Source organism: Vidua chalybeata, chromosome 3 (assembly GCF_026979565.1).
Source record: "Vidua chalybeata isolate OUT-0048 chromosome 3, bVidCha1 merged haplotype, whole genome shotgun sequence".
NCBI lineage: Eukaryota > Metazoa > Chordata > Aves > Passeriformes > Viduidae > Vidua > Vidua chalybeata.
Window position 1 is genome coordinate 90,235,542 of NC_071532.1, and position 288,358 is coordinate 90,523,899.

Below are 288,358 nucleotides of genomic sequence, written 5' to 3' on the forward strand. Positions count from 1 at the left end.
TACAAAGATGGCACAGTAGCATTACAAACCGACCTGGCAGCAGCAGTTTCCCAGCTTGAAACGAACAAGAGCTGTGAATGAGGCCCCAAAGTTTAATGCCCCGAGTAGTAAGGGAGAGCAAGTGCCCTTTGTATGCAAGCCAGGAACTGGTTGCCTTGACAGTCAGTGAAAATCACATCAAAAGGCTGTTTGAAAACCATGGCTTTTAGAAGCAAAGATGGGAAACAACATCTTTCTTTTCTAGCTCTGGAGTTGGAAGATAGAGGAAACAATAGGTATTATATAGATTGAGAGTCATTTGAATTCTACCTCTCTGCACCTGATCAAACAGGCTGCAGCTGAAAGGCTGATGTATCATCAGGCTTCCTGTGTGATACAAACCTGATAAAAATTGTTGCACCTGAAACACCTGAAAGCACAAAGCTTAGAAGAAAACAGATTCCAGGAAGGAAAAGTGGGGCAACACAAAACGAGTCCTAATCCAGAGACTCTGTCATTCTGGCATGTATGGACTTCAGAGAGAGAACAAGGGGAAGAGAGAAATTGTGTTTTCTTCAAATATGCCTTGGATGGGGCTGCACAAAAACATGAAAGACACACTTCCAACCTCACCTTTTCTTTAATATAATCTTATCCCACTGCACTAGGTACATGAACCCCATGTACCCCTCTCCTATTAGAAACCCCCTCGCAGTGCAGGCTGATAGTCTCCTACCTGCTACTCTGGAATTCCTAACATACTCCAACCTTCCTCCTTTGCACCAGCAGCTGGAATTCCTTATCTTATCCCCCTCCACAGTAGCAGAGTAGAGAAAAGAGGTCTATCAGCTGCTGGCCTGCATGCAGGGGCTCAGCAAGCACACCAAAGTGGTACACTAAAACCTAGCACCCCATACCAGCCTTGGAGATTTTACAAACCAGACTGGACAGGGTCCTGGGAAACCTGCTGTAGGTGGCCCTGCTTGATGACCCTGGGCTTGGGTCAGCCAGTTTTCTGAGGTCCCTTCCCACCTTAACCTTACTGTGATTATGTAAGCCCTGAGCTCCATGAGAGGCAAGAGGAATTATGAAATTTAACTGCCCTGTTGAGAGTCACAGAGGTACAATTTGAAAGGAATCACCAAGTGCCAAGCCTGGTTTTTAACCACTTGAGCAGAATTGGCGCCTAAATGAAGCCTCCCTGCAAACCTTGGTCAATTTTTCCTTTGAGGAAAAGCAGACAGGAGAAAAAGTTACCTTCCCTGATGCACTTGGCCAAGGACAGTCCCCAGTGACTGTCTTGCTCCTGAGCAGCAGGAGCAAGATGCAGGGATCTGTGGGCTGCAGCATGAGGAATTATGTGAACTGATGGAATGATGGGAAATACTGGGGACATGCATGGGGACAGGTGAAAAGCTGGAAGCAAAATTCCAGTTTAGTCAGCACATACAATCCTGACAGCTTTAGACAATGAAATGTAAGTAAATACTGCATCTCCAGGGCAGCATGGGAAAGTCAGGCTGCTGTCTGTGTTCATTAGGAAAATTAACTCTTAAACATGCCTGCTATGAAAAGTATATCCATTGTAAAGTGAAAAGGAGCAATCTATTTTAGTAAAGAAGCTGGCAATTCTATTTAAGGGATGGTATATTCATATTCCCATTATATTCTGCTCTAGGTAAAAGAAACAAAATTACTGCATTTTCACTGAGAATGTTGTCAAGACAATTTTTAGTGCAGCTATTTTGAGAAATAAAGTAATATCATGCAATTAAAAAAACCCATGATTTAATATACTTCTACATTTTATGCACTTCCACAGCTTTATCCACTTTATCAACTTTTCAACTTTATGGCAATTTCAGTGTTGGCAGCCATTCTGATTTTGTGTTAGCAGCAATGTGAAATACACAGTGTGATCCCTGATAGTTTCTGTCACCACTGGAATGGGCTGTACTCTTTATTTGCAGTGATCAAAGGCTGATGGAAGCCCATGGCATGGCCAGCATCCACTGGGCCGGGCCGGGCCGCCACAGGCTATTCAGCAGGTCAGCTTTGCAAAGTTAGTCTTACAGGGCCTGCCTCCTAGTTTATGTTGTTCTTTTGCTTTTAGTTTTATTTTGATTTTTAAACTATTATGTTGGAGAGAGCATTTGAACACTAGAAAATTGTTCTTTGACTGGAGCCATCAGAACAGTGAAGGGAAATGCTTATCCTGATGTCCTGGGGACTTTGAAGGGGCTTGCAATGACATCTATGTCATTCAGGGTGCTATGAACACATCTGATGGGAATAGTACAGGATAAGTGCGTTTGAGACAGTAAAACATTGTGGCTATATTAGCCTGGATTAAACACAACCTTTTAAGAATGCATACTAATAGATTGGAATAGAAGCCTCACTGTACTTGCAGGCAGCATTACCAGCCCTGCAAGCTCTGTTGTCAGGAGCTGAAAATAACTGACAGCCTGGCTCAGAGACACATTGCTGTTAGGTCTGGTCTTTTAATTTTGGTCTCATGTTTTTTCTTGCTCAGTCTTCTTCTCTAGCCACTGTCCTGCTGACACAAGTTCAAGACAAGGAATAAACTATGGCAATGGAAAGTGCTGCTGAGGTGTATAACTGCCTTACACAAGAGACTGGGCTGATAGCACTGTTTTAATAAATAAAAATAGTCTCCCTAATCCCATTATTTCTCTGTCCTTAGCAAATTATATCCAATTATTTAAACAAAGGGAGAGATGTTCTCTGTGTTTCATAGCCCAGAGACAAATATAGTGGGAAAAAGAAGAGCTTGCCATCACTGACAGAGCAAAAGGGAAATCAAATTACAAGGGAAAAAGGTGATCAAATGGAGGTTGTATAATGTGAGTTTCCCCAGACAGCTGTAGGCCAAAATTCAGTTGTAATGTGGGACTGTGTCTATTGGACGAATACACTGCTTTTCCATAAAAATACTGGGAAATGGTGCATGTGACCTGACCCCGTATTACTTGGCTGTGGAAAGCTCAAGTGAGTTTATGGCATGCCCGGCTGCACACTGCAGTCATGCCAGCAGGTCTGCTCCTGGGTCTAGGAGATCCAGGCAGAGATTTCCCTTTGCAACCCAGGAATATCTACCTTAAAGATTATTATAAGTTTTCTCTTCCTCATTTTACCGCTTCATGCTATTTGGCTTTTGATCTCTTCCAAATTGGATTTCCCTCTTATCCATTCCAGAATAAAGAACTAAAGATCCAGTCCAAGAAACAGCATATAACTCAGGATACAAAAAAACCCAGGGCAAAACATGACAGAGAAAAGAGTACCTCAAAGTGAAGAGTGGTAAAAGACAGAGGGAAGGGCCAAGATAAAGTAACAGAAGTAGCAAGCATACAAGAAAACAACACACAAAGAGGTACATTGTGTGGCTAAGAGAGCAGTGTTCTATAAAGCACAAGGAAGGGTAAAAAAAGAGGGAAGACAGCATGAAACAAGGATGATAAAAACAGGACAACTGAACAGAGAAATAAAGTTGAAAGCTGAGAATATAGAGTGCTTTTCCATTAAAAAAAAACCCACAAGCACAGAGAAATGTAATGAAACTGTGTGCTGAATTCATCCTGTTCAGGCTCATTATCCCAGCAGCAGTGATTACTCCAGCAACCAGAAATGGGAGAGCTCTCAAGGTCATCTCATCTGACTGCCTGCAGAGCAAAACTTCTCAGAGCCAATAGTCTTTTATTTGATTCCCCCAGCTTTTAATAACAACTAAATATAAACCAAGCTGTTGGCAATATGAGTTATGTTCTCTGTGAGCAGTAAAAGCATGTGCTTGATCTTGATGATGAGGGCTACATTGTGGAGGTAAGGGAAGTTGCAGGTTGCAGTGAGTATGCTAGCAAGGACAAAAGTTAGAATGATGGCCTGTTTTGAGAGAGGTGATGCTGATTTTTTTGTCCTTCCACAATTCACTCAAGAAGAGAGGCCCCAAGGAGCTCTGCAAAGCTCTGCTCTCATAGAGCCCAGTCTGTAACGTGAGACTAGACCAATTCCTCCTTCTTCAGTTCTTTGGTTCTCATTGACCATGGGCTGCACAGATAGCTGCATATGGTATGCTGTTGAATACATACAAAGATGCCTTGGACATTCAGGCTCTGCTGCAGGTATTTCATTACAGGAGTTTGAGAAACACTATTATATTATAATAAAATACAGCCCTGCTTTCATCATGCATCACTCCATGGAGAGTTAAACAACAGGAACGCTTAGGAGATCATTAGCAACCACAGAGCAAGTGATCTTGCCTGAGAGGAGAAATAAAACTTGTAACAGTCCAGTGACTTTAATGCAAGTTTGTTGAAAACCAGATAGGAGTAATTTACTCGGAACCCACTGGGGAGGTGTCACAGCTGATCCCTGTGTAGAGCCCACAGCCCCAGCTGTCTCACTGTGCCAAGATTTCAGTGTGAATAATGGTGTTAAGCTTCAAGGTGTGTTTCTTATCATCCTCTACATGCATCACTGACTACCTTAAAATGCATTTTAGAAGTTTCTGAAGTAAGTTAGAAATAGATCTGCCCATGCCTTAGATTTTTCCTTCTAAAAGTAGGCACATAATTGCATTTTCTGGGCTTCCTGTTTGCTTGAGCAATAGAAATTTCTGGATCGGAGTATGGCACTTAGCCATGTAGTTCATTAGATGCAGTACATCCAACATTGCCTAACAAGACTGATCTTTTGTATGGGAACATTGCTAAATATAACTCGGCTTCTGTTGGTTTCCACAGGACAAAACAAGTAGCTCCATATCAAGTAGCTGGGTATCAGGAAAACAAGGGGGCAGAGAAAGCAGACCTGACTAGAGGGCAGATTTCTCCTGAGGCCCATCCTCAAAAGGGGATGTAGAGGATCCCAAGACACACAGGCCAAACCACACACACACGCCTGCTTTGGCAGCTCAGTTTTTAGCAGTGCCTGAGGGGCTGGCACCCCAGATCAACCTCTGTGCCCCAGGCCAGGGGCAGAGGATGGTAGGGGTGACTCCTCTGCCCAGGGGGCCTGCAGCCTTTCCCCCTGGGCTGCAGGTGCTGAGGCATCTCTGATGCCCCAGTGAGGGCAGAGGGACAGAGGGACAGGGCCCAGCATCCACCTGTCTCAAGGCAGTCAGCCTCCACCACGGGTGTCTGTGCCTGAGCTGCTCAGGCTGGGCTTTCCATACAGACATATAGTCAATACAATGAATCAGGCTGGGCTCTCCTTACAGCCTGCAGATGTATAATCAATATAATGGATCAGGCTAGGCTCTGTTTCATCTTGTTCTGGAATCAATACCTAAAATTGTTCAGATGAAGGAAACACTGGACATGCATTTGTTTCCCAAGTGATAGTATAGAGAAGTAAAAGGGTCTGGACTCCTCTGTCTGCTATAAGGCAGTCCAGATCTGCTCTAGCTGTGTATATTATGGATGTCTCAAGTTATCTGAGACAAGTGTGATGCCAAATGCTTTGTCTGCACAGCTATAGTTTGGGGACCTGCTGATCACCACCCACAGATTTAAATTAAACATCCTTTTTCTAGCTGGGACAGCCAAGAATTGAGCAAAGGAATGCAGAGGGCTTGGCATAGGATCCAAAGGCAAAAGAGTCCACACTAGGGATCCCTCAAAAATAAGATGAGAAAGTCTTTTTTTTTCTGGAGGAGGTGGAAATCAAAGCACAGGGATCCCTCTTCTCTCTGGTTTTTGCAGCAAAGTGTGGGGACATGGGGGGGAAGTATTTTGTTCTGTGAGATTGGCTCATTTGGTCAGAGTATGGTGCTAATAATGACAAGGCTGTGGGTTCAGTTCCCATGCAGGCCATCCTCTTAAGAGTTGGACTCGATTTTTGTGGATCCTTTCCAAGTCAGAATGTTCTGGTTAGTCAATACATCAAACCTGAGGCCCAGCTAAATAGGCTCTGCATGGGAAAACCACAAGTGAAACACCCAGTGTTTGCTTGGATACTTTGTTTTCTGAGGGTGCTCAGTAAGCATCACTGCGTTTGCCTTGCCGTAGTCCTCAGGCCCCTTTGATCTGGCTCAGATTGCAGCTCGGTGACTCCCACACCACACACCCCGAGACCACTTCCGATTCGTTATCTGACCAGAGAGAATCTTAAATATAGAAATTAGTCTGTGGTGCATTAACAGAGTTTCCTACATAAAGCATGGTGCATTAAGGCTTGTTACTGTCACTGGTTTCTAAAAGCCGCTAAATTGAAGCTCAGAACTGCTTCACATATTTTCAGTAGAAAATCATAAATCTCCTCCATCATTTTGGCAGTCCTCTTCCTTTTCTGCCGTCCCATGAAATTCTGCTTTCTAAACTGATTTTCTTGGTTTCTGCTGTGAACCTTTCTTGCTACTGTCACTGGTTTTGTTTATTTGACCATCCCACAGAAAAAGGAGCAGGCACAATCTTTTCTTCCTCCCTGCAAACAGTATTTATACTGTGTTGGAGGAGAAGCGTCACGTCCTCTTACAGCACCCCTCAGGACTGAGGGCTCCTTGGAAGGCAGGTCTCTCAGGTTCTGTGGGCCTGGTGAGTGCAGATGAGCTCAGGTCTGTCAGACAGACCTTTTCGGGCCTGTCCTGATTTGGGGACATATTGCACATCACCTGGGCTGGGCACATCGCCTGGGAATGAACCCGCTGCCGCTTTCCCTCACCCTTGGTGGACCCTGTTCAGCGAGCTCCCGGCCTCTGCTCTGCCTGGGGATCACGGGGGCAGCACTGACTGTAGACTGCGAGGATCAGCTCTGCCCCATCCCTTTGCTGTCGATGGCGAGAACGGCCCGGCGCTGGGATCTGCTGGTTCGCCACGAGATGGTGGTAGATGCAAGCGCTGGGCTGGAGCTGCCTTCGAGCGCCCGCTGCCCTTCCCACCGCAGCCGGCCATGCTCCAGCCGTGCTCCGCTCCTTCCCTGCCCTTTCCTCCGCAGCCGGCCATGCTCCAGCCGTGCTCCGCTCCTTCCCTGCCCTTCCCTCCGCAGCCGGCCATGCCCCAGCCGTGCTCCGCTCCTTCCCTGCCCTTTCCTCCGCAGCCGGCCATGCTCCAGCCGTGCTCCGCTCCTTCCCTGCCCTTTCCTCCGCAGCCGGCCATGCTCCAGCCGTGCTCCGCTCCTTCCCTGCCCTTCCCTCCGCAGCCGGCCGTGCCCCAGCCGTACCCCATCTCTACGGGCACCCGCAAATACCGGCAGCACACTCTGTTCGTATTAGTGCTTAATTGTCTCCCTTCCTGCCTTCTTTACGTTTTGGTGTTACAGTGCGTGCCCTGCATCTTCGGACTTGCCCTCCCTATTGACCCCATTCTCAGTGCTGCCAACTCTCCCTGCTGCGAGAGCCAGGGCCTGGCTCCAGGGGCCGCTTCCAGCCGAGTTTCCCACACGCGCACTGTCACGCCGCGCAGGGAAGAAGAGATGGCGGCTCGCAGCAGTGGCTGCGCCCGGGGCTTGTTTGGGCAAAGCAGGATTATCTGCAAAGGGCAGGTGGGAAGAGCCCGTCACAGCCCGGGCTCCCCAGCGCTCTGGCACGGGACTCATGAGGGAACGTCTGTCCTACAGAAAGTGCCTTCTTAATATGCATTGGCTACCTTAGAGTAGCCACTGTGTTGCAAAAGCTGTGCATGCAGGGCAGCTCAGGTTTGAAGCTTCATTATAAACCACACAGAAAGATCTGGGATTGACTTCTTCGCTGCCGTGAAAACCAGCGTGTCCCTTCTGTGTTTGCAGCTTAATGTGGGAAAACACTAGATAAGGGAAAGGAAAAGCTACCAGTCCTCATGCCCAACAACCCATGCATTCCCTGTGTGCTCGTGTGCTTGCTGTGGGTGCGTGAGGCACCCGCTGGCCAGAGTGCCAGGGCAGATCCAGGAGGGGCACGGCCACAGCCCCGGAGCGTGCGTGGCATCAGCATGTGCATGCTGCTGGATAATAACTACCCCCTGGCAGCTCTAGTCCCCTGGCTTACAAGCTGTCATAGCTCTCTGGTCTTCCTGCGTAGCTCAATGTAAGAGCTTCTCCCAGGATAGGAGTTCGGTGTGAAATGTTTCAAAAAGCTGAGCTAGCCCATGTCACTGCAGGGGTACTGGGGATGGGAAGTAAGATAAGATGGGGTGTTCAGCCCCAGGCTTATGTTTCCAACAGAGGCTGAGCTTGCAGGGATGGAGTGTCACCCACTGGTGACTGTGGCTTGCTGAGAGGACAGATGAGTTTGAGTTTGTTTGAGTTCATTTTCAGGGAAAATGTAGCTGGTACCCCAGTGCTCCAGTTTGGTGAGTGATGATAGCAGAAGTAAAAAAGGCAAAATACACAGAGGACAGAGCCTCACAGGACTGTGGTAGCCGAGTGCCTTGGGATTGATATGAGCAAGGGGAGGCTCGTGTCAGACAATGTGTAAGACAGAATCCACACTGCATGTGTCAGCTGGGCCCAAATTCTGGGGTTTAATCCAAGATGCTGGCTGAGCTGCTGCTGTTGTGAACAAATTACATCTTAACAAACACTGGACAAGCCTCTTGGCTCATATTTGCCTCTTCACCGAGATCTCTGCTGTTTGTCTGAAGCTGCTCCTTGGCTCTGTTCCTGTGCAAACTCAACAGAGTCACTGAGGTGGCAGGTGGTGTAAGAGGAACTCTTGGATCCTGAACAGAGAAGGATATGAGGCTTGGCAGAGTGCTAGGGTCTTACAGCTCTGCCTCTCACAACCAACTCACACAGCACGAAGATGCAAACTCCAGCTGCCCTGGCAGGCCAGCTTGTCTGCAGGGCTAAAGAGGATGTTGAAACTCCCCAAAATGAACTCCACGAGCCTGAACATCCAAGGTATGTGGCTATTGCTAACATGTTGTACTGGTATACTGTATGACTGAAGAACTGTGTGCCATAGGGTGCTCTTCATGACAGGAATCACTTCTCTTTTTAATTAAAGCCTGCATTCTTTCCTTCAGCCTTAACTCTCATGTTTCTAATGCATTTAATAATCAAATTGTCAAAATTCTTCCAGGCAGAAGTTAGTAATATCAGCCAGCCAGTTTGGTTACAGCAACACTGACCCCACCTGGGTGGCAGGACTGATTCCAAGCACTTGAGACACATCAGTGCTGGATGATAAAGATACACTCAGGAACATTGTTAGAAACTGATACTCAGTGAACAAAACACAGTATTTTCTTACATGAGGAAACAAAACACTTAGATATTCTGCACATGACTTAGCTACTCTCTGCTTCAGCCCTTTGGTTTAGTTAAACCTTTGTAACCTCATTTTTATAGCCAATCTTCCTAGGCATATTACTGGGTTTGGCTCAAGTAGCCAAACTTACATGGAAAGCAAATCTGAGATATGTGCAGCCATAAAATTGATTCACTGAAGACATCCAGTTACAAACAAAGACTGGTCCAAACCACAACCAATCCCACACCGATCCTTGAGTCCAAATTTTCTCAGAGTTTGAGGCTGAGGGAGGGGAAGATGCAAACTACATACATGGCTGATAGTGCAACCTAAGTTTTGGACTGCCCAATGAATCTTGTCGTCTCAATCCTGGGATTATTTATCATTTTTATATATTTATTATTATTTATTACTTTTGCCCAATTAGCAAATATTTAAGCCACACTTTGCTTGCCAGGTGTGTGTTGAAGGCTGGGTTTTCTTCAAAGTTTCAGCCAAAACAGTTCATGGTTCTGAGAGCACCTTTTTTTCTTAACCTAATCATGGGCAATTGACGACAAACAAAAACCCACTTTCCCCTCCCACTACTCTGGAAATCCTTGAAAAGCAGTGGTGCTTTTTCTCTTATTGGAAAAGGGACTTGGAACTGGACAAAATTTAACCTTACTGTTGAGATGGACTTTTTATAGTCTCAGTGAAAATTTGGCCAATTCATAGAGCTTTGGATAAAAACCAAGCCAGCTGCAGCTCACACGTGCTTGCCAGAGGCCAGCTAGAGATTGCAGGCTTTGTTCTCTGGTGAGTTCATGAGCTTGGGACATGCTCCAGGGCCTGGAGTGGGACTTCCCGAGAACCTGCAATTCCTAACTGCTTCAGGCCAAAGCAACTTTAAATCCAGATACTTGAAAGTACAGATTTTTAGGTTTATTTTTTAAAAAAACCAATTTGTTTCCAGTCTACATGAAGGACATCAGTTGAACTACATTCAGAGGAGGTGAGACACACAAGAGGAGATAATTTGGAAAAGTAGAGTTGGAACAGACAAAAGAAATCCTGGAAGAGAACTGGAGGAACCTGAAGTGTGTGAACACTGAGGTGGAAATCAGGGGATGGAGAGGAGACTAAAGCACAACAAAGCATGGAGGCAACTGGGAAGTGGTGTGTGGGAAAAGGATGTGGAGGATTTCATTTTGGCCTCTCTGCACATTATTCTGAGCTCATTTAAGAACACTTGAGCTCACTCAGATGGTCTTCCCATTCATTACTGACTCCTTGGTAAATAAACCTGGCTATGAAGACAGAATCATGCATTTCTTTCTGATACTGTCATGGTGAATATTATAGAAAAAGCACCAAAACTGCACAAAACAAAGTGTTTGTTGAATACCTCTAAAATGCAAGGAAGAGCACTGCCATCATATTACAAACAGAAAACTGAAGCCTAGAATATTTCCTGATTATTCAATCCAAGAAGTACATTGTACCAGGTACAGTGATGTATGCATGTTCTTTATGTGTTGCCTTCTCCAGCAGCTGCAAGTCCTAAATTCTTCTGCAAACTAGGCTTAATTTAGGTCAGGCATCTAAGGAATAAGGGAAGCTTATAACTGCATGTGGAAAGATTTGACCTGAGCTGAGAAAGAAGAGAGGGATGAGAACCTGCAACCTGGCAGACCCTTATTCAATTATTCTGTGGCATCACTTGATCCCAAAATTACTCCAAACTTTGAGGGTTCAAGAGTACTCCTTCCTTTCCAGGATATCATATAATTTGGAGAGGACTCTTTTTTTTTTTAACTTCAAATTTGTTCTACTATTAAAAAAAAGGAAAATGAAGTCTGTTTTCTTCAGCTGAGCCTGGTGTGGCCCCTGAAGACACTGCCTCTGCCATGCACATGGTGTAATGCCTGTGGCGCTGCCAGTGCCCACCCTTGTGCTGAGACTCGCTCTTCGAACTGGCACATGGCTGTGTCACCGTGACTGCAGCTCCATGTTGGCCTGAGCTCCCATTCCTGGCTTCTGCAGGGCTAATTGATGGGCTGCCCAGGCTTTATCACAGTGCCCAGCATCCTTAGTGATGGGACATGTCCCAGTTCACACCTCTGCTTTCATACGTGATTGTGCTGCCAAGAATGATTGTTAGTTTTAAACAGGCTCTGAAAGCAGCAGCCAGCATTCCAAAGGGATACACAGGATGAGCTAGGGACAGCAGCCACTTGGCATCTCCAACCCTGCAGTGCAAAAGGGGATGTGTTCTAAGCATTGAGACTTCTTGAATCCCTTGTGATTTTGTCAGAAATACAATTGATAGTATCAGGATACGTACGCACAATCTCTTATTACTGTTGAAACTCAGAAAACAATACCATATCCTGTGCCAACAGAACTACTATGGGTTATGCAGAATTATTTGTCAGCTCTTTGGAATACCTTTCATTTTCTGGACAATAAAAACACCATTTCTCCAACAACTTCTATTTCTCTGTCTTTAAACAGCTGTGTGAACCAGGTTATTCACCTATGACTACAACCAAGTCCTAGTGACAAGTGTGGGATTCCCGAAAGAAGTATTTCTGCATTTTGATTTATCTCCCCTGACTATAAAAACAGTGTGTGTTTTAAAAGTCTTTTTAACATCTCTCAGTATGTGACTGTACTAATGCAATCCTTTGTGATAAAGAGGAATTTATTAAAGCATCCTTTATTAAAGCATTAAAGTCAAACCAACTTTTTTTGTACCTCATGAGACAAAAAGTGAAGTTTATAGAAGCCAAAAAGAAGTTTATAGAAGTTTATTCGTAGTTTATAGAAGCAAATAAACCCTCATAGATTATACAGATTAGAGTAGAAATTTTATAGCCTGTTTATCATGAAAGACTTCAAAAGTCTTGGGTGCAAACTAGCATAAAGGCAATGCCATTTTCTGGACCTATAGTGTTTCTGCTAAAAGTGCAATAGGACACTACAGGAGATGCAAATGCCTGCTAAACCGTGACAGCCTTAACTAGTGACTGTAATGCATACAGCATGAAAAGCAATTTAACTTAATACCTCCAGTTCAGGTTTCAGCCTTGAGAAATCTGCATATTCTTCTATTTGTGCTTAATGATGTTGTACAGCATTTTATACTTTTTGGGATCATTACAGTGTCAACTCTCCCATCTTGGCCAACTGGAAATTAAATTCTGTTTCCTTTGTGATCCCAACTGGATGAAATAGTTGCAGAGCTGAATAAAGCCAGAAATTCAAAACTGCTTTGGCAATTTCAGCCTTTGTGTGTGTCCCTGAAAAAGACAGGGAAGGAGGGTCTTGGTGTGGAGCGTGGGACACAGCAACTGTAGTGGTGACAAGATCTGCTGGTGCCCATGGTGCGCAGAACTCACTCCTAACACGGAAAGGCGCTTCAAAAATATGGCACTTTAGGGTGGAACCCTTCCCCTATTCCTCTCTCTGTAACCTCTGCTTGCAGACTGGTGTGAGCTGTGGGCCATCTGCTTCCACCTTGTTCCTAGGGCAGTTCAGAAATGCCCTAGGACCAAAGCTTAATGCAGACACCCACATACCCATCCAATGCCTTTGGCATCAGGTAGTCATGCTGACCCTATAAATCTTCAAATTTTTTCCAACCTAGCCAGGTGAAAAGTAGCACTGGGGACTCCCTGAGAGCATGGAACAGTGGGAAAAGTAAAATATCTCTGGTCTTTCTCAGGCCAGGAGTTGTTGAGACTGTATCTCCTACTTCTCATCCCAGTGACTGGGCTTTGATGCCCTAAAGTAGGCATAACTCTGCAACTCATTGCTCATCCATTCTTCAAAAGCACCAGTGAAGCCCAGCCAACCCTACAGAGAGAACATCACATCCCAGATACTTTGCAAACCAGCCAAGTGGGTTTTAGGATCTACTACTCTGAAAAGGTTTGTACTGGCAGCCCATGGTGATGCCTCTCACAGGCTGTGATGGTGGGACTGGGATTTGAGGGGCCTGTTTTCCACAGAGGTTTTGTGGGGAGGCCAGCAGTTCTGCCCAGCAGCTCTGTCACTGCACAGCCAGAAAACTGGCAGCAACTTCTGCCCCTGAACATCTGCATCCTCTCTAGGTTCTCTGGGCCTGTTAGGCAAACAGGTTGAAATGGCTCTGGTTCGAATTAGTCACACAGGGAATACAAACAAAGGCATCAAAATGTCCTTCAAAAACAGAGTTCCCACAGAACATAAAAGGCTGTGGAATAGTTTGTACAAGCCTAACTAATAGAGCTTTCACTTCACAGATATGATCCAGGAACAAGTCACTGTTTTTCAGGGGATTGTCTGGCCTTTACTCAAAGCCATGCCAAGTGCCAGTCAATGAAGGAGCAGGCGGGAGGGAGGGAGATCCATCTCAGATGTCCAATATAGGCTTCACAGAGCAGTATTGTTGGAAGGGACCTTAAAGACCATCTAGTCCCAAGCCACCTGCCACAGGCAGGGACGTGTTCCACTAGACCAAGTGGCTCAGAGCTCAACACCCCTCTTTCAACAGCAACACCTCTTTCCAGCCCACCAGCAACAGACCCCTGCCTTTCCACTGGCATCTGCCCACCAAATGCCAGTCCTCTAAAGGAGAACATATTAGAAGGTGGGTGGCAGTGGTCTGTCAACAGTTTATCAGGCTGAAAACAAATAAGGAAATTCTTTGGTTCCAGAAGAATGAAGGAAACCCAAGATTTACATCAGTCTGAAAAGTGTTTGAAGGACTTACAAAAAGGAGACTGCAGTCAGCCTGGGGTAAGGCTGCAGATCTAGGACTGAAACTGGACAGGTGAGAGAAATATTCACCATGCTGACAGGGAAACTGGTCCTCACACAGAAAAAATTTTCCCCGGAATCAGTCAGATGTGGTCATGCCTGACTGGAGCTGATGTTTTTAATATTTGTTTCAGATTATTGTTGCTTTTCCTTCTCTGAACAGGTTTTTAATATTTGTTTCAGATTATTGTTGCTTTTCCTTCTCTGAACATGCTGTGTTTTACTTGTGTGACTTTTGCCATTATACAAACTACAGTAACAATTTCTTCTTTTGTTTTATGCCTGCAAATTGTGCAGCCCACTTTACTGGGACCACAGGCTCCAAACTGATGAGTCGGGCAAGAACATGAAAATTAAAGAGAAACCCCACTGTGTTTGCTCCAAGCCCTGCCACCAGAGCCACTCTGCTAAAAAGTGACCTAGAACTGCAGGTTAGGACCAAACCCTGGTTCCCATATTTAGAATGGAAAAACATTTTTAAAGCAGGTGCCAAGATCCTGAACCTGTTAGCTGGTTTTCTATTGCACAGTTGAAATTTCTGTCATAAGTGTTTCTTTATTTGGAGGTGGTGATGAAAAAAAGTATCCTTTTCACTTTTAACATGAAGGCAAAAATCCCAAACATGGTCATGGTCCTTTTCATTATTCAAACACAAAAACTCTCTCCCTTGAAGTAAGTATATATATTCTCTGCATGCTAAAAAACCAAAACAATCAGGGGTCAACTTTTAAGTACTAAAAGAAATTTTGCAAGTATGCTACATTTGACTGAAAGGAGAAAAAACAAGTATTACAGCAAAATGCTTCAGAGGAGTTAGCAAAGGACTCCATCTGGGTGGAGCCCTTTGTGTCCTCCTCAGTCATTTCTTCACTCCAGTATCATGCAATGTTTTGTCACTTCACTTTTTGTGTTCTCCATCAAGTAAGTTAATGCTTGCTTAGCTGAATTCCTTCCCCCAAAGTAAACACAAAGATGTCATTGTAGAACTAGCATTTAGTGGTCTTGCAAGTTTTACACACAGCTTGTGCATATGAACAAGAGTGGTAGCTGTGGGAGGGAAACAGCTCTTACCAGAGGCACTGATACAGCTGGCAAAGGCAGTTTTTGAACATAAAGGTCCTTCTGAGATTTAACACATCACTACAACTTTGGTGGCATTGCTACCAAAACATGCTTCAGGTATTTGTTTGCAGTACTTCTTCCCTGCTCCTGGGTCTGCCAGTGCTGTCAGGTCAAGGTCTATTGCCACTGAGGCCAATTCCTGGGCAGAAGCATGGTCCTACACACTAATGAACATCATTAATGAGCAGCAAATGGTGCAGGTGCTCAAGGGTGAAAAGTTATTGCCATTCGACTGATCTGGTGGTGTGTTGCATTGGAACAAGCACAGATCAATTCCAACACATTTCTGGCTGCATGAGAAAAAAAGACAAAATTGTTTTCCTTCAGTTGACTGCTTCTTACACAAGTCCTTCCATAGGGGACTTAAAACCACACTTGCAGCCTTTGTTTGAACAGCTCCAAATTATAAACATGAAAGTGCAGAAAAAATTGAACAAGCAGACAGGACAGAAAAGTTGAATGAGCATTGGCTCTTCTTATTTTAATGAAGAAATATTTCAAGTTAATATCAGTGCATATTTAGAAATAGCATGTGATACTCCCAATGCCAAATACATCAGCAAATTACAGTTTCAAAACTTTATAAATTAATGGCAAGAAAAAAAATGATTAACATAGAGAATAAGGTTCAAAATAAACATCATGTTTGTTTGCTGCACTGTGTCAATTATATTCCTGGTACTTAAGCAGCAAGAGAGATCCAATATTTCATGTAATTAGGCTCTCCAAAATAGCAGTTATTTTCCTACGAATGAATTAAGCATTTTGCATTTATTTTTGATGTATAATTAAATGTTATTCTTAGCTGTTACAAAGAAATTTAGCCGTGTCAGAATAAAATTTCATTCCATGACTGAAAAAACTCACACCAACATAGGAACGTTGCCTTCCCGTTATACCCACTTGTAACAGTCAGCTGAGAATAGGAAGAGCTACATGTAAGCACATTTGACTGTTACATAAAATGGCTTTTTTTTTTTTTTTGTTTCACAGCCTCGTAACAATACTGTTTTTCAACATTGTTCCCAGACATTGTTTTTAAAATGGTTCATCAACATATCCTGAATCAATCACCGATATAAATAACTCCAGTGACAAAATCCATTATGGAAGGACACAGAACTGCAAACTGAAAGTTGTACTGAATGATTTTAAGGTGGAATTGTAATTCCTCTGTAACACTCTGTTGAAAAAAAAAAAAAAAACCCAAAAACAACCCCACAAGGTAAAACCTTTAATTAACTGGCAATGGTGGAATCTGAAAAACTGAGATATAATTTTAAGAGATGTTTAACTCACAATGGACCCTAAAGCAAGACAAATTGTACTGAAGCTAGAAAGAGATGCACATTTAAAGCTTGCAAGTGTGATATAAAAATATTCTCTAGTTTTTAACTTTTGATACAGGGAGTCCAATTCCCTAATGGAAGAAGATAAAATACATCTTCTTTCCTACTCCATTGCTGTACATATAGACTGTTCCCTTGAATCAGGAAATGGCTTTCCCCAACAAAGATACCAGCCTTGGGAATCACAGACTTTCATAGGGTTTGTTGATTTTGCTTTTTATAGTATATTTTCAAGCAGGTGAAATACTGATAGGATATGCATTTCATTGACTATTATCTACTGTGCAAACCATATATATCAACCCCATAACTTCAGCCTAAGTGCAGTCTGCATGGCCTTGAATGACTCAGAATCTAGTGGGATACTACAGCACAGAGATGACTGCCAGCCTATGAAACACCAGGCTAAATCAGGTTAGTGGGAAAGGCACACGCTCCAGATTTCCCAGGAACACCTGAAGGTTCCTCATTACAGTGATTCTGTGCACTTCTCAAACAACAAGGTTTGCTTCCAGAAAATCGTGAGGTAACAGGAAACTTCTGCTTATGGCACGTACACATGGAGGAGTGTGAGCTCAGCTGAACACTCGTGGTGTGAGGGGTAATGCAGACACAAGGGAGGCTACAGGGGTTCTGGACAGAAACAAAGACTTCACATTTCCTTACACTGCACACATTCCTTTTATGCACAAATGTGAGATGCGCAAAATAAGCTGTTTCCTCGGTACAATTTAATGTTTTGCATATGTAAAATAATCACCTAATACTGCAATATAATAAAAAATCATGCACTAGATAAACAGAGCTTCTTCCCCATGAACAATAGTTCTCAGGAACATTTTATTCTGCTTCTGGTAACATCTCATGATTTGCCAGCTTACACAGACCCTTTTAAAGAACACAGTATTTAGTGAAAACTGAAGAGCAAAATTTAAAAAAAAAGCAAAGTTTTGAATTTAGTTGCGATACAGCTGGGATAGATGCAACTGAGCTGCTGTAATGCACCAAAGAGTAACAAAAATTCAACATGAATATCAGAAGAATAAATATATAACCTAAATTAATCTCTGTAAATACATTCACAGGTCCACATAAGACACCCTTATGCATAACTCATACTTCTTCAAATCTGCAGAAAGAGATAGATGTTAGTTCATGGGGAAAGCAATTTATCATATGACTTGGTTTATCTGTCATTATTCCAGCAAAAATCAGTAGCAAATTTGAAAATCTATATTTATTTTCCCCAGACCAACCACACAGAGGCTTAAGTCACAAAATCTATTATTTCCAATATTTGATCAATAAGGCTTTATTTACACTTTTTTTCTATAAAGTCAGGAAAAAATTTGGTGCAATGTGCAAGAAAAGACTGCACATTTCACTGATTGGAGATTAACATCTGCTTATGGTTTAATGCTAACCCACAGGCAGCCAATTAAAGTTCCATATATCCATGTTTTTACATATAGTTTCCTTCCAGATTCTGTCAGAAGCATACTAGCAGTCAGGCCACCTAAAAACAGCAAAGATGGCAAAGTTTTCTTGAGGCTTAGTTTGGAATGAACACTTTTCCCAGGGAACTTATTTCTTCTTTTAGAATCCTTTGCATCATAAAATTCTATTAGTAACCTATAAGCAGAGAAAAAGGAGATGGTCAAAGTCAGACAGTAAGACATTTTAAGCAAACTTACTTTCATCCAGTAACTGCTTCTAAGCAAACATTTTTAGTAAATGATCTCATAATACGTAGCAGCTCCTCTGTAACACGTTCAAACAATGAGTACACTTTACAAATATGATGCATGTCAAAATACTCAGCCTGAATCCTTGTAAGCATTAAGGCCATATTTTCCTTGTGGACCAACTGCAACAGTGAATATAAAAGTTGACAAGAATTGATTTTATTCAGCATCTAGCAGAAAAGCCCAGAGCACTGTACAATATTGCATGACAAAACAATATACTGAGCACCAAAGGAGGAGGAAGAAGTATCTTCATAAAATAAATTAATAAATAACAAGGACACCCAATACATTGAATATCTTGGAAGCTAAACATGCAAGAGTAAAATACTACATCACTGGCTTAATAGTAACTTTTTTCCTCCCAGTTTTTCAAAACAGTAATAAATGTGTCTGGAAATTCTGAGGTTTTGTTTTAACTATCTCTAAATATCTTCTTCAGTCCCAAGCAAGATGTTCCAGTGAACAGGAGCTTACAATGACACATGGATGATTCAGTTTTATTCACTTTCACTAGATAACTAAAGGGACAAACACTGGGCAGCCTTTTTTTTATGTATCAGCTCCTTACCTATTTAAATTAAATTCAGACTTTATATTTTTCAAAAGTAGTGATCCTAAATGTCTAAGACACTTTAGTAACAGTGCCATGTTTACAGATAGTCATGTTAACTTCTACATGAATTCAAAGTTTTCAGGAGAAATGAATACATTTTTTACTTCCATGAAGTGTGAGACTGGCAGAACAATATTAAAGCACAACAGAACTGAAGAACCTGGACAATTTCTGTCTCACTCAAAGTATTCAAGGACTTAGAAAGTAAACAGATTCAGCTCCCTTAAGCAGGACTTCAGATCTGGCAAATTAAACAATCATCTCACAAACAATACTTAAATCCTACATTTAGGCACAAAGTCCTTCTGGAGAACAAGGTCCCTCCAGGATCTGCTACATATACTCACTAGTGACCTTATCTGGAGATGCTGGAGGAAGCCAGGCACTTTACTTCTGCCACAATTCAAAAATGGACAAATGAAACCTCCACTTCACCTTGTTTCCCCAGTGAAGGTAGGAATTTTGAGGTTAACTGTGTTTTTATCCAGTCGCTGTCTGGATGAAAGATTTGTAAACAATTTTGGCAGAAGAGATTAGATCAAAACCTACCCCTCTATCACTCCAACTTAACACTGATTACAAGGGCAGAATCACACTGCTTTTTCTTGCTTGCCTACCACAGGCATCTTACATTCCTGCACAGGACTTTACTACAAGAAGATGAATGGAGAGTATTCAGATGAATGAATCTTGCCTGGAATATGGACTCACACTTCTTCAAACTAAAGAAGGTCAAAACCCGAGGAATCCCAACCTCCTGAGCAAAAGGCTTAACCACAAGGTTATATTATATTGTATTGTATTATATTATATTAATAGGAGTACCAACATCACTCCTCTTCAGAGAGCCCTACAGCGGGCACTACTCGTAACACAGAAATCCTGGGTATATTTATTAATATAAAAGCAATAAGACAGACTCTTGAAACAGAAGGTTCTACATATTTCTACTCACTTATCCTTTATTTCGAAACGTTCATGAAGCCACCTTCTCATATACATCTGCTCTTCTGGAATGTCCTTCAGATCAATTCGGTCAATGAAAATATGAACTCTTGGGCATTCCTTACAAAGAAACTCTAAGAAGAGAGCAGAACAACGAGATTGAGTTACAAAAACACTGAGTTATGAATACACCAAAAAAATCTGACTGTAAGTGCCTTGGAAGCCTAACTTCAGTGCTCAGAAACATTCCCTCCTTATGTTCAGATCCTGAGCACTTCACTGAACTTAGAAACCATCTGGCCTACACACTTGAAATGGTGGACCACTATCATGTACAACATGGAAGAACTGTCCAAAACTGCACCTTGCTAACTGTAAAAGGCTGTGCTTGAAAATATTACCCTCTACCTCAGAAGCAATTTGCTCACTCAATAGTGTTGGATGAAGTAACTTTGATGTCATAAAGTTATCCATCCTGAAATTTTGTTTAAAATTAGTAATCCTCCTTGCTTGTCCTTTTTAAAATCGAAATTTTGTTTGCTGCTGGATGACAAAATTGGAATTATATTGATTTTCCAAAGCATCTCCAGGAGAAAGTATGCTTCAGTTTAAGCAATAACCTATAATTAAAAAGTGTAATAGGGAAAAAGACTCAGAACAAAATGCTGCTTTTCATTTTGTATCCCTTCATTTTTCTTCTGTCTCACAGAGCTTGAGACAGCCCTGCTGCAAACCGCCTCACCCCTGCCCCCCACTATTTCCTCAATTTGTCCCTAGACAAGCTTACCAAGCAAGCATTAAGGACAAACAAAACTCCATTACTCAAATGGCACTGTGGGATTTCTTACAACTAACAAGTGGTAAGAATACTGCGCATGATTACTATAATGTATTGAATGGTGTAAGTGTGAAATCCTGTGCAGTGTGTATTGGTAACCATTTGCATTTATCAGTAGCAAGGGGTATGGCAGTAACCATAGTATCCCTGGACAGAGATTTGCATGATGTGAGGATACAAGTCCTCAGAAATTTGGATAGTCATGCTATTTTGAAAAGGGACCTGAAGTGCCTTCCTACAATAGATACAGGCAACAAATGTAACACAGACTGGGTGGTCCCTTTAGGTTGTTGACATTTTCCGGACAGCAGTGCAGATGCACAGAAGACTTTGACCCGTAACTGTAAGGGGTATCTGGAGGAATGAATGTGCAAATAAATTGTTACAGCATGCACATCTTTACTGTTGTCTGCCAAAGCAGATATCCCCCATTTGTTTTTCATCTTTACAGGATTATTGATTTGTAAGGACTTAGCTGTAAAAACAGTCCTTATCACATACTAGAAATTGCCTTAAGGAATTTTAAAAGCTTGTTCATGCAAATGTGTGTGTGTGCTTGCAGAGGGGGAGGGAAGGAGAAGAGATAAAGTGATCCCTAAGGTCTTGAGGTGCTTGGATGCAGAAATCTAAGGTGCTGTGTGTGGTTCTGTCCAGACATAGTGCACAGAGCCCTTCAGTGAACCACAGTGTAAAGAGAGAAACATGGCCCCACACCATCAGCTGGAGAGCTGGATGAGGGCTCCATCCAGGCACCAGTCCATCCCCTGGCCATGGAGCAGCAAACACAGCTGTTGCCAAGAGGTTTCTGGTAGAACCTTCTCCTAGCTATTACATGGCAGTTAAGTATGTAAGATGGCAAGTTAAGGACTCGGAGACCAGAATGATGGTACATGTAGACATTTTCTTCAGAGTTATGTGCAACACTTTTACTAACCACAATGAAATAGATGTTATCTAAAAGAATTTTTTTTCTTTTGATTAAATGTGAAGAAAGGATTTTGCAGGGCTGCTTCTCTAAGGATACTATCCAGGCTACTTCATGAAGGTCAGTGACTATATGAGCACCTAAAAGTGTTCTATTAATATCTTAAAATGACAGATGTATTGTATTATCCATATCTTAAATGCTTATAATGTTCATGATGTACAAATCCTCTTTTGAGTGGCATTACCTATTAAGTGGAACATTCTAACAATATGCAAAACTGTATCTAGAAAACAAATGCCTGGAAGCCAGATGATCTGGTCTTTTTCTGCACTAGGCTCCTATAAAAAGCATCTATGGTATGCATATTCAATTAGAGCTGAAGATCCAGCTTTAAAAGATACTTAAAACATTTTGTGCATTGTATAGTGTTTCCTTTGCTTCATAGCACATGGGCAGTTCTGCATAGGAAAAAATAAGTTCTTACCGTTTTTACTTATAACTCAATTATAAATTATTAAGGAAAACGATAAACCAATCAAAACTCAAGATATAAGTATTTAAAAAGAAACATCTTCCCCCAGCAAAGCTGAAGTGTAGCAATTCTACAATTCTACTTAGACAACAAAATCCCCCTCCTCAAATATCTGAGTGTTGCTCCTGGCTTTCCACCTTAGGCCCAAGTTCCAAGCAAGCTGATTCTTACCACTTCCCACCCTGGTCTTCTTCAAACACTCTAAATTGAATCCCCATATGTGAAGGTCCTAAACTTTGCCATTATTTGCCACCTTTGTGAATCCCACTACTTTTTCCAACAACCTCACCCTCCCTTTTGAGTTTGACTTAGTTCAGCCTCACTCAGGGCTATATGATCTGCTACTTCAGGTGCTACCCTGGGGAAGGTCATGATTCCCACACATTGATTCGAAGCCCTTTTATCCAAAGCCTGGGTATTCAGGACATCAGCAGATGATACTGTAATGCATGCAGTCAGCCAAGGCAGGTAATCTGACTAGTATTTAATTATCCAATTCATGTCAGTGTTTAATGCAACTAACCAAACTTTCCTTCCCCAGTCTACAGAGTTACAGCAATCACGTAAGAACCCCATATGGATAAGGACAACATATTGGAGGTTGATTGTGAGAAGAAACAGCTGGATTTTATCACTATAACCTCCAAAGGCTTGTGGTGGTCCCATGACCCTTAATTTCACATTAGCTTAACTCCCAAAAGACTTATGTAATTAAGCTAAGAAACAAAATCTTATTGAAGCAATTTATTATGCACAAATTACATCCAACTTCAGGGACACTAGCCCTTAAGGCCAACATCTGACAGGCTTTTCAGATTCCTAAACTTGCCAGAATTTGTTATAATTAACAGCAGGAACAAGCAAGTCTGAACTTTCCTTCAAGAGACAAAACAGAAATGCAAATCATGCATTACAAGCAAACATTATGTTGGGGATAGCATTAGTCAGGAACCCTCTACAATTTGGGTTAAATGAACACTAACAACTTGTGGGGGAGCCAAATGGACAGACTTTTGTGTGGGACATAATTTCCCAATAAAACTTTCTATCTGGCTAACTAACAGATACAAGCACAGAATGTTTATAATGCTTCTAGTGACCAAGCACAGCAGAAGGAAGGAATTGAAAATTAAAATAAAGTGGATTAAGCGTTTTTTGTTATTGAGCTGTGACACTGTATCCCTCCTTCAGTGGGACAGGATTCACACTAAACACAGGACTTCAGGAGGGGGAATCACTGCAGCACTGGGATTATCAAATGAGGTGCAAAAGACTCCAGGAAAGGAATTGAATCCATAGAATTTTTAATTGCAAACCAATATTTGGGGCTCCCGCAAAATTCTACCAGTTCTCAACTCCTCACCTTCAAAAGTCAATTAATTCTCTTTGGAATTACCAGCATTACCAGGGAAACTGAGGGAGAAGCAAGCTTCGAAACACGGACATATCTGTAAATGAGAAGGGACAAACAACTGGCCTCAGGCTACCTTCCCCTTATGAACCACATAAATTCATTCCACCACACCAAATTATTTGCCTTGTCCCTAAAGAAAGCTGTGACAGCAGTGTTACACTTGAACAGATATTCCAGTTTTCAATTACTAATGAAGTCTATTTTTATATGCACTTTAAATATGACAGCAATAAAGCAGCTCAGATTTCAGCCTCCTTCACTGGCTCTTCTACTGCAATGTAATTGTTTCCAAAGTCCTTCAAAATTAAGAACGGACAAACTGAGGCCTGACTTAGTTGTGTCCACTTAGAGAGCCCCCAGATATCTCCTGTTTTAACAGATTTCAGTAATGTTTGTGATAAACTGATAGTGAGATCACAGGAAAGTGAAATCTGAATAATGTGTATTTATTCCAAATAACTAGCATTTCAAATGTGTAAAAATACATCTCTTCAGTAAAGAACACAGTGTGTTGTGGTTTGTATAGTTTTACAGGCAAAACCCTGATAGCAGAGACATTCCTCTGAACTGTAGATTCTTTCTCCACTTCTTAAACCTGCGTTAGTCTGGACTTCAGCGTTCAGCTACCAAAGCAGTTTGTAAACTATGTCCTCTTCAAAGAAAGAAATCCCATCTCTCCACTTCCATTTACTTTGTACACCAAATTAACAATCAAACAGCAAAACAAACATAAATTTAAGTGCTGTGTTTTTTCTCAGCTTCATGCTTTCCATCATCCGAAGCTGAGCTGACAGGAAACTATTTCACGACTTGCTCTAACAAAATAAAACAGTAGTAGAGCAAAGCAGCACTAGACAGGAAAGCAAACATCCTGGGCCAGCAGAGGTTGGTCACAGGAGTTGCCCCAGGCAGCAGTGGAGGAGCAGCACCAGTACCTGCGAGTACTGCGGATGTAGGGAAGTGTGGAGGGGATGCTGTGCAGCCCAGACTGAAGCTCACGGCCAGGAAACAAGCCTGCACTTGAGGAATAGAGTTCTCAGGAATGCTGCAAGGACCTTGTGCAAGGACTTATATGCACACAGAGATCAGTGCCCCCATGCATGCACATGGGGCACAGTGTAAGGAGCATACAGCTCAGGAGATGGGGGATGTTTTGAAGTGAGAAATGGGATGCACCTGGATCATTATTAGGCCAAGATGCTGGTCACGAAAACTGATAAATCAGAGACTGCTTCAACTGGCAGTTGAGGAAGACTGAAAGTCAGAAAAAGCAACTTGTTCAGATGGATGTAACATGAGGTGGATGTAGCCATTCATTGTGGAGGGCAAGATTCAGAAGTACCTCTGTACGAACATGAGTAGCCTAAATCTGAAGACATTACAAGAATTATTGGCACCTAGAGATCCCTCCTTCCTGTAACACAGACATCCTGGTGGGCTTGCAGGAGTGGGCAATGTAATCAGACTACCAGGAATGACAGAAAAGGATGTACAAGTGAGGGTAGGGTGCTGTGCATGAAAGACTATATAAAGTATAATATAATATAATATATTATATTTTATATTATAAGGGGACAAAAGCACAATAAAGTCCTTGTGGATGGAAAATCCAGATTCTACTAGAATATATATACAATAAATAATAAAATTACTTCCAAGTAAGCTTAATAATAGTGACCAGAAACTGTGAAACCAGACTGAGACCTGCAAGTTCTGGAATGACAGCAGGAGTGTGAGATTCCAGCTACCTTTATTGAACTGCATTGATACCTCAGCAGATAAGCAGGGGGAAAAATCCCAAATAAACCCAAACCAAGACAACCCAACCAACTGGACAAAAACATCAGAGTAGGAAAAAATATATTTCCTGAAAGAACTAGTAAGTAAGAAAACCCACAAGAAAAGATGCTGTACCTGGTGTGGTCTTGCTCTGCAACCACAGTACAATTAATTTCAGGGCTGTAGAGAAAGAATCCAGCACAGAAATGCAGAATTCTTTGGGGTTGGCCTCTTCTCCCAGGCAACTAGTAACAGGACAAGGGAAATGGCCTCAAGCCACAACACAGGAAGTTCAGGCTGGACGGATATTAGGAAAACCTTCTTCACTGAAAGAGTGGTCATGCATTGGAACAGGCTTGCCCAGGGAAGTGGTAAAGTTGTAATTCCTGGAAGTGTTCAAAAATTAAGCAGATGTGGCACTTTGTGATAAGGTTTAGTGGGTGTGGGTGGTGTTTGGTTGAAGTTTGAACTTAATAATCTTAGAAGTTTTTTCCAACTTTAATGATTCTATGAATTAAAGGAAGTACACAATGGGAGGGAAGGCAAAGTGTCAAAACACCCTAAAATATACAGTCCAAAAGAAGGCAACCTAGAAGCTATTAAAAAAATCACCAAATACCCAGAAAAACTTGTAATAGAAGCTCGCATAAAACATGTGTAACACTCCAAACGGAAAAGTTTGTGTAGGTCTGAAAAACAGCTGTATGACTTTAATGGGAAAATCAAGGAGGCTACCATGATACTCCTACCTTTTTCTCCTCTTTGAGGAATGGAAAGCTCATCCAAATAAGGAAAAACCACAAAACTGCTCATGCCAAATGTAAACATGAACTTAAGAGGAGTAAAAATTAACTTTAAAAATTGAAAGGGTGCTTTATTTTAACTTTTTTCAGTATATTAAAAGAAGTAAACTTGATAAGCCACTAGTAGGATTGCTGGATGACAAAAGTGTGAAGAGCAGTGCTCATGGTCAAGTGTAAGCCCACGCAAGAGAAGCGCATATATCTGCTTATGTCATTCTTTCTTGTTGAAAATGTTTGATTCCTACACCCACTGCATTCTTTGTACCAGATCATTCAAAGGAATTAGATCAATAAGTAAACAGACAGAAAATATTAGACTAAATAAAAATAAACAAGTCAGATGTCAGGAAGTCACCAAGACCAGACAGCATTCATCCAGAAGCTCTCAAATGTGGAATTAAAAAATAAAGATGTGTAACCTATCATCACAAACAGCCATTGTGCCAGAAAAATGGGGAGTTTCCCTTCTACAAATGAGGACTTTAGAGATGATGCTGGGAAATACAGAAATACGGACCAGAGTCTTACATCACTGGGTAAGAGAACAGGTCTGTAAAAAAATCACTGAGCACACAGATAATCCCAGACTGCTGAAAAAGATTTGGTGTGGATTCTGTAAAGGGAAATCCTGTCCCATCAACTTGCTGGATTTCTACAACAGTGTCAAGGACCAGGTGGATAAAGGGGATTCACTGGACATGATATTTTTGAATTTTCATAAAGCCTCTGACAGGGTTCCACACTGAAGACTATTAAAATTAAGCTGCTGCAGGATTAGAGGAGATGATGTTTTAAAGACCAAAAGCTGCTTAAAGGAGAGGATACAAATGGAAGGCCTTAGGGATGGAAAAGTCTTGGCCACTGGGGTCTTCTGAGGATCGATGCCAGGACTGGTTTTACTCTGTCTCATGACTGATGAGTTGAAGAAGGGAGCAAACTGTGAATGCTCCAGTTTTTCACATCTCTTTCAGAAGACCCTGAGCTCTTTTGGGTAGTCAAATGTTGGCTGAACTTCAAAAAGCCCTCAAAGCTGAACAAACAGGGCAAAAATGTGGCAGCCAAGTTTCAATGTAAACAAACATGGGGAAAAAAAATAACTGAAACCCTGATTACATGGCGCTTAGAACTGGTGGTTACAATCTGACCCTTCCCTAAAACCATCCTCTCAGCAGCAGCCTCAAATCCCCCAAATACTGGGCAGCTTGAGGAAGGACATCAAGAACAAGGCAAAGAGAGTCACGCTACATGTAGACAAAGATTATGAATCCACACTTTAAATACTGTGTGTATTCTGGTCTCTGCATCTGAAGGAGGATGTAGTGGACTCAGAGAAGGCCACAGAAAAGACCAACTAAAATATTTAAGGAGGAAAAGTACCTCCATTACAAAAAAGAAGACATGAAAAAGGCCAAATTTTCAGTTTGGAGAAGGGAAGCAGAATGAAGGATATGATAGCTTAAAAAAAAAGAAAAAAAAATATATATACACACATTAAAAAAACATCCTGAAGATGGCAGATAAGAACTACAGCTCCACAAATCTTGCAAAATCAAGGGTAAATAATCATTTGCCTGTATCTTCCTGAAGATGCTGAGATCTAAAGAATCTTAGAAAATGGTATCTATAGTTTGCTATACTTTTATTAGCAATGGAGAGCAGCATAGTGTCATTGTAAGGTGTCTTGCTCTTCCAAGATGGTCTCTGATGAAGGCCCACAGTACTTGCACATTATAGCTCACTGAAACAATCTTTGAGTGGCTTTAATCTGTTATTCGAACAGATGCAGTCTGGCCTTTGTACTACTCTGTAACAATATGTGAGTATTGTATGTTGGCCAAGTTAGCAGGATGTTTCCTACAAAAGCATAACAGTTTTGATCAATAGGCTGCCAAGAACAGAACCTGGATCAGTTTAGGTCTGTGGATTACCTCTAAAGGGTATCCCACCACTGGTAACTAAAAATGAGCAAATTCAGGAGATATCTGTGTCTTCCCTGGAACATTTTTAAAGTTTCAGAAGTGAAAAAAAAATTCAAACTATGCAAATAAGAAAAAATGGCAACAAAAAATACAAGGAGTAGACCAGGAGAACACCAGTTCAAAACTATGTTCTCTATAGCAAAAAACCAGGATCTGTTAGGAACTATGCCAGTACTGCTAGCATTGATGTTTTTGCCTTTCTTTCAGACAGTCTGTTTTGATATACAGAGAACAGCACCATGGAGTAGAAGAAAAGGACTGTTATGCATAAAACCCCAAAAATAAACACAGACTCTTGAAGAGCAACATATTTTGGCCAAACCTGATGGTGTGAAGAAGTTAAAGTTGTTTTTGTTATCCTCAGGGTTTAGATACACTTTTGCATAAAGATCAGGAGTTCCTTGAGTCTTTGTAAATAAATGGCTGCTTGGGGAGTAGAATGCTTCCTCTCACATGTACATGAGGTCCAGGGTAATTTTATGAATCTCCAGTGTAAATACTTTCAAGAGCCTCTTGTGTACCAGAGGTTTCCTGATGACCATTTGTTTTCAAATCACAGATTCCCAAAGGGAAGCTACACTAGGATGCACTACAGATGCTTACCTTCAGTAAGAGCTGCTTGGGAATAACTGAGATACACAATAATCTGGTTTACAATCAGAGGAACACATGCCTGGGGCTCAGAAGGAGTTGCAGAGGGTCCTTACCCCCACCAAGGGGGTGTGAGCACACAGATACAGTGCCCACAGGTGTCTGTGATTTGGGAAAAGTTAGACACATTTAGGGTCGCCTGAATCTTGCATTCTTCCTTAGGCATCCAAGATTGGCTGATGGTGGAGACAAGAAACTGAGCTACAGGAATTCCAAACACAGTTGACATCTTTGTGCCCTTGTTTTCAGTTGGATAAAGAAGCAGAGGTGCTACTCATGCTCAGACTGACCTTCATTTTCTCTGATGAACTACATCCAGGCTTTCATACACTCCCATAAACTGATGCTGCTCTTTGGTGATGTGGGTTTTGACCAGAAGTACAATGTTTAATTCTTACAATATGAAAATACTTTGCATTTACCCAGACTGTCCTTATCTGCAGAATATTATATGCCCCCATCTGTGTTGAAAGTGCCAGTACAAAATTTAAAAAGTGCCATCCCCAAATTAATAGACAGGTTTTCATGTTATTCAAACTACTTCTAATAGGGAATTATAGCGGGTCTAAAAATGACAGCTCTAGTCCTACGGAGGACAAGTGAAAATGCATTCAGTTAAAACTGAATGATAGTTTACCTTGTGGAATACCTGGCGAAATCAAGAGTTTCATTTTGCACAAAATAAAACTAGGGTTTTCCCTGAAAAGAAAAATGTCTTCTAGAATATCACAGAATCACAGAATTCTTAGGGTTTGAAGGGACCTCTGGAGATCATCTAGTCCAGCCCCCACGGAACTATGTTGCCAACTAGTGTTGTTATCAAAATTCCTCCAAACATCTCAATGTAAATGTTGCATACTGGAATATGAAAGGTAATTATTACTTAAACTCTGCTTGAACAGATGCAGAATGACAAGTTTTTGATGTAAAGCTTACTGTACATGCTAAAAAGCCATCCTACACAGGCTAATGTCGAGCCTGAGATCTAATCTACATCCTTTCTTTGGTTACTCTAAAACAAATGACATTATTCTTCAATATTCTTTCATGCAATAGAAGATGACAGCTAGCAGAGATCTGAAGAGGTTATTAGTAATTTCATAACTCTAAAACTTACTTTGGACTGTTTCATACTTCTGTTAATGTTTATCAGCTTAATAATTTAGCTTTTTAATTCTTTCATGGATGGTTACACCTGTAACCATGTGCTTGTTAGCCTTCTTTGGACCTTGAGAGACAATGGATGTGAACAAATTTGGGCCACAGTCCAGACAAAGACTATTGCTCTAGTTTCTTTTCTATAGTCTTGTCTTTTCTATAGTCCCTGTCTAACTGGGTCCTAACAAGAGTGCAAGCTTTTGGAAAAGCATACTTTCCTCGAGGGAAGTTAGGCCAGTCTGACCTTCTCAAGTTATACTGATCAAAGTAATGTACAGATTTTCAGAAATACTCACATACACAGGCTTTCAAAGTGTTTGTTCTGGAACTGATATACAGCAGAGTCAATAACTCTCAAGAATTCCTCTGACTTCTTTAAGACAGAGTCTATATATACTTGCTATTTTTATTCAGTGTTTATCATTGTCACATGCTGCTATTTCACACTCTCTTTCATCTACAATGGCCAGATAAATACCATCTGGTTACACTAAAGCCTTCAGGCAGAATAATAAAGATGTAGATGTGTACATAATGCTCTTTCAGGTGCAAGAATGATAACAGTTCCCATGTCCCATGAGACCTGCCTTTTAACACCAGAGAAAGCTGGATGTGAATGTTTAGTACATTTACTCAGAAGGGGGGAAAACTACATTCTCATCCTTTCTTCCCAAACTTATTTCTGCTTTTCACTTGATGACAGTGTAGTAAAACAGTATTAACAAATGCAGCACATATTTCTCCTCCTCCTTTTCCCTTCTAAATAGTTCTTCCAGACTTCAGTACCTGAGATGTCCTTCAGCTGTGCCTCAGTGTCCATATGATTATAAGCATCTTATTCTAACGACCACAAATAAATACTGCCTGGCAGCCTGGTCCTCCCCAGGCAGGACCACGATGTTCTGTCATTAAAGATCTGGACAAGCCATCTTCAGGAGTAGAGAGAGGGGAGAAACCTGTGGGAAATTGGTATTTTTTGGAAAGGCTGCCATGTGCCAGATAAACTTCCACTGGAAATGTACCAAGATCCAAACTTGTAATAAAGGGAATGAATAATGGTAAGAAAAAAATTCCATCCATTGATTACAACTGGATGTGAAGCAACAGCAGAAAGCAACATCCCTGCGTAAAGCTAATCTAGTCTTAGTCACTGTCGAAGACTAATCAAATCTGATGTCTTCTAAAACAAACTTGCCACTGAAAAGTGCCAAAAAAATATTAACATGCAAAAGTAGTGACAAAAAGCTCAACACATTTGAAAGTATATACAACAGTAATTTGCTTGCTCTAAAATGACACCATGTTCTATCAGGTATATCTGGCATTCATTGTTCTTATGGTGAAACGTATACTATGCTGTGTTTTAATCCTATTGAGCAAGTCAACAGTATATTTAACATTGGTGGACTGAAAAAAAAAATTCAAAAATTGAATTGCTAAGAAAGACTACTTAGACTAAAAGTTGCATACTACAAAATTTGAAAAACAATTCACCTTTTCTTCAGAATTTTTTTCCCATTCACATTTTGCTAACATAATTTCTCAGACAAAGTGTGCTAGTACTCCTCACAGTCACAAAAATGTTCTTTTTAATCTGTTTTGTTTACTACTGAAGACAACAGCCAAGAGCTGATGATGTCCCAGGTAAATATGGGTTTTTCATGAAATGGCACAGGCTCTTCGAGGAATTGAGATTTATAGAACTGAAAGCAAAATGCATTTCATGAAACACTGTATCTGTGTGGAATTCAGATTTCATTCACATGGGAAATGTCATAGTATGGGAAATAAAGTCCTCAAGTAAAGTTGTGTTTATTAGAAGTTTGTTTTCCATGCAATAAATTTCCATCAGTGTTGCTGGATTGAAAAAGACATGTCAACCTTATCTTTTAAAAATTACCAGGATTGCACTGCCATTTTATTCCGATGAGAATGAAAAACAAAATTCTCAACCGGCCCTGACACAAATATGAAACGTTAATATGAAATAAGATGTCCTTTTCATGTGTGCATAACTCAATTTAGCACTGTGAAAGAGAAATAATGCTAAAAAATGTCACATGCATAAGTGTGACTAATTAATTACTTGTTATACTCCTGACAGACCAGTTGCTGGACTTCTGCATAACAAATGGTGAAATGATCTAGATCTCTTACAACAGAAATTGTTTGTCTGTCACTTTGTGTCTGGAGAGCCTAAAAGAATGACAACTATGTTCCACACTGTAATTCATAAAGTGTTCTTAATCTACATAATTTATATTATATGGAATACATTTGACTGCCACAATAGCATGGAACGCGATGTTGATCTATCACGGATCTATCATTTATCTGCTCTGTAAGGGGTAACAGCTGGTTGGCTGCACTTCATTCTGTATTACTGCCTTATTTCTACCCCAAGGCCAAACCAGTAATTACCCCAGCCCTAACAGTAAACCCGGCTGAAAGATATGCCTGGACTGCTGCCATGGAGGCTCCAAAAGGCTGGATATGGAGTGGCCACCCCAAAGCATCTGATTCCTGCTTGACACCAACAAAAAAAAAAAGCCAACAGGGAAATTCAGCTTGTTGGTTCCCCTTTCATAATTATATCATGCTTCATGCAAACCATAAGGTTCAATAGGTGAAGAGGTCTTGTAAGGAATTTGAACATTTGCCATCTTATCATTAGGTAATGACATTTTAATAGTTTAATTAACCATTAGGCAGTGAGAAGTTCAGCATGAGAATGGCTGAAACTGCTTAGTAATTAAGTCATGAAACAAGATATGCTGCAGGGAAAGAGAAACAATCCTATTTGTTTTGAAGGGGTCTTAGGGTTGGGTGATAGGACAAGAAGGAGGCTGCTCAGTCTCCAAAGGTACTATAAAAGGGTTAGAAGACATTTTAAAAAAATAAAATAACTGTAAATAATAAAAAGAATTTTTGACATTAGGAACAATGCCCATTAGGAACAAAATGTACATAAAATAAAACCATCCTAAGATGTTACAGTACAATACAAGCGTTGAGTTAATATACAGTGTTGACAGTTTTGTTTCTCACCTACCTAAAAGAATTTTAAACAGGGTGAAAATGTAAAAATAGACAATTGCAGAACTTCTAATCAACTAGCACCTGGGAAGCAGTGCATGTGACTCAAGGAGTTACACCTGTTAATGAAGTGACATGGAAACAGCTGCACTACAAACTATTTTTAGCAGCAGAAGGAACAAGTCCCAGTGACACTGGGTGAGCTGAGGAGCAGAGAGTTAGATAAGTTCCCTGCAGGTCCCTCAGTCTACACTGATCCCTCACCCAAAACTCTGGAGAGCTCTGTGGAACTACTGTAGCTGTTTTTTCCCACTTGGTATCAGTAGTGCAAAGAACTCAAAAGTGCCACTTTGAGCCAACCAGCAACAGTCAGGCACAGATACAGCTGAGTAACACAGCAACTACAAATGGAAAGAAAGATGATACATGGCACTCCAGTAACAGTGCAGGCAAATTATTTACTTAAGAATAAATAATCAGTCCACCATCAAGCATAATAAACAGCAATCCCTGAAGCTCTCTTTCCCTGAGTTTTCCCCAGCAGAAACTCCAGAACAAGTTTTCTGGTTAGAATACTCAAGGAATGTAAAACCAATCTATCTGATTTTCTTAAGGCCCTGTAGGTAGTTTAAAATACTAAAGCAAGTAAAGCCCACTTACATAAAATGCTTTTCAGTGTCTGTAAGATTACTGGCTGTGTGCAGCAATTTGAAAAACTGTCAGTAGAATACTACTGCTACCCATGTTACCTTTAAAATATGTGCACTTCAGCAATTAGATGTACATGTGTACATATACACAAGTAGCATAGCAGAGGAAGAGAGAGAGAATTTAAGATGATGCCAAATCCCAGTGCTAGAAGAAACATGAAGGTAAATGGAATCTGCTGCCTATGTCTCCAAGTTCCCTTTGACTGCAAGGGGCACTAGTATTTAGAATTGGAATAGGGAAGCAGAGGGCAGGAGTGTCACAGGTAACTCTTGTAAAAGCCCAGTGACTAGAACAATGCCCTACCAAGGGGCTGTAGAATGGCTGAAATGCTGTAGAGATTATCCTCAGACCATTTCAAAGTACCTGAAGTTCTGTATATAAACAAGCATACAGCTACAGCATGTCTCATAGGCCTCAACTCACCTGTCATAGATGGTGCCAGTTTTCTTTGCCCTTTGTGGTCCACAGTACCTTCATAAGCCACAGTCACATCATACACTGCATCCAGATAGTCTTTCATGGAGTCAATGGCTACATGAGTTGCCTTCACCCGTGGAGTTAGTACATGCTTTAATATAGCAAGTCCTAGAGGGGAAAAAATAAAAAATAACTACAGTGTTTGAAAGTAAACTGGACTACATTCACAAAAGGAACATCACACCAAGTAATGTCAGCATCTCCATTCAAAATCACAAGAGGTTTATTTTCAATCTCAATTCTCAGTTGAGAGAGTGTGCATGTGTACTCACTGCTTATGCTCTGCTGAACACATGTAGAAGATGAAATAGAAATCCTAAAGGACATTAACAATAGGAAGGCTGCTCAGTAAGAGGGCCTTTTTTTACAACTCCTCACTAGAAGTAGTGATGGCTTTAATGTGGCTCATGAGTGATGAAACAGCACTTCTCTTTACTTTGTATGTGTGTCCAATTGAGGTGAAAAAAAAGAGCAAATTATCTGAGAAATACTAAACACACATAGCATCACCTCCTGAAATTCTGTATCAGAAACAGATTTGGCAGATAATCACAAAAAAATTTAAGCACACCTAATGCTCATCCAGCATTTTACTTCCCAAGGACAAACCAATTTAGTGAACATACTGAATCCTAACCTACTCACTGTCCCAGCAGAAAACTTAGCAGCAGTGGGGAAAAAACAGCACCGAGAACCAAAACCAAGGAGGAAATCTTCTGTGCTTCCCTGCAAACAATCTGTTACAATTGACTTGGCTACTGACAAACTCATACTGACAGAAATCAACTTTTAACTTTTCCAGGCCAAGCCACAGAGGTTGGTATGTCAAGGACACAAGAATATCAGGTTTAACATCACTCCACACATCTTAACAACAGTATTTCATATCCATGTTTACTTCAGTTGACCACTTACACTTAGAGCATATTTAAGAACATTAAAACACACTGGGGCCAAAAGTATAAACCTCTTCCCAGAATTTTAATACACAATTACTTTCAAAATTAAAACAAGCAAACAAATAAGCCCAAACCCAAAGTCTTTTCTTGACCTGAACACACCTCTTCCACATTTACCTGAAAGGGCTTCCAGAAAAAAAAAGCATGCTATGTAAAAATTTTCACTATTTTTCTGTGTGTCTATTTCTCAAAGAGAAGTATCAGAATAAAATTTTGGCTTTTCATTTCCAGCCTATTTTTCATTGGCTTACTCTTCAGTCCATTTTTAAAGAACTATCCATTGGTGAATCCACTGGTTCCTGGTGGGTGAACAGGAAATTTTTCTAAACCAAAGTATTGTGCTATTGCTTTTGATACCTTTCTGCTTCCTAAATCAATTCAAAAGATTATATATTATGTCCTGATTTTGTACTTAACTCCCTTGCTGGGTAAAACATACTTTGATCTAACATTATGAAAATACCTAGTGAACACTATAAGATAATGCTCATTTCTACACCACTCTAACATTCTTAAGAGTGGAAAATTTCCATATAAATCACTATCTTGATTTCTTAATATTTGCTAGTAATCTCCTTTTCTGAATGCAAAGATAAAAGACTGTTTATCAGCACTCCTTCTGAAGCCATTGTTCCATGCCTTACTGGCAAGAGTGGTAACTGTCTATGCAAAATGTTATATGGATCATGTAAATATTTTGAAGCATAACATGGTGGTATTGTTTTCTTAGCTTGTGAACTGTTACATCAAACAGCTAATTATGTTATGTTTCAAAATGTTTACTCTGTAAATGAAGCACTGAATATTCTCGTGCTGTGTCAGCAATGATATTAGTGTGGACATGACACTCAACACAACTCTTGCTGAGCCAAATTCCCAAACATATTCTACAAACACTGTCATTCCTTTCCTGCCCAAGTCATCTTCCCCTTCACCAAACTATTACTGTGAGGAAGAAAAAGGGAAAATTGTGAGAATTGAATCATCTAGACAAATTATTAAGTTAGGTATCTATGACTATTAACTGCTAATTTTTTTTAATCCATGGCCAGTTCTGGTGATGAAGATCGTCAGTGACAATCTGTGAAGTGCAAATGTAGAATAAGTCACTCCTATTCCACATGCTCTCAGTGATCTCTTGAGAGTTTAAGTACAATATGAGTATGTATCTAAATCAATAAAGTCCATAATCTATTATTCAGGAACACTACAGTGCATGATAAACATGCAGCAACACCAGTTCAGCACATCCTTTTAATGAATCTGTTTTATAAAAACATTACCACATATTCTTGCAATTACTTACAATCTTTGCTAAAATCAACATAACAGAATTTAAATCCAAGTAGTTACAGTATAGTTACCTTGGCAAGCTGCCTGCATCCAATTCACAAAACACACTGTGCTTAAACTATTTTTAATGTTGTGCAATACAGTTAGGACCCTCTGTCAAAGTATTTAAGGTCATGAGATTTTATTTTAAATGCCAAAGAAAATGAACTAGATACAAGTAATATTGTAATGTTCTACCTTAAAAAGCCATAGCTTTGCACTTCTAACTTTTGAATGATAGACATTAAAAAAAAAAAAGAAAGAAAATCTGGAGAAATATGATGAGCAGTGATATTTAAAATATCATCCATTTACCACATTATTGTAAGATGCAGAATTACTTCAGAAAGTCTGCAGGAAAACTGAACGAAATAAAATAATTACTTTGGCAAGTAAAAAGGCCCAAATAATTAAAATCTATAGAAGTGAATTTTTCATCTAAACACAAAATAACAAAAAGACACTAAACAAAACATAATTTATCTAACTTCATTGGGATGAAGTAACATATAATAGTAGCTAAGTACAACTCTGTGTAGAAGATTGCCATCCTCTTCTCTTCATCTAGGCCAGAAACTCAAAGAGCTGTTCAGTACAGGCAGGCCATCCACATTTTCAGAGTTGGACTTTCTTAGTTATATTTCTACTCCTGATGTGTACACACATTTTAAAAAGAAAACAGTAAAAATTTTCAGCTCTAATTTAAGAGTACTCTATGTGTCTTACATTAGCATTACCACATTTCATCAACAAAAGTTAATTGCTCACTGAAAGTGGATCTCAGAATTAGTTTGAGGTCTCCACACCTCTCTCCCCTCCCCATGAAACCATGGACTTGAAACTCCACTTTCAAGTACACAAAAACTGAAACCAGGGTGAAAACCAATGGATTGATTTCAAGACCAATTCGATCTTTCCTTTTTCATGTGAATGTGTGTCCAGTGAAGATATTAGACAGAAAGCTCTGCAGTTATGTGCAGTGTCCCAAGTACTCATCCCAACTTTTGAGTTCCCACCAGCTTTCTGGAATGCCTCCAGTGATTCAAAGCTTTACATATTGAAACCAGAGTCCACAGTTAGACTTAAAAAGCAACAAATGGTGAGAGAGCTCATCCATTTGTATGCTAGTATTCAACTGACTTACAGAAACAGGACTCAGCTGATAGCAGTATTAAAATACTGTATGCACTAGTAAAATTGTTTTTCTGTTATCATGAACTAAAGTATACAGGAAATGCAACTAATCTCCACAGGAGGAGTATGACCAGCCTACAGCAAGATATGGGAGACACCACACATTGGTACACTTTCTTCCAAGATGGTTATCTACAGAAATACAATGTAGCTTCTTGTTTTCCTATCTTAATTTCCTAAGGATAACTTTTAAAAACACAGACCCTTACTTCATTCTAATGTTTGATCTCAAGTGCTACTCAAGGTCCATAACCTACTCTTTTTAAAAACCATATTCTTTGTCCACATCTCACTGAGCACTTTTAGACCAAGCCTGCTTTCATGAAAGTGTAGAATAAATACCACTAAAAGCTATTTTCTTTAGAGACAATTCCAAATAACTTTTAAGGATATTGAATACTTTGAATTGCCTTAGAATACAACCGAAAACTAATGCCAAGATCTAGAAGGGAAACATTTTCAATTAGCTCCATTGAAACACCTCTTTTGTACATGACCTGTAAAACAATTTTGAGATAAGCGTATCCTGCATACACAAACATCTTAGCAGAAAGCATATTTGTCAAGCTAAGCTTAGCATTAAAAAATATTTACATTAGCAACTTCTCTGCATAAAACCAAAGAAGATAATAAATGCATACCTTAAATGTTTGCTTGATGAAATAACCTTTTTTAGAAATTGAACATTAATACAAAATTCCAAAAACGCCTTTCACCAGGGAAGATTGTTTTGTCTTCATTCAGCAAAAACAAGCCAAGTTTAATTTAAGAAGCTTCTCATCTCTTTGGCTTTGACTTTTCAGAGTTAGTAATATTAGGAAGAGGAGGGCTTTGGATTATTTCTATTTATTCTCAATTTTTTAAAATGCCATATGTTAACATTTTGATAAAATTAATATTCTACTAAACCAAAGAAATTTGTGGTGTTTGGGGTATTCTGTGCAGGGCCATGATTCAGACCCAATGATCCTGATGGGTAATTACCAACACAGCATAGTCTATGATTCTATGACTGACTACTACAAAATGATAAGAAATCCACATATAGATATTTTGGCTATATACAAATGAAATAAATTTTATACCAGAAGCTTGCACAAAAAATAACTATAATGTATATTGCAGGGTTTATAAACATTTTTCTCTATAGTCCAATATCATTAAAAAGACCCAGGCTTAAAAGATTTTCAGTTTGAATTAAATAGATCAAATAAAAATTACCATTTCTATTATTATGACAAACTTAGTTAAATCCCTATGAAAATATGAGTGCCACATATATATTAAGACTGAACTCAGCAACTCAAGCTCACTGACTAGTGGGGAAGAAATCCTGCACTTTTAAGATGCCTAAACCCATGGAACAGAGCCTGAAAGGTATCACCAATATGTAAGCTGAGTGACTTCATCAGACTTTGAAGACAGGAACCATGTTGGCTGACTACTCCCACACAATGGAAAACAAAAGTAAACTCAGCTACTGACTATATACTTAAATACTGGAAACTGGAATGCAAAAGCTCAGAAGACAAGGGGCAAAACCCATGCCATCATATTCTTAGTTCTTTGATAGAGCAGAGGAAGAAATATTTGATTATGGGAATGTTGCAAGATGTACCATTAGAATCATGGAAGTCACTAAACATTCTGAAACATGGAGTGAGTGCCCATCCTGGTAGCAATTGTGAGTCATCTCACCCAAGCACCTACTTTGTGCCAGGAGAGGACAACGAGGTGTATCAGGCTGAAATCCAGCTACAGGGCACACATGCCCCTTAGCTTGGAAGCGTCCACCAGGAATGTGAAAACCTAACACACATCTACATCTGATATTCTGGCAACACATGGCTTATGTGGCTTGTTGTAGTTCTAAAATCCCAGCAAATATTGTTATTTTGGGCAAAAAATATAAATACTGGATTAATTCTCTGAACTTCACAAAATTCAACTTGTTCTATGATTAACTGCTGCATTAATCCTACTACAAATAACCAAACAACTTAGTTTTAGAGACTTTTACTTTCATTCTTAAATGTCAACAAGTTTCTTTCCCAATACAATCAAATAAACATATTTTATCTAACCTTCTATCCCAGGTAAGAAGCTGATCTGAGGGGAATCTTCTGCCACTGGTAAAAAGTGTGAGTAATCCTTCAGTTTTCGGAGGTACTAGTATTGCTCTTGGATGACAACATTCTCAATTCATCACCACAAAATCAGTATTCTTGGAAGTAACCAACTTTCTGTTGCTAATTCTGGCTGAATTCAATTCAGTGGGCAGAACTTACAATAGACCCACCCTATGTGTTTGATTTGTTTGTTTCATAAAGAAGAAAACCATCTGTTCTTGTTAGGAACCGAGATTTTGTGTCGAACTCAAGCACTATGGCAAAACAAACTGTAACATGAATTATTATTGGTATTTTTAAATGCTGCCTCTCTTTCAAGGGCTTAAAGCTTAACATTTTTTGCTGCTTGATATCCTTCCATCCTATTCATAGACAGTTAAGATTTATTTAAATATTCATGTCAATGAGTGAAGACATAATAGTTGAAATCAGCAAAGTCACAGTACTTCATTGTATGTCAATATCAGCTTCTTAAAAATTAATTTAAAATTTCCTTTTGTTGAACTGGCCCTAGGACCAACTGTAAAGAGCCAGTAACTGTGTGCAAAACTTAAAAAGAACATCAAGATATGAGATGCAGCTCATCAACTGGTCCCACTAAGAGCAGGTAATTAAGTTCAGCCCAAGAATTCTGCCTAAACCAATGAAACTTCTCCAGAAGAGGATGCAGCTCACAAAGAGTAAAAAAGCCTTTTTTTACTTCCTCTCTGCAAAACTACTAAAACATATATACACACTAATGTCAAAACCAGTATTTCAGATAGCATCATAAACATTGAGTTATGCTTGTGCTCTAGGAATAGCTTTGTTATCTTTGGGGGTAATAGCTCTGGTACTAACATCGGTTTCTAGTTTAACTCTTCTTAATTTTACCACTTTTCCCAATATTACACTTGCAGTATTTTCTCAACATAAAATTGAGCAAAAATGTAGGGAAAAATAATTTCAAGGTACAAAACATGTCGGTAAGGCCCACACTGCAGCACTGTGCTCTGTAACAAATAGACTAATATGACAAGACTAAATTATTAGACTTCATTATATCCCCACAAAAATGGAGTTAAATTTTTTTTAAACTGTAGGTTACAGTATGTCCTCCTCATTCCTATGGCTGGCAGAACTACTGCATGTTACTACCCTTCCTAAAGCTGTAGGAAGTAAGAAGTGTCCCGGATCTTTTGGACAAGCATGGCAAGGTGTGTTTTTGATGGAGCTCAGCAGTGTCCCATAACAGCGCTCCGTGGCCGTGGCGGGCTGTGGCCATGGCTCCCACGCTGCAGCCCCAGTGTTGTGATGCACTAAATAGTTATTTAGTTGTTGTTTTGCACTGGGTGATTGGGAATTTGCACTGAGTAGTTTTTATATTGCACTATGTCACATTGGTCTATTCCACACACCTTTCCCCTTCCCCCCACCCCCCCAAGCCTCAGGTGTGATGGCTCTCCCTGACCTACTCCCCCCTCCCCTTCTCCTCATCTGTGTCCCATTGGATATGGCTTCCCAGTTCCACCCCACCCATTTTTCCCTGGGCTCAAAACCCTCCAGGATGAGACATTCGACCTCTTTTTTTCTCCTGGACACCACCATACACCTCCTCTGTTATCCCCTGAGGTCGCCTGGATCTGAGGTGGCTCCTGATAATAAACAGGATTTGAGTCCTGAGGAAAAAAGCGCCTTTCATCTTTTATCTGTGTCCATGTAGGATTCCCCCCCGTGTTCAGAGGAGATCAAGGGAATTCATTCCTACATCCCAGCATCCAGCCAGCACCGTGGGGACACTGGGGTTGCTGAGGGCAAGCCACAAGCCAGGGCCAGCAGCACTGCACAGCAGCAGGGTGGGACCTAGGGAGCTGGAATCACATCCTGCCAGCAGCCACATGGAGCTCCCCATTCCCACAGCTCCCTGCATACTGGGATGTGCCCTGGACTGGCACGTGCTCGAGGCTCAGCCTTCAGAACAGCCTGGTTCTGTTCTCAGTGTCGGCCCCTGCTTCTCAACACACTTGAATGAAGAATGCTCCAGTTCCTGTGAGCATCTGCATCTGTGTGGACATGCAGGTGAGCAGGGCCCCAGGGGAGCACAGACTGCTTCCCATCCTCCCCACCTAAAAAGTGTGGCAGAGGCCAACAACAAAAGAATTTAGCAGTGGGGAGAAGGAGATCAAGAGGATTCTGAAACAGAATTGGAGATACTTCTTGTTTAATAATTATTTGTCCTGTGAGTTTTTAAAAGGCATAATTGTTGCAAAATAAAACCAGACCACTACTGGAAAGAAAACCAGTAGAAGAAACAAACAGGTGCTCTGAAAGCACAAAAGCAGTCTTTTACTGTTTTGCAAACTGCAGAGATATAATTAAAAGGTGAAACAAAATAATAGTAAAAATATGAGAGCCTTTTCCCTGAAAAAGAAGGTTGGGAAAAAACCCTATCAAACAACGCCTCCCTCTGAACTCTCAAAGAACCACTAACCTAAGTGAAACATTTGACTTTCATTTCCGACAGGAAACTGAAGCGATGAACAAATACATTATGACTTCAGCTCTCCTGCTCATACACGCAAACAAATTCCATTCTTCCCAAGGAGAAGAAAGGCATATATCCTTTTGGACAAGAGTTAACAATACTTAATAGCTTGATTATATCAACAGGCTGATTCACAGACTTGTGAATTCATTTCACTGTGTGTGTCAGAGAGATGAATTTACCAGACCTATTTGTTATTCTTTGTTTACTTTTAGAGTGAATTATTTCACTTTTGGTCAACAGGAAAAAACAAAATCAGGAAACACGTTCACTGAACTGTTGGATTTAAAGTTTACGTGCATATAATGTGAGAAAATAATAAAAAAACCTTGGGACTCTTGGATTTTTTGCAAGCTTTTCTGAAGAGGAAGTAATTCCATCTGTGTTATAGAGACAATGCCAACAATCAAAGCAACGCCAGAATAAAGTTCTACCAAGGAACAGTGAGACTGGAAGGTGAGAGAGGAAGAAAACCAAAATGTCATAGGAGTACTAACACTAATGAAAAGTGAAATGATGGAAGACTCTTTCTTTTAAGGCACAACAAGCTTTATGCAAAATATTCTTTATATTGACTAACAACCGTAATTGGAGTTACAATATCAACTTAGATGGATCAGTGCCCTGATTCAGTGTAGGCAATTCTTACAACCTTAAGGAGCAAGAAAATAAGTAAATACACAGCTATAGGTAGAAACGACAGTGAGCCTTCTGGAGTACTGTTACTATTGTACATTGTAAAATGCATGAAATGTCTGTATATGAACTACTTTAATCTTACTCTGTAAGAAAATCAGTAGTTTATACTATTCTAAACCTTTAAACACCAATCATGCAGGTTTAAAAGTCCAGTTAAGGTGAGACGATCTTCATATTATGTAACAATTTTATATAATATATGTTAGCACAGTAACAAAAGAATTCTTTCAAAATTTTTTTTGCTTACCTTCCTTTTCAGCAAATGATTGACTATCCGCAATGACTTTTGGTATTTCTGGATTGTAACGAGTCCCCTCTGGAAAAATCACTAAATACATCTGTGGAATTAAAAAAGAAACAGAACAGACAAGTTCTTATAATGAATATAAACAGATTGTTTTTACAGAAATATCAACACTTTATAGGTCCATATTCTACTTAGCTCATACCGTTGTCTATTGTAAGGATCAAAAGAAAATCAGAATACTTGAGCTAAAATTTCTTAGCTCTCAGAAACTTACTGTTTAAGGTTCAAAATAATTTCCTTTGAAAATACACCATAGAATATACTCCATGTAATTTAGGAAGGGAGATAGCATGTGTCAACAGAAGTCAGCAAGTCAGAAGCAGCTGATATCAACAAGAATATCAGTTTTAAGAGATTTTGAAAAGACAGATATATAAATCACAAAGTGACTGATTTTTTTTAAATAGTGATCTTGCCCCTACTCTTTCCTTATACTGAAATATAAAATAATTCATTCATTATTAGAAATACTATTAATTGAAATTATGATAGATCTTAGGTGCCTTTTTTGTCTCTCACTGAATTGGATATAAAGTATATTAGGAACTCAAATTCATAGTTTAGCGTAATTTGAACTTTAAAGTCACGTTCCTTTAAGCATGCATGTCTGCAAGGTTAGATTTCCCAAGTAAATTAATTTGCTTGTTCAGCACCAAATCTATGGGTTCTCAAATCACTACACAGGTAAAGGTTGCCTAAGTATCTGCATATCTGCAGATTATGTACCCAAATAGGAAGAGTCAAATTTGACAATTTTCCATTTTCTTTTGAAACAGAACAGAGGGGTTTCGGTTTTTTTTTTTTTTTTTTTTTTTTGCGTGTGTGTCTTGCATAATTTCCTACAAACAAAGTTGATGCAAAACATCACATAAACAGTGAAAATTTCATATTGGGGGCTCATCTGCAGAAGCAACTATGGTCACAAATGATAACTGTTATGGAGTTGAACATGACACATTCATAGTAAAATGCCTACTGTTAATACTTAATTTATTAATTTTGCAGAAACCAGTCTCAAGAAACATTTGAAAGAAAACAAGAGAATGGAATTACAAAACAGTCCAAGGAATATTATCAGTGATTAGACAGAGACTTTGATAATTGGGAGTGCACATCACATAAAGATGCGAAGTTAAATAAGAACTCAAAAAGAGACACACAGGAATGCAACTTTGGCCCACAAAACATCAGAGTGTGCTGGTATTTGCACTTAATGATTGTGGAACAGCCAAAGAAAGGGCTGAATGCCGAAAGACAGGCCCCAGCAAATGACCTCTCCAGAATCACCCCACAGTGAGGAAGGTTGAAAGATGCACTAAAATGCAGAGGTGGGAAGAAATCTAGGAAATGTGCCAACCAGAGAAGCCAGCTGGAGATCAAGAAAAAGGAGAGCTGAATACATACCCTAGAACCTGACAGGGAAAAAAAAAAGAAAATAAACATCAAAAATAGCAAAACCAGGGTCAGTAGAGTAAAGAGAGCTAGGAGAAAGGCTGTACTTGTCACAGCATGTTTGAGCGAAACTGGCAGACTGCAGAGGCAGGTGAAGTCCAAGAATGTTCAAGGACCCACAGAAATCCAAGATGCATACAGATTTGGTGGTGAGGGAACAAAAAAAAAATGGGTTTAAGAGTCAAGGTGCTTACTTTTGCGTATATAACTGTAGCATAAGTATAGGGACAAGTACAGGAATCCTTAGACCTAGATGTAGTCCACACTTCCTCCAGTCATCTATACATTTCATATATGAAGTATAATGTTGAGATATTTAAGTGACTAAGTAAAACTTTTCAGAGGTAGCTGGAAAGAACATAACATTCAAATCCAGATGCATTTTTCTTTCTTTTCATATGTGTGCTTACGTGCAAAACTTGTAATTTGGATGCTTAAAATGGTACTTCAAGATCAGCTGTTCCAGTTCCACCCCCATTAAAGACTGCATTGCTCAGCTCTAAAGGGTAATACAGCGACTGTAACAGATTATAGAGCAAAGGAAGTGAAGCACACAGGACAGGAATACCATTCTTGGTACATAGCTCAGCACTTACAAGCAGGCAACATTGCTACTGGTCTTCAAAGGAGATAATCACCCCCAAAAGCTGGTTGCACAACAGGGAACAGTATCTATTTACTCCAGTCCTATGCGTGTAACACAAACCAGGGACTGAAATTGTATTTTACTTATTAGTAAACCTCTACAATACAAGCAGCCAAACAGGTTTGTTGACCAGAATCTGAGTTGAAAGCATACCAACAAGACAGGGAAGTGGCCTTTGATTTAAATTCAGCATATAATAACCTACTCTATAGCTCATTAGGATTGTTTTAACAGTAGAATTCATGAATGTAAATAGATGACCTACTTATACTCACATACAGTCCTGCACAAGACAAAGATACCCTGCCAGTGCCAGAACCACTTGTATGACTGGCTTTTCTCCCACCATGGGCAGCAGAAGTTAAATCCTTAAGCACTATTTCCAAAGACTGTAAGAACTACAAATCTCTAAGATTTTAATGACTAAATAAGCTCTCCTGAACTTGGAATAAGAACTTGTAGAAACATTTTAATTCCCTAGAAAGACTAGTCGCAAGTTTAGGCGATTTTTAATACAGATTTTCAATTAGGGCAATTAGCTACATAAAAGTTACACACTTTATTGCTGCAAAATACAGTCCTCATGTTCAAAACAGCAGGGACAGTTTTGAATTACCACAGTCCCTGATTCATTGAGACACCAATTTTAACCCAAGCAATAGGTCCCTATGCTCAGGTATGTGGTACTTTCATTCCTTCTGTGGAACAGGTGGGTGTCAGTAAACTTGGTCTCTCTCATCAATTTGAAAACTTCAAGGAGTGGATCAGAATTCATTTAGTAGAACCCTACTGATTCTTGTTGGAGCCAGAAAACCAAAAAATATGCAAGTCTTTTGCATTTTACCAATCAGGGGCTACCTGAAGAGTCCCTGGTGCAATGTCAGTGCACTTGTCACAACCCACAAATGAAAGGAATGGAAGATGGTAACTGCATTCTCCCAAAGAGCAATGTTTCATTTTCCCAGCACTGTCAAGGTCTCACAGGCAAACAGAAACAGCAGTGGCACTAAGGGGTGGTTGTGCTTCCAGACAGGGGAGAGGGCAGCTGAGAGAGTCCCTGATATAGATCAGAGTGCCACAAACTGGGGGATGGATGGAGTAAGGGAAAGCAGCAAATCAACACATGAGTCCCTGGAATACAGAACAACCATAAACATACAGCAAGAAAAGGTGGCCAAGGGCTTTGGAGAACGCACTGGAGTGAGTAGATGCTACTCTGTAGAAGAATATAGGGCATGAAGAAGAGATAACTACTGACTAAAGGTATCTTGCATTTACTGTGCTGTTCTCGTGTGAAAAAGGGAAAAAAATATTTTAATTTACAAAATTCAAAATTGTCTTAAACAATGCACTTACTTAATTTTAATATTATTATTACTGCTATTGTATCCTGACAGCTAGACAGATTCATATCTGCATCCATTTAGACCACTGCCTAGAAAGTATGCTTCTAGTGAATTGGATGAGAAACATTACCACTCAGATCAATAACTGAAAAGCATATAGTATGAGAAGACCTATCTGGTATAACTGGAACAAAATATAAAAGGTGATGTGGGAAAAGCAGGCAAAGACATCTGTGATTTACAATTGTCAGGGATTTGCAAATTAGTAACTATATAACAAAATTATTACATTAAGCCTCATAGCAGTTGTATGTGTCTGTACTCTCTATGTTTTTATTGTTTGATTAGAATTTCTTCATATGACAATGATTTATTCTATGACTGAATGAATGACAAAACCAAAATGCATAGTAATCAGCTAAATATTGGTTGTACAGGGTTAAATCCCACATCTCAGAATGCAGATTTCCTTCTCTTGATGCATGATTAAAAAAATGAAAGTGTCATTTTCAGTTATCAAGTGGAAGTCTGCTGTTCAGAAGAGTTAACTTTCTTTATAAATCAAGTAGATTAGCATATCAAGTAACAGCTGGATACCCATTCATTGGGCTTACATTCATCTATGGCTTACATTAAAACAACATTAACACAAAAGTGTTCTTTAAACACTGTGACAGTTTCTGCTCTCACAAGACATAAGATTGCAATTTGTTAGCAATCAGTCAAATTTTACGGAATTTTAAACCAAATCACATCATCTTGAGTGAATTTTATCAACAAAAGTCACAATAATGCACCATTTAAGCATATAATTCAATGAGAGTTTGAAAAGCAAAGTGACTTCCAGAAATAACTAAGAAAATATATTAGTTCAAGATCCCCACTAAGAAAACACAGGTGCAACAGTGTTTCAGTCTGCTATCAGCTTGCCTGCCTGACACTGTTGTGCTGCATCTGGGAAGAGGTGTGGGCCAGCTGCAGACCTGAGGGCAGGAAAAGGGGCTGTTTATAGCAGACAGGTGGGTGGAAGTCATAAGACAAGGTGAGCAAGGAGAAGCACACAGTCCACCATTATCTACACAAAAAGAGGCATACCAGAGCACTGATCAAGTTATACTGTGCATGTAAGAGGCCAAGAAGCAGCTGTACTTTGCCTGTCAGTTTTAACTCAAATTTATTTGTCATAACTTAAAAAAAAAAACCCAACAAAACAAAACAAAAGGTCCACAGTGAAGCAGTAAAGAGCCTGCTATGCTAAGGAGAACAAAAGACTGGTTCTGTCTTCCTACACATCTTCAATTTCTTAATGGGAAAAGGGATGGCTCCAGACAGACTGAACATTAATCATCTGGAATTCTTTTGTTCAAATTGTATGTGGAGAGAAACTGTAAATAACAGTGTGACCCTTTAACACAGATTCCCGTCCATCTCTTCTTTATTGGTATATAAATCTTTCCTGAGCAGCTGAAAGGCCAGCTCATCTCTAGCACTACATTAAAGAAAGAACTCTACCATGTACACACAGAATGACTAAGCTACACCAGCTGCCCACCAAACTGAGGAAAGTCCACCATGAGCTGTACCATACAGCACATGAAAATTCCAGAGTCATGGATTAATTATTTTTGCATGAAGCTGATGAATTCAGGGCATAGCTGATCAAAATTTTTTCATTTTAAAAGCAATATGGTTGCTTGTAAATGTCATGCTAAGTTATAGAACTGCATGAATAATGCAAAAAGGACACAGGTTTTCATGTTCTTCTCACAGTACTTACTGTAGGTTAAAGGCCATTTACGAGCATCTACATTTAAATTCTCAAATAAAGTGGGCTATAAGAAATTTAGTCTTCCCTCAAATGACAGCTCAATGGTCCGTGTCTTTTACCCCTGCAGATGCAAACATTTGCCTCAGTAAACAGGCTTTTAAGAACTTTGATTTTGTAAATTTAAGTGTCACTCCTTATAGAGTTTGACTGAGAGATTTTAAACAATTCATTTCTGCAGGACTTATTTCTCTTCTATACTGCAATACCTGATAATATGAGGCAAATGGCAACAACTGCCTGGTATCAACATCCAGGTTCTGTGGTCATTTCCAACACCAGCAAACTCCCAGAGAGCTAAACAGCAGCAGCAAAAAAAAAAAAGCATACCCAAGTGGTCCCATATTTATTAGGCATTAGCTTTGATAGGTTAGGTATGGGCTTTCAATCTACACACAACCCAGGAGGGAGAAGAAAGATGATTCCACAAACAAAGACTTCTGGATTTATTTCACTTACTAACCCCATGGAAAGCAGAACCCACATCAGTTGTTATCTTTAAAGAAAAGCTTTATGCTTTATCCTTACATTCCAACTGTGCTAAAATGACACACTGCAGCAAAGCTGAACACCATTTGCAGGTTTCCAAGGACATAATCAGATGAGTTTCTAGGCACATCTTCCCAAGATTATATTAAAAGAAAAATACACATTTTTCTAAAGGAGATTAATTTAACACAGACTTCAAATTAAGACTCTCATCACAATGTAAACCTTATAATAGTAACAAACCCCTACTTTTTGGGGGGTCCAGAGGGAAGCCAGAAAGCCAGACTCAAGCAGAACCTGTCTTTTTAGCTAGCAAGAAATCCATGGGCCTATGCAGGAAAACACCTTGCTGTCTTATTTCATCCAGACTAACTAAAATGAACTTAACCATCACTCTGCAGGGGGAAGAATTGCTTAGGGGGATGACTACAAGTATGTTTAATACATCCTGCAAGCAGCCTTTGCTTATTCCCTTACACCTCCAGTTTTACAGCAAGTAGAATCTTTACTACTGACATATGGCAAATAATGAAGCAACACAACTTCTTTACATCCCAGGACTGACAGGACCTTCCCTGGTAATGAGGGTGCAGGTTGCCATCACTGAACATGCCCATCTTCTCCATGGACACCATTGATTAGATACTATTTAGTTGTTGTAACATATTTCTGGCCTAACTTATATGTTAACAATTTGAACTTTCCTTCCTTAATTAAAAAAGAACAAAAAAATAACGTTAAATTATTTTTTGAAGACAAAATGAATTTGAGCACTGTCTGAAATAGGGACACTTTACTCATTTACACCTCTCAGTAAGCAAAAGGTCAATTTACTTTTTCAACAGAGACACATGAACAAACATAAAGTCACTATCTCCAAATAAGAAAAAAAATACTATTACAAATGTCAAAACAACCTATGAATGCTTTTTACCCGTCTCAGCTTATGAAAGTTTTGACAATATGGGAAGTCTAAGTCCTAATAACACAATTTTAAATAAAATGGAAGTTTAACTGTTCTATATCAAGGCTTGCTTAGTTGTTTTCTTTTAGCTTGGCCAAAAGGAAGAAGAAAAATTTAATGCACAGCAAGTAATGGAAGCAAAGCACAGTGATTCTAACCACTGAGCCACAAACCATACAGGGAGTCATGAGAAAAGTCACTTGGCAGTAACAGTCATTCTTCAAATAGAAAATTATCAAGAGTTTGTTTTGGGTTTTTTTCCCTCCTCCAGGCATAGCAGACAAAGTTATTCAGTTCTAAGATGCCATTGCCATTAAAAATGATTGATCATTGTGATGACTAATTAACATTTGGTAGGAAAGGTTCTTGACTTTTAGAAGTCGAGTGTATCAGTCTCTGACAAGCACACAGTAGTCAAAATGTTGTCTTTTGAAACAGAATGTTTCTCTTTTGAAATAGAGATTTCTCAAGGAAGGTACTATAGTTCATGTTCTAAGTCCAGATCCCCCTTGCCCTCTACAGAGAGGACCACAAAGTTCCTGTCAGTCATAAAGAACCAGTCAAACTTTCCTCAGTTTAATTAGAGGTATCACTCCAATCACAGAAAGTAACTGTAAAAACACAGAAAGAAAACAAATCCGTGATTACCATCTTAGTAGTTTGTGGATATCGGGCATGGCTCTTTTCTCCAACAAGCCTTTGCCATTAAAAAAGTCAAAGAAATGAGAAGGAAGGTATAAGCTTACTGGAGTCTCAGCTTTCATCTGGGCCCGCAACTTCTCTCTCATTTCTTTCTCATTGAATTTGGCACTTCTTTTTACATAGACTCCTCCATGCTATAAGAGAGGAAAAAAAAGGGAAAGCATTAAATATTTAAGTAGTTTAATGTAGAATAGCTGATCGAAGAACAAACAAGAGACAATGACAGGTCACCTTTATGACTCACGCTGCAAATTGCCTACAAGACATTTTCTCCTATCGCAAAAACATGTGAAACTAATTTTACATTCGCATATACTTTAGCTCACAGAATTGATTTAAATAAAAATCAGATATAAAAAAACCCAATGCATAAAACACTTGGAGTGTCTTATTCAAAGGCGTTAACTAATTAACTGGAAGATGGCATTAAAAGTGACCCCAGAGTATTTATTCCTGGCAACGCTGACATGCAGCTTCATTTGTGTATCAAGGGAAAATCACAGAACTGAAATTACTCACATGCCAGTACTTACAGGTCAATGCTTTCAATTCTATGTGCCTTCTCTTAAACAGTAACTAATGCAAATACTGGGAATGCAAGTATCATATTTCTACATACAAGATTTATCAATAGCACAAAAGTAACTAGCGTAGGTCTTGAAAACCTTCATGCACTTTACTAGAGAACCAGACTTTTAATAAAGAAGTTATATACCAAGATAATAATTGAATAAGTAAACCAAAATCTTCACAAAGCAAAGAATTCTATAGAGGTATTTTTACTGAAAAATTTTATAAAAAGTAAAACTATGTGCTGGAAGAGATTCATTATATAACTTGTTGCACACAACTTATCACAAAACTTCAGTAAAAGTACACACAAAGAGAAATTTGCTCTATCATTTCCGTCTTCCACCACATTGTTTTATCTACAGAGAAAGAGTATGTAAACAAACATGCACCAACTATGAACTACTGATACAATGAAATCTGGAAAAAACATTATTAGCTTGCAAATAACAGAATTTCAGGTTTAAGGTACATTGTTTTCATGGGTTTTCTGACTGACTCCATAACTTGGTAATACTCTTTTCTGTTCACCATGACAATTGGTAATACGATTTGTCAGACAACTTCTGTCTATTTACGGTTTTGCATGCTCTTAACAGAAAGGTGACAGTAAGATTAAAACTATTAAGAGCCGAGCCTCATTCAAATACCTGATCTCATGAAAAGATACAGGGGGTGGTGGCTGGGTGCAGAGCTATGTCCCTGGCATGGACAGGAATAAAATTTGAGGGGTTAGGAGGAGGTGGGCAGAAGAGGTGGTCATGCAAAGTGCTTTCAGCACTTGCTTTTCATGGTGTGGAGAGAGGGCTGCTTAGCTTTTGGTGTTTGATGTGACTTTTGAGTTGTTCTTCAAAAACTGTAATGAAAGGGAACAGAAAGCCAATGATGCATTAACTGCATACTAAATATTCTGTCTTAACTTTATCATCTGTGGTTCCCTCCCAAGGTGAAGTAGCTAGCTCTAACACTCAGTTCTGCTGCTGTGACTGGCAGGGGACCAAAACCATGAAGAGAATTCCCCAGCTCACTGAGCTTGGCTGTGGCATAGTATTGGGACCATCCCACAAGCAGTTTAACAGTTTCAGACAGAAAGCAGCATGAACAGAAAAACGTTTCTTCAGCTGTGTAGAAAATAGCCTCACATTATCTCCACACTCCACATAAAAGACTGTTTTCAAGATCTGACACTATTAAAGGGAAACAGAAGTCTTAAGCAGACTAAAGTACTGTATTCTGACACCCAACACAAGCACCCCTTCCAGGAATGGCAAACTCAGTTTGGTATGGGAAAAAATTAATCTACTATATAAGATTTCCATGTAATGGGTAGGTCATCATTCTCTGTGAGCTCAGCTACATCAAGCTTTGATAAATGAGAGAAACCTGGAATTGAGGTATTCCCTCATCATCAAATTACTAATCAGCTGCAGTAAACTGGAAAAATACTGAAGCAACCTTGTTTGATTTGTCTACTTGGACAAACAAAGTTACTATTGGACTTTCTGGTCAGGGACGCACAGCATGACACCAAAGATAGATCTGGTGTTGCATGTCAGACATTTTAATGCTCAGAAATAGATTTGCACTTCTCAAGTAAATGAGCACAGTCATGTAACATAAGAACAGACAAAGTATCACAAGATCAGCGTTCACTGCATTCACTCCAACTCCACCACTATGGCAGGTTCCTGTGGCTCAGGGATACAAACATAAAGAGAGGCAGGATATGTGGCTAAAACTCAGGAACAGCGAAAAGTGTGCACAAGCTGATGCTGAATAACAGAAAAGATAAAGACATACTCTCTATGTTAGAAAGTCAAGCAAACTGTGGGGTATCAAAAATAATTTTCAAAATTACATCCCAGCCTCATCAGAGGTATAAGATAAATAGAAACAAATTGGATAGTATAAGCAAATAGGAGAGATGGAATGAATTGATAGCAAATGATAGAGGCAAAAAAATATTTCAGATCTACCCAAAAATAATAAAGACAGTTTTAGGAAAATAAATCAGTTCTACTTAATAAATCACATTTGGAATATAATAGGTTAATTTAAGTGTTCCTTTTCTTTCCTTGCTATTAGATAGATGCCTCAAAGAAGAATGCTAGATATGTGATTGTATATAGCTCAAATTCCCCAACTTGTATTGCATTTCCTTTTCAGTAAGAGATCAAATATATGAACGCTCTTCAAAACAGATTTCTGGAAGTACTGTTTTTAAGGTTATAATTTTTTTCCGCTGTACTTTAAAAGCCCCTCTCTCTGTCAACAATGGATTGTGTTTACAAATATACTTCCTTTGTGCCTGAATTTTGCTCTCCTGGACATCCAGAACACGTTTATTTCCAAACAGGATGTTTACCTGAGGAAGGGAATATGAATTCCGTAAGCATGGCGTAATTATGTGGCTCTGGAAACTTTTAGTGGAGTGTAAGTGACATCACTGACAGAACATCAACAGGAAGGGCAGGAAGTGTTTTATGTTTTTGCACTGTTTGGTGTGATAAAAACAATAAAAATACCTATTAGCTTGCACTGCAGGCCTTCTGCATCCCGTCTCAGTCATTTAGCCCTATATGCATCACCACTGCCTGTCAATTGTGTCACTGATTTAAATATATATATAAAAGTATATATAATCATCCCCCACTAAATCTTGCAGAGGTTTTATTTCTTGAGGATCCAAATCTGAATAGATTTTATTTAATATATACATGTTTTAATTAAAAATGTAGGTAACATTCAGATTAATTTCCACAGGAACCTCCTTTTAACAGTCAATATACAGCTCAGGAAACTGAGCACCGGATATTCCACATAACAAAAGTAATTTTCCAAAATCTTGAAAAAAAATTTCCAGAAATCTAGTGACAGTGGGTGGAATATATATATCCTGTTTGTATTTTAATTAAAGCAGACTTAAATCACCACCACTGTAATGACTAAAGGCAAGAACAAAGAGCAAAATATTTCCATGCAGCAGATCAGTCACTTTGGTGGACAAAAAATGTAGAGAAGCATTAAGGGCAAGCATTAGACAAGTGAGAATTCCATTTTCTCCTTATGCATACACTTAGTGAGGTATGACAGGGTCTGACAGTTTGTAGTTATTTAGGGGACAGGGACAGCAGACCTACCAATAAAAGAAATTGTGAATAGTTTTCTCATTTTCTCTGCAGCATATACTTCTCCAAACATACTGCATTTAGCAGAAAAAAAGTCAATCACCCATGCTCCAGCCCAGATCTACAGCCTACTCACTAAAGTGCTCATCCAAAAGACAACAAAGATTTTCAACCATGAAACTGAAGACATTGGATGTGCTGCAAAGATGAGGGAGAGTAAATCCTCCTATTTGGACATACACTTGTAGTTGCCTACTCTTCATACACTCCTTTACAAATTAATATATAGTTCCAATCATACCCAGCATAATATTTTTCTCAATGTTCTCCACCTTCTTGCCCTCTTGGACAGGATTGACAGTCAATTCAATCAAACTGTCTAATTGTATTAGAAGTATTCTCCTATGTATGTGGGTGTTTTTTTGTTTTGTTTTGGTTGGGGTTTTGGGTTTTTTTGGGTTTTTTGGGGGGTTGTTGTTTTATTTTTCATTTCTTTGCCTAGGCAATGAGGTGAAGGACAGAAAGCAGATTAATATTCAGAGAGCACATTAAAAGCAAATGGAGAAGACAAAGGAGAGAAGTCTTATTGAACAAACACTTTGGAACCACTACCCAAAACGCTATCCATTTCTATTTTGATAACTAAGCACCCATCTAAATCCTGAGATAAGTACCATGAAGCCATTTCTGCTCACCTAGAAAAAGGCCAGTACTTCCAAAACTATCCACTTCTACATTTTATTTTGTTTCACATAGAAATAGGTCTGCTTTCAGAAAAAGCAAACAGCAGACATGACAAGTAGACAAGCCATCTACACCAGTCTCCACCATTTTAGACTGAAGATCATATCCACTCAGTATGGTGGCTGCTCAGTGAACATGGCCCACTGTTTCTCAGTAATTGTATAAAATTGAGTCACATCAGGTTGAGCTCTCAGACTAGGAGTAACAAAAGGAATATTATGCAGAAAGAGGAGAAAGAAAAAGGTGAGAATACTGTTAGACTCAGGTTTTTGCTTAATTGAAGTCCAAAATAACCATCACCATTTTCAAGGAGGCAGGATCTGCCTTTCCTCCACACTACGCAAAGATCCAATTTTTCTCTTTTATATTGTGCTTAAAACCTAAATAACTGAAATACAAAGAAGTACATTAAACAGTAATGTCAATTTACTCCCAATTTGTAGCATGATACAGAGCAAAAAACATCTGTTTACACCTTCTGCTAACCTTCTGAGAGCATGACTACACACTGGAGCTTTAGACTGTAAAAAGAACAAAGTTTCAGAATATTCTGAAATACTCCTAAAAGACTCTAAAGTTTTATTCTATCCATAGTAAGTATTCATTTAGAAAAGTAAACTGAATCTTTAGTAACTGTTTCTTAACTAAGATACACATCTAACTACACTGAGTGAAGCCAGTTGCTTTCATGTTTAAATAATTGAATGCCTGCTCAGAACTACACCTTCACAGCATGCAATGGAAAACAGGGAGAAAGTACATCTTACATGTTTGACTCACAAACAGCAAGGAAAGAGTGAAGTGGCTCACCTGTGAAAAGTACCACCCGTACAGTGGAAGCCATTTTAAGCCATCCTTCAAGACATAGCGGACGTGCCCAAGAGCGTTCTGCCTGATCGCCAGCATGTCCGCGATAATCCAATCAACTGCAGCAACAAAAGCCCAAAGCAATCAGCTAAATTACCTCTTAATTGCCACTGATGAAACAAAAAGTACATATTGTATGAATAAACGTCATAAAAGGTTTTTGAGCTAGAAGTTCTTGCTTGTTAGGGCAAGCCTGGAAAGAGACACAGCAAACAGACAAGCAGATTTTTAAAATCTATAAAAGTGTTAAGAAAACAAATTACAAACCTGTACACTGATGATTTGATAAATATATTACATTTTCTTTATTTTTTGGCAAATCCCCGTAGATAATTACCTAAAAAAAAAAATATGCAGTATTACTTTATAATTTATTTTCATTGCATTAGGCAATGATGAGAAGCAATGCAGTAATAGGCTTTTTACTAAGAAAACTGTCAGCAAGTTAGCATCATTAACAGACAAACACCCTATCACTACATCAGTACCCACCGCACAGACAACTGTCTTATCAACAAAGCTGTAAATATTAATGTGGGCTTAAGAAACTTATTCTGTTCTTGTGCCATAGCCCCAGAACTGGATCCATGGAATGTGACCTTCAGCCACAAGCTTCCTATATTAATATAATTGAAGTTAATGGGGAATCACAGACGTGTACAAAATCACCATTTATTTATACATCTAATGAATAAGACACACTTTATCCAGACACTTGCTGTCATTCAACCTAAAATGGTAAATTTTCCTGGATTAAATCAAGAACAAAATCTCAACCATTTGCCATTATTTTAACCATGAAGAGTGAGGTTAAAGGGTGCCTTTAAATTAGTCTGTGGCTTCCAAATAGCAGGTTTTTTTAATATGTTTTTCCTCTGCTATATTAAAGACACACTTCAGCCTTGTAGTGTCTCATCCCTGAAAGGCAATGGTCTACTAGCAAAATAATCTTCTGAGAGCATGACTACAAAACAAGATGCTGATGCTAGAATCTTGGTCTAAAATGGATTCATTAAATTAATGAATTAATTAAAATGGATTCATTAAATTAATTAATTTCTCATTTTAGACTTGAAAATAATTTTAATTCTGGACTGAAGAACCAATCCAGCTGTTCAATTACATTTAACAAACATTTTCATTACTTAGTGAAGCATAGTTTTTCTAACCAGTACATTCTAGGTAGGCATTCACCATTGTTCTGCCAATGGATGTACTCATTGTTTCTAGAAGTTGGCTGTATCAGACAAAAATGCTACTTTGAAATTATTCCATTTACCAAAAAAGCAAAGTGCTATATGGAAGGTTTACCCACTTATTTTCATCACTTCCTTAGTCTGGGCAATACTGGAATTTCATCAGGAAGAACTAACATTCATATCTTAATTGCTATCATTTATATGCCAAGTCTCATATTGATCCTTATAGGAGGTCTCTATATCAGCATTTCTGGAAACTCTGTCCATCTCTCAGGTAGCCTGTGATAGTGGATGGCTATTGTCTCATGTTGTTAACTCTAGGCAAAAACCCCACAAAAACACTGTATGTTTCACATTCCTGCTGTTTCTTCTTTGAAAATACAACCACACTGTTGATCAAGTTTTGTTTTCAAGGCCAAAACCAGATATTGGCGAAATGAGATCTCAGTTAATATGTGAGCAAGAGATTATTCAGCATAGAGTAAAAGAGGATATAACTTGAGTTATTTTTTTCCAAAAACAAAAAAGAAAAGGCATGCACAATAAATTCTAACTGAACAACATTTGTAACAAGTCAGTTGACAAGTATGGTCTGAACAGTATCTGAGAAATTTGAACAAGATTCTGCTATAGGAGTAGTCTTCTCATTGAAGTACCAGAATTTATAACCTGACACTAGGTACCACACAGAGTTTAGAGCAAGGTAGCAGTCGGAGGGTTGACCTTACAATTCAGATGCACAAATTCCTCAGAAATAAATCCTCCTACTCTCACTTATAGAGTTAAAACTTCATTTCACAAGTGTACGCTTTCCTCGCACTGTTACGCATGATGTCCATAAATACTACTCTCTTTAATTTCAAGTTAAGACTCCACTATGCAGTTTCTGGCAAAGAGAATTTTAGAGTAAGAGAAAAGGTCCAATATAACAAATCATTAAACCAGAAGGTCCTGAATGTTATTTGAGCTTTTCTAAAATGTAGAAAAAAAATAAGAACAAGAGGAAAACAAAACCTGCCCTTGACCCCAAGAGCTGCCCTACACAAGAAACAGGGTTTGAAATATACAATTTTTAACTTCAACTTCTAAATATTTCCACTTTAATGTACCAAGTCAAAATCTCAGTGCAATCAGACCCACAATTTAAAGCATTTGCTTTGGACTATTGCATGGGTAAAAACAAATATAAAGGATCATTCCCATAAAAAAATATATATGCCAGTGTCTGCCAAATATAACAGTTAATCTGTGTAATTTTTTATTTCAGTAAGATTGGATCTAGTTCACTTTTTAACCCCAGAGGAACACCCACTCACTGTTCCTGTAAACAACTTCTATGCACAACATTATGGCTTACCCTAAGGGTTAGATGTGTTTGCATGTAATGGACCAAAATCTTTTACTCATGATAAAACACACAGCCAAACCATTGTACAGAACTAAAAAAAGAAAAAAATCTTATTTATATTAGTTCTCATTAAACACACAAAACCTGGATGTTTTATTTCAAAGCAAAGGTAAGAATGAGAAAATCTGAAAGCTCTATTTTGTTTGCTCAGATGGCTCAGCCTAAGAGGATGCACCGGCTTTATCTGCATCATCCACTTCAGCACCGCCCATCTCACTGATCTCGAGGAATGGCTGACACAGTTCATCAAAGGCCAGCAAACAGCTATTCACCTTAGACACTCAGTTAAAGAACTGAGCTACAAACTTACAACTGTTACTACAAGTAGCTAAGAATGGCAACTTCCAGCCACTTCTCCTGCAGTCCCAGGAGACACTTACTCTGTGGGCACCCACGCAGCTCTCCTGAGACCAAAGCATTTTTGCTTTATCAGGCTTCTGAAAATATTCACCATCCAAAACAGAAGGGTAGCAGTTAAGAGCTTTGAATCCTACAGAAATGTCCTTTTCCCTTTGAGATGGTGTCTGAGGAATTAACCTGCCTGTGTATAAGCAGGAGAAGAGTCTGCTCAGGACAAGACTCCAATTTCTGGCCATCTGATGTGTTTAGGTAAACCAGAGCACCTAAAGTATATTCTAGCTGCAGAAGGAAACAATACAGTACTCTTCTTCATAGCCTCCAGAAAACCTTGGACTCCCTGCTGTTTTTCTTAGCTAACTTCGCAGAATTCCTTGCTGCAAAGGCTGTGCAGCCTCTAACTCTTTCTCATTTTGCTGGTACAGATGCTTGGGGGCCACAGTGAATTACAGAATCACAGGATATTCTGAGTTGGAAGGGATCCACAAAGATCCTCAAGTTCACCTCTTACGCAAATGCCCATATGGGGATCGACCCATACCTTGGCGCTTCCAGCACTGTGCTGTAAGGCAGCACTGGAGTGACTCACCTGGGACAGCAGTGCAGGAACAGCAGTCCACAGCGCCCACCTGTATTCAAGCCCCTCTGGATGCAACCTGAAGATATCAGAGTGGCTTAAAGACTCCCAGCCCTCCTAGAGGAGCAGTCCTGCTCCCAGGATGTGCAGAGCATCAGCAGGGGTGGCCTTTTCCCCTGCAGCCAGTGCCGAGGAAGCAGTGCAGGACATGAAGGACGTGCTTGGGAGGCAATTTGAATTTTCACATATTTCATGCACAGCTCTCCAGACACTACAGTTTACATATATTCTACCTATCTATCAGCTTAATGAACTGATAAGTGCCCTGTCAGCCACAATGAAGCAAGAGAGAAACCTGTTCATTTAGAATAGAATCCGCTGTTAAAAAAAAAAGGCACAATGAAGTCAAGCAAAGAAAACAAGTCAATAGGAAGAACAACAAAGCAAGCCAAAGTAAGCAGAGATTTGAGGGAAAATGTTTAAAATGCAGATGTAAACTCTAACACTGCAAATATTACTTGTGTACACAACTCTGAAATGTGTGCTTTTAGCCATGTTTTGGTTGCTTCACAGCCCAGTTCACAGTAATGGGTAATACAGTTAGTACTAATGTGGGCCTTTCACATCTGTTTACACAGCAGCACTGTCAAACTCAATACAGTGAACTCTCAAATACAGGAAACTGGATTCTATTAGATCCCTTCCGTGGAAAGGCTGGTACCCAGCTTCCATGGATGCCATACACCAAGCTGTTCACAGGCTCAGCAGCCACAAGACACATCTCAGGGTGTCCTGTCCAGGTGAAGCTTTGATGAATTAGCAGGAAGTTATAAGTAGTTCTTCTGGAAGAATGTGCTAATTCAGTGATAGGCTGATCTAGGCATGCAAATGGGAGCTCCTGGGTGATCTGGTGACACCAGTTTCAGCTTCCCTACTAGACTGCTTTTTCCAGTGAAACATACTCGACAACAGCTTTGCTAATTGTGGTAGGTCACGTAGCAATATGAAACAGTCCTGTAGGGCAGCCACACCCAAATAACCCATAATTTGCACACGTTTTCACTGAAACAAGGTGGACACTCCTAACTTAGAGTTAAGAATTTTATTTCTTGCTTATGAAATCTTTACATACCAAAGAAAATTAAACAGATAATTTAATCACATCCTAGCAGTAGCAGCTCAGTAAACACTGCCATGGCAACAAAAAAAATGTAGGTAAAAGTAACATACTATCAGAAGATCTGCTTGCAGGTCAACTGGTGATCACATGAAGGTCCTAGCAAAGAGATTACCTTAATATTGTAATTGGATGTGGCTGATAATGGGAGCAGTTAGAAGCTGCTCTGCAAGCAGATCTTCTGATAGTGTGACTTCTGCTTCATCAGCATTAAGGCAATACAACTGGTTATTGCTGGTAAAAACTTGGGCCAACTCATCCGGTTATCAGTCCACCAGCACACTCAGTCTTGGTTCCTCAGACTTCTTAACCCTCCTCCCTTCTCTATTCAAAGAAATCAGATGTGAACTAAAGAATGATGTTCCTATCTTTGCTGTTAGTTCAGCAAACTTATGTTTACTGAAGTACTTTGTGAAAGCAGAGCACTGTGTTCAGGAAGAACATCAGCTTCAAGCACAGGCAATAGAAACTGGAAAGAGGGATAAAAGCAGGATAACAGGGGGAGAACATTCCTTCCCTCTTCTGAAGAAGGTGTCAAGACATCAACACTTAAAAAGGACCACACAGACTTCCTACGCAGCTGTACTATCCTCACAAAATGCACCTCTCTCCACTTCACTGTTTCTTCTCGATTAATAATTGTGACTGTGTGCTCTTTGGGCCAAGAGTATCTCTGTTAGCTGGGCACTACTACAGCGTGTCTACAAAAATAAATAGCATCCTAAAACGTATTTCTGATCTGTTTGTTACAAACTCTGGATACAATTTTCTGGTGAAAGGGTGGAGCTTGCATGACAAACCACCAAAACAACAAGCATGAACCCTGCAGCACTGCTGCAGGCATCAAAAACCTGCCTCATGTCTCAAGTCCTTTCAGCTTCCAAAGAAAGCACCTCAGACCATAGAATCTATTTACCCTGTTTGACCAGAAGCAGGCTCAAGAAAGGATACAGATAGGCAATCTGTACTTGGGGCTGACAAATATCACAGGTTTTCAGATGTCTTACTATAAGCATTTTAAATGTTTCTTTTTCTTCACAAAAGACAAAGAAGCACTTTTATTCTCATTTAACAGATACAGGTTTCACTTGCATACAGCAAAAGGAATATGAATAGAACAGAAGAGGAAGGACTTTGATGTTATAAGTTGCATTTTCTCTAGATCTGAAAAAAAGTTTATAAATTTTCTAGAAATACCTATAGGACACAAAGCTTTAAGGTAACGATCATACTTTTGCTACATGTCATAACCTTTTTAGAGACTATCTGCTCAACACAGAATTGCACAAGTCTGAAGTCTGCTGCTCAGACAGCTCTAGCAAGCTCAGTAGCAAACCATAAAATCACAAAATAATCCATTTCATTGAAGCAGAGTTCTTTCAAACATTCTGCAGCTATGTATTTTACTGGGGTTCAGTGGAAAAGAACATTGCTAAGAGATTCAGCTCTGGAGAATATTGAAAAGATTCCTATACATAATGTAATTCAATTTATTTTTTAAATACATTTGTGACTTGATTCAACCAGAGAGCATAGAACTTTAGAAAATACACTTACTGTCATTAATTTCCTTTTTGTAAGAAAACTATAGTAGCAACCTATTTAGATTAAGTAGGAATAAATCATATCATGAGATGTTAAATATGAAGCCTGTACATTCTTATTTTCATAAGAAAATAAGCCTTTTAGCCTTATGGTCTAAATTGACAAACTTTTATGAGTGGTTGGTTATACTTCATTCCATATATTAGATACATGTATAAAAGTAATTTTGTTCTGATGCTGACTGTAAAGGCTTTACAGATTCTGAGCAGAATTAAAGATAATTGTCCCTTGTACTCCTTAGCTCTCTGATGAATCCTTAAGAAAATTTTAAAATAAGCATCTGTATATCTTAAATGTTCCAGCCGATAACAGGAAAACCCCCCAAGATTTACCATGATTTTAATTTTAAGATTCTGACATCTAAAGTCTGAAAAAATTCTATTTTCAGTGCCCAAATAATTTACAGATCTTTCTCCAAATCACTTGCTTTTGATTACAGTGCAGTTCAATGGCACAAATCCACCATTTCAATCAGTGACCACCTGGGAAAAATCAAAGTACCCAACTTTCATCATAAATCACTAGTAATGAAATTTTTAAAATAATAACTGCATATACTTCAGACATATCTGAAAGGTTATTATTTATATGATGAGATTTCAACAGGAGTGTTTTTCTGAACGTTCGGCATCTTGGTATTACATAAAATCTGAACATGTACAAGAGTGAAAGTAACATAGTACAAGAGTGAAAGTAAATATTCCACCTGTCTCAGTGAGAGAAAGCCTCCTTTATAAGCCTTTTGCATCTCTAGAGACTTCTTCATGCATATTTTTGTAATTTCCTTAAAAGAAGGGCAAAAGCAACCCACACTTAATGTAGCCATTGTTTACTTTATTACCCTTCTGTAGTGGAAAATACGTAATGTCCATTTAAGCTCACTCTGGAAATACCCTTGCCCACCACACATGAGCAGGAAACCTTGTGGCACTCTGCAGCGTTTCCTCCAGCCAGAGCTCTTTGTAACAGGAACTTTGTTTTTAAATGCCTTGGGCTCCACGGAGGGTTTGCATCTCTAGTTGTAATATTGTTACAAGTGTTTGTATCAAGTAGAGACTGAAAGCTGTTGTGAAGCTATCAGTGAGTTGACATGAATGAGGATGATTATGAAACATCTCAAGTCTCTGCTTGTGATTGTGGAATAGGATTTTTGAAAGCTTTTCCACATATCGTCAGTAAGTATATAGAATTTAAGCACTCTGTGAACAGTGAGACAAAGGAATCACTACACAGCATAAGAACATGTAGGGAGGTATCTGCAACAATTCTGCCTCCAGAATTGAACCCAGTAAACTGATCAGCCGCAAAAATCACCACATTAAAATCACTCTCATCTGCTCACCACCACAGCATGCGAATGAGCCAGTTCACGTGCACCTTGCTTGGAACTATGCACTGTTTGCTTACTCAAAAAGAAACATACATGCCCTCAGATTCCCTCGTAGCCATAAGAAATGGAACAAAGTAAGAAAGAATTCAAGTCAATCCATAAGTTCACCAGCTAAAATTATTTCAACTACCACAATACAGTTCAAAGCAATCCAAACTAAATTTTTTTTATAGCTAGTAATGAGATAAAATACAAATTTGACCAAATCATGTGTAGTTTATTTTACATTTAAAAAATCAAACTAGCATAAATGCTATTTCCTACTGCCACAGAGGATCTAGTTGTAACAGAGAAGATGACAAGTAGTATATGACAGAAATGAACAAAAGAAAATAATTCCCCTGGCTTTTTTATACCAAATCCCTTCATAGGATAAATTCAAAATGACAGAAGAGAGATTAAAGAGTATTTTTTCCCTGAGAAGTTATCCTTCCTCGTAATTGTAATGTCAAAATCCCTGACATCTGAGCCTACTTTATCTAACACAACTAAAACTGAGAAAAAAAGGATATCCCACCTGCAAGCCTACGGCAAAAAGTTTGAAATAAGTGCAGTCAAAAGTTTAACTATGAACAGAATCTTCTTTTAGCAAGAACAGCATCTGATGGTAGAGTACCAGGAGAAAAAAACATCTAAATTAACAATCATCCTTACATAAAGTATCTAGACGTATTATGTAAGCAGAAGGGCATGGAAGAGCACTGTAAAACTCCACAGCCTAGCATATACCAGAACACAGTTAAACACAAAATGAGTATAGGGTATAAAACTAATGCTGGCTAAAAAAATAGTGATAAATACAATTTTTATTTTCAAATGTAACAAATTATGCTAAGTCAGGACATATAGTATTGAAAAACCCATATACCAAAAATCTAAAGATGTTAAAATAAAGTATATTTAAATAGAAAATTTTAAAACCAAACCATGAGATTGCAAAACTTACTGGTCAAATACTTGGAATCAGAATTTGTAAGAGCATTCAAATGTGCCCTTTGACTCCTTAGTTCTTCCTATCTGACACATACTTTCTGATAATTTCATAAATACATGCAGCTAATTTAAAAATGTAAACACACTTTTTTTTAAATTGCAGACTGAGACAGATAAGGCTGATATGAAATTCAGATTCAGTTGTGACTTGCCATTTATGAAACATATGCTAGGCAAATTTCCACACAAAGCTACTAACAGAAAGTTAGTACAAACAGAAGTTTTGGTTCAGATAGCTGATACTTGATTTCTGAAAATGATAACTAGACTACAGTTTTTATTTATTTATTTTATTTTTCATAGATCAGGCAGTAAGTGGAGGATGATCAGGACCAGGACTGAATGCAGAACAGCCTCTCCATACAAAATTCTTTCCAGATTGCCCCAAAGCCAGATCTGCAATAGACTGGAACTCTAGATGGTATATTGTTGAACAAGAGTCCTGAAGGACATCACTTTCACCTTCAGATCTACAGTCAAAGGCACAGAAAAAAAAAAAAAAGATATATGCGAATATCTGGTTTGAAGTATCTAAAACAGAAAGAGCACAAAGTTAATGTATCTAATCTATCTATTTTTGCTACCTCATACCACAGTTGAACGTAATTGTCTAAAATTAGGCATGCATCTCAATTTGAAAGCTGCATCCCTTGGGCTTAGCAGGTATCACTTAATTTCTGTTCTAATAACACAGAGAACTTAGCTGTGTACTACAAAAGACATATATGCCTGGAGACAGCTGTACACTGAAATCTCTAATGAAATGAAGCAAGGTAAACCCTCTTAATGGAGCCAGAAAAATTTCACTGGGCTTCTTTTAAAAATTTACCACACAAACATGATACATTTCCCTTCCTTTCTCCTAGTTTCTTTTCAGTCTTTGCATTGCACCAGTCCCCACATTTCTATCACTCCCTCAAGACCTTTACTTCATTATTTCTACCATCACAATTAAGTTACAAGTATGATTATTTTAACCTCTCAACATGCCTTACAACAGCTAGCACTGTTTCACAAAGCAGCAATGTAAGCAGGTACTGGGGTTTACTGCCACAAGCTACATGAACGAGGAAAGCTCAAGCCCTCGGAGGCTGCTCACCTCCAGCCCGAGCTTAGAGGTTTGCCTTGATGGCAGCTCTGCACCTTCCCGCTCAGCTCCCACACCACTCCAGAATCCTCCCACTCCTGAGCTGCCACACAGGGAGGAGAGCTCAGGAAATTCAAGAGCAGGTTCAGATACCTAGGCTCATGCCAAAATGCAACTGCCAGCACTTTCCTTCCAAATACAACTGAAGAAGGGTGAAAAGTCATGTTTCCTTTGGACTTTCTGGTTACTTGATTTACCTGGGAAATGGGTCCTCATCTAAAGAGATGCCAAACCCTGTCACTCACATCTACCAACAGGAAGCAGTCACAAACCAAACCTTCACCCTGCTATGATGAAGCCTAGTTATTATGCCTCCCCCAGCACAGAGAGGGAAGAACCAGGTTCCTAAGAGATGATAAACCACCCCACCAATAGCAACCAGAGCACCTCCTTGTATGCTGCAACTTGGCTGTCAAACCTGCGCTGCCTCTTGCCCTCCCACTTCCACCTTGGGCCCTCAAGAATTACCTGTTGGACAGCTGAACAGCTTCAAAAGGAAAAGCAAGAAGTAAGTAAAGATAATCTTGTCTGGGAAGGTTGCTGTCCTGGAACAGAGATGGGCAGAGACACTCACTTTCACTGCAAATTGGTCAACAGCTCCAAGACTAAGCATCCATCCCTATCTCAGACACCAAGCTCTCCTACACGTTTCCTAGGAAGCCAAGGTATGAAAAGAATCCCAGGCTCTACTCCACTGGAAAGTATTGTCAAGAGTTCTGCGGCACATTTGCTTCACAAAGTTTTAGTTTGCTCTAAACCTAAGTAGTTTTCACCCCTATTGAGACACAGCAAGTCCAAGCTTCAATATCAATCCAGGAAGCACACCGCTCTGTTAAACAAGCATCTCTTGTACTTTATAAAATAATTATTTAGCTCTACTAAACAACACTGAGGTATTATCTGATTCTTACAGCCTTCTCAGAGTCCTGTAAAGCCAATGAAAAGCAGAATTTCATTATGTCTTTAATAAAAACACCGCTTCCAAAAAATTCTATTCATCAGGAAGTGGGGGTAGGGAACACAGCTGACACAAGTACTGAACAAAATCCATCAGCATTAATTCAATTATGGATTTCATTCAATTGTCAAAACCTTTCAGATGAAAATGATCCTTTAGGAAGCAGTATGAGTGATGATTTCTTTATAATTTCTTCACCAGCATTCAGTACAAAATATCAAACACAATTACAACAAAAAAAGTTGAAGAACATTTAGTCCTCATCTGATCTGAAACATGTGCACAAACACAATAGGCATTAATTTCATCACCCTGACAGCAACTGGGATAAGACACTCAGGGTCAGAGAGAGATGAGAGCATTCATCATATTGAATTACTAGTCCTTTCAGCCCTTCAACTGCTCTAATCACACGCATATTTGCAGCCATCCTGGTTTTCACATTCTATGGCAAGATTCAACTGTTTATAGCCTGTTTGAAATGGAAGGGACCAGACTCCCCTGACACAGTAAAGAGAAAAGCAGTACCACAGCCACAGTTCATCAGCTACTTGATGATTCAGAAACCTGGGGCCAAACACCCCAGCAGATGCAAGTCCTCCAAAGTGCATGAGTTTGTACCTGTTTGTACCACTGACTGCTTTAGCTCATCAATGATAAAATTAACATGCTTTGCTCTCTGAGACTCTCTTTACATAGAATTATTTTCACTTTATACAATATTCCTCCTATAAAACAGAACGGTAGAGCACCTGCACCTTATGGCAGGACAGGTGCGAAACAACACAGGGCCAAAGCAGGGACGTTCTCTCTGTGCCACTTTCTAATACCACATCTACACATTTCATTACTCTGAGTATATAATCCTAGAGATTATTGAGGAGCACTGTAACAATGCCACAGATTAATTAATTTATTTATAACTGCTTAACAGAATTCATGGATGCCCGCTAAACTGTAATTGCACTGACAAATTTACACAGCATTACAGGATTTTACTTTATAGTTATACTGGCTTTGTCGAGTTTACCTCACAGCCTCAACCTCACGGATGTTGTTGTGGCTTTCTGTAGTCTCAATACTGGTTCTTCAGTCTTCTACTGCCAACTCTTGCATGACAGTCAGCAAAAAGGACTATTTTTGGCAATTCGTTAATGAATTCTAATATTATTGGAAAACCTAAACCGATGCCAAGTAAACTCGAGTTCTCTTAGGCTTTGTAAAACAAAATTGTTTCAGTGGAAAAAAGAGTCTGACCAAAATTCAAAAAGATAAAGTATTTACAACTAAATATTTTTTTACTTACCAAGTAAAAAACTTTTACAGTAACTTCATGAGCCACTCTCTAAGACCTAAAATATCCAGAGCTCACAGCAATTATAGCTCTGCAATTATTTTCTATCTCAAGTCAAATACTTAAGAGAAAGGGAAAGATTAGTATTTCAAGATTTTCTATCATGCAGACTAGGTTATCACCTTAGTTACATTTCAAAACAGAGGAGTTTGCTATAAAGATAAAAAGCCTTCCTAGCATGAACCAGTTTTTGTTTTTAAAGAATTGGCTAAGAACATCCAAGTCAAGAAGAACAAAGAAAAGAAGAAAAATACACTTGTGCATGCAGCTGTGAGGGGGAGACAGATTTAGATACTTAATGGATTAACAGCAAGTGATAGAGAGAAACATCACCTCTTGATAGATAAATAAATAGAAAACAAATATCACAATACACTAATATTTGAATCAAAAATATAGTCATCCATGTTTATGATTGCAACCAACTCTACCCTATCAATACACACTCACCATTACTGGGAATTTTGGAAAATTATTTTAAGATCAGACACTTCAAATATCCACAACTGGTTCAGCGTGTTCTTGTATTGAAAAACCACATATACCTTAAGTGTAAAACCAAAGAATGCTAAACAGTACATAACATTAAAGACATTTTAAATACAGTAAGACAGCAACAGTGCTAACAAAAAGTCATTTAAGCATCTGTAAAATCCTAACGACTCGAGTGAGACTCCAAGAAGTTTCAGTATTCTGACGGATGAGGTTGTCTCCTATGTATTCAGTCACAAAAATAAACACCCCAACACACTTCAATCGATTGAATGAATTAATAGACTTGAAAGAGATGCAGAATTCCTCCCTCCCGTGACCCTTATGGTGCCTTAATGCTGGTAGAGCCCTACAGCTGCCTTTATGAAGCTACATTTTTTGCTGGTTTATTGGAATTAAGTTTAATGATGCTACACTTCTGCATCTAATTACATGCCTTAAGACAGCCCATCCACAGTAGGTCTCAGGTTACCATCCCAATCTCACACACTCAGGCACATGGTTAACTTTCCACTGTGAGTTTCAAGTTTAAACACGTGCAGCGTTCACTAGAGTAGGTCTGAAAGGACACCCTGTTTCTCTCCCTTAAACAAATGGGGACTATCTTCCAGTTAAATGACACATGGATTTTAATGGTCTTATCTCTCTACACATGTATTGTATTTTCCAAGCTTTTATTTACCTTCCAGTAATGGTTACTATTTTATTTATCCTATGACATATGCCTCCTCCTCCACAATTTCTTATCATTATTTCTTGCTTACTGTGACAAAACATCTCTATTTCAATATTCTCCTACTTGATCTCCTGTTAGTGGCCTATAATTGATCATCACAATTTTTCTGTTTGTATGACGTTTATCAATGCAATTGATAAAGAGGTCAACAGATGATGGCTGCCTTTTTGTTTCTTTTGGTTAGCATTTTCCTTTCTTTAATATCACAGGCATTTTTTGGATAGAAGTTCTTCTTAAAAATTCCAAGTGTTTGCTACTGTCTGCACACCAGTTGTACGCAGCTGAGTACTTTTCCATTACAATTTATACACTGATTTTTGGCTCTCATTCTTAGAACAGATCAAGTTAAACTTCTATACCACTATTTTCAGCAGTTAATGACCAAGGTGTGTTACTACACATCAAAGTATCTGCACCAGAGACACTACATAAAACAGAAGGCAGCTAAAACTATAAGTACTTGTGAACTACTGCTCCTTCTTATTTTTTTTAAATATATCAAGCACAACACAAAATAATGCAAAATTGCATAAATTACAAGCTGAATCAAAACTACCACTAAAGGAAGGCCTTGCTTCAGTTTTGTATCCATTCTATTTACTCTGATGTCAAACAGTGCAACTCTTCTACCTTTAGCTGGCTTTGTGGGTTTCCTAAGAGTCAGTATGAAAGAAAGGCCTACAACTGCACTCGTGAGTGGAAACTAGGGGAGATCCACCCTGATAAATAAATGCTTCATTATAGAGTGGAAAAAGGCCTTAGCCATGAATATGAGAAGACTATTTCTTCTATTCTATTACTCTGATGTCAAACAGTGCAACTCTTCTACCTTTAGCTGGCTTTGTGGGTTTCCCAAGAGTCAGTATGAAAGAAAGGCCTACAACTGCACTCGTGAGTGGAAACTAGAGGAGATCCAGCCTGATAAGTAAATGCTTCATTACAGAGTGGAAAAAGGCCTTAGCCATGAATATGAGAAGACCTTATTTAGATGAGCTCTGTCATCTGTCAACACGTATTGCTATTCTTTGCTCTCAAGCACCTAAAGCTGACACTGTCTTCAAACAGCCTTCTGTATACTAAAAATTTTTTGAAGGTCATGTTTAGACACAGGAAGCGTCATTTATTTTTTACATGCAGAATTAAAAGTCTCCTTGCCTACTTTCCAAATTACAGACAAATATATAACCTCTCAAACACTGAGCACTTTGTGAGGTATTATCACCTGAATGCAAATACCCCTCTGAAAATACAAGAGAGGCCTCCAATTCCAACTTATTAACCTGAAACCAAGATCCTGAATAATCATAATCCATGGCTGATCCAAAATTTAAGGGCCAAAGAGTGACATGAGGCAGACTGCACGAAAACTAAAAATCTGTAATAATTGAGAGATTAAGTAATCTATTTATTGAAAACTTGTACGTGTGTTATGTACAATTATAGCTGATGACAGCTTTCTCATCTGCTGCCAATTTAATGCTACAGATGTGCAGCACAGGCCACAGGGGTTCAAAGTGTGCAAAGGCGGCTGCCATTCAAGTGCTGATAGAGCACGACCGGTGTCGCATCTCTTCCGTTTCCCCGACCTGCAAAACGAACACAACACCAACACTCCGTGAAAAGCATCACCAGAGAAGCAGCGGAGGCTGCGGAACGAGGCGGATCCTCTGCGGTCCCGCGCACGGGCCACGGCCGCACCTGCCCGCGGGCCCCACGGCGGGCGGCCCGAGGGGGCCGGGCGGACAGCCCAGAGCCGGCACCACCGCCGGCCGCTCCCCGGACCCCCCTGCCCTGCCCGGCCCGGCCGGCTCACCTGCACGCCCGTGTAGTTCTCGAAGAAGAAGAGAACCATGCTCTGGTAGATGGTGTACAGCCGGTCATCCACCTCGCGGTAGAAGCGGGAGGGCAGCACGGCGGAGAGCAAGCGCCAGGCGCCCCAGGCCAGCATGTAGGTGGGCGCCGTGCCCATCATGACGGCGGCTGGCAGCACGTAGCGCATGGAGTAGGTGTGCAGCACCAGCGACAGCAGCATCTTCCCGCTGCCCCCGGCCTCACCGGGACACCCACATGGGCGACGCGCTCACACACAGCCCCGCAGCCCCGCCGCCCGCATCGCCCGCCGCGCCGGGCACACCCGCCAGGCGGCCGCGAAGCAGCAGCGGCGGCGGCGATCGCGGCCGGGAGGGACGGGGAGAGAGAGAGCGGCGTGAGAGGGCACCGGCTCACGGCTCCCCCAGCGCCGCTGCCGCCACCATCTTGCCCAGCAGAGGCGGAGCCGCGCCGCAGGAAGGCGGCCCCGGGCCCGCGGCGCTTCCGGGCGGGCGGGAGGGGCCGCGCTGGCGCCGGGCCGGGCCCAGCCCCGGCCCCGCGAGCAGCCCGCGCTGTGGCACCGGCTCTGTCCGCGTCCCCGGCCCTATCTCGGCCGCATCCCCATCACTCGCCAGCCAGAAGCGGCAGCAGTGGGGGCCGGGCTGCTCTGCTCCGTGCAAAACGAGGCACACGCGTTTATAACTGATGAACTTAGCTTGTATTAATTATATCCTAGCATAGGTTAGAAGAAAATTAACTCCTTTTTCCTGGCCGTCCCCCACCTCCTCCCTACCCCCGCACTTTCGGCCTATGAGTCCAAAGTGGAGCACTAAAATGCAGCTCTGCCTTTGCCAGCTCCAGGCACAGGGATGCTCAGGGTTTAGGAGGCATTTCACGTGCCCAGCTGGACGCGTCCTCGCACTAGCCGGCAGCTGCCTGCCTCACCTCCTCGCTTCTCTCACCCTCAGTCTCTGCCCCCCAATAACCTGTTGGCAGCAGAAGCCAGAGGCACCATCTGCTTTTGAAGAAAATGCAAGAGGTCTTGCAGAAAACAGTCTAATAACCTTCCCAGATGGTTTATTGCTTATTGAGCTCTAGGCTGTAGTGAAGTGTTTATTCCTTGTCTTTAAAAAATAAGTTATATACTGATGCTTGTGGAGATCTCACTGTTTTGAAAGAAGTGAGTGCGCAATACATTCTGCTAAGATCTGTTTCCTTTGCCAGGTTTTAACTGGGACAAGCTTTGTCCTTTGCTGTTGTTGACCTCCTGCTAGCTGGTTTTTAGTGTGTGTTGAAAATAGCATCCTTTAGTTCATTAATCTTAGGCATAAAAAGACATGTCTTTACCAGTTTTATAATGTTTCATTTTTATTCCTATGAATGTTTTCCCCCCTATTACAAGGACTGCCTGTATTTTCTTTGCTGTATTTTACAAGTTTTCCTTTTTTGTAACTGTTTGAATTTTATTTTTTCTTTCCTTCCAGTTTATTCTTTTTTGGCATACTTAGTCTTTTACCATTCCATACCACACACATGCCCATGTTCACACACTTTGTTTCTGCTTTTCATAACTGGATATTTTCTACAGGTTCTTTTAATGTATTTTCTCTCTTTGTGAAGTATATGTTATCTGACATATAGATACCATTTTAGTTGCATAAAAGGTACAGAGTCCACGTAGTTGGGCTTAGGGCTTAATTTACTAGTGTAATTATATCAGTATGATGTTGTAATACAGGGTTGTAATGTCTGCAACTGAATGAAACTCAAACTTTTCCATTTAAAAAACAAACATACCACAGTGATGAGATCTGGGATGTTGCCACCAAGTCCTTGCTTTTCTTGACTCATAGATGCTTTTTATTGTAGATCCCTCTGAACTGTGCCACAGGAATTTGAATACTGTCTTTCACATTATAGACGTCAGAGGCAAAATAAGAAGAATATTTTGATATTCACTACAATTTGTCATTTCTGGTCTTATGAAAACACAGGCCCCAATTACACCTTCTTTAACCAAATTGCTCTCTGGGCATTTTAATTTCAGGTGGAAGAAGAAAAATCACCCAATTTAGGGCAATTAGGACTCCAGTTCAGATATTAAGACTTCAAACCTGTTTTTTCTTTTCTTCTGTATAGCAACCTTGACATTTAAAAGAATAAACAGTGTTTTCCCCCTGAAATTTTGGGGAAAAAGCATTGGTGAGTCATCTGTAAGGTGCTCGGTCTGTTTTGTGTGAACATAATTATTTGGTATGAACCTGACCTATTCTAGTGTTAGGTTATTCTGCTGGTGGTTGCCACACCTAAAGTGGCCAAGCTCACCAAGCTCTGGGAAAAAAATCAGATGCTAATCTGATAGTGAAAAATACCTGTAACTGCCTCTAGAAGGAACCACAAACTGTGTCGCTAAGTGCCAGCTCTGAATGTTAAGGGAGTTTCCCATTTTGCTACTCACAAAACCATGTTTCACAGTTCCATCACCTACTCACTGCAACTGTCAATAGACTAAGCAAAGCCAGATAACATTAGATACAAATCAGTCTCCCTTGAGCTTTAAAATTTAAACCTTTACAGATGGTCTTATCTTCAACAATATCCTGGAAGATGATGTATTGGTATCGGTTCTGTTGTTAAATGTTGAGAAAAGAGACACAGATATGAAGACCAAAGATCTAGATCCAAATAAGGATTTAAGCACCTGAATTCCTAGAGTCAAGGACTTTGACTGGGAGCTTAGGCTTGCTGTGAAGTGCATGTCATGTGGGCAGCTAAGCAGTGCATAATAGCATCCATGGCCATCATCAATCTGTGCAGAAAGTTGATTGCAGTTAGTTAGTTAGTTAGTTAGCGAAACACTAAGGACAGTGGTCTAAGTATGGTCTTACAAGTTCTCATTCTGTATTTCAGAAGCACATGTGTCCACTTGAGACCCACAATGTGTTACAAAGTTTGGTAACACACTTCTTAAAATGTGGCTAGAGAAGATACCAAGAGACTTCCAGGGACTGGATTAGACATGGATTCAGTTTGTTGAGGGTATCAAACTTCTACCTTCCATCACTGAGGTAGGTGACCTGCAGGGTAAGAGTAATGAACATCTCTCATATTAAAGGTGCATTTTTGTAGTAATTGTTTAATGTAATATTAAAAATAATTAGCCTGGATTACAATTAGACTAGTTTAGACAAGTAGATTTGTTTAGATTACAGGTCCTCTAGATGTGTGTCTTTTTTCCAACAATGGTCATGACCTTCTGCATCTGTCTGCATTTGCTCAAGGAAATGAAGGCTTCCTTGAATCCTGCAATCCTCTCCAACCTCAGGTGAGAAATATAGTAGTTCCTCTCCATCCCTGATTCTGTCCTTGCAGGGCTCCTTGTTCCTCTGCCCCATTGGACTCCCTGGCTCCCCTCATGCAGAACATAAGGCTGCACAACATCTGACTGGTCCACCTCAACTATGTCTACATGTCTGTGCTCTGCTCATTCCATTCCTTACCTTCAGGTCATGCCCAGAAAGGATATCTCTTACCACCAGAAAAGGAGGAATCACATTGGACCAGCTTGTATTCTGAGCTAGTTCTTGAAGATGTTTTCTGGGTGGCACTGGGCATGGTTGTGTTTATGGTGGGATTTACACAGTCTTCTGCATCATACCCTTGCAGCGATAGGGAAACAAGTTCAGCTGTACACTAATTGAGGCAGGTTTCAGTTCTTCTCTGTCTCCCAGGAGATTCCTTCTTATGGATTTGGTTATACGTTTTGCCTCTACAAATCAGTAAGAATGGCAGATACAGACGAAGTAAGGATGTGGCAAACGTCTTCCAAGCCTTCTCAAACCCCCCTTTGTGGTTCAGGGTCGGAACCAGGTCTAATTCACCAACTGTTTTATTCTACATATGTCTACCCATTTTTCCCTTTATCTGTATTGGTTTTTAGCTGCACTGCAGTCTGTGTGACAAGCAGTAGAATCTCCTTTTGTTTTGAACCTGCCTCATTGTAATTTCATTTTATGTACCTTAGATCTTGTATTGAAAGACACAGAAACCCCCATTCCACTCTCTTTTTAAAGAGATGATTCCACTCATGATTTTGAAAGATCTCCATAACATCCCCTTTAGGTGATCTGTTTTCTTCTTGAGAGATATTATGTTCACTCACGAGATTTATCCATAAAAATAACTTTCAGAATCTCTGATACATGTCTAGTATGTCATCATTTAATAAACCAAACTAGTAAATGAGGAGAAGCACATTTTTCCCAATGGTTCTAAACCATATCTGCTAACACCAGAGATTTTCAAGACTCTGCAGATTGTGGAGGAAACAGAGTTTTAAGGAGCACACACTCTATTGCATCAAGCTGAATCACTGTCATCTTTCATCTGCCTCCAAGATTTCTCTTTCCTCTGTTTCCAGTCTTCACCCATCAAACTCTCAGTCTCCCTTCCAAAATATATCCTTTGGTTCTCAGCTCTGTCTCTACATATTTTTTTCCAATCTCCTTCCCAGACAAGCCTAGCTAATTCTACTCCCATGACTCTATGCATCCCATTCACATTTCTCACACAATGTCCATCTCTTTTTTTTTTCCTAGTGAATCCTGATTTGCTCTTAATTTCCCTTGAGAGGTCCTAATCCTGTTATCCACTCTTCTTTATGTCAAATTCTCTTTGCCAGAGCAATTCTAATTTTTACTTCCTGCCTACTTGGTCACAGTCCAGTCTTTCCTCAACAATTCTCAGCCACAGCTTCACCTTAGACCAGCAGCTCTGGCTTGGCCTTTCCCCCCTCATTTGGTCAAGCTCTCAGTCCCTTTGTATGTAACTTGGGTGGCCTTTGCCTCTGTGGCACTTGGGTGCAGGCAGGGACAGCACTGAGAAAATGGCAAAATAAGGTACTGTGGTCCCCCATCTGGATGGGTTGAAGGAGTCAAAGCCTGCTATCTCTCAGGAAGGACAGCATCAGGCTTTGCCATTTGGCTTTGCCAAATTTGAGCCAATTTTCACAGTAGGAGGACACAACTTCCGTAGCTCAAATTCTACTCATGACCTTATCAAACAAATCTCTGCTCTAAGGCCAAAAGCAGTGAAAATTAAAAGGATTACGAGTGGCATAGCAGAATAGCAGATTTTCTATAGCTATATTCCCTAAAATAATGCAGTCTAGGAAATTTCAACCCTCAATTTTAAAATAAACAGGGACAAGAAACAAGACAAGCTCTTTGAAATTTGAAATTAAAATCTATTAATAAAAACAGGCTTTGATACCAGGTAATGCTACAGTTCTTCCCAGCAATTAGGGCTGTGTTCACAGTGTAAACCCAGCTGAAGGATAAGTTAATATTTAAATAGAGAAGCCTGAGAAACCTGGGATCATGAAAGACTGGAAAGAGAATTAATGTGGTGTGCCTAGACACAGATATAGCTGCTTGTGTTTAGCAGAACTGGGAATACCAGTTGAACTGTATTTATGAGTGTTTAGGGAAGAATTAGTTACCTCCTTCTATCTAAAGTTTTATTTCTATACTACCCACAACCACCTATGAGGGTTTTAGTCATAGTAAACCAACATTTTTGCATGAACAGTATAGTTTCAATATAAGAAGACTGTGGCATGGGAATATTTTGCTGTAGGAATTGATACCATTGCTGCAAGGTTGTCTGAGTCTGACTGTGTCTTATCTATGTACCTTGTCCACAAAAGAAACAGTCAGACTTGCTACTGAAGTTCTGCAGCTTTAGGAACACTGGGTTCAAGATACAGGCTTCCCATCTGCTGTTGTATAAGTATTTTGGTTTCCCATTTATAAAATTAAAGTAATACTTATCTCACAAGGTCATTGTAATGGCAAATTAAGTTTAGAGTAAAGAGACTCTTGTGATCAAGGGATGACATGAAATCTAAGTTTGCCTCTGGACTGCAGACCTGACATTATATCTCTGCACCTCAGTCCCCTTGGTGTAAAATAAGGATAATGTTTCCTCCCCACACCCTTTATTTGTTTAGATTGTCAGTAGAGCTGGTTGGAAAAATTCTGACATGTTTTTAATTGAGCATTTGCTGACTCATCAAAATCTAGTGTTTCAATGAGAACCCTACTCAGCTTCCTGACAGCTTGCTGACCTGGATCCTTGGCAGAGATCTGGGAAGTGCTGGGAGTTGTGGCTCTCAGGGCTTCCAGGCTCATTCTTCCTTGATAGCTGGAGCTCTCAGTGTCCACAGCTGTGGGACAGCCTGCTGTGTGGAGACTCCCATTGCTCACTGCTTTGGAGCAGACCACTTCCAGTTCCCTGGAGCTGCACTTTCACACCTTTTTTTTTCTAAATAGGGTATTGTTCCCAACAGAAGAACATTATATTATGAAGTAGCAGGATTTTTTGCAAAACAGAGTTATCCTTCTCTATTGGACTTTTCAGAGCAGGATCATTTTGCTTTAATGCTGGTGCATTGCATAAGACAAAGAGAAATACAGCCCTCTGCTTAAAAAGCAATAAACTAGGTAGAAAGAGAGAACTATGGAGAGAGACACAGCAGTTAGTCCTTTTGCTGCCTCCCACAATAATTTTGTCACAGTTTCCAGTCTCAGAACACTGGAGACAGTGCTCAAGCCTTTTGCCTATAGATGAGACATCCATGTAAGATCACAGCTAGAAGTAGTTGGCTGATCTTCACTCTACCTACTCCTTTTTCCTGTAAGGAGTAGGTGATACCCTTACTTACCCTGTATCTTTACACACATGCAAAATCCCAATTCTATGTTATGTTCACCTTTAATTTGTGAATGAGTAGATGTAACAGGGAAGAGGGTTTCCCACTCCTTTCCTATAGGATTTTGTCCCTGTATCATGCAAAGAACTACTAGGGGAAATAAAAATAAAATATGGGGATATATTCATGAAACAACCATCTCAATGCCCAAAGACATTGATGATGAAATTGCCAGGCCTAAAATGCCTGTTGGTGACTTTGGCAATGACTTTCTGTCTTGAGACAAAAGCATAAAAATGCAAAATGACACATTTCAAAAAATTATCAACTTCAAGCCCCTTGCATTAAGAAAAGCTCAAATATCTGGTGTGCATCAGGAATCAGGTTGAGGGAGGTGATTGTCCCACTCTGCACTGGTGTGGCCTTGCCTCCGAGTCCTGTGTGCACATTTGGGGATCACAATATGAGAAGGATATTAAGCTATTAGAGAGCATCCAAAGAAGGTCAACAAAGATGGTGAAGGGCCTGGAGGGGAAGCTGTATGGGGAGCAGCTGAGGTCACTTGGTCTGTTCAGCGTGGAGGAGACTGACGGGAGACCTCGCTGCAGTTACAGCTTCTTGTAAGTGGAAGAGGAGGGGCAGACACTGATCTCTTCTCTGTGGTGACCAGTGAAAGAACCTGAGGGAATGGCCTGAAGTTGTGCCAGGGGAGATTTAGACTGGATATCAGAAAAAGGTTCTTCACCCAGAGGGTGGTTGGGCACTGGAACAGCTCCCCAGGGCAGCGGTCACAGCACCAAGCCTGACAGAGTTCAAGAAGCATTTGGACAATGTCCTCAGGCACAGGGTGTGACTCTTGGCGATGGTGCTGTGCAGGGCCCAGAGTTGGACTTGATGAGCTTTTAGAACTCAAGATGTTTTATGATTCATACCTAGCTAGTCTTTTACATCCTGCATGAAGTTTATTACGAAACTTCTATCCTGAAATCTTTTCAGTCTTCTTTATCCAGGAGCAAGTAGATCTAAAATTTCTTCAATCCCTTATTTCTATCCTGCAATTTCTAAATCTCTTCTCATATGACTTGTTTTTTTCCCTTGACTCTTCCTGTTCTGTAAGCGTTGTGTTAAAGCTGAAGTTTGAAAACCATCCCTAAGCAGAACAGAACAGAATAGATATTTCATGTTTTACAAATGTTTTTGCTTAGAGCAATAAGAACCAAGTAGGCATAAAGGGAGAATGAAAATGATAAACCAGGTGTAAACACCCAAAACCCACTGTATCAAAGCAATAAACCTAGCACCACTAGTATTTTACCAGAGTAGACTTTTTGAAAAGAATAGTATTTTAAAAAAAAGAAAAGAAAGGGCAATATTGTTGTCTCAAAAGTGGCTGCAGTATCCTAAGGAAGGACAATCTCCCATACACCCTGTGGACTGTAAAAGTGAGGACATAATATGCTGAAGATTTACTCTTTGTGAGGTACATCTAGCTCCTCCCATCAGACATAATCATTCTGTTCAGTCCTGGAGAGGAGAAGTTAGAAACAGATCTGAGAATCAACATCACAGGCTGCAGAAATTATGTTCTGATTCCAAAGGCATCTGCAGGGACATGTCACACTGGTACAAGAGGGACTGCTAATATAATCCAGAGTAAATGCAAATTATCCAGTTCTACCTTGGGCAATATAAAATGTATTCATTTCACATTAACCTAATTGAAATGCCTGAATGGAGGAATTTATTGACTTTTTAAATTATTGCTCATCTACCGGGAGTGCTTTCATGGTCTACTGAGAATAGGCAGAATGTGCTGTATGCATGAAGAAAACAGATTACATTGATTCTGCAGCTTGCAAGGTTTCAATTCTATCAATACATGCTATATTTAGGAAGAGTATTCTAGATAAACTTTCAGTTTGACTTCATAGGACTTAAAAATATTTTTTGTTGGAAAAAATTACTAAAGAGACTAAAATTGCTGTAAAAGAGGATAAAATGCAAATTTCATTTTCATATTTTTTAGTAAGATAACTGAAAAATTGCAATAAAAATTATCATCTTCTCTAGAGGATCTGATACAGTGCCAAATGGAAAATCAGTAATTAAGTTGGGAACCTGAAGATCAGCCTTAGAATTGTAGGTAAGGTGAGGAACTGGCCAAAGAGAAAAGAGAACTAGTGTGAATTCAGAGTTCCTCAAAGACTGGTCTTGAGCCTGATATTCTTAAATGGTTTCTTTAATGACTTTGCAAGAAAAGGTAGATGCCTGCTATTATTCTTTCTCAGTGGCACAAAGCTGGGTAGCTGATGAGGGGAGAGGAAGTAGAAACACCTAATGGTAATGGCCCATCAGACTAGTGCCTGGGGTGTGCTGGTTCATGTGTACACACAGTGAAATTATTATCAAAGCTCCAAGCTTACTCATAGAGAAATAGAGTCAACATTCCTATTCAGTTGCTTGTCTTGCTCATTTTGACATGGCTGACAGCTAGAGTCAGAATTTTCAAAAACATAGTTGAGGGAAAGCTGCAGAAAATTAGCCTTACTTATGTTTTTATCTTGTTGTCTGCTTTGCCAGTTCTTTTTCTATTTCCTAACCATGCTGATTCTTACATTAATATACTAAGTTATAATTTTTTGTTAATATAGTGGAATTCTTTTTGGCTACCAACAACATTTGTGAAAATTACCCTCAATACTCCTTTCATAATCCTGTGGTGAGGTATTATTATAATGTTGCACTTCACTTCTAGCAGAAGACACCGGCACTCTCCTTTATGGAATGTGTTCATATTTTTCCTTCTGAGCTAACAAGCAAGGTCACTCTGGGAAGTGACCTCTAACCTTGCTAGGAAAATAGAGCCTTTTCTGTTTATTGGCAGAACGATAATGCAGTTCTTGTGTATCAAATAAATGTCTTAAAATGACATCCTTCCTAATGCAGCTCTGTAAAGGCAAAACACTAAAGGTTAACAGGGTGGATGAGAACTGGAGAAATGGAAGTGGGATAAAATTGTAATTGTGCAAAATGCAAGTCAATGCACCAGAAGATTAATACTAGGTAATTCTGTTAGATGGCAGAAGCTTATCACTTGGGGATGAGGTCTTCCTAAGGTGCAGGTTGTCTCCCTGAGGTGCAGGGAGACAACAAAGCCTAAGTAGTTTTAAGATGGAGCTTGATAACTTTATAAATGGATTATGACATAGTCCTGAGGTAGCAGACAGCTGGGATTTGATGACCCAGATAGTTCTTTCCTAGTCTGTGTTCCCTTTTTGGTGGTGGTGCTGCTGGGGGAAGAGCCAGTTGTGTCTGGTAGGACGGAGAGGTGCATATGAGGAGCTGTGAACTACATTTCACAAGTTTATTAAAAGGTCTGGGGACTACTCAAAACCCCAAAGAAATAAAGTTTTCACATATGTGAAAGAAAAGGTTTCTTGTGTCATACAATAAGTCTGTCTCATCCTTGTGATCCATACTAAGGAGTGGATCTTGATACTAGACCAGACCATCTGGGAAACCAAATTAGGGATACCTGGAAAGAGTACCTGGTGTGGTGTCTGGTTCTGCATGTGTGTAGGGTGGTGGTGTGCACCCTAAAAGGTTTTTCTAAATCACAGTTTTGCAAAATCAGACTTTCCTTATGTATAAGGAAAAAAAAAAAAAGACAAAAATGTTTATTTCCAGAGATTTACAGGTTGTTGAAAAATATCTGGCTGATAACAAAAGGATTAAAATGTCTGAGTCACAGGGATGGGATTTGTATGCAGCACATACATAAGTTCTTGAAAACCCTAAAACCTGATCTTCCAATTACATGGGGCAAAAACAGGAGACAGAAGTCATGAATAATTTTCAGAGTTAGTAGAAAGTCCTTAGATTATACAGACAGAGCAGTAGGATTAAGGATTAAGATTTGCTTTCTAAAGTGTTACTACCAATTATCCAAATTTATCCTAGGACATTTGATAGTGGGCTATAGTAGCCATTTACAGAATCAACAAAAATATACACATAACATTTCCTGTTTTGTAACTTTTTTTTTTTTGGTAAAAAAATAAAGAGCAGTGTTACATTAATAGGTACTTGAAACCATGCATTTATTTCCATATAAATTCACTTTATTTTAGTCAAGCAATTATTTAAATAATTTATCTATCTTTTTAAAGTAAGAATCAAAATATTCTGCCCTAAACTGAGGAATACTAGTACTCCCATTACTCTCATATTTGGAAGTGAATAATATTATACCTCTATTTTGCAGACAGAAGTTTTAGGAGAATATGTTGCCTAACATTCACAAATGTAAGACATTTAAATGAAGAAAAGAATGAATGGAATTCCTTTCACACAATTATAGCACTATAATTAAAGACAGAATATATATTAATCATTTCCTTTAAAACAAAAAAGGAACTTTGAAATCCCACAGGTCATTAAGTTGGCAACTCATTAAAAACAAGACATTTCCCATGCAGCAGCACAAGTGTACTCCTTAGTTTCACAGAATCCAGTCCTGTAAAACTAAAGTTAGATTAATAAGAAAAAAAAAAGTCAATGAAAGTAATGAATACAATTAAATTTCCATCCTTCTATTGTAATAAGCATATAGGTATATGAATAGATAATTTCCAAAATGTTTCATCAGTCAGTGCCAGCACAGACGATAGATAACATTCATCTAACTTAACTAACTTAACGTTGAAAATATAAATAAACAAATATCAGCAGATCACGTAATATCCCATTTGCAGCTGAAGGGATCCATTTCCAATATTACGTTGTGATTTTTAATTTTCTGTCACAGCAAGAGATATTGTAATCATATTCCGGCCTGAGCAATTTACCAGAAACCTTACCCAGAAACTTTTTTCTCATGGGAACTTGTTTAGGGAATCTCCAAAGTCCTAATTATTTCAATACAGAAAGCTTCTGTGGTTAAACTACCTACAAGAAAATTATAAAGATTTTTTATGTATCATTGGCCAAATCCCAGGTGCAGTCAGGAAGACATTTCTGCTTGTTCATATGATTGCAGGAATTTATGTCAGTGATGGCCTTTTCTCGGATGTGCTTGGCATCAGTCACAGACAACAATGGTGAATTGAACTACATGGTAACTCTGGGGCTTTTTCCTTGCAGGCAATTCTACAGAGGCAATAATTTTAAGTAGGATTTAATTAGAAGTACTGTGACATGTTTTGATTGTATTTACACTGGGTGAGGAATGTCCCTTTTCCCCGTTGGGTTGAAGCTCTGAGTGCCTGGCTCAGCAGGGAAGGGGCTGTGGGAAGCGATGACATTTGCTGTAGTTCAGTTATTATTAGTGCTACCCTGCCTGGGACACTGTGAGTTGGCTGGCAATGATATGGTGGCCAGAGTAAACCCACTGAAAAACTGAGGTCACAGCAACCCTTCCAGGGACTTTGTGGAGTCGAGAGGTCACCATGTCAGCTGCCTGCTCCCCTCAGGGCTTACCTCAACTCCCTACCCCATCTAGCAGGTTTAAAGGACTTCGAAGCTCCAGGGCAGCACACATCCCTCCTCCACAATCTTTCATGGAGACTTTCTCACTGCCAGGGTGAGGATAAATCCCCTCTGAAGCAATATAAACCTCCAAGAAATTATATTGATTTTCCCCACCTAATTTTTAATGGCAGGCTTGCCATTTAGGAAAATGGATGCTCATTCATCTCATTAATTGCACTGTGAGAGACTCTCATCTTTGTCCTTCACAGTCTAATGCTGAGGATTCTGATCATGCTTTTCTTATGGGGCAGTTTCACAATACAAGTTGGGTATGGAGCAGGCCTGCTCCCCACAGCCCTGTGCTCACACACTGCTTCCCTGAGCTGGGATTTAGATGTGACCACAAGTCAATCCAGCAGATGATTCCACAGAAGATTAACCCGTTGAAACAAGAAACAAAGCCTAGTCATTCTCCCAAATCAGGAAGCTGATCAAGCTCCATGTGCCGATACTGGATTGGGTCCCCTGCAGAGGGGGTGGTGGAACCCCTCTTTTTTGGCAACAGTCAGCCAAAAAAACGACTTGGTGTGATCTCACTCCTCTGGCTAATGGTTTCCTTTGAAGAGGCAAGAAGTTTAGGTTCTTTCCCACTTGCTGAAGATTTTCCACAGAGGCTGGTGCCCATGTTCCCATTTTACTGAAATTATCAGCAGGAGCCCCATTGCTGCCAACAGAAGAGGATTTGAGTTCTCAGCATTTCTTTCTTATGGAAGAAGCAACTGACTTTCGTCCTTCGGAATCTGAAACAGAAGAGAGTGAGATGTGACAGAAGCAACTACAAATTAAACTCAGTTTTAAAAGTAGCCTATGAAACTTCTGGGATTTCACCTTGACTATATTAGATGATGAGATTTTTGACAGTTGCCCTGCTGAAATTAATGGAAATTCTCCTTGTATTGAGGGAGGTTTGTATTCTGTCAGTTTGCGATCACCCAGATACATTTTCTTTGCTCCCTTTTGCCAGTTTTAGTTTCCTTTTTGCATTCAGACAAAGATTTCTTTCTCTCTAAACATTGCTCTTACTGCCTTAGGAGCATTGCCAAGCTTGTGCCCTTTTTTCTTTGCAGCTAGGCTGGAGCTTTTAATTAATGATATTTAAATAACATTTCAGCTTGATCATTTAACTTTTTCCTACCTCAGTTTACTGCCACATTTGGCTATGTTTTAGATCTTACCTAGAATAGTGTTAAGGCTTGAAGCTTGAACCAAACCCTTGTAGCATATTGCTTCTGTTTGGAAAATATACATTTAGCTTTTGGGTTCTGTAAGAGCTCACTCTATGCCAAATGGGAGCAGCATTTTTGAGTTTAATCCATTAGAGTGAATTGCATTATATCCTACAGAGATAGGGACCTGCAGAAGAAAAACACTGCACAGAAGGGAGAGGAATGAAATTGCCAGTTCAGAGGCTGTGGCTCATACTATGACTATTCAAATGAATGCTTACTAGTAAAGGAGCTCCACTTGAAAAACAAGATTGGAAAGAGAAGAAACTGGGCCAAGGAGCACAAGTGCTTACAGAATACTTTGTGACAATAAGACAGAAGCTGTAATTTTTTTTTTCTTTTGACTTCGCAGAAACTCCTGGGATTATCCTGCATAACTTCAAGTGCACTGTACTATTTGGTGCATTCTTAGTGCTCTTTCTAAGGAGGAAGGAATGTTGTATATCAAAGCTGTAGTTATTTTTTTACCTTTGTTTGGACTTATGTTCCTACTGTCATAACAGCAGAATCATTTTACTGGTCTGCTGGTATAGGCATCCCAATTCTAATTCAAAAATACCCTGAACATGCTGGCCACTACATCGAGAGATCAGGCTTGTCTTTATACCTTTATACAGGTAATCTGTGATGTGTAGAGCATTTCTAAGTAGATTATGGAGCACTCACTGATTGCATGACTTGGGGTTTTTGGTTGATCAGCTGTGATACAAAGGTTTGTTATATTCCCACATTCTGTCTGCAATGGGTTTGAGAAAAAGAAATATCCAGTCCCCTCCACAATGTGAAACTATCAAAGTCTTCAAAGCTGTTGTGAGATGTGGCTGTGCAGAGAGCTCTCTTTTTCTGTGCACAGTCAGATCTTCTCTGTGATGAGGAATTTTCCATTATCTCAACAGCCTTTTTATCTGGACCAACTAAAATTGAGACCATGTAAAAAGGAGGTATTTTTGAAGTGAGCCATACTTCATTCAGTGTACAAGCATATAAGTGGGTGCAGAGTTTGCATACCATGTAACAAATCTGTGAACAGGCTGTGATAGTAATACTTGTGGAAATGTTGGCTTTTTTTAAGGAATCAGCATTTTGATGTTGCATATATCTCAGACAATTTGCACTCATTTTGTATATAAATTTGCTACTGCATAGATACAATTTTAAAGCTATTTTGATTTAAAGTGTCAAAAGAAAGCAAACATGAATTCCTGGAAGCATCTCTGTTTTTATGTGTGCTAAATAAACCACTTCACTGTGCTCTTGGTATTAGGAATCACACACTATACACCTTATACTATGGAGGTTCTCTGAGTTGCTGGAGTCCTATGGGGTTAGGACTTTCTCTTCTCATGCTCCTTGTTTACAGAAAGTCATTGCCACCTAATATTAGGAACTCAACATCCCTGCCAGTTCCTGGGCTGGATTTAAAAATGTTTGTTTTGAAACTGGTCTTTCATTACTGCTCATCTAGTTTTCTGTAGACATGAAGCCTTGCATAAAATGATCTCGTCAAACTTCTCTGTACTTTTAAAAGATATAATGGCATAATGTAATTTTATGTTTTCATATTTTTCACATGAACATTTTTCGGGGCTATGTAGAATAAATGGTCTGGGTCTGTCAACCGAGCTGTTCTACTCCCTGTGCTTCCTAAATTTCTGTGTGAAGCCATTTCCTGTAGCTGTGTCTTGCAAATGCCTGTTCATTAGGAGGTACATGATCTAGTGTCCCTGAGCAAATAATGTATCATTTTCTGTAGTGATAAATTCCAGTCTTTTCTAATCATCAGCTTCAAATATCTTACATCATGCATAAAATAGATATCAGACGTTTTAGAACTTTTAAAGTGAAAGCAGTGTGGTGGTTTAAGGTGAAATAAAAAAAGCAAGATAGAGGAAATGAAGGACTGAATAGCAGAACATAATTTAGATCAATCTTTCCCCCTCTTCTTGTCATCAGCATTCCGGTACCGAACTCGTTTCAGAAAGAGCTTGCTCTGGGCCAAAGCGGGAATTCCCGTCCGCTGCTGCCGCCGCCTCCTCGCGCGGAGCGCTGCGCGCCGCGCTGGCAGCGGCTCCGCGGGCGGGCGGCAGGGGGCGCCACTCCCAGCCCGGCATTCCCGGCCCGTTCCCGGTCCATTCCCGGCCCGTTCCTGGTCCATTCCCGGCCCTTCCAGCCCCTTCCCGCCAGCCCCGGGCCATCGGCGCTTCGCCGCGGACCGGCGGCTCCGAGTCAGGGCCGCTGGAGCCCTTGCGTAAATGCGAGCCGAAGGGACGTGTCCTGCTCTGGTGTTTAAAATAGCGCCCTCCGAGCAAACACGTCCCGCACGTAAGCGCGGCCGAGCCCCGCCGTGCGCGGCGCGGCGCGGAGCGGGAACAGCAGCCCCGCATCCCGGTGGGCTGAGCGGGCACGGACGGACCGCAGTCGGCTGGCGAGAGCCGCCCGGGGGCATCACGGACTTGAACTCCTGGCGAAGAACGCCTGACCCTTTCCTGACGCGAAATTAGCCCGAGAGTTGCCGTAGCTCCGTTTTGCTAAACTCTCCTAATATACATATTTTCTGAGCTGTGATCTAGCATTATTCCCAGGGGTTCTCCAAGAAAGGAAGTGGAGAATGTTCTTTTCAAAAGCATGAAGTGGGAAAATGTTTAGAACTATTTATAGCTGCACTTAGGCTGTGGAAATCCCAGACATTATAAATTATTTATAGTTATTCTCTGGGTTAAAAGGGTGAAGTCAGAAATCTTATTGAAAAAGTTGCATATGCTTCTTATCCATCAGTTAGATTAAATGAGACTTCTGAGTGCGGGGATGGGGCTGGCTGAGATTGATGAAAACGAGAAGGAATCAAAGATGAGGTGGAAACCCCAATTCAGAGAAACACACCCCCCATGTTGTGGGGACAGGAAGGGCCCTGTGGCACCTGTGGACTTAGCCCAGAGCCAGAGGGTGGTAGGGACATGCACACTCACTCTTCAGCTGTGGCTGCTGACAGCAAGTTAGAGTCTTCCATTGCTACAGGCTTCTCCATCCTGCCTGTTAGGGAATGCCATGCGTGTTAGAGCTGCTGTCTCTGCCTGCTTTGGTGTGTCAAATCTCTTTATGCTTTAAATCCTTGGAGTCTGTGCATGACCCTTTTCTTTAGTGAGCTCACTCAGGCATTGGGAGGCAGCAGGTATCATCAGGGGCTTTATTTTGTACGTTCTGGCTCAGCAGCTCCAGCAGCTGGGATCGCCTCCGTGCAGATGGCGGTGGGCTGGGTTGCAGAGATGGTTCCTTGGGCTGTCTGGGGCTTCCCATCCTCACAGCACCTTGGTGACATTTAAAAAATAAATCATCTCCAAAGCTTTTCCTGCTTTTTTTTCAGAATTGTCTGGACCAAGCCTGAATTTGTTATAAGCAATTAAAGAACTCAATAGGAATATCTCTTTACTGACAGTTGAACACAAGCAGCAGATGCAAAGTGACAAAAAATGTCCTGTATAACATGAGAAAAATGCTGAAATGCAGCTCATTAGAACAGAAATATCATATCAAGACTGTTAATGTAACTAATTTAAGGGGAAGCTTTTCATACTGTAACCTGCATAATGTCAGACATGAAATCCCAATGAAGTTTGCTCCCCACTGCTGTGTTTCTCTCATGAAGTGTGCAAAACCAACACTTGTCTGGTTTTAAAACTCCCAAAACCAAACATCATAAAGCATTATTATTATTTTATTATTAAAAAAAATATCCTCTCATCAGCACCTCATCCAACACTTTTTGTTCTGCCTGACTAGAGTATGTTTCAATTAGTATCACTGATAAATGGATTATTTCAAGTATTGAAAGAAGTATCTTAGTATCTTCAGAAAAAAATCACTTTTCCTTGAATAGTGGATTTAAATAGTGGATCTCATTTCAAAGAAGAGGGTTCCAGTATTTTTGCTCTAAGCCGTGCTTCTCGTTGGCCCTGCCTAATACTGAAATTTGTGCCAGTGTCTTTAAAGCTTGTATTGTTTGCTGTTTGCCATGATTGTCAGCAAAGAGCTGCTGTGTGGTGATGCCACTAATCAGGTAGGCAGTAACTTCTTACTTAACATGAATTTTTGTTTGCTAGTGCTTTTTTTGGTCCTTCCAGCCTTTTGGACAAGCATGTGTGGGTGTTTAAATTGCCCTATCTTCTGCCTGCAGTCTCTGTGAATAGAAACATGGGGTGTACAAACAAAGATGTACAAACTACCTGCTTGTTCTTCTGTTATCTTACCCTGCTTTCCCCAGCTTGGCTAGACTTCTGTAGTGACCCACAATGGATCATACAAAAAGGTTTCTTGGAGTAAAAATAACCTTGGAAGTAAGGTATCCTTTTCTCCCCCCTCCTCCCTCTTCAGGTATAACAGGTTTTGTAGACGACATTGCAATTACATGCTGATGAGCACCTAGAATAACTCCCCCAGGTCACATCACAGCTTTCACTGTTGAAAGAAGAAAGCTCTAGAGCTTGACTTCGTGCACTCATGCCTTTACTACCCTTCATGGTATGAAGGGCTGATGACCAAACCTGAGGTAGAGTTGGTTCAACAAAGCTAAACTCCAATTTAGGAGTGAGTTGAGGATCTAATTGGTCACAACTGGCATTTCGATAACTCCATAAATAATTTTATTAACATTGCCATGATTTTCTCAATGGTTCAGCAACATCCTACAAACAAAACAAAAACAAAACCAAAACAAAACAAAACAAAACCAACCCCCAAAAAACCAAACCAAACCTCCAGACTTGAAAGGTTGTAAATAAACTTCTGTTTTAATAGACAGACTTACCAGAGGGCATCCTTTATTGGCAGTACTGCAGCCATTTACAACCTTGTTAGCAGCCACATGTACATTACTCAAGAGTTTTCTATGACAATCCTGGATATTTCTAAAGGGTATTTTCAAACTTTGAAATCACAAATTCATCAAGACTTGAGGTAATTTTCTTTCCCTAAAAGACAGAAAAATGTTTTAAAGCAAAATATTTTAAAAAGCCCAAACCAAAACAGGATGTAAAATAAATAGCATCATTTGTCCATAAACCACCAGACTGTTCTGCAGGAGCAGTGGATAGAGAGAGCCTGTGCTGATTCAGTTTTAATATAGCCCTTTCCCCTTATTAAGGAGACAACAGGCTAGTGATGAAGAACCTCTGACCCTCTGTGGTGCAGCAGAAGTAAAGTATGGAAATAAAGCTTCTCTCTGAGTTTTCTAACTTGTAAAAAATAGCTATCAGTTTTCGGGTATTCAGTTAGCTGAATCATGGGCAATAATATTGGCACAGAAATCACTTGCGAAGAGGCAAATGCTAATGCTTTCCTCGTGCAGGTCATGCAAAAAAGCACAGTTCTGCAAGTTAAAACAAACATTGCTTTTAGGTACCCATATTGATATTCTGCAGAAAGAGTTTATTAAGTCTGTAAATAGAGCTGGATTCAGTGGCTCATTGTACAGATTATTTCAATATCAAACCCACAGCAAAACAGTGTTTTAACGTCACTGACTACCAGTAATAGCAATGCAGAAGCAGAGGTGTTGAGTTTAAATGTCAGCCATGACCTGAAGCTCTCAGCATTTTCCCGCACTTGATTTGCAACATCCAGTTTTCCTGAGAGACCCCTGTATTTGTACTTTCCCTGTATAACTTGGGATTGGACATTTGTACACCATTTTTTTCTCTGTGTTGGGAGCTGGAAGTCTATCTTAAGAATATTTCATCTTACTAGAGAGTAAAGTAGCAATTTTCTTAATGAATTGCTGGTTATACAGAGTCCAGCTACTAAGATAGAAATGAAAAGAAGATAAGACCACAGATATGGGTAAATTTTATGAGTTACAACACAACAGAGCACTTGTTCCTACTTTGAAAAAAGTGAAGATTTTCTTAGCTCAGTAACTGAAGTTAGTTCTGTCAAAAATACAAAAGCAAAAAGTTACCAAGTTGAAATCAAGTATGGCTTTGGTTATTTACTGATAAGTTCACATTCTGAAACTATTCTTTAATTCATTGGAAAGAATTCTGATATTATTTTAGATATAAACAGTAGTAGAATACAAGACACAGAGAGGGTTGGCAACTGTCCTGGGAGTCCTTGTAAGTGAGCAAGCTCTCCCACTCACTGCATGCCACAAAGAAATGGCATCTGTGCCAGGAAAGTAGGCAGAGCTGACCACTTTGCTACTCATTTCCTATGGTTATGTACTCATTTCATAGTCTGGTCCATGAAAAGAGACAGGTTTGAGCTACTGATACTGGAAGCATAGTCTTTCAGCAGTGGAGGGAGAATATAAAAAGAAGGAAGACACCCCTTATTTGGTGCAGTAGTGGTGTGGCCACAAAGTTGGATTGCTACGATTATTTGGATGCAGAATTCCACTTCCAGGGTTGGAAAAATGATGGTTAATTAGGATGGGTATTAAGATTCAACCTACATACACTATTTCAGGTTGTGACTATGACAGTCACAACTGAAGCTGTAGCAGACTTCAGTGTCACTAATTTCCTTGAACTGTTGCAGCCACAGATGTAACACACATCTTCTCTGTTGCCCTGACTGGATGTAGTGGGCCATCATCAGGATGTTGTCTCTCTGCAGTATTGTAGACCACTGTAGACCATCATACCCATCACTTCCAGCTAGTTTTGGAAGGTGCATAGTATCTTGTATTACTGCCTAGAGGCAAAAAGGCCAGGAAGCACCTGGAATTGGTGCCATCAAGATTGAGGGAGTCACCATGCCATTCAGCAAGTTTGTCCTGCCTCCAATAAATTCCTACCTCAGTTGTTTTTAAATCCACATAAACTTTTAACATCCATTAAATTCCACAGCTTGATTCTATGTGGTGTGAAGAGTAACGCTGCCCTCTCAGCCATCTCTTTTGAAGGCAAGGATTCCCCAGTTTATGCAATAATTTCTCATACAGAGGACATTTTGTAGGTTTGACTTTACTGCCCCTCTCTGAACCTTCTCAAATGTCCTGTATCTGTTTAGACTCAAGGGAGAACAGAACTGAATACCTGTGTGCTTGGAATTGCAAAGGAAGATGCTGCTAGTTGGCAGGAAGTAAAGAATTTTTCTTGAATTCAGTGGGCGGTCACCTTTTGGATTACTTAGGCCTTTAGCTCTCTAACTTAGGCAGGAGACAAAGCTTCCTGAGATACAAACCTCTCTTCATTAATGATATAATTTCCTGGAAAACTTCAGTTGGATATTCAGACAATCTTTATTAGGAGTCTTTGTGCTCCTGCTTTGTGCCTACCTACACTTTTAACTCAGATGCTCTAAATTGCATAGATAGCAAGTGTAGTGGTATGAGTAACCCTCACAAAGGTATACAGAGAACTGAAGACCTGGGTACAAGGCCCTTGTTAGCCTGGGCAGATCCAGGCTCAGATCTCCCATGAGTGCTGTAGCTTCATGGTTTTTGTGTAGCTCACTGCTGGTGGTCCAGGTATACAAAAGATTCCAAATGGGAAGGCAGAAGAGGAGATCTGTTTCTGTAACAGAGGGGCTGTGATACTGTGCAAGAGAGTATTGCTTAGAGACTATGGGTTTCTGTCTCTCATACAACACACTTTAAATGTAAGATATATGAAATATCACTGACATCAAGGAAAAAGAGAAGACAAGAAAGCACAGAAGGAGAAGAGGTTGAATAAAATCAGGGCAAAGTGAATCTCAAGTTCTATAACTTCAAATTCTTTTATTTGCAGCTGTGCCCTTTAATAGCTTCTATATGGGTCATCAAAATATGTTCAGCATCCCTGCACTTAAGGACATTCTTCTCTTCATCAAGCAGGATACTGAGTGTAGCTGGGAATAAAATAACAGTGTTGATTCCCAGACTAGAGAACTCTGCTTTTAGCGTCAATTTTTAATTCAAGCCTGTGTTGCCTGGGCAATGTCAGAGAAAATATAAATCCTCTTCTGTAGGAGGAAATATTCTTCCTCCAACTTCTAAAATGCTTATCTTTGTGTACAGCTGAAATATGATGAAGCATGTGTCCAAAAAAGCATATTCCCAAGTCAGCATTTCAAGTGGGTGTGAATTTCAAGTTATTCAGAAATATTCAGTCATTGGTGGGGAGGAGGAGGAGCACCAGATTTCTTTAAGTGTACATTAAAAGTGGCAAAGGGACCAGCCAGGCTCTTCACAGAGGTCAAGTATCTGCAAGCTTTTAGCAGGGTTCCCAAGTGTCTTGATTTTCATATGGATTGACACATTAGGCTGTAATCAGAGCAGGTCCATATTTGTTGATTTCTTGAATTAAAACCTTTGCCCTCCCCACAACTGTTAAGATCAAAAATCCTTTGTTTGTTCAACTTAATATTTAAGAAGTATAATGCGGAATTTTGGATGTTGGTTTAGTTGTATCCACAATGTGTTGCACAGAACATTTAAAGTCATGACAATTTCCATACTGTATGCATAAAAATCATCTTGGATTTAGGCTTATCTCTAGATCGATGGGACTACTTACTTAGGCAAACTTCCCCTGAACAAATTTCCGTTTGACTGAATGAGCTGGAATGCTTCACTCCAGAGCAGAAAATCTGGAAAATGTTTCTTCTTTACCTCTCCCCATATTTATATCCAAATCTAACTTGTATCCAACAACTAAAAATGTAATTTAGAGATGAGATCATCTCCTTAACAGTTCTCAATCATGAAGCTATCTCCTCCTGTGGTTTTTAAAGTGTATTTCTTTAATTATTTGAAGTTCTGAAAAAGCAGGGTCTTAAGAGAGATCTATGTACTACAAAAAGTAACCACTTGCAGAAGAGTTTCCAAGTTTCAGGTTCAGCTGCCACGACTGTCACATGCACATGTCACATCAATAATATTGTGAAACCATCTCCCTTCGCACACCCTCCTAAAGACCTGGTTTTCTCTCCTAAAAACCCTGAGTGTATAACTCCATAAAATTTGTGATGAAGAAGGAAAAAACAAACCCCAAGCAAAGCCTAAACATGTCTGGGCTGGTGGTACCAATCCTTTCACCAACTCACATGTAGTTGTACCTTTTTTTTTTTCCTTTAAATAAATCTCTATAACAATGTGAACGGCATTGTAGGCACCGATAAATCCCCTTGGAAAATAAACACTCTGTGGCAGTTTCACCTCTAGTGATAGCTCAGGTGCCTTCCAGAGATCAGAAGCTGCAAGGCAAACAACACAAGCTGGCACGGAAGAGGTCACAGGAAAGTTCAGCCAGTGTGAGCTTGAGATTCCCAGGAGTGAGGAAGGTGAGGACGTGCTGGCAGGCTGGGAGGGTTGTGCCTCCAGCACTGTGTCACAGATCACGCTCTGAAGGGTGTTCAAGGAAACGTGCGGTCCTGCATCACACCTGGCTGCTACTTAACACCTCGGTCCTGCACAGCAGCCTGAGCCACTCCTGGGTGATTAGAGGCTGGTTCACATCTGTATCAACAGAAGGAAAATCCTGCTTTGCGAGGTCCCAGCAAAAGCTCTCAGCAGACACCTGTGCTGATAACAGTGGTTATTTTTTTACCACTGGCAGTTTTTATCAGCTGCTGCATGATGCTGTAGTACAGGTGATACTTTTCCAGAGCCTGCTGTTTGGTCCTGTCATGCAAAGAGCTAATTTTGAAATAAAGCAATAAAAGGAGATCAGAAATCACATCCTATTTATTGCAATAGGACCACAGCCATTTGCTTTTATTTTATTAGAGCTATCATTAAAGATGACTGCTGGCACTGACAGAGGCTTGTTAATGCTTTTCAGTTTTCAGTGTGAGCAAATATTTAATTTTTTTTGTTGTTATGGGTTTCTTTGGAAGAAAAAATAACTAGTTTAATCAGTTTTCTAGATATTGTTGGTATACCTCAACTTTAAGCTTTGTAGGTATTAGAAACTGCTTCACACAGCCACAGTTCCTGCCTAGAAAATTTAGAGCACCTTTGCCTCAGAGTTCCTAAGGTTTCACCAAAAAAAAAAAGTGTGTGTGTGTGCTGGCAGCTTCCTAGCATTGAATGTGCTGATAACACTTCAGCACATAATGCAGCTGTGCCTAAATTACATTCTATACAGATCAATTAATATAACACAAGTTTATTTTAGTGGAACTATAAACAGATGATCAAGTGATGCAATAGTTTTTATTACTTATTTTTATTTAAAAAGGAACAATCTCCAAAAAGTTGACTATAGTTGAGTCAGGAAGACATCCAAAAACATAAAACCAGCTCAACAAATCTGTAGTTTAGTAAGTCAATACCAGATGGATCATATACTGGGATCACTGTGAATATTTAGAGACTTTTTACAGTATTGATATACTTACCACAAATGCAGTTACAATCTAAAACTGATTACAAAAACAGAGAAAGGGGCAAAAGAGACATAACATCCACCTACCTCACTGGCACTCTTCTTTCAAACACATCCTTAGCAATCTCACATTATTAGTCACTGAAAGTAAGAAAGCTTTTTAGATCCTAAGCCATTTTTTATGGATATATGGTTTGAAGAGGACACCAATTTTGCTGCCATTCTGACACAGCTTAAGCAACACATTCTTCAAGGCCATGCCTGTGTTTGTCCTCAGTATTTGTGTATTTGCCAATATGAGTCCCAACTAAATTATGCCAAGTGTGGTAAAATCTCTTCTTATCTCTGGAAGAGGAAGGGTGGGAGGGATATTTGTGGTCTGTGCACCCAATCGGTACTACCTACAGCACTGATGAAAGTAAAATAAGTTAAAATGTGCTAGGAGTTAAACTACATTTACAAATTAGCTCAGCTAATGTGAATCTCACAGAGGAATAATACTTATTCTGACTTTCCAATATATTTTGGTTTAAACCAATTATATTTTGGTTTATATTTTGATTCCTAATCAAATTAAGCTATCTTAGAAAGACCTTTATTTGTACCAATGGGATTGAGCTAGAGAGCCTTTAGCAGGGGAGCAGAAGCTCCCTGAGAAGGAGACACAGCAGCTATGCTGAGTCATTTTCACAAATGAATGGCAAAAGTATTCTTGCAGGATAAAAAAGGTAAAGTTAAGACAACTTCTCCTGCACAAAAAAGACGTCCAAAAAAGCAAAAAACAAAACAAAATGCAAGCAATAAAGGAAATTAGTAAAAGTTAAGTAGATCTTCCCAATAAGGAGATCCAGTACCTGTCTGCAGAGGAGAGAGCGCACGGCTGTGCTGTGGCAGAATGTTCACTGACCACTGCACGTTGCAAAGGTCTCAGAACTCAAAACTACTCATGAGTCACTGATGTTTCTTGGTGCTGGGTGTACTCTTAGAAAGCAATCAGTCAGGGTGGACAGCAGTCCTATTGCCCAGAATGTGAGACCAGAATTTGGAATTCAATTTCCTGCTGGCTATATCTGCCTGTCTACTACAAATTCTGCAAGAAGAGCCAATAGATAGGGATTTCTATCAACTATGGAATTTAAGGTGGAATTATCTGAACTGGCAGATTGTTTTGTTGGAAACCTTTTAGTTTAGGAAAAAAGGATATTAGACTTTTCACTGTCAAGTCTGTTACATGTGTGGCTAATAAAGACCAACAAGATGATCCAAGAATTTACAACCTAAATAGCTGAGGCTAATCTTAAGAAGATTTATGAGAAAGCTGATTTGGAGTGCTATATTCTATAAATTAATAGTGACAGATTTTTATGGGTAGTACACTTAGGAAATGACTAAAAAATAAAACCAGGAGGTTGTTATACTGCTTAAAGTTAAGCAGTATAATTCAAACAAATGATTCTGCTATTTACTGGCAACCATATGTTCACATGCCACAACGTATATAAGTATTTTTATTTTACTATATAATACTTGGCAACTACCTTCTTAATAAGGGGGCTCATAAGGTCAAGGCTGAAGAGTGATAACATGTTACCAGTGCTCTGCACTGAACAGGTAAATAGTTTTGATGATAAACTGTACAATTTGTAGACAGACATGATTATCAAATTTTGTATCAAACATAGCAGTTTTTATATCAAACATACTTCTCCTACTTTTTTCTTTCCACTGTTAAAAATTTGAATATCAGAAAACTAAGCAAGGAAAAGTCCTCAGCAAATTAGATTTTATAGTTTACATATCAAATCCAGCTATGTAACACTTGAAAATGAGGTCTTAACCTTTTGAGTTACAGGTGCTTAGCATTTCAGAAAATAAAATCAGTTTAATTTTCCATAGAGGAATCATAATGTGGAGCTTTTCCATTGTAAGTATATTTAACATTTTACAAAGCAACTATACAAATGCAATTTGTACCTGAAACAGCCTGTCACCCACAGATACTGCTGAACTTGTTTCGAAGGAAAAGATTGTATAATCCTTCTTTACAGAACTTTTATATTCAAATCTCTTCAAAAGCGCAAGAATTAGAACAATGCAATAGAATGGCAATGTAAAAATAACATAAAAATCAACCATTATACTTTGATTTTTCATAATATTAACTCAAAATAATATTTTTTTGTACAGAGTTTGCATTTTCTTACACTGAGGGCACTCTGAGGGGAACACTGAGTTTGGAAGGTGTGAGTTATGAGCTGCCTTTAAGTTATTTGATAACATTACTCTCTGTCATTATGCATCATTTTGATGTCTGGCACTTTGCATACATTTTGCAAGAATACCTAAAGGATTTCATAGTATGATCCCTTTTCAACAGATTTTAGCATTTGAATGATGTGCTGTCTTAATGCATTTAACTCAGTCAGTAACTGTTGTTTCAGCCTAGGTGTAAGGTAGATACATTTTGAGATTCAATTAAAGGCATTGAAATAAAACAATATCTTAACTACACATCTAAGCATAATTACTGAGTTTCACTTACTTTTGAAAACTCAGTTTAGAAGTGCAAGTTTACACCAGCTGGTGTGAGTTGAGCACCATGGGCAGCCTTATTCTTTTGCCAAAGAAATGTATTTAGCAGTGGTGGTGAAGATGTGGCAACATGGCCCTACAGGTGTGTGCAGAGGCACTTGGACTAGAAGAGCCAACAGGATTCCTGCATCTGCCCTGGGATCACAGCTCCTGCTGACTGCACCAGACCCAGCTCAGGCACACTCACCCACGCTGAGTGCACATCTTTTACTGCACTGCAACATGACCAACCTTGCCTGAAGACTGGAAAGTTCCACTCCCTCCCAGTGAATAGTGATTCCTTCAGCTTTTAGTTCCAAAGGTCTTCAACAAATAAATAAAAGGAAGATGACTTTTACTAGGGAAATATTTTATTTCAAAATCTAAAAATTTCACAAGATGAACACTTGCACAAATATTAAAAATATAGGAATTCTTCCTCTGTACTTATAAGTCTGTAACTTGCATTTTCTCCAAAATTTTCTTCACAGCTTATTTTTTTGTTGAATCCAAGTTAGGCGTGTTTCCTCACAACCATATGGAAATTCTTGAGTTAGCTCACATCTGAAAAATGTAGTTTTCCATAGGACATATTGTATGCTGAGTGATTGAATCTAAAATAAATAAAAAAACCTCAGGATTATTTAAAATAAAATGCAAAAGAAACAGATGATAAAGCAGCAATGTACTTCAGAGCAGTTTCTAGTATAAAGCAGTTTGGTGGAGTTGAGAACCCAAAGAGAGAAAATAAATGCAAACAGTCAAATGATAATAGTGCAAGCACTTAGCATTTACTTAAGTTTTAAAAGGGTGCTGCATTATTGAGCTATGTGCTTTTTGTTCTGGTCAACCTTGAGTGAATTAATTGGCAGCTGGTATTAATAGCAGAAAGCAGATAGCCACAAACCAACTGGATTGCAACAGCTGAGTGTGAAAGATTAGAAATACCTTCAGATCTAATTTATTTGATTAAGACAGCAAATTACAGGTGACACTGTTCATACTATTATGCACACAGTTGCTGAGAAGGAGGAGAGCTTAAAAACTCTATATAATTCCTTTAAAGCATCATATAGAAATACTTTTTTCTGAGATTGTATGATTCATCAAAATTGTTTAAAATCCATTAACTGCAGTGTGACCATGCCTTGTGAGCAGGACATAGTGATTAGAAATCAGACTGCAAAAATGAACTGAGAAATCTGTAAATGGCACAAAAAAATTAGAGTCTTTTTTGTTAGCAGCTGGATATGCAATTCCTTCAGTCCACTGATGGGCTGAAGGTGGCCTGTGCAGCTGCAGGGAGCTCATGAGACCTGGGATAAGGCAGACCTCCATGATACCAGTAGAAGAGTGGGACACATAAATCACACATCGCTTTGGATCATTGCATTTGTCCATCTGGCACTACTGTTAGAAACTTTTGTGTTCAGTTTACTCTTATTTTTAGTCCTGCACAAACCTCTGGTTTCATCACCTACTCAATTTTTTTTTTTTTGCACACTTGCTCTTTAAGTCTTCCTGGTAGCTGGAAAAGGTACAATAAACAATGCTACCTTCTTACGCCTCTCTCGCTAATCTTCACAATTTTATCTTATACTTTAAGTAAGTATGACATAAAATGTGCATTTAGAGGAGTATTTTTCCTTCATGGCTCACTTTTCCTTTCTTCTTTAATGGTATTTTCATTCACGTTTTAAGTCATTATGATCTGACAGTATACGAGGTCAAGAGATTAGGACTTGATTGGCTACTGTCATATAACATTACCTCCTGTAGTACATTTAATGCTAGGATATGAGTGACACACTTTCTGGAGAAGCTTGACAGAGCATATGACATAAATTAAAGCTTATTTTTTCTAAATAAGGTCCCTTTTCGTAAAATACTCATGCTGAAAATAGAGTGGGCTGCAAATGAGTTGGAAAAATTACAGACTAAGAACTCAGCAGGTGTTAAAAAGAAAAACGTAACAGCAGGTGTTAAAAAGAAACTTTTTGCAAGTGAAATGGAGACTGCAAAAATTGTCTTTCAGATGTACAATACAGTATTCAGGAAAATTTATCAAAGGGTGCCAGTCACCATATTTCAATATTACTGTGCCAATTTATACCAGTTAAAACTATGTCTAAAGTTGAAATACATGCTGTTTTAGAAAGTAATTCTCATATAGGCATTTTCCCATAATTTAATTTGCTCTAAATGAAACTATCATACAAAAATAAATTTGAAAATATTTGGATGATATTTGTTCTAGGAAAAATTAAAATGGTGAGTACCCGGACCATCATAAAGCCCTCTTAGCTGTAAGAGAAAGATCTCACCATAGAGACAACTTTCCTGAAAATCTAGCTGTAGCAGTTGGTTCAATTTTCTTCCCTTCATAACCTCAGTTTAGTAAAATACTTTTGATAACTTTTAAAATACATATTCTGCAATATTTTATATAAGTTGAAATTTGGTGTCTCACCTAATACCCATTTTTCTGATAAAGATATTATTTCCTGGTACTTCTTTCCTGGTTTTTTTCCTATACAGATTTTTGCCTGACGTAAGGCTTTACATATTTTCCCTCCTGCCAGCTGTATAAGTTCAGTTAGCTGTTTGCAGGGGGGCTGACTGGTCGGAGATACAAACATGACAGGCTGGTTTGAAAAGAGATTCTGCTGGTATTTTCCTGTTGATAGATGACGCTGAAGCCTGCAGATCTGTATTTGAGGAAACAAGAAAATTAATTAACCAATGTGTTACATTTCCACTCAAAGTAAAACTAATCTTTGTTTTTCATAATTCAGAAAAAAATATATATTAGTATGAACTTTACTTTTTCAGGTGTTATCAGAAATTCTTGGGTAAAATTTATGAAGAATTTGCTCTACTTGATCAATACAATTCCCAAACCTGATTTCATTATAGGTCAGATGTTTTACCTATAAAGCTTCTTAAAGCACTTGACAATGTTATTTTTCACCATAGTCTTACATTCTTACATTTATAACACTGGCCATTACACAGAAATCTGAAAGGATATTATAAATAATTATAATATTGCAGCACAAATAGAAACTGTGATACACTTTATAATATATAATGCTTGTCGGTTTGTACTGGGGAGTTTACAAACACAGCTACCTCAGAGTTTAAACTTTAGGACCTCTTTTCCCCTCCTGTGCTTCACAGAAACAAACTGTATTTTCACTCAGATGTATGAAGTAACACAAATGTACCAGTATTCAGGGTGAAACATTTACTGTAAACCCTTTTGTGTCCATAAAACCAAAAGAAGTTCTCTGTGCAGCTTGTAACATTTGATCATTATAGCAAAAACCTTCTGGATCTATATAAGGCAAATTTTCTTCTCAGTATATACCTTGCAGAACAGTGTTGTAGCAATTAAAGCCATCTCCTTTAGCTGTAATATGCATAAAAGCAGTGCATAGAGCAAGTGCAAACACCATGGTATGCAAAATAAAGTTTTCATACCAAAATTAAAAAAAAAAGTTGTATTTCTTATTGTGAGGCTGCCATTGACCTGCCAGAGCAATGTAGGTTATAGCTCTATTTTGTATTGCTTGTCAAAGTTTGGAAAATTTATAAGGAGACTGGAGTTAATTGCAAGATGAGAACAAAAATAAATGTTTCATATTATGTGATGCTTGGAATTTTTCATACAGATGACAACATGAGCATGGAGGAAAGGTCATTTTGCATATATCTGGTTTATGAGACATCTGAATATAGCATGTGAGAAGGTGACAACTGAATAAAACTGTAGCATGTGAGAAGGTGTAACTGGAACAGTGGAAAAAATTAGCTGTTGAGTGGATTCCTTCCACTCCACACATAAACATGCTATGAAACTATAGGCACTTAAGAATCTAATGTGCTAATGTATGTGCTTGGCAGATGTGCAGCCAAAGTAAGAATGTCCACCTGATTTGCAGGGGTTTATAAAGCCAAATGGTTCCATGGCATGTTCACAGATAAAAGTCCAAAGTGTCTTAGCACTTCTGATCAATGAGCGGGAAGAAGATCATGCAAAGCCTGAAATCCATGGTAACATGAGGCTTCAGCTCAGTGGACTGTGTCACTGGCCTCTGCTATTCTGGGACATGACAATCCATGTCAACCTGAATTTTGAGATCTCCTCCATCAATAAATAATTCAGCTTTCTCAGATTTTTTATTCCTTGGTTGCTCTCCTAAGAATAAAATTAGGTTGATTCTTTGCTTTCTGAATTCACTAAGGTATAAAGACAGTGAGTGCTATGGATGAAGCAGATGAAAAAGACTCAATCACAACCCAAGAAATACTCTATATTTCTATTTCTTTGTAAACTTAGGTTTAGGAAAGGCATAGCACACCTAATACTGTGTCATAGATGCTAAGTAATTTTGTTGGTCACAGTATCATTGCAGAGTTATATTGCAGACTTTGGAGGACCCAAACTTATTGAATATATCCGATGGCCCTTCCTGCACCCGATGCCTTGCATGTGTAGATCTGGATTTGGACTCAGTGGAGTATTGCTTACCTCCATCTGAGCAGAACACTCTTCTAGGAGTGCCTGTCTGCTGGGCATCTTGGTGTCAACAAAACCAGAAAATTAATAATTGTACTGTTTTAATACATGGTATCAGATTTGGAATTTTCTAAGAGTACTATTTGTGATGGGTCTTGTGAGGCTTAGAGGCCATGATCACCATCTTAAAAGGAGACTAGTTCAGGAACATAAGCCACTTTGCAATCTGTGATGTACAGAGTAGTGTGATTTTGATATTACTAGGATTGCAATCATTAATCTTAATTTAAAAACTGTGCTATTGTGAAACTATGAAAGTGCTTGTTGTAAGCACTTTCAACAAATTAAAGTATGCACTATAGTGAAAAATAACAATCTCTTTGTATCAACCTCATAACAGCCTCATGACAAATGCAATGTCATCTTAGTTCATCTGACACTGTGCTCTTTAGAATTATTGGCACAAATTACATGCAACTGATAGAAAAAAGACAATTCCAAAGAGGGTATAGTGATAGTTTATCTACAATAGATTAGATTTAACTAAAAAAGACAAAAGTCACACTGGTTTTGTCAACCTGAAAGTTTAAGATTTTAAAGATAAAAATTATTTGAATTGATAAGTTTTTCTCTTAAGAAGGCAGTAGGACTTGTGTTAGATAGAAGACACCAAATATAAATTGCTGCAATCTGCTATTTTCTGCATATTTTAGGGAATATTATTTAAAAGGGCTAATTGTATTTTTGCTTCCTAAAAAAAAAATCCCCTGAAAGGATTTATTTGCTGCCATGGTAATGAAAACTCATTTGTATGATACATCTTCTTACAGAAACAGCTGTTGGATGAAATTAATATTAAAGTAAACGTGTACATAGCCAATCATAAAATCAGGAAACCCAAATTTTAAGGACCTAACAGCACTCACCTCAGCTCATGTCCACAATCAGCACACTTTATTTATGCATTCAGTACATAGTAGGAGCACCCAGAGAAGGGAAATGCTGCTGTGCTACAGTGCGGGTTTTCTTAAACTGCGTTTACAATTCCATCTGGGTTCATTAGCAGTGCATTTGAGAGGAGGACAAGGTAACAACACAGCACATGGCGGTGGTAGCATCAAAGGAAGGGTTCAACTTGGACTGTCATCCCTGCACTTCCTTTGTCTGGAGTGCCACTACCCCCTTCCCAATCAGCTGTGCCTGGATTTGCCCAAGCACACTGGATCCACTCACAGGCCACAGAGAGGCAAAAAATCACAGCGTTTACATTCAGAGCTCAGAGAGGAGTCTGGAAGGTTAACTTTGCTTTCTGGCCCACTGGCCTGAAAGTTACACTGCTGGCCAGCTGCTGAAGGGCAGCCAGCTGACCACACAGGCTTTGGTAAGGGCATGAGAGGGCACAATCAAGCTCTTACCCCTGAATTGACTCAGCTGCCTTTGCAACATCAAAGCCTTTGTGACACTCCAGGGGTGCTCCCAGTCCTTTGAAACCATACCCATTTCATGCAAACTTTTACAAATAAATAAATAATTCCTTAGCAGAGCCAAGCCTGGGAAAATATCAGATCCCAAAAGCAACTATTTCCACAAATTGTGGATCTATAAGTCAGTAGTTATGGTTATAGTTGTGTTAGTGCCTATTAGACAGATTTTCATTTCCAATGGTATTCTTTAGCACATGAACACTAAAACAAAGTGTTATTAACCCATCTATTTAATCTTTTTGGTAAGACTCTAACCATGAACATCCTTTCACTAGCTGGATGAATGGCAGGAAGACACCTTTTATATGCATACATTTCTCATAAATGTACCATTGATGTAGTTGTTTGTTTGAACCTAAGTTTTAAATGGAAAAAAAATTACTGCTGACACAAGTAAAACTTAAGGAGAATGTATAACAAATAAATAAAGCCTTTCCTTGTTAAAAAGTAAAAAAATCGGAACAAAACTTCACCAACTATTGTCCTTCCTGTAACTCATTTTCAATCCCCCCAAGTCAAAAGAGCATATAGTATAAAAAACTCCTAAGCTTGGTAGTTTTGTCTAGGACTGTATGAGAATACCTCCTGCTGGGCAAGGTGCCAGAACAAACACAAAACTCCATAAACTCCAGAGGAGACAGCTATCAAGTGCTACAAAAGTATTATCTCTGAATAATACCTGAATTCATGCAATATATAAGGAAATAAATATTTTGGATGTACACTGAAATTTTTAAGCACTGAAACGACTAATTTCCTATATACAGCACTCAATTTTCAGTGTCCAATTTTCAGAAAATAGCACATGAAGAAATGTGCAGCCTAAATTACTACTAGAATAATAATATTTCACAAAAATTAAATTAAGAGTATGCTTATGATTTATTACAATTAATAAAAATTGTATTTGTAGCCTAGAATTGATAATGTGAAGCACTGGCTTCAAAATGGCTACACATAATGTAGGGAACTTTAATGACTGCACATCTGAAAATTTGCGCATGCACTGCACAATCAATGTATACATTATTAATCTTCATTCTTAATTTCAATTATTGACTACAGATAAATAAATCTAAAAAACCCTTTATGATTTATTTTATAATTAATATTTGAACATTTAATATAGTATTTATGAAAACATGGAAAGCCGTAATATCATGGTTACTGTTACTTGCAAAAATAATGAATATATTCTATTAAATACAAACAGCAGAAAAGAAAATTGCAGACACAAGTTTTAAGAGAGAAGATTGTATATTTTATGGTTTATATGTATCTAAAGACTGATTATTATTTCATTTGAAATTGATGATCAAAAATTGATTTATTGCTCATTTTCAGTAAAAAGAGAGCTGACTGTTGAAATGTTAAGGATTAGTTCACTACTCCGCAAATATTAAATGACAAAACCCCTACAAAACTGATGAACACCAAACCCCACAGGCTTTATGCTTTGATAATGTACAAATTTAACAATAAAAGACATATAAAATAGCATATTAATTTAATATAGTTTAGTGGTGTTGTTGGGGAAATATTGAGATCTAAGACTTTAATATTCACATTATTTCAGTATGGATCAATATACTGTCTAAATAATGTTTACATTTTCATTTGCTATAATTCTTTATGAAGCCCATGTGAGGAACAAAATCACAATTATATCCCTGTTAGGAATCATTACACTTGCATGGTGATATGCATTTCTGGACTGTCATTTAGGAAAAATTTAAAAGAAAAACACATATGTGGAGCCCCATGTACATAGAGATCAAGAGCTTACATCCACACAAGTGAACCATCAGCCTGCTTCTGATGAAAAGGAGAATATTGCAGTGTGCAGACTTCTGAAAGTACAGCTACCCTGCAGTGAGGAATTTGCAGAATCTGCAGGACTCTACAGGGATCAAGGAGTGATTTGTGCTAACAATGCAGTGCTGCTGCAAGACAAAGAAGAAATGCTTTCTTTTTCATCTTTCTAAATATCAGGTTTAATAGGATAGAAGCAACTAATCAAGTAGCAACTCTATTTTTGTAGGAAAACATGTGCCATAATTTTCAACTTAAATTAAAAGCTCATAATTTTAGTTTGTTGGGGTTTTTATTATTTTAGCACTTCGTTGAGTTTTTTTAACATGTTAGTAATACTAAAATTGAAATAGTATTCACTAAAAGCTTTAAAAATTACATTGAAATGCTGCACTAGAAAAAGAAATTAGTGCTGTCTGGCATGAAAAGAGCATGTTAAGATCTAGAAACAACTTCCTTTGGCAAGCAGTTTCACAAAAAAATAGATCCTCAGCTTTTAAGAATGTTGTCTCAGTTAATGGAACACCACACTGATGCAGGATCCCAACTGGTTCTGGATGTACTGCCATCCTATTATCTCAACAGCACCCAAACCTCCTCATTCCACTCTTGGGCATGGCATGCATTTGTTATTGCTAGTGATGTTTTTAATTCTCAGAGCAAAAATCAACTTACAACATTCATTCAATATAAATTAATTACAAATATTGCATCTTTATCTCTGACTATTTATTGAAACAATGCTATTTCATTGGTTATTGATATCCTTTGGCTGAAACAGAAGCTCCCTGTCTGTCAAGACTTCAGACAGCCAGAAGTGGGAACATTTTGAATGCTTTGTAAGGCTACATCTGCCCCCCAGCACATGCACACACACGGAGATTGTGTACAGGCAAAGAGGCCATAGCACAGTCCTCGTGCTCTGAGCCAGGAGCCAGACACAGAGTAGAAAATTTGGTCCAGAAAAAAGAAACTTTCAGTGTCTGGTCTTGGAAAATAAAAAGAAAAGCAAAAGGAGAAATAGTATACAGTTAAGACTGTATTATCTGAAAAGTTTTTCAAAACAGTTTCTTTCCCTCCTCTGATACTCCTTCACATAAGAGTTTCCTGGCCAAGGCGAGGGCGAAGCAAGAACACTTGAATCCAGACAATTTAGCTGATATTGTTTCTTTCTACTGCGTTTTGGCAGACAACCGTGCTTCTCTCAAATCCCACAGACTGATAAGAAAAGTTAATTTCACCAATTTATTCTCTGAAAGACTGAGTCCCAATGGGAATATTGTATGAAAATGTTTGGCAAATAAATCTACTGTTTGGCGGATATTCAAAATTATACTGGAAGATGTCTGAACCATTTTTTTCCGGCATAGCAAATTTTTTCAGGAAAAGAAAAAATAACATATTTTTAGTTTAATTTCCTTGTTTTCCAGAGGTAGAACTATTTTTAAAAACTACATAATTCAATGTAATCAACTATAGATTAATAAAAAAAAAAAATCAGGGTAATGCATTGTCTTTTCCCTTTTGAGAATAACTATGACTTGCAAATCAAGGAGCTGTATTTCCTATATGTATAATTTAAATACACTCTGATAACATTGCAAGATAGGGTCACTTTACTATAACTACTTGCTTAGAACTTCAAAAATATTCTGAAATAAATATATCTGCATTTGGCTTCAACACAAACAAGTATTTTTGAAATCAAAAAGTCCTTTAATTACAAATTAGCTAACTAAGAAATTATTTTTCCGGACTAGAAATTTAAACCTTTCTTCTGAAATACCTGAAAACTTGTCCTTCCATTTCATCTTATTTCAAGGGAACTCAAGTGACTACCAGGCAGTGGTAAGAATGCAAATGCAAATTGCAATCACAAATGTATATCAAAATTCTGCAAATTATAATTGGGAAGGGTTTTCCTCGCCAGAATATCAATAAAGCAGCCCTGTGCCATGCCCCATGCCAAAGTGGTGTATGAGTGTGGCACATGCACCTCTGAGCCCTGCACCACTGGCATACCATGAGGGTTACATGTACTACATGTGACAAGTCCCCAAGAATCCCTGTAAAATTTAAAGATAGAAATCTTCCACCTCCATACACAACCTAGTCCAATGCTTATCTTCTCACAGTTAGAAAGCTTTCCTTAATGATATAACCTAAATTGCCTCTGATGCGTTTTCAGCCCATTATTTCTTGTCCTAGTGCCAAGCACATGGAGAACAATTTCTTCTTTTCCTCTTTGCAACAACCTTTAAATATTTGAAGGCAGTTATCATGTCTCCACTCAGTCGTCTCTAGACTAAACAAACACAGTTCTTTCAGTCTTTGCGCTGGGGTCATATTTTGTAGACCTCTGATAGTTTTGTTACTCTACCCTGCATTTTTGCCAATGGATCCCACATCTTTCCTGAAGAGCAATGCCCAAAACTAGACATGGTATTCCAGCTCAGGCCTCACCATTGCTCTCTGCACACTGCAAAAAATTCATGTGTCTTATGCTTAGCATTCCTGTTAACACATCCTTGAATGCCTGCTTCTTTTATCAGAGTATGACAGAGGTTACATATATTGGTTCAGAACCTCTAAAATATTGAGTTGCTCTTTGTGCATTGTCACTCTGCAGGTGATTATTTCTCTGCCTTTGCACTTGTCTTTACTGAACTCCATCATACTTACTTCTGACCATTTCTTCTATCTCTCAAGTTTAATTCCAATCTGTTGTAGCTTAGCCCTGGTGGCAGCTAAGCACCACAGAGCCGCTTGCTTCCTCATTCTGAGGGATGTTGGGAGGGAGGAAATTTGCAAGGGTGGAAGTAAGAAAACTCATGAGGTGAGATGAAGACAGTTTAGTAATTAACTGACAGAGTGCATCTCCAGTTCTACTAACTTTAGGTCATGATTAATCAGACTTTACAGCCTGATAGCTTAGCAAAAGCCTAGATAACAAATAAAGTATATGGATGCAATAGTTGTACGTTTTATGCCAATGGTTCCCACATCTCCTGGTGTGGTGGCCTCATTATGTCTATGAAAAAAAGCCCATGTGAGCATTTGTGGATCTTCTGTGCAGGAGATCTAAGTGAGAAATGTTGAATCTACCATTTTATATCTGGCATTATTGGTAGGACTCTACCTAACACAGTTTGTAGATGCATGCAAGTCCATATGTCTCAAAAACAAGAAAATAAGAACAGAGAGTTTCTTCCCTTAATTCAACTGTTGACAAAAGCATACAAACCAAGAAAATCTTAGCTTCCAAATAATTTGATTTAGACAACCAGCCATTATTTTAAAAGGTATGTAATATATAGATGGACCTGTTTTTCCTCACAGATGACAAAGATCTATTTTTGATGGATCTATCCTCACAGGACCTTTGGCAAAATGATACTTACATTTTTACTGGTTTAGTTTAATGCAATTTTGAAACTAATCTGTTAGTCATTCCCATGGAGTGTACTTTAAGTTTTCACTGTGGAGCAGCCATTGGGACACAGACTGTACTCCATTTGGATGGAATACACTCAGAAGATGGGCTTGGTTCAGAGGAGCAGGCTGGAATGAGCCCAGAGCCTGAAGTGTGTGTGATGTGCACGGTACTGTCATCACTCACTCACACACTCTGCAGATCCCTTTCCAGTTGCCTGGATCACTGACTCCTAGACACAGGCACCAGAGAGCATGGAGTCACTTCTGGCAGACGTAATGGGGTAGTGATATAGGTATGGGATGCTTCTTTCAAATGGAATTATTAATTGCACAAAAATAATGACCTCAACTAAATGTAGGCTAGCTTTTAACAGCTGCAACTTGCCCATATTGGTATCTCATAGTTCATTCTCATACAGCAACAAGAAGAAGGAAGATCAGCTGCATTTTGGCATTTATTCCCTCATATTGCAACCATTTACCCATATTTCATATAAGGTCTCCTCTAGGTTTACTGAACTCTCCCAGCCCACATAAGGCAAATTGTTTGCTGAGTTTTTGTTTTAAGCAGACCAGTGCATGAGACCAGTATGTTATTAATTTCAGCAGAGTAGCTTAAGGAATGAAGTGTTAATGAAGTAAATAGCAATGTTTAATCATATGGGAGTAAACATATCTGCATTTTCACAGACTGAAAGAATACATTTCCAGATAACTATATTTCAGTGATGAAAGACCACACTGGAACAGAAATTCCATGAGCTAATAACATGCTGCACTTAATGGAGGAAAACTTGATACTCCCCATGGTTAAATACTACAAATGATGAAGACACAAGGCATGGAAGCCCAGTATTTGCATTAAAGAAAAAAATTCAAAATTATAAGCTCATTTCAACTGCCTTAGGCTTTTCAGATATTGGATCATTTTGGACAGTCAAATTTTTTTTTTTTTTAATCAGCACAGGATATTGTGCAGTGAGTTTCAAGAATGACATTTGTTTTGCTGGCTTAGAGAAGTGGGGAATCCTTCCATTTGCCTTTAACAGTAAATGATAAATCCAGTGCTGTCAACAGATTTGCTATACCTGGCAATGTGCAGATGAATAATACTTTGATAAATAAAAGAGTTTTCTATTCCAGTAATAACAAAGTGAGTAATCTTGTTGAAAGGAAAAGCCTGGCAAATGTGAAGGGTTACACAGATGCTCCCAAATGGCTCATTCCCCAAACAGTTGTATGAACCCATAATAAATGCAATCTTAACATTTAAAATAATTGCTAGTTTTCTCTTTAAAATATGAAAATGTAAGTCCTTTTGCTGTGTCTCAGCAGACTGAATTGTTTTACATGAAGACAGAATACATTTTTCTCTCTACTCTTCAGTTTTAGCAGAATGCCATTGCAACACCCAGCAGTAACTCAGTGTGTGCCAAACATGAATATTTTTAAGCGTCATTTTAGTTTTAGAGGCTACAGTAAGTGATGGGAACACAATCGTCTTGGGAATCTACAAATAACTTTAAAAAAGCTCATAAATCTGGCTTTCATGCTTAGGTTTTCAACAGCTTTATGAAATATGTCAAACCTTGAACACAGTAAGTTCGTTTTCCTTCAAATTTCTGAGGATTGACTTCTCAATCTTTTTTGATATGCTGCAGAGAAACAAATAAAAAGGACTTGGCTTTAAAAACTTAGGCATCAGCAAATTAGTTTTTTTTTAAGTTGCTTTCTTATTTTAATTTTTTTGTATCAACAGAGGAAAAACTAAGTAGGGCAGCCTAAAGTATTCTCTTATCAAAACAACCACAAAATGTTTCTGTTTAGCACACAATATATTACAACATACCAAGCAAAATATTAACAAAAATGTGGTGTATAATTAAAAGGGTTTTTTCTTAAATTGTTTAAAAAAGATGCATCATAATCACTAAGCACAATAGAAACCTGGAGAGCTGCATTCCGAAGTCCCATGCAAACTCTCTACTTACAGGGAAACACATGCACTACAGTGATAATTAGCAGGGAATTCTTGGTTTTTAAAATATGAACTAGTAAGTTGAAACTACATCAAAGTTCAACAGCAAAAGTCTTTAAAATTGTCTGAGAATCACAAAAATGAGCCCATTCAAAGAGATTACCTGGCATCACACATGGTGCAACTGCTGTGGAATGCTGCCCACTGCAAAACTAGACCTGATTTAGGCTGCTTTCAGAAACTCCCAAAAGAACTGCTATCAAGATTACCTCTGGTCTGTAACTTCCCTGAGTAGCACTCCTTGGCAGGAATACTTCTTTATGTGTAATAACATCTCCTCTTCACTTAATCTATGTCACAAATTGGAAGATCCCATAGGAAGAATGGAAAGCAGAGACATTTAATCCTCCAGCACTAAAAGTAGCTAGTGGAATTGCCAGCACACACAGAGCAAAAAAAAAACCTGCTAGGTGTTCAAATATTTGACCAGGTGGGTTTTATCAATTCTGTTTTAAAATTACCATTACTCAAGAAAAGTTTTTTGGAGAGGACCACTTTCTTCCTAAGTGCTAAACAAAAGACATTACTAACGATTTCTGGTTGAAGATTATTTTCTTGAATGATTGTACTTTTTAGCATGACAATAATATAAGAACTTTGACTATATTGTAACAGCAAGCTGGGACTGTCTTCTGTATAATTGAGGGAGAAATATTTATGTTGTGAATGCAGAGTAAGTTTAAAGCTATGATAGTTGGTGGGGTAATAGCTGAGTACCTGACACTAAATTTATTGTCTTTGCTCTTATTTCTCAAGTTAAGATAAACATTTGTAAAGGCTTTGTTTTAATAAAGTGAAAAAAAATGAATTCACAAACCACAGTCGTAAGCTGTGCATGGTAACAAATGATGCTCTTCTAAAAGTAACCAATTCCAGTACCTGTCTGAGGAATTGACACTTGTGAACTTGTGAGCTAATACACCAAACACATTTGCAGCAGATCACCCCACTGTTTTCTTCTCAAGAGTCTACAGGAGGCAGAGCAGACACTGTGTCAGTAACCTGATCAAATGCTAGAGGAAAACAGAAGTCTAACATGTTGTTGCTGTGAATAAGAAGTTTGAAACATAAACCTTATTTGGAATACAATCTTATTCCTGATTAGGATTTCAGATGCATTTGGGATTTCAACATGTAATAACATTTCTGCTTTTTTCCTTTTATTTTAGACTTATTTCTGATTTAACTTTTTTTTTCAGTGACAAAGATAATAGAACAATATTAATTTGACGTATTTGATATTTGCATTTGGTCTTGCAGAACTCTCTTAATGAAGATACAATAAAAGGTGAAGCTTCACTAAAGGTGAAGCTATTGAAGTGCTAATCTGAAGTGGCAATCTAAAATCAATTCACAAGAAAGTCCACTTCTGTTTACTGAAAATCTACTCTTCTAAAAACCTTTTTTTTTAAAAAAAAAAATCTTGTAAATTCCATATGGAATATGGGTTTGTTTTAAATTTGAGCTTGCCAATTATGACACAGTTAAATATGGAGAACTAGGCAGACTTATTATGGTAGTAGACTTTCAGCGACTTTTCATGCTAGCTGGGCAAAGTTTGTAGGGTCAAACTTCTGACCCTGTCCTCCTTTCTGAGTTCCTTTCCTATACTCCTGCTGTTCTTCATCTAAGAATGGTGCCCAATCGAGTGTCTACTACTTCCTAGTCTATCTGGATTTTACCTGAAGTGCTTTAGCTTTAGTGAAAGCAGAAAGCCTTTTCAAGAGGCTGTCATTGCAGATGCAAGCAGTTCCAATTTGAAAATCAAAGGATACTCAACAAGTACTGTCCATGAGCAACTGGGATTTGAGCTTAAATGCAAGATAAATACCTTGAAGCACAAACAGTCACAGTCTTCAAGCAAAACTAGTAGTTATTTTCTAGTCACACATCTGGATATCTTAGATAAAATACAAATGCTCAATAATGCTCAATGCTTAGATAAAATACAAATGCTCAGTGCTTCTCTCCTGCAAACTAGTTTTCTAGTAAATGTATGTAAATAAATATTTATCATATCTGGCTCTGCCCCAGTCCATAATTCCCACTAAAATCCATGGGAATATCATGGGTGTATCAGGAATACAGCTTTAGTCCTCTAATAATGCAAACTCTCATGAAGGTAACTGTTTGCTTGCTCACATACTATATTAAAGTATATACACTAAGACAATGAGGAAAAAGAATATAATCTAGCCAGTCCTAAATAAGGGAAAAAGTTCAAAAATGTCCTGCACACTCACTGGATCATATGTATATTTTTATTTTAAAATTCTATTAAATTTCAAATTGAGGAGCTAGCATAGTAGTTCTAATACTACCCATGGAATATTTTTTTAAAATTACATTACTGATTAAAGTGTAATGCATTTGTCCTTATGCTGTGGACTGATAAAGCCATCATTGCTCAGACTGTTAATGGAGGCAAGAACTCACTGCACAACACTGGAATACTCCTGGGGTTAAACAGAGAAATAGTAATGATGTGATTTGGAGTGAATTCAGTAAGTCCTTCTTTTCAAAGAGAGGCCAGTGTCATACGGACTTTGAAGGGAGGGGAAAGCTAAGTCTTCTCCCGAGAAGATACACACATAAACTCCAAAGTGGTTTCTAATGATTTCACAGCCAAACAAAACTATATGGCATTGTCATGCTCTTCTCTGCTGTATAACAGACCTCCTATTACAAACAAATATGACAGTTAAAATTAAGTAATCCCATACTAAACTTAAAACAGTAGTTTTATCAATTACAACTTTATCATAGCCGATTACCTCTCCAGTTTGAAATAAAGATGAAGTCAGGTACGAGGTGACTAAAGAAGGAAAAATCAAAATACTTTGACCAGGCAAGTTTTCTATTATTTCATAAATAAAAGGAATATATCGGGTTTTTTATGTTCATTAAAAGCTGAATATATTCACTGAGACACACTTTGGTAGTGCCAGTATGATACAGTCACAAAGCATGCACATCAGGGTGACAGCTAAAAAGCAACAGAGAGCTTTGCACATAATCTAAAACTAAATCTGTATGTAATTTCCTTCCCTTTGTTAATTGAAGATTAAAACTAAATCAAGGGGAAGCCTTCTATGAGGCTACTTCCAACAACAGATGACTCAACTAGCACCTGAGAATTTGTTGTGCTTGTGTGTACTGAGGTTCTGAACTTCCTGTTTCAATAAAATACCAAACAAGTTGTGTTTCCTTTACAAATAAGCTATTACATCAAACCCTGTTCCTATAATTTTAGTTTTTGTCCTCATTCCAACATTTTCTTTGGCAAATGTAGAAACATTCTAATTAAAGAGAAGAGAAAAACAAGCATCATTCATCATGGTATGCTCAAGAATGAATGCTCAAGAGAACATCCTTACTGGTTACTTGTTCATTCAGTTTAATTTGGCTTTTTTAGTGCACTTAATTATGGCATGCAGGTCTCTGAGATAAAACATGGGTAGCAGGGTTTCCACTAATAGTGTCTTGTGAAAGCTATTAAAGGTAATAACTCCTCTAATGCCATACAAATGTAATACCACCTGTGTAAAGTATTTAAAAATATTTTTAGAACACCATAATACTTTAAATACACTATTCTTTAACATATCATTTAAACTTTTTGAAAGTGGAAATGTTCCTGTGTTGTCGTCAGCATGATCTATAAGATAAGAGCAATAAGAATCCTTTCCAATGTCCTCTTTCCTTAATTTTCACATTTTGACCTCTATCTACTTCATTTGCAATTAACCATGAGAAAGACAAATTCCCATGAAAAGGTAAATACCAGACCTGCAAACACAGCATAATTGTCTGCTTAAGTACAATACAGCCTATATATTACAACATATGTGGTTTCTTTCCTAAATTTATTTAACCAGAGAACTAGAAGTACTGATTCACCCAGGCAGAAGCTCAAATTTGAAATGACTCTATAATAGGAATTATAATTAATCAAACAAATGTCATTTTGGATAAATCCATGTGCGCATTGTATCTTTGTGGAGACCACTACCTCTTCTTTGTGGACACCACTACCTCTTTGTCTTATAAACCAAAGGCTTCCAGCTAATGAAGTTAAAATCCCAGTCAGCTGCTCGGGGTTGTGTTCTAGACAAATATGGAATTCAGTAGAAAAAACATCCACTGTAAATTGCTAAAGCCAGTAGAGGATGCAGAAAACTTCTGAAGAAATAGCCACTACAATGTCTGCAACACCCTCCGAAGGCAGCATGAAAATAGAAATAGTGCAGTTAATCCTGGAAAAACCCTATGTTTGAGGAATGATGTCACCAAAAAGGAGAATGACTTGGCAGTGCTGTTGAGAAGAAGCCAGCAGCCTTACAGCAGTGGTGAGATGCTCCTGGGGAATGCACACAACAGGAGATTGGATGGCAGTGTGCACTCACAGCCCAGAGAATAAAACATATCCTGGGCTGGATCAGAAGCAGTGTGACCAGCAGGGCAGGGGAGGGGATTCCACCCCTCTGCTCTGCCCTCTTGAGACCCCTCCTGGAGAGCTGCATCCAGATCTGGGGTTCTCAGCATAAGAAGGGCATGGAACTCTTGGAGCAAGTCCACAGGAGATCACAAAGGTGACCAGAGGGCTGGAGCGCCTCTCCTATGAAGACAGGCTAAGAGAGTTGGGATTGTTCAGCTTGGAAGAAAAGAAAGCTCCTGGGAAACCCCTGGGAAACCCAGTATTTTAAGGGGGCTATGAGAGAGCTGGAGAGAGACTTTTTACAAGAGTACGTAGTGACAGGACAAGTAGAATGGCCTTAAGATGAAGGAGGGTAGGCTTAGATTAGATATTAGTAAGAAATTCTTTACTGTGAGGTGGTGAGGCACTGGAATAGGTTGCCCAAAGCTGTGGATGTATCCCTGGAAGTGTCTGAGGCCAGACTGGATGGGACTTTGAGCAGCCTGGTCTAGTGGAAGGCATCCCTGTCCTTAGTGGAGAGGGTTGCAGTTTGATGATCTTTAAGGCCTCTTCCAACTCAAACCATTTTAAGATTCTATGAACCTCCAGAAAAAAAATCAACCAAACAAACAAATCCCAAACAAAAAACCAAAAAACAACAAACAAACCAGAAGCAAAAAAACCAAGAAAAAGTATTATCTACTTTTAATATCAGATGAACCACTATGTGTCCTTCAGCATCTCCTACATGAGTAAGCAGCAACCAGCCCAATCCACATCACACAGAGAATAATAATGGGATCACACTATGGTACTGCTTCAAGAAGCACATCTTTAGTTTCCTAAGTATGAGGTTAGCCAAACCAAAAACCCAATGGGATGGGACAAACATATCTTTCAATTATTTATGCCGTTCCTATTTTACAATTTTTCTTTCAAGCCACAATCAACTCAACTATATAGTTTCACATAGTAAAGTTTTGTGCAAAACTTAATTAACATCATAGTTATCTACCTCCTTCATGTTAGATTAAACCCAGAAGTTCAATAATAGTACTCAATAAAATCTGTAGAGTTTGGCCTTGCTTTGTGTTGAAACTGCAGCTGTTTCAAGGCACTTACAATGTACCTTGAGTCAGGCAGGAATCTCTGAGGCTAGGCAAAACTTCAGTAGTTTAGTAGATCAGTTCCAAAATTTTGGAACAAGTTTTTCAGTTTTAACATGATAGTGAGGACACCTTTAAACTAATTCTTAAATGTGTATTAAACGAATTCTTAAATGTGTATTTTCTTTGATTTTAGAAAGTTAGTACTAAACAGAGTTTTTATACTTTTCCCCTGGATTGTCCTGATATGTTCAAAACATATTAGTTTAAAAGATAGATACTAATTAATAGTTACTGTTAAAACAGCCAACAAAATTCCACCCCTCAGGATTGCTGTCCCTCAGGCAAACACACTGCTGTTAGACTTCTCTCTCTATAATAGATTTAAAAGTAGGCATGACATGCAGCAAAGACTATTGAAGGTGAGCAGAATCAGGCTGCCTCATCTCCACAGGTAAAAGCCTCTCATGTGAATCACTGCCAGAATTTCCTGCTTGAAATGCATTTGATAAAACCTCCAGGCCACAAATAAATCTGGTAGAATAAAATATGGGTAAAGTGTGACCTTTCATTCAGATTGGGGAAAAAAAAGTACAGAAATATTCTTCAAAGATCAAAAGGTCCCTGGTGCAGACACTATCCTTTGTTTTGGATTTGTACAGTGTATTGAAATACAAACTCTGCTTTCATGTTCAGTGGAAAATAATGAAGAAATACTACCTTTGTAATAGTAATATACTAACTAGCAAAGTGAGGCTCTTTTTTGATTGCAGCCTCTGGGACCAACTTCAGGCAAATATTAAATAATATTTTTAAAAATTATGAATCTAGCCCATCTTTTAAATACTTGTGATAAATAACTTCAATACACAAGACATAAATCAATGTAAGAAAAACATGACAATGGAACTTCTTGTCTTTGAAAAAACCTCCAAGGTCTACAACAGAACCTCATCAACACATAATAAATCACAAAACAGTAAGAACAAGTACAGAAGTATATTAATATATAAAAACATATACTCACAGGAACAGTAAGTCAAAATCATCTTTACAAAGTAAATCAGCTGATGATGGAATTTAGTTTGACAACTATCTTATGAATACATTTTAAAATTGATTTTTTTTTTTGGGTTTGTGTGGTTGGAGCAAAGGTATGTGAGTTAGGCATCAAAGGAGGCTATTAAAATGCTTTCATCAGGGAAACTAAGACTAGCAGGACAAAATCTGGCACGTATTGAAGGAGTATTTTCTTCATATTAGTTGTGAATTACTTCAGCCTAAATTTTGGAGGATAGAATTCTGCAGTTAAGACTGTACCTTAGATACACTTATGAAAGTGCCTGAGAAGATGAGCTATATCAGCTAAAATGTACATTCTAAAGCTCTCAGGAGATGTAATTGAGAAATACATTCAGAAAAATATCAGGTCTGTAGGCAGTGATCCTACACTGTGGAGACACTGTCATGGACTTCAGTGCCATATTCTCTTCCAAGAACGTGAACAGAGTTGAAGTACAACTTTTTGCTTATGACTAAATAAAGAAACAGCAAGGAATTTTTTAAAAATAAGGGAATTTAAATTAAATAAATAAGATCCACTTTTGCTGGAACCATTGCATGACACGGTGTTTTGAGGGAGTCAGATTTGTAACTAATTTTATTGCCTGGATATAGTGTACTACAACTATAATAAACAAAAGCCAACAAGAGCATCTCAACAGCTCCACTAAAATTGGCAGACCAGAAATTTTCCCCTCCCAACATAGCTATAAAGAGTCTCCACAAAGTTCTACCATATTTTGGCTTCTTCAGCTATTCCATCTAGAACTACTACTGTTAAATAAATGATAATATAATGATAAGAGCCCATAATTCAACACATTTTTCCTCTTATAAAACAACAGTTCTTGATATACACACTCTTCTGTGCTACGTAGAAGTAGCTCTTTACAAGTTCACCTTTTAAATAAATGGAATATATTTTGGACTGACAGCATTCAAACTATTACAGATAAACACTGCACATAAGCCTGATTTACTGTTACACAATAAAATACACATAAACAAATAAAATACACATAAACACTTTCCTTCTACCATAACAAGTGTGAGGATCAAGTAAGACAAAGCAGGATTTCTGAAGCTTTAGCTGTATAACCCCTGTGGGGCTCCAATGGCTTAACCAACAAAAAATCATTATATGCAGGAGCCAGGAGGTTTTCTAGCATGTCCTGGTCTCATGAAACTCTCATTCTTCAATTTTGTTCATATATGGAAGACAGAACTCCCAATTCTTCTGTCACTACCATTCATACATGCAGTAGGTTTCACTCATAAAATACTGAACATGTAGAGAAACCTTTTTTACTGAAGGATAAAGGTATTTAGATGGCAGTGACTAAAACAACCGTGATATTTCTAGGCATTATGATAATATATATTACTTACAGTAGGAAAAGAATATTAAAGCTAAAAGCTGATTATTAGCATCAAGCACTTTTGCAAAGTGTACGTGACCATCTGCCAGTGAGCTTGTAATGAATCATACAGACAAACACAATCACAGTGCAACATCACCAGAAGAGAAAAGACAAAGGCACATAGATTTGACTGTGTTTTTTTCTACCGTGGAAAAAAGATCAAAGTAAAACTTTGATTGTGGTTTTAAATGATAACACAGTTTCCCCAAGTGCTGATTTTCTAGAAGTGTAAGATTACAGTTCAGATGATAATGTAAAAGCATGCGTAATGCATGCATAATGTGCTACAATTGCAGCAAAGTAGAAATTTACCAAATCTACATCAATAGAACAATAGAAACATCTGTTCTTCCTCGCAATTAATATTGGCCTGGATCTGTTCTTATTACCTGTATACCACTTTCAGCTTCTTTACTGCAGTCTTTGCTTGCTCTTCTGGTACTTTGTTATCCCCTTCTAAACACATCCCAGTGTTTCTTTTCATTTAAGAATCATGTCTTTTCAAGAAACTCAGAAAACAACCCCAAAGCAAACAAACAAAACCTGCAGTTTTGTTTTATGAAATGTAGTCTATATGCTGAGAAAATTCTGGACTAGAACAAGCTGTCAACAACCTTCTTTTAGCAAAAAATTTACATTCACTCATTTTTCATTTCCATGTTAGTCCAAACTAGTCAAATGCAGAGAGGAAACTAGTGGCATACATCACAATTACAAGCAAAATAAACAGTGAAAAGTTTTTGTGACCAAAGTGTACCAAGGCAGCAAGATTCTATTAGTCAGATATATTGTACTATAAGCAAGGACCACACAGGGGTAAAAAGGAATTACAGAACTATTTTTATCCTGTAAAATTAGCAATGTAGATAAAACAGAGCAGTTTTTAGGAGCTAATTGGGGTGTTAAAGTTATTTTTAAGTCATTGCAGAACACAATCATGTGCTCCTAGATTATAGTCATGTGCACAGATTCAGCACATCAGCCAGAGAAGCCACAGAAGCAGGTGGGTGTCCTTCCCAGGATGGACTCCTGAGCAACAATCACATGCATCCATAAAGTCCAACAGGTTTCTAGAACTGTATTATCTTGGCTATTTTGTCATGTATGCTATGTATATCTGAGTATACTACATTTTTAAAAACAAATTTTAGATAAAATTGGCCTTTTGACTCAGCAGGTCTTTGTGAATTAACATTTAAAGGACGTATTCCACAAAAAATGATGCTATGTCTTCTTCCTTCCAGTTTGAGCCAATTTCCCTGGTATGGAAGCAGGATGTACTCCAAGTTCTCATGTCTTCACTGGTAATAAAGGATAAAATTAGTGCCAGGCTCAACAATCTATCTTTATTAAATAAAAATAGTAATTTATATACGCATCCTGAATATGTAAAATTTCCTTCTTTTCTTGTCTGTTAGCAATGTGTTGAATACAGGAATTATTCTGAGTTTCACACATGTAACACAGAGAAAGAAACAGCAGTGAAGGACTAGAATACTACAAAAGCAGAATATAATTTACACAAAGTAATAGCCTGGTAGTACCTTTTTAAACCTAGGATGTAAAGTGAGATGCCAAGTAGATGATTATTGCTCTCTCTTGTAATATAGTTAATACTAAAACAGAAAACATGATAAATGAAGGTAAATAGTCTCAGGGTTCCTTCCATTAAACTGGCAGTTGAAATGCTTAAAAAATCCTCCACATGCATTAACCTGAACATTATAAAAGTTCTACCTGCAGCCACAGTAAGTTTTAGCAAGTGAAACTTGTATGTGAGTGTGGATTGTATTGTAGACAGGAACCCAATTCTAATTTACTTTGAAGTTTTCTACAGCATCCAAGGTATTGAGAGGACTTGCTTCTTATTAGGTACAATAAACACATACATGCCAATAAAAAAGGAGTTGAACAGTATTAGATTTATAAATAGATACAAGAAAACAACATCTTGGAAGCAATGCCAAATAGGCAGATGTTATCAGTATTTACTTTCACATTCTGGAAATGTGGAAGGAAGGTCTTACAATGGGACTTCAGAATTTACATTTCTGGGAGTGCAAACTGAACTATTCAGAAACCAGGATTCTAGCTTTCAAAATCATGCTAAAAATATGGTTTATATTTACTTGCTGCCTTCTACTGCCATTTTGCAGAGAAACATTTTCATGTTTCTGTAACCATAAGGAATAGAACTATTTCCCCTAAATTTAAGCTATCATTTCTTTCCTAATCTAATTAGTTCATAATCTAGGACATAACTGACATAAAGGACAGAGTAACATAATCACTGGCAACACCCAAAAACGAAGGCAAGATTTATCTTTTACCCCAAAACTCTTGAGAAAATGTGTAACAGCTGCAATTTCAAATACAACCTGAACTACTCAGGCACAGAACACAAAAGACACAAGCTCATAGATCAGAGATACATTCTTACCTAAAGATGCAAAGGGAGACATACTAGGATTTTTGGAAGTGTCTAAATCTACACTGAGAACCTCTGAAAATCTTTCATTCATTTATGAACATTAAACATTTTAAAGTTTAGCACAAAGCATTTTACACTATAGAATACATGGCTATTCCAGTTCAGAGACATGGTTAAAAGTTGACTCTAGCAGCTGAGACCGGAGCAGAATATAAAAATTAAAGACAGAATAAGGATTTAGTAATCACTTATTCCTCTGGTTTTATTCTCCTGCCTGTAACTTTTATTTCTGCTGAGCTTGGCAGATATCCCACAGAATGGGGGATGTCCAGCATTACACAGTCAAGTCTTATGTCTCATATGAAAAGCATATGGAGTATGGCTTTCCACATATTTTCATTGAAACCAGGCTGATTTTCAGATGCCTAGTAAACTGGAAAATGACACAATGCATAAATGGATAAAACCTTCATGTACAGCAGATGCACTACCAGCTACAGTGTATTTGATGTCCACATGCAGAGCTGTTACACAGTCCCAAACACTGTCCTGAATTTCAACAATTAGTATTTAGGATTCACAATTCTACCTTTATTGAAGAATATTAACTAGGAAAAAAAAAAGACTAAAAAGAAAAGGACAAGATAAGAAATCCTCTCTCCCTTATTTCCAATTCTGAATACTTTAATTTCTGTTTGTCTTCTGTTCATTAAAATTACTTCATTCCACCAGATGTGATATGGTGCAATACTTAGTAAGCCATCTGCGAGTTCATTTTTTTGGAAACAGGTGCCTCCTTCTGACATGGAAGAGCCAGAAAAGAGATGGAATTTGATAAATGAACATTTAATAAAGTTTCAAACATTGAGAAATCAATGAAAGGGAACCAAGTTTCACTTATTGTAAAACCTGATTTGGACCAGCCACAAAAGCCAATATTTGAACTAGTGGTAACATCTCTTGAAAATGCTTCCAATTGTTTAACTAGTCCACAGAATGTTTGGTGAGAAATCTGTATCTTTAAAAAAAATTCTCACTGTGTAAAGCTAATGCAAATGGCAACTGTGTGAGGATTCACACATTCTGGTTTATTTTAAAAATACACTTCTATTTCAAATAAAGACAGTTCTTGGCTACTGTTCACATCATTAACAATTTTAAAAGCCTTGGGCCATTCTCTGTAAGCAGGCACAGGGCATCTGCAAATTACAATAATGCAGAACAGACTCACATTTTGTTTACTTCAGCAGCTTCTGATCATTTTCCATTACAGATGTATCACAAAAAGGTTCTGACTGATACTAGAAAAGTCTTCTAAATGAGAAGCCCCCAGTTTGCCTTTAAAACATCACTTTTTTTTTAGTCCTCGAGGCTATCAGTTTATTGAAATAGCCATCTTAAAAGCATGTGTTATTTTTCTTTATTGGGTGTACTGTAGTCTAAAACTGTGGGCCAGCAGAGTTAGGTCAGAGCTAAGTGAGCACAGATTTTCTGCCCCCAATGCAGAACCAGCAAGGTAAAAAGATATGAATATAAAGAAGCCCACTTCACATCAAATAAATATTCAAAAATAGAGGTTTTAAAAGTAGAGAAATTAAGCTATCACAAGTTAATGAAGAGCAATCTGATTTTGATGTAAAATTTGTGGCGTTTTCAGTTCATGATGTCCATGAAATGCATTTAAAAATTATTCACTGTAGATATTATGTTTAAATAAGTTTTCTTTAAAAAAAAATCTGAAAGCAAAAGCAGCAATCAAGCCATTGATAATTGAGAATAAATTGTCATTGGAAATAATAAATTGGTTGGAAACTTCTCAGCCAAGAAGGTTTTTGTGCGGGCAATAATAGTCTATGAAGCAGAGTCTCACTCTGATGTTTTTAGCAATTGGAATAACTGTGTTCTTTTGCATGTCATTGATGGAATTAATAATATAAAATTAAGCTGTCACAATATTGCAAAGAAATCTGAAACCATAACAATTTCCAGTATTAAACCCACTGCTGCCTTATATTGGAGTAATTGTGCTTAACAGTTTTCAGGCATTAATATTAGCTTGTGCCTGATAGGTTGATCAGGCTTGTGCCTGATAGGTCTGTGAGAAAATGCAAGAATTATTTCAACTATATTAATTATAGTTTTATCATCTGAAGAGGGATATTTTTTCCTATAATCACTTTTCACATGGAGGTCCAACATAAACATTTTTCTTTCTTTCATCAAAGTCATGAGGTTTGATGACAGAAATGAAGAGATGAAAAAGCTTATTAAATCACTTTATTCATACTGCTGCCAGCACGGGATTTTCCTTTACATTTTTCAGTGTTTTGCCATCTGCATTACTCATACAACAGGGATTCCATCGCTTCTCATGAGAGGCTTTTCTACAGTCTCATAGATCTTAGCTTCAGAAGATATATCTTTATACTCTGTATGAAATTAAAACAAATTTTAGGCCATGACTCCCTACAGTTTCCCTGCATGCTGTAGTGCTGCCTGGAATACTTCCCAGCTGGCTGAAAACTCAGTCCATTGCTAGTCCATCCTTCCTCACTGTGGGCTGCACTGGGGTTCCAGAACAGTCCCTGCTTAAACATTTTGACAGGCATTTAGCAAAGGTATAGTGCTCTTAGCCTTGCAAAATGTGCCTACAGTGTAAAAGAATTATGTTTCCAGGGTGAACAATCTATTTAGACCAAATTTCTTACTGGCCTGTTTTTTTTTTTTTTTTTAATCAATTCACTGCCCAAGTGAATCCATTACCAAAAGAGAAGATAGGCAAAAAAACACAGTTTGGATACAGAAGTCTGATAACTGTAATAAAATAAAAAATACAGATAATATACTAACAACAGCGCTTTAAGATGAGACAATGAAACACATATGAAATGTCAAATAACCATTACTTATTTCCATAAGTTTCATGACATTCATTTCACCTAACTTCTGCTGCTCTCATCTGAACTTGTTACCCAAGAATCTCCTTGTGATCAACAGAGAGAAATTTCACTGACTCCACAAGTAAATCTTGGTTGACCTGATATATACATTTAATCAAAGAAGGGCACCTTAACACCATACACAAGGATACAATCTTCATTAATGCAAGAAGAAAATATTCTAAGCTGGCTGAGTTAGGAGACGTCATTTCAGGACATCATCTAGTAAATATTTGAATGCATGGATTTTGCTTCCTAAAAATTATACTCAAGTGGGTGAACAGGGAAAGAAAAGCAGAAATTAGTAGAAGAACATCAGCTGATCACTAATTTAATGAACTAGAAATAAAGTTATTTATGTTCAAGACAAATTCTATTCACTGGGCATTGATATTAGAGCTCAAGCCACAATGCTGAAGCAGTAACAAATCAGAATGCATAATTTAAAACCAAAGATGAAGCTTTATTAGTTACTTATAATAGAATTTGATAATAGATTTGACTGAAAATATTGACATAAAAATCAAGTAAGAGCATAAAAATACAAGCAAGATGTTCTATAATCAAGCTTAGCCTCCAGCTAATAAGCTAAGATTGAACTATTTGATTTTTAAATAAAAGTTACTTTGGCTGTGGCTAGCCTGAATGTGGATGCATATTCAAACAATATAGACATCACCAATGTCATCTCCAAATTTCCTGTACATATATTTATAGTGAGACAGATTAAAGATTTTTAAAGATTTGAATTTTCTGTGTAGGGAAATTACTCAAGTAACAATTTAGATTTAGACAAAGGTCCAGTAAAAGGACTTTCTAATTGGTTTGTGTTGGGAAGAAAACATACCACTTTAATGATAGGATACTTATAAGAAATTTGGTCTTGTCTGCATATTCCACTGGAGATGGAGGATTATCTTTCCAGCAAAGGATTTATTTGGAGAGATAAAGAACAGAATATTACTCAGCCACTGAGGTACTTAGGTCAATATTTACAGAGCAATAAGTTGTACAGAGGCAAGGAGCCCAAACTCAAAGAAGCCCCTAATCATGGTATCTGTATGCAGCTAATCTTTGTGCTGTCCCATCATGGATTCTGATGCCTCACTAACCAGGGAGAAAAAACCCACTTTAATTCCTTTGCTTGCACAGCAGTAAAACCAACAACAAAAAGAATGCCCAGTTTTTGTGGCAAAATCAGCAAGAGGGTGGGCAATATTTTTGAGAGCTATTACTGAAACATGTTTATTAGTACTGAAAAAAAGAAAATATTTATCTTTATGGAGTGCAAAAATAGTTTGCAGTTGCTCTGTCCACTTCAAATTACACATCCATAATACAGTTCAACAAATATGAATATATGAAAACATGCTGCAAATATTTTTCTTGCACTCCCCATAAAAAGGTTAGTGCATGTACCGTATTTTTTTCTTGAGGGAAACAGATGTCAGGAACCTTGCTGTTGCCGTAAATGTCCTCTCCCTCTCTGAAAGTGTTGTTTATTCCTCTTACACAGTTTTTCACTTCCTTTTCATTCCCTCTTTGACACCAGTTTATCTTTGAATTCAGATCTTAACTTGAACATGCTCTTCGGAAGTGTGACATGCTGTTATTATGAAATAAGTATGCTATTACCAGATGAGAGAACCTTCCGCTAACTTGAGTGACTGCTTACAAGAGAAAGGATTTGAATTACAGGCACTGGGTGATTTGTAAGGCTATCTTACTGTCAACTGCTTACACTTTTAAAAATACATTCCTTTAAACAAACGGCATATGCATTTTTCTTTAGGATGTCAGTAAGGCAGACTTCTCATTTTCCGAAAGTCTTCTGGATTCTTTCAGAGTCTGTTGCCTTTTCACATCAACATAATACAGCATTCACATAATACAACAAAAGTCAAAACCTTACGTAAAGATTTTAGTTTTAAATTGTCCAAATGCACAAAACTGTAATTTAAAAGACATTTTTCAAAGCACAGAAACAGTATATAAGCATGCAGAGTAAGAACATCTGTTACGTTTTTAACTTACAATTCAACAGTAAAGAGTAAATACACAAGTGCTATGGGAACAATTTTTAAAACAGGTTTTAAAGGCTTTTCTACACATTAGCACACAGGTTATTTCATTCAGTTTCAACCAATGATAACCTGTTCAAACAAGTGCTTTATTATGCTTTTCCCAGTATGGGAGATAGACAGGCCACAGCACTTAACATTGTCAGATATTCAGCAGTGCAATTGTAAGATCCTTAACATTAGCTGTAATTTCCATGTTAGTTTTGAACTCATGCTATTTAAGTTTAAGATGTAATTTACTCTTGCTACCAGCTCAAGTTTGCTGTCATCACATAACTCTGAAGAGAATCAGCACAGCCTTTGGGCACTATAGCCAAACTATATAAAAATGTTAAGGAGGAAGGACATGTAGCAACTATTCTTCATAATCCTGGGACTCACTTCCTACTTCTGTATGACTCATCTTTCAAAGATTAAAATAACATTCATTATTAGAAAATGTTTACAGTGAAAGACACTACCATCTGTCCTACAAACAGGAATTTCATTAATGCACAGTAAGAGTATTAGATATGTGCCTACATCATTTGTATAGACTAGAGTTCAATAGATACTTGTGAATTCTACTTTAGATATCAATTACAAATTTGGACTGAAAAAGGAAATCACTATAAAAGTAATGAAACAGCAGAAATTAAGAAGCATTTTGTATTTAACAAGGTTTTGGAATGTGCAAGTGATAACAACAAGAATAAAAAAAACACTATTAATTCATGTTATTGTTATTACTCAGGATGTGATATCATAAAGTCCCAAGCTAAATTAACATAACCAATTATATTTTAGGTACAGTGGCATCAACATACTAAGCACATACATATATACAGATATAATTATGTATATACAGATAATGTCTTTTAATGTTAATATAGTGTTACATTAAAAAAAGTGGGACACCAAAATAAGTCTATAATTTGAAAATATGATCAAATTAAATATCTGATTATCTGAGAAAAGTTATCCCAAGTTTAACCCAAGACAGTCCAGGAAAACCAATCCAGCCAGTGGCTACAAAGAAAGCAATGAAGTTGACATATTGGTAGGAGAGGTGTTGAATTTAGATCTTCCAAATTTGAAGCAATTAAGTAGGTAATGTAATTGTGTGAAGCTCTGATGGTTGTCTAACCATCCTTATGATAGCAAAGTTGAATGCAATTTACAGAGGCAGAACTAATATAATAAGTTTCATAAGCAAGTCACGTTTCAAACATCATGGAGGAGCCAGAGAGATTATGTTACAAAATTCAGTATGTTAATGAAAAGGACCAAGACAGGGGTCCTTAGATGCATTAATGAAAGCATAGCATCAAGAAAGGGAGAGAATAAAACATCATAGACATAAAGAAAACATAACTTGCAGATTATAGATTTAAATGCATTGAAGGATGGTGGCAGTGTCAATTCTTAAAGAGAAAAAGGGAGAATGGAAGAATTTTCAATGGAATACACAAAGTCTGGTTTTGGCTGCATTATGCTTCCACTGGTGCTGTGACATCTAGGAGAAATACTGTGTACTGAAATGATGGATTGGATGTTACAAGGCAAGATGGGAAAAAACAGACTGAGTCACCAAGACAGAGTGGTAAGTGAAATTTTCAGTAGATCAGATTATTGACCTCTTGTCCCTTCAGCAGAAGTACAATCTGAGAACTATTGGGCAAATGCCCTCCCTTGTAAGGAAGGGCACTCAAAGGAGACGTGATGGAACGTCAGAGATGGAACATAAAGTTGATTATGAATTCACAAGATGTTACACCAGATGTTCTGAGTGATTAGAAATAAACTGCAGCTGAGAAAGTGAGTGGAATCCTGAGACTTTCTCAAAGAAGTCATGAGAGACTGGTGCAGAAGCTCAGATGGAATAAAAAAGATAATGAGCAAATGTGGGGAAAGTAGGAATGATTGGTAAGATATTATCATTAATTTTAAAGTGCTAAAAATCTGAACTATGGGTCTGGATGTTTGGCTTATAGGAAAACATAATAACCTATCACTCCTCTCTTTGAAAAAGAATGTAAGATGTAAAAATAGACAAGATTTTCAGCAGCCTAAAATCCAATAGGGTCCTAGATACTGTTCCCTGTTTTTTAAGTTACAAGTTCATGAGTCTTGTCCTTGTTGACATTTGTTCCTGAGAAAAATGCTAAACTACTTACAGTGAAGGAAAATATTTTGAAGACAGCAAATGGAACTATCACAAACTAATATTAAAGTACTAGGAACCAAAGGTGGGAACTTAACATTGAGTGTCAAAATGTGAGGAATATAAATACCAGGAATATATAAAATAATATATTAATTTATTCCATGTTTCAGATGATTTTTCATCTCAGATTTGATTTTAAAGTTACATTACAGCATTTTCATTTACATACGTAGATCAAATATCCCTGTAAGAATGCAGCACCAAAGCCTACTTGTTTACATGGTCTTGCCTTTAGTTTGCACATATTTTATGATGTAGTTCTCCCTTCCTAAAATAAGTACACTGCTGAACTGAGAATTTATCTACTAAATCAACATCTTGAAAGTTTTAGGTGGCAAAGTTTGCAGATAGCAAACTAAAGCTAAGTCAACATTTTCTTATATTTCTTAAGTTTATATGCTTCCTTTTCTATCAGAGATCTCACAAGATCTCTGTATCTGCCTGTCAAACAGAAGCTGTGCAGCTGTAAGTAAAATGGAAGTTGGAAAGATAATGCTAGTAGAATTCAGGCATCTCTCTCAAAGCAGCCTAGTCATCTGCTGTATGGAAGAAACCCACGATTGGCTGAGTAAGGGAATTTACTGTTTCCCAGGAAAGGAAATTGCCTGCACACATCTGGCAAAATGTTCTAAATGTTTAGTTTTGACAAAATACACATTTCAGCTCTGCTTATAAGGTGAGTTCTGTAGAGTGGGTATCTTCTTTCTAAAAAGGGAAAGATCTAATCTGTACTTTAAATATACCAATCCACTATTTGGTATTTTATGGCATATACTGTATACACTCAGCTCTAAAGCAAGCAGGAACTCACAGGCTGAAAGCTATATTTTAGTTTACAGGAAAAATGTATCATGAATGTAAATACAACACTCCATATCGACAGCAGAAATGAAAGATGAAGAGAACAACAAACATGAAAGAAATACTGAGAGGATGTGACTAGCCTGAATTATAACTTTTTACTTAGTTTCTGACATTTATAAGACTCCATGCCAAATTATTTAAATTCCTCCCTACTTCAACATGTCTAACAAAGAAATGGTCGTTCTCATAACTGACAGGGGACAGATCTTCTCAGTCATTCAGTTCTCAGAATAAGCCCTCCCTTTCAAGCAGACTTGTTAAAATGCCTCTAAGGCTCAGTAAAAAGGCTGTGTGCAGGCATCTTCCTTCCTCTTCCTCAGATTTCAAGGACAAAAATGGATTTAACTTGCCTTACTTTTCACACCAGTTTTCTAAATTTAGCTGTTACTACTTTCTTTTCCCCTGAACTCTGACTGGCTTTGACTCTCTGGAGAGGCAGAGAAGACCACTTCCTCCTCCACAGCTGGGAAAGCTGCTCCCAAAAGGATAGAAAGGGTGAAGGATCACAATCTACTGCTCCAAAAGATGCACCAAATACGGCACTAAGCTGCAGCGAAGGGTTAAAGGGATGTGTATTTATTTCGTTGGCAAGGTGAACAATCTCTAACTTTCCTGGACAGTGGGAAAAAGCACCTCATTAAAGCAATATGAGTCCACTGGACCCAGACTGGGAAACAGCAAAACCCTCTCTCAGTTACGTGTGGGAGGGGGTTTGTATTTCAGTTACTGCCCCTACAGCCTGGGCTTATCAATGAAAGCTTGGGGAAAACTTTACCATGCTGCACCTCAGATGTTACTCCAAGACCTAGATGAGAAGTACAGTGAGTAGAAACGAAGTGGTGGTGCCTGCTGTGCTGGTAAGAGTCTTCCATTAGGAGTTTGTTGTCACTTCTCAGAATAATACCTGTGCTTTCCTTACCTTTTCCCCAAACTGCAGACAGCTGCCATAGCAACTGGCCATTTACTCATTCATTCATTCACAACAACAACAACAACAACAACAACAACAAAACAAGACACAAAAGCAAAGCCCAGCTTAAATCACAGTAAAAGGTGAACTTGTTTCTCTTTCCAGTATTCCTACAACCACAGTTCTCCCTAGTGGAGGCCCAGGATACAGCAAGGCTTTCTAGGCAGTCTCCAAATTCAGTTTTGCTCCTGGCCTCATTACAGCAACAAGGGCCTCCCAGGGTCATGCTTTGGCCTTTCATAAAGGAAAACAGACTCGAGTTCAAACCTTTAGAGAAATTCATCTCTCCTCCAAAACCCACCAAAACTGAGCTGCCAGATTACAACGGTGCTGTGACTCATTAGGGTAGCATACAGATGGCAAGCTTTTTAGCCATTCAAAACCTACTGATTTAATCAAGCCTCTCATGGAGATCCTGTCTAATGAACTCTCAGCAGATTCTCCCTTACATCATGTCTTTTATATGTGTTCAGTTCCTTTAGTACAGCTCTAATAAGTAAAAAGAAAATTTCTAAAAGACTACACTGCTCAGTCTTATATTTTCATTTAATATATAATTAAAGAATTAAAAAAAAAAACCCATGAAACTATAATCAGAAAAATAAAGATTATCCTCCAGTTCTTCTTCACTAAGAGACAGATATTTCCAGGGCTGAAGCAATCTAATTTTTAGCACTACTCTATTGAGTAGTGGTGGTGAAAGGAAGGATTACTAGTATGATATGGCCCTTTATTTTTTGGGGCTAGCTGTGCAAGGAAAACAGGGAACAGACTAATTTAAGGACAAGTTGCAATGGGAAATTCTCATTTAACTTAGCAGATTAATTAAAGTACCCAAATAACAGAAAATACTGGATTGGAATGTCTGGTTAGATAGAAATGCTTCACACAGTCTAATGCATTAATCTAATACTATTTGCTGTCTTCATTGGATAATAGTAGGTTGGTCAAGTGTCTTGCAAAGACTGTTATTCACATGGAATTAAACATTCTTTTGAGACTTCAATTCATTGAAAATTAGAAATCAGTATACAACAAGTCTGAAACTTTGTTATCAGTGCAAGTAGCTGTCATATTTATCTGCTTGGATATTGCAAGACAAAATGGAAGGGATGGGGAATGCATACTTCATACACCAAACCCTCCAAATACATACATTTTGTTGCAAATAATCTTGACTGTTCCAAACATATTACTCTGTTTCCTCTGGTTAGAAGGATGAACAGTGGCACATGAATACTCCACAGAAAAATATCCAACAAATTGGTTTCACTCATCACAGTCCAAATATAATCAGAATCTTTCTGGAATTTGCCAGAATTAAATTCTAAAGATTTTCCTTTCCAGAGCTAACTATGTAAAGAAATATCAGCAGCTTCCAACAATCTAAGATATGAATTTTAGCTGCTACTTTTGACAAACCCTGAACAGAACTTCCATGATATAAAAAAGTAAAGCCACATTAATACACTCTATGAGACAAAGGAAGTTATATAAGAGTCTGTCTTAAGAGATTCTGAGACATGCTGGGATTTTCTTGAATATGAGAAACTTTGGTCAGTAATTCATGTTAATTTGACTAGCACAGCATTCCCTTTGTTTATTTTATTTAAGAAAAATCTATAGTTTTCAGATCCAGACCTAGCCAAAATCTCAGGCAGTTTGTCTTCAGGAGTCAGTATCCCATCACGCTGGTTTCAAGAAGACAAATTCTCCTTACAGAGAGGTAAACTTTTCCAAAATTTCAGTGGCATGGACTCTTTCCCAGGGTAAGGCTAGTAATTTTCCACTTTTTCAAAATAACCGATCATTGCAGAGACCATCGGAATTGGGAAGTAGTCCTTTTTACTCTTACATATAAATTTCAAGTACTTTATTAGAATTTCCCTCCCCTTTTATGGGTATTTCCCACTCCCAAGGGCACAGAATTGGGCTAGGGAGAGCTAACAGGGTAATTCCTTCTCAGCCACTTCCTGAGCCGTGTCTTACTGCCACTGCCTCTGGATGGTTTTTCCTCTCCCATTCCTCGCTAACTTGTGATTTATAACTCTTTTAGCAACATTAGCACTTCCAAAGTTAGCCATGACATAAAGAAAAAAAAGTGCTTTTAAAATAATAAATAAAAAGCTTGTAAACGCTTAACTCTTGAAAGATGTGCCTAAAAATGAGTGTTCATCTCAGAGATTCAGTAAAATACAAATTCTGTGTTCAACTGAAAACCTCTAATTACTGCCCATCATGTTCTCTTTGTAAGGATGTACCCAAGCCCACTTTTGTATTATGCATGGGACAGTGTCTTTCTCCGTAGTTCCACAGTGCATTAAACACCAACTAAATTACATCCTGGTTCAGCACATTTTAAAGAAAAGAAATTAAGAACAAACAGGCCCAGGGACGCGCGTGTGTGTGTGTGTGTCTGTGTGTGTGTGTCTGTGTGTATATTTAGTGGGGGTGGTCGAGGGTAAAGAGCTTAAAAATTATTACCATCGCAAATAATTTACTAGCATAGTTGGAGGCTATCGGAACTGATTGCTCTGTCTAGGAAACGCTTAATTAGAGCCGTGCTGCAGGAATTCGCAGGGGTCCTGCCGCTGCCGGCTCCTCCCTGGGGTTTCCTCTCGCAGCCCCGCTCCCGCCAGCCGCTGCGCGCTGCCCCCCGGCCCTGGCGAGCCCGGGAGGGAGGAGCGGCTCCGCTCCACACGTGTGCCTGCTCTTACCAACTCCCGCTATAAGGGCAGGGGAGCGAGGGACTGGGCTGGCGAGGCGCGGGGGCTCGGCGGGGAGCGGCGCAGGAAGGCAGCGGGCCAGGCGGGGCGGCCGCAGCTGCTTCCCGCGCCTGACAGCTGCGGGCACGGCGGGAGCGGCCGCACCTCCCCGGCCCGCCCGGGGCAGGCAGGCAAGCCCAGCCCTCGCCTGACGGCACATGGCAGCGGAGCGCTCGGCTGCGCCGCAGGTTAGCTAGGGCCGGGCTCTGGCCAGCGCATCCAGGCTCTCTAGGTCCGCCGAGTTACCGCAGGGATTAAAATGCAGCTGGCCGCCTGCTTCTTTTTGGGCTGCGGCATATTCTTAGCTTCAGGATACAACTCCTTCAGTAAGAGCATGGAGACGATAGGCAAGAAGCAGTACCAGGTTCAGCACGGGTCGTGCAGCTACACCTTCCTTCTGCCCGAGGCGGACAACTGCCGCTCCTCCACTCCGTACGTGTCCAACGCGGTGCAGAGGGACGCACCTCTGGACTATGATGATTCAGTTCAAAGACTGCAGCTACTTGAGAACATCATGGAAAACAACACTCAGTGGCTAATGAAGGTAGGGTGATATCATTTCTATCCCAAAAACTTAACATCCTGTTATCTCTTTCAGTGTGACTTTTTTTTTTCTTGAACAGTGCCTAAATTCACAGAGTGCATTGTCTAAGCTAAATTTCTGAATTACCTTTCAATGAAAAAGTTGCTTTGCAGTCTGGGGACATAATACTAACTGGCAAGGAAGACTGAACTGCGCAGTTCTGCAGAGACTGTGCTTTAAAGTTTGTCATTACATTTGAGTTGCTTGGACAAATTACATACACAGATGGACTGTGGGCATGTGTGAAGTTTCTGACATGAGACAAGCAGCCTGAAAAATGTTATCTGAAATGTGATTTCAAAACTTGAATGCAGAAATTAACCTATTAAACCCCACTGAAAAGAACTGTAGTTCTCGCAAAGGCTGCAAGTCAGACTTGCAGTGAAATTAGCCTAGTGAAGTGACAGAATTTCAAGAAAATTCTTTAGTGGATATCCTTTGCATCCTGTAACATTTTCAGTGAAATGTACAAGATTCAAGGGAAAAATAATCTGGAAAAGGTGTTACAGATACCACAGAGCTTCTCAATGCAATAGCACTGGAACTAAAGGAAAATTGACATGTTTATTGCCAAAGTGGCAACATTTGTACCTGAAGGAGTGGGGAAAAATCGCAGCATATATTTTTATTATTACTGGAGAATAAACCTAATCACTATTTCACATTTTTATAGAAATCCATTTGATTTAAAATGCTCTGCAGTTCAACAGATTTTGATTTAAAAAACCTTTATTTCACTACTACCTGGAAAAGTGTTATAGTATAGTCTAATCACATAGTAAATTTATGAGCCTTTATGTGTTGTACCAACATGCCTGTCTTCTAAGCAATAAATATTTTAAGGATTTGGCACTGTATTTCCAAATAGGTGTTCCAGTGATGCCATTATGGTTTCTTCATAGCGAAAGAAATCTGTGTTGCGAATAGAGAGAATTCAGTTTTTTACAAAGAATAGCCGTTTCATACATAGTTACAAAACAATTTTGCATTAGGAGTCACTACTCTCATCAAAGTTACAGAACTCCTGTGATACAACCAATGAAAACCTGCTGGCAAATTTGTGAGTGCTAAACTTCCCATTCCAAAACAAACAGCACAGGGTTTTCATCAACTTGGAAATGAGCCTTGAAGCTTAAATCCAAAATGCATACACTTGAAGGCTCCAGTGTGGAATTCTAAATCTCTCTTTATAGTTTAGGATGCTTAATTTAGAGACACAAATAATGCCAGTTGAGTAGTTTTTTTTTTTTTTTTTTTAACAGGTAAACTTACTTTCCTCCATTTACTTACCTTTCTACTTACTAATTTAAAATGCTCACTATTGTAATGCTAAGACCATAATTAACAGAAGTGCAATATAGGATGAAAAACACACAAAGGAGAACAGTCTAATCTACCCAGCTGCTAAGCAATTTCCTAACATAAATAGTAAATCACCCAACCCTTCAGTCTTAAATACCACTTAAGTAGACAAACACAGTATGGTAAGTGGCATCAGGTAAACAGAAACCAGTAAGCATCCTTATTTAGTAAAAACTATGCTTTTTCCTGTCAGTCCCTGGGAACTCAGTGCCAAGTGGAACAGGATAAGTATCTCTAACCCATTCTTTGGGGGATCAAAAGATAGATTCTGATTTACAAGACAGAGAAATGTTTCTTGTATTTGAGCAAAGGCTTCTAAATAAGATGCTTTAGAACAGCCTGTTTTTTTTTCTAGCTCTTCCACAGCTAAACATCCTGTAAAATATCTACTGTTTGCCTTTTTCACTATTTTAACACCTGCTCTCTATGTCATCTGTTTTGTTCACAAAGAGCCTCCAACAAAAAGTAGCTTTTCCTCAGATTTACTTTGCTAGAGACACCTGGTCTGCAAGTGAAGATAAAAAGCAAACAATAACTTTAAAAGTTGTTTACAGAGTTTACTTGCTTTTTTTTTTTTTTAAGATCACTAATACACAATCTTAGGTTCACATTTCAACCTCCCAAAATGTAGTGCAAGGTCAGTTAAAGTGGGGTGAAGAAATTGTATTTGCTTATTTTTTTTTAGTGTATTGAATGCGTAATACAAGATTGCTTTTACAAATAACCTGACAGTTAGCTTCTCAGCAATTGCACAAAAACCTTCATTGGGTCTTTCTCTTTAAAAGCTATTTGTGTTCATTTAAGAGGCAGAATTGTTTTGTTTTGAAGTTGTGTAAAATATACATGATAAACTTCTAGTGTGAATTAACCTTTAAACATTGTTCCTGAAATATTGCACATCCCCAAACATTTTTACACACCTCCCCCTCTCCTGCCTTTAATCCATCAACTAAAGGAAATGTTCTGTTTCTGAATGAACACTGGGCTGTATGAATGGAACAGCATGGGAAGTGTGTGCTTCATCTGCTTAATGGACAAACACAATGGGAAGAAAATGAGTTAGATATGTCCAGGCTCTTTTCTGATCTGCTCCTGCATAGGAAGAAAACCTTTTTTTCTACAGTTACTACAAATTGCTTCTTTGTGAAAACACATCTTTTTTAATCTGAACTTTAATAATGCATTATGCCACTACTGTATGTGCCATACGTAAAATTGGAGAACGTAGTTTGAAAAGCAGTTTATGTTTAAGCATTCAGATGACAAGCTGGAACAAACCCTTATTCCACCTAATCCACGGTTTAGCAGTAAGCCAGTAAGTGATACTTCAAAGCACAGGCCAAAACACTAGATCAGCTGTGCTGCAATATACCTGAAATGAACTTTCCTCTTTGACTTTTCCTGTCTTGGGATCAATTTGTATACTGAAGTGTAAGATTTTTTTCTAATGTGTGTGTGAGCAGGGAGTGTAAAGCTCTCAATAATAAAATTTTCAATTAACTATAGATGATAGCAGGTTGGTATGCAAGTGAGATACGAGACTGGAAATTTAAAATATAAACATATATGTTGGCTATAATACTTTAGAACTTTCAATATACAACACCAGGTTTTCAGGTATTCCTAAAAGACAGGCAATCCCTTAGGTTCAACAGTTTAACTATTTCTATCTGAACAAATGGCAGCTTTACCATTTGGATCACAGCACTTGTACTCTAGGAATGGCATGTTTTTCAGATATTAAGACACTGAAATAACTGAATGCTGACTTGAATTTGCTTCTTAATATATTGACCGGATCCTATGACTCAGGAGATATGACCGTCCACAGCAATAGTGTAAAAGAAACAGGTCATATTTTCTTATTCTTTCCTGTTACAAACAGTGGAAAACAATGTATGATCAAATTGATGATAGCATCTGGAATACAGGTAATTTATTTGTAGCTTATTAGCAGATCAAAAGACTAGCAAATAAAAATCTGTGTCAGGAGTCAACATTTAAACCCATTACCAGACCTTCATCCTGAACCATCCCAGAAGACTAGGAGGGGGATGCACTGCTGATGGAAATGCAGTATCTTTGGATACGTTTAACTGAGATTCATTTTCCCTTGTATTGATACCCTGAAAGGTTATAATTATTGCTGTATGAATGTCATTTGTCAAATACAAAATGATACTTTGACATGCTGCCATTCAAAGCCATCTGCGCACAATGGATAAGGACAAATATATTGAACAGTGTTGGATTCTGAAGTACTCAAGAAATTATTCTGACTCTGAATCCTACATTCCTTTCTTAAGTAATGCATCTGTTTTTACTTATGGTGAGAAGTGCTTGTTTCTGTCTATCAACGATTATTTGCTAAGCAAAAGAAAACTGGCAGGACTCAAAAGAACATACTTCCTTACTTTCAGATTAGTATGTTACCAGGTAAACTTTCCACACTACTCTGGATGATATAATTATGCAGCTTATTGTTGTAGTTCCTGTAGGTAAATTTCTGTGAAGGGATTTGAAGGGACGCTATTGCATGTGTTTAAAAACTGTGTTATAGAAACCATTTCTGCATCATTCTGCCAATACCAAATTGGTGATATAGGTATGAAGTTGAACAAAATCAAGAAAGAAGATGCAATTTTCTTGTACAGATCTACAATACAAAATTGGAATAGAGAATTCACTTTCTCAAAGATGTTATCAGTAAAAAATGGGATAAATAGTGGCTTACAGAACCAGTCTCTTGCTAGCATTCAAGATATATTTTCCTGTGCTTTGTTTGTTATTAACATGACCATAAATTTGTCGTCTTTGACTAGTCCAAACAGCAAAATAGGAGATTTTTTTCCATCAATTACTGACAGCAAGTGTTTAATTTCCTTTTTTTCTTTCTTTTTTTGTTTTTTATTTCTTCAAGTGTACATATAGGAAATGAGCTTGAAGATTCTTGAATTGCCAGTTTCCAGTTCTTTTTATTTGCATACCCACTTTATATATATAGAATTTAACAGCATAACCTTTAGAATATCTTTGATACTTTGTCAGAGAGACTAAAGTTGGGGATGGCGTTTCTTTTACGGACAATTATTGTTACTGCTCCTTTTTTCTTGTTAATTATGAGAAAATACAGCAATTTGCATCTCACCTCAAATTTACCAAGTAAAACAATAAAGTTTACTTGATTCCTAAGCTATCATGTATGTATTGCTTAGAACGGAAGTTACGCTAGAGCCACAGAAATGGGTTAGACCCACTTCCAACCTTCACAATATGACAACTAGTACCTTTAGTGACTGTTTAATACTGTCCTTTACATACTACAGTATTTGCTTTTGAAAATGTACCATATTCTTTGATTTACAATACTAAGCGGCTTATTTAATACTAAGAAACTTAGTTAACCATCATTTCTTTAATAACCCTTTACATACTTTAATGCAAGAACCTCCTGCTCCACCTGTAATTTCATGGGCTTCTACACAGCTTTAGCTGAAAGCCAGGGTGGGGGCAAAGTAAGATGGTCTTCCTCCACTGTTACTATTGTTATAGGGCTAGAGAGGCAAAACGTTGCCAACTGATTTAGAAGACACAGTCTTACATCTTGCATTTGTGTCTACAACAGAGAGGGGCATCTCTTGGATCTTTGGAACTTTGCAAACCCAGAGTTTCATCAGGTGCCTCAGTCTTTATTAATTAGCCTCCTAGAGTAAGTTCAATCAGCCTCTTCAGCCTGAAGGAGACAAATGGAGGAATGGAAAACTTAAAAGAAATCCCCCTTGAAGAGGCAGATTTGTCAGCATTGCTGAAGAACTTACAAAAGCTAGCATGCTGCATGGCTCTCATCCTAACATACTACTTCAGCACTGAAGTTTGTAAGCCTGAAAATTCAGAGATAATAGGTAGAAGGTACAGCTGTGGACTAGACTGCAAATATTATATGAATATATAGATAAACATTATGTTTCCCACTTGTTAGAAAGCAGCTTGAGTACAAGAGTCAAATCAGGATGGCTTTTCCATAAGACTTTGGTGTCTTCCTATTACCACATCCTGACAGAATAATAGAATAGCAGATTGGTTTGGTTTGGAAGGGATCTTCAGAGATAATCTAGTTCCAACCCCTCTGCTGAGAGCAGGGCCATCTTCCAGATCAAGTTGCTCAAAGACCTATCTAGCAAAACCTTGAACACTTCCAGGGATGGGGCACAACTTCTCGAGGTAGCCTGTTCCAGTGTGTCACCATTCTTACCATAAAAAACACCCAAAACCACAAACCAAAACAGAAAAACCAACCAACCAAAAAAAACAAAACAACAAAAAAAGCCCAAAGTTCCTGGAACTGGAGATGCAAGTTGTACTTCAGAGAAAAATAGCTCTTGCATCTAGTTAGCATGTTAGGATACTAATGGGAGCCCTAAGGACACTTGTACAGACTGCATAAGGGAAAATGGGAAGAGATGGCTCTTGGGGAAAAAGAAAAAAATCATGTACCTGAAACAAGGATGTCATGCACAGGAAATATTTGGGTAGTCCAAATGCACCCTATGAAATAGCTCACTGGTAATAACAGTGAAAACAATGTGTCAGTGGACCGTAAGTATCACTAGATCCTTCAAAAAAAGGAGAGTTTCTGTGGCACTGAATAAGAAGTTTCAGAAATATGCACTGACAATTTTATCTACCATTTTATTATTTGGACTTCTCAAACTGGCCAGATATAAACTAGAGATGGGGAAAAAAATACGAATGTCAGATAACTTAAAAAGGCAAAGCATTTGGGGAGAAAAAACTATAGCACAGTAATTAAACACCTGGAAAAGCTTTAAAGATATGGCACTTTACACAGCATTAAACCAAATAACCTGATGCACACAGTAAGATAAAAAGTGCTTTACAACTGAAAATACTGTGATCATTTCATTTCCTTGCCCAGACATATTTCTAGGAAATGGGGCAGAGGAAAAATGTATTTATTCTCTGATGAGAATAAGAGAAATACTTTTTGGTGAAACTGATGTCTATTCCAAGTAAACCAGGCTCAGATGAGATGTTAAAGAAGTCTTCAGGTTACAAAATCCAGATCTATGTTTTGTATTAAAAAAAACCCCACACCTAGATAGTTCTGCAAACACTCACTTTGTCAGTTCTTAAGCTGCCTCGAAAAAGACATTACTACTCCTTAAAAGCTTTTGTAAAATAAATTCTCAGTGTGTTCCAAGTAATTACTGAAAATCCTGTTCGTTTTTATCTGTTTGTGGAACAGGTTAACACTAAATTAAGATGTTGTTTATAAAGCTCAGCAAATGTGTCCTGCAATTTGTATGATTAAATGATATCTATCTCTTCTCTTTCCAACTTCCAGCACATTATGGCTTAGTCTGAAGAGAGAGCAGGAAGCTACAGGAACTTTTCTGCTGTCTTTATACTGCCCATATGAAGCTTTATCAGTTTAGCTAACAATCTTCCAGGAGTCTACTAAGGTCATAATAAGGTCTTACTACTAAAAAGAGAAGGCTGATAGAATATGCAACCCTCTTTCTGTTAACTTCTCTCTCTGTTAATAGAAGTATGCATAGGAATCTAGTGTTCTTCACAGAATTCACTATTCACAGAAGCTGTAAGGAAACATTTTCCTCTCTAGATGAGCAAATACTTCAGAATTCTTAGATGACAGCAACTTTTTTTCCAATTCAGCTGTCTCTGGAGATCTCTTGTTAAAACCACACAGCATGAAATGTCATAGATTTGCTCAAATCCCTTTAATAATGTAGAGAAAAAGTTATTTTTTAGTTTTTGTACTTGCATTCAGGTCTCAAGCATCATGATAGAGCTTTAAAATAAAAACCACCACTGTATAGAGTTCCTTTACTCTCTAGGGAGCAACATATCAAATTTGTATCATTGATTTTGCTTAGGTATTCAAATCAGTGTGTTGTGGTGACATAACAGAGCTTAATATTTCCAGAGAGGGGAAAAAAAAGCCTTGCTTGATTCATTACTGCTCTCTCAATATTAGCAACGGAAATTTTTCTAATAGGCATTCAATTGTTAGACTGTGTAATACCTTTTAGGAATATAAATAATAAGAGATTGAAACTAGCTATTGTGCACTTCAAAATCTGTACTAAAGCATTGATGAGGACCAGAGTAATTCAGTATAAAATCAAAACTATTGTATTAGAGCATTCTAGTGTGGTACAGCATAATCACACAACTGCCATAATTTGTGTACTTCAGAAGCAAAGTTTTAGTATGTTTTTTTAATAAACTGTTTAGCAAAACCACAGGAAAACACACTGAGCAAATGTTTGATCTTTATCACTCCATTTAAAAGAACTTTTTGCCAGGGAGAAAACCTAAAAGTTCTCATCTTTGGAGAAAATAATTGTATCCATTTAAAAATAGTAGGATCTTCTGAAAATCTCTAGTATAAAAATGACTGAGCAGTGTCTTAATCCCTGTCCAAACAACAGCTCTGCAGACCTGTTCATTCTCATGCTGCAGGCACTAAGAGTCATTCACCTCCTGCACTCACCGTATCAGCTTCATCGCTATGCTTGCTTTTTGGTTCAGGCCTGCACCTGATGTGCGTGATCCTGGAAGGAAAAGCCTCTTTGTTCCATTCTGTCAGGGTGTGGGAATGGGGAGACACCCAGCTAAGTGGAAAGGACATTTCCTGGGCAATAGCCATAGCCCCCCTAGCAGCTCCCCCACACGTGATGCGACATCTGTGTGCCGCAGGGCTGCTGCTCATCATGTGACCTGATGTACAGACTTACATGGAGGTACCTGAGTAAGCTGAGAGGTTTCATTTTGATCCCTAGTACCTAGAAATCATTTTAGTTTTGTCTTGCTTGACAGAACTTATAGACATCATGTTATGACACTTCATATATCTGCTTTAGGTCTTTTCCCATGTATTACGTTATGTTCTACACAACAATTTTCCTCATTTTCCATTTACAAGGTGTAACTACCTGCAAGATACTAGTTCAAACCCACAGTTTCAGAATAAAATATAAACCAGCACCTTAAGGAGAATATGCCATTCAGTCAAGAAGCAATAGCCTCATTTTTTCCAGGTTATCAGCTGTCAACTGATAAACTCAGCTGCACAAAATCTTAACATTCAAACACAAAAAAGCTGCATATGAAGACTAAAATACTTGTAGTAATGGAAAACACACTTGCCATACTGCAGTTTGCATTAACAGATACTCTGTCCAGTCAGACAGTTTTCTTACTCAAGAAAATTCCCCAGTGAAGACCTAATGAAAAAAATTTTCTTAGTTTTTTTCTTTTCAGAAACAGGGTAATTTAACTATTCAAATGAAACACTAGTTTCTAGTTTCTTAGTACAACTTAAAAAAAACTGATAAAGTAGGCAAAAGACAGATTAAATTAATAAGTAAAAAATACAAAAATCTTGTGTTTTACTGCTTCTAAGGAATCGACTCTAAAAACCCCCTAAGCTTCCTTGCATGAGGCCTGAACTTTGACCGTATTAACTATCCCTGTGTTTTCACTTATGTTAAACTGTCATCCTGATGCCAGATTTTCTGTCAGATATAATGTTTGCCTATAAATTAATAGTAAATTAAAAAACCCTATTGTAACTGCTACTGCCTTACTGGGAATGTTTTCTGGAAACTACTCTGACATGATGAAACAAAGTTCAAATAACTAGAAAGTAAGCCCCTAGACTAATAACCTAGCCCTTAGAAAGAGTATAAACTGCAACAAATATAAACAATCTGACCCCGTTGAAATCTTCGCACATACAAGCAAGGATTCTGTCAACTACAGTTCACCAGCTAGGCAAGAAAGTTTAAATATATGGTTAAAAATACCCTATTTTTTTCCTCTGACATGTAAGTTTATTTGACTTGAATCTAGAAAAAACTTAGCCATGTCTTGAGTTCAGCTTCTTTGTTATGGTAAACTTTATTATTTTAAAAAGGCTCTGAGGACAGTGTACAAAATCCTTGCTCTGCTCCAAACAAGTAGAAAAATTCCCACTGACTTCTCAGTGAAACTAAAAATACTTAGTTTCGCTAAGTAAGTATTAATAAAACAATATTGAAAAAGTATTTGAAGTTGATAATAGAATATATCAGTATATCAGATTTAAGTATATCAGATTAAGCTTTAAGGCTTAATTCATGTGGACTACCTCTAAGTAAGGATGCTACTGGAATAGAGTACTGGAAAAAAGAGTAATAATTTTCATCACAAGGAAATAAACATTTTCTTTTTCTTGTCCCTCTCTAGTCCATGTGGGAGTAACATCTCCCAAGAGTCTCATCCAGTCAAGTCCTTTGCACTCACCATTTTCCTCAGTGAATTTTCTTCCAACTTCATAATGTTTTTTAAACTTCAAACAAACCAGAGAATTCATTCCCTCAACATCAGCCTTCCAGTCCCCTTTTGCAGCTTATTGTCATTAAGAATTCCTATCCCTATTCCTATCCACATCCACTTTTAAAATTCTGCTCACACAGAATAATTTTCTGGATTTCTTTTCTTCTATTAAAGTTATGCAGCTTCCTGGCTGTCCCTTTCCTCTACATTCTTTCTCATTCAGAATTCTCAGTTCTGTCCTTCTAGTTAAATTTGTTTTTAACCTTCTGTGCATACTTTCCTGAGAATTCACAGAATGCTTTAGGTTGGAAGGGACCTATAAGGTTACCTGGTTTCAACTACTCTGCTGTAGGCAGGAACACCTTCTGCTAGACCAGGTTACTCAGAACTCCATGCAGCCTGGGGTTGAACACTTCCAGGGATGGGGTGTCCACAACTTCTCTGGGCAATCTGTGCCAGTGCCTCACTGTAAAGAATTTCTTCCTAGTATCTAACTTAAACCTACCCTACTCCAATTTACAGCCATTCCCTCTTGTCCTGTCACTACATGCCTGTGTGAAAAAGTCCCTCTCCAGCTTTCTTGTAAGCCCCTTTTAGGTACTGTAAATCTGCTCTATGGTTTCTGAAAACCTTCTCTTCTCTAGACTGAAAAATCCCAACTCTCTCAATCTGTCTTCATAGAGGAGGTGCTTCAACCATGGGATCATCTTTGTGGCCTTCCTCTGGACCTATTCAAATTCCTTCTAATGCTGTGGCACCCAGAGCTGGATGCAGCACTAGTCCAGCTGGGGTCCCACCAGAGCAGAGCAGGGCAGAGGCAGAATCCTCTCCCTTGCCCTGCTGCCCACACTGCTTTGGATACAGCCCAGGATACAATTTGCTTTCTGGGCTGTGAGCACACACTGCTGGGGCATGTTCAGCCTCTCAGCCTCTCTTCAGCACCTCCAAGTCCTTCTTGGCAGGGCTGCCATCAATCCCTTCACTGCCCAGCCTGTGCTTATGCGTGGGATTTCCTGGACCGGTTCAGGACCTTGCATTTGGCTTTACTGAAATTTATGATGTTTGCAACTCACAAATCTAAGACAAATAGCTTTCTTTTCTGGCTAGGTGCATATAGTATCAATGTCATTGTACTTTCTCCATTGCTAATGTGCTTACTCATCTTGACAGCTCTGGAAAGCATATTTGAAGGTCTCCCTCTTCAGTGGCCCTTCCTGTCCGATCTTGACAAGGAGAATCTTGACAAAGAACAATGTCCTCCCATAAAATACCCGTCCTATAATGTATAGCTTTGGTTCTCAGACATTTTTTCTGAGACTTTCTCCTCTTATGGTTAATGCCAATAGCATCATTTGTTTTGATAGGATCTGGCTTCTGGTCTTTCTAGAAGGGCACATACTGGCAGCTGCCTGGTGTCAAGCTTTCAGGAGCACTGACTGGAACTCAGCTCAAGACTTTCCACCACCACCTGAGTGCTCAGGGGGTACCAGAGACAAAGAAGAAATTTTGGAAGCAATGGATGGAAAGACCTGTCTTCATGTTTCTGTTCCAAAAACCTAAACAGTCTGCTTTTAGATGGATAATTCCAGCTATTGAGACAGAAAAAAAAAAAGTATTTTAAATCAGGATTACATAATTTTTTTTTTTCCTGCATCACACACTACATTTTGTGTCTGCAGTATGCTGCCTATATGTTCTGATCTTGCTTCCAAATATTTGTGTTTGTCCACTTTTAACACAGTAGCTTCCTAGTTTATCTTTCAAGCATGGAATTCCTCAGAAGCTTTTGCACTAAAGACTCTTAACTGGGCTAATGGAACAGTACAGAGAAATAAATAAGTGGTATTTGACAAGAACATATAAGGATGCTAATTTTTTTTATCTAAACAGAGATGGCCACCTGAGCTTCTCTTTTTTAAGGCAGCCTTTAGTGCTGTCTGTAGTCATATTTAAGGTTAGTTTGGTTTTCGGGTCCTGCTTTCCCTGCCCACTGTTTTGGAAGCCTTTGGGAAGTTCTCTGACAGGTTTGGTCCAGCAACTGAGGAATTTTCAAGCTGGTGATGTAAATGTAGCAGTTCTCCAGACACTCCACCTCCCCAGTCCATCTAGCATATTAGCAATCGAAACAGTAGTGAGAAAGATGCAGCACATCTTGAAAAAAGAACTACAGTTCTTGAGTACAAATTACTTTCTCTTTTCCCCTCCAAAATCAATCAGTGGGTTCTTAGTAAAAAAATTCAGTCTCTCAAAACTGAAATCAGCAGCTGACATGGTGCATCCCCAAAGTCTTGAGCATTCAAAATTTGTCAGGCCTTTAGCAAAAATGACTGGTTGTCACCTGGTAGCATCATTAAGGCTTCTTCTACAAGAAAAAGATCTCATTAAAGCTCAATAACTATAATTAGATGCCAGTATGTTGAAACGCTTAAGAACTACTAAAAATGCTTTCAGTTTCCTTAACCTGTGAACTTTAAAAAGAATCTAATTTTTGTCATGCTGAAAGATGCTCTGTGAACACGGCTTTGAAACCGGAGACACCCAGTTTTATAGCTTACAAAAGGGACTAATTGTGTACCATAGCTTCCTAACTAGTTTGATCCTTGAACTCCAAATCATTCTTCCTTCTGGTTGGAAATGGAATGCAAGATGACTGCTTCCCTAGAAAGCAATGCTGAGAATGAACTGCAAATGCCTAGCTTTTTTCATTTCCCCAGTAACATGTTCTGAAAAGCGGAATTTGCTTCATATTCGTCAAAAACTTGAAATGTGATTTGCTTTACCACATCATGAGCTATTCTCTAAAATAGACTGTCCTGTTGAAAGAGGAGCTCATAAAAAACCACTTGATATTGTAAGTTGAGATAAAAAAGATAAATGGCTTTAACTGTGACCGATACATTTGCTAAATATTTTGTAAAGTTTATGAGGCTACATAGACAATGTTTTTCATGAAAAATGTCACCAGCATATCTGATAGTAAGTTTATTTCAGTTTCCTATTACTCAGTGGAATGGAAAAAATACACAAATGAGAAAGGATTATGAGAAATAAGATCTGGGATAGCAAGTGTTTATTCAGATGTCATCTTTGTAGGGCAGAATCTTGTCCTTACAGTGGTCTGGTAATGTCCTGATTCCCTGATGCTAGCATGCAAGTCCAAATCTGATTGAAAACATGTAGGCTTGTCTCCAAAAAGTTTGAATATTCAATTTGTGAAATTATAGCTCAATGCCATAACCAAGTATTTAAAATTTAAATATTGATTAGAAGTATTTCTTACACTGTTTATAAATATGGAATCCTAATTTTGAGTATTGGTGGCTTGTTGCATATAATGAAAAAATATTTATATGCATTTCAGTGAATGGCTGAAGCATCACAGTCTTCTTGTCTTCCTGGCTTCAGTGCTACTGAACTTCGGCAAAATGCCATTCATGACTCACACTATTTATTTATTTATTCTTTATTTTTAGACTAATGGGAACTTTATGAATTCCTTCCCTGATTTTTAAGAGAAATACCACTTAGCTATGATCCAGAAAAATGGTGATTCAGAATCCTAAATTATTGCCTTAATGAATAGCCTTAACTCTTAACGAGTATGGGTAATCACCAAAGAATTGATTTTACTTTTGAAGATACCCTTGTTAATTTTTTTTTTTAATTATTTACCTACCTACATAGAAATTCACACTGTTAAGCGGTTTGTCAAGTTGATTATTTAGTTTCTATTAACAGTGGTTTTTTGAAAAGAATATTTTTCATTTGCAATTTACTGTACAACTCCCCAAAAATGCACCATACAAAGTATGTGCACCATATATAGTACAAAGCACCATATATAGTACAAAGAACCCATGTCAGCCTCCAAATGACAAAACACAAGTGTAGGTAGGAAAGCAGTAGTGTAGTATTACATGTACAAAACAAGCTCAGTGTCTGGAATAGTGGAAGCTCAACTCTACGACAGCCTTTGGGAGTGTTTCATCTGTCAAAGTTATTCCTTTTTCATATGTGCTCCTTTGCCTTTTCTACATCATCACTTGGATTGTAACATTCATAGTTCAAAACATACTGTAGAAAGTATAATCACGCTGTAATAGCTTTTAGAATTAGATACAAAATACTTCCATTCAAGAACACAGATTGAAAGTCATTCTTTATAAATATTTGTATAGAAAATGAAGACATTTCATAAAAATTTCTTTCATGTTACATTAATGAAAATTTAGTTTTTATTTAAGTAGAGTTCTGCCAGTAAAGGAGGAGGGGGAATATTTTTCTTCTGCTAGCAAGTCTAAATTATAAAAGTGTAACAATTTCCTCTAACAGCAGTGTAATCAGGCAGGACAATAAGCTGGTAAGCTCTCATTTATGCACAAGTGTCCCTACCAGAACTATCTGCATCTCATTTACTTTAAAGTCTGTATTTACTATTTTAGGAGTTAGCATTTAAACCTTTAGTATTTTATTACACAATTTTAGCTTGAATAGTTTCCAGTAAATAACAGTTCACTTCCAGATAATATTCATTTATTATGTTACTTTCACCTTTTGTTTGCTGACAGTTAAATGAGATAAGAGAAAAATCTTAGCTGGAGGTCTGGACAGGCAGATACGTTTGATGGGGCATGGAGACATCTCAAGCATTCCCATATACATTCCCAAAAGATTTTTTTCCCTCCCTTGAGAAACAACTCATAGACCATTGGGAATTCCTGCTCTAGGAAAAAAAAAAAAAAAAAAGAAGAAAATTTAAATTTCTCTTTTTCAGAAATGATTGCATTTTATTTCTGCAGTGTACTATTTTTTCCCAAAACTTAAAAGCTCCTAAAATTGATAACTTACTTCCAGAAAACATGGAGAAATAAATTATTTTATTAAAAGTTGCTTTAAAATAGCTTAAGGTCTGATTGATGGTGATTGATGCAGTGCCCTTAAAAATGTGTTCCCTTAGGTCTGTCAAGATAAATGACTCTTGGAAAGGGTAGTGATTCTTCTATTTCCATTCTGACTTGAAGCAGTAGCAACAGGGACAGACTGAAAATAAGTACGAAACGCTATTTTAAAGAGAACAAAACTGTCTCCAAAATTGAAATTTTGACAGTATTTTGCCTTGATAACACCAATGGATTAATGAGATGTGGAAAGACAAATACAAGCACACAGGGAGTGCCTGTCAATATGGTTACATGCATATTAAGGAGCATGTGTAGCATATATGTCAACAAAATACTACATATTGCCTACATGAACTGCTGTGATGAAATTGAGGCAGTGTTTCCTTCTTTTTTAAAAAGTACATTACATTTCACTGTTATCAATATCCAGTAGGATCCAAGGTGGCTTATACCAAGAAAACCCTCCCAATGTACAGACTTCAATTATACTACAAATAAACAATTTAAATATTTAGTATTTTAAGTGAAAATTAAGTCTGTTAAAATAGTCTTTGAAAAAAAACCTATATTTTTTGTCTTTGTATTAAAAAATGTATCTGTGAATCAGAAATTTAAGGATTTTGTGGCATATAAGGATAACCTTTTGCAATCAGAAAACTGCACAGCATTAAAAAAAAAAAGTCCAAATTGTGGGCTAAATTCTATTTCAGATGACTCATGAAGAAATCAGATGTGGCCACAATCCAAAGAACAGTGCCACTCTAAAAAAGGGCAGGGCAACTAAGACTAAGCATTACTAGGTTAAAGATACCTCAAGATATATGGAGTGCGAGAAGCAGGAAGGTCACATCTATACTCTGAAAAAGTATTCCCAAAGGAACTAATGAGACTCAGCAGTCTTCTTATTTTGCCCTGTTACTAAAACTAAGCAAATCTGATTATGGATGCTTAAGTACGTTTTCCATCTTGCTTGCTTTTGTGTGTATAATGAACATCTTGGTGAATAAAGCACCAGGATGATGACCACAGGTATTGGAAGAGCTGATTAAACTCAAGTGGTTTAAATTTGCAAAGATAAGTTCTAAATAAAGCACATGACATTTTTATTAGGGATGTGAGAACTATAACTCAAAGTTTTTGACAGCTTAATATATGTGTAACATGTCATTCCTTTGTGGAAGGCAGCATCCAAAATTCCTCAATGCCTTTGGTCAAAGAAGAATGGCAAAAGCCAAAGGGGTCCAAAAGAAAAACGCTCACAAAGTTTTTTTAATAGATGACACACTTGGCATGGAAATATGTTTGTCCCTATAAAGAGAAATGAGATAGGAGAGGAAAGGGTTCTGGGTCCAGCACTGATCCAGCCAGTAGGGTGTCCAAGGTCCTGGTGGTGCCACCCCTACAAATAGGGGTACTGTTTTATAGGTAAATTTCCCTCCCCTAGGATTAGATTTCTCACTCTGCATGTAAATAAGTAAGCAGGTGCAGTCCATTATTCTGGACCATTCTGGAAATGGGTTGAGTATCTTTAAGGGTCTTTTGATGGTCTTGATCCCCCTCTACTGGATTGACCCTCAGCTGACAGTTCATGCCTAGTTCTTGACCCCACTTCTGCCTATCTGCTGTCCTTTATGTCACTGTAGACCAGAAGTGGGAAGTTCAGAAAGGTGCTGTCCTATTTTCCAGCCCCTCTTTCTAACCACATCAAATTCTTAGTTGCCCACCTGAATAGCCATCAGCATTTGAGGCTTAACAACACATTAACTCCTTACTGCCCCAGGCTTCTACAATACGCCAAACTCTGTAGCTTCAATGCATATTTAAAAGGTGCCTAGCGGGAAATGTATTTTTTGTTGCTAGGTTTTCTACTGGACCTATTCCACTTTTATAAGTCCAAAACAAAAGTTTAGTGGAAAATCACTACATATGTGTCATTAGCCCTGCAGTTTTCTCTGTACCTACATTAGATGACTAAGCACGCAATATGTGTTGTAATGCAACCTGTTCACACAGGACATAGCGCTGTTAGAAACTCATGATTAACATTACCTCTTGCTTAAAATAAATGTTAGAGTTGACAGAATCAGACTATAAACATTAAGAAAATCACCAGACTTTATTTGGAAAGCCTTCTCCAATAACTGACAAATTCTATAAAACAGAACAAGCATCCAGTAATATTTGTACTATTTCTATGGGGTAGCGTTTGGCAAAGGAGGGATGTATGTATTCATGGAGCATAAATGCTTCCAGGAACATGACTGTTTAATTAGTATGGATTAAACATTTGGCAGCAAAGAACAAATGCAAGACATCATTCATAACTTAAAATGGAAAAAATGGCAAGTCAAATGTCTAAAAAATGCACAAATAAGTTGCTGATTCTTTGAAAAATTCTATAGTATGGACACAAACTATACAATCAGGAAGGTTTTTCATTTGACTGAGTATTGATAACCCTTCATAATGGATTAATAGCATCTCTGTCAATGGTTAGAAAACATACTTCTTTTAGTGCATACTCTACATGTTGTCTTTTCTTTCTTGCCAATTTAAAGCTTGTTTAAAAAAAAAAATCTTGGCTATAAAAACAATATGTTGGAATGTGCTCCAATATTATTGACCTGTCCTTGTTTTCTTGGCAATTTAGCTGGAGTATTTTTGCCAAATTTTATGATTTTATATGATTTGAAGTAATAAAGCATGATGCAGCTCCAAAATGGCGACCTTAGAGAATATTTTCTCTCTAAAAATGCATCACTATAACTTTGTAACAAATATTAACTGTGAAAGTATTTCAATTTTCCCAGCTGTTTTTGCAATTTAAGCATATTTTGTGATATGCTTTTTCCCATCTGTGCTTTCATTTTTATACTTTGTTCAAGAATACATGCCAGCCAAATTCTTACACAAAAGATAGAATGTTTAATAAAAAAAATCCCAAGAAGAATCTCTGAAACGCTATCAATTAACTAGTCCTTCTACCAAATATTCCCTCTCCCTTGTATTATCTTTAAGATAGGATTCATTGATTGACTTACTCCCTCAAAAGCAAAATTTCTGAAAGATGCATCACTAAGAGTCAGCTATTAGGTTTTAACATTTATTTTGTTCAATAACAATAATGTAATAATGGTTAACACAATTCTTATAATATTCAAATACTATTTGAATAAAAAAGAGATTAAACCATAGCTAGTGCCATGGCAAGGAAGAAATCTGACAAATAATCCTTGTTTCACCTTCCCGATTTAAGCAAAATATTGACATGCTGTTCAAACTAGCAAACCTCCTGACTGATGGATGGGGACTGAGGCATTCATTCTCGTGTCCTTTCCTCTTTTAAACTTCTTTTTTAACCAAGCTATTCTTCCCTCTTCAGAAACTCTTGAGTGTGCTACCGCTTACAAAGAAAGGAGGCTCCTTGGCAGGAGCTGATGAATAGTTTCTACAAGAAATGTGCCACAAAGAACTGCAGTCCTGCAAAAATGGCTCCTAATCCTCAGTGTTGTCAGTGTAGCTCAGCTGTGGCTGTGGGAACTGTTAAAAAAGCTCTTCCACCACCCTGTCAGCAAAACCCAAGGGCCTTGCTTGCTGGGGGTATGCAGTGGGAACATGTTCAGCTGTCACTAAGGTCAGTGGGAGATGGTGGGGCATTTTGGATGGAAGTCATTCTTTTACTCCTTTGTGAAGAAAAAGTAAATACCTGCCACTAATAAAAAGGATGTTGTAGTTGTAAAATTGCTACTTTCTACAGTTTTGCATTGTATGATGAAGAGAGAGGAAGAATAAGGAGAGAGGGATCAGTGCATATCTTGGTTCAGGTCAGAAAAAGAGATTTTATTATGTGTACATGCAGAGAATGTACAAAAGTGGGAGAGGATTAGTGAATATGAAAGAAAAACCAGAAGGGTTTTATGTAATCATGCTTTATAGGATTTTTAGGGAAAAAAACTACAAGAAGTTCCAAAGCCACTTAATAGATCATTATAATTTTGAGGCTTCATGTTGCTCCAAATTAGAATGAATGAGTCAGATAATAAAACTGTCTTTAAATCTTAAATCCCTTTTGGTATTCACATTTCATGTTTTCAAGTAAGCACAGATACCATATTCCCTAAATTACGTATTTAATATTTTTTAAGTTAAAAAACAGATGTGAAGACAAAACTGGAGTCAAGAGAATACTTCAGTGATTTAGAAATCCCCACATAAATGAGAAATTATTTGAAAGAGATCAGATACTTGGAGATATGCTTATACTTACAGATATTCAAATAAGATAAATTACGAAAATGCAGATCTATGTGTCCAAACAAAACTGCTTTCCAAGGTTACAAGGAAAGTGACAAGGGGTATAAAAATCTGGCAACCAGAACCACCAGATGCCTTAAATTGTAATCATGGGTTTTGCATACTGTATTCAGAGCAACCTTACATCTGTGTGTTTGAACTGGGCAATTGCCTAAGCCTACCATAAAATGTTTACCTTACCTTTAAGCCCAGAATTAACTCCTTTTCTAGTAGCATGTTTTGGAATAACTCAGTGATAACAATTTCAAAGAAGTCATGCAGTTCTGCCATCCTATGTGCAGAGATGACTTTGCTCAGATTCTCATTCTGCTCTCTGTGGTGAACAAAGAAGCTTGAAGAATAACGTTAAATATCCATAACTATTTCATGAAAGAATCAAAGCTCATGAACAATCTTTCTTTGTTGATCTATTTATTACTGTCTTCCTTTTTATTTTGGGCTTTTTTTTTTTCTAAATTAAAGATGATGCAATACTTTCAATGCACTAGGTCTGACAGGTGAAGCCATATCCTTGATCAAAGTATTGCGTACTTAACTGTGATTCTGAGGCAAATAAAATGCATTCTGGAGATCTCACTTCATAGTTTTTTAACAGTGCTGCATTTGAGCAAAGTTTTTTTCAATGTTATCTATAAGGATGTCCTGTCTTCCAGATTCAGTTGCTAAAGTTAATTTGGACTCATAAATCATTTAATTCCCAGATGTCTAGCCTTTTCAGAGGGACATATATTAGTTGTTGTTCTTGGTCATCTCACTTCAGTGAAAAATTACTTATTTTTATCTATATAAAAGTCTGCAGAATTTTGCAAACATCTTTTGACTGTAGTGCACCAAATACCAATTTGCATTGCTTTTTAAAATAAATTATCACTGTACTCTGACATCTCACAGTTTAATGATCAAGGACCAAAGATACCTTACTATTACTACTCAATTAAAAGGCACTGATTGTTGTCCAGCATAAAAGAAGCTGATCTAAAAGATGTTGCCAAAGAATTTGAAATATTCCAACATGGTTGGTCAAATTAGATTTGTCTCTGGGTGGAGAAGCTTTTGAAAATGAGGAATAGCCTGGATCAAAAGGTAACACTTAAGAATCAATCCTATGAATAGTGAATAACTGTAATTACCATAGTATGATGGCAGTTGAAGATACCCATGTTCAATTATTATGCCAAAACCCAGTTGATTGTATGCTTTATTCTAGTATTCAAAAAGATCATTATGCAAAGAGCATGTAAAGGCTGCCTGAAGACTGGTTTTAAATCTTTGTGGCACACCTGAGAAGTATGTTTATGGAGCAGAACAGTAGATTGGGTCAAAGCTTATATAACAACAGGTCAGAAATCTCCCTGTTGTGCATTGCAGTTCACCAGCTGCATGGGGAGACTGGAGTGAACAAACAAATATTGCTTTGACAGTTTGGTCACACTGGACATCAAGAAATAGAGGTCGCTTCAAATGTAAGAATATACTACCAGTTTTAGAGGTTTTGATTTCTTAATATTCTGTTTTCTTCCTTTGCCACTTTTAAAAAGCAGCTGTGAAGTAAGAGAAGTTAACCCAGTCCTTGCTCAAGTAACATTTAAGGGGAAAACCTTAAATATTCAAAGCTGATAGATTTGCCCATGGATCTTTAGCTGGTTGGAAGTGGAATGATTATATCTGAACAGTGGTTTATAGAATATTAAATCACAAGATGCTTTTTCCCCACTGATATAGAAAGTATGCATAAAATAAAGTTCAAAGTATCTCATTGCTACAAGCCACCTTTCATATAAAGATGAGACTATCAAAATGTTATTTTTAAAAAAATCAAGATATCAACCTGTTTTACCATTTCACTTAGATTAGGAATTGGTGATGTATTACCATTTGTGCTTAATGACACTAGCTATTTTTTATTAGCTAGTATCCTTGTTGTAGGTAGAGCATGAAGCTCAAAATTTATTATGGTTCTCTTGATAGAACAGTGTTGGAGTGAAGTAGAAGTTTGATTCTAGAAATTTCCTCAGTCAATGGGAAAAATGAAGTCTTGTGGCCCAGACTTTCATGAATTCAAACATAAGCAATGACACATCAAAGAAATGTGAGCTATTTGCAATTACTGACAAGAAATAAAGAATTGTGAAGAAAAACCAGACTGCTTTTTTTATAATCCAGGCAGGTCGAAAGAAAGATTTATGCAAAAGGCTACTTTAATTTTCTCTCGCTACTTATTTTTCCTCACTTTCCTTGAAAGCAGGGTACTCTGCTATAAAATTACTACTAAAAAAGCCATATTAGTTTAGACAGAAATTACTTCAGAGTCAAGTATTTTAAACAACTTTTGCATTCCTTAATATTAAGTATTTAAAGTATTTATAGGTTTTTCTACTGTTTTGTATCTTTATTTGAAATTCTCTCTGATAAAAATGCACACATAAGAGTGTTAAATGACATCTGACCTCTTTGAATTCTAGTCATGTGATGAAAAATGCTTTTAAAATAGTTAAGTGTAAATACAGGAAGATGACTAAACTCCTAAACTTTTATCTTCTACAAAATTCCCATCACTGCCAAAGCTGGTGAAGCTCCTCTGATGGTTACAATGGTGGGAGCACTAGGGCAGAAAGGCTTCCAAGTGCCCACAAGCACTTTCATCACTGTACCTACTACCTACCTCCTGCAAATCTCTGTTCCTGCCTTTAGAAAATGAGTGGCCACACATTCCTTGTCACATTTGGTTGTCCTCTCACAGAGCTTAACGTTGGGAAACTTAACATAAATACATAACAGACAAGGACAAGGACCAAATTTGTTTAGCAAGGCTGCCAGCAAGCTTACTGCACTACCCCCTTTCCAACATTTAAAGAATGCAACTATCTTCTCTCTTTCCTTTCCCATGTAGCTTGAGAATTACATCCAAGACAGTATGAAGAAAGAAATGGTAGAGATCCAGCAAACTGCAGTGCAGAACCAGACTGCAGTAATGATTGAAATAGGCACAAACTTGCTAAATCAAACAGCTGAACAGACCCGCAAATTAACAGATGTTGAAGCACAAGTAAGTAATGAATTTCAACCTCAAAATGCTTCTGCTTCCCAAATAGTACAGCTATACATTTAACACTGTTTAGTGTTACACGCTGCTGTTCAACAATTAGAAGTCAATCGTTGTGACCCACTTAAGGAAACATTAGTATTTGGTAAGACATACCTCCATCTCAAGCCCAGTGTTGTCACTTGAGTGATTTTCATTACAGTAGCATTTTAAGTAAGTCTAGAAAGCCAACTGTTAAATTAATCTTTCAAGAGAATGTATTTAAAACTACTATACTATATCCAGGCATCAGCTGGGCCCTAGTGTGCTTTATACAGCCCTCTCATTGCTAATCTTAGCTAAATGAGTCTCTTCAAACTGTCTCTGTTCCATTTACCAGCTTAATTGCTTTTTTAAACTAAATCTTGCCTTTTTAATTTTTTTAAGTTATCAAAAGAACTATGTTTTTTTAATTAAAATGTTTTCACAGATAACTCTAAGTGGGATAACAGTTCATTTCCAGCACAATGCACTGTATTATGGTTAACAAAGGGAAACATAAGCAAGTCTGAGATTAATAAAGAAAAAAGAAATTAGGAGGCTGCTAGAAAAGTATATTCACACAGAAGTAAACTTGTATACTGTACATTTGTTAACTTCAAACAAAAACAAATGGGTTTTAATTGAAAAGCATTAAGTAAAATAAGACATTCTGTTAAACAGAATGCAGATATCAGTAGAAGGACAAGTCCAATCCATGTAGAGTGGTATGTATTTGTAGTTTTGCAGATATGGTAGGAAGATGCAGATCTGTAATTGCCAAAGCAAATAACGGATATATCATGCAGGACATAATATTTTGTATAATATAAAAAGTATGCAAAGCCTAAAATTCATGTTAGACATTTTACTATCTGTAGAATTATCCAATGAATTAAATTACATTTTTTAACCTAAATCAAGACTCTGTGAACTCTTTGATAAACTGATAATTCACAGTTTATAGGCATACTGAGCTCAACTTTCATTGTATTATTCAGGAACCTAATATTTTGCACATGTTGAGAGAATGTATTTATTAATTCACAGTAATGTCTTTATGGAAATTACTCAGTTATTTTCTGCTTAGAGGAAGAAAATCATCACTGTAACTTTCCTTCTCTGCTTGAAATTACTGGTGACTGGGTTAAGGGCTTAATTAGCAACATAAGGAAATTAACCAAACAATTGCTCTCTCAAGGACACTTACTTTTGGCAATAGTTTTCAATTACACTTAAGTGTGAAATCATGTCCTGAATGACTGTTTAACATGAAGGACATGAGTAATCAATTCTTCCTGTCAAGGAAACCCAAATTCTGTTTGAATTAAAAAAAACCTATTCTAAAACAATGAGAAAATATTTCTAGAAAATTTGCCTCAAAGTAATGCAACACAAACTGTAGAGTATCATACATGTTTCTTAGTATCTGCATTTCTTCATTTAAAGATGTAAATAAATTGTAAACAATGCATAGAAAAAAGGTAATATTAAAATGCAAAGAATGAATCAACTAAAGTGTGGTCACTTTAGTCAATCTGTTTCATGTGTTTCATGAAACATTAGTAATGTGTTTCACATGATAAACACTTCAAAATAGAATTTGAGATTGAGTAAAATAACTAGGAGAGAACTACCAAGTGATTTCACGACTGTGCCAAGATTTCAGCGAGACTTACTTTTCACACCAGATGGGGAAAACAACTCAACTCATTCTTTGAACCAGAACCATAATCATTCCACTAATGAAATAAGAATTATCCTAACAGAGGAGAAGGTATAACAACCAAGCTAAATACACAGTAACTCTCCTGAGAAACATAGCATACTACTGAAATATTCCCAATTATATACAGTAGTCAGAATAACAAAATTAGTGAAACTCTGTGTACTCTTCTTCTTTCTGATTCTATGAACATTTCTGCCTAAACTAAGTGTTGAAAAATATTTTTTAATCATAGGAGTACATAGACATTTGCAAGATTTCACAACATAACAAAATTACAATTTATTTAAAAGACTTATCTTTTAAAAGAAGTATTTTTTGTACATTTTTTTTAGGTATTAAACCAGACAACCCGACTTGAACTTCAGCTTTTGGAACACTCTCTTTCAACAAACAAACTAGAAAGACAGATTTCAGATCAGACCAATGAGATAACTAAATTACAAGAAAAAAACAGGTAAGTTTGCACAGCCCAATAAAATGCTATTCCACGAAGTGCCCTTCTAATTGTTTTAGAAACAAATGTACTCAAGTAGGAAAATAAGGGTTTGTACACAAGCTCTCCAAACTGATTACAAAATGTTACCCACACTCATTACAAAGGTCATGTATTACTTAAAGCCTAGGAGATTCATGCAGGTTTATTCTTGTATTCTGTTTATATATTGTTCTTCACTATCTAAAGTTCTCCTTTATATGAGGTACTTAAGGCTAAAAGTGAAACAGTACTTCAATTGTACCCAATTTATATTCTCCTTTAGACTTTTCCAGATGAATTTGATGTAACCTGATTCAAACTAATTGAAGGTAACCAAAATTTTATTTTCATGTAGTACACAGCTATCCGAATGATTAACCATGTCACTGCTACAATTTTTTATTTAATGTAGTGAGAAAAATAAAGCACTAATCATATTCAATGTTCCTCAAGAGTCAGTGTTTTGAAATTGGCCACTATCCAACTATTACTCCTATCCTCTTCTGTGGTCCAAAGGCTCATACCTTTTTTCAGCTAGCTTTGTTTCCATATCACCACGGTCTTATTTTACTTTTGGCAATAAATAGTTTACAGAGGAATCTAAAAGCAGCAATAACAGTAAGTTTTCTCCTTCAAAGCAATGTCTTTCAATGAGAACCATATGTGCAAAGTGCTTTTTCTTTGAAAGAATTAGCTTAAGAAACCCAGGAGACATGTTTTGACATTTTTGTTCACTACTCTACTACATTTATATATATTCCCTAAAGGTTTTATCTACCAACTTAAGAAAAACAAGCATCCTTATCAAATGGAAAGCAAAGGAAATACTGATTTTTAAAAGGTCATGTTTTTTGGTGTTGAACTTAGCAGACTTTAGACTACCCTTGTAACATCCACATAAAACACAAAAGCTTTGTTTCTCACCTAACAAAATACAATCTGCAGTGAACTAAACCGCTTGAAACATAATTTTATATAAGGTTCAGGATTTTTTTTCCAGTAACAGCAATGGATTTTAGGTGAACGTCTCTCTTCTAGCTATGCATCTTTTAACATCAGCTTTCTCAGAGTCTATATCAGAACAATGAGCAGTGAAATAATGTTCCCAGCCAGTTCCCTAATAATACCAGCTCCAAAACTGGAGAAGGGTAACCCATCTTCAAGTAATTATTTGCATGTTTCCTTGTCTTAATGCCATAACATTTATGCTAAGTAAGTATTTTATTATAGGATATTTGAAATGTTCATAGTTAAATCTCTAAATAAGTTTCATCTCTTAAAAGGGTAAACCCATGACAACTTAGTCACTTTACCTTTCCTTTAATAATATTGACTTATCAAACACCCAATTATTACACTTTTAAAATCTGCAATACACACGGTAGTAGATAATGTTGTTTATTAGTGCACTTACATAATAAATTATGTATCAAACTAAACTTTCATTTAGCTGTCTACTGCTTGCATAGCATTAGAGAATAAAGTTGAGTGTTTACGAAGAAAGAAACTTATACAACATGCTTGATTCTCTTGACATCAGCTCAAAATTGTTTCTGGAGAGCCTAATTGTAATCTTTTATTTAGCTTTTTAGAAAAAAGAGTTCTTGAGATGGAAGACAAGCACATGCTTCAGCTGAAGTCAATAAAAGATGAAAAAGATCAGCTTCAAGTCCTAGTAGCCAGACAGAATTCTATTATAGAAGAACTAGAAAAACAGTTAGTTACAGCTACAGTAAACAACTCAGTTCTGCAAAAACAGCAACATGATCTGATGGAGACAGTTCATAGCTTGCTTACTATGATATCGACACCAAACTGTAAGTTAAAGCAGACATGCTTACATCATTTCAGTGCTATTTCCTAATTTGTGTACATTGGTACCTATAGTCTTCCATCTAGTTCTGACACACTTCTGCTTCTCAAAAAGTCTGTATTTTTTGCCTTAAATTTTGCATCTGAGTTAATTAACCTACTTTTTAGGGGGTGGGAGAAACAACCACATTTATGTGATTTCTTTTCAACATTTTGTTTATCTTGTCTGGTTTGTTTATCTTCTTAACCAATTCTCCAGTGATTCAGTAAAATACAGAGATGCCAAGTATCATTCATCTCACATGGCATTCACATGTGTGGCACTATACACTTGCTTGCCTATATATCTAGGTGAGACTGCATATTGTAGGTCTGCAACTTTTCTTCCTGGCTCACAGAGATTGTTTCTGCCACCTGTCATTGCTTTTTGCACATGGAGTTCATCAAAGAAAGGACGAATTCTAGTGGCTACCAAAGCCAAAGGAATAAGCACATGCAAAGTTTTTAGCCTCCAAAACCAGAAAGCACCAGGCCTGGGCACCAGGTACTCCCACAAGTTCTTCACCAAGGTATCCTTGTTCATCCTAAAAATCCCTCAGCCTAGCAAACCTTATAGGCAATAATCTCACCCCTAAATGTCTGACAACCCTGCAACAAATCATAGTCACCAAGCATAGCTTTCAGATTTATGCAGATTCACATGCACCATAAAAAACCACACAAACCATAAACTAAAAATTGTGGCTACACAGGATTCAAACATTCCCTGCCTTGAATGTCAGGTCTGATATGGAACTTGGACAGATTAAGAAGCTGTTCTAAAAGACTGTAGAATCTGGCACAGTTGCCTGTAATTTCTCAGGGCTGAAAATGCAGAGGCATACAGACCCCTAAATGAAGGATTTAAAATTAAATACTGGGAAAAAATATTAAAAGTTGTAATTAGAATTTAAAACAGTGGTCTATGATACATTACTGTAAGGTGGATCACAGAAAAGGGAAAGGGTGTTTGGAATTCCTCACGTTAAATATTGTCCTATATGTTATTATCATAATATAGGTTGTAGGTTTTTCTAAACTAAGTAAATTCCAAGTTTTTTGTCTTCATAACTGACGCTATTCCCTTAAATCTCAAGGCTGTACATGTTCCTGCTGATGTTATCTGCTATGCTAGTGCACAAATAAGTAAACAAGTCAAAGTCATGTTGGCTACAGCACCATTAAACCCAGAGTGGAAAAAATAATGAGTGTTTGCCAAAAAGACAAAATTAGCAGGGAAAGCTTCTAAGACAGTATGCAAACAATAGAGTGTGGAAAAGCAATTAAAACACTGAATGTGTTATTTTTCTATTTAAGGCAAAGCACTTAAACAGGTAAATAATGAATAAGCAAGCTAAAAAGAACATAATAAGCAACTGTAATATAAGCACGTATTTATATGGCACCTAAACCTTTGTAGTAACTGACTGTGATTGTTAGATTAAATTAAAAGGGAAAATACACAGAACCAACCCCAGAAGGCTCAAATATGAAATATCAGTCAGCAGGCGAAATGCCAGGAAATTCCAACCTCCATAGTTAATAAAGAACTGAACAAAAAGATGAACCTTAGATTGTTCTGTTGAATAAGAAGGCTTAGACATATGAAAATGTATTTTTTTTACACAAATAAATTCCACAAGGTATGTATTTTTAGTGAGTTGGGCTGACCTACCATGCTTCAGCTTGGTACATACAAAGTTGTTCCTGCTCAGCACAGGGGCAAAAAAAACCAGTAACAACCTTAAAACTTCTTAAGGGTAGTTCCATCAGTCTGTTGCATTATAAAAGGTTTCATAACTCATTTCACAATATACGAGTACTGGCCAAAAGTCATTATTAACCTAATCACTTGCTACTTAGGTATGTATATAATAGTAGTTAATGCATGCATAGGTTGTAATGCATGTAGGAGTCCAGGCAGGGCAATGCATGGAAGCAGAAACTGTGCAACTGAATGAGATGCAATATCCTGAGTTTTCTCATTCAACATATTAGTAAGTGTTGGCACTTTTCAACCTATCAAACAACCACAGTCCTATCAGAATAATGTCTCTAAATGATACAAAGTAACATCACACATAGTAAGTACCTTGATCTGTTATTTCTTTCAGGACCAGACATATTTTTTGGAACTGCTTTAAGCCAATTACACCATAAATTGATTCTTAGTAATTTTCATTCATCTCCTCTTAATGTCTTCAATTTCTATTGTATTTTTAATAGCTAAGAACAAATTCATAGCCAAAGAGGAGCAAATCAGCTTCAAAGACTGTGCTGAAGCTTTCAAATCTGGAATGACAACAAGTGGAATCTACACTCTAACAGTTTCAAACACTGCACAAGAGAAGAAGGTAGGATGACTATAAGGAACTACCTAGCCATGCTGCATGTTAAAGGTTATTTGACCTGGCAAATATGCTATTTTAAAGGCTAGTTAATAGTGAAGTTTAATACTTAGCAAGTTTTTTTATAAGCATTTCATCACTCCTAGATCTGAGTATCTCACAGGAAGAAAAAAGTCCTTCAGGTGAAATCTGGGCTCAGTTGGAATGAATAACATTTTGTTGTGTGCTTCATCATGCCAGAATTTAATTCTTTTTTCCACATAATGAATGTAATTAAATCAATAAGGTAGTGTAATTTCTTTATGAAATCTGTAACTCCAACAGAGTTGCTCTGCATGATCAGCAGACTCCTGTCTCCTTTAAGTTCCATATGCCCAAGGGTCTTCAGGTGGCCAAAGGAGGTAAAATCATGGACATGGAAGATTATTCATGGATTTACACTCATGAAAGCAATCTAGTAGTACAGGACTCATGTATGGGTTTCAGTTCTTTGTATCACAGAGTTTTAAGGACATTTGTGTAACAATTAGATTAACAATTAGACACTGTCTAACAGAGAGGAGTTTTCTGGGAAATACTGCCCTGGAAAATACTACTACTGATTCATATCAAAGGTGGGTTTGCAGGGGTTTTACTAAATCAGTTTCAATTCCTCTATGGATATTTTTTTCCTCTATGTGTTTACCTGAAATGAACTTCAATGTCAATTTAAGTTAAAGCAGTATGCCATACCTCTGTAGAAAAGACCTTGAGCTAAAAATGGCACTTATTGGATGATACACTGGATACCTGACAGAGATGCTCCATCTACTGAAGTAAATAAAATGATAAAGCTTCAGACAGTATAATTCATTTGAAACAATCAATAGAATCTGAAAGGGAGAAAAGTCTCATGTGAATTGTGAGGATAAAAAACCAAAAGCCTGGAGCAAGCATTTGGAGGAGTGGGGCTCATGTGATGTAGGCACAGCTGGCTGAGGAGGCTAAGGGACATATAAATATAAAAAAATGCTTAATGTATTTCTTAGACAAACACTAAATAATTTTATGATGTTTTTATTTTCTAATTTCTACTGTAGATATTTCCTTTACACAAAAATTGAAATATTTTACAGAATTCCTAAGGCTCCTACTTCATTGCATTAGAAAAATTAACAGAAAATGTAAAAAAGCAGTGGAAAAAGAGATGCAATGTGGAAAAGGAATTGGTAAAGTTCTGACAGAGAAAGTATTTTTTTTCCCAAGCACAGATTTAGAAATGAAGTTCACCAGTGACTAGACTTGAAGTGCCAGAACTTCATTTAGCCCAAGCCAGACTGTGATCTTTACACTTACAAAGCTCTCAGCTAAAGGAAATAAGCAATTTGTTTGGGTAAGATCTATAAAATACAATAGATAAAACCTGTAATTTTTTTTATGGCTATAATCTAGAGAAATTATTTGCAATCTGCTTCTCTGGGAAAAAAAAAACAAAAAACAAAGAAGCTGGTTTTCCTTCTGAATAATCTAGTTTAAATACATCAATTTCACAATAAAATGAGTTACATAAGATGCAATGAAGTGTTTTATTATACAAGAAGCTGAATGGCATTTAAATAGCATAGATATCTACAGTCACAATTTTAAAAGCTAAAGGAGATGAAAGCTACTGCATCTCTAAAGTAATGGAATGCAGTAGTCTTTGTTAGACAACTCAGGAATTACATTCCTTGGATCTCTTACTATGACTTGTCTCAAGCTTTTATCTTTGGTTTTAATTTTACTATCAAATATAGTAAGTATACAGAGCATGCATATTTTCTAAAAGCAGACACAAGTGCATGACATATTACAGAATACAAATTTGTCATAAACTTTAACACTTTGCATTTTCAAAAGTACAAATTTTCCAGACTATAAAATATTAAATGCTTTACATTTGAACAAGGAGGCTTTAAATGCTTAATGCAAATACCCATTTTGGTAATATACTAGGTTAAAAAAGTAGTTAAAATGTAATAATTTCACTTAGTCTTAAACCAGTCATTTAATAATATTAAAGAATTAAAATCTTATTCTGTGCCTTTCAGATAAAAAGACAGGGAAGGTTTTACTTACCTATGACATTGAAAATAAGAGACTAAAAAGTTTTAACCTGATGCTGATTTTTTATACAAATATAAATGCATAAGAGGAGTTGTCAAGGGAAGTGAAGGTTAGGGACAATCAACATGTTACACCATTTTCAACTGTTTATGATGTGGATAGCTACTCAGACCAGGAAACAGAGTGACCTTTTTTATTTGCCAAAAGTGCTGCACTGCTGTTTATGTTTTCATCTTTTCCTCTTGTAACACCTTCTGACCTCCCAACAGGCTTATAAACAACTTCTGTGTAATCTGTAACTGATCCCACGTTACTACTTTGTCTCACATCATATTCCAAAACTAAGGAATTGCATATGACAACACAGAGGAAACCAATTATTTAATTCCATTAATATTTTCAAACTTTCCTGTTCTGCAACAGGACAAAAGCTAATTCCTTTTAAAAACACAGAGGAAAACAGCAAAAGACTGCTGACATGAGGAAAAATGACAGAGGCAAAACTATGAAAAGTCAATAGTTTTATGCTTACAGCAACCTCATGTACCAATTAGATTGTAGTTCTTATCTGGTCACATCTCTAGGAGATAGAGATAGCAGAATACAAAAATCATTGGACAAAATGACTCCAAAATGTTCAGAAACAGCCAGAAGTGATGCAAAGGGTCAGTGCAAAGATGTGGCGACTGCACTTGCTTTGCTATAAAAACTGCAGTGGCTCTTCATCCTGATAACCCAGCCTGAGCCTTTACCATTCACAAAGTAGGTCTGAAAACACACCCCAAATAACCTCTTACAGTGCTACAGTTGCTAGAGCTGTAAGTATTGAAGCAGTTCACAAGATACATCAAATACTCCATGTTCCAATTTGTTGTAACTTGAGAGGCTAATCTCTTTATTCTTTTTGGCATATTTTTGAAGACTCCTGCTGCCTGCCTAATCTTGGTATCTATTTTTACTAGTTTCATGAAATGTTACATATCTTCCTTTTGAATATAAAACCTACAACAGTTTGAAAGGTCAGAAAACTTCTCTTCTAGTAATGCTGTTAAGAGAAAGACTTAGAGTTGATTGACATGAAATTTTTCTTTGGTGGGGAAAAATTATACTCCCAAATTTATGTAAACTTCTAAAAATTGTTACTGGTAGGAAAAATCTACATGAGGTTTTTATAGTAATCTCTTCAATTTCTCATTATGTTTTCCAGTTTCTAGTGAGTTGCTTTTTCCTTTGGGAACTAATTTATCTCAAAGAATCTACAGTGTCTATTAAAGCTAGCTGTCTTACCACTTAAAAAATGGATACTACCTTGTAACAGGAATATTTTATGATAGACATTCACAGTCATTCACTATTTATATTTTAATCTCATTAGAACAAAATAAAGTGCTATTTAAAGGCATTGATTTTTTCAAAGTATTAATTGCAACTAAATTGAAGTTTAGACAACTTTAGTTTAGACAAGGCATAAAGGAAATTGCACATAACATTAAAAAACATCAATTAACATCTACAATAGTAATATCAGACTGAACCCACAGCTCAAATAAATTAATACATGGCTTCCCACTGTACCTGGTTAAAAACCACATATTTCAGAGAAGGGTGAAACAGTTTTATTTTCCATCTGGCTGCTTATACTGTTCTTTTAAGTGGGGTGAAGCTTCAGAGTCAACAACTTTATCTACAACCAGTGATATTTGATCAGTGTTAAATCAGCTATTTAACTTGTACTGATGTTTAAAAAAAGCATTTGCATCTGCTTTAGCCCATTCCTAGTATCCCTCTTCATAGCCCTCTGTGGAAATTAGTTTTCACATATACATTACACATCATGAGTTAACCTTCTAAAACAGATTTATCTTCTCTTATAATACCTTATCTTCAGCCTTTCCTTTGAAGGGAATTTTTAAGTAAATTAATTTATACACTACTGTCAAATTTTTACCAGTCATTAAATACAGGTGTTAGTAAAGCCAAACAAAAAACAGGCTTTGAGGTGTAAGGAATTGCATATATCAGTATAAATAGAAGTTACAATTAAATTCCATTCACAAGACGTATGTTAAAAAGTAATCCCTTATCCAACTTTTTCCTTATTTATTTTATCTTCCCTAAAAATCTCCAATTGAATGTGTTGTGATTTTCTGATGTTGAACAGAGTCTACTGCAGGCTTAAAGTACAGTATCTGCTTTGGATTTCCCATGTGCAACAGTCGTTGAAACACTAATATATTTGATATTTGCAGCTGTAAGGATTTTTTTCCTTTCAAAGGTCTGATACCTTTCAACTTCAAGTATATATGACAATGCTTGAACTGTAAACATTCTGATTTATATACAGATGTGAGTGTATAACGTACATACAATACACATAAACGAAAAGACTGAACAATATTGAAAACTTAGAAAGGAGCACACTTCCCAAAATGACATGCATAACACTACCACAGCACAGAAGGAAACTGGCTTCACTGCAGTCATACTTTTTCAATGAATCTCCAGGATGTCTAACAGTTCAAAGAGCTCAAATCTGCTAACTGCTAACACTGATAAGACAGTCTCCTCTAGAAGAGGATGAAAGAGGCATTACAGCTTCAGTGTCACACAGTCATGATTTGGGGCAATTATAGGCATATTGTGACAAGCAGCAGTTAGGCAAGAAGTAAGACTACTGAGAGAACTGTTAAACAATGAAGGAAACATCCAAATGAATAATGAAATACTTGCCTAGTTTCTTTGTAAATAATTTATTTAATTACTCTACAGATGAAATTTCCTATTGAAGTGTAAGAAGTCAGGTCTTGCCTGTACTACTATAAATGGGAAGACACAACACTTATTGGATGAAAGATCTAGAATACAGATTAGAAGTTAATGTAGTTCAATACTCAAACTAGAATTCAAAAATTTTCAGAGATGTGAAGTGATTCTGAAGAAGGGTGAGAACTTCAGGATCTTGGCAGAAAGTGGTCAAAAAAGTTAAACTTGCAAATGAGAAAACATTAACTGAGAATTCTCCAAACAGGAATTCTTGTACAAGAAATTCAGTATCTTTCTTAAAGATAGTATTGGTACTAACATGCAGTTTAAAGAGATACTGACTTCAGTTTGACTTTCATTGTACTGTCTGAGACCAGCTTAGCTCCACTGACTTCACACATCTAGTTATAAGTTCTGTTAGTTTTGGAAAACCAGAATTAGATGCAACAATTTTAAATCCTTTCTCAGGAAAAAGTATACTTTTTAGTATAGATATTCTCATATTCACAAAATTTTATTGTTAATTTATCCTCTACTTCTCCCAAATGTCACTCCAAAATTCCAATTAATTTTCAAAATACGTTTTTACCATCAGCATCTCCGCAGTATATTGGCACTTTCAGTAATACCTTTCACCTCTGATGCTGAAGTGATTTATTCTGGGAAACTGATTGAACAAGTCACCTACAAACTTGAATTTTACTGTGCCAGGGATGCACTTATTGGGTGTTCAAAAACTGAGTTCAGTGAACTGCTTATTACATGTCAGTCTTTTCAAATTTTTAGCAATAATTTGGTAAATTCAAAGATGATTTATGAATATTTAGGAACATCTTATAGTTGTTACTTTTTGTTCAAGTATAGATGTTCATTGTAGTTTGCATAATAACTGGCTTTAAGATACAACTTGCAGATAATACACTTAGATTTAACTTTGGGGTCAGGCCATTTGCAAAGGCACTGGACAATGACTGTGATAATAAAAATATATTTCAGTTTGTTCATTGCCTGTACTTAACAGTATCTAGGCTCTGACAAATCATGGGAAATTTGAATGGATCTCTCACAAAAAAAGATGGAGAAGAGAAAGATTTGTTAAGGTAGTCTGTTTAGTGTGATATATACTGAGGAATCACATTTATTTGTGGATGACCACAACTGATTTGTATGAAAGCTATGAAAATTTGCATTTTTAGGTTAACTCATACTTTGTAAATGACTTGCCACTATATAGAATGATGCAAATTACATGAATTCTGGTTTTGTTTGGCTGTGACTGCATGCACTCAGGCTGTTACATGCTTGCTCTGGTAGGCCTACTGTGACATGGAAACTGGTGGAGGAGGCTGGACAGTTATTCAGAAACGAGAAGATGGCAGTGTGGACTTCCACCGGACGTGGAAGGAGTACAAGATGGTAAACAATGTTCTCTGAAGCCTTAATATCAGCTGTTATTATTATTTGAAATCTAATATGCTAAAGTTATATCAATAGTATCCTTAGAATGTAAGCAACCTTAAAAAGTTGTCTTTGTCCTCAAATGCTCATTTTGAAAATGTCAGAGTAGTGTAAGTTGTTTGCCTAAGCAGACTTGCAAGTGTGATGTTTGTTTTTAAAGAGAAACCTTACTTTTTTTTAATCAACTGTTCCATCATATGTCTGCATTTTTTGAGTTGTTTATATTTGTGTTTCTAGTGGCAACAGTAGGAACTGCTCCAAATCTACTAAGTAATATTAATTCACTCTTGCAGACTCCTAAGCTTGTCCTTACTGAAATCAACTTTTTGAAACATTACAGATCAATAGCCCCCATAGTCACAGCAAAATTCTTAGTTGACAGGCTGAAAACCATTAAACTTAAAAACTGATAAATGATCATTTCAAACTCAAAGGATAAAAACCCACCCAAACAAAACTATTTAAATATACAACTTGAATTACAGGGATTTGGCGATCCTGCTGGGGAGTACTGGCTGGGAAATGAGTTTGTTTCTCAACTAACTAATCAGAAGCGTTATGTTCTTAAAATACAACTGAAAGACTGGGAAGGAAACGAGGCATATTCATTGTATGACCACTTCTCTCTAGCAAGTGAAGAACAAAAATACAGGTAAGCAGAAAAATCATATCTGATAGTAATCTTTCTAAACTGCATAGATGGATGGCCTTATTTCATACAAATCATGACTATTTTTCAGCTCACTCAGAAAGTAATGTTTTCTCCATTTTTCATCTCTTGCCTAAAAAAATAATTTATTTTTCCAGAGGAGAAAACGTGTATTTTACTAGTGCAACCTGGGTGAGTATAACACACAAAACACAAAGATGATGAGTTACTATGGAATAAGACAGGATACATGTGCCAATATAGTGACAGTGCACAGTCATTAGGACAAGAGGAACCTGCCTGCAGTTGCTATCAAATCCTGATTCCCTGCAATAAATACATTTCTGGAAGGTGGATGACTAAGATGAATTATACTGCAAGGATTTTTCTTGTCAGTGGCTTCTAGGAACTGTTGTTGTCATAAACAGCACACTGAGGTGAGGTGGCCTTATTCTTCCATAAGCCACTGGCTAAGATTCTCAAGAACTTTCCTACCTGTGAAAATGGAGCAAATGTGCATTTCACCCATCACCAACTCGTCAATTTAAAGCCCAACTTTTAATGGACCTATTATTTATGCTCTAATCCTGTAAAATATAAAAGTTCGCAATTTCTTCTAAATTCTTGGTTAAAATAAGAGATAATACAAATTTATATAAATATTTTATATAAATATTATCATAGTATTATATACTTTAAATAGTATGATATTACACATTTTGAAATAGTACCAGCTACAGCTGAAATATATGGGCATTTCATCGTTCATTCACCAGGCTCTCTGTAAATGCAATAAATAGTTTGATTTATTACAGAAGAAACTAAACACTTCACAGTATAACAGATGCTTTCTTACTACAAGGTTCATGAAATGTTTCTTTTGTAAGAGTCTTGCAGATTCATGGAGCTTTGGGTGGACAGAAAAATTGTCTACATTTAGATGAATTTCTCCAAGATCTCTAGCAACTATTTGTTGAAAATAAAGTCAACCTGACACCTGAGACACCTGATGCTGCTATTTCAATTCAGGTCTTATATGCAAACAAAGCAATTCAAAACTATCAGCTTCTGCCCTCCATAAAATGTTAGATCTTAATGCCTTGGTAGTATTTAGTTGTCTCAACTCCAAAGTAAATATTTTTTCATCTGGAAACAGTCAGAATCTACAGCAGAGATTTTTAAAAAAATAATGCTTTAAAATACTTAGAAAGGCAACTTTTGCAAAATGGGTGATTACCCTTGTCCATTTACAATATTAAAAGATAATTACTGAAAACTTAAGATGGTAAAAGCAATTTTATTACAATATGCAACCAAACAAAGAATTCATCACAAAATTGAGTGGTTTAAAAAAGAAAAAGAAAAAAACCCAAAGAAAGTATTCAGTTAAGAACATCTTCCATGTCCCATCCCTGGCAATTTTCAAGGCTGAATGGGGCTTTGAGCAACCTGATTTAGTGGAAGGTGTCCCTGCCCATGGCAATGGGTTGGATCAAGATGATCTTTAAGGTCCCTTCCAACTTAAACGAGTCGTTAATTCTGTGATCCATTACATTAAAAAGATTAATACATTCTAAATGCTGGAAAGATTATGAGTTGGGCCATAAAACTGAAATTTCTTCATACTATCCTCCCAATGTTACAACCTACTTGTCTTTCCTCATGGTAGAAAGTTTTTCTGATAGGCAGTCAGAACATCTAATTTCAATTATCATCCACTGCCTCTCATCTTCTGTTTTACTAAAATGTACCTTTAAAAATTTAATCACAAATAAATAATACTATGCTTATATTAGACTTCAAATGATATTTGAAGACCCAGCCTAGGCTCATGCAGTATACTTGGAACCTTTAATATAATTTATGTTACAAATTGGCTCACATAATTTTGAACTCATCTTAAGAAAAATAGTAATTTTTTAAAAGATATTTTAAAGAAAATCTGTAATGAACTGATCCTATAAAACCTAAATGAATAAAAATTAATTATTTAATTATATTTTAAAATAGGAAATATAAAATGGGTTAAAATAATCTGTGAAACTACCAAAGACAATTTCTATCATAAGCAGAGAATTACATGCAAGATGAAGACTGATTGGGGGACAAGTTAATTCTCCTCAGACAGTCAGATCTCCTCTTTAAACAAATAGAATACCTCTGAGAAGCATGAGTTATTTGATACAGAAATGCAATCACCAAAAAGATACTGTGGGAGCAGAGGGTTCATGTCCTTCCAATTCAAGGTAACACAGGAATAGCTGTGTAATTGTCCTACCCAGTTCAGTACCCTGTGTCTCTCCCCACTGAGACTGCACTGGCACCCCTGCAAGCAGATCCCAACAGCAGCAGCCTCACTGAAAGCTTACCTTGCCAGCAAACTGAAATACTTGTGATCAGCTAACACTAAAATTTATGAACGATGTAAAAAGGATAAGTAACTAGGACAATGGAAAGGGAAATATTGAGAAACTTCTAAAATATCATTTACTAGCTCAGAATTAATACTCGTAGTAAGGCTGTCATCTCATATATGTGGGGTTGTAATGCTAAATTGCTGTGTTGTACAAACAGCAAAATAGGAATCAAGAAAGTTTTGGTTTAAACTTCTGAATATAATAAAAATCATTGCATGTACTGTTTCATTGAAGTACAACAATACACTTTCAGTATTAATAAATACATGATCTCTATGAAAAATCCTAGAAGTTACTACCTACTTGCTCTCTTTTTCTTCTAATATGACATGAACAAACACATGCTCATTAGAATATTGTGCTGACTGTTTCTGTTCATATGAAAACATTGTAAGAAAAACAGCTTACAGCAGTACATTGGCCAGAACAGAATTAAACTATTTGAACAGGATATTTATTGCAAATTATTCCATCATTATTTTTCAGACATCTACCATCAACTTCCACGTAATAATTGTTTTTCCATTTTTCACTTCTACAGGATTTACCTTAAAGGACTTACTGGGACAGCGGGCAAAATAAGTAGTATAAGCCAACCAGGAAATGATTTTAGCACAAAGGATGCAGACAATGACAAATGTATTTGCAAATGTTCACAAATGCTAACAGGAGGTATGAATGTTTTTATGTTTCTCAGTCGTCCTATTTTTATTGGCACTGAAATTGTCTACGAGATAAATTTGACTTAGTAAATTTTGATTATTAAAGAAGTTCAAAACTCACAGATAGAAATACTAGTATGGTGACTCTAGATGAAGTATTTTACCATTTGACAAAAGTTAGTTAAAATAAAACAAGAGAAGTGAAAACCGGAGGGAAAATAAGTCCCTGAAGTTGGGGTACAATAAAGTCTCTAATTGTGGAACTAATCAGAGACATAGCAGATTCCTCTTCCAAGGAATGAGGTACATTCAGAGATCAAAATACAACTCCCTGCAAAAAAACCTCTTTCAGAGATTCAGCTGTCAGTGAAATGGCTCCTGATTCTTTAGGCATTAGCCCTTTCCCTAACTACTCAAGAAGAAAAACCCCTCAAGAGATGCTGTGTGCTTCAAGTGCCACAGAAGAGTACAAGAAGTTTATTCCTTATTTCAATATATGAAGTGGTTAAGATACACCACAGATATATCTACATTTTTCTAATGATTGTTCACTAGTTATATTTGAGTTCTAGGTGGTATTTTTATTATTTTCAACTACACAAGTAATTCTATATAATTTGTTAATCTAGAATTCCACATTCTGAAATTAAACAAGTGCTTTGTAAATTTGGCTTATCTTCCTGTTATCTCTTAAGCAATTGTTCATTTTCCTATAGCACAAGCTGCAAGAAAAAAAGAGAGCTTCAGTTTATCCAAAAGGATAGCTGGAATACTGCCCTGCAAAACAGAACACACACACTATTGCCACCATAACAGAAATATAAAAATATTATTTTATTAATAAAAATAATTTTTTCTTATGACCCACTAAGAAGTCAGGACTATATGGATACAAAGTACATTTGGGCTGTTTTTTTCTCCTTTTCCTTCTTACGAAGTTTCAGGAGGTTTTGAACTGAACATCCCAGAGAACTGAATAATTCCTCTAGAAAGAATTAAGAAAGGAGTTTGAATCTGTGAAAAACAGGAGTTTACCAAAGAGTAGATAAAACCAAAGGCAACTCAGTATCATTATAGTTCAAGTTGTGTTCTGCCCTCAGACTGTCAGAAATGTTTGATGTGGATAATAAATTGATTGAACACTTTCCCTTCTCAATTTTCAAATACAATGTACTGCATAAGATTCAAGAATATGGAGTTGATATACAAATATATTTCTTTCCTGAGTTTGGGGCAAGTATTTTACATTGACATTTCCAAATTGTAAGAACAAAAAACTGGGTTTTGATTTTTTTCTCATTTCCAGACAACAAAGTGACCTTAAATACTATTTTGAGAATTACTTCTGCTGATGTGTGTCTTCTGTCTTGCAGGATGGTGGTTTGATGCTTGTGGTCCTTCTAACCTCAATGGAATGTATTATCCATTACGACAGAACAACAACAAGTTTAATGGGATCAAGTGGTACTACTGGAAGGGCTCGGGATACTCTCTCAAAGCTACGACTATGATGATTCGACCAGCAGATTTCTAAATGCTTTGTCATTATGTGAATTTTGTATTATATAGTCTTCAAAGACTTATTTTACCAAGCAACTTGTCTCATTTTTTCAAGCCCAGAAACATGCTCCAGTGTTCTGAAGTGTCAGTTCAGTACAGTTCTTGAATTGCAATCGCCTTGATCAGCTAAAGCTCATATTATTCAACCAGACACAATGTCTAAAGCATCGACCTGATATAACAGTGATTTGGCCAAATGACTCAATAAAAAGAACATCCAAGAAACCGTCAGACAACTTAAGGACTCTGTTTTACTGATCATTTATGTTATGTATGTGTTAGTAAATAACTGGAACTGTGAAAAAAGCCCCTAAAATAGTTTTAGGAATATGCATTTTGCCTCACCACTGAACTTTAAACATTAATATAAAACACTTAGCTAGTTTTAGAACTATTTATCTTTCTGTGCCATGTGAGCCCTATATGTACATAAAAAAAAAATCTTTTCTGTAATTAGCTCAATCCTATAGTTAGGGAATACATTCTTTTCCCCCACAGTCTCCCGAACAACTTCTTATACTTATTTGAGGATTTTTTCCAGTAGCCTGTATGACTATATTTAACAGATGACAAATAGCATTTAAGCAGTTTGCATTTATTCCTGAGAAATACCATTTACAAAAGTCATCATTTTTCCAGTCTGTTTCAGTCACTGTCTTTAAATTACAGAAATTCCCTATGAATTAAAATATAGCATGTATTCCTATACATTTTTATGGAGATTGCACTTTTTTTCTTCCCTTGTCATTTACCTGTAAAATAACTGACCAGTATTTTGTAAACCGAGACAACGGCATTAACACCAGATGTCCAGTTGTCAATGACAATCATGTATCACCTGGTGATGTAATATAACTATATGTTTTGTAAAAATTACCTAACTGAAAAACATATGCATGTTCTTTAATACAATTAAATTTATGCTTATGACTTAAGATACAAATTACTACATTTGAAGAACAGGAAGAAAAATAATCTGAAAATTATCTAAGGTCACACTATGTTTTTTTTTTTTTTTCAGTGAGGTTAGGACTTCTCCCTAAAAATTCTCTGTAGGTAGGTCTCAAGGTACACCACAATGTGAATAAATTTCTCTACTGGGTGATCTTTCCTTTTTTTTTTTTCCCTTCATTTTATTACTATATGATTTAAAATTGCAAATCAGATTGAGAAGATACTTCTTCATACATCACAATAACTTAGTGGAGGTTTTTCTCCAAATTCAGTTTAGTTTTTAATTCTCATGGTTATTCTTTGCCTTATATTTTTGTAGAACTTTGATTTCAGCAGATGACTGAATTACTTACAATGCAAGAACTTAACCCAAAAATAACCAAAAAACCCCAGACATATTTCCAGAAGCTAACTTAACAAAAGGTGTTGTAAGGGCAACAAGGCTTGTGAAGGGTCTAGAAAAAATATTGCATGAGGGTTGAGGGATCTGGGATTGTTTAGATGGAGAAGAGGAGGCTCAGCGGGGACCTGATCACTCCCTACAATCACCTGAAAGGAGGCTGTAGTGAGGTGGGGTCTGATCTCTCTTCTACACTGCTGGCAGTGACAGGCCCAGAAGAAACAGCCTTAAGCTGAAACAGGGCAGATTCAGATTAGATATTAGAAAAAAAATTTCAGTGTTACAGTGGTCAGGCATTGGAACCGGTTGCCCAGAGAGGTCGTGGAGTCACTATCCCTAGAGGTGTTCAAGAGGCATCTGGATCTGGTGGGTGATGCTGTTTACAGGTTACAGTGGAAGTGCTGGGTGGATAGTTGGACTGGATGATCCTGTAGGTCTCTCTCAACCTTGATGATTCTATGTTTCTGTCTTGAAAATAGTAAATGGTTTTGAGAAAGATTGAATAAATCTCTCCATTTTATAATGACAATCATTAAAGCTGCTGTCAGAGTACCCCACAACTCACACCACCACCATTCTGCTTCACTGAAAATGTGTGTCATCATTACTAAGTGTAGCAGAGACAAAATATATTTCTAATATTACTTCACGATCTGATTTTATATAAACCTAAAGAATGTAAATTAATAGTCACTGTCTCATGAGTTCCATAAAATAATCTCTGTGTATTTCAAATTACTGTTTAGTATTTTATTATTTTCATAGAAAACTTGTCAGGATATACATATCCCAAACTAAAGAAAAAATACTTCCCAAAATTGCTTTCACCAATTTTCAAGAAATGTCTTAGAGAAAAGTCTAGAAGAGTCATCACATTAGTAGAGGGGCCACACACATTGGTACAAGCACACAGCATACCAAGAGAAGCCTTAAGAGATGTAGTTTTTCAGCCTAGAGCAGAGAAAGGGTAGGGGAGACCTTAATGGTGCCTGATTGAGGGCATAGGTAGGACAAAGCCAGACCCTTCTTGGAGGTGCTCTGATATGAGACAAAAGACAGGGACAACAGGCAGTAAATACAATTTGGAATTGGGGAAAGTAAATTTTCCTTTTCATTTATTCATTTATTACCAGAAGGGTAGATTGGACAAGTCTCTTGGAACACAGTGTTGAACTAGACAACCTTCAGAGGTCCCTGCTAATCTAAAATACTTTATTATTCTATGAAATTTAATAGAAATGCCAGGTCTACATTACTGAATTCCCTGGGTTGGTAGATTTAGTCAGACAACTAAAGAAAATACTCCCAAAATTTGAGATAGTAAGCATATCCACACCAATAATAAAAGGAAAGAGAAAAAAAAAGCCAACAAAACAAACAAAAATCCTCCAAAATGTTCTTAAAAACCATGATGGCATCCTAATGCGCAACCTGGCAAAGAAAAGCAGTGACTTTCTTTATTTTAGTAAGAAAACTCTGTATGACTAAAATAATTTAATATTTCATGGCTACTTCTGATTTGTTGAAAAAAAAGTTTATATAATTTGAGGCTTTCTGATGACTGTTCTGGGAAAGCGATCAAAAATACTGATGTAGACATTGAATGGATCAATTGTTTAATGAGACTTCATTTTGGGGGAAAAAAGGATCAATTTATCAACACAAATGTAACATTTTAGAGGGAATATGTCTTTAAATAACATTTCATCTAAAGAAGATTGCATGGCTTGAACTCCAAACACCAAAGTGAAGCAACAGGAGGACATGTCAGAAGGAAGGCAATAATAGGAAACAGAAGGCTGCAAAAACTGCTTTGGACTTGGTACAAACAACTAAAACATAACAGCAAGGTAAACCCTACTTTTAATTCCTTCCTGTAATCAAATAAACAGTATGTGAAACTAGAATGTACTTCCATTTTCTCTAAGTACTTTGTAGGAAGCAGGAAAGAAGCAAGAAAGAAAAAGCAAATAAAAACACATTAATAAATTAATGCTCAAATAATAATTGCATCTTCAAAAAAAATAAGGTATCTGTTACAGTAAGAAATTAGAGCGACTAAATAAGGAATGGTAGTGGAAATATTGCCTTGGACTTCAACTTTGTTCCTTTGCAAGAATAGCACATTGCAAAAAGAAGTGATTCAGGTTCTTAGCACAACCCTAACCTCCCTTAATTTTACATTCTCACCATCTCTCAAATTCTTCTTACTTCGGCTTCAGGCATAAAACTTCTAAATGGAATCTCAAAAAAAAAACCCCAGGAGGAATCACTTCTAAAGAATGCTATGTTCACTGTTACTGATAGCATACTTTGTTGTTAATCAAGGTAGTCTGAAAATAAACAGGAAACTCAAAGCAACTTAATATGAAATTCAGTGTAGATTTTTTCATATTAAGTTTTACCATTCTTACTGTATTTGCTATATAAAACAATCTACTTTCTCATTTTATAAAAAGTATGAAATTATAATGGATAATTAATTTCTTTAAGGGTTAAGCAGTTATCTGAGAAAAAATGCTAGTTTCCCTAAACTTTGAGGACATACACCTTACAATCATGAAATAAATAATACATACAATAAATAATACATATTAATGTTGGATATGTAAATTTACATAAGTTATAGATTTAGAATGCTAAATAGAAGTTCTTAACAGTTAATAAAATTACAGTAAAAATATATTTCATACCCCATTAACTGTACTTTCTTCAAAGCTGGTATGAAACTTTGAGAAATAAATTGCAGACACTAATTCAGTGGAGGGAAAATTATTGGAATGACTGACTAGTAACCAGCTAGAATTCTACTTGTTTTAAAACAAAAATAAAATTCCTGTTTAATCAATTACAACACATGAAGTGCACTGAGGTCTACACAGGTACATCATGCCCCCACGTCCCTACTTGTGCACTAGTTCCTAATTCAGTACTTGAGAATGATTATTAGAGGCAGGAAAATGCTTCATTTTTTCCTACTTAGCAGTTATAGAAGACCACAGTAATTTTCCATTGCCCAAGTAATTTCTGGGCCAAAAAACTGAGTCCTTGACCTGCAAAGCTTTCCATTTAGCAATAACATGCCTCTCCAATTTGTACACAGGTACAAATAGAAATAAAATTAAAGTACATTTATACTTCAGTAAGATGCTGGTTTATTCTGGTGTTAATTGGTGAATCAACATTTTGCATTTTCCACATGTACCAAAGTTTTTGCACAAACTTCAAAAAGTATTGGATGAAGAAGAAAATAACTCCTTACAGTATCTGCTTTAAAAAAATATTTTTCTAGTAGGCTTCCTTATTCACAAAACCTATTTAGAGGGCAAATCATTTCCCAGATAAACAAAAGAAGGTTCACAAGCTTAAAGGACCATTAAACTTACAGGAGCTGCAGGGAAGCTGGATGAAAGCTCAAATGGTTCCTCTGAAATCCAATGGCCTAATTCCAAAGACCACAGAACCTAAAATAAAATAAGTGGTGAGTAGAATCTTAAAATTTCTAAAATAAACTTTTTGAACATGTAATTAGAAGTGACAGTGCTACTACAATAGCTGGTTTGCTATTTCATTTTCCCAAACTAAATCATTTGCTGAAAAATCAATAAATAAGAAAGATACAATTTTTGCAACTAAAACAAACCATTGAAATGTCAGTCATGCTTCTATGCACAGCTATATTACATTTTAAAACATTGTGAGGATATTCAAAAAGTCAACTATTTTTTAATCACAATACACAGAGCAAAAAATTTAAAAAGGGAAGTCATAATATACCAGTTCTATTCTCTCAGTTCAGTAATCATTGAATTTCATGAAGTTCCTGTTGGCTAATTTCTCCAGCTTGTCAAAGTCCATCTCAATAGGAACACCCATCTGGTATATCAAACACTCCTCACAGTTTTCTAACATCTGCAAACTTGCTGAGGGTGCATTCTTCCCCAGCATCCAGATCATAAATGAAGATGTCAAACAAAACTGGACCCCTACTACTACAAGGATTATGCAACTATTGCATAGAATCCACATCCCATATATAAATCATCCTGCAAAGAAGAATAACTCAATTTCTTGCTCTGTGGTAACCTCCTTTGTCAGTGTCATACTCTAGAGCACAAAAGAAGACTGAAGAACACTGACTCTCCAGAAAACACATAATCATTTCTGTTTGAAATACTGTATCAATATGATCTTTACAGACTAGTAATCCTAAAACTTGTGCCACTTGCAGACTTCTGTTCCTACCAGGACCAGCACCAAATGTTTAACAGTAAAAAACTACTTAAAATGGTTGTATTTCCAATTTCTGATATTTTTAATATTTTTTTTGGTAAAACTTTCCCCAAACTACTCCATCCAGCATTTTTTATGGATTGACTTTTTAAACATTCTTCAGAACAATTTATCATAACTTGCAGTTGTAGACTATAATATTAAAAGCTCCGTGGGAGAGTATTCAAATACTATCCCTCAATTGGTAAAAGAATTGTCTTAATAGGAAAATGGAAAAAAAGAAAGTTCCTACATTGGCTCTGCCCTTGAGTCATAATAAAGGACATTCTACTCCTAATTTGTAGACAGCCTAAATTCTGAAGACCATTCTGATGGAAGATGAGATTCTTTTTTTTCATTGGTTTTATAGGTGGTGAGCCATGAAGCTTCTCACAGGTAGGTAAAACACCGGTAACTTCTTTGCCAGTTTGTCAACTCTCACTCAATTCAGCAAGTTATCCCATTTAAAGTATTTGAGCTTCACAATGTCTCTTCTGTAGTTGCCAGCTGGCACCCCTTAAGTTCAAAAAAAGCAATGACACCAACCAGTGAGACATCCTGTTGCTCCTAGAGCAAGTGAAGCTAACTGAACAAGAAGCAGACATATACCCCCTAAATGGGATATATGGAATTTATCAAAAAGCAAATCCCTGTTTTAGGATAATTCAACCTCTCTCATATCTTCACTAAATAGCTCTCTAGACATTTCAAATAGATTAAGTCATTAGCACAGCCATGCACTATTAAATAGTTGTCATTATTCATCTTAGAACAAGCTGAATTTCCTCAATGTCTGAAATTATTCCCATGCTTGATTCACAATGACTGAAATACTCTGCCATGCAAATGCATATATTATTAGTTTAAATTTAAATTAGAAAATGTTCCCTTTTAAAATTTGTGAATGAGTCTATGAAATATTCCCCGTAGATAAAAACTGGCATTATATATACTGAGCATGGTAAAGTTATCCTTTAAAATGTTACAGCTCACTAATGGAAAATTCTAAGATGAACAAATTGATCATAAACTAGTAATGTAAACCTTATAAAACGGCCCAATTGCTTGTAAGAAAATAAGTTTCTGTAAAGGGCTCTTTTGCCCCAGATCTGTTGCTACAAACAGTAAATTGCACATTCAGTTTTCTTAACAAAATTATTTTCTAAATAAGTTCTACAGTTTTCAGTCCAAAGTATCTTATGCCTGATGACTTCCAGGGAAACCAACAACTCAACAACCTTGAATGTGAACTTCTACAAAAGCTGTTGCCTTCTTTGATGTGACAAGTGATGTTTGACTTGTGAGGAGAGGTCTCCAATTTTGCAGACTATTGAAAATGAAGAGCGATTTTTTTGCTGACAATAAAAAGCAGCATATCCTTAAACTTACTGCTAAACTTGATTACAAAACATCCAAAGAATACTATGTTTACTTTTAGAAAAAGCACAATCAAATATTTGAAAATGCAACAGCTGTGCAAAAAGAGAAAATAATTTCTACAGTCACTATATCATACCAAATATAAAAATAAGAGTTAAGCGCATTAATAAAATCAATGACCTTTAAATAATATTCAAAACCTAATAATGCATTGCAATGTTCAGCTAAGAAAAGTATTGTAACTTCCTAAAAAAATACAGTTAAGACTGCAACTTAGGATTGTAAGTTATAAATTTTAGGGTGGTACCTGTGTATATTTTTTATAATTACTTTTAACAATTTACAATAAGAATATTAAAGCCTTTTGGCTTTATACTTATAGCTGTATATATTTATTGACCATAAAGGAAACTTGTTAATGTAATTTCTCTCTTAATCACAATATAAATCAACTTTAACTGAACCAAGAAAATTGTAACTTTGAATAAAATTCATACACATACTACATTAAAAAAAAATTATAAATAAACTTGAGCAGGAACAGATGTACCATGCTGTATTACATATACATCACGTCCTTATAGTACCAAAATTATGTTTGCATCAAAAGTAGCTGGAAAACAATCTAAGTAGATTAAAATATAAATCCAAAAGATTAGTTATGATTAAGTAATCCTATTTCATTTTCCAGGCCAATTCTATAGCAATGACCTTTATCAACCCTTGTAGTATTTACAGACTTTTGTTTAGAAATGAAATTTGTTTGTCTTAACAAAAGATGGATTAATGCTTGTCTATCATGGTTCTGGAATTGAGTACAAAGGCATCGTATCTACTCTCCTAGATAAAAAGAAAATTGGATACTGAGTTCATGAACAGGTCCTGCAGTAAATAATTAGGTCACCACTCACTAAAACATTCAGTTTTCATGAAAACAAAGACAAGAGCTTTCCATTCCAAGTCACTGAAAGTCTGTTTCTGACTTTGGCAAATTTTCAACCAGTTATATTTTCATAGCAACACCAAAAAAAGCTTCAGATTCATGTAATTCAAAAATAAGTTATGATTTGCAATATTTTTCTTAGCTGAAATACTTCAGAATGTGTTTCTATTGAGAAGAAAGAGCTATCTAGAAGTTTTAAAATGGGCAGTTACACAAGAGTTAGCTCAAAGGGTCTGATAACACACTATTTGGTTAATTATTTAAGGTCTCTCACCTATCCAGCTAGCACAATGAATGATCATATGGTACTTGTACTTCAATAATTCATCTTGAAAATGTAAATGGAGTGCTATGAAAGTTAAATGTCTGATGGTAAATTTGGTATTTCTCCAACATCCATCTAAAAATAACATTTTAAGTTTTTCTCAGAAGAAAATAACCACTTCATCCTAAATTATGTCTACATTACAAGTCAAAAGGCAGAGGTAAATATATTCTTGAAACACTGATAAACATCTCCAAAAGACAATCATCACTGCTCAAAAGTAATACCATGTTTATAAGGTATCACTAATTTTTCCAGATTGATTGATTTTTTAAATTATCCAATGTGAACTATTTTATCAGTGAAAATACTAATGGTAGGATTGATTACATTTAAAGACAGCAGTTATGTAGCACCAATAAAAGGAGAAGATTATTTTCTTAGATTAAATTTTCCTGACTAATTTTCTACTGAATTCCTCAATTCTGGCTAGGTAAGGCTTCAGCTGTCTCTTCTCTAGTTAACCAATTTGGGTAAAAAGATGGCAAAAGTATTTGGCCATTGAGACAATATGAAATAAGACAATGAATCACTTACATCATATGATTCAATGATTTAAACAGGTGAAGAAATATTTTTTAAATAATATTTTTGTTTTATTTCAGTTAAGTAAATAAATAAATAAATTGAAGGAATACACATTTATGGGCAAAGTTGAACCTCGTCTCTGTGAAAGAGATAAGCACAGTTCTAAAAATATTAAAAATAGTAATCTTCCAGATAAGCAGATACTATAAGATCAAACAAACTTTTGATCTGGAGATCTAAAGTTCATCTCTAGTTCTTTCTCATGCATCTCTCCTAGTAACTTCAGAACTTTGTCTAAATAGCAGCTCAATAATATGAGTGAAAACAGCATCAGCATTTGATCCAATAACATCTACAAACTAATCCTTGGAACAATTTCATTCAAATTATTGGTATTATATGAGGGATATAGATGATCCCATGATGAGTCTGCAAGGTAGACCATAAGACAGGAGGACAACATTTCCAATCAATACTGGTCTATGAAGAGCATAGGTAGATATTTTCACCGTGCATTTGTTCACACAAGTGCAGGGCATAAAATGGGCAATGAAATTCTAGGACAGCACTTGTTGGAATACTGCTTATCCATACTGCTTTATGTACAAAGACAGGAAACTGTTTTGTAGTACTTCTCTCTAGCTCTAGCTATCTTAGTTGTTATTTGAAGCTTTTTCTCAAGGAAGAAGCCAGCTTTCATGTTTGAGCAACCTGTTATGAAAAAGTAACTCGTGACAATTATGTTGTGACTTGTTTAATGCTCCATAAAAAACTAAGTGTGGGACAGATAATTCAGTGTATTTAATTAATAGATGCAAGGAATCATATAGTAAGCTGGAATGAGTCTGTGGAGACGTTCTTCTCCAAAACTCCTTCCTAAATATGTTCCTCTTAATGCAGCCAAGGATGCTATTAGTCTTCTTTTGCCACAAAGGCACATTACACGATCCTTAAGGTAGCCAAAGATGCAAACTCTCTATTCCAAGGGAAATGAATCACCAAGAACTTCTGAAAAATGTGAAGTATACCACAACAACTTCAAATAACTGCATATATATAATATAGGACAAGCTTCATACTGGTAAGTGCCAGACATCTTGAAAACAAAAAGGCAGCAGTTCATTTTCCACCCAACAAGTAGATTTTAAAGTATTTATAAGAAAGAGGAAACCACCAAATTTTGTTATTCAACAACTGGTTTCTGTATAAGATTAAGACCTATTTCCATATAAATTTCACCATCTATATTTTATAGCTCTGGAAACATGAGGATAGCTGAGAAACTGTCATCTGCAATGTCAGATTGAGTGGTTAAGCTCTATTATTACAGTGAGGAATTGGGATGGTTTAATCCTGGGCTGACATATAAGTTCCCCACCAAGTCACTACTCTTATTTTACTTTTTTTTCCCATTTGCAGTGAAATATCGAAGAATTTCCCTTCATTTTTTCCAATGCTGAACACAATACATATTTCAGAACATAACAGAAATATATTATATCAGGACATAAAAAGTTCAATCTGAATAATGTGAGTTGGCTAATGTTGAACAGAAATTAATCTGTCCTAAAATAATGCATGGGGCATGAGTTTCTCATCCATGAGATAAGTCCTCTTTCTAAAAGTGATCATGAGGTACAATACAGGAATAATTTGGTTAAATTAAGCACTGAAAAACTGTAACTAACTAACAGATCTTGACACAGACAAATTTCATCTAATTGAACTAACTCTAAGTAAGCCTGAATAACTTAACATTGGCATCATTGCCAGGCAACATGGACACAAACATGGTTGATATTTCAGCTATACAAACTAAATTTAACTTATTGCATAGTAAAGTTAAAAAGCATTTCTTACCCATTCATAAGAAACAATCCAACACCCACGAGCAATTCCCAGCATAACATTCAAGGTACGACGAGGACTCCCAGTAACTACATGACTTGTTGTTTCACACACTTCATTTGAGAACAAAAAGTCTCCAAGTTTCTTCACGACATGAATTACTGTATTTTGCTTCCTAAACAAGAAGAAAAGGTAAAAAAGCCCATGCAACATTGAATGGAAGGAGGCAGAATTACAAAAGCATATACATATACTGCAAATTAATTCAAATTCACCTCATTTCTTTCCCCACTAAACATTTTTTACCCTTTTCTCATGAAGCCTCTACCCATTTGCTAACCCTAAATTCATTAGCCTCTCCAGAGTCCTAACAGACCCTTTTCCATTATCACACAATCACATCTACTTGCACACCAAAGCCCTTTGGCCCCTCATATCTATCTTGTCTGTTTAAATAAAAGCTTTTGAGTGCAGAATTATCTATTATGTTGTTTGTGTACAATGCCCAACACAACAGAGCCTAATTCTTGGTTTCTTTCATAGTACTATAAAAAATATTACCAAGAAATGTAAACATTTAGACACAGCACATTTAACAGCTTTTCATTAAGAAGCCTCAGATTTTCAGCATCTGAATAATGTTGTGTCTAAATTTAGAAAAGTCCTAAAGTTCTAACCGGCTTGCAACCTACACATCTATGCCAATGTTTCAATTAAAAAAATCACTTATCCTTAAATACAATTATAATGAAAGACATAAAATTAGATCTAAATTCCAGAATGGCCAACTAAAACTGGAATTCTAATTTGAGCTCTCCACATAGCTATGCAAGACCACATAAATATATAATTATGAAAACAGGAAGACCTTGGTATCACAAGAGAAAAGCTGTTGCATGATAACAATTTATTAATGATCATTCTTACAATTATAAATTATCCTTAAAGATCTATAAAATAAAGCAAAATTCTGGTGACCTCTCTACTCCCCATACTAACTTGGAAATGTCCATGCAACACAAGAAAAAGCAATTAGTCACAACCTTGAACACAGTCACACTGTCACAGGGGTGATCCTTTAAGGCAAATCTTCTGAGGGAATCACAGACACTATGCAAGTACACTCAGAGCATCTCCAGAAGCCTCTGGGGTTGATTCATTCCCACTACATTTAACTCCACAGAAAGGAAGTCTGTTAGAACTTCCAAAATATCCCAGCTAAAACAAACACTACTTAGCAGAATCCTAGCAAAACTGCAAAAAAATTCTTCACAAAAATTGGAGCAATCATTTTTCAAGAAGTTTAGAACAAACAAACAAAAAAAAAAGAACAGTCAAAACAGTGCAGCAAATTAATGCCACAATTAAATCAAAAGGTGATATTGCATGTTGAGATACTTTAAAAAAATCCTATGACTAACCTTCTCCCTGGTATGATTTCTGGTCTTGGCTATATAGCTTTGATTGTTACTAGAATTCTTAGAATTCCCTTTTCATTTTGTGAGGTTTAGCTTGTATAGTCTAAAAGTGAATGGTTTTGCAACATTACAACCCATAGGGGCTGTCCCTGCCCAGACTGCATGCTCCATGCTTTACCTGAACCTTTTCTAAGTTCTTCCAGTGTCTACACAAAATGCCTTATAGGGAGAAGAAAAATTTCTGTTGTACAAGTCTTGAATCAAAGACATCTTACAAACTGCAGAGAAAACTCACCAGTTTATACTTGAGACAGATCCAATAACTGGTGGATGAAAATTTACAGCAAAAATTCACTGAATTTTTAAATCAGAACATTAGATAGCTGTGTGATTGTGAATTCAGTGAGCAGCATTTATTATAATCCCAAAACCCAATGCCATGAAACCATTGAACTCATGCATCTTAAAATGTAAATTCTAAGGAACCACTTTTGAGGCTGTAGCTACTGGGTACTAGGATTGGCTTTTGACCACTGGGTTGTGTTTTGGAGAACTGTTTCCTGTTTGTTTCAGAAGCAGTCCTTTTCCCTTCACCCATTTACAAGCTGATGAATTCCTACAGTTGTAGTCAACCAAAAGCAGTTTAATGAAAAGGTTCTGAAGAAAAGCAACTGTTATCCCCAGACAATTTAATTTAATGAAATAGTAATTGGCTAGTGGGAAAAGTCAACATATAAGAACATGAAAGAAATTATATATTAATGACCTGTTAAAAAAAAAATTCCCCAGCTCAGCCAGGATTTGTTCTCCTCTTTCAGGCAGACCACAGCCTCTGTTTTTCCCTACTATCTGCACTGTAGTGATGATCTTTACCTCCTCCACAGTGATTCTGCATTGCATGACTTGTGAGGTTCACTTTATAGTCCTGGTGTTACCAGCATCCAGCCACATTAAATAGAAGAAAAATATAATTATATTTTATGTTTCTGACATATAGAAGTACACTTGTTAATAGCTATTGATAACCTTTTACAAAAAAACTCCTGAAAGCATAGTCACTAAGTGCTGTTTCTGAGTATTTATTTCTATGTAACTGTCAACATTTAGTTACAGCAAACCTGAAACAGATTTTTGGGTAGTATAAATATCTTGAGTTTTGAAAAAGAATTCAAAAACTCTAAGCAAGTGTAGTATAAAATATGGAATCGTATTTTTGTTGGATGTTCCTTATGCTTTAAGACTTTTAAGAGAATGATAAGAGCTTGCCAGAAAATTATTAACTCTCCCCCAAAATATGCAGTGGCAGCTGCTTCTAATGTTTTGAAACTAAGTCACTAGAAAGCCTACAACTTTTTATATTATTCTGCAACTATTCGTATGAAATAAAACATTTTAAACTGATGTTTCAGATTATGAATTTTTAAATAGAAATAATTAAAATGTATGGCGAACAGGCTGTGTTGGGCTGAACCATTTACTACATTCCACTACTATGTACATTTGCTTCAGATAAATAGAAAACTTGCTTAAGATTTTAGTTTTATTGCCCTGTAGCCCTGTTGAACTCACCTATGGAACTACTTCAGTCTCTACCACAGCAACAAAAACATACATATACACTACCAATAACAACGAAATATACATGTACGAACAAGTTTCTAGGAAGAATAGAGAATGAAATAAAGTGCAGAGCCCAAATATAAATTTAGTTTTCTATAAGCATAAAAAAATTACCAATATTCAAATGCAAATGGTAGGCTGCATAAAGAGTCAAATGGTTAATACTTACTCAGAAGACATACTTGTCATAACTAGCGTCCTTGTTGGCTAGAGACATGAAAGAAACAAGAAAACATGAAAAATCTGAAAAAAACCCCTTTTGAAAAAAACCCCTAAATTAGAAAATATTGTGTTAAAAGGTGCAAACTACTTCATAGGTATAATATCACATGGGGGAAAGTCTGTACTAATTAACACATATACTAGCAATACTAAACTTTGAGGACATGGAAGGAAGGAAAACCCTTCAACCATGTTTTATGTCAAAGCATACAATATAGCAGAAGACAGGAATGCAAACTTTTTTTAGTAAAAGCAAAATGCAAAGGATTTCCAGCCTGAGATTGCACAGAAATAAAAACAGTACTGGTCTACTTAGTTTTCATCAGATGGAAAGGAAAAGGAAGCTTACCCACAACAAAGAAAACCTGTGATTTAAAATTCCAGTTTCTTCCAAAAGAAAGGTAGAAACTGGCTGGGATGCTTCAAAAACAAGAATTAGAATTTTAATGATTTTGGTTTTATTTTGATACTGTATTTTTTTTTTGAGTTTTGACACAACTTCAGTATTTTATGTTGAGGTTAAAAAAACATTCTTTCACTCTTCAGTATTTTCTAGTGAATAAAAATTGTCCAAGTAATATCACAAACAAGGTATACTCAAAGAATACAGCAATCTTCAAATCAGCAATTCTCAGACATCTTAAACTGCACTCCTTCCTTCTCCTGCAATACTCCCCATAGCTTATGTGAGAAGCAGGAATGTTTGTCCCATATGGACTTCAAATAAACTTGGGAAGAATTATTATTACAGAGGTCAGAAGAGGAGGAAGTTCATCACCTCTGACCATGAAAGCCTCCAGTATGCACAAAGACAGGACAGAACATCAATTTTAGCAGTATCAGAGAAATACATAACTACGTAGAACATGGTCTTCAAAAAACATATATAAGAAGATGTTTTGATCACCTTAGCTAAGAATTACTTGTAGCTACATAAACATGCACAAATATATATATACAAACATTTTGATTTTGTAGAAAAAAGGAGACTGACTAAATTTTATACAATGATTTCAAAAAAACATCTAATTTTCAAAAACAGTATATGAATTTAAATTACTTCTTCATATAGCTACTGCTCCACTTCTGCACCCCAATATATTACCACAACCACAAGTAGTAAACTTTCAAAGTCTCCACTAAAATTCAGTTTCTTTTGAGTAATGCACTGAGGTAAGAGTACAAAAAATATTTCTAATTGGGAGCATAGGCAAAAAAAAATATTTCAGGGCAACTCATTTTACCCCATAATGAATCAAAGAACAGAAGAGAGAAATCTGATGCAATTCCAGCTGACCTGTTATTAGTACAGAACAGTTCTCTATTGAACAACCAAGTAATCTCTCACATTTAAGAAAAAAGCTGGAAATACCTGTGTAGACTATTAGACTAAAAGAATGTAGACTAATAATGTGCACCATGACTATTCATTATATGAATACTCTTTGCATAAACAGAACACAATTTAGATATCACTGACAATGCAGATTAAAGATAACACAAGCAGTAGTCATTTCAACATACACATGGCAATTTCATTGTTGTTGTGTACATTTAAAAAACAAAATCCAGATACTATAAAGTCTTCAGAAGTAACATAATGAAGCATATTCAATAATCTTTAAGATTAATGATAAACATGCACTCAGACCACACTATGTAAGTTCCACAATACTTCAAACTGACCATGTATACAATGTGAAAATATGAACCCAAAGCACAATAAAACAAAATAAAACTTCAAAAGAAAAAAAGACGAAACTTTTGCATTGAAATATTTGAAAGAAATTCTATGCAGTATTTTTGGAAATACAAGTTTCCAAATTCTAACTTGTTGCCAGCAATACTTACTGATGATGTCTCACTCTACTGCTAGCCTGATAGCTAAAAAGAATATGCACTTGCTCAAATTTGGTTCTATTCTTAGCCAAGAGAATTTCTACTGTATTACTTCCAACTCCAAACAAGCAGTCACATTTAATTGCTCTTGAAAGTTCCAACTCAATTCCACACTGGAATTTTATATGCAAAGAATTTGAGCAAAAATAATGACAATGCAACAATATATGTCAAATATACCTATCATAACATGAATATATTAGTATTAAGTTACATACACTCAAAATTTGACAATAAACATTCAAAAAAAGACATCTAGTAACACATTGAGTAAGGACTCTTGTGGTAAAAGGACTGCTCATTACTGCCCAGGTTAGGTCAGATGATTAAAATCAGATGTGAGGCCACATTATTATCAGTATATGCCTCATACTGTCTTAATATACACTGTAGGATCTCTATAAATTGATAGCGTTAAAGGTCTCTGGGATGTAACAGCCTGGGAAGGCAAAAAACAGGGCTTAAAAACAAGGTTTTGCTTTGTTCCACCCAGTCTTTCTGAGTGGAAAAATTCATCTACATCAAATGTGCATGTTTCAGCATGGTCATGACATTCTCCTGTATTACCTGAAGCCAGGCCTCATTGCTATCACAATCAAGCTCCTTGTCTAATGGAGTTAAATCCACACACAGCAATTGCACTAGGTTCTTGAGAGTGTTTGTCTAGTATTAGCTCTAAAGTAGATCCTGATGTGTCAGTTCAGAATGTGCAGAAAAATATCCTTCCTCGCAATTTTTTATAAACGCTATGAAAGTATTACTAATCATACCACTATTTTTGCCAAACTTGGCTTAAAAAGAAGTAATGCTATAAACCAAGGCCAGTGCAGCTTGAGATCTTACAGCTGCTTCTTCAACTTCAGAGCAGAATTGTGTGTTAGGAGTTCCTTAATACCTTTTCTATAGGTAAGTAAAAATAGTGGATCCACACAAATCAGGAAATCTTCAGCCAGTCCTGACCTTACGCTGCAAACTCAGCTGTTGAATTGTAGCTTTTAAGTTACCGCACATCGCGTACCAGATGATGCAGTGAGTATTCTCAACAAATGTCTTGTCAGTGCACTTCAAAGTGGTTCAAAGACTCAAGAATGCAGAAGGGTGCACACAAAATGTAGAAACTGGAAATAAATTTAATTTCTTCCAAGCTATTATTTCATTAGCATTCACAACTGCATATTTTTGCAAGTTAAAGGTCATTTGCTAAGCAGACAATATTTTGTTTTATTGCTTCAATAAGACAACCAGTACTCTTTAATTACAGTTACCAAGTAGAAACTTAGCCAAACTATGTTCTAATTTTCAGTTCTACATTTTTCAAGTTAATTGCTTTCTCCCCCACCCCCTACTATGCAATTTTTCTTCTGTGCTTTTTGTGTCTGTTTTATTCTACATGTTGCTTTTATTGAAAAAATAAAAGAGCATTTACTTTTCTGACCAGCAAAAAGACATCTGGTGAGCATCATTATGAGTTATAATGCATGTTTGTAGCAGGATTATTATTAATAAAACACTGGAAAATGTGGTATTAAGTTAACTGGTCCTTTTATTTACCATTAATCTCTGAATCCTGAAGAGTTGCATATCCATACTCTGAATCAGAGCACACGCTTCTTTCTGAATTATTTCTGAGGTCTGGAATACAGACTTCCGTTATAAATTACAGCTTCAGCTTTCCTTTATATATTTCTTAGAAGCACTGTTGCATTAAGTACTTCTTTAGTGTCTGCCAACAACAAGATTTTTCTAAGTCATCTGAAATACAGAACATTCATTTCAGTAGCTAGAAGGAAACAGTATTTGTAAATCTCCCCAGTACATAAAAGTGATACTTCCTATTTGTTAACTGACCTACACCACAAAAGAGCTATCTAACCTCAAAATGTATTCTTTCTCTCTTCTAAATTTGAGCTGGTGTTTCTTGGAGCTGAAGGACAAGAAGAAAAAGGTCCTGTTTTGTACAACCTGCTTTTCAAGAAGATGAACTCAAACTTTGCTTTGTAAAGTGTATCATGAGCTCTTTTTCATAAGTGACAAATGAATAAAAATGAGACCATAAAATGTTTTCCCAGACTAGCACTCAAGAATGAAGTATATTCATGCAAAGAATTAATTTGATAGAAATAGGTTTAGATTTGTCACTGGTTAAATTCCAGCCTATGTATATTAGATCTCATTTTCTCTTTCTATCAAGAACCCAGGTCTCAAATATTTTTCAAGAAATTATTTCAACTAAACCACTTTTAAATTGTATATTATTTAGTCCAAGTTCTCCTCTTGTGCCTTAGAGTTGACTGAAGTTCTGAAAGAAATAAGCCTCAGAGTAGTCTCAAACTCAGATACATGTTTTAGTGGAGTGAAAAAAGATCTCAACTTCAGGACTCAACAAGATACCCTAAGTGGTTTGGCCAATATACAAGGGATAAAGAACTTTTGGAGGTTGGGAGACGGGCAGAAAGAAAACAGTGCATGTGTGAGCAAAGATAGTTTAAGGGAGAGTATATTATACTATCTTTTTTATAATCTTCAAATCCCTTTTTTCTCTGGCCACTGTAGGTCCATCAGATGGTTTTGAAATTGGTTTACTACCCTTATATTAAATTTTGATCTTTACAACTGCATTTCAGAAGTAATAATCTTCAGTCTTATTAGTATATGAAACAAAAGACAGGGCTATGTAGCATAGGAATATTAATTTCACTCTGCTTGTATTTAAGAAGATTGCAATGAGGACCCAAAACTTTAAGGCTGTTTATAGAAAGAATTTATAAGTAGTTCTACATTAATTTATTCAAGTAATTGTGGCTCATAGATGAAAATAACTGGTAATTTTAATGAATGATAACTATTCAGTATTTTAAAACAGCTATTATTCAAAGCTGTAATTTACTTTCTGGCTGGCCTTTCTCTTATCAGTCCTTTGATACTGACATTTTTCAAGTTTCCTCTGGCTGCAAAAGTCAATTTCAACTGCAATTTCCTCACCAAACATAGTACCCCTGCTTTGGTCCTAGAAAGACGTGAAAAAATCAGCCCATCCTAACCAAATCCAGTATTGTCACATGGAAAGATGAAAGAATGAATTAGTCTTTTAGAAGACATAAAAATTAGATGATGTGACAGGTGCCTGGGCATCATTTTTCCTTCATTGCCAAATAAAAGAAAAAAATAGAAATCCTGTAACTGAAGACATAGGAACCCCTAGAACTTCTGTTGCAAGATAAAAGTGAATGAATAGTTTCAGACTTTTCAGACTAGCAGTGTCAGAATTCACGACTTAATGACATTTTCAGTTTTCCACATGCAACCAATCATAGCTAACAACTATATTTAAGAAAAACAAAAAATTCCAACCATAGGAATGCAAAATTGTAGCAAGGGATAGCTTTCCCAGCATTCTGCAACTTTGAAGGACAGGTACCTGTCTGTGATCATTAGCAAAACTGGAGAGGGACTTTTTTATTAGGATAGTCAAAAATTAAAGGGAGAGGAGATGTTCCTTCCCAATAGTTTGACTGCAACCAATAATCTTCTCCATCAATCAGCATGACATTATTATTATCATTTCTACAAGCACAGGCAGCAGTGATTCTCATTGCAATGGGAAGCCCAAGCCTTTCCAACATGTACAAATTAGGGACTGACTTTCTGGTGAGCATCACTCAGGAAAAGCAGCAGTCCAGTTCTTAACTGTATTTTACTAGGAAAGTTTCATGTTTTATCTTATTAAGTGAAACTTGAGGAAATCACAAAACCATAGAATATCATTTAGTTGGAAGGCACCTGCAAGGATCATCAAAGCCCAACTCCTGGCCCTACACAGGACACCCCAAGAGTCACACCAGGTGCTCGAGCGTTCCAACGCGTCTTGAACTCTGTCAGGCTTGGTGCTGTGACTACTGCCCTGGGGAGCTGTTCCAGTACCTGACCATCCTCTGGGTGAAGAACCTTTTTTGAGTATCAGAAAGAGACAGCAAGATTACCAGTGTGACAGAAGTGAACACATTCTATAAGTGGAATGCTAAGGGGAGGCAAAAGCTAAGTTATACTTTAGATTCTAACATGATTAGATTCCAAGATGAAAACTCAGGTGAAGGAGGGGTATCTGCTCACCCCAAAAACGTTAGAAGATAGGAAAAAGAGGAACCAGGGCTATCACTGGGTTACACTATGTAACAGAGAAAACTTGTATAGGCAAGCAGAAACATTTTAAAGACAACACTAAGGCACAAGTTAATTCTGTCATTGCACCAAATAAAGTCCAATGTATACTCTCACCTTCCCAAATGATCTATGAAAAAGTCATGCACAGTTTACTTTTTTCTGCTGTAATTTTAGGCTATATGAACTTCTCCCCCCTAATCCCAGCCTCACCAATAATTTGTACCTTTCTACAAATAATTCCAACAAAAAATTAAGTATCATATAGAATTAATCTGTTTCATCTGTTCAAACAAAAAATTAATTATGATTTCAAAATGATCTAATGAAGTGAACAATGCCTCCAGACAGCTGACTTATGACCAATTAAAAGCATTTTATAAAGCTTCAAGTGAGTTACCCTATGGCCTTTGAGATTGAAAAAAAGAAGCCACAAGAGTAGTGGGCAACAGTAGAGTAGCTTCAGTGAAATTAATTGCTTGATATTTAAGACCTCGTCAGCATTCAATTCTTGGTCATGATGGTTTCCACCCTTCATGAAACATTAATCAGAAATGAATGTTTGCCTCAGCTACTTCATTGGAGACAGCAGTTGTGGCAAGCACATTTCTCTCTCTCTCAGGATTTTTCATAGAGGTGCACAGAGAGAAAGATAAACAATTTCTATTTCTGCTCCTTGTTTTTCCTATGTGGAATGTGTCTGGAGAATTGTTTACCTGGGGTGATTGCTTGATTGGATTCTGGTGAGAACTGTTTGAGCCTGATGGCCAATCAGATCTACCTGTGTCTGGACTCTCACGAGAGGGTCACAAGTTGTGAGTGAGTTAGATATGGCAGGTAGAAAAAGTAGGTATGTAGTTTTAGTATCTTCCTTTATATAGTATATTAATGTATTATAGCATAGTTATACAAAGAAATCATTCAGCCTTCTGAACTGGAGTTGGACATCATCATTTCTTCCCACTGGGCTCGCCTGCATTTTACAACAATCAGTGGCTCATTAACTCACCATTGTGAGTCATTGGGCAGAAGAACTTGGGCATAGAGACAAATTTCCATTGTGCAGTATGTAAGCATGGAACCATTTTAAGAGGGAAAGAATGTTACATGGTGGGTCTGCACAATGGTTAGCAGTGTGAAGTTGATTTGGATAGTTGAAGTCCTCAGGAGACTGCCAACTATGCAACAATGAGTGGGATTTGATGTGAAGATGTTTGCAGCCCAAAAGACTCAATCCGGAATTAATGTTAATTTTGTGTTAAGATACAAGATTTTAAACATCAGTAAATACTTTGCTGACAAGATTGTAACCCACTTGTTGATGGTAATCAACAACCTGACTTAAAGCTTTACAGCCTTCTAGACCATATGGTAAACAAGTGGACAATATTTACTTCACACTTTAAAGTGCAACAGCAATATTAGGAAGGGTAGAATAACAATTTTTTTAAAACCTACATCAAATTTTTTTTAGTATCTTGAAAGGTTATGAATTAATTATACTTGCAGACAAATATTTGAAACACAAAAGATTTTTGTAGTGCATATGTAATGTGTGGCAAGATTTTTTCCTATTTGACTGAATGCGTATTTTTATTTCTGTTCCACACAGATTTGTTTGTCAAAATTCAATTCTACAAAGATCACACCAATAATCTATCAAATGTTTAATTTCAATGAAGAAAAGTATGGAGAATGGGAATAAAAATTTCCAGAGAAAGGATGGAAATTTGTCAAATTATTAAAAAAAATATTAATGAAGAAACGTCAAATGCTGATGGAAAGGAGTTTAGGATTTTCAACAATTTTCAAGAGCTGCAAGACCATAATTTAGAAAGGAGACCCATTAACAGAAGGATTTCCAGCCTGTACAGTTATGCCAGATACCAACAGGTTTATGTAGGCTGCTCATTTTTCCAAAAGTTAAAAAAAAAAAAAAAAAGAGGATCTAAGCAGCAGTTGCTTTCCCTCCTGATAGTTGCTGATTGCAAGAGGGAAAACAGTTTCAGTTTTACAGTTATTCCCTGCCAAACCAGCTGCAGTCCAGTGGATTATGTGGTTTTCTGGCATGATGGTTGTGAACACAGTGCATCTCAAAATCAGAAAAGAACACCATACATACATATCTTCAGCAATGAGGTATGCTTCAAGCATGGACTCTATGATCTGACTTCTTGCACAACGCTGCTGTACTGTTCCCCTCATGCTCTGAGCCAGAAAGCTGCATTTGCTTTTTGCACCTGAGCCTTCCTTCCCCCATTAAATCCAAGAGTGCCACAGACTTTTATTTAGAAGGATGGAGATGACATAGATGTCCTTCAAATAACTCGAGATTCCAGGATTTTACTCTTAGTGCTTATCCTTACCTACCATTCACTGTAGATAGATCTTGATCAATTTCCTACTTGCCTAAAATTAGTATTAAAAAGATGTTTTGAATTAACATGAAGCCACATAAACAATCTCTTAATCAAAAGTCACCAATCTTCTGGGGAAAAAAAAAAAGAAACAGTGAAATGTGTTTTTTTTTCCTTAATTCTATGAAGATAAAAAAATTTCAAAACTCTCCACCTACTTAAGCCTTTATACCTTCTTTTAGAAGAAGGTTCTAAAAAATAACCAATACATTAATTTGTTGAGCAAACAGAAATTTAGTTGACAATTTTATATAATGATTTGGGGAAATTCAGTTCCTGGATCTTTCCTATCCTGCCTGCTAAGATGACAAGCTACAGTCAACCACCTCAGGTTTCACTGTCACAGCACATTTCCAGTGTTCCTAACAGCAACACATACAAGAGTGTGAACACCAGCTGCAAGTGTCCCTGGAACAACAGGAAACAGCTTGAGCTGAAAGGAGCATGTGCCTTTTGCCCTAGAAAGGCACTGATTTTAAAAGACACTGTTTTAAAATTAACAAATAGACCACAGCACTTCAGTACATAGTCCCAAATAGCTAGTATGAAACCTGTCACAAAGAGAATGATTTCTAGGGACCCAAGGTCATAAATCAACCCATTAGGTTCATCTACAGGAGATAATACTGTCAGGAATGGTAGCATCCCTAAGGGGTGATAACAAAGCTGTTGACATTAGGATATGGCCCAAAGCATGCAATGTAAGGTACAGCAGCATATGCCAAGGGTATGGCTTCTGTCCTGGGAGCCCTCCACCTGATGTGGGAGAAGTGTGGGGGACAAATTCACTAGCTGGAGAAAGTCCAGAATCAGAACTGCATTGTGAAGTTTGAGTGAAAATCGTCATGGGATTAATCATATAGAAGGATGTTTAAAAGTGTCCCAAACCATGGGAATCATAGGCATCCTTCACAGTGCTATGGGAGGAAAATATAAAACGATGTTGTTCCTAAAACCAATACAATCTAAGTCAAGTCTATGAATGCACATATAAAATATGGTCATAAAGTCACTTTCCTGAATGTCTGGCAGGATGTTTCATGTTTTATAGTGACAGATTTTTCAGGATATTAACATTTGTTTTGCCATGAATAAAGTAATTTAAAAAAGGATTGTGATAACAGGATCTAACAATGGCCTGCTTCACACTATTTGTTCCACAGCATGAGCTTAGATTGCTTGTAAAAATCTTCTCTCAAAAAATCTCTTAAATTCAGTGTCGATGTACCTTCACCCAAATCCAAGAGCTACAGAAATATTAGCCAAGATGAATCTCTTTAAAAACAAAACTGAAGGAATTTAAGTCCATACTGTCTTCTTTGTAAAAATATGTTTTTAATCATCCCTCATTATGCTTAACTGGTATTCTCACATGGTTAGAATTTCTTCTTTTCACTCAGAAAACAGTATTTTAAAGGTTTTTTTTTTTACTTTACACTTTATTCCAATTGCATTTCTAGTGATTTGAGACTTTTGATGTGAGACACTTAGATGCTTTAAAAAACATCTATCACCTCTCATATCCCTCTAAAACTATAACAAAAAATTGTATTTGAATAAAAATGGCAGTTAACTGGTTAATAATAACGAGTCTCTGATCTTTTTAAAATACAAAATATTTGTGACATGCAACAGGTGTTCTGATAAATGTAAATTTTTTTTGTGACAATAAGCTATGAAATGAGCACTCAACAGTTCATCACTACTGTAAATAACTTGTTTGAATACATCTTTGGCTTTAAGATGAATTTTAGTTATTTCACTTTGTCCTCCCTATGCAAAGCAACAAAGAACTATGTATCCAATTTCATGGAATAATTGAGAAACATATCACAATGCACATAAAGGGTTTATTTTATTCCTGCAATCCACTATCATCAACTTAGATTTCTAGACCAGGGAAGCCACCTGCTGACATTCACAAGCATTAATTGACAGTGTTTATCCTTACCAACTCTGTCTCAAAACTAAGAGTGAATGTTATAAATCTGTCTGTATGCACTGCCTTTCAACACACCAAAAGTCCTGGTTTTGGGATGGTGGTGATGTTGTTTTAAATCCAAAAATCTTTTTTCTGAAGCCATTAAAGGTTCCTGAAAATCTTACTTATCTTCCCCAACCGTGCATGCAGCTGCCATTATAAACTGTTCTATTTCATGGCTTTTGTTTGTTGACAGTACAATTTTACATATATTTGATTAGACATCTCCCACATTAACAGTACAATAAGCATGCCTATATAAAGAGTACAAATAAAGAAAATATTACTACTTTAATCTAAAATTGTGATATACAAGTATCTGAACAAAGTGATTCTTAGTTTTGACTTCAGCTAAAACAAAACACAAGAAACTCAACCTGCATGAGGTTTTGAAGAAAACAAAAGCATACCACAATAGCACAGCAGAGAACACAGAACCTATAGCTTGATATTAAAGAAACTACAAATGAAAAATTGAAAAAACCATAGATGTATATAATGTTAACACTTAGACCTAAAGATTTTTGTTTCCTAAAAGGTACTTTTCCTTGGCTTTTTTAATATTTACCATTACATAGTGAATTCCAAAGGCCTACTGACATGCATTCACTGTACTGATGAGTTAGAATGGTAGTGTTCATTGTAGCATACACCAGAGTGAACGAGTTGTAATTAAAGTATGCTAATTATCTGGGAACTACATTCAGCAAGCATCTAAAATATTTTTAAAGAGGCATTAGATTTAAAACCCTTCTTCTATTAAAAAATATAGCTGCAATTTACATTGCTGTCTCTTATTTTGGGAAGTGAAGTAATGAATTTAACAGATCACACTTATAACAGATTCCCAGCAATATGGTCTGTCTGAAGAGTCACATAGCCACATTGGTGGGAATGTTTGTACATCAAAGTATCTAGGAAATGGCATTTCTTTTACAGTTGTATTTTTAGTATATAATTTCTTTTAAGATTTAAATAAATGTTAGGAAATTCATTATAATAGTACGATTCAATAAAATAATACTTTTAAAACTATTTGCACCATTTCTCTCCCACTTTTTTCTTTAGGCAAAGGAAACTAACTTATGTTTTCTAACTTAACTTTTACATTGCCAAAAGTCAGCAAAAAGTTGCAGTGTTTAAGCCATAGCCACTTGAAAAAAGTATTAAATAAAAATGGTGTATAATGTTTGGTTGCTTTTATAAAGCTTCAAGAACATATATTGATTGGTACAAGAGAGACTTTGCAATATAATTTTTTACAAAAATTTATAGTCTGAGTTTGTTTAGAAAAATATTCTCTTAAAATTTAAACTTTTCACTGCAACAGTCTTATTGCAGACATAGAATCTGGTTAATCACATAGAACCTTTTTGTGAAGTTTTTTTTTTTTACATTTCAGTCAAATCCCTGTCCTTCCCCAAAATTGTCTCCATATGAATCTGCATGGTCAAGATGACAATGAAAAACTTTCAAATAAGTTTTAAAAAGCATTCATGACATGAATGAAACTACGTACTGCTATTTTATTGATATTTGAGTGAAATGGTATTATCACCAAGCTGAAATGGGTGGATAAAAGAAGCCATCCGAAAACACTGAATAGGAATTTTCTCTAGCACCTACGTAGCTTTGCTACTGTTAAACACCTCACAGAGCATGCTTTGCAAGCAGACAGCATGTTGAACCATTTAAAGATACCTCTGACTCCAAGGTCAGATCTGAAAAAGGGGAATAATAAAGAAAAATTTCATATTGCTTCTTGCCTCTCTTCAGTACATAATTGTTATGCTGAGATCTTAAGACAAATGAGTCAAAATTACCACTGATGTATAATGCTCTTGTTGAGTAATTTCACTAGAGAAGGAATCAACAAACCTGACAAATGTCCAAGCACACTTTCTGCAAATAGCCTTAGAAAGAGCCATTGAGTGTGGTTTGTGGATTTACATATAACAGCTTTAGTCAGTTTTCTGTGCCAGGAAATGAAACTATTCTGGAGAGATACTTTAGCCTAAAGAGTACACAATCTTAAATGCTTCTATAGGACATGCATTTAAAGTGATTTATACATTCTAGTTATTAATTTTACATATAATGTATTTAGGAAAATAAAGCGAAATATTTAAAAAGTAAAAAAGAAGTAAGGTGCAGAAAAGTCAAATAATCTTTTTAATCCAGAGATCATTGGTCCATGGAAATTAATATCTGATCTGCAGGATGTTTAAAATGTCGAACAACTTAGCAATTGCACCTGCACAAAGCCTTTACACAAAAAAGTTTCAAAATCTGTGATTAATCTTTTTGAAACTCCACCAGTATCTACCAATGAAACAACTTATTTCATATTGTTAACAACAGCAGACATCCTTTAGTGCTTTAGGACCTTCCAGTTCAAAAGAACTCAGCACTCATTTGAATTGCTACTTACTGATTAAAAGAACTAATATTTATTTTCCTGATCAGTTTTATATTTACTTAAAAGATTTTACAAAGGAAAAACACTAAAACAATGATTCAGTGCTGAGTCAATCCTTTCTCCCTTTTTTACAGCCAAACTGAGCTCAAACACTAAATTAAGAAATTTACTTTTACCAGAATCTAAAAGAAAATCTTGCATAAATCTTCATTCTGCAGAAACATCCACTGGCAATGATCCATTATAAAACAAATTTTTAAAAACTGCTGCATTTAGTAACTCCTCCAAAAGGGACAGGCATCCTTACAGGTAACTTTAGTGGCTTTTCAGCTTTTGTCAGTTTGAACTGGCTTACCAATCTCCTTTATGATATCAGCTTGGCATGAACTCAGCCACCACAAGTCATCAGAGAGCTCAGTTTTATGATTATAGACCAAGACCATTAGCACAATATTTCAAGAAAAGGGAGATTCAGAAAAGTTTTAAAATTTATACTGCAAAGAGAATTTATTTTAATTCTTGTACATACAAAGACACTCAATGATCCTCCAGGAAAGAGCCTAACAAAGCAAATGCTGAGTTAAACTGACCTTTTGGAGTCTTCCAGCTTTTCTTAAGCCCCCAGTGTGGTTATTCTTTTGTTCATTAAAAATTTTACAAGAGCCATCAGTAATGTGACACTCTGAAACTTCATCTTCACCACCTAGAAACCAGATTTAGAAACTTAAAATGAAAAATGCAATCTTATGAAATGAGATTGCAACCTATTATTTTATCATAGCACAGTGGTATGCACCCTTAAGAGACTTCTTAACAATTTGTACCTGTTATTTTTTCACTGTATTTCAGCCAGGGAAAAGGAATGACACTCAAGCATCTGATTTCATCTTTGAGTATCTGCTCTTATAAGTAAACCAGTTGTAAAACTCCCAATTTCCTATATTTTGAACAAGTAGAGAATCTGCTAAATTGCTTTCCATTTATTATAAAATGTGCAATTTCTCTGCATAGTGACATTTGGGTATGAAGCTTCAGTGGCTAGATTTTCTTTTTCTTACTGACACATCAATGCTTTCAGTACACACTTTATTTATATAAAATGACATGGAGGTCGGAAACTTGTTTTCAAATCCTTTGCATGCAAATCTAGCAAACTGTTGCTAGAAACTGTTGGCAGGCAAGGATTCTGTGCACATAAGGGCATATGAGACCAATTATATATGAAAAGGAACCATCCATAAGAATGCACTCTGTCAAAAACCAGTATTTTTCATTATGCATTTTATGAATTTTTCAACTCTGTCAGGACGATTTTAAGAACTAAATAATAAACTTCTGAATCATTTGAGAAATTAGCTTGCTTGCCCAAGATGAAAAATTTTCATCTATCTTTTAAACAATTAAGCTTTAATTACTCTAAATTTAGGGAGAGAATTTTTCCCAAATGTCATTCAATAAAGTTTACTTTAGAGCATTTGTTCATTTTTCATTTCAAAGAAATGGATGAGATCAGTTTAAAAAAGTTTAATTAGTGATTTAAGTGGCCTAAATTGAGCTCTTGCCAACTAAGTTTCTTTGATTAGTTTTGGAAAATACTGAAGGGTACTATCCCTATATAGTATGCATATATAATTAAGAATAATTTGTTTTTCCTCTGTCAGCTACTTAAACTCTTAATTCTTGAGGTGACAGAACATCAAATTACAATCCATTATGATTACTCTCTTTATTATAATCTTTAAACTAGTCAAAATTTATTGCAGAAATTTTTGTGTAATATGTGTAAACCTGGTTTTCAGGTACAATTGTTGATTTAAATTCAATATTTAGGTATACAGTGTCATGTAATAAAGAGATACCTAATAGCTATGTTAATTTTATTTAGTATTGCACTGAGGGCCACCATTTTCAATCTGAGGAAGACTAAAGGCAAGTAGAAGAGAAAGCATCTTGCCACACAATAAAGAAAAGAATGACCTGTTTTTCCATAAAAACCAGAACTTTTAATGATGCATTTCCAATCTTTAAAAAATAAAACAAATTGCATGACTGCATAGGATGTAAGGGGATCATGTACTCCACTGCTTTACCCAAAGTAGTCTCTGTTAATTTCCATTAGGTTATTTCAGGTTTTTGGGTTTTTTTTGAGGGGTAGCTTGGGATGGGGACTAACAGTGGAAAGTGGTCTAATACTCTTTTTACTACTCTTGGCCTGAATGCTCAGGCTCCACAGCCGGGCTTAAACTCTTAAAACCTGTATTCTCCGACTTCTTTCCAGTTTGGTTTTGCTCCCGCGGGTTCTTCATATTTACAGGAAAGCAAGGAGAGGGGATAATGTCCCTTATCTCTGATTATCAGCTCACAGATCCTAGGCACTACATTAATAAGGGCTATTCTTCGCTATTCCATTCCTGTCTATCAGCACTTCTCAAGCACTTTCCAGCTTTTCCATCCTATAAGTCTCAAGCTTCACTATTTTCTGTTTTTTCCAGATTACTTCTTTTTAAAGCAGTCACTCAAGCACAAATTATGAGTTTTCATCTTTGGTAGCTTTTCCTAGAGAACTTTAAAGTTGACAGAAGTTTTTGAAGCGATTGCATCCAGTGTAAGTTCTCCCTAAACTAAGTTCAAATATGCAGCTAACTCCTGCCATTGCGATTGATTAGATCCCCTAAATTCTCTTCCAAAACACTGCTCAATGATTGGCAACAAAATGAACAACTGAGCCCTCTGAAGCATTATCACAATTTAGAGATTTTACTTTGCAATTTAAGCTCCTATTCAGTCATGATAATTTTAACACCAATGAGAAGTTTTGAACCAGAATATTATCTTCAAAATTCCATTTGATATTCCCATTGAATTGAAAAGCAGTGATTGGGCAATATGAGCTAGTTCTGCTCAATCAAATAAACCATGTCTATCTAATAAAATCTTTTACTATAGTATAGATCTCTACTTTAAAAATATTGTTATGAAGTGTCACTTAAGGTATGTTGTATCTACTATTTTGTACTTATCCATAGAGGTATTTACCCCAACTATGAAGGAATTAAGTCCAAATTTGTCATCATTAGTAATCCTTCAGGTACACATGCACAGAATATTTAATATCTTCTGTTGTTATTATTATTGTAGATATTACTGAAGCATGGGCAAACAAGATTTTATTATACAGAACATAATTTCCTCAAGTTTTCTGAAAACATATGTGCCCCGCCCCCCGTCCCCAGGTCTTCAGAGAGAGCCTGTTAATGGTTTATAAAAATTTTATGCAGTTTGTTATGTGCTCTAGGACAAGTGCCATCAGGCTTTGGCCAATTTGACTACATCAAAATAATCCTCAACCTGTTCCTCTGCTCAGAAATACTTGTCCTCTTTTGTTTTAATAATTAGTTACAATTCAACTTTTTGTGACAATAAATAAAACACGGAATCAAGGAAGAAACAGCTTTCTTCTTCACACCTCATTTGCTTTTTAAAAGGACATAAAAATGTCAACAGAGGACATTATAAAATATTTTAGTGAGCCTATCTTCTTCCAAAGCTGAAAAAAACCAAAGGCACACAAGAAAACAAAGGAAGTTTTCACATGTGCAATTTTAAAGACATAAACAGTATTTTAGCAGCATTAAGACCCGTAACACCTAGAGCCTCAGGTAAAACTCATTAATCTAAATTAAACACAATGATTTCTTCTACAAAATAACAGAATGACATTCCAGATTTTCCAGCTTAACACTGAACTACATTAATTACAGTACAATGGATCTTAGTTTAAGTCTTTTTGCCAATTAAGATAATATTTGCCTTCCACATTACCATAAATATATAAAATTCATTCAGATAAGCCTTAAGTTTATTTTTAAGACTGGAAGTAATACTACGTCTGAGTTCAAATTGCTAAATGATCTCTGCATGATAAAAGCTCAAGAGAATATACTCTTGCATTCCTTGTCCATTATTATTTATTGTTGTAGCTTGCAGATGAAAAGTCATGTGACCTGTAGATGAACATAAGTTGCAGTATTTATTTCAGCAGAACAACTGGGCAGCCTTGAAGGTGCCCTGCAAAGGAACCTGAAGCTTGCTACCACATAAGCATCAGGCCTCAAAAATTTGGTTTCAGATTAGCCTGCATATTCTACTTTAAAATGAAATGTTCCAAGTAGTCAATGGAAAGAAAGCTTATTAAATCTTCTTGTCATTAAAGATACTGGGTAAAAGTGCCACTGACATAAAATCACAACACAAAAAATGGGCAAGAAAAATGTTTGATATTTAAAATGGATATAACATTTTATATGGCTATTTGATTACTCGTGACCATATATATATGATGAATGAAGAGAATTCATTAGTTTTTGAAAATATACTGGATTTACCAGCTTTCAAATAATGTACAGTATATAGCAAAAAAACCCCAATTTACATTTTCTTTACTAATAGGGACAAGAAACAACTTACATTTAATTATAAAAGGAAATACTTAACCCATAATTAATAAAAATCAATTATTCCACCATAGAGAATCACAGGAGTAAGTGTAATACAAGATTTTCATTTTCTACCACAAAACTTGCATTATTAGGGAAATCACAACTTCTTTTATATTATTGATTCCTTCCATTTTTAAGTGGTCTCATTCAAGCTGTCAAACTTGAGGTCCTACTTGACTACACAAAAGATGCATGAAGCTGAATATACAATACTTGGGAAAATGGCTATCACTCATATAACACAAATACTATTAAAATCACTACAAACACAAACTGAGACCTACAGACATTCCTAACAAAAAGGACAAAAAACTATAAACATTGGATAAGTTATGTTTGCTGAATCCTATTCCTCTTTTTTTTTGGGTCTCTAAAATCTATTATTTTAAACACATTGTCCAGCATGAAAATAAGAGTGTGACATGCTAGAACAGTGATCATAATTTAGTTGCTGGAATTTAAAAGTTTTAATTAAATCTAAAATTAACTGTAATAACTAAGTTTCAACATAGTAAGTAAGCCTGATAGAGTTCAAGAAGCATTTGGCATTTGGACAATGCTCTCAGGCACATGGTGTGATTCTTGGGGCTGCCCTATGCAGGGCCAGGAACTCGACTTTGGTGATCTTTGTGGGTCCCTTCCTTCCAGCTCAGAATACTCTGTGATTTTTCTCCTTCCCTATTTGTTTCCATGACTGTATAACGGAAACCAGACTCTTTGACATTAGGAACTATACAATTTAAGGATCATCTTCTAGTACATTGACACGTGGCAAAAAACCACATACAGTGGGTTCATATATTACATAGAATCATTGAATGGTTTGGGTTGGAAGGGACCTTAAAGATCATCTAGTTCCAACTCCACTGCAATAGACAGGTATACCTTCCACTAGACCAGATTACTCAGAGCTCCATCCAACCTCACCATGAACACTTCCAGGGATGAGGGGTCCACAACTCTGGGCTACCTGTTCCAGTGCCTCAGCACACTCAGAGTAAAGAATTTTTTCCTAATAGCTAACCTAAACCTACTCATTTTCATTTAAGATCATTGCCCCTTGTCACATCACTACATGCCCCACAGAAAGTCCCTCTGCAGCTTTCTTGTAAGCCTCCTTTAGGTACTAGAACACTGCTCTTAGGTCTACTCAGAGCCTTCTTTTCTCCAGGCTGAACATGCCCAACTTTCTCAGCTTGTCTTAATAGAAGAGGTGCTCCAGTCCTTTGATCATCTTTGTCACCTGTTCTGGGCTTGTTCCAACAGGTCAACTTCTTTCTTGTGCTTGGGGCTCCAGAGTTAGAGGTCTCCAACCTGGATTTCTCCTACAGCAGGCAGTTTTTAATTCCCCCAGTCCCTGCTTTCACCTGCTGCAACATGGGTGGTGTGGCTGAAGCACTTGCTGGTGAAGCCTGGGGCAAAGAACCATGGTGAGTATGTCAGCCTTCTCCACATCCTGGGTAAATTGCTACACCATTCCTTAGAGGACCCATATTTTCCCTAGTCTCTCTTTTGTTGCTGACACATCTAAAGAAGCTTTTTTCTATTTACCCTTCATATGCTTGGCCTGAATTACTTTTGATACTGCTTTAACCTTCTTAATCAGATCTGTGGCTGTTCAATTTCTCTGTGTTCTTCCCAGGACACCTTTCCCTGATTCTGCTCTTTGAAAACTACCTGTTTGTGTTTAAGATTGTCCAGGAGCTCCATCTTCATCCATGCAGGCCTCCTGGCATTCTTCCATTATTTCTTCTTCATAGAGATGTGTTGTTCAGTCTGCAGGAGACAATCCTTGAATATCATCCCTTGGGTACCTCTTCCCATGGTACTCTACCAAGCAAATCCCTGGTGAAGCCAAAGTCCAGGGTAATAAGCTTGCTGTATTCCCTCCTTGCTGCCCCAAGATCTTGAACTGCAACATTTCATGGTCACTGCAGCCAAGGCTGTCCTTGAGCTTCACATTCCTCAGCAGCACCTCCTTCTTGGGGAGAACAAGATCCAACACAGAACCTCTACTTCATGGCTCATCTATCACTTGGAGCAGAAAGTTGTCATTTATGGATGTACATTTATACCTGTATAACATACATCTGCATCCACTGTTTTTAAACTGTGCAAGAAAAGTACCAATGGCACTTCACAGTTCAGCAGCTTATTATTCACATGTATAGGCACAGTCATAGTTCAACATTCCCACTGGATTTCGTTAAGTCTGATAGCAAGTTTGTTGAGCCCTTTAAGTTGATAATTAATTTTTATAATTAATTGATGCATTACTACAGAATTTTCTAGGGAAGATAAATTACTAAAATATACAATTATAGTTGCAAATATTCAACCCCATGTAAAGCTTGACAAAGTTCAAAATATCAAAATCTGAAAATTATTCTAATGCAGGTTAGGCGCATCTTCTAGAGAAGTTCCTGAGATTCTATATTTTAGTATACATTTACATAAAAACACTTTATGTTAAACCAACTTGAAAATGCTTAAATATAAAAAATACTCTTAAAATTATAATTAAAAATTAATATCAGCTCCATATAAAAAAGTAATGGTTGAAAAAGATGCTTACATTGAAAGTCTTGCAGGTCTTATTTCACTGCACAAGTTAGACATTGCTAACTCAAATATTTTTTTCCACCAGAGATTTTATGATCCTAACTGCAATTTTGGTAAAAATTTTCACATGTGAAATAAAAATAGTTTGAACAAGGGAACCTATGATGAGACCATGGTTTCTTAAACAGATTTTGAATAGCAACAGAAAGTTAGGAAACTAAGAGAAACAAGGCTCAACATTACTTTTGGTGTGTATAATGAGCAGTTTCCTTATCTCTTACTACTTTCTGTTTCTAAGGCATGTGAAAACAAATAGGTGTTCTTTTGGATTCTATGCATTCATTTATTTGACTCAGTAATTAAGTCAGTATCACAGCACTTTCTTCTTTTGGTGTGTTTCTGAAGTATTTTTCCTTTTGGAATGGCAGTTCATTTTGCAATTTAGTTGCATTAGTATATCTAATGCAGTATGATATCTTTTGATTTTCCAGCTCTATGTAGTAACTTACCAGAAGTATGAGCACAGACATTTACACTGTTGTAGGATTTTTCATGAGCATGCTGTGGCAGCCTGTTCACATCATCAGCATCTAGAGCTTCTCCAGTGTCATCTTTTTCACCACCTGATATATTTAATGGTATGCTTCCTGGATGTTTAGCTGGTTTGATTTTTTGCTTTACTGGAAAATCATTTACTGAAATAGACGTCCTCCTACTTATCTTAGTAGTGTTACATGGCTCACAGAAACTCACATCATGTAGGTCCATGCTTGTAAAAGAGTCTTTGCAACAAATTTCAGGAGGATTCTGTGATTCCTTTGGAACTTGTATCTGTACTTCATTTTCATTTGAATTACATGATGAAAAGAAGTCTTCATAAGAAGCCTCTTCAGTGCAGTAAGACTTGCTATGTGTAGTAACTGCTTGCAAGAACCCCTTAGAGCCTGATGCACCCAGTTCTGAGGTAGCCAGCTTCAAACTTGGTAATGTTTGTCGTTTTTTCCTCTTCTTGTCTTCAAGAACACAGTCATTTCTGTCGACAGGGAAGCTTTTATCCAGTGAATATGCATTTAAGTATTCACTATTCATAGTGAGAGAATTAGAGAGACTATCAGTCAAAGCAGGAACAGTATTTAACTGGACTATTTTTTTGGAAGGAGTAATATGATCAAAGCTCTCAAGAAGAGAACTTTCATTTGCAATTGAAGTAGTCTTGCTCTTCTTGTTCTTCTGATTTTTCTTTGAAAACTTTAAATGTTTCTTTCCTAAAGACAATCTGTCATCCAAAATAGGCTGTATAATCTGTTTCTTTGTTAAACTTCTGGTATGTCGTTTTGGTGTTAATGTCTTCTCCTCATTACCATGTGATGGAGAATTCACTGATGCGCTCATGGACACATGAATATCAGTCCAACCATCACAGGCATGTTCTGCTACCGCTGTTCTCTGTCCCTTTAATGTCTCAGTTCTCCAAAGATAATCACAACTTGAGTTCAAGCAGTCTTCCATTTGTTCTTCTGCAAAACAAAACCACGTGGCAATATAAATGTCTTGAACAAAACAGAAAGTATCAATTTCTTAGTGAAATATATATGGAATTCCTGAACTGGAAAAAAAAAAAAAATTCGCCACTTCTCTGGATATTATATGGCAAGTCAACGAAAACTGAACAGAAAATGGATTGGAAACAAAGGACCTTCTGTGCTGACAAGAACCTACAACAGCTCTAGCTATTTTATCACCTTACCTGGTCATAAGCACCCACAAGTCCCATTCTGCTTTCTTGAAATAAACTCATTATTCCTCTTGCATTTGTAGAGAAACTTTATATGCTGATAAAGTTAGTTTTAGTAACAGTGCAAACGCAATAATAATTTTTGCTACCATAGCACTAGTACCACTTTGAAGATTTTGCAGTTAAGATGGAATTAAATACAACACCATACTATCATATCATATACATCAAAACCATGTGTTAAAAATAATTAGAATGTGGATAAAGAATTATTTCTCGTAGCTATTCTTATGAAATTAATTTGTGTTAGGTGTTACATAGAATCTATTCATAACTCTTCACAATAAATTGCTCTGAAACAAGCTAGTATTTCTGATAAATCAACACACATTTTTTAAAATCCTGTTGCTCTACAAGAAAATTGCAATAGAAGCTTTTGCTTAAGTAGTTGTTGAGTGTAACATCACAGCAATACTCCTTCTGTATGTTCTTGATGTTATTTGCTTACTAAATATAGATAATATTTTTAAACATATAGTGTAGCTAACTATATTAAGAAAAATAAAACATATAGAGAGAAATTTCACGTGATATTATCAGTTTCTCATACTGACAACTGATGAAGTCAGCTTCAATCCTCAAATTAATCTGGCTTCTTGACCTTTCTAAACTGTTGTTAACCAATCTCATATATCTCTTAGGCACAAACATAGGGGACACTGTCACAGAGCACTGGAGATGGAAGCTACACTTAAAGCTGTCATGGGAATCGGTGGTCTGCTCTTAATGTAAAATTACATTGTGCAGTTGCAAAGTTGAAGAACATATGCAAGGCAAAGCTCTCAAATTACCATGTTCTACCTCATCAGCACATATCTACCAAAGTAAAAGAGTTTGCTGGCACAGCTATGCTACTTCCAGTATTCAGCTATCACTTCTCACTAATATTGCATGAAGACATAACAAGCTGTCGCAGGCAGCAAGATACCCACTGTGTTCTTAGGTAAGCCAACATGACAGAATTCCTGCATGATGTCAATAAAATATAACACCTCAAAATAGCATGTGGTATAGCTTCCTTTTGATGGAGAACACAGAGCAGGCAAACTGCTCTAGTGACCCTCATTACAAATTCCAAAGACTCCCTTCTCCTCACTTTTCTACTGAGATCAAGGCCAGCATCTGACTTGAGCTTTTTGCCCCTGTAACTGACAGACGACAGGAGGTCTGAAGCACAAACCTATCGCATACATTATCAATATTATTAAGAGGTTCACTGATGTAGTTCAACAGACTTCACAATCTCTTCTCTTATGCCCTAATACACCAAAACACAGGAACAAACCCCTAACTTTATGAGAATAATTTTAAAAGGTTCTTACCTTGCTAACAAATTATTTTAATCCATCTAAAACCATAAAACATTTAAAAAGCTGATTTATTTTAACTTGTGTTATTTCATCAAACTTGACCACTTAATCTGAAAAACACATTAGGCTAACTTTCAAATTCATGTTTTTCAACTGAAAATTTGGAAGACATTTCTGTTCTTTGAGGTCTTACCCTCATTCAGATTTCTTTTAAACTTCCCACATCACACTCTCTGGTGTGCACTCTGTGTTCTATATATGATCACTGTTAAGAGCAGAGAAGATTGATACCATGTAGGACAGAAAGTTATTAAAAGGGAGTGGTATGAGTAGAGAGGAGGAAGTGAGGCAAGCAGTACAGCAGTAAGGCAGAGCATTTACCCAGTGGTATTCCTCATGCTCCATTTTTCTTGACTTCTTAGTACAACATTCCTTCTTTAGTAAGGAAAAACTAAGATAATTCAGCTTTAAATATAAAAGATAGAGAAAATAGATACAGTTGTCATTTCACTATACTGTACTTTCCAAAGTAAGATATAAAGGCCATGTATTATTTTTAATTTCTGTAATATATTAAGTTGTGTTAGTTACCAGGTAGCAGCTCATCTTCTGAATTAGTTAAGATACAAGTAGAAAGTGGGCAGTCTCCTGATGAGTTACTTGGAAGTGCTTGAGTAATTTGTGAACCTAGGAATATAAAAAAGCTATTAGATATTTGTAAGCATTTTTTCTAGGTAACTCAGCAGCACATTTTTCTGAAACTAAAGAATAATGTAAAACTATTTAGAAATTATTACTGATATTTCTAAGGCCTGTTGAGGCATTTTACTAAAGAATCTGTGAAGTCTTTCAATTGGCAATCACATCTTGATATAGCAGAAATGCTTTTAATGTTTGAAGGTTTACCTTAAAATTTGGAGAGAAAATAAATACAAGCCTCACTAAAATAAACTGAGATTTTTCATCTATGTATTACTGTTTCTTTACTTTCACAACTGTTTGTGAAATTAGAAATTGACAGTCTAGCTGACATGCATATCCTAAAACTTCAAATACTACAGATGCTGCTCCACCAAAAGATGTTCCACATTCAACATTTTTTATAGTAATTGGCAAAACCTAATGACTTAGACCTTAATATTTTCTCAGTAAGGCAATGCAAACACTGAAAAAATCTGAAAACTACAATCTAGATTTAATTCATTAGAATATTCATTTTAAAATCAACTATATTTATTTAATTAGGTTATTCAAATTTATTTTTCTTAAGTCCTGTTTTTCAGTACCTGGACAGATATCTCATCAGTTCTGGGGTCCTTTTTAAACTGTTGATGTGGGAGCAATAACATTACAGTCTTTGTCATGCACAGCATCCACATTAAAATTTAACAGGAAATAAGATTTAGAGTTTCACTGTAAAGTTTAAGCAAGAGGTGAGAATATCAATTTACATGGCTAGAAAGTCTAGCTTAAACATTAGTCCTCTTGAGCAGCCTAGTGATCAAAAAATTATTTTGCAACCACTGTGTTCCAGACATCCAATCAAGATATGAAAAAAATTCTAAAGGTGAGAGCACAGGTGTACGAAAAAGTCAGCAATAAAACCAGCAGCCATTTGTGCGTGTTCACAAGTAAGTAAAATTCAACTTCTTACCAGTAGGAGAAAGATTCTCTCTTTTTTCCTTCATATCCTTTATTCTTCTTTCCATTTCATTGCATTGATCTTTTGTCTTAATAACAGGGCTGTATATAAGTGAACCATTGTCTTCAAATAATAAAACTGGTACATCTGTATCTGCACAAAGAAATTGTATTTATATATTAATATTTAAATGCTATAATAACCTGAGATTAAGTTTCATTCTTTTCTAAAAAAAAAAAAAAAAAGACTTGGCAAAAAAAAAAGTTTTCTTAGATCAAGATCATTACAGATGCCTTAACACAACAGAACGGCAAAGAACTCTGTAAAAATGACATCAACTTCATATCTCATAGCAAGATGCAAAAAGCTCACAAAAACCCCAACCAACAAACACCAAAACCCCATCAAGTGCTTTAAAAAAAACTTTGGATCTTAGTAAAAAATAGTTCTTACCAGCATTAACTGCTGTCTTTTGTAGAGCTAACTCTTTAGCCATTTGGTTCAGTCTTCTCTGAAGCTTTCTGTTATTTTTTGGAGTTTTTTCTACATAGTCTTTTGGCTGCATACATTTGTGCTACAAGACAGACAAAACTCTTAACTATATGTATAAAACTGCCAAAATAATGACACCTCCTATTTTGCCTACCATTTTGTCACAGTATTTATTATTGGTATTTATGCTGCTTATCACCTCTTTGAGAGTCACAGGTAATCACAGAAATTAGCATTTTACAAAGTAAACTTTAATAATAAATAAGAAAGAACCTAACAGACTTTTTTTTTTGTTTGCAACAAAGTTAAAGATTTAAAGGTAGTTTTTAAGAATACAAGTATTTGTTACAACTCTGTAAAACATATGCCACAGAGTAGTCATGTTTTTTTGATTAGTCATTGTTATACAATTTGAATTTAAATCTTAATATTTTTAATTACCAACACAAAAACTTGATTTGTAGTATACCTTCTTCAGATAGGGTGTCACATGATCACAGCAATAGTCTTTAAACTCTTACTCAGATGGACAGGTAGAGTTTACAGAATGTTCTGAAAATAGTTCAAATGCTTGAGGCCAAAAAGTCAAGTTCAAACTTTAAAGTTTTTTATTCTAGGCCCATTTAAAAAAAACACATACTTTTTTGATTGGTAGTAGAAATCCTTCATTAGTGTCTACTGCAGGAAACAGGGATTCATCAACATGGACTCCAGTTTCTTGACACCTGTACAGTAAATTAGAGAAGGTTTGGTGGGTTTTTATTCTCTTAGTTTTGTTTGAAGAATGAGAACCTTTATTGCAAGAAGAGCTATCTGAGCCCTGCAATAATGAAACACCAACCCTTTCTAAGTGTGTAACTTTAAGGTAAGTACTATAATGTTACCCCTTTACCCTGCACTTGCCCCCACCAATGTATTAGATGCCAAATATGTGATCCAAATTTTTGTGCCAATGATGCCCTCCAAATTGCTGTTCTGGAAGGGTAAGATTCCCACTCCTGTTATTTTCCACACCTTTCCAAGCTGCAGGACTGTGCTCGCAGCAGCCGCTCGTGTGGCTCTGGTGACACCTAGCGATGGAACCGCTACATGGTGTGAGCCTGTACAGTTACGGCCTCATCCATACTCGGCTTGGAATGGATGAGAAAGACAAACCACTGCAAGTATTTGTCAAATTCACTGAATTTAGAGTTCTCAGGAGCATCAAAGAGAGATTTACCAGCTGGACTTTAGTGGCTGTTATTAAATTCTGGATGATAATCAGCACAGATGTAGACTACATGAAAAGTTACGTTAGTTCAGAGATTTCATTGATTCAGAGAAGCTACATGGAAAAAAAATTACTATTAAAATGAATCTTTTATTTTGCAGACAAATCTAAATGTAAATTATTTATATAACTTATCTGTGGGATGAGTTATTCTGCTAAGAAAACACAGGTAGAGCCTCACAATTACACATTTGATGTGGAAATATTAAGTGTGCCTAATTTGGGCATTGTAGCTATTCTATTTTATATGGGGTTTCGTTCCTGGGTTTTGATTTTTTTTTAGGCTGCTCACTGAAGTATTTGTGTTGAAGAAGCAGTAAAACTTTTTCTCAGTGATCCCAAAGCTGTCACTCATTTTGCATTACACTTTAAATTTTTTTACATGACAGCAAGTCCATTACTTTTGTTTGCTGTTTTTATTTTAAAGTTAGACACAGCTATCATTCTTAGAAAGAAGAAAGAAAAAAAGAACAAAAGCAAACAATTGTTAAAACAATTGTTTTAAAATTTAAAATAGCGTTACTCTGCAGTTATAAATTTTTCTGATTTTTAATTTTCATCTTAAAGAGATGTCTTCTCAAATTACTTCCTAAACTGTAGAACTGCATACAGTTTAGGCTCAAATAGATGCTCATGTTGTAGAGCAGAAGCTTCCAATAAAAGTTTGAGGCAAATCACTGGAAAGAGCACTAGAAATCAAGTAAGAATTCAATAAGGCAATGATCACTAAATACTGCACAAACCCTTCAAATGTTTCAGGATTTTATGGAGAAAACAAAGTATCATAGCACTTTCCAGCTCATAGGGCATATTCCTCTGAGAAGCTCAAGCACTGCTCAGGGGGAAGGCAACACTGGGGTACAAGTCTAACAGGATGGAAGTAGGGGTTCACCAGCTGTTAAGTGTGAGAGTATTTTCCACAAAGCAGGAGAATCAGGAAATGCTGGACTAATTGTTTATTACTTGCTTTCTTGTCTGGTATTTTCAGAGCTCCAACATCAAAAAGTAGCATCCAGATTAAATATCATATACAGCAGCACCCTGCAGTATCCTCCAATATCAAGATTCCCAAGAGCATGTAAGAACATAAAAACAAAGCCAAACATTCCCAGTTTACTGTGTTCCACAGATTTCTGGTTTTCAGATGGTTAGATGCAATACTATACTTGGGTTTTGATAAAATTAAATGTTTGATTGCTTCAGCAATTTTTTTTTTTATCCTGTGTAAATTTTTGCTCACTATGATTTTGCAACAAGGAGTTCTACAGTCTAACCCTGTGTTATTAAAACCCATCATTTATTGTTTTCTCTGAATCTGTCTCGAGGTGTATTGATGTAATGCCAACTTTTTTACTGGAAAGGAAACTATACATTCATTTCCCATTTAGCCTCTCTACACAAACCTTTGTGTTCACAGTAGTCTCCCATCTCCACTCCTTTTCCAGACTTAAGCATTCTTGTCTCTTCAACCACATCTTGTAAGAAAACTATTTTATAACTTCAGTTAAGCTCCTTGCCATCCTCTGGCAACATTACAAATATAACCATGATAAAACGCTGTCATTCCACTATATGAAGTTTTATGTCCAATTTAATTTGATTTTTGACTGCTGCTAAGGTAACAATGCTATGAAAATGTCTACTGCAATACCAAAATGCAATGGTCATCTTTCTGATATGCTTAAGAGGACTGCTTTAAACAGCCTTCTTGATACCAGCAAGAATTTTATTCCCTTCAGTCTTAGCTTCTTAACAGAACAGTAGACTTTTTAAATTTGAGCATTGTCATAGAATTCCTTGGGTCTGGTCTTCCAGTATGAACACTTATACTATAGACATACTTATGAAAAGGTTCTCTGACATAGTTTGAACAGCAATCCACAAACCAGGTAAGACCAAGCAATAACTAACATACTTGGTTTTGCACTGCACTCCTACAGGAGTCACCCACCCCCAGTCTACACCAGGAAGTTGATACGTACTTTTACCTTGCTGAGATAACATTTCACAGCTTTTCTGACCATTTTGAGAATGTTCCACTTGCTACTGAACGAAGCAGCTGGTTAATCAAGCCATCTTTTAGCAAAGCTAAAACTTCAGCTCATAGGAACTCGGCATGATTTGCTCACACAAATTATCAGGTTTAAACTAAGTTTCCATTCACACAGGACCATAATTTTATGCGTACATATTATTCAGTCCTTCCTATTTACATTGTTCCAGGGTTCAATAAACTATCTTCTATCTTCTGCCTACCAGTGTCTGAGACATGGATGTACTAGACATGTAATGTAGTCAGGCACCCTGGTTCTCTTATCTTATTACAAAAACCAAAAATTAGTATGTATACTAGCACAGACTCACTTTAATTTTGTACTGCCTGTGCATCATTTGAATAACCCCATGAACAGTAGGAATATTCATTACTCCTGACCTATATTTTGCCCAAGGATATGATATTTTCATGAATTCTTACAGTATACACCAATCTAAGCTGTATGTTCTTCTGTACCCTTTGGCATTTACTTTAACTAAAGGGCAGAAGAAAAAGATTACAGAGAAGTTTAATCATAATTCACAGCTTGGGTCCTCCTCTGCAATAAAATACATCTATTTTAGGTGACTCCTCAAGTTCCAACAAATTTCATCTTCTAAGTCATGTACCAAGACCTTGCTTTAGTCAGAAAATTATAACAGGAAAACTTAAAAGATACCAGGAAGATGCTAGCCTTCTCTTTCCTATCAAACAACCTAAGTTTTCTCTCTAGATGCTTTCTCTTGTCTTCTTCCTTTGTTGCTGTTATTGAGCAAAAGTTAAAGTTTCTTGAGGTTTTTACACCTGGATTTCAAAACTCCATGATGTCCCCTACAGTATCACATGTCCAGTTGTTTCTATGCCTCACCTTTCCACAGTGTTCATCCACTCAATGCCTTCCAGCAGTGCACAGAAGACTCTTGTGGTGGAACTGCTATCACAGAAAGACCATTTGTGTATGACATGTCCTAAACTCTCCCCTTCTTCCATTGGTTGTACTCACCTGGACCTTTATGAGATTCTTTTTACTACAGCACATCCAAATCCTCAATAATTTATAGTTCACGTGATTGAGATTTCAAATTCTGTATTTATACATTTAGCTACCTGAAGAGCATATTTAATTTTACAACAGTATTGAAATCATCATCACTGTCACACATTCAAATAGCACCAGTTCCCTGAAATATATTTTCACATAAACAAAATTTTGCATCACCCTCATTTTTAGGAACTGAAGTATTTCTTCTTTGGTGTTAAAGCTGGTTGGGTTGTGTGGCTGTAATTTCTATATCTGACATACTTAAAAAAACCCAAAAAAAACAAAACAAACAAAACAAAACAAAACAAAACAAAAAAAAAAAACAAAAAACAACAACAAAAAATCAAACTAAAAAAAAACCAAGAAAAAACCCCAAAAAAACCAACAAAAACAACAACAAAAAAAAACCCCAACCAAAACCAAAACAAACCTCACAAACCAAAAAAAAAACCCCAAACCCAAAACCCCCCTGCATCTGTAGATATGCATGAATTTCTTTTTTGGCTAATGGACTTGCATCACAAGTTTCCAGGCTGTACTGGCCTACATTTAGGTGCCTATAGGGCATAGATTTGCCCTCCCTCCTTGTGCCCTCCCTTTTTTAAAAAAACAAGCCCAAAATGTTTGCACTTAGACCACTACCTCTCCATGCATATGGCAACTGGTACAGGTAAGGCCCTCTTTACTTGATTTATATTCTAATTTCCATCATCACATTGATTTATTGACGGGAGTGTTTAACACATGCATATTCATAAACTGTGTTTTTACCCTTCATCTGAAATTGTAGTTAGGCTTCACACGCACTTTGTAAATTCAGAGAAGCAGCTATGGACTAGCAAATTCTAAAGGACTGGTTGCACAGATGAAATTTTTCTTCAATTTTTAAAACAATAAATTTAACTTTTTCCATATGGTAGAAGAGAATCTTCATGAAGTTTTGTTCTGAACTTGCCAAATATCTTAAGAACCAGAATACATGTGGATTTTTTCTTTCTTGCTAGGATTTATTCTGTTTACAGAATTTAAGTACAGAAACAGTACAATGCCCTTGATGAAATGTGCTTTTACATGTGAAAATGGAAGAACTGTATTCAACATACGTATGGCCTTCACTGTCTATACATGTCATCTGAAAACACAGGAGTAGAACTGTTAACAAATATACTGTTGTATGTTGGGTTGGTTCAGTTAGAGATTTTAATAAATGTTAGTTAGGTTGGTTCTCTGTACCCCTATTTTCCCTCACAATAGTTTGCTCCAAGATGCTTACCACAGGACCTCTTACATGTCAATCTTGTAGCCACTCCCTGATTCTTCTTGAAAGTTCTGTATCAATCACCCCACCTTTGCAACCCTATTTGTCCCAGAACACTGTACCCACCTCTGTCATGTTCCCATAGGTTGTTATGTTCCACGTAACTCCCCTGTTGTCTGTCCCTATTGAGCGAGGGGGATTTCCACCCGTCCGCCCGCCCCCTATTTAACCCAATGCTCTCTTTGTCCATTTGCCATTTTGTCTTGCACCGCACTAGGAACAGCTGCTTCAACCATTGCAGCAACCACGCAGGAAATAAACATTCCCAGGCTCACAAGCAAAGTGTGCCTCTCTCGTCCCTTCGCTTCCTCTCAGCAGAAAGCTACCAAAGCTGCTTACCCACGCCGGAGTGCTCAGCACTAGCAGGGAGGCAAATGCCATAGCCCTGGAGCGCCTGTTCACATGGCGGCTGCAGTCTCACCGAAAGCAGCGATAGCCGGGCATTCCAGCTGCTTGAGTCCGTTAGTGGATAAAAGCCGCAATATACTATGAAACTACTTCATCACATTCATTTTTTAAGAGTTTACATTTTACCTTTTTGTGTAAGTCACATATTTTATAATAGGAATGTCATAGAAAAGTTACCATTACTCCCAGATTCATCGCTATTTCAAGTACATTAATAAAATGGCTTCTGTATTTAAGTTTTCCAATTAAAAATACTAGAAAATTATGATTAATAAAATACTACCTCTGAAATAGGCCACATTCATTATAACCACAAGTACTCACTTTTCCACCCAGAGTACAGAAACTATTTTTACACCCATCTTCTGTGCTTTCTTCCATGTAGTCAAACGTCCGTCTTTGAAGACTACATGGGTCACGTGCTTGTTCAAAGTTTTTGAAACCTGCAGAAATACACAGAGAGCTCATATTTAAGTCTGATAATTGGAATACACTAATGAAGCCATCTAGCATAGCCCATTTTTAGTGTATACACCATTAGTGTAAAGATTTATTCTAAACATTATGTCAAGGGCCCTTTTGATCTTTCCCAACTTCACAAGAAGCCTCAAGCAATCAAAACTCCAGTCTCATTAGGCAAGCTAATGCAGGCTAAAGGAATGGAATAGCCCTTTGTTTTCAGTCTCCTCAAGGTTACTATTTTCAGCTCCCTACTCTAGGTGTATCACTAATTTTGCAACATTTTTATTTATATAGTGCAAAATAATTTCTTACTCAACAGCCAGGGCAGAAAGCAGATGCCAATATCCAAAGAAATAATAAAACATCTTTTAGGCAAAATAACTCAGGCTTAAAGAGTACAGATAACCTCACTTTTTAAACTAATTTTTATCAATAAAAATTGCTTTTAGTTTGAGGGAAAGGCTGAAGTTACTACTAACAAAAATTATATGAGGATGCTTTAAAAACAAGAAATACAGAAAATTAAAGTCAGCACAGGTGATCAAATTTTCAGTTATCAGCCTCCATTGGCAAGTGATGTTTTGAGTTCTAGATACTCCATTTTTCAGAAACAAAGCTTCCTTTGTGGAGACTAAGCACCCTACACAGAACTGCTTGATCAGTTGTGATTGTTGAAGTGGTTACATCAATAAAACTCATTTTTTACTGCAGCATCTCCCCAGCCGAATAGAAATAGCTCCGTAACTTTCTGTTGTGTCCCCAGCTACATCATTATACTTTGCCTACAGCATGCTGGGTCTGGCTGTAGCCCATGTCCTAAGGATGCTTGATGTAGCTTTGCCTCCAAATTACGGAGGAGCACCACCTTACACCTCCCTCTCACCTTTCTCACTTCCTCCCCTTACCCTGTGCATCTTCTGCTGCTCAGCTGAACTTACTTTGAGATGTCAGAATCAACAATCTAGCAAAAAACTAATTTAGAATTTAATTTCCTGACACAGTGAACCAAGTCAGCTTAGGACCACGTGCTAAGCCAAAAACGGGGAAGTGTCTGGAACAGGGAAGGGGCATGACCATCCCTATTCAGTCATAAGGATATACTAAATAGGCTCATGTGCATCATCTGCCTGCACCATATTTGGCTATTTTGACCATTTTGAAGAATTATGAAGGCTTATGTTTCTGCCATATTTTCTGTGAGATAAAAGTCTTACATCATCAGGATAGAATTACACAGGTCTGCTGGTACAGCATAGAAGTATTTCTTGTTCTTTTTATTCAATTTATTTATTGAGAGTTGTGTTTGCTTTAATGAACAACCAGTTACCCTAACTGTTCTGTCACACTCACTCAGCTTACTTCATACAGAAGGAGAGGATTTGGGGAGAGCAGCAAGATTTCCTAAATTACAGTAAGAGACATCTACACATGCCCATTTTAAAGAGCACTGGGAGTCCACACAAGTATTTTTTAGAGCATGATGTGGGTTGTAGAAATCTCCATTAACCAGCGACAATGTGCAAGAAGGGAAGATGCCAGTTTGACTTTGGTCTCTGGTTGAAATGTTATAGCTGGCAATTAAACATCTTTTGCACCTACAAGTCAACAATATCTGGTATGGGAAAAAATCATTGAGACATATACTGAAACTCTTAAGGTGTATTTTTACTAGCATTTTCTGGAACTGCAACAGATTTGTGGGAGAGTGAATGGAAGGCTAAAATGTCATGTTACTTGGGTTAGGAAACATACAAAAACAGAGCAGATGCTTACAAGCTGACAAAACAAAACAATATAAGGTACACACTTATAAACCACAGGTTTTCAAGACTTAGATTTGCTTTGCCCACAGTCTGTGGCAAGCCTAATACTTCCCACAAGGAGCACGCTATCACATTGATATGCAAAGAGGTCTGTAGATGTAGAAAGGCTTTAAATACATTTCCCATCTGCCAGTAGCAAGAATATTACAGAACACTGGTCTATTCTCAGGTCTCTGATTTTCTCTCTTCTTGCCCTTTAAAAACTCATACTAAAAAGAAATATATGTGACAAGTAGAACAAGCAAGCTAATTTATAATTAAGAACTTTCCTATTCCATTTATTTCAACACAGTCTTCTTACTTTTGCTCCCATATCAAGAAGCTGCTGTTCAAAGGTTTTTGAGTAATTTTCTGTTCTGTTAGACGACCAAACTTCTACAAAGGCAGAAATACCTGGATCAGAAGACAGAAAACAAAATCTAATGAAGTATATACCATAGTAAAACTGGTTAAACTGCCTTTCTAATAAAAGTTTCTTTTCTATATGTTGCATTTAGTTGCAAATACATCTTTTAGTACACTGAGTGTCAGACTTTAGCAGCTGATTTTTTTTAGTGTATCTAAGTCCCCTAAATTATAAATTGTAATAATTGTAAATGTAAATAATTGTAATGGAAATAACTTAGAAGTCTGACTTAAAGGGATGCTTCTTCAAAACTTCACGCACTTGCAGTAGGATCAAAGGTGTATTTTACAATAATTAGTCGATTTTAGCTAATAAAATATATTCCATCCAAAGGCAAGGCTTTTTGCAGTTTTCGCAGAGTTGATGGAAAGGAAAATGAGGAAGTGCTTGGCGCTTTTTTTGAACTAGAAGAGCTCTGAGTAGAGATCGATTCTTGTAAACGTCAGCCTTAGATGTTCTCAGAGAAGGCGGTGATCACAGAGGAAAATGGCCATGAGAGGGCAACTTGGCGAGGCAGAAATTTTGAGATGCAAAAGAAAGCCACAGCTGACCGGAGTAGGAAGAACAGAGGGGTCGGCGGGCAGTGCCCCCCGGGAAGCACCCTACAGGGGCACACGAGCGGAGGGAAGCGGCCGCCCCTGTCCGCCCCGCTGGCCACGCAGCGGGGCCGGGCCTGCGCCCGGGCACAGCCCGCTTCCACCCGGGGCCGACCACCAGGCTGCACTGCCGGGACCGGGAGGGTTCGCGGCGAGTCAGAGCAGCCCGCGGGGGAGTCCTGACACGCCGCGACCGCGGGCCGGGCCTCCACAGCGGCCCGTCATTCACCCGCCCTGCCGGGAAGCGCCGGGACAAGCGCCGCAAGGAGACAGGGGGCGTGGGCAGCGCGGAGCCCGCGCCAGCCCGGCGGCTCCTCTCGGCCTTGCCGGGAGAAGCCACCGCACGGCGGCCGAGCCGGTACCTTTCAGCGCGGGCTCCATTGGCGACACAGCTCGGGAGCTCGCAGCGCCCGCCACGGTTCAAACCCACCTCCGCGCATGGCCCGGCCCCGCCGCGCCTGCGCACCAGGGCGGGCGGCGGCCCCGCCGCGGCCCCGGTCGGAAATGGGGCGTGCTCGGCCCAGCTCCGGCCCTTTCCGGCGCCGGGGAAGGCTTGGCACAGCCGAATGCTGCTGGAAACCGTGTCACAGAATTAATTAGGTTGGAAAATACTTCTGAGATCATCGAGTCCAACTTATGACCCAACACCACTTTGTTAACTGAGTGCTACATCCAGTCTTTCCTTAAATATCTCCAGGGACAATGACTCCACCACTTCTCTGGGCAGCCCATTCCAATATCTTATCACCTTTCCGGTTAAAAAATTCCTCCTAATATCCAGCCTAAACCGCCCCTGGTACAGCTTGTATGTCCTCTCATCCTGTCACTATTTCCTGGGACAAGAGACCGACCCTTAGGTGGCTGCAGCTACCTTTCAGGTAGTTGTAGAGAGCAAAAGGGTCCCTCCCGAGCCTCCTCCAGGCTAAACACCCCCAGCTTCCTCGGCTGCTCCTCACAGGACTTGTGCTCCAGAGCCTTCACCAGCTCTGCTGTCCTTCTATGGACTTGCTCCAGCTCCTCAACATTCTTTCTGAACTGAGGGATCCAGAACTGGACACAGCACTTGGTGACCTCACCAGCGCTCAGTACAGGGGGACAATCACTGGTCCTGGTCCTGCTGGCCACACTACTGCTGATAGAGGCCGGGATGCCACGAAGTTTTGACAAAGCCAAACACAGAGTGAATTTTCTGTGTGACCATTCGCTATAATGAGTCCTAAAGGCACATTCCTGAAGAATTTTAGTTTGTAGGAAAGTCCAGCATCAGAGGACTGCTGGTCTCTCAGCTCTCTGGTGGCCCTAACTGCAGTGTCTGAAGTGAGAAAACAACAGAAAAAGGCAGCAAAACAGGGGTTAGTAAAGAGCACTATGAGACAGTATTTACCAAAGCATGTAAAACTGCTTGAGAGCAACTCTGCTATTAACTATAGTTAGGGAACCCTAACAGGAGCTGGCTTTGGTGCTTGGAGGCTGGAGTGTAGCCAATGTGATACCAGAGGGAAGTTAGAGAAAAAGGCATGCTTTTCCCAAGGAAAAGTGATAAAATGTATAATAAAATAAGGGAATTAGTGAGTGTAAGGAGATTTGTTGTGAGAGAGGAGGAGCACATAGAGGAAAATGATGCAGCATAGCTTTATTATGCAACTCGCAGAGCTCAGGAGTTACTATATCGTTGTACAAATTGGTGATGTTCTGAAATCTTCAATCTGTAATGCTAATTTCATCATTTGAAAAATAATATAGCTGACGTGGAAAAACAACAGAGATGCAACACAAGGATACTAAGTGATTTCCATATGAGAAATAGCTATTTAGATAAGGACTTGTCTGCTTGGAAAAGAAATGGTGGAAGGGGGAGGTACTAGAGGTCCTTAAAACCATGAGTGCTTGCAGAATGTGATCATGGAGCGGTATGTTCCTAACAACAGCTAGTTAGTACCAAAAGAGACTACCAGATGGGGTCTTCTCAGAAGACATATTTCCACATTGTGCCTCATGAGGCTGTGGAAGTATTCAGAGTGTTGGCAAACCGCATGGTTTCTGAAGCAAATCCAGCAAATTAATGCAAACCAGTTTAAGACAATCAAAAATGTACAAAACAACCTTTCCCTTAGTGGAGCCTTAAACTGTATATTGCTGAACTCCGAGAAGGTACAGGGAACACTTCAGATTTTTCTTTTCTTTTTTTTTTTTTTTCTTTTTTTTTTCAGTCATTTTGCAGTGGAGAGACAGTGCTGACCTAAAAAGCTTTAGGTGTGGTTCATTATGCACATTCATACTTTCATGGAGAGACTCAGATCTTGACTCCTAGGAGTCTACTGAGCAGATGGCTATACTAATGCTTTTTAAGATCTGTTAATCTAGTATGTAATATTTTGGCATTGATACAGTTTGTTTAATTTCCAGGGCATTGGTATGGCAGTAGATCTCTGGCAAGTGTTGAGCACAAGTTCTTGGGTGCTTCCTCTGCTGAATGTGCTCCTTTCACTTATGTATTCATTATGTGTATAAAGTAACCAGTCAATCTACATATATATGTTTGTTTATGTTTACCTGTCCTTTGTACTTCTGTCAGTATGTTACACTGTTCATTGCTAGGCAGTAATAAAATATTTTTACCAAGGTTCTCAACTGTGCCTCAAGGAAAAGGGAGTCTTGTCTAATGCAGCGTCTCTGAACACTGATTTGAATGAAAGTCCAGAAGTGGAGGTAGGGGAGATTTAAACGTGCATTGAAAACCCTCAGTAACAAAACCCCACAGGCTGTGTTTGAACCTTTAGCTGAAAGGCAGTAGCAGGTTTATAGATATTAAAGGCAAATGTGCTGAAATGTGCAATTATACCTGTATGCTCCAGTTCTACACTGGTGGAGACAATGAAAAGTAGTAATTGCAGGAAGATGTAATTCATTATCACAGCAGACTTAGACTACTCATGAGAACACTGGGTTTGGGATGCCACCTTTTTTATCATGGAAATGAATACACAGAATACTGAAACTGTCCTACAAATTTACAGTTTTGTCTTAAATGACTGGAGTTTTGACCTTAGAGTTACTTTAGGATTTAATTTAAGAACTTAATTAAAGAACTTAATTTTCAGATGGTGACTAAACTTCCCCTGGTAGTTAATAGTTGTCTGTTCTTGTGCCAGTATTGTCTTGCTGTCAATTACTCCTCAGAATTTATCATCCTCTAGTACTAACAGAATGCAACACTATATTTTTACAGCTGCTATTTTGCCAGTTTGAATACATCAGGGTGTTTTAGCTTTCATGCCACAATGAACTTCTGAAATTGACAATGAATGGGGCTTATTTACATTAAGTAAATATAATGTAAATGTCCTCTAAATAGGCTTGTTATTTGGCTTGATGATATGTAATGTCATGATGTCTATAAAGCTAGGAATATAGCATTAACTGTTATATTGACATGATTTCTCTACAGTCAGTTCATACTAGGACATACAGGTTATAGAATGCTGTATTAGAAAGAAAGAGTTTTACAGGTTAATTATATTGAGAAAGGAAGTAACTGTGAAAGTTTGAAAGTTGTATTTCAGTTGACCTCCTAATCAAAAAGAAGTAATAGTTAAAAAAAGGTAAAAGCCCTATAAACAACTAAATGTTTCCCAGCCATCCAAGTAGTCTTAAAAAACTAAAAAAACTAAAAAAACTAAAAAACCTAAAAAAACTAAAAAAAAAAAAAAAAATCCATCAATGCAATCATTTTCCAGATTTAGGTAAAATACAAAAAAGGGCTGTATTCTCAATTGTTGCTTTGCTAATTCAAAAGATTCCTTTGCAGCCAGCCCTTAATTTATTGATATAAATTGGGTGTGGACTTTGGGATGGCAATTGCAAAGCTACATCACAGAGACAAATTCTCAAACATAGAGTTCAGATGGTGGAGTATGTATTACTCCCTGGGACTTGACATTAAGCATATGAAAGATTCCTAGAACAAATAAGGAGGTTTGCTATTATTAAATAAAGTCTGATTTCATATATTGATTAATTTTGTATATTGATTATTGGGTAGTGTTTGTTTGTTTATTTGATTTATGAGCCTATTTCCAATTTGTGCAAACAGCAGCTTTAAACTTCTGGGTTTTTTTTAATCTTAAATTTCCAACTGTGAATTATGTCCCAGATAAACAGCTACTTCCTCTAAAGTAGTAAATCCCAGTCAATCAGTTTGTGTATTTAAGACCTGAATACTTGTATAAAAATTGGAGTTATCATATCTACAATGCTCCTTGACCATTACAGATGTAGAGGTGGGAAGAAGTGGTTGGAGCAGGTACAAACTTTCATGCTGCCTTTATGGAGGAAGCTCCAGAAACCAGCTCTGATTGCCCACATCAATTGTCATTGTCTCTTCTGACAAGATAAACTTGTTTTCTCAGTAAGCCTAACAGTTCTTGTCTATGCCTGTTTCACTTTGAATGTTGATTTTTAAAGTAGCGTACAAAACTGCATGGCAGCCATGTTCTGTGCCATTAATACTGGACTGGTAGATATACTTTACAAACTTCACCCTGGGATCCTTTTCTCAGGACTACATAACTATTCTGTGATGAACTAATATTTCCAGCTCATGAGTGTTGGGATTGTAACTGTTTGTTCATTGGTTTCCAGTTAATAAAGGAAGCCCTTTCCCATCTCCCCCCTGGCTGCGCCGCCATTCACCACGCCCAGCTCGCGCCACAGCGCCCCCTGCAGCCATGAGGGAATCACCGCACCAGCGCCCTGCCGGCGGTGAGCGGAACTGCACCGAAGGGGACGGCGGTGGCCAAGGGAAGGCTGGGACTGGGTCTCTCGTTCTGTTTGGTGTTGCTGCTGCTGCTGCTGTTGTTTGTCTTGTTATATTATATTCTAGAAGAGAACTGTTATTCCTTTGCCCATATCTTTGCCTGAAAGCCCCACAGTTTCAAAGCTATAAGAATTTGGAAGGAAGGGGGTCACATTTTCTGTTCCAGTAAGGTTCCTGCCTTCCTTGGCAGACATGTCTTTTAAACCAGGATGATAAGATAGAGGAGTCACACCTCAGAGGCATTCTAGTCTCTTTGCTTCTCTGCAAGCAGAATGCCTCCTGAGATTACAAACAGTGGCTTCTTTGTTCTCCTGTTTTCCTCTTTTTGCTGATGCTTAAAAAGGCATGTTTTAACTTTCCACTTCTGTTTTAGAATAGTTCATTCTAAACAGATGAGGAAATTCCTATCTCATATTTTTCCTATTTATTTTAGTATATATTATGTAGACAATAGTCTACATAAGTAGTAGATATCAGTAAAGAAAAACAAAACAAAACCAGAAAAAGCAACTTTTTAATAGCCATTGTGAGCAGTGTTACTGCTACTCTCAGTCCTTATTTGTGTTTCATGGAACATGGAAAAAATTATGAGGGACATTTATTTCCTGCCATAAAGAAAGTGTAACTTTATGAATCACATAGTTATACAAAATTATTGAGTGTTATCATCAATGAGATGATTTTTTTCATTTTCGAATGTGAAGTTCATGATTAAGAATATGACATGAAGTATGAGACCTTTTTCAGGAAATGAAAAAGCATTTAATACTTTTACTTTCAGTGAGGCGGTGACCAGTTTAATTTTCTTTTTCTACCCTGAAATTAAGAAATCACTGTTTTTATATCCACAGCTAATGTGCTGACACAGCACCAGCTTTATTTTGCTTTTGTGAAACAGTGATAATGGGATAGAGATCTATCCTTGTTAAGTTTTAATTCACCCAGCAAGAGAGTATCTTTTATGCACTGTGACCCCAGAGGCCTATCATGGAAGAAAAAGTCAGAAACATGCTGAAAAATAACAGTCCATCATGTAATTGAGAGTATGACTCGACAACATGCTAATAAGCAGGTGTCTGTGTCGTTCATGATGGCATGGAAGGCTTATGCATTTCCCCTCTGAACAGTTTTCACTGCCTGAAGTTTAGGCTAAGACTGAAGGGGTCAAAAAGCCAGTTTATCTGACCTCTGTACTAAAATTCTATTGTGAAGGTTTGTGATTTTCCCAAGCAATGTAGAATTGTACTACTGAACACAGGCTTCTTGCTTTTCATACATCTCTCTGGAGATGCAGCTCTGGACTGTGGAAGACAGCATTAATAACAAATATCTCCAATGCTTCATGATTCTTCTCTCATTTGGCAAATCCACCCAAAAGATACTGTTTAAAAACACAGTCCTTTTGTGTGTGTTCAGGCAGGTCTTGCTTGACCATGTGAGAGCAATTTAAAGTTTCCATCCCCTACTGTGAGCTCCACAGCTTACCTGAGTCTCAGGAACAGTGATGGTAGGATAAATTTGGAGTTAAGGCTCTAAACTGAAGCAGGACTCACATTTGCTGCAGCTGACTCATCCAGAAGCAGTGGGCACAGCAAAGAGAACAATGGTGTGAACTTATACCTCCCTGAAATGAAAGCTCATTTGAAAGCATCTGAAGTGCTTTACTTGCCAACTAGAATTTCTAACTTGTATAAAGGATGACATAGTATACACAGGAAAGGAGCTTTATGTTACTGTCTCTTTGGGAATAGGCAGCAAAATAAGGAATATTACTATACTTTTAACTATAGTTTGCCTACATCGTGTCAGCAGAGCTTGTCTCCCAAGTTAAGTAGGATATGGTTAGGTTCAGGCTCAGAGAAGGGCGACTGGTGTGAGCAGAAATACACAATAGTTTCCATATGGGTTAGGGGGCCTCAATATTGTCTGGAAAACAGCTAAGTGAGGGCAGATGTGTAAAAAGGGGTGTACAGACTGATGAGTGACCTGCAGAGGGATACTGGGGAGAGGCTGTTTGCTCTCTTTTCCCAATAAAGTACAAGCATTCAAAGAAGTCTGTAGAAGTCATATTCATGACAAAAAGAAAATGTGTTTTTTTCAACACAAGAGGAACTTAAACTGTAGAACTCCTAGCAGCTTGGCATTGCGGCTGACAGAAGTGGTCACAGAATTCAGGTGGGTTACTAAGTATTTCACAGTGATGCCTAGTTCAGGAAATCCTGAAGCCATAAATAGGTTGAAACTCTATCTGAGACAGGTTACTGGGTTAGATAAACTCTGACTGAGAATACATATTTTTATGTTTCTAAAGTTTCAAGTTTTGAGAGCCTTGATGCTATAAAAAAGTTTGTGACTCCAACTGAAGGGGTAATGTCTGTACTGCTGAGTTTAAGACTGTCATTCAGAGGGACCTGAATGGGCTGATTGGAACCTTGTTAAATTCAACAAATATCCAAAATACTGCAAGTGGACAGGAAGGACTTACGGCAGTATTGAAGTGTGGTTTGGGTTCTTTCTGTAGGAGGAAGACATGGAGGAACTGCAATAAGTTCAGTGAAGGGCCATCAGGATGACTGGAACATCTGTCCTTTGAGGAGAGATTGAGGTAACTGGGCCAAGAAATGGAGCAGGTTTCCCAGAGGGGTTGTGGAATATCTGTTCTTGGAAGTGTTCAAGAACACAGTGCACAAAGACCCAAGCAAATATTGTCTGAGTGCAGTGTTATACTTGACTAGACAAATTCCCAAAATCCATTCCAACTGGATTTATCCTTTAATTCTAGGAATTTTCAGCTAGATCACCTCCCTGAATTAAATCAGTGCATGACTTCTGAGCAACAGTGCCAGTGCAAAGCAGGGACAGGAACACATTATCAAAGAAGGAGCGGAAGCTCATCTGACTTGGACCAGTGTAAGCTATTGTGGAACGGGTCCATGCCATCTTTCACCTTGTACTGTAGACGAGGACTGTGGTGTTCTGAATTTGAAATAAAACACCTGGAACAAAACCAACTGCAACCTGAAGAACAGGCCTTCTGCCTTCCTGGGACCTGGGTTAAAGATATGATGAGAAGACTTCATACTCTGGTATGACTCTCAGATTATTATCTGGTACTGATTTTTCTGTAGGCAATGATGAAGTTGCAACAAGGACCCTGAGGGCAATTGGGAGAGACTTCAGGGCCTTGGGACAATAGGTTAAGGGATCAGGAATAGAAGTAGTCTTCACTATCCTTCCAATTGCAGGAAATGATGTGGGAAGACACTGGAAGAACCAGCAAATTGGTACATAGCTGTGAGCCTGGTGTCACTGGCAGAATTTTGGGTTTTTTGATCATGGGTTGGTCTACGTGACACTGAGCCTGCAGGCAGCAGATGGGATACACCTGTCTCAAAAGGGAAAAGGATCTTTGCATAGCAGTTAGCAGAGCTCACTGAATGAGCTTTAAACTAGATTTAAAATGGGAAGGGGATAAAACCAGGCTCCCTAGAGATAAGTGTGGGTGTGGCATGCCAAGTTTTGAAGGATCATGTGTTAGTGAGGTCCACAATGTACTCATTACATAGACTACATTTGAAATGTCCTTATAAAAAATGTGCACAGCATGAGGAATAAAAAAAAAGAACTAGAAGCTTTGGCTCTCTCATATTTATGACATCACTGGCATAAGACAAAAATGATGGGAACCCTATGATGGGGTTCTATAATGGACAGTTATAGATTTTTCAGGACAGATAGGCAGGCAATTTCAAAATGTCATAAGTCAAGTGGCACAGAAGACTGGCTTGGCTGAGCAGGGATCTTCTAGATCTTAGAAAGAGGAGGAAAATGTATAGACATAGGAGACAAGGACAGGCAACATGGGAGGAATACAGAGATGCTGGTCATTACTGTAGCGATAAAATTCCTGTTTCCAAAGCTTGATTAGAGTTGGGAAGGACAACAATAAGGGATTTAAAAAAATATGTTAATATCAAAAGGAGAATCAGAAGTAATATTGGTCTGTTGCTGTTGGGGTCAGTCACCACCTAAGCAGGGACATAGACAAAGCAGAGATGTTTAATGCTATTTTTGCTTGTTTTCAACACTGATGATGGCAAATTGAATATGAGTCAGCAGTGTCCTGGCAGCCAGAAGGGTGAACCATGTCCTGGGGTGCATCAGGAACAGCACTGCCAGCCTGTCAAGGGAGGTGATTGTCCTTCTCTACACTTCACTGCTGTAGCTTCCATACTTTTGTATGCAGTCTTGTGTATCACAATATAAGAAGGACATCAAAGTATTAGAGAGTCTCCAGGTGAGGGGGACCATGGTGCTGAAAGTTCTTGAGGGCAAGACTTAGGAGAAGCAGCTGAGATCACTTGACTTTTTCAGCCTGGAGAAGAGAAAACTGAGGGGAGACCTTATGGCAATCTAAAACTTTCTCAAGGCAGGCAGCAGAAAGGGAAATGCTTCTGTCTCTCTGGTGACCAGCAATATGTCACAAGGAAACAGAATGAAGCTGTGTCAAAGGAAGTTTGGACTGGATTTAGGAAAAGGGTCTTCACTGAGCGGGTGGTTGGTTACTGGAGCCAATTCCTGAGGGAAGTGGTCACAGCACTAAGCCTAACAGAGTTCAAGTAGTGCCTGGTTGATGTTCTTAGTTATATGGTTAATTTTATATAGTCCTATGAGGGACAGGGATTTCAAGACAGTGATCTTTATGGGTCCCTTCCAATTTGGTGTATTCTAGAATTCTGTGAATATTTTACTACTAGAAATGCTGTCTTCCAGAATGCTCCAAAGCACTTAGTTTGTAGTGCAGCATTTATAAAAGGTACTGATAGAGTCAACTGAAATTCTCATTTTTAATGCCTTTTTGTGTTGTACATTCTAATAAAATTATTGATCCTAAAAATTGCTTTGCTTTAATTCTGTTTGTCCATCTCCCTCCTCTTTTTCAAATATGTTTAAACAGCATCTAGACTAAGAACTGCAAAAAGATTTTGCATGCTTCCAGCTCTGCTTAGCTAACCTGTTATCACAGTAAATGGGTGGATGAAGTGCAGCAGAACAAAGTGTAACTCTCAGTACATGTGAAAGTAGATTGTAGTCAAGCAGCGAAGGAACAAATGACAAATGTTAGTTAAATGTCCATTTATGTTCAAGTAGAGCCAACCCATTTTGATTATTTTTATTGCTCATAATTTGTTTTTGGTCATGAGGGACCAAACTAATCTTTTACACAATTCTAGTGAAGCTAGTAATGATTATGGACCAGCTAGTGTTAAATGGAAAAAAATTCAGGAATGAATTTTAAGAAAGAAGGTGGGAGACTTGGGAGTGCTAAAGATTCACCCATTTGCTTTTCATTTGTTTGAAGTTGGATTCTAATTTCTCTTTCATCAAGGCAGAGATAAAATATATTTGTATCATCAGAATACAATGAACTCTATTAGAAAAGTCAGCAACTTTGTCAGACTGTTCAAAACATAGCAAAACAAGATAAAAGGATGCTCTGCAGTTAAGAGTGAGCTACAGATATATAGATCACTTAGCAGGGATTTGGAATACGAACAGTATTTGTTATGCAATAGCCCAGTGGATATGAAAATTTAAAGTGACACAAAGATCTACTGGAAAAGCTGAAGAGATCATCAGACTGAAAGATACTGAAAACCAGGGACAGATAACAGGGCTGTTACTTGACTTTTATAAGGCATCCCAAAGTTTTAGATCAAAGATTGTTTTACAAAGTCTGAGATCATTTTGAAGTGGTTATCTAACTACTTATATTTCTGCCTTCTTTCACCTCATGTAGTTCTGATACAGTGTAACACATCATGTGAACCAGGAGATTACTTTGTTCTTGCTGCATTATGTTAATTTGCCACATGTATGTTACATTTCTGTATGCCTATTGAAAAACTTTAAATCTATCATTTCATGAAGCCCAGCAGCACTGCATAACATTTCCAAAACTAATTTCTGTTAATCTAGTTGAAATTTTCACATTGTTTTTTGTTTGCTGGAAATTAAGGCCTTAGACTCATGAAGATATGGCTAGGCATAAAACCACTGGGCTTCAGACCCATGACTAGACTTTCTGATAATTTTGCCTATCTTTCAGGGTGGCAAATACAGAGCATTTTTGTTGCTAAGTTATGGACCTATAGAGGAGTCACTATGGAATGAATCTGTTAATTTGTAGAATAGCAGATTGTTTAATAGCTGCCAAAAACTCCGCTCTTACCTTGAAACAAGTGAATGATTGATGACCCTTTCTCACTGACTCTTGAAAAAATATTCACAAGAGGCAATGTATGTACAGGAATTGTTACAGTTGAATGACAAATTCATTGCCTGTTCATGGCCTATGTTAACTTTTTTGTCTTGATAAGTTGCTTATAGTCTTAGAAAATATCATCTGCCTTCCTCTGAAATGAGACATGTAGAGAGGTTTGGGTTGAACATCTCAAACTGTTAAAGGATTTGTAAAAATGAGGCCTAAACCCAAAATTCTCAAAAGCAGCAGAACGTCAGGGCAAAGAAATAGCTCATGGCACTTTCATGTAGGACTTGCAGATAGCAGCAAAAATGTGTCAGGCAATAAGGGAGTGAATATATTTCTGGGAAAAAAGTTGCATCACTAGACTTGCTCAAATAAAAAGTACTTTATAGAGTCTCAAATGGGATTGTAAAAGTATTCATGCTCTAGGAATATAGTCAGTGATGTGGAATTCATCTGCTTTGCCTTCCAGTTGGAACAAGGAGTTCTTACTGGCAATATATTTGGTTATAAAAAGTATTTTAATGTTTCTTAGGGCGGAGGAAGAGACAAGGTGTTCTTTCAGAAAGAAACTTCAGGAGCAGCAAAGCTTGGGAGAAACAATAGAATGAGTGAGTTCTGTGTCTTTTTTGGGGGAGGTTTTTATCCTTTCTATAAGGGAAGCACTTTAGATCTAGAATGTGGATGTCTTATTGGAAGCCTAGAGAAAATATTACTGGACTGATGTATGCTTTCCAACAGTTTGACAAGTCTACTACAAATTAGACTCATCATAATTCTAGTGTAATAAATGTCAAGGGCATTTTGAATTTTACAACTACACCAAGGATAACATTTCTCTCCTCTTGTTTTAAATGCAGAGACCGTAAGTAGTTGGACACACAATTTTCATACAGTATATCCATGATAAAATATCTTTGAAGGTGAAACAGGCTTAGCTTAAGAAACAGGCTTAAGAAATTATCCCTTTCATACACACAATGGTAATACCTTTGTTATTTGCTGTCCCCTCTTAGTGGCAGTAAGCTGTTAGATGTTCACACTGCCTAATCTGTGTCCAGGTTAAAAGTAACATTTTCTCCTCCAAGATCCATTTCTTTGAACAATGTTACTTCATGTTAGTGATCTGTTTGAGAAAAAGTTGGAAGGGGATGGGAGAAAAGAGCAGGGGGCAGAAGGAACTTTTCAGGATGAGAAACTTAAGTGTGTTTCATTATGAAAGACAGCATATTGTCAGCTACAGCCTCATTTTTGACAGTGATGTTGTGCATGGCTCTCTACTTTGCATTATTCAGTGGTGATCCTTGTTTTTCCAGACTGTGACCTTATATTGTATGAGAAATGAATTTGGGACTTTATTCATATCTGGCCTCAGTGAGACAAAGGAACACTGGCCTCGGGGACAAAGTCCCAGACTTGTCTGTGATCATAACATCAGGATCACTACACCCTGAGTATGAAGATAGGCTATGGCATGTATTGCTGCTAAAGTTATGTTTGACTGCTGAACACAGGACATGTACATATTTAGGGGATAGGGGCTGGGGTGGAGCAAGAACAAAGAAAGAAACTTCTGCTAGTAAGCAAACACATTGGATTTTAGAAAAGTAGGCTGTATCCATCACATCACAAGAAAGAAGCTTGCCAGAAGATGATCTTTACTTGAATCAAAGATGATCAATGCTTCTGGTTACAAAGAAAAAATCAGGACCATGATCAAACTTATCAAAAATGACTGTGGGGAAGGCAGTTCCTTAATTTTTAAAAACAATTCTTGCTTCACTTTTCAATATTACTTGAGTTTCAGAACTCACCTAGAAACTAAAAGGAAAATAGGCAGCAATTTTTGCAATAGTTTTATTTTACATTATACGAACATTGCTCTTGTTCTCCTGATCTGAAAGTAGGCTGTCTGATAACAGAGATAAAGACATTATTTATTAAATTCAAGGGTAACCAAAGTGATTTATAGATAAGGACCAAAGGGTTTCATTTCTGGATATGAGCAGGTACCAACAAAGTAGCATAGGGGAGCTCATGTAAACATTTTTACTTTTTAATGTGAGAAACCTGCAATGATATATTTTCAACATGTCAGGAGAGGCATCTGTTTTCTTAGTCTGATCTAATCCTTCCTACTACCCTGAAGCAAAGGAATGCTATCAAAATTAATTAGTTACCAATTGTTCATTGCTTTTTTCCTGGGTGCCCTTATGTCCTGTTAAACTCAGCAGAAACATTTCAACTCAAATTTCATTTTTTCAAAAGGCTGTAATTAATTGTGATAAAATGGTGCAGCTCTGCTGTTTTGACCAGAGCATGGAGTAAACATAATGGATTTTTACATGTTCTTTAAGATAAAGAGTTTTATTCTCTCATTAACAGTATTTGAAACCAAAAGGAAGCACAGTGAACAAAACCGTTTCAGGGAAATGAGAGAGTAACAGGGAAGGAGCATGGCTAAGGTCCAGGTAAGATTGTCAGGAAGGAAGCAGATCTTTGGCAATGACTGTTGGCTACTACACTTCTTCATAAACATAAGAAAGAAAAATGAGAATCATTTAGGGAAAAAAAAAAAAAAAGAGAATCATCAGCCATGTAGTTTGCTTACTGAATTGGTCAACTGCTTTTACAAAACAAAACCACTGCTTAGTGACTGTTACTTCTTATAGAACCAGAAAATGTTTTGGATTGGAAGGGAACTTGCAGATCATGTAGTTCCAAACCCCCTGCTGTAGGCAGGGACATCTTTCACTTGACCAGGTTGCTCAGAGCTCCATGCAGCCTGTCCTAAATTTCTATTACACAAGGAAGAGAAAATAGGACTTTCATTAGTACTGGAAATGAAAGGTGTTAAATTGCATGTGCTAATATTGCCTGGCACCAACAATGATATCCTTGATGCTTCTTGCCTGCCAGCAATGCCACCTCTTTCTTCCACCTGAAAACAGGTCAGTCTCTGCTCACTGCAATGTATACTTGAGGTCTAAACTGAATCTGTCCTTAGACAAATATTGTAGCAGTAAGCCATATGTAAATAAGTCAACAGGGATTTGTACAGGCTATAAAAAAACCCCACCCAAGCTCAGAAATCAACCGAAAATGTTAGTGTTAGTTCCTAACAGAGAAGGCTAATCTCCGCTGCCAAAATGCTGAGTGTACTTTCCTTTGACACACTATCATAACACCTGCCTTGCTGCTCTTTTGACCTTGCCATTGTCCTGCCTTTTCTCTCTTGAAAAACAAATGGAAAAAAAAAAAAAAACCCAAAAAACCAAACCAGCCTAATTTGGGACCAGGAACAACAGCTGCAGAAATGCCAGAGTCTGCAGATACCTGCCCCTTGGTTCTTGGCCAGCAGCTGACTGGGACATTCAAAGAGGAAGATGTATGAGTGGGGAGGTCAGTTCTGCAGTATTCATTCTTCTTGCCCAGGCTGCTTCTCTGGATCCAAGAGAAGACTGCAGCTTACAGGAGTCTCTGTCATGTGAACTAAAAGTGAGACACTTGTGATAAGTGCACCCATAGCTCAGGTGGAAAAATGTAGCTCTAGACATAGCTCTAGAGTCCTTCTGTTCATCATAGTTCATCTGGAATGACAGCTTTTCTCAAAACAAATACAACCCCGCTGCCATGGTGTGAAACTGCTGCTCACAGAGTGGGCTTGAATGTTTTTAAATATCTGTGGTATTTCTGAGTGCTTGGCATGTCTATACTGTAGTCTTTTCTTGTCTGCAAGAAGGTTGAAATTCATTCCTTAACCTGGCAGTAGATGTGGACTGAACATGCCATTAGAGATGCACAGGACAATTCAAACCTTTCACTGTGAATGAAGACTGGGAGTGGAATGAAATGGGAGATTACCAAGCTGGATTTTACTTCTCTTTAGATAGAGCTCTCTTGGGGCTCAGACTATTTCTCAACTTTCCCCAGTCTCACAAATTATCTCTTTTTTTTTCACTTACTGACACAATGTGATCAGTGTGGTTGATGAAAGGCCGGAGCATCTGGGACAGTAAAGTTAATCAACTAATTTGTGAGTTGAAAAAGCAATAGGAAGGCCTTTGGCATCTTACAGATATCTGTGAAAGAGATTGCTTGTACAGGCATACTTAACTCTGTAGGATTAGATGGATATTCAAAGGATTTGCTTCATGGATGCAGAAAGCATGTAGTGATCAGGAGCACCATGGCTGGACTGATCATCAAGAATCTAGCTAAGTATTGGCTAAGATTATGGATCTTCCCAAGAAACAGAGAATCATAACCATTTTTGGTTTTATTTAGGTGGTCTCTGTACCTGCAGACATTGTTTATTATGATTTATGACTTTGCTGGGTATGTTACAGCTGTTACTTTGGAAATTTGCCAGTGACTTTGTTTTAATATTCTGACACACTGTTCCACTTCCAGTGGGGGTAGCAGACCAATAGAGATATTGAAGTGTTTCTTCTGTTTATTTTTCTAGCTTTTTTAACTAATCCAGGATTACCATACTTTAAGAAGCAGAGTAGGTGTTGGTTGGCATAATGTTCCTAGTATTGGTCTATAGAATGTGTTGGATATTTTAACTTTTTAAAAAATGAAGTTACCAGCTCTTCTATATTCGTCTTTGTTTATTTATTTTAAATTGTATTTATCTGACAGATCAGAATAATTTTCAGGATCCAGATTATGAAAGTTCAATAGAATTCCAGGATCCAAATAGAAAACAAGGTACCATACGCAGTTTTAAAGTATTTTTTTCTGTCTGTCTCTGAAATTTCTCTAGCTTACTGGTTCCTGAAGAAACAAAGCCAAAGAAGCACTGCCGTTAGCACCAGGTCATGAAAGTATATGTTGATGATTTTAACTTTAAATGTTCTTTTACAATATTAGAATGCTTTAGCTCATTTCATGTTAAATCTGACCTCATGGAAAGTCATGGAAAGCTGCTGCTAACATTTCTTGCAATTGAAAAATTGAATTTCTAGCAGCTATATGTTTCCCAGCCTACCAACTAATAAAAGTGAATTTTATAACTGGTTAAAACAAACTTCTACCTGTAAGGAGTTAAATCATTGTTTGTCCAGCTTGTTAGTCCTTTTTTTTCTTCAGCCAATTAATGATTCCTTAAAAGCTCTACCATAACACTGAAGACATATATAAATGTGCTTTGTTTTTTTTTTTTTGCTATTCCATAGGAACTCCCTCATTAAGTCTATAGACCTGTACACAATTCTTCAACTTTGGTTTATTTGTATTCTGTTGTCTCTAAGAATAGGTAATTTTATTCATACTGGTCCAGTGATTGAACTTGTCTAGTTTGTAGCTTGGAGATTTTTTCAACAGCCAAAAGCAAAGAAATAGGATAGGTCTTCTGTGTGTATGACTGTCTTTCTAGATTTATTAAATTAATGTCTAGAATATAGTGTAGGTCTCCAGGTGCCTTTGAATATGTAATCTTAGGAGGTTTTAAAGCATGAAGATAATTTTTATTTGGGAAACCATAAAAACGATACAATGACCTTCTTAGATCTCCTGCCAGACATTTTTATAGGCAGGCTTATATAGGTCTCATTAGGTATTATGTTTTTGCAAATACTTATTTTCTTCTGGTGCTAGTATATATATTGCATGGAAGCATGCTGACAAACTAAGGAATTCATACATAAAATTACCCATTTTAAATTTTAGTGGATAGTCTGCTGTATTAGTCTGCAGGTGAGCTGATTACAACAAAGATCCTGACTCTGCACTTTCTTGCAGTCTGCATGAAATATCTCTGCTGTATTCAACAAGGAGAATGCTGCTGAAATTGGGTCAAAAAATCCTGATTGTGTTCCCCAAACACTTTAAAACATTCTGCAGCTGAAAAAGAGAAAATAAAATCCACCTGACTGCTAGGTGTTTTCTTCAGGAAAGACTGAAGAGCCGTGGTTGTGTATCCCACATTAGGAAGAGGTATCTCATAGATCTGCTACTTTCCCCTTTCCTAAGGACTTTGACAGAGCCTGACTGTACTGGCAGGTCTCACTCACATCTCTGAGAACAGTGCAAACAAATTCCCGAGATCATTCCTGCTGGTGCATGTTGCTGAGATGTCCTCTGTCGAGCCACAAATCCTACCTGCAAACACACACAATAGAGCCAGGACAAAGCTGCTAAGTTCTTGGTTTATTAGGATATCTTCTTGTATTCATCTAGCAGTAAATATTAAGCAATAAAAAGGAAGTTCATGCTTAAATATACCTAAACCAATTATGATTATTTAACATCATATTGTTTATGAAAAGAATACTATCAAAACTAGTACATACTTTTAAAGAAAAGGACAGCAGCTTTGATATAGAAACAACTAGATGGTGCTCATCTGCTTTTGAATTTGTAGGGCTGCAACACAGGTGATTTAGAGCAAGAAGATATGGTCTCTAGGAAAAACTGTGTCATCAGAATGTTTGTTATAGATGCCTAGAAACATTTGCTGACTTACAATTAAGGTTGTGATTTAGCAAAGATGGAAAAATTGCTTTGCAAAACATTACAGCTTTTCTTATAGTAAATCAAGTGCTTTGAAGGGTAGTTATCCACAAACATGTTTTGTAACAGAAGTATAATACATAGAATATATACAATAACATTTTATATAAAATAGAATTCATTTAAAAATAATATAAATTTTTAAAATTATTTATTCTTAAGTGATTTTAGCAAATTAGTTATATTACCTTTTAAAAGCAATTGTAGTTGCAATGAGAGCCACAAAGCAGGAAAAGATCCTACAACAATGGCAACATCTGAATATTTGAAGCCCAAAAGTTAAACTATCTTTAAGTGAAATATGACATTCAAAGAGATGCCATTAAATTCACAATTACAACTGAAATTTAAAATTATGTATCTCCTGAAATGCTAGGAAATCTCTCATCCTAAGATGAGAGAACTGTTTTTTTTTTTTTCTCTTTTCTGATCATTTTGTACATGCTCCTGATTGTGTGTTATGTATAGTCTATATTATGACTTTGGAGGTTGTGCACACTTTCTCAGATTTTGCTGATATTTGGTGGCAAGATTAACAGTCAAGATGAAAACCAGATAGGCCAGGATATTAAAACAGACTGATAAAAGGCAGTAGAAAGGGACAGAGATTCATGTTATTGTTTAGTAATGAGCATTTCTTTTTTACATAACAGAAGATAGTAATGTCTTTTGGAAGGAAATCGTAAGGAGAAATTTGTAAAGCGTTTTTCAGCTTTTTTTTTTTATTCAGAAAGCTGAAATATTTTGAACAAGTAAATGAAAGTTACTATGTCAGTGTAGGTATCTTAGGGCATGTAAAAGTCATGGTAATATGTTTGATGTGTGAGGCATTGCCTTGTCTCCTCTCACTCATATCTAAAAAAAAATAATTAAGTTTGTATAAATTTTATAGCATTGAAAATTGCTTTATCTTCTTCATATTTTAGCACTTATTTACATACCAATAATAAAATGTAAAGGTCCTGAAAATACTTTGAGCTATCATACATTTTATCTACTTAAATTCTTGTCATACGAAGCAGCATTGCCACTTTTATGCTTTGGCGTCATTTAATACACACAGTTCTGTTGAACTTGTTATTTATCATGCTGAAAGAGAAATACATCCCCCATATAAAAAAGGAAAATGACAAAATGCTACTGTATCACTGCATGTGCTTGAGAAGTGTGTTATTTTCCAACAGAAAAGGTTAGCTCTGTATAATTTTACTAAAAGCAGAAGATGGTGAATTTTTTAAGCTGCTACTGAGGCAATTTCCTGTTTTTACTGATGACCATGTCAAGTAATCATGTTCATAAACCAATCAAACTGAAATTAATATCATCTTTTCCTTAGTGACCCCAGAGTAATGGCTTATAGTATGTGATTAAATAGTACATTAAGTTTTTCTAGCCATACTGGTAATTTGTCACTGCCAGATGTAGAGAATAAGGTGAACTTCAATCCTGTAGACCTCTCTCTCGGTACTGGGACCCATAATTTTTTTTACAAATTGAGAAGCTTAGAGCTTTGCAAATAGCACATAAAAAATGGGCATTCCTTCTCTGGACACTTGACTATATTACCTGCTGATTCCTTCTTTATTAAGTAACTTATTGAATTATCAGGGGACTTTTCAACTGATGAGGTAGGCTTTATGCAAAACACCTCCTATGCCTTTTCCATAGTGACAGGATGCACCAGGGCATTATCCAGCTACTCTCCTCACTCCAGAATTCTGCCACACATAATCTTCTGGTGCAGTCAGACCCTAACTTTTCCACCAATTTTTGCTTAGTCCCAGTTTTTGCTTCTCCATTAGTCTTCCTGTTTTTCTTGTGTCTACATTCCTGCAGCCATGGCACAGTATGTGCCTTGCCCCAGTTCCCTCTAGTGGCAGAGGTCCTCCTGAGACCTGTACCACTGCCTCACCACTTGCCCTTTCCAGATCCCTTCCCAATCTCAATGTCCCAATGACTTCACAGCTAATTTTGCACACTAACCACTTTAGTTCTTTCTACTTGCATCCTATTCCCTGACTCTTGTTTTTCCCTTGTCTTGCTATGTTCTCTAACCCAGTCATGGTTTCCCTTTCTAGTTTCTACCATTGTGTGATTGTTATTACCTATAGCACTTCGAGTTCCAATTTTGAACTGCTCTCCCTCATGTGGGCTATTTTTTTTAGTTCTAATTCACTCTCTCATGCCCATTTAGGTTCCTCTTGTTTCTTCTCCCAGTTTGAATGTACACAGTTCCTCAGTCCTCAGTGAATGCAGAGGAGAGTGCTCATGCTCTATGTACAGATGAGCAGGATTTGCTCCTGGACTCCTTATGGTCCTCAGCTGCCCAAACTAGCAGAAAGTATTGCTCTGTGCTGGCTGAAGCTGCCTCACCCAGCATCTACACCTACCCAAAGCTGTTAAGATCAGAAGTTTCTACAGAGCGTGTGTAAATGGCAACATTCCAAGTTTTCCAACCTGGGCAATTTTAGATATATTTGTGTAAGTTGGATAAGACACCTTTTAGAAATATGTCTTAAGTCAAAGCATTTGAGTACCAGATATTCACAGGACAAATACCCATCAAAATACTTTTTCCTTGAGTTTATAATATAACTTACCCCCAGGAGAAGCTGATTAAACTAGGCAAAGACTTTCCCAAAGAATTTATTCTCTGAATTAAAAAGTTTCAGTTGAAACTGGTTGAAACTTGCAAAATATTTTGCAAGATTATATGCAGATAAGTGCAGAGTACTAGGAAAATGTCAACCAAAGTAAAAAATTGGCAGACCCACTATTCTTAGCTATAAAAAAAGCAAGAAAATGCCTGATGTAGATGAGTAATTTAGCATATATATATATATATATATATATATATTCCGTTAGTGTTCAACCCCCCACCCTAACCTGTCTTCCTTGTCTTTAAAGTGTTAAGCTGCTAAACACTGTCTTGGGCAGTCCGACAGTGGCCACAGTGGTAATATTAATATAGGACAATAACAATAAATCTGTAAATCACATGGGACATAATAGGAAATACATTCCTTAGTCCTTATTTTGAAGTTCAGGACTAGAAGGTGTGTGAGCAACCATTTATTTTCTATTCTACTTTAATCCATTTGGATATAACCTTAGGGATTTTTTTCTCCTCTCTCCTTTAGACCTAATGATAATTAATTTAAAGTTTTGAACCCTAAGGTATAATAACCATTCAGCAGCCACAGTTCCAATTTTATACTGACAGTGCTTATGTTTCCCAGGTTTCCCTCAGCTTTTGTTATAGCTAATTGAAAGGTTTCTTTTATGGATGGTTCAGAGTTGTACCCTAATTAAACTGTTCTGATTTTTTCACTGAAGAACTTTATTTTCTACATTGATTTTAGAAAGAATCCATAGAGGTTTTTATCACAAAGCTTTTAGACGCACCACTTATATGAATAAGTCATCCCCTATTTGATGCTGAGTGAATTCCATGTCATAATGTGGTGATTATCATAATATGGAATATTCAAAATTATTTCAAATAATAATCAAATACTGGTCAATGAATTTTTTTCCATGTTGATTTAATTAATTGCTGTCTTACCCCAGTGATAAATTACTGAATATTTGCAGCATTGTAATTGCCTTAAAGCATGTGTAATAAGCAAAATACACTTTTTCTATTCTGTAAATTGCATGGAATTCTGTACCATTGCTCACTAAAATGCATACCAAAATCTTTACAAGTTTGAAATATTCCTAAAGACAAAGGCATAGCTTTTGTAGGAGTATTCAATATTGAATCAATTTCTGGCCTTAACTATTATTAATATTTTAATTTCAATATACCAAATACTGCTCTGAGAATGGCATTTCAACATTTTTCTTTTCCTTTCTATGAATACAAAGATATTCCTGTCACAGGGATGGTAGTTATTCTGTTGCTTTACCTTTGTAAAAATCATTCTGCATATCAAACTGTAATACATATGCAGAAGTCCATGCAAAATTGAAGAAACAAGATATCTTTACTAAAATATCTTTTCAGTTCTAATGAGGTTTTTTTTTATGTAGAGAGAATAAACCCACTACTTGCTACTGATTTTGTCTTTGTAGCCTCTTTTTGCTGCATGAAAGGTCTTATGCAGAGTCATAAGTTAATTGTTATTTGTATGTTATTTTTATTTGCCATCTGTTTCTTCAGTCTTATCTGACTTGCATTTATTTATTTATTTATGCTCAAATTAAGTGTTATGGGATTGTTTTTAACTTTCTTTTGATCATGCCTTATCCAGGTCTTTTTCTCTTTTGATCATGATGAGAAATATAAAACAATCTATTTGTGAAATCTTTTCAAATAAAGATAAAACAGATACATATCCCAAATACCTTTCCCAATATGGAAAACACAGAGGAATGCATCAGCTCTTTCAAAGTTAACCTTGTACATATTCAAGGAATGTAAATAGGAGAAAACCCAAGAGAGTAAGCAAAAATTGTCTTCAAACTGTTGTCTAAAGAATCTTCAAGGTGATATAAAATATTTCAGACTGGTGGTGTGACGTGCTTAGGATGCTCATACATAACATCTATATTTTTATTATAGTTCTGTGTAAACAAGCTTCATTAGACATTTGGCTAACTTATCTTACATCCATCAGATTTTTTTTTTTGCTTTAAAGTCTGACTTAGAAAGAATCTGGTCCTGTGGTTTGTACCTGAGCAAATTTTAAATGTGCATTCATAAGTATCCTAGAATGAGTTCGTCCTAGATGTTTCTTGCAGAATGGAATAATTAAATGGTAAATAAAGGTCAGAAAAAAAGACTCTACTTATTTTTAAAGTTAAAAATATGTTAATATTTAAATATTAGCATTAGTGCTTTTTCCTTTATTCATTAGTTTAGGATTCCAGCTAATGGTCAAAGAGAGAGAAATGGAGGTAGAATAAATTTATATTCTGCTTTTATCTTTATCTTCTCAAACACAAGGATTTCTTCAGATTTATTATAATGTCATCATGCATCTCTTGAAGTTCAAAATTCAAATTTACATCAAAGAAATCTTCCTTCTCTGCCCAAGTACCTTTGCCGTATTTTTATGATAGTCCAATTATTTGATCTACTTTTATATAAAGACATAGTATCAAAGAGGACATTAGGGGCTACTTACAATTACTAGCTTCAGGCAGAAGAGGTTAATTTCTCTAGACTTCTTCAGTGTTTAGTAGAGATCCATTTATGAAATGCATCAGAGTAGGAGGCTGTTTAATTTGTTCTGATGTGCCTTGCAGAGAAAATGTTGTCTCTTGTTTAAAGTCTTCTGGCTCCTGTATAGCCTGTCCTACCCTCTGTCTGTACTTGTTAATTTGAGGTTATCTGTACTTTACAGTGGATAGACTTTCAAAAGTTTTGAAAGCCCCAAGTTCATTTTGATAAAATTTGCAGGTGTAATATTTTTTTGATAGACTTCCCACCTTGGTATACATGGTTGTATATGTAGTTAGGACCCAATTATGACACATCAGTTTTTTAAAAATCACCATACAAATATTAGATATTCATTATAAGACATGGATGCATAATATGCTCATATTGCATATCTTATGCAAATGTTAATCACCACTCAGTCTTCATATCAAGACTCTAGCCCAGTCTTCTAGTTTTAGGTCACATTTTTGAAGAGATGAGTATATAGTGATTAATGATCCTCTCTCTTCTCTCTACTATTATTACTTAGTGAAAGTATGAATATTAAACAGTAAAAGTGTCATGAACTTATAAGTATTTCAAAAAGCAAGTATGTACTTCCTCAAGTTTTCAGTTTTTATTTGAAAATGTCTCTCATGGGACCCTGCCAAGCAGATTCATGACAAGCTTAAATTTGCTTTCCTTAGGTCTAGGGTTGTGATTCTACTATTTGTATTCCTCACTTTTTCTCTGAGTATTAAACTCCACAGTTTTAAAGTCACTGCAGCCAAGGCTGCCCTTGACCTTCACATCCTTGGCTGGTTCTTAGCTCTGTGAGAGTACTCTGCTCCAGCAGAGCATATCCCTAGTTAGTCAATCACCTTCATTAGGAGCAGCTCAACTTTTTTGGCAACACAACCCAGAAATCTCACAGATTGTTTGCACCAAGCTGTGTGTTTTCCCAGCAGATAGCAGAGAGCCTTCAGAGGGGACTGAAGTCCCCTATGCTACCAGGGCACACGAAAGTGTTGTGTCTAAAGAAGGTTTTGTCTTGGTGTTTCTGATCAGGTGATATATAACAGATACATACCACAATGTCACCTGTGTTGATCTGTCCTCTGATGTAAAAAACTTGCACAAAAAGCTATTGCAGCACTTAATGATGGGAGCTGTTCCACCACGTTTCTCTATCTGATGTAATTTCTCTACAGATACACAAGAACTGGTAATTTCTCTTGATGTTTCTCACACTTGCATCCATTGTGTAGAAGCACTTGTTACAGGCCCCCATTTGTGATACCCATAGCAGCAGACTACAAGAATCTCCCCCTTCATGCTTTCTTCTGGACACATTCTCTTCGTCCCCCTGGCTTTTACTTCTCTTCAAACTGTAATAACTCTAGTTATATGTTTAGTCATGCACCAGAAGGTGAAAATGTTCTTTAGATGAAAGCAGTAAAGAGAGAATTAAAATAGCACATTTGTGCTCCTATGAAGCAAGCATATGGGCCCTAATGCAGCAACAGTTATATATTTTCCTGTAAAGAATATTTTACAGACATATTCTTGTAAAGGGTTTAACCATATGATGCAGAGTACCTAAGCATACTTAAAATACTGGAAAATCCACAGTAAGAAATACCATCTCTTCTTAGGAGAGGGATTTGTAAACAGTGCTATCACTGTTTATGTCTCTGCAAATAAAGTCTCGTACCTATCCTTGGCAAAGTCCAAGGTTTGAGTAAGATGATAGTTGATAAGGGATGTTTTCCTTTTTAAAGTATTAAATTCTGAAAATATGTATAGTTCAGGATTAACCTTCTAAATGGTGAAAAATACTGGGATCAATTCCTAATATACCAAGGTGCTTCAAATTCAGTGTTTACTTGAGAATTCCAGGACAGAGTTGTAAACCAAGAGACTTATTTAGTTCTCTGTTTCCTATTTTTTAATGTTGATGTAAATAAACAAGATTGCATTATCAGCATCTCCTCACACAAACAACCTGCAAGTTTCAAAGTCTGGCTTAGATCAAAAAAGAGGTAACAGTATATATTTATGCAGAGTGAATAATACATGAATCCCTTGCTCTCCAAGTGTAATATTGTGTTCTTTAGAATGTCATTCATTAATCTATATGGCATAAACAGTGAGAGCAGGTCAGTATGTTTGAAGTTAATTAGGAATTGATTAGCACATGAGAAGCCAAATGAAGCGACACATTTCCCCCAGTGACTGAAATTGTTGAATAGACCAGACTTAGATGCAATCCCTTGGGTAGTGGTAGCATGCACCAGCTGTTTATGCTTATTTGGTAGTCTACTATGATTCTTACATGCTTTTTAGTCACTAATTTTCAGGATACAATCTGTCATACTTGTGGATTTTACCTCTACTCTTGGTTTCTGCAAAAAGAACTTTGCATTTTGTGTTAGTAAATTCCACTGTTTAAATAGAAGCCAAATTTAGCAAGTAAGAGAGACTGTTCTGCATGATTCCTTTTCCTCATCATTATTTATCACTCTGCTTACTGCATGGTCGTGTAATAATTTTTGACTAGCTCACTAATGAAAATTTTGAATAGAACCAAGCCTTGAACCAGTGACTTTGGGACAGCCTGAAAAACACTCCCAGTCAATGGAAAACTCTTCAGTGAGAAGAGTTCTTGAAGGTATTCCCGTAAGGTAAAATCCAAAGCTGACTCTTACCCACATTGCCATTATGTCCAAGTTCTTAGCCTTCCTTGCCTGTCAGTCTTTTAGAATGATCACAGGAGTGGTCTATCCCCTTTTCAGATACTCCCTTGAATTTCCAGGATGAATCTGACTTTGCTTGCTTAATAAGTTAATACATTTTCAAAAGGTATTTCAAGCAAACTTGAAATAGGCAAGCTTTGCATATTAAAAAATTCCAAATAAGAATGATTCCTGGAATTTTCTCACACTATTTAATCTCTCTTCATCTCTCTTCATCTCTTTCCACTTCATGAAATATAAAACCAAAACCAAAACAAAAAAGGCTAGCCCATAACCTGGGTGGCTTTGCTGGGTGGCACAATATGTAATACAGACAAGAAAGAATAGTTCTCATCCTCTTAGATGACTCCAGGAGTCAATCTAGGTTTCCAAGTATATACTGTCCTTGGTAACTTTTAAACTGTATACCACATGCTTCTCTGATAGCATATGATCCTCATTTATTAATCACAGTGTAATGCAGTGCACACCAAATTTTTTTCAAGGCTACATATTAAAGGTATATAATTCCATTCGTCAGTCTTATGAAAGAATGAAATCACTTTTGTTTGGAAAAGCCTGTTTCCTATAAAATCCAAATTCATTACATTAATTGTATTCCTGTGTTAAGTTTTTTTTTTTTTTTTTTCCCACAATTTTTCTTCGTTATGATGACAACCTAGTTTTTCATGTGCTGAAAACGTTTACTTCTTTAAAGATGTTTCCTTAGCTGATCACATATCTATTCTGAAATTTCCCGACTCCCTAGTGTTTTTAATATGTATGTAAATCATACTAGCTTTGTCAACTAATAATTTTGAGACTCCTAACTATGAGACATGTCATTGTAAGCCTCTTTATCAGTCTCAGATGATATGAAAAGTAATGGAAATTCATTCATTCTATCTGATCTTCATCTGAGCATTCAGTACATCACCATTTGGGAAGATACTAGTTAAAATGAAGGATAGCAAAATAGATAAAAATAGAGGAGAACTGGCTAAAGACAATATGACAACATGTTGGTTGAAAGAATAATTGTGATGAAAAATAGCTTGCCTGTAGATTTCCTCAAGGATTGGTTTTGGAGGTTGATCTCATATAATTGTTTAATTAAGAATCTGGCAGAAGTAGTAGGAATGTGGTAATGAAATTCACATATGACAAAATTTGGGAAGTATTATCAATACAAAGAAGAAATTGGATAACCTAAAAGACTGCAGTAATAGAATAGTGTTACATTTAATAATGAAAAATGCCAGGTAATGCATTTAGGGAATAATAATAAGAATTTCTTCCAGAAGCTAGGGACTGATCAGTTAGAAATGACAGCAAAGGACAATGATTTGGGTCAGCTGGGGTATGGAAATAGGATAGGTCTGTGGAAAGGAAACTTAGCACAAGGATGTATCTGGTAACTATTTTCAGTAGAGAAAGCAAAGTATTAGAGCCACTGTGCACTACACTGGTGAGACCTTCCTTTGGAATCCTCTTAAACAGCTCTATCTGTGTTCAAATTTTCCTAAGCTTTGTAAAGTTTGCCTTTCTGAAGCACTGGATATAATATATTGTTTTGTCTGTCTTGTGTTTTCCTGTTGCTAAGCAACCTGTTGTTCCCAGTGTAAGAATTAACTTGCCTGGAACCATCATGAGGTGATACCTTGTGGAATATGAGTTTTTCTCTCTTTGGGTCCTATGTGCACTTTTATATGCAATTTTGCTGCATGGAATTCAGTATATTATTTATATATAGATATATTATTTATTTATAGATAGGTTCTAGCCTGTAAAGTCTTTATTCTTGCACAAACATAATGGGTAACCACATCCCTAGAAGAGTATAGAGGGCTATTGAGGGCAACAAAAGGACAGTTAAGGAGAATCTTAATCCTTTATTGGATCTGAAGTGGAACATAGTGGCAAATATAAGGAAAAGGATAAGGTACTTAATGTCTTTTTTTTCTCCAGTTTTCAGTAATAAGACCAGTTCTTCTCTGGGTACCAGCCCCTTGGGCTGGAAGACGGGGATGGGGAGCAGAATGAAGTCCCCATATTCCAAGGGAAGATGGTCAGCTACCTGCTATATCTGCTGCATCTCTTAGACACACACAGGTCCATAGGAATGGCTGAATCCACACAAGGGTACTAAGGGGACCAGCAGAAGTGCTCACCAAGCCCTTTTCAGTTAGTCCTTGCTAACTGGTTCCAGGTGACAAGAGGTTAGCAAAGTGATGCCCATTTACAGGAAGGGCTGGATGAAAATTCCATGGAACTATAGACCTCTCAGCCTGACCTCAGTGCTAGGGAAGGTCATGGAGCAGATCATCTTGTATGCCATCATGCAGCACTTGCAGGAGAACCAGGGCATGAGGCCAGCCAGTATGGGTTTATGAAATGTGTGTGCTTCCTGCCCACTTATGTAACAAGGTGACCCTTCTGGTGGATAAGGAAAAGGCTGCAGATTTTGTCTACCTGGACTTTGACACCATTTCCCAGAGCAATCTCTTAGAGATGCTTATGGATGCTTACGGCTTGGAGGGTTGTTTGCTGGGTAAAAGTTTGGCTATATGGCCAGGCCCAGGGAGTGGTGGTGAATGGAGTTACATCCTGCTGGTGGCTGGTCACTAGTAACGTTCCTCAAGGCTCAGTAGTAGGGACAACCCTGTTTAATTTCTTTATTGATGATCTGGACAAGAAGATCAAGTGCATCCTCAGTCAGTTTGCAGATGACACTAAGCTGAGTGGGAATGTTGATCTGCTGGAGTGTAGGAAGGCTCTGCAGAGGGATCTGGAGAGGTTGGATCAATGGGCCAAAGCCAATTGTACGAGGTTCAACAGGGCCAAATGCCTGCTCCTTTTCTTGGGTCACAACAACTCCACACAGAGGTACAAGCTGGGGCAGAGTGGCTGGAAAGCTGCCCAGTGGGAAAGGACCTGGGGGTGCTGGTCAACAGCAGCCAAATGTAAGCCAGCAGTGAGCCCAGGTGGCCAAGAGGCCAATGACATCCTGTCCTGCATCAGAAATAGTGTGGACTAGTGATCTACTCAGCACAGGTGAAGCCATATCTTGAATCCTTCGTCCAGTTTTGGGCCCTTCACTACAAGAAAGTCATTGAGGTGCTGGAGCGAGCCCAGAGAAGGGCAATGGAGCTGAAGAAAGCTTTAGAGGGTAAGTGCTATGAGGATGGCTGAGCAAGCTGGGGGTGTTTAGCCTGGTGAAAAGAAGGCTCATGGGAGACCTTATCACTCTCTGCAAGTGCCTGAAAGGAGGTTGTAGCCAGGTGGGGGTCAGCCTCTTCTCCCCAAGTGACACTGACAGGATAAAAGGAAATGAGGTCAAGTTTCCCCAGGAGAGGTTTAGGTTGAATAGAAGGAAAATTTCTTCACAGAAGTGGATCAAGCAATGGATCAGGCTGTCCAGGGAAGTGGTTGAGTTACCATCCCTGAAGATATTTGAAAGATGTGTAGATATGACATTTAGGGATATGATTTAGCGGTTGACTTGACAGTGCTAAAGTAAGAGTTGGAATCAATGATCTTAAAGGTATTTTACACCCTTATTCACTCTATGATTCTGTGACTTTATGTCCCTCATTTCCTTTGGTTTACAGAACAGAGTGAGGACAACTTTAAGTGTTTTAGAAATCAAGAAGCATGTTAGGCCCTCACATTCACTCCACTGAAATCACTAAGAGGCAATATATAGTAAGCAATCCTTTTTGCAAGAATTTATCAACATCTAAAATCTTCAGAAACTGATCAAAGCATGATAGATAATACAAGGTTGCAAGAGTCTCAGAAGAGTAATGGTCAGGCATATGGTTTGTAGACTCTGTCAACCTTGTTCCCATCTTGAGGAAGCACACTGTCATCTTGGTTTCGGCCCAGGAAAATGATTTGTTAGACATTCTGGCATGGTGAACAATTATTTTTACAGTTGTTTTCAGAGAGGACAACTTGGGAAATTCCTTTCAAACTAAGAAATAATTATTTGGACTCTGTAGACACTGAAAAGTTTGGCTTAGACTCTTCCCTTGAGGCTTAGACTGTTCCTTTGAGGTTCACAAATTCCCTCCAGGAAGTGTGGAAGTCTTGAGTCCCTACTCGTTATCTCATTATCTCATTATCTGTGCTGTAAACTGGCACTCACCAACTTCAGGAATCTAGTTGTGATACAAATGCATTGTCACAATCTCTGACCCCAGTCCTGTATGTATTATGAGGTCTTCTGCAGTTCCAGGCCTGGAAACACTAGAATCTCCAGCTTTCATAAGCATATTTTCTAGCCTCTTAAAATAATTAAACTTGTGACTCAAGGTCAAAGTTGAGGTTAGCTAGGAAAAGAATAGATATCAGAGACAGGTTTCCTCTGCTCCAAAGCCTGCCTATGTTTGTGCTGTGCATTTATGAAACAAGAATGCTGATAAAAATATTTCAGTGAATCGGCTTTTTTTAACAAAATCCTTCCTTTGCATTTGGAATTTTTTATATATTGAAACTTCTGCAGGATTGGGCTTTAGGTTTATAAGGATGGAGGAAACTAACATGGTGTCAGGGTTCCTGATATCATCATGTTTCAAAGGAAGATTGCCATGCAGTTTTGAACTGCCATTACATATCCAATAAAGAGTGATGAGATACTGATGAAATGTTGCAACACAACATAGACATTTTGCTTTATGTCATAAAATGCCACAGGTAGTAATCACAACCCTATTCACGTTGTTCCTAAAGGATGAAAAAAAAAAAAAAACCTCCTACATGCCTTTACAGCTGAGCTGGCAGGTAGCTTTATCACTTGCTCACAGCTGTATATTGGGTTTTTTAGCCACAGGATTTACTCCATCGTTGTACTAGAATACAGGTTTGTGTGTGTGTGTGTGTGTGTGATTGTGGATAGAAAGATGGATCAAGTATCATATCTTTAGAAAAACAAAATAAAATACTAGTGAGGGCTGTGTGGTTTTTTATGTTTTCTGACATCCATTCAAAGGCTTCACAACTCCAGAGGAAGATTTTAATTTTCTGTTTTCATAAACAATGGTTCAGATGCAGTATGTCTAATGCTTATCACTGAGCTTCTGGTTCTCCACTCCTAATATGAGCCAAAGAGAAATAGATGTGCCAGATATATGCCTTTGTCTGATCCCCAACACTTTTCCTTGTAAATTCATGAAGCATGGGGAAATGAAGGGCAAATGAAAGCAATAGCTTTCCACTTTTTGTGAAAATGGTCACGGCAGGTATTTGAAACATAATAGTGAAATGGTCTTAGAGGAAAAGGGGAAAGGCAAAAGAGAAAATGGTAATTCTTAATTATATATCTTTGCAATATTTAAAACTCCACAGTTATTTTTGCTAGTAGCTACAAAAGATGTAAATCAGGGATGATAAGTAATCCAAAAGAGGAAGCAGTACTTTCACAAGTGGTTTAAGAAACTATTCACAAAATTATTTCATATAGATAGATCAGTTGAGGAATATACATTTGAAGTGAATGATCAGTTCCCTAACTGATATATTCACAGAGTATTCAGGTTGTATTCAGCTTGAATTCACTGAGAAGCAGATGAAGAAAGCATAGCTTTGATTCACCCAAAAAGTTAATTTTTGCACTGTTGTCTACACAGTTCTTAGAGGCTTTCTTCCAACTTCATTGACTGAATAATTTTGTCAAAGTGTGCAACTATGAGTGATCCAGCCATTTTGCCTCTCTTTATCCATGTGCAGATGGAGGAGCCATTGGAGATGGCTTTCTGGGTGTGAACAGGCATCTGCTGTGCTGGCATCTTCCTCCTCCTCCTGTCTTGGACTATGGCACCTACAGGAGAACACTGGATACACAGTGGAGACTAAACTAAACTAACAGTGGAGACTAAGCATTCTCAACTAAACCTGAAGAGCTCAGCATGGAACCTGGATGTGCCACAGCAGAGTCGTAAGGCAAAAATTGCTGTTTCTGGGAACCCAGAGAAGTACCCTGCTATGAAGCACTGCTACCCCAGCTTCATTTGGGCTTCATACTAGAGAGAAAGGTGCGTGACAGATATTCCCATTTTTTAGTGGAATGTAGCCAGTAGAGAATGTACCACAACCTGTTTGCTGATTCCTTTGAATTCATGCCAGGTGTCATTGGGAATGTATCAGTGAGTGTCATTACCAGCTCCCAAGGAAGAGTCTTGATCAAAACAACTATATTAGTTTTTTTTTAAATCTTTTGTATGGCAAATCAGTCCCAAGAGTGGGAAACAAGAAATTGGCTTATCTTGAAATCAGAACTAGTCACACATTTAACGCTGGATTTCTTTTTCACTCATTCTCTCATCTTGCTTAAAACGCAAATTAATTTGTCTGACCAGCAAAAGAGAAATAACAAATACCTCTGAAAAATTTTAAAACAACCCTCACTGACATTTGCAATAGAATGTTATGCAAATAGTTGTTTCCTATGAAGGGAAAGGGAAATGAACCAAGATAATGACAAGGGAGACAAGCAGCAAGAAAAGATTTACCTTTTGCAAACTTGGCTTCCTGACTGGTTGAATTGACCAGAAAAATAATTACCAATCTCCTAATTCATAAGGAGAAGGTATTGCAGCATTGTGCATTGCAAAAGCTGCTTTTGGAAAACTGTCTGAGAAGCAATAACATCTGACTGTTGCAACTCCTATGATTTTGAGGCAGCCTTGCATTCTCCTTTTATCATTAATACTCTTCACCACAATTACTTATGTGACTTCCCTTAATTAGTGAGTAGGCAAGTGGACAGATTTTGTTGAGTTAAATATTGTCCCACTCATAACGCTTTTAGCATCATCATTAAAATAATATGTGATATCACAAATCCAGGTTTTTAATTTCACCTAATCACAAACAAAAGATGAACTTAATAACTGTGCATGGGTTAGTATGCTGAATGTAGGAATAAAATGGTAAACCTGTCATACATGTATTTATGGTGGATGTTTATATCTATATCTTGATTTTCTGATTCAGGTTATGGCCACTGCAGAGGATTATGTTTTCAATGCTTTGCTGTGCCAAATTCCAAAACGAAACTATTTTATTGATGCTAAGTTACTTACTGCAGTTAATGTCAGTTCCTCTTGGTGGCCAGACTGAAAATAATATTTATACAGACAAGGGAAAGAAGACACTTGGTACTTAAGAGAGCAGTATTTGTGATCAGGGTATTGCAAGCATGACGAAAAGCTCGACAAAATGAAATATTTATTTATTGAATAGTAATTAAAATAAATTTTTGCATGCTTTCTGAGATAATTAAGCAGACAATATTGTTTTCCTGGAATCACTCCTTCATAGAATGGGCAAAGTTCCAAACTCCAAGAAGATCTCCTTTTAGCAGATGTCTTAGCAAACAGAATTCCTGATGACAGTTTTGGAAGATGTTTTCAGTCTAACACAATGACTAACTCACTTATTGTGTTTACATTCTTCTTTTTCTAAAAATTTCTGTCATCATGCACACCCCAGGCTTAGTTGTACTTACCAAGTTTAATGTTCATAGATAATAATACATTGAGGCTGGTACCACACCACTATTTTTTCAATAGTTTTGATATATCATCACAAAGTCAAAGGTCTACCACAACAGGAATTCTTCTATCATGTTCCAAAAAAAGTGGTGATGTAGCCTGATTTTTTGAACATATTGGAGATTTTCAGGATTTTTGACTTTTAATGATGAAAAATTGTTCAGATAGTTTATAGAACCAAATTTATGTGCTTTCTTGATGTTCTGTCCCAATTTTAGGAAGAAAATTTCTTTCATCTTGGTATGTAAAAAATATTATGAATTACCTCAGAGATGCTTTTATCTAAAGCTTTTGTAAGTGCTTGTACACCTAAACAGACCTTTCCTATTATAACTTGAATAAAGCAAAAAAATTGCACTTGACTGCAAAGTGCATGTGTGCTTTGCATTCTGAGTCGATTACAAAGCTCAGTGTACCTAAGTGTTATAAAATCAGAATAAAGTTATGATGAGGTTCAGGTTATAGGAACAGCAATGTTTTCTTTGTTTTTTTTTTTTTTTATATTCTTGCACAATTCCAAACACACCGGTTTTCTGATCCAAGTGTAAGGTCCCCAAATGCTACCATAATAAATAAAAGAAAAAAAAAACTTTTATTCTTTCTTCATTGGTTATTCCTCTCTTGTGCTGTCCTCAAATATGATTTTCTTTTTGTTTTCAGTAAAGAATGCTTGATTTTCTGAATGTTCCATTTAGGGAAAAAAAACCCACCACAACCAAATAGGCAATCTATTATTTTATTTCTGTAGAAAAATCTATATAATGTATATGAAAACTGGGTTTCATGGCAAGTAGGCATTGTGGCACATCCTGCTTTTTGTTAGGGACCACTGTATGTCTAATGGAAATTAATGTTAAAAAATATTGCTCTGATAAGCTCCATAATTATTTAATTACAGTATTTTCTTCAGTCTAAATTGAGGCAGTTAAATATTCTAATTCTGCACATAATTTTTTTCACCCGTTTCCCCCCATTTTATGACCAACTTTCTTTTATGCAGGTATGACACTGTTTTCAGGAAAGAATATTTAGCATGAATATCACCAAGCGGGCTTATGCAGTAAGTTTATGAATTTTTAGACACTGTAAACAAAAATGCCTGTATTCAATGAGCTCTTTATGTTCCAAGTCATTTTGTATAAAGGTGGAGTAACCATTGTGGAAAAATTGAACTTCTTATGGGGAAATTGTATGTTAGATAAGCAAAAGAAGTCTTCCTTAAAAATCCCCCCACCCCTCTGTTTCTTCTGTCTTGTCTTGAACTTTCCTTCCCCTTATATCTTGTAGGCTTACCTGACTTAAGTTGAATGATTACCATAAAATGACTCTAGGATGCTTTTAGTGATTCATCTGTATTATCATCTTAGTGGATGACATTCTCCTTTTTTGGGTTGCTACTGATCAAAAGCCTCAGTGGTCCCTTGTGAAGTACTGCTCTTCCTTTACCAATGCTTCTCATCTTGATGTTCCTCACAAAAAATACTATTTTTAATCCTGTATCATCTTTCTGTTTGCACACAGGAGTGCTGGTCATAGCCTGTGCCTCAGGTACTATATACTTCCTCAGCAGTTTACAGTCTATGCACAGGATAGCAGAACTGTTTCCTAAAATGAGTGAGCACGAGGACACACTGAGATAATGGTTAGCATGGCTGCCAGTCGTCTCAGCTATAAATCAAAGTTTCAGTAAGTGACTTGAAGGCAGAAAAAGAAAATCTACAACGCTTAGTAAGTATTCTATGAGTTTGCATTGGACAAGGTGAAATTTTTTTTAGAAAATGAAGTAAACAGACAGTGAGTCTGACCTTATGGAACAAATGGAGGTGAAAGTCACCCCAACCTGATGAAGGCTCCTAGGTCAGGAGAGGGGTGGAGCTTGAAAGGAAAGCATATCCTATGCTTGAGGTATTACAAAGATACAGGAATGAAAAAGGTTAGTCAGTTATCAGTGTCACACAGGTAGTGTTCAAGGCATAATTGGTCTGACTTTTACTTTTGTTTGCAGGCAATACTACAAACTGCTGTAGGGTGAGACAACACACAGTTTCAGCTCTATTCTCAATGGCTTGTATGTCTGGAGGCTTTGCAAACACTACAGAAACCACTTAAAGCAAAGATGTTTCCAGAAACAGACTGCAGGTAGTATTTCTGGGAAAAAGTACCTGTCCTGGGAGTAACTTCTTTAAATAAATGTTTATGTTTATTTGAAAACATTTCTATGGGATTTCATTCTGTCACCTGCAGAATAATATATGAAAGCTTCGATCAGATCTCTACCAACTTTTTGATATAGTTGCTGTTAAGCATAAAAGTCGATATAAACCACATATTTAATTTTCTGCAAATGGATATATAAAAAAAATCCCAGTGCTAGTTACTGTTGCAGGTCTTCAGCTTGCTGCTGGAGAAATATTTTAATCAGAAAAATGCCATTTTAGTTTACTGTGTGTGTGTGTCATTGCAAACCTAAAGAATATGTAACAAATTCTGACTTTTAACCATTAAAATTTGAGGAGCCCATATTGTGGCACATATCCCTGATCAGGTTCAAAAAAAAGTCAGCAGTATCTGCACTGACACTATTCAGGGCCCATGGATAATTTCAAATCTAGGTTTCAGGTGTACTGGCAAGCTGTCTCTCTGAGTGCTCAGGAGAATGCTAAAACAGTGATCTGACTCTTCTGTCCTACTCTCTTTGTTTTTCCCTATTCCCTCCATGTTCATTTTTTGACAAACCAGGTTTTTGTGCTACATTTAGATTTCTTAACAGTTCTTCATTAAAGGCTGCTACTGCAGTCAGTGAGACCAAGGATCATCATAATGCCAAGAATTCAACTAGACATGACTGTGTCAATAGTTACCTTTGTTTTCTCAGCAATAAGGATTTCTTTGAGCTTCACAGACTGTGAAGCCCTGGTTCCTGCCCTGAGAAAGGAACGTAAGTATATGTATTTTGAATAAGTGTTTTTTGCATGATAATATTTTAAACAAGATTCTCTGGCACAGAATGAATTCTAGATAATTTATTATTGGAAGGGCACAAATTGCCTAATTATGACTTATCTATTGTACAAGCCAATGGTTTGAAACACGATTCATAATATTTCACTATGGTCAAAGAGCATTAAGATCAGTTTGTGTAGATCTAGAATAGTGTCTTCTTCCTTCAGGAATTCATAAACAGAATCTCATATGCAGGCTGTGACTGGTCAGGCAAAACCTACCATACTGTTTTCAATTCACTCTGAAGCATATAAGCAGTCTCCACTACCACTTAAGACAATTATTGTTTTGGAACCAAACTAAAACACATAAATTTTATGGATTCAGAAATGGCTTTTTGTGGATATTTGTATGGATGAAGCTTTCTTACTCAAATGTCCTGAAAAAGGAGTTATAAACACAACGTGAACCTTGTGAAGCAGAATTTAATTTTTAAATGGCATAATTTTTCTGTATTTTGAATTAAAATTCTACAATTTTGCATACATATGAGGGAGGCAGAACACCCAGAATCTGACTGGAACCTGTCGTTCCACTGGGATAAGGAACTCTATATGAATAATACAGCCCTGGAGTGAGCTTCCTTTTCCTTGGTATAGTAGGATGACTCGGTTGCTAAATGAACTATGTGCTGATACACTGGAATGACAAGGCATATTAATGATTTTTATATCAGCAATGTAAAATTCATTGTTTTCATTGATTATTAAAGGTAATGTTATTATTGCCATGATTAAATTATGACTGTGCATGATGTCTGGGATTTCACAACAATGTATTAAAAAGGTAGCTGTAGTTATGGTCTTACCAGTAGGTTTTCATATTCATGTACTAGGTGACTTTAAATTTATTGACTAAAAAGAATGTTATTTTCTTTTCCCATATGAATAAATGAACTTTTTGTGGCTTTTCTTGCATCTTGAACTCTTATATAGTGAAAAGTATTGCAGGACTAGATGAAGACCCAGCAGGGATAAGTCTGTTTGTGTCAGTGAGAATGCTTTTTATTAAAAATGAAACTTTTTAGTCATGGCTTGACCATAAGCATACCTTTAAATGTCTCTGTTCCCTGATTTGTCTAGTCATTAGGGGTCCAGACCTAGCCTGGCCCACCTTCTGACTATTTGCTGCTTTCAGCAGATCAGTTTTGAAGGCAGGTGGCATACCTTGCCCCTCACAATAACTGAAAGCCATATGGTTAATCCCACATCTCCGGGGATGAGCTCTATTTTCCAGCCATTATGTGAGTTCTCTAAGAGCTTGCCATTATACTAATGGTGTACAACCTACCATCACAGCAGACTAAATTAGTTGTTTTGTTGACTGCAACAGATTTCTCAGGCTTACCACAGCATGGGCAGAGATTTGGTTCCCACATGCTAAACCTGGTTAGCAGCAGTCCATTAGGGAAGAGAGAGGTTCATACATTTCTGGAAAAGACACTCTGCACATGTATTAGTGACTTGAATGGAGCATCTGGGAAATCAGGGAAGCAGAGACAGGTATTCAGTAAAGAAAGATTAGTATGCTTTTGGGGACTTTGTATTTGGGTCTTAGAAATGGGTATTAAGCAATTATGTCAGAGCTTAAACAAGACTGAATAAGCATTCTTGTGTGCAACTTTAAGACTGTTTATCTGTGTCTGAGAGTTATTTGAGTATGTATGAAAGGTGGCTGGATAATAAGAATAATTTGAGAGTAACTTAGGCTCTCTTATAGAGGTACTAGCAGACAACTTTTTGAGCATTCTATTGGATAACAGCAGTTTTGCTGAATATAGATGTCATTACTGCATACTGAAATTCTAGTGAGCTGTCTTTCGCATAATCAAGACTTATAATAGCTGAAATAACAATGCATGTTCCTGCTAGTGGTGAGAGAGAAGAATTCAAACAAAAGGAATATACCATCTTAACTATCAGAGCAACATCAAGACTACTTGGAAGAAGTTTTTTGTGAGAAACCAAGCCCTTGCACTTTTAGATTCAGATAAAGGATTCAGGCTCATATCTTTGAGTTGAGTACTCTTGTTCAGTGGCCTTCAAAGTAGGATATGCACATGAGTCAGGATGCTCAAAGCAATCCATTGGAGTGTAAGAAAAAAAAAAAAACAAAAAAAAACCCGTGAGAAATGGGCCCCTGAGAACCACATGCAGTTCAACAAGTTCAAGTGCAAGATGCTACACCTGGGTTGGGGCAGTCCCAGACATGATCACAGACTGGGAGATGAATTCATTGAGAGCAGCTCTGCTGAAAAGGCCTTGGGGGGAAAATGAAAATCCAGACATGAACTACCAATGTATGCTTGCAACTCAGAAATCCAACTGTATTCTGGGCTGTGTCAAAAGCAGTGTAGCCAGCAGGGTGAGAGAGGGGTTTCTGCCCCTCTGCTCTGCTCTGTTGAGACCCCACCTGCAGTGCTGCAGCCGGCTCTGGGGCTGCAGCACAGGAAAGACATGGACCTGTTAGAGCAGCTCAATAGGAGGCCACAAAGATGATCACAGGGCTGGAGCACCTCTTCTACAAAGACAGGCTGAGAGAGCTGGGCTTGTTCAGGCTGGAGGAGAGAAGACAGCAGGGACACCTCATTGTGGCCTTCCAGTACCTTAAGATGGCTGATTAAAAAGGAGAAGAGTTATAATAGGCAGATGGCGACAGAACAAAAGGTAAAGATTTTAAACTGAAAGAGGGCAGGTCTAAGTTAGATTTGAGGAAGAAGTTCTTTATTCAAAGGGTGGTGAAGCACTTCTGATGTTGTCCAGAGTCCTTGTGGGTGCCCTATCTCTGGAAGTGTTCAAGGCCAGCTTGGATGAGCCCCTTAGCAACCTGATCTAGTGGGTGGCATTCCTGCCCAAGGCAGAAGGGTTGGGGCTAGATGGTCTTTAATGTCCATTCCGACCCAAATCATTGTATGATTCTATGATTTTTTACTGTTAATAAAATAAATTTTAAAATAGTTGTTTATTTTATCTCACACTTTTTTTTCTATTTTCGTGTCTGTTTTATAATATATGTAATATATTAGTACAGGAATAAATGCATAAATTTTATAAATAAATAAAAAATACTGGGTCTGTGTTCAGAAATTTTTAGTTGATGGACTGAACAACCAAACCAGCCAGGAGACCACCCCTCTTGTGCATGTGTGGCAGTTTTAGTGTCTCTCTGGATTAATAAATAGTTGCAGATATATGAAAAATATAATGAGAAAGAAGCATTCCTAAAAGTCTGGTACATTGAAAGATCTCCTGCGATTGTGAGTCCTTCTATTGCCTGCATTGCCTTCTGTATGTCTAGCATGTCCATATTAGGGACCAGAAACATTCCCTAGTAAGTGCCATTCATGTTAATCCCACAAAAACCTTTCATAAATAGTCTCTCCCAAACCACAGAAGTTTCACTGAATAATTCTAACAAACCTGAAGTTCCTTGCTTTATTTTATTTTAAAGTATTTTTTTATTTAGAAGTCATTACAATGAATTGCATTACATCAAAATGATAGGCACTGTGCTGGTGAATATAAATTGTGAGGAAAACATTTATCATTCTTGTGTACATGTGAGCTTACTCTTGGACTCTCAAAGCTTTGTCCAAGAATATGACTGGATGACTTCTAAAATTAATGACAGTTGCTGTGTGAACCATAGTTTAAAGGATCATGTACATACATAGACCTATAGAGGCTTTGTGTTCTCTATTAATAATGTCCAACAAGTACAAATTTTATGCATAGAGTGGTTGATGCTGCATTTTTCATAATGTTAATAAATTCAGAACATGAAGAAATAGCAATAAGTGTCAGCAGCTCTTCTTCCATGTCTATGGCGTGATGAATATATCTATCACTTTAATAAATATATCTATTACTTTACAAGAGTGATGCGAATGCAGGAAACTTATTTGGGACATGCAGTCTTGTGTTAAGAAGAAATACTTTGTTCTGATTTCCCTTTGATGTTACTTGTATACCAGGTTTATGAAATAGACTTTTTCCAGTACAAGCAAGTTGGCTTTGAATATGAGCATGAAAAATGTCAGTTCTTGAATGAGCAGAGAATAATGCAATGGACTTTATGCCATTTAAAGAGGAAGTAAATTTACACCAGCAGGAAAACTCCTCCTTTATTTATGGACAATATGGACATAACGTTCAGGAGTGAATGTTTGAAATTAATTTCCTGACATCCTCCACTTGCTTCCTTCAGTTCACACTGTGGATTGGCCTTAGTACACATAAATTGTTTTAGATTAAATAAAATCTGGAAGATGAAGTCCACCTGCAAATGAACATTTGGGTGATGGGACTAGATTACAGCAAATGAAATACATAAAAATCCATGGATATTTGCTCTCTAACACTGATTCATTCTACTGACCTCATTCATTCATTCTACTGACCCTCTATCTGTATTAAAGACTTCCTAATTTGTAGAATTTTTGTTTCTCCTTTGGAAGGGGATTAGTTTCCAGTGCTGTTGCACCAGAATAACAGAATAACCAGAATCTGTGAAATGGAGCAGCCTTCATTAAGAAAAAAATACAATCATCATGAAATTTGGTCTTCAGGCACTTCAGCTGTAAAAAGAAGCTTCTTATCACGCATTACAGTTCAAGCTGCAAGCCATGTAGCGGGTCCTTCAGTGGTATCAGCAGCCATATGAGAACTGCTCTTCTGTTTGCTCTTGTTTTAGGGAAACAATGCTTAAAGACCTTTCCATAAGCTCAGGTCATATTTCTAGTAAATGCAATGAAGCCACTGGACACTTCATGCTTAAATGTTTCTCGTTGCTTTGTGGCCAGGTAGTGGCAGTTTTAGCCAATTCTGAAAATAACCTGATTTCTGATTAGATTGATCCTGCTGAAGTAGTCTAACAAATAAGATATTTATCAGGATGTTTTATAGGGTTCTAGTTAATTATATTTTACCTGTATCATAGAGAACATTAGCTTTCTGAGTGGGTCAGAAAGCACAGATTGCTTTCTGTGACTTTGGTTGCTTTGTGTGCCCTATTTAGAAAGAAAAAACTACATTTTATAGCCTCATATTGGATTTATAGCACTTCAGATAGGGGCAAGACATGCACATAGGACATGCAACTAAATAGTATTCTGGGACCAGTTCCTTTAAGCAGACCATTTTTAGATGCTTATAGATTAATTAAATGCTTATAGATTAAGCATTTATTTAAAGCAACGTAAGATCTGACAATAGCATGCCTTTTCTCTTGCTGTCATTAGGACCTTTGGAAGAAGAAATCACTCTTAATTATATTATGTAAAGTGTGTGCATTACATTTGAAGAGATGGGAGTAACAAAGTCCAGTAGGGGTTTTGTCTTTCAACTTTTTCTCTTGACTATTGTTTCACTGATCATTAAACTTTGTGTGCTTCCAGGGACTGAGAAAAACTATTAAGTACCTATAAATTCTGATTATTTTTTGCAGATAAAATTTTGTCTTTTTCCCCTCCCCCTTCCATTTCCCTGCAAAAAGTGGATTGATTATCAGAAGATCATTGAAAAGATTTTTTTTTTGTTCTTTATTATTAACTTTTATTGCTAGCACATTAAAGTGAATTCTTGGTACTGGGTAATGACTGTCATCTCCAGGGCACATGTGATCCCTGCTCTGCTTTAATTTAAGGCACAGAACCTTAGGCCGTGGTCCAGTTGTCCACTTTGAAGTACAGGTAACTTTGCATGTAAAAGTGTGGTTAGCTAACCAGTGTGTTAATGAAATGTAATAGCTAAACATAGATGTAACCATATGGATGCACCTTGAATAAGGAAAATAACCAGTCTGCAGAACCTTCCTTCTTCCCTTTGATAGATGTCACTGAGTCAAGGAAGATGTGATGGCATTCATTCTGTCACTGTCTCTCTAACTGGTTTTACAGAGCATCAGAAAAGATTCAGGAGCACAAGTGTTTTGGTTTCCAATGCTCTTAATTATTTTAAAATAGTAACATTTCTATTTATTTTTAAAAATAGTAATAAGAAAACACCCCCATCAAACACCAGTGATTGATGGAAAATGTTTCTGGACATGAGTATTTTATGTCACAATCAGTTAGTACATAAAATAAAACAAATGAAACTGTATTTCTTTCAGACTTGCTTTATAAAACTACTTGGGCCAAACTATTGGACTTACAGTAAACGGTCCTGGAGTTTTATGTCACTGTTATAATCAGTGGTAGAGGCAGGGGCTCTGTCTTAAAAGTCAAAGTGTTATCTCTGCCCACAGAGTCCTACCTGGAACAGGTGAACAAGTATATCAAGAGCTAAGAGTCTGCTACCCGAGCAGATCTAATTTTCTTTTCCCCATGAACTAAGGGAGAAGGAAATAGAGCAACTGGAGACACAGTGTTTATGCTCTTCTGCACATTCAGTCAAGTGCTTAGGGTTTCAGTGTCTGAGCTGTGCATCTTTGAATAGGTATTAATAGCAAAAATGATACCAGCTCCAGAAAAGCTGGAAAATTTGTACTTTAGATCTTTTCTCTCACCCTGTCCTATATCAAAAAAATGCCTATTTTAGCGGACACTTTTAACTTCAACTTTAAAGATTCTGGAGTGAAATAGAGAGTTATCCTAGGTACAAAACTCACATTAGCTTCTATTTGAAACTTTCTGCATCTTCTTTTTTCAGGTCTATTTTTTCACCATAGTATAAATAGAGCCGTTAATAATGCTTCACACCACTGTCACTGAAAAGGTGTAGTACTTTGTTATTATAAGCCTACCTTCCATGTTTTATCCTAAGAAACCCTTAGAAATTGCTCTTTCTGCTTCAAAATTTGCATGCAAGGTTGGTGGCCAGGGGTTTGCTTTTGACCAAGTTTGATAACATTTAAGTCAGTCTTCTAATTCAGTTTTTAATAAAAAGCGATAGCAAAAGGTGACATAATGATGGATGCCTGCACTATGGTGTGTCAGGGCTTCTCAGCTGCCTGTCTTTCTGCCAGCAATTGGACCTGCTGTGATCATAAGTGCCAAGGAGCTACAACAAAATTACTTTTCTATTTCCTAGTACTGCTACAACTGAAGTTTGGATGTTCATAAAACACGGAAAAACAGTCTTCCTTTAATACCTGATTTATTTCAGTGACTAGCTTCTGATACATTTTAAGATATTTTAAAATGAAGTAAAATAAAGCCCCATAAACTTAGAAGAATGAAAAACAATTCTACTTTCCTACTGCAGGCTTTAGAAAGAAAACATAGTATTGTTTTGCAGTAGAAGGTACTGATATCTTACGATCCCAGAATGAAAGACACTCAGAGTCTGTCAACTGTTATTTAATTTTTTTTTTTTTTTTTTTTGTATTAACACTATAGAAGAAAAGAGGATGGTGTAGATAATCTTATGTACCTTCAGATGCTGGGAAACCCTAGATGCACTGCATCAAACAGGACTCCAATCAGGGCACAACATACTGTGTGGATCCTATCCATGGGAAGTACATTCCTTTTTGATAATTTGAAATCTTACACATTGTTCTCAAAAGAAAACAATTGTATGAATTTCTACTGTCAGAAAACAAAAAGGGTGTTCACATGAGCCCATGGGATATGTGCAGCACAACAGCCTGAAGGGCAGCCTCTACAGGCATGATAGCAGAGCACAGACCTGCCCCCACTCAGGTTAAATGTTGTTTGGATCAATAATTCTAAGAATTACAATGCTGTTCAAGGCAAGATCACCTCAGGGATGCACTTGTAACCTCAAATACCAAGGGCTCCAAAAATCTGGTTTGTAACTCTTTGCTGGTTTTGGTACCTAGGACATAGAATCATAAAGAATCATAAAGAAGCCTCTTGTATGGTATACGTTCTTGTAATTGGACTACTTATTTTTATAGCATTTAGTCATGCCAAGCCAAATGCAACTGTGCTGATACAAAATACAAATTTTGACTATGTCCCACAAATGTGTCATCTATGAGATCACAGCATGAGAAATACAGTGACCTATCCTTAACAATGTATGTATTCTTAATCCTAAAAAACCTTGCAATAATTTTCTGAGGTTTTGTGTGATGTTCACAAGTGAAAGATGTGCTATGACTCAGAAAGTCTTTGAAAAGTCACATGTGACTCTATGCTCTCTTGCCTTTTACATGTCTCCCTCTGATGACTGAGTTTTAGAGAAGGAAGAAATAAAGATGAAAATCATAATTTGTTTGTAGCTCTCTGCTCTGGCATCACATAAGTCCCAATGCCATCACAGAAACACTGGGAATTTCAGGCTGGGGAGGATGGAAACATTCTTTGAAACACATTCAGACTCAAAGGCTTGAAAATGGTAATGTCTCATCTGGAAACTTGATCTGATCAGAAGCTGATCAGAGAACCCCAGATCAAGACAGGGTGACAGCCTATTTGGTAATGGAGGAAGAAGAACACATAGATATATCATATCTCCAGGTATATATACTGCTGCATAGAAAGTATGAAGGGTATGCTCCTTTCTGTGTATGCTAAGCTCTAAAAATAGCAGCCATGTTGATTTATATAATACACAAATCTGCTGGGCAGGTGGTTTTGCTAAATGTAATCCAGAAATGAAAGACAGAAAAGGTGCAGATGCAACTCAAATTTCTTTTAAAATATAAGCAAATAGTCATGGAATTAGTTAAAAATATTTAGTTAGTTCTAACCATTATTCTTTCCATTGAAGCTTACAAATACTTCAAATCATGAATAGGAAGATAATAATATTGCTAATGGGGCGAAGTTTTGCTTTGCACATTAACCAAGAAGGAATGTCATTTGTGCTCAATGAATTCGGCTTCAATTACTGTTAAACAAGCAGAAAATGTGTAGATTAGTTATAATATCCTAGTTATATCTGCTGATTGAAAAACCTCTGTCCAAAAAGGTACTGTTTTTCAGACAAATTGCATAGTTGCTTGATATCCTTGTATTGAATTCCAACGTGACTGAACTAGTGGCATAAATATATGAAAAGCATGTGAAACAACAGTGTTACATCTTCAAAATGTGGCTCATGTTCTGCTTCAGTATGAAACAAACAGTGGTTTTATAACATTTCTTAAGGCTTGATTGATCAAGGGTAAGGCACTGTCAGGAATATACCAGTGGGGCATCCTGTAAGTCTGGATGTGCAGAGTTCATTCCAAGGAAGCCTGGTTACAGATGCATAGCTGCCCTTTGAGTGGGAAGGATTTTCATTGTAGTGTGTACACAGGACAGAGCACAAGGTCGTAGTAGCATGAAACAGAGCTTTGTGCTTCAGTACACGGAGAAAGGTGAGTTTTGCCAGTCTTCTATCTCCAGGATCTTTGGGCTCTACCAGCATTCCATCTTCCTCTGGGAGCCTGTGCACTATCAGTGTGACAAGAGCCTTGGCGCTGAAATAAATCCATGGTGAAAAACATGGCTGTGACTTGTAAGCACTCAGTGACCTTTCCTGAGAAGGTCACTTGTCTTCAACACCTTTGTTCTAGTACCCCACACGTTGATATGTTATATGATAAAGATGCTAACACAATGATGGCATGGTCTTTCCTGGGTAAGCCATGTTAAACCAAGTCAGTTGGAATCTTGTAGGAATAATATATTTGCCAGGCTTAGAGACTACATTTGTTCAATCAATTGATGGTGATTTTTTTTCCAATTTATCACTTAGAAACAGATGTACTGATGTTGATACTCTTGGACTTAATTTTTCACTGGTGTATAATTTAAACTGTACTTTTGCCTCAGGTCCAGTCAAGGTTAATTTGTATTTGTAAATTTCAATGCAACAAACAAAGTGTATCTGTCCATCTGTGAAATGCCCATTATGTATTTTCCACCTAACTCTAGCAACAGAAACACTTAGCTTTCTGGATAGTGTCTTACTCCAAATGGAATGGCTTTGTGATAATATTGAGCATTACAGCGGTAGGTTACCTAAATAGGCATTATATGCATTACTGTTATTTTGCATTGTTCAAAACAGCTATTATGTTTCATAAAAAATAGGAAAACATGGATATTATAAGTAGCAAGAAAACCAGCAGGTTGATAATTGCTCTATGCTCACTAATGTGAATTACTAAATGGCTCATCTATAATTGTAATTAACACCTCCTGCCTCAGCTTTGCAATTAACTGATGTTGCTGCAAATTTTTGTTATATATTTAATCTTTATGTTGTTTCTCTGGCCTGCTTCTGCATTAAATTTATCATTAAACCTACAAGCTATACATTGAGCTGCCATGGCATCTACTCATTAGTAGCATGTGGCCCTTGTACAAAGTCTGGCTGCATCTCCAGGGAATTTGCAGTCAACGCACTCCGTTCTGGCTTAGCAAATGGGCCTGCTGCGTATCCTTTCGCATTTGTTGGATCTGTTTTAACTTAATTTGAATTCATGTTGTGTGTGAATTTTCTGCACTTATAGACACTTCATGAACTTTTCTTCTAGATAATGTGTTTTTGGAAAGTCCCAGAGTGGGTAAGAAATTCTAGGGCAAAGCCACTTTCCACTAGAAAGGTTTGGAGGGGAGAAATCCCACCAGGCCTGGTTAGGCTGAGTGAGGTGCAACGTGTCACCGTGCCAGCCTGGCTGTTTCCCGCTGCCAGGCTCAGGAGCTGCCCAACTCCAGGGCAATCCCCAGAGCAGGCGGCCATCAAGTCTCCCCCTCTGCTTCCTGCTCCTTAGGCCCAGGGCTCCAGGAGCACAGGGCTGCCCTACTCCCACACCTGCCATGTGCCTGCAGCCCCTGCTCCTGAGGAGCTGCCAGGTGCCCGGCCTTGGCAGCCGGCGGCTCTCCCGCCTCGGCAGGCAGGCAGGTGCGCTGGCTCCAGGGCTACCCAGCTCTCCTGCTCCTGTGCCCTGCAGGCTTCCCTGCCAGATGGACAGACAGAAGGCAAGTTCCACGCGTGGCCACCTCCCAAGGCAATCTGGGAACCTGGGATCTTGGAGAGAATATTTTGGTTGTAAAAGAAAGTGCACATGGACAGATTAACATGTGTAGAGTGGGAAGATGAATTTTCCGGCTGTTGCTGGAGCTGCTGGCTCTCTGGTGTGCAGGCAGTGTCTCTCAGTGAGTTCTCTGATTCCACTCTGGGGCTTGCCCACAAAAGCAAAGCAGTGCCCAGAGTGCACCACCATAGCCTTGCTCACTGTAGCTTTTCTCTTGCTTCCAATGAAGAGAAGCCCTACAGCATTTCTTCTACTTCACACCGTGAAAAGAAATTATCCATACTTAAAATTGGGTGTAACATTGGAGGAATTTTTGTCTGCTGTCGCAAAAACACAAACTCTTATTTTGGCTCAAAATTCTGTTTCCATAAAGCAAACAAAAGTATGAAAGACTCTTCCTTGGGCTCAATATAATGAAAAATGCCTTCTGGGCAACTTTCCTCTATGGTTTGGTTGTTTTGAATGGAGGAAATAAAGGAGCATAGATGGAGTTCAACCCAGTTCTTTTCAGCTCAGAGATAAGATTTTTTGACACTAGGTGGTACTACAGACAAAGGCCAATATTTGCAAACTTTGACAGTAGGGAATTGGCAGCTCTAAACCTGGCATCTAATTTGATGGCCTGATTATTGACTTCCACACCTCATATTATTCCGGAGCTAAATATATTCTATTGGGTCTGGTTTTGGAGTGTTGTGCTTTTAGCTCTTTGCAAAAGTTGTTATCATTCAGGTAATCTTTCTAAAATGTATGAAATTATTTGGTACAGTTTTACAGTAAATCTAATACTGGATATCACTTGCCAATACAAAAATGTACGTATAATATTTTGAGCCTTCTGTGTTCAATTCTGAAAATATATTTTTCAAGAATAACCCTAGGAATATATTGCTATTTCAGCTGCCCCCTCATTTCCCAGCATAATATGTATTATGGCTTTATTTAGAGCATGGGGATCCATCTATCAAAGGCATTTCTGAAGATGTTTTCCTTCCATCTAACAGCAATTTCCACTCTCAAGTGAATGAACCTGTTATTTCCTTGAATTTTCCCTACTGTTTCTGAATTTCTGCTTTTTCACCTTTCTGTTTCTCTGCAGCTACATCTGCCTCAGTCACTGCTATATCAAGACTCCCTACTCCTTCTTGTAAGTGCTGTGCTTGTTTAGAAATTCATAGTCTTTCATTTGTTACCCAGGACTGTAGACTCCATTAGATGTGATTTTTGCTAACAGGTGAAGGAGGATTGAAGCTTCTTTGGATGGTGAAATACCGTTGATGCCAGAAGCAAGGAACTCTAGCCTAAAAAAATCTATAACTAGTTTTTAAACTTTATTTTATTATTTTTTCTGTAGTATCTTGGCTTTTAACAAGACAGTTTCTCACTGTGCTTATTACTGCAGAAGTTAAAATCAATGTGTGTTAACTGTCTTTTCACAGGCATTTCAATGAACTGCCTGCTGGTCCTATGTGATTCAAATCACCCTTAAAATACTTTATGTACATGACAACACATAAGTGGTTGCAACAATACCACATGGCTGGGTTTTTTTCTAAAAAATAGATAAGCTGCTCTAAAATGGCACTATTACATGTACAGAATTTGTCATCTACAGTGGATGTGATGGTGAGAATTTATTTATTTAAATAAATAAATGTACTGAAAAGCAACCGAAGCACACTTTTTGCACTGTTGGTAAATATATACAAACAAGAGAACTGTTTTCTTCAAATAATTAAAAAAAGAAAAAAGCAATAAGAATTATGCTGTTTTTTTTCCTGAACCAGTAAGCTTTTCAGATGCTTAGTTGTATACACACAAGCATATACACTTATTTAACAGTTACATTATACTGTGTTAAACTGGAAATGAATGCAGTTGGATTTTTAAAATTGTATTATATAAATATTTTCAGCCATACATACAAGAAAAGGATAAATAGAAATGGACATGACATACTAAAAATATTACTACCGTACAGAATTATGTGCTCCACAATGAATTGTTAATACTAAAGAATGGAAATCCTCAATAGTATTTCTAAATTAGAAAATATTTAGTCCTGCTTTTAAAAGTGAAAGGGAAGTGGACCTAGCTGAGGTTACAGTTCAGACAATTAGACTCAAGGTTTGAATTCTTTCCTGCCCAGTTTTCAACCACATGAGGCTGCAAGATGAGGTGTAGCTTGAGCAGGTGAGGTTTGTGTGGTGATTCCCAAGCATATACAACAGATCTAAATATCACTGGTCATGGGCTGGAATTACAAAGGATAAGACTGACCCATTATTTGACTCATCATCTTCAGAATAAACCTAAGCTCACAAAATCAAATAGCTCATTTAGCAATAAATTGTAACTTCACAACTTTTCCAGATTGTTATGCATTGTGTGAAGAGGAGCTCTTGTGGCAGCTGATGGAAGCATTATCCAAAATCGAACACAATGTCCCTGAAGGAAAGAGCAGAGCAGTGACAGCTGCCACAACCCTTCACAGCCACCACCATGCTCCATGAGCTGATGAGGTAGGGCAGGTGGAACCAGAGCTGCACTCCTTGCTCGCGGTGTCCAAGCATTTCTGCTGGTTTTGAGTGCTCTGGGTTTTATTTGCTGAGAGCATAAACTATGTTCATTTTTGCCCAGGTGCTAGGATCTGGGGGACAGAAACGAACCACACATAACCATGTAGAAAATCCTTGATTGCTGAGGCCATCCCAATTGTAACTTGATTAGGTTTACTGCATAAATGGTTAACATCTGCTTTTATATGTATTGCACTCAATTTATCTCTTCTTTTTTTTTTTTAATGAGATTAAATATCTCCTAAAACACATGTATTAATAAAAAGTAGTATCTCGAGAAAGACTCAAGAGAGATATTAAAACAATTTACTTAAGCAGCAGATTATAAATCAAGTCAATATTGCAGGACAGTAGTCTAATTGCATTTTAATTGCATGACAAAATACCTATCCAAAATTAATCAAAAACTATATTGCTAAACTCTGCTTTTATATAGACAAAACACACTGTAATCTCATAACATCAGCTGTCTTTTCCTTGTGCTTCCTGTTCTTGAACGGGGTCTGCACAAGGAGGTGGCTGAGGAAGGCTCTGCCAGGGCAAGGCCAGTGCTCTTGGTGCTGCAGTGTGGGGCACATCATTTAATTAGAGAAAATCAGATTAACACCCAAATTGTTCCTCTAAGGCTTGGCACGGGTATGACATGGATTATTATAATATTCTAATGAAAAATTTGGTAACATATTCTGAGTAATAATGACCTTGCTGTAGGCAGTTCTGCTGGAGCTACCAATACTTGTATGGTGATATTTCCTTTTCCTTTGTTTGAGAGATGCGGGGAAGAGCCTACACTGCTGGGAGTGTGGTGGAGGAAACTTCTGAACAAAGCTTGGTCCATCTGCCAAACAGACACTTAGAGACTATTTTGGAGAGATATTGAACTTTTCCATGTCTTGGCTACTGTGCTGATGTGGCCTCTTCCTTTTCTCCACTGATGACTTTGCAAAGTGCTGAAGAGGGAAGCCATGGAAGATGAGGGCTCAGATCTGTGACTGTCAGCAAAGGCCTTATCGGGCTCTTCAAACAGCAGAAGGACAAATGGTATGCAAGTTTCATACACTTATTCCCTTTGGGGCAATGTGCTGTGTCTGCTGAATACCCAGTTCTGGTATTACCTATGAAGAAATGCTGTAGTGATCCATTCTTTCAAAGTAATTCTTTTCTCCATTCTATTTTCCTTTAACACTGCAAAATTGAGATATCTCTGCTACAAATTGCACACATTAAAAAATTAATTGTCTCAGCTTATTACTAAAGGCCTTTTCCCCTCCTAACTTATTGTTTCCTTGGCAGTTATAAATATGTTGCAGAAGATGGCAGACATGCAAATCCATCAGTATATCCTTCAGTTATTCGGAATATTTACACTGGAGTAAGGCATCATGGCACTGTACTCTGCAAAGTGAAAACTCCGAGTTTCAAATGCATTTAGGGAGCTGACTACATTGATTTCAAGTACTGAAATATTTTAGAGACACTGAGTTTTAGGAAACTAACTTTCATTGACTTTCAATACAGATCTTCAGAGTTAAATCCTGCAAAATGATGAGCATTCCTAGAATTTAGTGAGTAGCCACAGCTTTCCCTAAAAACAATTGGGTTTGAGGCTGTGCAACACTTTAGAAAACTGCTCAGCACTTTTCCAGGTCAAGCTTTTAAAAATGTTTCTCTCAGGTTGTTATAATTGGTTTGAAAATTCATGGCCACTTTTGGAAATGCTTGCAGGTCCTGAGTGTGCAACTTCAGTGTGAGATATTAAAAGTGGTTTACTAACAGGAAGATTTTATAATAGACAACCAGACGTAATCACTTTATTATAAGGCTCTCCTAACAGCTCAGAAAAAGCTTTGTTGTTCTCTAACCATTTATTCACATTTGAAAAGTGATCCTTCTTTTAAAGTCCCTTTTAAAGAATGAAAACCTTCTACTATATAAATAGTGCTTTGAGTGTTACAGGGTATTGACTCCACATACCATAATACAGCATTATGTCAACCCGGTGCCAGCTGCAGTGTTTGTCACATTTTGGTGGGATAAAGATCCTTATAAAGTCTTTTGTATCTGCACATAAAAAATGCCAGTGACTCAAATTAATTTTTTTTTTCATCCTATAAGGAATATTTTCTTTTGAAAACAAAAATAACTCAGTCAGTGAGCTCTGAAGAGCCTTTTAGCCTGCTCCCTGAAGCAGGTGCCAGAGTTGCGTCAGGCTCCCTGAGCTGAGCAGGGCAGGAGCTGGGCATGGCAGAGCAGGATTCCAGACAGTGGTGTGCCAAGAAGATTCATGCTCCTAGTTCTGAAGGAGCACAAGAAGTATGAGAAACTAAAAGGGTTTAACTGCGCGAATCCCATCCTCTTCTGGGGACCATTTATTTCTTCAGATTCTGAGAGAAAACCAACCTGCACATCATATAGATAGGTACTCTGAGCCTAAACTACATTTAAAGACACCCTGAGAATACTTTGTTAATGAATATAAGCAGATAAATTCTTCCTTGTCAGTCTTGAGTGTTGCACCAGGTTGCTTTTAAGACTGAATGAAATCCAAACATGATGTCCAGAAAAGTAATTTGGGAACCTGTTAATTAAAATGCAAGGTGCATTGACAATTTTTTTAGAGCTTTGCAATTTCACGACTGTGCATCGTCCACATTGTGCACCTTTCATTTCTCTCTATTTTAGACATTTCAGCTTTTTTCAAAACATGCCAGCAGGCATCAGACTGTATTAAACAATCATGGCAGAGAAGGTTAAAGTTTGATTAGGCAATGAATAATTTAAAAAGTAAAATTAAGATGGTTTTATTACCAAATATTTAAAAATGTATTTGTAACCAATGGTCTAAAGACATTTTTAAAAAATTGAAAATGTAGCCCATTATAGATTACCAAATTATTCTATCATTCTTGTCAGTTCACCTTTATTGATTAAGAAAACATTTCAATGAGGCTTTATCCCAAAATATTGCCTTCATGTGGATTGAAACAGGGGAAACCAGTGCAACTAGAATGAAAACTGCTTTTTTAAAATGCAAATACACAAGTAAACCTAACAGTGACGCTTTTTTGTTGGGTTCTCAAAGTTCTTAAGGAATTCAAAAAGTATTTCCAGCTTCTGTTTCCAGTTTCAGTCTAGAGCTTTTCTTTAATGTTGGCTTCGATAGACAGAAAAACCATCATCAATATAATTAATTCCAATTCTACTTTCTGGTTTCCTATGACAGCAATGTTTAAATTGCAAGTGTTAGTAATTTTTAATGTTTTTGATTATACCTTGAAAAACTGCAATGTTCTTTAATCCCTTCTGGATTAGTTCATGATAGATTTTTATATGATAATCAGTCTGAATTCCTAAAATAAGCACTAAAGAAATTTGAACAGGCAGACTTAGCTTTTGGTCATGAATAACTGGAGTAAGTTCAGATAATTTTTGGAACTCTAGAGGCTATTCTAAATAGTTAAGGCAAGTTTGTTTTTACAATAAATAGTGATTGCATAGTAATACAATAATATTTATAGAGAGGTCAAATATATTTCATAAAATCTTATTAATATAACTTTAAAATTGTATTACTTTATGAGGGACTACCTTAATATCAGGGGCATTTTAAAAAGAGTCTAATCCAGCTTTTCCATCCCTACTGGGAATGAAACAAGCCCTTTCTTGTGAATTAGTGTTAATAAGTCTTCAATAGATTCAGCTGTGGGATAATGAATGACTCACTTGTTCTTGGCAGAAGAGTTCAAGTGGGCTTCTTGCAACATGCTGAGCTATTATTTCCTGGTGGGGTCATACATCTTGTCAGCCACTTAACAGCAGTGGCTGCAGGACACATTTGGGCATTATATAATCAGAATAACCCAAACTTTAGACCTTGTTTGTAAGGATTCAGTCTTCTGCAGAGGAACAATTGAAAGACATGTCACAATGTACTTACAGTGATAAGCATACATGTAAATTGGCTCCTAAGTTATCTAAGTTCAGCTTCATTTTCTGCAAAGTACGGTGATTTATGACATAATCATGCTAGTTACTTTCTTATATTTATAGTCACTTTGTGAGCATTTACTAACATGCAGTACGTACATCACTGTGCTAATTCCTACCTAACAGGTGGAACAGGTGGGGAAACCCTTCTGCTATTGCAATAACATTCATTGTTATATAGGCGTGGTTTTCCTGACCAGGAAGGAGCTGTAAGGGGAGATAATAAAACAGCTCACATTTAGTCCTTTTAAGTTAGGGTGTGCTTGGGTGGAGAATATGCATGGTCATCTAGTTCATCCTTCTCTCCTTCCATTCAGTTATTTACTGCATTTGATACTTGTAGGAAGCACTTGTATCACGTTAATATTGAGGTACTCTCAAGCAATCAAGGCCTCTGTGTGAGATGTTATATATGCACAAAATAAAACATGGTCACTGTGCTGTAGACTGTGTTAATAACTTCAAGGGGAGTTCCTGGAAGGGTGGTAGTGGTATGCCCTGGAGACTGATTCACTTGACACCACCTGTATTTGTCTCCCCAGTGTATTCCTTCTCTATTCATTAAGCTCTTTCTACAAGAAAATCTCTTATTGACACCAGACATAAAAGCCATTAGAGAGTTTGTACAAGTGCTAGCCCTCCACTTGGCTGGGCCACCATTTTAAGAACTGTTTCTGTCTTTTGGGCTTTTCCTTCTCTGAGGTTACTCCTAATTGCTACTTTTCTTCTGACTCTTCTCACCTTCTACATCTCTCTTTGGACAACAACCTTTTCTACATAGCCCTGGTATTTCTATTCTCTCAGCCCCTCAGATTTTAGTTGTTTGTGCTCTCATTCTTCATATCTCAGCTGGGATTTCTTTTAGGGAATGAGGTAATTTCAAACAAGCCCATGCTTTAATTCCTTTACAGATACTCTATTAACAACACACGATGCAGTAGTGTTTTTGTAAAGATCAGGTACAAACCTGCACAAAATTAGCTTTAAGTTTTAGATCTACCTCTTTCATTATCCCTTTCTGGCAATATTTTACTTTTCTACATTTTTAGGAAAAGCTTTTCTGTCTCTGTCTACTCCCCTTTCTTAGCCTGAATTTCTTTGAGACACGAGAAAAAGAGAGGAAGACTGCATCTTTGACAGTGTAAATCTATTTATGAACCAACTAAACCAAAGTTTATCACATATCAACAATATATTATTCCCAAAGACTTTCTTCTCAAGCACTGTAGGTTCAAATCTGTGATGGAATCACTGATTTTCTCTATTTTCTCTCACACATCTTTTGAGCTGAACAGAAGACTACATTGTGTGGTGGATTCTTCCTGATCAGTTGGCAAGCAGCAGGTTCCATGCACACAGGCTGCATTTACACCTGTTTAGGGCAATGGGCTGCATTTACACCCCTTCAGGGCTATGGCTGAAAATATTTAAATAGTTGTTCAGATTACTCACTGCCTTAGGTACGGTGAGAAATACAAAAACAGAGTCTATTTACTGAACTGCTCTGTAGCAAAGCTCACAGAATAGTCTGCCAGCTGACAAGCAATTTAACTGGGAGGCTGCTGCCAGCGACCTCAAATACATGCTTTTCTTTTAAACTGCTGAGATCAATAATTGTACATTGGATGGCAGAATGAAAACAGTGTCCTGAGCTGAGCCTGCACTGTTCATTTTATCTCACTGAACCTCATCCCTGACTCATCAGCAGAGCTTGACTTCTCTTGTTGGATTGCTAGTTGTGGCAATTTTTTAGCATATGTATTGTAGTCAGTAGCCACAGAAGGTCAGGGTGACCTATCAAGCACAATTTATTTAAACAAAGATTTGAATGAAAGTCTTTGGTGGAAAAAATGTCTTGTGTTAAAATGGTTATCTACACAAATCTTTCAATGTAAACCATTTACAAACCAGCATGTGATCACTAACTGCTCACCTCTGAGCAGAATATCTGAAATAACCCCTTTTGAGAGGTACACTTGAGACTATCAGTTGCCTCATATATCACAATCTTACATTTACTTTGCACCTGGAGATACTGTGCAATTGTTATGTATTTTATTTTGGTAATATAATTGTGATTATGCTTCTGTATAACAATAAGTGGCAAAGCAGAATAAATGTGTCCTTCATCCTTGTTATGAATCTTCCCTCTCTTCAAGTGTCCTCTCAGTCTAAATCAGGCATCTCTTAGCTCTCTCTCTGCTCTTTTCCTCTGTGTTCCTCAGGCAGTGCTGTAGTAACTAATGGAGAGACCATTTAGATTAGATAGTAGAAAAGAAGTTATTTGAATCATATGATATCATAATGCCCACTTACATACTCAGTAGATATAAAAGTGATTGAAAGCACAGAGAGACAGGCAATTACTGGGTTTCCTTTATACTCAGTGCAAAGAAATGACTGCTTCTGGTATGTCATTTGACCTAGATATAGAGAAGCAAAATAATTAATAAGCAAAATATTTTAAAGTGTTTACTTGTTTACTTCTTCCTGTTGCCTGTAAAAAGACATTAATAAAACAGTTCAGACTTAAATAATACTTAGGTAATGCTAATATTGGTACTAATAAATATGTCGCCTAACTTAGGTGTTGAATGTCCTCTTGAGTTCAAGAAATCCCCATCCCCATCTTTCTTGCAAAGAAAGATACACTTTTCTAAATAGGCACCGTGCCATTCCTTCTAGCTCCATGTAGGTGGCTTTGACATCCTGGAAGATCTCAAACAGGTGTAGACACCCATGTTTACATACCTGGATTACTTTTCAGATGAAAATGAATGTGGAATGAATTATACCCACAATGTCAAAATTATATTTAGAGGTTAAACTGGTTACCTCAGAAAGACTTTTAGCTTTGAAATAAAAGATCAGTGGAATCTGTCTCTCAGATTTAATTAATGGGCCACATTGCATAATGAATGCAACTGTTTAGGGGCTGAATTTGTTATCACACTGAAAAATATCAAGTGCAATACCACTGAAGTTTAACTACAGTGATAGAGGCTAGAATTAAGGCAGAATCAGATCCCACAGAGAATATTCCCAGCTTCAATGATAAAATGCAAATTCTTTAAATGATAAAATGCAAATTCCTTTCTTTAAGGTTACAGAAGTTTATGACTTACTATTTGTGAGTACAGAGGAATGGCCCATGAAATTGTGTACATTTAAAAAAACCCCGAAAGTGAGTACTGTTACTACTGTTCTCTTAAAACCCCTTAATTCATCAAGTGTGTTTAAAGAGGTACTTTGATTTCACTGCTGTCATTCCATATCATTATTTACACTAGATAATGAAGTTTTCAAACTAAGAAAAGCATTTTTTGTTTTATTAAGCATAGACTGCTAAATTAGACAAGTGTGTTACAGATTGTCTATGTATAAAATCTATAGCTGTTATGAAAGATGTTGCTCTACCAGAATGAAGTTACTGCAGATTTTTAGTGTAATTACTAATTAATTAATTAAAGTTTAAGATTTGTGGTTTATATATATATTTTTTAAAGACTTCACATGACTAACTAGCCTGAGCTCAAGATTTTACTTTTAAAGTAAGTAGCGTTTATGCACAGGAATATAAACTGGATATAGATTTTTTCTTTGCACATTTCTGAACTGTCCTTTTGAAAAAATGAAAATAAATATAACCTAAAAGAAGTAAGTAGAAAAGAAAAGAAATAAACCTAATCAGGACAATTTTTACAAAATTATGGTAGTTCTGATAGAAGTAGCTGTAAATGAAATGTTTTCATGAGGACAATCTCTCTATCTGCAAAAGAACAGAAATTGATTACTCACAGTTTGTAAGTAGTTGAAACAAGCCTTATATTTTGACTTTGTGTGTGGACATGCAATAAAAGCATGTTTATACATTTTCTTCTAGTTTTGTTTAGGCAATATCACCTTCAGTGCTAGGCAGAAGGAAAAATAAAGATGCCAGAGAGAGTTCTAATATTCAGTTATCCATAGGTGTTACATATTTGCTCCTATTTCATTTAGAAGATTTGTAATATGCATGGTTCCTTGAAAAATCAGAATTTTATGCTAATTAATATTAATGAATATTCAATAGCAATCAATAATTAATGATAATTGATTTTTAATATATGTGCATATTTGAAAGACTCACATGCACACAGAATCATGTAGATAGGAAGGGACTGGGGAAATTAATTTAGTCCCATCAAGTCTTGAAAACCTCCAAAAGAGGGTTAGCGCATCTCCTCTGGTTGATTTCCCTGACAGCTTTGCTGTCCTCAAAGCTCCTCCTTCCTTCCCAGCTGATAAAGAGAGAGTCCCACCCCCAGCAGAGGGTTAGGTCCTGGCCAGCAGGAATTCAGACACTGCCTGCCTTTTACCAGGTGTGTGTGTACCATTTGAATCAAGGCAAACATTTATTTACATTGTCCTGGAGTGAAATTCATACATTATTGAATGTCTCAGGGTTGGTTATGCTGGCCTAGCAGAGTGAGGAAAATTCAAAGGAATGAATTTGATAGCTTTAACAATGTAAAAACTTTTCAGTTTTCAAATAGAAATCAAGAAGCAAGTGTCCCTTCCCTCTCTGGTATATGGTCTTTATTTCTCATACCTGGTTGTGCAATGCTTATTCCAGGTGCTCCTCATGGATAGTGTCTTTCCATTCCACATTTTCTCCATACATTTTACCAGGCTGTATAAGCTAATAAACTCTGTTTTAAAGTTGATTTTTGGTAATATTAGGAGACTTAGTTCAGAACTTTCAGGAGATTTGATTATGGTAATTTCTTAGGAACTGATCCTGGAAATTTAAATTATTTTTCTGACCTACTTCTTCAATATGCTCTTTTTATCCTACGTAATTCTCTTTGCCTTAAGATATATCACGTTTCTCTTCAAGAACACGTTTAGGGTGGGTTTCATCTGAACAAATCTAGATACCTGAAGCTCCCTTTCTAGTCATTGCAAAGAAATAGACATCCCCAGGGTGTGATGTGTGTTATCCTACAATACACAATGGAAACAGATCAATTGAATGACTCCCTGGATGTGCCTGTTGCTCTACATCAATTATATAGGAAGGACAGAGGGAGAAGCTCAGATGTAAATGTCCATACTGTAGCTATTTGAACTTAGGAAAAATAAATTCTTCGCACAGATCAGCTGCAAAGTTTATGATTAGCATTTTTACACAAGTGACATTTTAAAATACAATTTAAATTTTTTATTTTTTTTATTTTTTATTTTTTATTTTTTATTTTTTATTTTTTAATTTTTTATTTTTTATTTTATTTTTTATTTTTTATTTTTTATTTTTTTATTTTTTATTTTTTATTTTTTATTTTTTATTTTATTTAATTTTTATTTATGCCCCATACATATGATAAACTGAAATTTTCACATTTGAATAAATCCTTCTCTAACTCTGAAGAATCCTTTTTTAAGGTTACTGTTTTGAGTCAGATTGAACACTCCTTGCAGAATGTGCATTACTCATGCTTCATAAGGTATCATCATATGCAAGTATTAGTCCTGTTTCTACAAGCAATTATTTAGGACAGATTATATAAATATTTTGAGAAAAGATTTTCCAGTGCCTTTTCTGAAAAAGTAATATTAATGATAACCATAATAAAAATACAACAACATTGATTTATTATTATTAATACTAATGAGATATGAACATTTGTTTTTAAAATAAGCATTGACTAGGCTAAAACTTCAATGTTTTATTTTATTCCATAGAAAAAGATCTGATTCTGGAATCTGTTCTCACTTTTATGTGCTGAAAAGAACAGACTAAAGTTTGGTTAGATGACTTTCAAGATGACAAGATGTATGTATATACTTTTGACAGCTTATAAAATCCTACACTTCCATTTGCTAATAGTAACTGTATCTGTAGGAACATGGAAGTAATTTATTTCAAGAGACAATGGACACCATATGAGTTCTGATGCTTGTTGCTCTGGATGTTAAAGTGCAGATATTTTTTGACCCAGGGAAAATAGCTTTCATTATGTTTCTTCACCTGAATTGGAGAACACATTCCCTCTAAATTCTGTCTTAGTTTGTGAGCCCTACAATGTATGACTTATGAATGCAGGTGTCTCACTCTTTGGGATCAGTCCTTTGTGCAGCCATCAGCTTTGTTTCATAGATATTTATATAATTTATATTTATTTCTAGGGTGCTTTTTAAGAGAAGACACTAATTTTCTTGATTATTTTATTTAATTTCACTCCATATTCAAAATTTTCTGTATATGCCTAGTTTTTGTGGTGATTTATAGGAAAACAAAGAAAATAAACTGGCTGATGACTTGTTTAGTGCTGGATTTAGTCAAGGAGTGTTATTATGCATTTGCAATTTGTTTGTTCTTGTTGTAAGATATAGTCTCTACTAAGTTTTCCATGTGTTCTGTCCTAATGGTTTGTTCCTTGTACCTGTAATTCTTTAGGCACTGACTGCTCATCTGAGCAGGTGTAGCACAGCATGCACTGTGCTGAGCAGATCAGCACCTACCTCAGGACTAAGAGTGATTAGGATCCAGAGTCATGTTGAACTGTTTGCAGAACAGCTTATCAGGCTGGTTTGATAGACACTTGCAAAGCCTTTGTACCATCCTCTCTCAGTGCATGGGTAGCAGTGATTTTATAGTTAGTGTGCCATCCTACTAACCTGAAAATTAATTTTTTCTTGCTTTAAAGATAACACTAACTCCATTTCCTACATCCTGGGAAAACTTTTTCTCACTGCATTTTCATCATCAGATGCTTATGACAGGATATTTTTTAGTTGTTATTGGGAAAAACAAATTACAAACAAACTCAACCACCAGCAACAGAATACTCCAACCCCAAAAAGCCCAAACTAAAGCCCAGAAAAAAGCCTGCTAAGTTAAAGGAAAAAGCCTGCATCTTCTAGTTCATTCCCCAGGGAACAGAGTCTCTCTCTCCCTCCTCCCTCATTCCCTACAGTGATACTGTGCACACTTGTTTTGCTTTGGCTTCCCTTTGATGGGACTCCACTCACAGATTGGAGAAGCATGTACGTGCAACAAATAATTTTGAAAGAGAGTAGGACAGCCACATAAGGAAGACACTGAATTTAGGGTTCCCTGCCCCAGAGGAGCACTCCAGCCTTAGGGCAGTTATATTACGTGGAATGTAGAGCCACCAAGTACTCCTTTGATAGGTGCATCCTGCTCCATGTGGGATCCATGAGTGAGTCAGTGTGCCATTCCATAGCTCTGGGTTCTGTTCTCAGCACAGATGTGTGTGACATTTAACTGGTCTTCCTACAAGTCCTTTGTTGCATCTGAATATAATATCTTTCAAGGACTTCATAGTTCTCCATCTCCTAGTCAAGAGGAGGCACTTATCCTTCAGCTGCTTGCTGATGAGATGATTTCTTATCTTGGTAGCAGGTATTTGCTAGTATTTCACTATCAAGTGCTTTGCAAGAGTTTTAAAATTTATTTGCAACATAAAGCAAAATGCAGTATTTGGAAGGCTGCTTGTCCAACCGTCCATCCTGCATTATGCACAAGTGAAAATTCTGCAGTCAATAGTACTGAATTCCTCCTACTGCTTTTGTCCAAGTGCTGCATTCTCCGTTGACACATAGTGCCTGCAAGAATGAAAAGGTGCTCAATTTTCCATGCTACAAGTTCAAAGAATCATTTACTGTTTTGAGTTGGAAGGGACCTTAAAGATCATCTCATTCCAACTCCCCTACCATTGGCAAGGACACCTTCCACTAGATCAAGCTGCCCAGGGCCCCATCCAACCTGGCCTTCAACTCTTCCAGGGATGGAGCATTCACAGCTTCTCTGGGAAACCTGTGCCAATGCCTTACCACCCTCACAGCAAATAATTTTTTCCTTTTATCTAACTATTCCTATTATCTAATCTACCCTCTTTCAATTTAAAGCCATTTCTCCTTGTCCTAGCAGTACATGTCCCTGTAAAAAAATCCCTTTCCAGCTCTTCATTTTATCTATCTATTTAGTCTTTTTTCTTTTCTGACCCTGTCTGTTCACACTGTTGACTTTGGGCTATTTTCTTGTGACCATTAGGAATTTTTTTTGTTTCAATATAGCTGTTATACCAATGGGTTCTGAGCAGTAACAAACTTTACCTACTGCCACCTTAGGCCAGCTTTTGTAATGTTATATGCCCTCTGTTTCCCTTGTTTTGTGTTGCATTCTGTATCTGTTAATTGAAGAGATCATTTCCGTGTCAATAAAAGGAAAAAAAACACTGTTCTTCTCAATTTTGGGTAATTGCTGAGACATTGTTTATACTTTCCTGCAGGTCTTCTCTTCTTTCTCATTGTATTATTTGTCATGGCAAATGCATCTCTACTTTAAACCAGACCTTCTATTCAGTTCCATAATTACTATTCTGTGCTGCTGAGCTGTATTTTGCTGACACTTTGGCAACTGTTTGTACCTTATCAAGGCTATGTTAAAGTCTTTGAGATCATCATTAGATTGTTGACCAAATTCTTCCCTCCTCTTCCTTTGTATTTGGCTTGTTGTGGAATGGCTCCATCCCAGAGCTCTGCAGAACAACAATTATATTTTCTTCTCTTTATATGCTGTCTCCTACTTCAATTTTTCACAATCACAATATAATGTTCTTCTGCTCTGCTGATGGCTCCCAGCTCCCTCTCTCTGTTTCCTGATACTTCAGCTGCAGCCTATGTTTTGTCGCAGTGTTTGGCAGAAATTCAGAGCTGAACACCTTAATTTTAAAGTGAATTTGAACAAGATGGAAGTAAAACTAATTATCTCATGGCAAAAGATTGCAACAGCCCCTTCTGCAACCATGTAATTTAATAGTCCAGTGTTCTCTCTGCACTTAAGATTTCAATAATGTTTTTGGATCAATGTTTTTAAAATAAAGACCAAATAATGTACATATTCTGACAAGAGATGGGTTTATCACTTAAAGAATCCTGCTGGAGAGAAACCATTTATATTCTGTTGCCAGAGTGATGATGTTTTAGTCACTGACAATGTTAATCTTGTATTGCTCGAAGAATGTGCTTGTGTTGATGTTAGGAGTATACTTAGTCCAAATGCTTCTTCACAATTTATGAAGTTATTCAAAATTGCTAAAAAAATTGCTTTTCTCTAGATTATTCAGTGTTTTCCTTTTAAATTTAATTGTAAATTTAAAATTTATTGTTGACTTACTTCTTAAGCTAATCAGAGACCCTTTTAGTGACCTTGCCAGTGCAGTTTTTCTCTCAAGGAGAGCAGGATATCACATTTTTCCTCATGGAATTTGTCAGTCCTCAATGTTTGTCTTGATGATTTTGGCTGCAAGTTTATTATTACTTGTGTGAACTACTATTTGACCATCTGATATTAAAATTACAGTTGAAACCTTGCCTCATTTACTGTGTTGTAAGGAAATACTTGTGGTAAAAGAGACTCAAAATTGCAAAGGAAAGTCAATTCGGAAAATATTGATTCTCCACTAGTTATTGCAGTACAATTTTTTCCTTTAAAAATTCAAACTGCTGCTGAAGCCCTGCTTTTCTTGATTCTGTATTTTCTGTCATCTTGTTGCAGTAACAGTTCTTATGCTTCAAACATTTCTGTGGGGTTTGATTTAATTCTGATGAACAATTGCTTTGATCACAGTTGGGTTATTCAAATTGATGGGGCCTAAATGCATACAGCGCTTTATACTGTGTTTGCTTCAGAAAGAACCTGTGACTTTTGCAAGGGTTATGTTTCTCTCACCTCCCTCCTCTTTTATTCCATCTTCTCTCTTCCTTTCATGTACCTTTAGCTTAGATTCTTAACTTTTCCCCCTATTCCCTCGTGACCAAATAAACCTTTTGTTTGAAAGAGAGGAATACTTTATCTCTTTATTAGTCAGATTTTGAAATTTAGCTGGGGACCTAGTTTCTGCCCTACCAGATTAAGCAGTTTATGTTGCTTAAACAAGAAAACCTCTGCTGAAGTTATTAGTCCTTGAAAACTTATTAAGTAATAATCTCTTTTTATTTTGCTGAAAAGGGAATAGAAAGCACCGATGAGCTAAGTGAGCTTGTTGACAAAATAAGAGAAGCTGACTAAATAATAATTCAGTAGTGCTTGGAGAAAGAAAAGTGCAGAAAGAGAGAGGAAGCAGCCTGACAGATCCCCATATGTAGTGATTGCTGTTTGCCTGCTGTTGTTATTGTTCCCATTCATGTTCTTTGCCTGCCTTTATTTCCCACATTTAAATGAATTTAAATCGTGAAGAGTATCATAATTGTGTTGGCAATGCTTCTTATAAGCAGAGAGACCCGTGAAGGTCTTTAAATGTGATGTGTCCAGTGTCCATGACATATAAAGTGTCTAGGTAAAACTATTGTTTCAGATTTACAATTAAGGAAGATAAAAGTTCTCGTTTTCACATTAACGTGCAAAAAATAAAGTTTATTTGCTTTTTTATTTTGGATATTTTTCATGATAGTGTCTATGGGTTAGGGAATCAATCAAGTAAAAGACCTAAGTGCATCAGTAGTCAGAGACTGTTGTGGCTTCCTGAAAGGAATCTGCACACCAGAGGCTGTCTGTCTCCAAGTAAATGCACAGGGAGTACTGAGCCATTGGTGGCAGCCCCCTGAAGTCCTACCCAAACACGTTGGTGTCTCCCTAAAGCACAGCTCCCACTGGTATCCTTTTCCAGCATTCAAAAAAATAACATGTTGTTTTCTCTGTTTCAGGTCTCAGCTACAGTACCTTGTCAATAGATCTCTGACATTAGTCTTTCAAAGAGATTTTCAGTGGGTAGGGTGTTACCTGTTTTTTTTATTGTTTTCAACTGATAGTGGTGTCATGTTATGTATTATTTATAGTAATTACTGAATCCAGAGCCCTAAACAGAAAAGCCTCTTTACCCAGTCCTAGGGAAGATTCTTGAGCCTGGATTCTGTGTGGATGGTGTTGTCTTCTGAAGCCCTGACTCTCAGCCTAACACTGGGAGAGATACTTGCTCATCTGCATTTCCTGTGCTTGAGAACTAAACAAGTATCTTGAGGCTCTGGGAGAAGAATTCCAGATATCATATAGACAGTGAGAAAACCCAGGTAAACTTCTGGGAGTAGGGAATAGGAAGATGGGAACACAGCATATTGATGCAGATCAATTCATGAAGAGTAATTATTAGTGCATGAATCAGTAATTGTCAGTGAGCAGATGAGTAAATTGTACTTGTATGACTTGAAAAGAACTAGTCTCCTTCACTTACTTATTAGTGCTCATGCAAAATCTTCACAGACCTGCCTGGCAGAAACAGAATATCCTCAGGCATCCTTGTCTATACCTATTGAAAATCAGTAGTATTCCTCTGGGCATTAGGATAAAAGAGGATGGGACACGAGGAAGCTGAATTGTGCAACACTGCTTAAAGAAATTTGTAGCATGAGCAACCCATACCAGAGGTAGGCTAAAGCCAAATATGAAGCAAGTCCTCTGGCAAAAGCAGTTTATGTACCTCTATATATGTTGCCTTTGGCCTTCAGAAAATAGCAAGAGAATATCAGCTGTTGGGGAAAAAAAAGGGCTGCTCTGTGCCCCAAACAGTAAAGTCATTGGGTACACTGATAAGTCCATTGGTTTCAAAAGTACTAGTGTCTTATTTAAAGTCAGTATAAGGCATATTTTTATGTATACTATATATATTTTTATATGCACCGTAAAATTGTGATCAGGTACTCAATCTACCTTGAACACATATTCTATTTGTATTCTATTCAGTATTATTAAAATGAGTTATCCCTGGAAGAACTTGCTGTGTGCTCTAGTCAATGTCCTCACACCTTCACTATGTGCAAGCCCCTGAAATCAGTTAAGGAAATAGGACCTATGTTTACATTAGAACCTGTAAGTCAACAGGGGCATCACATTAGTCTGACTTAATGGAAGTTATTCCCTGTGTGAGAAAGTTGCAGACAATTCATTTTCTCTGTGTATTTGACTGCAGGCAACTTGATTTTAAGAAACGTCTTCCATATATTTTGTCAGCTACAAAAGGATATTGTTGCTTAGGTAAAACATGATATATGTTTTTCCATTTCATACTTTGGTCTTTTGAAAAGAAAATTAAACAAGTGTGCTTATCCATTTTTTATGGCTTTAGGCTACCTTTAGTAAGCTACCATTTACCAAAGCATACCTCAAGGTACTGTCAAAAACAGTATTAAAAGTTTGCTCAAAGTGAAATACATTGCATATTGATAAATTTTGCTGTAGTTCTCTGATTGCTGAGAATTTACTGTGATGGCATACATAAATGGATTTGTTCTTGGAAGATACTGAGATGTCATTAATGCCTCTTTCTACAGAGTATGAGGTGACCTTGCTCATTTTTTTCCTATAGAAACAACTGCTTGTTCTGTATGTGTGTCTTGTTTCCTTGGGAGAACTCACTCAGGACAAAAGTGAAAAGCAGTTAATGCAGGTCAGTGCAATATGCAGTATAGAAAGCTGCTGAAATACTGCATGACAGACTCAGCTAAACCTTTTAGGTATGCTTTGCTCAGTCACATATATCCCTTTGAGTTTTAAATTACCTTATTCATATGCTTTCAGATAGTTCTGCTTTTGCAAAGTCCTTCTCATTCTCAGTGCTGAGACTCTACTCTCATGAAGGTACCATCAGGGTCCGTTTCCTACTGTTTGTTTGCTTGTGGAATCAGCATCCCTAATTTTGACAGAGATCAAAATACTTCAGTCTCCTCTGCAATCCCAAAGGTTTTTTTGATATATATTTTCCG

At 37.3% G+C, this 288,358-nt stretch overlaps 3 protein-coding genes and 1 long non-coding RNA gene across 6 annotated transcripts; 2 read left to right on the forward strand and 2 right to left on the reverse strand.

Annotated features, from left to right (window-relative positions):
• Positions 1-15,530: 15,530 nt before the first annotated feature.
• AGPAT5 (1-acylglycerol-3-phosphate O-acyltransferase 5) lies at positions 15,531-71,625 on the reverse strand. Its single transcript, XM_053939008.1, has 8 exons — positions 71,124-71,625; positions 56,185-56,254; positions 55,861-55,976; positions 50,653-50,742; positions 43,125-43,215; positions 33,987-34,148; positions 19,745-19,868; positions 15,531-18,060 (listed from the first exon to the last, which is right to left on the reverse strand). The coding sequence occupies exons 1-8, from the start codon at positions 71,340-71,342 to the stop codon at positions 17,835-17,837; spliced, it is 1,098 nt and encodes a 365-aa protein (XP_053794983.1). The 5' UTR covers positions 71,343-71,625; the 3' UTR covers positions 15,531-17,834.
• Positions 21,522-28,263, forward strand: LOC128786044 (uncharacterized). The gene is made up of 3 exons (XR_008430155.1): positions 21,522-21,617; positions 22,383-22,500; positions 28,215-28,263. It is a non-coding gene; the product is annotated as an uncharacterized LOC128786044 (long non-coding RNA).
• A 25,865-nt stretch (positions 71,626-97,490) lies between the features above and the next one.
• On the reverse strand, positions 97,491-222,489 carry MCPH1 (microcephalin 1). Of its 3 annotated transcripts, XM_053937901.1 has the most exons (14): positions 222,406-222,489; positions 221,343-221,434; positions 219,081-219,199; positions 213,324-213,408; positions 212,645-212,765; positions 212,204-212,344; positions 211,141-211,236; positions 207,954-208,961; positions 200,974-201,086; positions 187,457-187,494; positions 184,262-184,424; positions 178,340-178,417; positions 99,935-100,172; positions 97,491-98,078 (listed from the first exon to the last, which is right to left on the reverse strand). In XM_053937901.1, exons 1-14 carry the CDS (start codon positions 222,422-222,424, stop codon positions 98,023-98,025), a joined length of 2,367 nt encoding a protein of 788 aa, XP_053793876.1. In that variant the 5' UTR covers positions 222,425-222,489; the 3' UTR covers positions 97,491-98,022. The 3 variants fall into 3 exon arrangements, 2 of the variants coding, with proteins under 2 accessions (XP_053793876.1, XP_053793877.1); XM_053937902.1 differs by lacking the exons at positions 97,491-98,078; positions 99,935-100,172 and adding an exon at positions 175,344-175,421; XR_008429861.1 differs by lacking the exons at positions 97,491-98,078; positions 99,935-100,172 and adding an exon at positions 181,823-181,948.
• On the forward strand, positions 133,118-175,485 carry ANGPT2 (angiopoietin 2). The gene is made up of 9 exons (XM_053937903.1): positions 133,118-133,561; positions 155,432-155,587; positions 157,664-157,785; positions 159,391-159,623; positions 161,884-162,011; positions 168,168-168,269; positions 168,797-168,963; positions 171,919-172,049; positions 173,413-175,485. Exons 1-9 carry the CDS (start codon positions 133,277-133,279, stop codon positions 173,571-173,573), a joined length of 1,485 nt encoding a protein of 494 aa, XP_053793878.1. The 5' UTR covers positions 133,118-133,276; the 3' UTR covers positions 173,574-175,485.
• Positions 222,490-288,358: the final 65,869 nt, after the last annotated feature.

Excerpts from the sequence above, each read along its gene's own strand:
- AGPAT5 (XM_053939008.1), bottom strand. The coding sequence starts at position 71,342 with ATGCTGCTGTCGCTGGTGCTGCACACCTACTCCATGCGCTACGTGCTG. Across the intron at positions 56,255-71,123 it reads AGAACTACACGGGCGTGCAG|GTAATTATCTACGGGGATTT; the intron begins GTGAGCCGGCCG and ends TTTTTTTTTTAG. Across the intron at positions 18,061-19,744 it reads CGTTTCGAAATAAAGGATAA|GTTACTAATAGAATTTTATG; the intron begins GTGAGTAGAAAT and ends CTCTGCTTATAG.
- ANGPT2 (XM_053937903.1), top strand. The coding sequence starts at position 133,277 with ATGCAGCTGGCCGCCTGCTTCTTTTTGGGCTGCGGCATATTCTTAGCT. Across the intron at positions 133,562-155,431 it reads ACACTCAGTGGCTAATGAAG|CTTGAGAATTACATCCAAGA; the intron begins GTAGGGTGATAT and ends TTTCCCATGTAG. Across the intron at positions 162,012-168,167 it reads ACACTGCACAAGAGAAGAAG|GCCTACTGTGACATGGAAAC; the intron begins GTAGGATGACTA and ends TTGCTCTGGTAG.
- MCPH1 (XM_053937901.1), bottom strand. Across the intron at positions 178,418-184,261 it reads GGATTGTTTCTTATGAATGG|GTTCTGTGGTCTTTGGAATT; the intron begins GTAAGAAATGCT and ends ATTTTATTTTAG. Across the intron at positions 98,079-99,934 it reads ATCAGAAAAATGGGTATTAG|ATTCAATCACTCAGCATACA; the intron begins GTGAGACACCAA and ends TATTTATTTTAG.